The 261,982-nt window shown below is 39.2% G+C and overlaps 1 protein-coding gene across 1 annotated transcript; it reads left to right on the forward strand.

Annotated features, from left to right (window-relative positions):
• The first annotated feature begins 66,928 nt into the window (after positions 1-66,928).
• TRPC4 (transient receptor potential cation channel subfamily C member 4) lies at positions 66,929-226,207 on the forward strand. The gene is made up of 11 exons (XM_086771942.1): positions 66,929-67,410; positions 126,640-127,044; positions 155,711-156,229; positions 185,345-185,681; positions 201,747-201,886; positions 208,890-209,203; positions 211,476-211,671; positions 213,364-213,558; positions 221,795-221,836; positions 223,665-223,754; positions 225,376-226,207. The coding sequence occupies exons 2-11, from the start codon at positions 126,667-126,669 to the stop codon at positions 226,090-226,092; spliced, it is 2,928 nt and encodes a 975-aa protein (XP_086628068.1). The 5' UTR covers positions 66,929-67,410; positions 126,640-126,666; the 3' UTR covers positions 226,093-226,207.
• Positions 226,208-261,982: the final 35,775 nt, after the last annotated feature.

A 261,982-nucleotide genomic window follows, 5' to 3' on the forward strand; every position in this document is an offset into this window, starting at 1 on the left:
CACCCTTATCAAGCAGGGAAGCATGACTCTTCTCGTGGTGGAGCCATAAGGACTGCTGCAGTCAAGGTAGGAGGAGATAAATCCAACTGGGAACTGAGTGATAAGCAGGAAAAATCCAAGGATCCCAGCTTTGGTTATGTTCAGAAAGGAGCAGACATATCTTCCTGGCAAGATTCCTAAAAGTGCATCTGTGTTTGCAAATGTAAGGTGTAAGGTTTCTTACATTTGTTCAGGGACAATAATGGGAAAAGCTAATAAGTAAGCTAAAATATAAATATGTTTTTCTTGATTTTTATCTACATTTCTATTTATTTATTTTGTTTTGTTTGCTTTGAGATTACATTCACCATGAATGAGAGCTAGCTTTACAGTTCTACTTGTAAAATTTGCCGTATGTCAGCATTTCTGTCTGAGATCACACTTCAAAACTGCACCCAGCTGGTTTAACTTGGAGGATTTTACTTCCCTCCTAGAAGCATATAACCACCACTTCAGATATAATGACTATGCAGCTACCTTATTCTCTGTACCATTATAAATTGTCCTTAAGCAGTAACCCAAGCACCCTTGACAGAGGTCACAGTTTAGACACCTGTCTTTGAGGGACCACAGCGACAAGAAGCTTTCTCTTCTTTGCAAACCCTCCGCATTTGCTAAATATGCTACATTCTCAGTCTCTGCAAATGCACAGGTCTGAGCAGTGGGATAATCACAACCAAATTACAGCAGTGTTTCCTGAAAAGGAGGAAGTGATCAAAGCTTATTTATTCCACTGAATTAAAATTTGCTGTGTGTACGGGGTTTGACCTTGACTTGCTGCCAGACGCCCACCCAGCTGCTCTATCACTCCCCGTCCTCAACAGGGTGGGGGAAGAAAATAAGACGAAAAAAAAGCTCGTGGGTTGAAATAAAGACAGAGATATCACTTACCAATTACCATCATGGGTAAAACAGACTCAACATTGGTAAGACTAATTTAATTTATTGCCAATTAAAAAAGTGTAGGATGGTGAGAAGCAAAGACAAAACTAAAAAAGCTTCCCCCTACTCCTCACCTTTTCCCAGGCTTGACTTTACTCCTTCCCTCCCAACTCTTTTACCTCCCACCCAGAGTGGCACAGAGGGAATGGGGTTGTGGTCACTCTCTAACAGTTCTTCTCTGATGCTCTTTCCCTTTCACACTTTTCCCCTGCTACAGTGTGGAGTCCCTGCCATGGGAGATAGTCTTTCACAAATTGCTTCAGTATGGATTGCCCATGGACCACAGTTCCTGCCAGAAAATGTGCTCCTCTGTGGGCTCCTTTCCATGGCCTGCAGCTCCTGCCAGAAGCCTGCTCTTGCATGGGCTTTCCACGGGATGCACCTTTTTTTCAGGGCATATCCACCTGCTGCAGCATGAGATCCTCCATGGGCTGCAGGGAAATCTCTGCACTGGCACCTGGAGCACCTCCTCCCCCTTCTTCTTCTCTGACATTGGTGTTTGCAGAGTTGTTTGTCTCACAATTTTTTTTTTTTTACTCCTCTCTCACAATTGATGCATAGTGTTTCTACCCTTTTCTTAAATATATTCTCACAGAAGTGCCACCAGCATCACTGATGGACTCATCTGCGTCCTGCCGTAGGTCAGCTGTACCTGACATGGCCAGACCCTGGTCTGTTCTTACAGAGGCTACCCTCTACCCTGCAATCCCCCTGCTACCAAAACCTTAATACATAAATGCAATACAGACAGTCTTTTTGCTATTACAGACACTTTCACCCTTCATGTCACCTGGCTTAAGCCTTGCCTTCTCACTCCACATTCACACACATGGGCACACACACACAGAGGTCAAAGCCGTTCTGCTGGAAGTTCCTGCACTACAGTGAAACAGGTCTGGCTCACATTATATTTTAAATGAATATCTTTATGAGAATATTTTAGGGAGTTTCCTCAGTAATTTCATTAACTGGTTGGTGCCTCTAGCACATTTTCATGAACTGTCTGCATCATCCTATTTTCTAAGTGTTCTCACTTTCAGCAATTAAAAATATTCCACTTGGTAACAGAGGCTTGGCTGACAGAGGAGAATCAAAATCCATGTCTGTCACAATGTGAGAATTCTGCCTGTTTATCATCCACATGTTGGATAAGAAGGGAGGTGACATAAAGTTATGCAATCAATCAAAAAGACTTTGGGCTCAAATACTGAGAACCAGAGGGAAGAGTTTTTGCTTGAAAGGAGATGTTACGATGACTCCTTGATGAGAAAGGTTTGAGTCGAGTGCACATCTTAGGAGATATGACATAATTTAACTATAAGATACAACCCTGTCAGAGCTCAAGCTCCATTAGTTCCACTGGCCCTAGAGCTAGCTGTTTTTTTCCATGATCAGGCATCTGTGATTCTTAGATAAGTTTAATATTTTTACTTATTCTAGAAACTAGGATCTTTTTAACCAAAGGCTATCTAAATATAAAGTAATGAGAAATATATTTCCACCAGGTATGACAGACAGAGTGAGCTCTCAAAGATATCAGTTTTGTGGGAACAGGCCTGGGAGAGAAGAGATGCCTCCTATATGGAAGAGTTGTGAAAGCCTGGTATCAGAGGTCACACAGTCAGAGGAGCTCATCTCTGCTTAAGAAATCTGTAGGAAACTGGATGTCCTGTTGAAGAAATACTATCCATATGCCCACTTGGTAACACAGGAAGACATCCACTCATGTCCATCTGGGCAGCACAGAAGACCACTGAACTGCACTGAACTGAGGGGTACAGACCTCAATGACCATCATGTGCACCAGGAGAGGTCTGTCCACAGAGGTCAATGGGAACAAGGTTTCACTTTTCAAACCTCAACAGATTTAGGTTTGTCTCAAAACCTGTGTTCAACTTCAGCCTTTTTTGTCTCTGGGACATTTGCAGGCTGTTCTGGTTTTGTTTAGCGAGGGGGGGCTAAGGTGCTAGCTTCTGTAGGAAACTGCTAGAAGTTGCTCCCCTTTTGTTCAGTGGACTTGGCCGGGCCTAGAGCGGACCCGCTGCTGGCCAAGGCCGAGCCAATTGGTAGCAGAATGTCCCGTGATAATGCCTCTGCGATAACGTATTTAAGAAGGGGAAAACAAAAAACAAAAAGAGAAAGGAGAGAAGATGTGAAGCAGCTGAGAGGGGGCAGAGAGGGGGAGGCGCGAGCCTTGTGGGCCTTGCAGGCCTCACCCTCTGGCTTCTCGCTGGGCAGCCAACTGGGCCCAACTCGGCCCGGCCTGGCTGCAAGAAGTGGAGAAGAGATAAGAAGTGAATAAGATGTAAAAAGGATCCTGAGAGGTGTCTGCCAGCCTGTTGCGAGGAATGGCTGCAGATGCCAAGGTCAGTTCAGAAGGAGGGGGAGGAGTAATGTGGCTCCTGGCCAAGATTCCCCTGCAGCCTGTGGTGAAGACCATGGTGGAGCAGGTTGTCCCACTGCAGCCCATGGTCCACGGAGGAGCAGAGATCCACCTGCAGCCTGTGGAGGACCCCACGCCAGAGCAGGTGGAGGCCTGAAGGAGGCTGTGGCCCATGGAGGGCCCGCTGGAACAGCTGTTCTGGAGGGACTGCACCCCATGGAAGAGATGACCCACGCTGGAGCAGTTTCACGAGGGACTGTGGCCTGTGGGAGGGACCCCACGCTGGAGCAGAGGAGGAATGCGAGGAGTTCTTCCCCCGACGATGAAGTAGCGGTGTAAAACAACGCATGATGAACTGACCGCAACCCCCATTCCCTCTTCCCCCTGTGCCACTCAGGGGGGGAGAAGGTAGTAGAGATAATGTTAAGCCCGGGAAGAGGGAGGGGTGGGGGGGAGGTTATCTTGTTCCCTGTCTCATTGTCCTGCTAGTTTTAGAAATAAATGAATAGTTTTCCCCAAGTCGAGTCTGTTTTGCCCATGATGGTAACTTTAAGGATTTCTCCCCATCCTTATCTCAAACTTTGAGCCGTTTTTCCTTATATCGTTTCCCCCTATTCTCTCAGAGGGTGGGGGGAGTGGGAGAGAGACTGCGTAGTCTGGTCCCAGTCGGGGCTGAACTATGACACAGGCCCTGGAACAACAGTGTGTTTTAGTCTGGCCTTTCTCTGCACCCATGAATAGGGTCTTCTGCCAGGTCAAATTTTAAATAAGGAGCAGGAAAGGAGGGTTGGGATGAAGAGATCTCAGTGCACAGCCCATTGTACTACTTCTCAAAGCATTCCTAGGATATAATATAATGCTTTTTTTTTCCTTTTTAAAAATGTTTTATAATTTTTAAATAGCTGTGCATTGAAATATCAACATCAGTAATGTGTTAGGTAGGATAATCTATGAGATAAATTGAAACAGAAGCACAGTTCCAAAATAAATACTGTCTGGCATTGTGCCCTTTCTTGAATATGCTTTCCCAGAGGCGCCAGCAGCTTCGCTGACAGGCTCAGCTGTGTCCTGCCATCAGTCTCTTCTGGAGCCATCTGGAACTGGCTTTATCCAGCAAGGGGCAGCCCCTGGCCTTCCTGACAGATGCAGCTCCCCCACCCGCCACCAAAACCTTGCCACCACCACCTTACAAGAATGAAAATAGAAGATGGACATGTGTTATACACTGAAGAAAAAAAAAAAAAAAACAACCCAGAAAATTTGCAGTGAGAGAATCCCAGGATTCTCCTCCATCCTCTCATGAAGCATCCTGAACCTCTTTCTCCCTGCTTCATGTCCTGGTCTGTACTCTCCTCTCAAATCAGACACTTTACACGGCACCTGCTTTTTTTCTTATTTGATCTACCTCACCTAAGAAAATTCAATCAAAATTTCTTGCCATTATGTTTACATTTTAGTGACTCTAAAGATCTGAGAATTATTTTTTTTTTAGAAAGGCAAAAATGGTGAAAAATAATTGCACGTACTTATTGAAAAGAAAGCAGGTTCAGCAATAGGGTCACCATCTGCATAATATTTCTTTTTCCATCATTTATTTTTTTAGCTTTTCTTATTTTTAAATCACGTTGTACATATTGACATTAGGTATCCAGTCCTTACTTAAATTCACAAATTGTACAGTAGATAAACTTTCTAAATGTAGTGTAGAGTTTAGACTATGGAAACCAAAAATTATTCAGTTGTTTTAGGTACCCAAAAAATCCAGCATGCAGAATCTCAGTACATTTTAAAGTCAGATGATAAAAGTAAGATGATAAAATCTTAATTATTTTTCTTGTCTTGTTATGAATAAAACAAAATTTCACACAATGACCTCATTCAAAATGTGAGATTTGGTTAATTATGTTTTGAATTCTGTGTTTAGAATAATCTCTGAAACTTATTATCCCTCTTTTAATGTCAGTTCAGCTTTATGCAAAACTGAGGAAGAGGCTCCCGATGAAGAATAAACCAGCCGCAGAAATGACAGGCACCTGCTTACCCAGTCTACATTTATATTGGAAGTGAGCACACAGCAGCAGTTAATCTCACCTGTTAAATTATAGCTACAGAACTAAATACTGTTCCTAACTGGTGCAACTAGATTCTGAAAATACATTTTAATGGATTTTTTCTTTACACTTTTAATGCAGCACATCTGCTAAGATACACTATGCTGAAAAAAAAAAAATCAGTGTGCTTATTTTTTCAGCTGACAACACCACTAATTGCCAGGCTAGTATTATCATTAGATTTTCATCATCATAACATAATTTCTTAGATATATTAAGAAGGAAAGCTTTTATGAGTGCAGAGTGAGTACAATACTACCACAAATATAGCACAGTAGGTTAAAAGAAGTGCTTTTCCTTTGCGTCTCTATTCTCACATCCCTGTTCACCTCACTTAGCACTATAACATAGCTTCATAAAGATTTTCAGTTTTTCCAATGAGTCTTTTCATCATCCAAGATGGTCTCTACAGGCTGGTTGAAACAATCCATATTTTTCTTTCTGGTAGAGTTACCATGCAAAGTTTCAGGGGAGTCAAGGCTCTTGGGAGATCCTCCTCCCAGGAGAACTAGAAAAGGGACCAGGAAACAGTGCTAGTAGGAGCTGATGAAATGGTAGCTAATGATGGCAGGAGTCACACAGAGTGGAAAGAAGGGGTGACAGGCATGACCTGCAGCATGGATAAACATGTATATTTGACCTCAGGTACTGATATGTGAAAGATTTTATTCACATTACTGCATTCACATATTTGTGAGAAAAAGGTAGAAGAAGGTTTTCTTCACTGTTTTTGCTCCCTGTGCAATAGGAATACATCATCTCCATTTTGCGTATGTCATACACCAAAGGAGCTTGCTGAGATGGAAGCACTGAACTATTTCTGTACTGTGTATCTAGAGAGCTGTGGTATGAATGTCTCTGTAAGATAAGGCACCTGTAGCCATCAGCAGTAATACACTGCAGAAAGCAAGCAGCCAAGCAAGACCAGTAGTATTCAGTTAGCGCAACTCCTACCCACACCCTTGTTCAGTGCTAACAATAGCATGAGATTTGTGTTATGCTTATCACTCCATATGCCCTTGGATTGCTACTGGTGGTAAGACAGCACTTAACTTTTAGATACTTCACCAGTGGAGACTATGCCGTGAGACATTAAGGATACGTCTAAGCAGTAAACTAAACATAGTCAAAACAACTGCCAGTACTAAGGCCAATTGGCCTCTCAGACTTCCATACCATTCAAAAATAGGTAATTGCCTTTTAGAAATTATCCCTGGTCTGCTCTAAGTCCCAGACTACTCCCAAGTATTGTCTGAGAGAGTTGACTAGCAAACAGAGATCAAATTTATGGCCTGGACTCTTCTAACAACCTATAGTGAATTGATTCCTATAGTCAATCAATGTCACCTGGCACCATTTAATTTCCAAATACACTAGGACTCTTCGCTTTACATTTGGCTTCATGTAAATGGGCCTTTGCTTCTATGCAGGACTTCACCAATTTAGCTGGAATTCTGCATGACAATGAAGTACTAACACTGCAGGTGCAATGAGAGTGTTGGAACCAAGCTGAGAGGAAAGATAAAATGTCAGTGAGAGACAAGAGAAAATTATAAATAGATAGTTATTGCCTATGAGGAAAATAAAAAAAAAATAGGTCAGCCCCACTAAAGACACCTGCAAAAAATGGTTCTGGCAGGATTTTGGTGTGTCGAAGATTCCAATCAGCATCTGTAATTTTGGTAACTTTTTTTTTTTTTAAGAAAAGAGCAATAGAAAAAATATGGCTTATCGTCTTTTAACTTGACCATGGGGAAATGCTTTGTTGGCTTTTTAAGTCTTTTATTGTTTTGCAGTATGTATGCACTGTTGCAGAGACCTTGGCTTGAACTTTGATGTCTTAGGAACACCTAAATGTCACCTGTGGGTCGTATTTTCATAATGTACTCTGTTTTCCAGACATCTCTGCAATTAAAAACTAATTCATGGTAGGAAAAATGGTAGGAGAAATAACAGATCTATTTTCAAGTGAAGTTAGTAGTGTAAACTTTCAGCTTTTGCTGAAGAAGAAATACTTAAAATGTTAAGTAAACTGTGGTGTTGATGATAAATATACAGTCATTCAATAGATGGGCAGAACTGGCTACTGATCTGAAAAAAAAAAAAAGCAACAGGATATAGGTGCACCTTAGGAAAGAAAGAAATTATTCAAAGAAGAGGATCCTGCCCAATATCTCTAGCAGAGCTAGATTTTGAAGTGATCATTAATCAGGGCTGATCAAAAGCTGATGAATTTAGCTTCTGTTTTTTAAATAAATTAGCTTGCGAAAAAAATTCTGTCTTTTCATAGTCAGAAACCCAAAACTGTCTCAAAAAGTAGAAATGTAATTTTTCAACAATAAATATTAGCACTATGAATGTACTTGGATCTAGAAATTATATTTTTTTAAGGTATTGTGGGACAATGACTGGAGAGGGGGAAGGGGAAATTATTTTCTCTAAGATTCATCCTAATAGGGTAAAATGCAGTTGCTACTTCCAGAATAAATTGTGGTTGGCATGCTTGCTACAGCAGTTCCCTAGGCAACACACCCTGCCTCCCTTAGCATATGCTAAGATGAATGGAGGGTGGAGTGGAGACACCAAGGCTAAACTCTGTTACACTCCTTGCAAGGATGGGAACTTCATGGTACCTGGTGGCTAACAGGCCATATAGTAGCTGATGAAGTGCATTGCAGCTATCAAACAAGAAGAATGGCAGTTGCTGAGCCAAGAACTGTGGTGAAATCATGTCTTTCAGAGGAACTTTGCTCATTATAATCTCATTATAATGGTAAAACACACCTCTATCCCAAAGTCTACCCGCCTCCAAAGTGAGATCATCCCTCACTTGGGCATGCACTCTATATATTTTTTACTATACCTTTAAGAAACAAGGTGAAAGAATTTTACACCAATTAGCAATAAAAGAATGTATAACTAGAGTCACTCAAACTCCACCTTAATGTAAGAAATAGTATAAAAGTAAATGGGCTAGATGAAAAAATTAAGGAAGACTCCATCGTAACTTTTGGGATTAGTCGATGGGCTGAACCTGTCTTCTCTCCCATAGGGATGTCTATTGGGTAAGATGCATTCCATGCATGCTAAAATAACTAACTTAAGCTAGCTGCTATTAGTAATTAGAGTTTGGTTGTATATCGCTCTAAACTCGTTCCTGAAGTCAGTGCACTATGACCATCAATCTTTGAACCTTATCCAGTCAGAAATTTATAGTTTGTATAATAAAATTCACTTTATGCAAATTCCTGAGACTTTGAATAATTGAAATAAGGGGGTTTGACTCAGTGGCTCTGGCAATGTGAGTCCCTGAATAGCTTAGTCGAATCACCCTCCAATACAGTGAGCTGTCCGGTGGGTTTGGACAGACTGGTTGGGTGCAAGGGTCTCATCTTTCTTGGGATATTGACAGACCGGGCAAACACAAAGGCTTTGTTGGCAACCCCTCCTCTTAACATGACAGATATGAAATCAAGTTTTTATTTATAACAAGGACACAATTTGCATACAACAATATAGCTTTTCTAATGCTGTTTCCATCTGAATCTGAACTCAAGAGAAATGAAGGGAAATATATATACATATTGCAGAGAAGGACTCCAGATCTTGTATAAGTTAGTATCTCAAAAAGGTATCACAAAAGTAAACAAAAGCCTAAAAGAATTGGAAGAAAAGGTCTGAAAATAAAATTGCACTAGGTTAGGTGCCTACAAAAGGCAGATATTTAAAACAGGATGACACTTTGGAAGTGCTTAACTTTCTTCCTGGAAAGTTTCAGCATCTATTGTCCTCTGACTGTCCACTACTGTCAATTAATTAAACTGAGATTAAATTATTCATCCTTAAAAGACCTCAATTTCTTATAAACACAACAAAAAGAAAAATAACATAATCACAACACAAACAAATGTAGACAACTTACACGCACTCCACCCCTTGTCCCTTCACCACAATTACAAGAATTTCCCACAATGATAATGCTCTCTAACATTGTCTAGTCCATGTTTTGCCCTTTCCCTCTCTTATACTGAATTTAGAAAAGCCCTATATTGGGGGCCACAAAGAACTGTGGTGAGTTGACCTTGACTGGCTGCCAGGTGCCCACCAAGCCACTCTATCACTCCCCTTCCATCAACAGGACAGAGAAGAAAATAAGATGAAAAGCTCATGGGTCAAGACTGGGGAAGGGAGATAACTCAGCAGTTACGATCATGGGCAAAACAGACTTGACTTGGGGAAATTAATTTTACTTATTGCCAGTCAAACAGAGCAGGATAATGAGAAACAAGAACAAATGTAAAACACTTCCCTCGACCCCGCGCTTCTTCATGGGCCTGACTTCATTCCCAACTCTTCTACCTATTCCCCATGAGAAGTGCAGTGGTATGGGGAATGGAGGTTGTGGTCAGTTTGTAACACTTTGTCTCTGCTGCTCCTTCCGCCTCACACTCTTCACCTGCTCCAGCATGGAGATCCCTCCCATGGGAGACAATCCTTCATGGACTACTCCAAAGTGGGTCCTTCCCAGGGGCTGCAGTTCTTCACGAACTGCTCCAGCGTAGATCCTTTCCATGGGATGCAGTGCTTCAGGAATGGACTGCTCCAGTGTGGGTACCCCAAAGGGTCACAGGTCCTGCCAGCAAACCTGCCCCAGTGTGGGGTCCTCCATGGGCTACAGGTAGATCTTGGCTCCTCTGTGGGCCTCCATGGCCTGCAGGGGGACAACCTGCCTCACCATGGGCTGCAGGGGAATCTCTGCTCTGGCACCTGGAGCACCTCCTCCCCCTCCCTCTGCACTGACCTGGGTGTCTGCAGAGTTGTTCCTCTCACACATTCTCACTCCTCTCTCCCAGTATGTTTTACGCTTTCTTAAATATGTTATCATAGAGGTGCTACCAACATAACTGTTTGGCTCAGCTTTGGCCAGCTGCAGGTTCGTCTTGGAGCCAGCTGGAAATGGCTCTGTGTCCGACATGGGGGCAGCCTCTGGTGTCTTTTCACAAAATCCACCCCTGCAGCCCCCCACTACCAAAACCTTGCCACATAACTGAAATACAGACACATAAGTGCTTGCTGCAAACCCAGTGGCAAGATAAACAAAGGTGAAGAACAGCTTTAACACATGTAACAGGTGTTGGGGGATGATGAATAAGTTTACATGTGAAAATAGAAAAAGGAGTCTTCTAGCAGTCCAAAAGTGAGGCTCTAGACCTGTTTTTCCACAAGTGTAATGTAAAGCACTCAATGCAGCTTGTTTTAAACAGAATTTAATGCATTTATCGTGAGTTTGTTCAGTTTGACACAGGGTTGAACTCGATGACTCAGAAATTACTGGGAAATTTTTGTGCTTTTGTGTCTGCCAATAGCCATAGGCTTATGATAAAACATGAGTTAAAAGCATTATCAGCAGTATGCTTTCACTAGAAAACAAAAGGAGAGGATTTCATTCTTATTCAATTTATCCATGAAAAGAAGAAAGCTTTATGTTGCACAGCAAAACTAAAGATTTTAAAAATAAATTAAATATCTACCAGACTGAAGGCAAGATATTTATAGAGATATCTTCATAATAGGCACTTTAATTAAATTCCAGCATCCACATAGAAAAATATGTACAATAGAAAGAGGCTGCTGTCCATCATCCAGTTAGCTTCACTGTTTGAATACATGTAGAAACCTAAATGGTTCTTAACAAAAAGAATGTGAAATTTCCAAGTATACATTTAGATATACTACTGGAAAGGAAGGAATTTCTTCCATGATGCATTTGAGATATCAGGATGTTCTCTATTCCCATTTCACTAATCCTTGATATTAACAGACAATGCAGAAATCTAATACAATTACAAGTTTTTCTTTTGGGTCATGAGCCAGCACACGTTCACTTCTTCTCTCTTTAATTTTTTAAGTATGATCACATTCACCAGAAGAGCAGAGAGAACAGCTTCAGACAGGAATTTCTGAAATAATTGAAAGTGAATTTTCCAGAGGTATTCGTTCATAGTCCCTTGATATATAAAACTCATTGCAATCTAATAGATTTTTGTAGTTTTAAGAGATATTTTAGATGCATTTGAATGTTTTGTATATTTGTATATTATTTCTGTTTTGTATATTATTTCTCTATTTACCTTTAAACATAGTGACATTTGCAGTGTCTAACTCAGTCCGCTCTTGATTGCTAGGGTTTTACGCCTAGGTAGCAATGGAGACAAATAACCCTAAGACATAAATGACATCTGGCAGTAGCAGGTCTGAATACAACACAGTATGTCTTTTCTATCTACTTTTTCAGGGACAGATTTGCTTTTATTTTTGCTACAAGCAATTAAATTACTTCATATATTATGTATTTAATTCCCAATTCAAAAGATAAATTTCTGATGATGTTTGAAGGGATACTGGCCACAATCAGAGACATTCATCTTGTAAACAGAGGAATGGCACTACCCTTATGTGGGTAGGCAGTAAATTCAGTTGCTATTTTTGAAACTAGGAAGGATCCTTCTAATCCTGGTGTTCATCTCCGTTGTATGATTGTGAAATTAGAGAGTCATGGATGAACTAGAAACTGCAGGTGAGTCTCTGAGATTTCTTAAAATCCAGCATATTTTTTATGCTCTACAGGAGTAACCCCTCCAAGAGTGAGTCAAGAGGACTTCATAAATTCATCTGTCCCTCTCCTGTGACTCTAGCCTCTTCTCCCGTTATTCTCATCACAAAAAAAAAATTCTTGCTTTTTCCTTGGAATAAAAATATATTGCATAAACCTAAGTAAACTGGACACTAAGTAACACACTGATGTGGTGGCTTGACCCTGGTTGAACACCAGGTACCCACCAAAGCTGCTCTACAGCTTCCCCTCCTCAACTGGACAGCAAAGGGAAAATATAATGAAAGGTTTGCAGGTTGAGATAAGGACCGGGAAATCACTCAGCAGTTACCATCACCAGCAAAACAGACTTGACTTGGGGAAATTAGCAAAATCAGAGTAAAATAATGAGAAATAAAAACTAAATCTTAAAACTACTTCCTCTCATCCCTTCTTTCTTCCTAGGCTCAACTTCACTCTCGATTTCTCTACCTCCTCCCAAGAGCGATGCACAGAGACGAGAATGGGGGTTGCGATTAGTTAATCACACATTGTCTCTGCTGCGCCTTCCTCCTCAGGGGAGGACTTCTCACACTCTTCCGCTGCTCCAGTGTAGGACTCCTCCTATGGGAAACAGTCCTCCATAAACTTCTCCAACCTGAGTTCCTTCCTATGGGTTGCAGTTCTTCACAAACTACTCCAGCATAAGTCCCTTCTACAGGGTCACAAGTCCTGCCAGAAAATCTGCTCCAGCTTGTGCTCCTCTCCATGGGGCCACTGGTCCTGCCAGGAGCCTGCTCCAGCACAGGCTTCCACCGGGTTACAGTCTCCTGCTGGCACCCATCTGCCCCAGCGTGGGGTCCTCCCCAGGCTGCAGGTGGATCTCTGCTCCTCCGTGGGCCTCCATGGGCTGCTCGGGGACAGCCGGCCTCACCATGGGCTGCACCATGGGCTGCACCATGGGCTGCAGGGGAATCCTTGCTCTTGTGCCTGGAGCACCTCCTCCCCCTCTTTCTTCACTGACTTTGGCATCTGCAGAGTTGTTCCTCTCACACATTCTCACTCCGCTCTCCAGCTGCAATTGCACAAGTTTGCTTTTTTTTTTTTTTTTTTCCACCTTCTTAACTATGTTATCCCAGAGGTGCTACCACCATTGCTAATGGGCTTGGCCCTGGCCAGCGGCGGGTCCACCTTGGAGCCAGCTGGCATTGGCTGTATTGGAGATGGGCGAAGCTTCTAGCAGTTCCTCACAGAAGCCACCCCTGTAGCCTCCCCACTACCAAAACCTTGCCATGCAAGCCCAATACAACTAAGATCTGAAGAATCCTCTTTGATAAACTGCTCAGTAATACAGGCTTTCATAGAAAATAATTTTGCTGAAACTGTGAATGAGACTACAGTTGGAAGACTTTGGAATATAGAAGGTTTCAGACAGAAATGTTATTTAAATAAACAATAAAGAAAAGGAGAATAATGAACTGAACATTGACTACAACTGTTCATTGAATTAAATACTTACTTTTATTCTTCTATCTTCTTTTCTTTCTGAAAAGGATTATCAGTAATTTATTTGCTTTTCCTGTGACGAGAAAAAGTCAAATTCATATTTAGAAAGTCCAGACACAACAGAGTTGTCTTCAAGTACTAAACCCCTGAGCTACAGCTTTTTAAAGTTAAGTAACTCACAATGCTTGAGGAAGTTGAGAGAAAGGAGCAATTGTGTTTTATTATAATGGGCCTTTACACTGCCCTGAGTATATCTTAAAAAAAAAATCTGGATTTAAAAAAAATATTCTAGATAACTATGGATTTAATTACACAGTTATGTACTCAATTGGGGTGAAATTACCGACCCGTCAGTTCACAGCATTTAAGACTGTGGCAAACTGTTTGTAATAAAACAAGTCCATCTCAAACTATCTGTTCCATTGGTCATAAGAAATCTGTAAAAAAGAGTTGCTCAAAGCAGCAAATTTTCACTTTGTGCTGTCCTTTCTTTGAGGTATAGTTTATGTAGACTGACTAGAAAAAATACAATTAAAGCTTTTATCTTTCTTGTGGAATTTTTATAAGCACCTTGCAGACTCAATTTTTTTTTGCCACACACAAGGTCTATAAATTATACACTTTGAAAGTGAGGATATGGAGTTAAATATTCCAGTTGGAGAGTATATTTACGACAGCCTGTAGCGACAAAGACAGCCAAAAGACTGCAAAATAGAGACAAGGCACTAATTAGGCACACATAGTCTGGGAAATGTAATTATTTTCAGTCACTAACATTCTTGTTCTTTGCTAGCACAGCCACAGGACAAAGCCCCAAGCTCTGCACCAGTTTTGGGACAAACAGGGGAACCTGCTTTGGGAACTACTGATACCTCAGGTGTGTACAACATATATGTGTGTTATAGTTCCAGCTAAGAAATAATACGAAGTAGGAGTCTGATATAATGCCTACGTCTACCAAGCAGACACCTGTCTCTGAAGTAATACAATCATGTTGCCAGTGGAGAGAAATGAGTGCTAGTAGGGCATAATTAATCTCTTCCTAAAGCAGACATTTAAAATAGGTCAGATGAATCACTTCTTAGAACTGCCCATTTCTCTCAAGTATGGGATATTGATGAGAGGATTAACCCCGTTATAGATGTCTGCAATTAAAATAGGAGAAATAAATCCCAGTTTTCACACACCATAATAACACAGTTACAGGTATTTTTCATGAGCCTGACAATCCACGTTGGCATGTTACATATAATATAGACATAAAATACTATCTGAAGACATCTCCACTATCATCAGCAGAGCAGAAATACAAAAGACTCTACCTCCCTAGTTCAACTAATTGAAAAATAAATCTAAGGGCTTTGCTAGTTATCCACAAAGAAAGGACAGACAAAGAATTTGCTATTTAATCAGAGAAGTAGGTCAATATATTCCCTAATTTAGATGGAGAAAATAAACAATAAAGAGAGCAGCCATCCAATATAGACCTGATTTTTCTTACAGTTTCTTACAGAAATTAAGGAAAGACCAGAGAAGTGTCGGAAAGTTACAGCTCTGCCCAAGATGTATCAAGCATTGTAATTTCTCGCATGCAAGCATAACACTGCCTCCCTTTTAGGCTGCAAATTATGAAAATTAATATATAAACATGAAGATTGAATAATTTAAAAGTGTGCCAACTAACCTAATTTCTTTAGTTAATAAAAGGAAAGGAAGTATTCATAAAATGTTCCTTATTGCTATTATCAGTCCAATTCTGCCTTTCTGATGGCAACAGAAGGCCAATTTAATAGCTTTGAAAGATCTAGCAGTAATGACCCCTAACCAAAATAAGTATCATGCCATTAGCACTCACTCAGCAGACAGTGAGCAGGCAGAAGACGATTTTGTGGTTCAGACTCTGTTCCTATATAATGATCCTTAGTTTCCTCTGAACTATCTGAAACCTGCATGTAGAAGTGTTCCGAGAGGAATTAGGGAGGATAGATCTTGAAGATACCCACCTTACTAAGGGACATGAAGGGAATTTTGTGATGGTATTCCAAGATCTAGGCAAGGCAGACAGCCATGGAGTTTGGCCTTAGAGTCAAAATACGGGTTCAGCAATATAATGTACATTTCCAGACTAGGATCATGTACAACTGTGAGTCTAAAGAAATCTGTGTTATACATCTAGCTCTACTGTCTTATTTGTCACTGAACCAATTCTAATAAATACTGATTTGTCTGGAAATACTCTCAGGCATATTTAACTTACTTGTATGGACAGAACCTTTGACTGTATTTGGGTGAGTCCCTTAATTCCTCTGTACTTCATTTTTGTATGCTTATGACTTACTCAGAAACTGCAGTGATACTGCCTTACACATAAAGGCAAACCTGAATGCATACTTCAGGTTAATTGAGGGATACCTCCACTGAAATAGTCTTGTAACCCATTTTATAACCTGTACTATATTATCTGAATGAAGTAAAAAAAAAATATTTGTAGAAGTGGCTCATTTAGAATGCTACATTCTCACATTGCATGCTTTATTTGGAAAGGATTTCTTGAGAAAAAAAGACCAGAAAAACAACACTTTCTGTATTCTCCCCACATATTACTTAAAAATGAAAGAATAAAAAATCCGATCCAAGGGGCAAAAGAGAGAAGTCATAATTTTTATGCTCTTAGTCATTTGATTCAACTGAACAATGACCTCTCTGCATGATTTTCTGCACTATATGACTCAGCTAGGGAAACGCATTAGCTCTCGCATGATGTTTCCAAGCAAAATATCTGTTTTGACTCCCTGTCTTCCTTCAACGTTAATCTAAGCATCATGGGGATGATGAGTACTTAGGTATCTACCTTCTCATAGTATTTAGATTGCTGTGTTTCAAAGTAGAATATAATCTCCCATAAATTAAAAATAATATTTCAGAAGATTTCTCAGAAGATAAATAGTAACTAATAATTTGCTACAATCATACTCAATTAAAAGGAGTTGACAGGCAAGGGTATGTACTGTGTTCTGCGTTTTGCATTGTGTTAGACTCAAACCATCTTCTATGCACGTTTTTTCTAGAAGAAAATCCTGGTGTGTAATATTTCTACCTCAGGCAGTGCATTTGCTGGGAGCACACCAGCTGCACTGGAGGAGAGTTTGGAGAAGGGCAAAAAAAAAAATCAGTGAGCTCAGGGAAGAATGCATCATAAAGAAGGCTAAACTTATCTCACATTACTCCCCTGCTCCATTGTGGGGTCCCTCCCATGGGCCACAGTCCTTTGTGAAACTGCTCCAGCTCCACGGAGTTCAGTCTCTCCAGAACAGCTGACACAGCGGGCCCTCCACGGACCACAGCCGCCTTCAGGCATCCACCTTCCCTAGTGTGGGGTCCTTCACAGGCTCCAAATGGATCTCTGCTCCTCTGTGGACCTCCATGGGCTGCAGGGGAACAACCTGTTCCACCATGGTCGTCACCACAGGCTGCATGAGAATCTTGGCTAGGAGCGGCATTACTCCTCCCCCTCCTTCTTCACTGACCTTGGCGTAAAATAGTTTCTAATACTACCATTTTTGGAAGTTGGTAATAACATAGATCTATATTTTTTTTTAAAATGCTTCAATGGAGAAATATTATACCAGATGATATTCTCTTTACTGTTGAATAAAACAGTGTGATAGGAAATACCACAGCTGTAGTATTCTAGCATGGCATTGACAGCTGGATGCCAGGTGCCCACCAAAGCCACTCTGTCACTCCCCTCCACAACTGGACAGGGGAGAGAAAATATAACGAAAGGCTCGTGGGTCGAGATAAGGACAAGAGAGATCCCTCACCAATTACCATCATGGGCAAAAGAGACTCCACTTAGGGAAAGTAGTTTAATTTACTACCAATCAAATCAGAACAGGGTAACGCGAAACATAACTAAATATTAAGAACACTTTCCTCCCACTCCTCCCTTCTCCCTGCATTCAACTTCATTCCCGACTTCTCTACCTCCTCCCCTCCAGCAGTGCAGAGGGATGGGGAATGGGGGCTGCAGTCAGTTCATCATTGTCTCTGCAGCTCCTTCCTGCTCAGGGGAGGACTCCTCACACTCTTCCCCTGCTCCAGAGTGGGTCCCTTCCATGGGGTGCAGTCCTTCAGGACCAGACTGCTCCAGCGTGGGTCCCTGTGGGGTCACAAGCCCTGACAGAAAACCTGCTCCAGCCTGGGGTCCTCTCTCCACGGGGTCATAGCCTCCTTTGGTCATCCACTGGCCCTGGCAAAGGGTCCTCCACGGGCTGCAGGTGGATCTCTGCTCTTCCATTGGCCTCCATGGGCTGCAGGGGCACAGCCGGCCTCACCATGGGCTGCACCACGGGCTGCAGGGGAATCTCTGCTCCGGCGCCTGGAGCACCTCCTCCCCCTCCATCTTCACTGACCTGGGTGTCTGCAGAGTTGTTCCTCTCACACATTCTCACTCCTCTCTCTAACCACTATGGTGCAGAATTGGTTTGTTTTTGTTTTTTCCCTTCTTACCTATGTTGTCCCAGAGGTGCTACCACCATTGCTGATGGGCTTGGCCTTGTCCAGCAGTGGAACCGTCTTGGAGCCAGCTGGCATTGGCTCTGTCAGACATCTTCTAGCAGCTCCTCACAGAAGCTACCCCTGTAGCCCCCCACTACCAAAACCTTGCCACACAAACCCAATATACTCCTTGAGTTATTTTATGTGTTTCTTTAGTAAGGTGTATGTATATTTTTAATAGAGGGAGTTTTTTTCTTAGGAGGTGTCAGATCTGGTTTTCTACAGTGGTTTTTAATTAAGCACTTGTCAGTCACTTCCCATTGTAAAAGTGCAAAGTAAAAGTAAAAATAAACTTGAAGTTCTTTCACTCACAGCCTCAAACACCAAAGTTGGTGTATGAAGCCAGCTGGATTTACTGCATTTGCCGTGTCTCTTCACACACTTCACCAAGTGAGCAAGGCACAGTGGCAACGGCGTGACTCATAAGTAAAAATGACAAACTGCAGCACACTTTTACCGGATGAAATTAGTGACTGAGAACCTAATATCAATAATGAAGTAAAGCTGTTGGGAACAGCTAAAAGGCTATATTTTCTGGGTTTTGGTCATCATGATGTATTTCACAAGGTGAATATATAAAGCAATAGGTGACAGTCTACATTCATCACTGCAGTATGCAGGCTGGGATTCAGCCACACAAACATATGTGTCTACTGTCATTTTAGGCACTGTGACTGTAGGCTGCCATCTTCCATCTGAAGATCAAGAAAATTGTAAGTTGCCTGTAAATATATGCCGTCTTCAAGTAGATATCTTAGATAAAATAATACATTTAAAACACCACTAAGTGCTTATAGGGCAACTCAGTCTAGTCATAGAATCATAGAATCATTTAGTTTGGAGAAGATCATCCAGTCCAACCATTAACCTAGCACTGCCAAGCCCACCACTAAACCATGTCCCTAAGTACCACATCTACATGCCTTTTAAATATCTTCAGGGATGGTGACTCCACCATTTCCCTGGGCAGTCTGTTCCAGTGCTTGACAACCGTTTTGGTGAAGAAATTTTTCCTGATATCCAATCTAAACCTCCCCTGGCACAACTTGAGGCCATTTCCTTTTGTCCTATCACTTGTTACCTGGGAGAAGAGATTGACACCTCTTACGTTCTTTGCTGAATTGCACACATTTTGATCTGTTATCTATGTATATCTCTATACAAAAGTCCACATGTATATATGTCACGCACAGTCAAAGGAAATAAGCATCTATATTTATATATGTGTATCTGTATGTATATGCATTTTCCCTTACACAAACAAATAAGTCCTCTGCCTTCAGCAAAGTGCCAGTTGACTCCAGAAAAGGCTTTCTCCAGACTGCTGCACCACTTACATCTTCTGCCGTGACTGTCATGTTGACTGTGTCACTTTAAATGGCTCTCCAGTCTTCCCTAGGCAATTAATGCACAATTATATTTTAAGTTATATATTCAGCATTTTCGTACAAGCATATTCTCTGTTTTTCCTTTAATCTAGATGACCTGGTCTTCCAATGGGGCTGATGGGTTCTTCCAGAGAAGTGTCAAGTACCATCTGTTTACACAGACCGGTTCTCAGTCACCATTTCCCTGTTGTTGAAATATCGTCAATCATTTGCTAAGGTCTAAGATTTTTTATAACACGGAGGTATTTAAAGAGTTTCTTCTCTACCAGAAAGGCTTTTTTTTTTTTCCCCAGCAGATACCATTTGGCTAAGGAGAAATTCTCTTTTTGTTACTGAACATTGCTCGTTACTGGTCACAGATCATATTCTGAATGTGTGAATCAAGTCAATCTGTGCATCAAGTGACAGGCATAAAGGGACACTCAGCTCCTCTCCACAGGTCAATAGCAACATGGGGACAGTAATGGTTAATCAAGCACCTCAGCTCCGTTCTCCTCTTTACTGGGTGTGAATTGGGTGCAGTCTTGCTCTTTTCTCCCATCTCAGAGTGCTAGACAGTGTGGTTGGTTTGATGAGAGAGAGGAGGAAGAAAGCAACTGTATCTGAGAAGCAGGACTGCACTTTCTATTTTGCCGTGGAATAAGGGAGAAACAGAGTCAAGACTTTGCTTTTTAAAGACAGAGGCTTTTGGGGCAGGACAATCTTTCTCTCAGGAAGCTTAAATTCTAAACTGGAAATTTTTGTATTCTGTATGAGCAAAGTATCAGACACAAGTTACGTCTACGTAGTATATTCAGTTAATAATTTCAGATGAGTACTGCTTTGCTTTTAATAAAATAGCTGACATACAGTCATACAATGACTATAAATGTATCCATATTTTATTTAGGAGACTTATTCCAATTAGAGAGATGTACTGTACAGTAATTGGCATTTCTCTAAGGGTTGCTTTCTATGAAAAGGCAATAAAAACACAAATTCTGAAGTGCAAATTGCATTTAAACTAACACACTTATTCTATTTCAGTAAACTGATCTTGCTGGAAAGAATTTTGCAATGATTATATTTTTGTCCAAGACAGGAGCAGTGGTGTGGGATTTTTTTCCACTACAGATCTCCTTGGATCAGACATGTTGGATGGAATTCATTTCACCTGTCTTTTGCCAGATAAGTGTTGAATCTAATTTCCCTGGATTGCCTGGAAACACATGGGCACCCACAAAAGACAGCTGAGCCATCTATGGGATGAATTGTACTCCAGATTATCTTATGTCTTGCCAGTAATTACAAAGAAGGCATAAATGGCTAGTTTAGAAGAGATGTCTAAATTTTACAGCTGTATTTGTTTCGCATGGCAAGGTTTTGGTAGTGGAGGGACTACAGGGGTTACTAGAAGTTTCCCCCATGTCCAACAGAGCTAATGCCAGCCAGCTCCAAGACGGATCCACTGCTGGCAAAGACTGAGATCATCCAGAGACAGTGGCAGCATCTCTGGGATAACATAGTTAAGAAAGGGAAAAAAAAAAAAAACTGTGCAAGGGAAAACTGCAGCTGAAGAGAGGAATGAGAATGTGTGAGAGGAACAACTCTGCAGACACCCAGATCGGTGAAGAAAGAGGGGGAGGAGGTGCTCCAGGCACCGGAGCAGAAATTCCCCAGCAGCCCATGGTGCAGCCCATGGTGAGGCCGGCTGTCCCCCTACAGCCCATGGAGGCCCATGGAGGAGCAGAGATCCACCTGCAGCCCGTGGAGGACCCCACACTGGGGCAGATGGATGCCTGAAGGAGGCTGTGACCCTGTGGGAAGCCCCTGCTGGAGACGGCTTCTGGCAGGACCTGTGGCCCCATGGAGAGAGGAGCCCACGCTGGGGCAGGTTTGCTGGCAGGACTTGTGACCCCATGGGGGACCCACGCTGGAGCAGTGTTCCTGTAGGACTGCAGCCCATGGGAAGGACCCACGGTGGAGCAGGGGAAGAGTGTGAGGAGTCCTCCCCTGAGGAGGAAGGAGCATCAAAGACAATGTGTGATTAACTAACCGCAACCCCCATTCCCCGTACCCCTCTGCCACTGGAGGGGAGGAGGGAGAGAATTCAGGAGTAAAGTTGAGCCTGGGAAGAAGAGTGGGGCTGAAGGGAAGATGTTTTTAAGATTTGGTTTTATTTCTCATTACCCTACTCTGATTTGATTGCTAATAAATTAAACTACTTTCCCCAAGCTGATTGTATTTTGCCTGTGATGATAATTGGTAAATGATCTCTCCCTGTCCTTATATCAAGCCACGAGCCTTTCATTTTATTTTCTCTCCCCTGTCCAGTTGTAGATGGAAGTGACAGAGCAGCTTTGGTGGGCACCTGGCATGCAGCCAGGGTCAACCCACCAAAACATTGCTGAAGTTATGATACATAAACCTCTGAGTCTTTGTCTCAGAATGACTCAGTTCTTCACAGTACTGCAATTTCATCATTACATTCATGATGTGGTTTTAACTTTAATACACAAGTTCTAAATATACTTCCACTACATACATCTTTACTTATAGGGCGGTTGCAATGACATCAGTTATATTGTTCATATGAGACAACAGTAACATTCATTGTCATCTATTGGGTAGAGGTAAATATGTTTCCACTTCTTTTGTGCTTTGTTCATTCTCTCTTACCTTTCCTTATGCTGATAAAGGAGGACTAACTTTTCCAGTAATTAAAAAAAAAAAAAAAAAATCTACGTTTCCAGAATTTTTCCAGAAATGCTAACTGTAACTCAACATAGTGTAAGACAGCAGCTAGTAAAAACACTTTAAACTTCCACCTATGAATTTTAAGAGTTGGCTAAGAAGTTCTCTAGTTGCTGAATACTGATTTTGAATAATTTTTACAATATTGGGAAGGTTCCTAAAGACAAAAAAGGCTAATGTTGCACTCACAGTGTTGCTCAAACAAAATAATTAAAAATAGACCAATCTGACCAGTATTAGTAAATACGGGAGTGGCTGATAGTCTGTTAATGAACAATTAAGATAATGATTAATAGTTTATGGAAAACCATTAGATCTTTTCCAAGTAGTTTGCTCTTTTAATGATCCTAGTTTGGTTAATAAAGGTAATGGATGCTGATGTAACATACCTCCACTTCTGAAATGATCATGACTCAATATTGCTTGACATTTTGATTAAGAACTAAAAAGATCTGAAATTAACATGATGCACCAAATGCATGCATTAAAAATAGCCATGACAGATCTCAAAGATAATTAGAGAATCAGCCAGTGTGTTTCTGAGAGAGCAGAAGAATCTGCAGGAGTTTGTTCTTAGCTTTATGAAACATGCAGTTCTTTTCAATAACTTAGCATAAAGTAAAATCACTGATAAAGTTTGCTGATGGCACGTATTTTTGTAAAATAGTAAGTACAAAGCAAGAGGATAAGTTCCCGAAGGCTGAACAAATGGACTGCTTTGTCTGCTGAATGGATGGAAGCAGAAAATATGCTTTTTTTTTATTCTGTCAGTGGAAGTTAAACATCATGAAAATAGGTGTTACTGAGAGAACAGGAGACCTTTTCTGTCTGGCAGTGCTCCTGAAGAGGTCTCTGGAGTGATGGAGGAGTGACAGCTGAACCTCTTACAGAGTATCTGTAAGACCAATATCTAGTCCTAAGTAGGACTTGTGTGGCTACATTTCCTTTTACTGACAGAGCTATGACCGTGACCACATCCACATACGTCCATCACAATTTACGAGGGTTATTGATAGTCTGGAAACTGAGAAATCAAAAGTCTTGCCTTGTAATGGATTCCTGAGAGTTGAAGTTACTTAGTTTATCAAAAACTCTAGAGTGATAAAAACTTCCCTTAAGTACCTATACTGAGAGTAACACGTGGCTAATGGGTACTTCAATCCAGCTGCCAAAGTTTTAACAAGATTCAATCCACACTGGAAGTTGGTTTAGACAAATTACGGCTAGAATAAAAATGTATTTTTACAGATTTCAGCCTAGCTACTCACTGAGAAAATTTACAGTAGCTCCCAATGCATTTTCCTGGCATTGAACATTTAAAACTAGGATGAGATACTCATTTTTGGAAGTGTTACATTAACAATTAAAAATCTGGTGAAATGTCATAGTTGATGTTATACACAGCCAGACTGTTTTCTTCTAGGAACTCTCGGTTGAGTTTTTTAAACAACAGTGAATCAATGAAGTTGTCCTAATATATGCAGATATATTTAGTTCTGAAAATGTTTAAAAGAAGCTCTTAACATCCAAAGTTCAGGCACCTGCCCAAGGTCATACAGGACATGTGCAGCAGAATCAGACACTAACTCATGATCTTCAATGCTCTCAATATACTCTTCTTTCTCACCATTTGGGGATCATTCAGATCCAGCAGTGTCCCTCTTCTGAAAATGATGAGTGTTGTAAATAAGCAACAGAAATACAAATGCACTTGCAAAAGCTTTTGTTTCTGATTAATTTTCAAATCACTTTTAATCTGATAAAACAGAATTCAATCCACACTGCATGCTTATTTATGATATGGTTAACTCACTTGGAGTGGGGGTGAGGACGTTATTACTTCAAATTAAATATTTACACATAACTTCAAAACCTTTAGTTTGCATGCTTTAATAGCTTTGATTTTTGTTACAGACTTGCTAAGACATCTTGCCATGCAGGCTATCCTGTTTCGTACAGTACAGCCTCTACCTAATGTTTGTCATACAAAAATATTTCTCTACCAACAGCCAGCATTTCAGTCTCCAAAAAGGCCCATGAAACCTCACAGAGAAGCGCTCTCTACTTTTTACACATACTTTATTTTTTTAGCTGAATGCTTGGCACCAAGATACTATATTTTTTTTTATTATTATTTTAATATAAGGGATTGTCCTTCCTTGAGGGATAGCATGCCTTTAAGTTTTATATTTGACTTGAACTCACACCCAGGCATAAAACAAATATAAAAGAGAATTATGCACAGAACTCAGAGTTTGAGATTTGGACTAAACTCTATGGTACCCAAGATCGTTGTGTTGTACTACGACATGTCCTATCAAGCACATGGGCTTGGACAGATGGCTGGCACCACAGGAAACAGAGACAAGTGTGCAAAGACAACAAAATAAATGTAAAATTGAGCTTTAATGCTTTGTTTCCTCAAGTCCACCTACACTTCAGATGTTCAAAATTAAGGTCTCATACAACTTAATTATCTATCTGCCCAGATACAATCATGCATTTAACGGGATCTTTGTGGCACATTTTTTTTACCTCAACTTTACTCTTTTTCTGATGTTTAAAAATGAGCTATTTTCCCTAAGTTAATGTGCATGAAAACTAGAAAGATAATTTAAGTTGCCTACTGTAGGTGTTTCAGTTTTTTTTTCTGACTTCCTAATAAGAGGTATTTAAGCAAGAAAAGGCAGTGGAAAAAGAGAAAAGTGGAATAGCAATATATTTTACAGGCACATTAAAAACTCTCATCCGGTGCATCAGTGAAGGCGTAGGTGGCTGAAATCTGTTAGGTATGTAGTAACCTAGCAAGAAAGGGTTACTCAGTTTCCTTCTTCATGTGGTGCCAACATAATTGCTCAGTACATTAAAACATTACCTCGAAACATCTCAAATATTTTTTAGCGTGGGTGTTTTCTCCCCCATAAAAGTGGGCTCAAATCAGAACCATTCACCCACAGGCTTCCTGACAAGGAAGCTGGAGACACGAGAATTCATGTGTCAGCCAGCCTGAAAACCAAATCTGGCTCATTAGATGGGGTAATATGCAAAAGAAAGGTCTTTGTTTTTCTCTATCCCATATCCAATCCACTGAGCAATTTTTTATTGTGGTCAGGAGGGCTTTTATAACTTAGGGCTTGTGCTTTAGTATTTCAGTCTAGCAGAGTATAATTGAAACTTACTGGCTTTGTTTATTTTGTTTTCAATCTAAGCTGTTATGTTACAAAAGCATTACAGAAGATACCAGACATTTTGGGATCTGGGAGCATTATTTACAGTGCAGGAGACAGATTGTGAACATCCCATATCAGAGTTCATATCAGTCCATATTACTTGTTAGGGATGTTTCTTCTTAAGTGTACTAGTCAAAGGAATGCTTTCAAATGATCCAAAAATACTCAGTTTAACCAGGGGGCAAAGCTTTGCATCCAGAACCATCACCCTTAACATTCTGCAAGTTGTGTTACCTGAAAAGAGTGTCAGCCCCTTGTCAGAGCAACAGGACCTTCTACCCTAGGAAGCACTGCACGCTATGTAAAATAGTAGCTATTTCAGTCTTTCACAGACATTTTTATTCTGAAAAGTAGCGCTGGGCAAGGAGATCAAAGATTGCTATCATGGAAAGTGTTATCTTGTTTTTGGTGTTGTCTTATTTTACCAGGTGAGAAAAAGAGTGACAGAAGTACCATATAGTGTGTGCCTTTGCATATGTTCCTAATGCACATCTTGTTGCACAGCCCACATACACTGAACACCTTTAACAGCTGAGAACAGCAGCAATAAAACAGAAAGCATTCAAAAAAGAAAAAAAAAGTATGTAATTTTCCCTGGGAAACCAAGTTTGAAGCAGTTCCAGGATCTCTAGCGTCGGAAGGCTCTGACCTTAGGTGAGGCTGGAGCTCAGCTCCCCACTCAGTCGTGCTTTTCTGGTGAGCAACTTCATGCTTCAGTATCCTAAAATTGTCAGTCCTGAAACAATCCGTAGCTATCTCAGTGTCACAAACCCTGTCATTCTGTCAGGTAGACTGCTGTAGGCTTAGGAACAAACTGCTTCCAGAGTCTTAAAGCAATTAATTTTCATTTCCTAAAGCAAATGTGCCAAATTGCTTAAACCAGATCTAGGAACACTGAAAATACAAACTTTTTTTTTTTTAGGTTACTTCATCAAGCACCCAGACAAAAATACTTCCAACCTGACATCTTACAAAGTAAATGTTTCAGGCTCAATGAACTAGAATTTTATTCCAAAATAGTTGTGGTTGATTTTTTTCCTACTGTCTCTAACTTTGTAAGGCATAAACATTGAATAAATTCACTACACTGCTGTGGTCAGCTAGGGGCATTTCTGCAGGACAATAGATTTCTCGGGATGTTTGTCCCTGTGGACAATACAAGTCTTGTAAGCAGATAGTTGGAACAAGATTTTAGTAGCCGAGGCAACAAATGGTTAATTTTCTCTATACAGTGTTTGGTTTTTTACATTCTTAACTTTTGACAATTGTATCTGTTTCCCTTGAAATGTTTTCTTTCTGCTATGTCTGAAAACCCTGTGACATGCAACTAACAGTATTTGTTGTTTAATTATCTTCTTTATAGTAAGACATCACCCAAACTGGAATATTGTGCATCTCTATTACAGGGAAAGGACCACTAACAAGTAATCAACATCTGAACAAGAGAGTTTATGTAAGATTTGTTACAGAATCAAACTTCAAAGCAGCCTCAATGTGTGCCAAATCTACTAATGAACACAGTTTTTCATGTTACTGTATACTGTACGTGATCCAAAGCCCTGCATACACTTTCTGAAGATTAGAAGAAAGTCAGGCATATAATACACTATGTATAAAAATAGCAGTGCAAAATGTTGGATCCTTAACTCATAAGATACACTAGAATAGTTCTGACACAGCAGCAAGGATGACTTACTCTGGGTTTGTAACCTGACCTTTTGCCACCCTAGCAAAGACAGTTGGATTGTCACTGAAACTGTTCCTCTGCTCTTGAATTTTAAAGCTAAACAGCACATATTTTGAAATATCACCCTCCAAACTGTGGCATTTGAGGAGCCATTTCACAAGAGGCAATCCCCGTAGTTGAGGCAGTGAAGGGACCTGAGGAGCAAAGCTGTTCAGTTGTCCTGCTGTCAGCAATGCCCGCTCTTCAAAAGCCAGAGCTTGAGTGGTCTTAGCGAGATCACTGCACTTCTGTATTGGCATATGCACACTAGGAATGTGTCACATTGAATCTCTGCCTTGCCTTCATATTGTGAAAGAGGAGGTTTTTATTCCCAGATTATCCTAACAGCTACAGTAATCTGAAAGTGTCACTTGCCTTAGTACCATCACCCATTGCAATCAGGACTTGGGTCTTCTTTTAATTTTTAGCTGATGAAGCCTCTGCCTGGCAATGGTCTGCCTCCCACTATGACTCATATCCTCCCACATCTCAGTGACCATTTTTATGCCAGCATTTGTGATTTTTATGTGGTCTAGAAATAGTAAAACCAGTAGAAATTTATCAGTTATAATTCTTAATTATAAGTGGCACACCTGACACTTTGCCTAAATGGTTAACTCAATTCTTTATAAAAATTCAACATCTTAAGGAATGAACTTGGAAAAGTGGAATGTGTAGGCAGTTAGATGCCAAAAGTTTATACATTCATGTCTCAGAACAGGCTCAAATGATCAAAGTAACCTTAAGCTGCTCTATTATTACAAGCTGTTCTCATCTACAAAATAAGTTGCAGTTTCAGAAAAAGTTTTTAGGGAACGTTTTTGTACTTGAAAATATAAATGAAGTTCCCTATGAGTAAAAAGGGAAAAAAAAGATTTTAGGAATTTAAACATTTGGACAATAAAAGTCTAGTAGGTAATGTTGATGGTGGTGACCACATCCCTAAAACCTAGGCTCAACACCTACAAGTTTTCCTTTGCCTAATTATTTTTTACATGCATTAGCACATTGATCTTTTTTATTGGCTTTCACAATAATGGGTCATGTTGAGTGGAATATGAGGAAAAACAACAATAAGTAATATGAAAAATATGTTATTTTGATGTTTTCATCCCCAGATTGGTACCTTCCTGTGGATTTCTTCTTCTTCTTTTTTTTTTTTTTTAATTATTGCTGCATACAAAGAGTAATTGTCTAGGGCTTGATATTTTTTAATCTTTAAGAAACATTAATTTGCAACTAAAAGATCATTTAACAAAGAGTTTATAAGTTCTGATTGTTTAAAATTGAGTGTAGGAATTTTAAAGTTTGAACTCTGTTGTTCCTGTTGCACTGGATGACAACTGAACTCTGCTAACGAATCTAAAAGTAAATGCAAAGGGAAACAAATATCTCAAAGAAAGCTTCTATTTCTGACATGCCATGCCAAAGACTGCCACAAAGGTATTTACTATTACAAAGGAGCATAAACTTTTATGATGTGCTGTTTTCTCCTCCAGAAAATGCTGATTTATAAAAAGCAAAATGTTTCTGTGAATCTGTGGCTTTTGATAAATCTTCCTCAATCTTCTGCTAAGTATTGTTCTTAGCTCCTTGGCCAATGCCACCAAACCTGACACAGGCTGCCCTGGTTGGTGTCTCTTGGGCTTCCCAACAGCCATGCCAACTGGCTATCTGTGTTGGTGGTTGTAGCAGGCAGTTGGCCCACCAACCTGGACAGATTCTGTGCTCCAGGCACAGGGTTGATCTTTGGTCTTCACAGTGTTTTTTTCCATGGCCTGGATTCTTGCATTCACTAGCTATTCTGCAATGGAGGGCAGTGCAAATGCTGTGCCAGTATAATTTGGCAGCTCGTCAACCCATAAGGAATACATTATTTTTCCAACATTTAGCATGCCAATAAAGAACGACCTTCTGGACAGGGTAATATGTACATGATGATGATCAGATTTGGAGGCATGTTTTCAAGACTTTTCCTCATACAGGAACTGCTGTAAAGGCTGCCAAGACGCTGTGACCTGGCCAAGAAGGCAATCCTTATCTACTCTGCAGCCACCAGCAGGCTGTAATGCAAAGAGATACATCAAAAGACATCTTCAAATAAGTGATCTTTCAACTTGTTGGTTATATTTCCAGTATCCCTCACCAAAACAAAGTGGTTTTTTTCCAGCAAGAAACAAAATTTACATGTCCAGGTGTGTTTTAGGATATTTTCAATTCGCATTTTCTAACTACATAAAAGTAAATTTCTGAAATAATGTGCCATTCTGAAATCAGAATCTGAAACTCTTTGACTATAAAAATTAAAAATTTATTTTTCCTAAAATGATTAGACAAACTAACACATATTTATAGTTTAAATGCCATTCAAACTTGTAATTTATTGACAGAAAATCTTGAAAGCCTCTCCCCAAACTTTATGCTGTTTTAGCAGTCAACATTCATATAGATTACAATGAAAAATATAATGTGCTTAGAATTTCCCCACTGCACTGTTAAGGACTACTAGACATTCTAAATAGAGAGAGGAAAAAAGAGTAATTTGAATTTTTTAAAATAAAATATTCATATTGTGTAAAGCTCTCCTGTACTCTCTAGACACAGCCTGTGTTGTAACTTTTAAGAAATCAGTTTTAAATTAAACAAAGAATGGAAACTTTGAAAACCAACAGAGTTGAGAAGGTGTGGAATTATGGAAGTATTTATGATGGAATTTCAAATAAAATTATTTTTAAAAATCACATTCCTGCGGACTCAAAAATATGTTTAGATTGCAATACAGATCTCTGTAATTGTTTTTACTCAGATGCTTTTAGAAATTTAATTAACTTTAAAAAATCATAAGTTCAACACAATACAAATAACGAAACAAGGTGTGAGAGTGTCAGGAACAAAACAGTTACTATATTCCTTGGCGTGTCGAAAAATAGACTTCTTGAGCAAAAATACTACTTCTTCCAAGCTGATGATTTGCTGTTTTTTAGACGAATATGAATTGAACTTAAAGGAGAAGTGGGAGAGAACAGGATTCCTGACTTAATAGGAAATTATTCAAGTGGATTTAATTTTTTTTTATCTTCTACACTGAAACAAGACCAAAGAAGTCAGTATGTCTTATGAAATAAAATTATGATGGAAAAAATAAAAATCCCCACTTTGGAGTGATGAGCATTTTTTCTCACTTAAACTTTCTCACTTCAAATCAAATTTTTAAAAACCCTGTCCCAGCCTGAGTTTCATAATGCTTGGCTCCCACCATCCAGTGATTCAAGGTGAATGTTTCCTTCTTCAAATTGCTGACAGAAAAGAGAAGAAAGATCCTTTGAGAACACAGATAGAAAGAAGGCAGAGAAAAGAGCAAAAGGGAAGGGCAAACAATAAACAGAAATTTCCAGCAACTCTTTTAAGAATATTCAGCTATGCCCAGTCTTTATTTTTTGCTGCTATACCTGGTGGTAGAAATCAAAGCTTTCCACCCATCTTGAAGCTGCTTTGCTTTCTGCAGAATGATCTGAAATCAAGAACAAGGTGTTTTCAAATTCTCAGTTTATATTAATCCCCCAAAAGCTCGCAACATGAAACTGCTGCTTGTCCTGGCAATCTATCCCTGCTGGTTAACCGCCTTTAACACATCTTAACAAAGTGTTTCCTTGCTAAAGTACTCTGAATATTTGTGTGCTTGCTGTGCTCTGATTTTTATTCTTTGAAATACAAGTGCTTCATGACAAGAATGAGATTCACAAGCTTGTCAGTAGTTTACAGTGTATTGTGTCCTCTGTACACAATAACTGTAACTGTGAATTTTTCCAGAAAAAAAAAAGGTTTAAGCTTTTTCATATCTCATTACTCCACAATATCTTCTTTCAGCACTCTTGCCCTCTCCAGGGAACAGAGGCATGCAAAACTGAGAGTCTTTAGTATCTCTGCCTAATATTTAATCTCTGTGGAGTATTTTCTGCTGGATTCCAGGGTGTGGAAACAGTAAAATTTAGATTCAAGATATTTTGCTGTTTCTGTGCTGGGCTGTTTTGCAGCGATCTGCTTCTCATTTTATCTAGCCCAGTCCTCAGGTCCACAGTCTGCCCACGTGAGCATCACCTGGCTCGTGATATCAGTGCATGCTGGCAGAGAAGGCAGGGGTTGCTGCCTGTAATTCTGATTTTTTATGACAAAGTTCGCCTCCTTCCCAGCCCTTTCCTTTAACAGAAGGAACCCCCAGGGACAGACAAGTTGTGAGGACCTTTGGCCTCTTTTCACCACAGTACTCTGTCAGGATTGTTCCAAAGTGGATAATTTACTGTCAAGTTGCAATTTGACAATGTGTCAGTAGTGACTGATAGTTGAGGTTTTCCAGATCATCTGCAGATCAGAGCTTTCATCTGCAGAGCAGAGAAATGCAGGCCTGATAAAACAACTGAGGCCTTGAGAAGTGGAGATGCAGGATGCAGCATGGGGGAGTACAGGAACGGGACGATAAGAGACGGGGCAAAGGCTGTCACCGGAGCCCTTATGGCTATAAACAACTCTCCAGTGGTCACTTACAGAAATACAGGGCAGAATTTCAACAAAATAGGTTTTGAGGGTAAAAAAGAAAACAAAGGAGTAGTATCTAATGTGTAACAGGCAACATGCATAATAAATTCAGATGGAACTGAGAGCTGCAGACCAGAGATGAAAGATCATGGTGTAAAAGCACATCAGCAAACATACAAAAATGGCCCTGAATGGATCCTAGAGTGAGGAAGAAGAAACCATCAACATGGGCATCCTACTGCTCCCAGCAAAGGACTCCAGATGCTGAGAGCTTCTGGTAACACTCCCATGGCCAACACCGGGATGAAAACAGCAAGTTTAAGACCCCAAGGAGCAGATGAAGAGCATGAAGATCTGGAAAAAGGGTAGAAAATAAGAAGTGTGTCTATAATAAGTTTAACTGAATCATTATTACTGTAACTTTTTCTGCAGAGAAGTATTCTTCCTCTTTCTGCAACAGATACTCCTGGTTTAATAATGATTCTTTGGTTAGACTGTTAAACTTTGAATTATACTAACAATAAACTCTTGACTTTATATTTAAGGTCTGTTTCTTCTTTTCCCACAAAAAAAAAAAAAAAAAAGAATACTTTCGGTCTAATACCGGCTCCATATCCCAATAAAGAAATAAGAAAAATAGTTGCAGTCCCAGTAACGTACAACATTATGATAAGACATGGGTTTTGTCAGAATAGCATCCACCAGTTGTGATATTGATACAGGGGCAGGTCACTACATGAATTCCTGAAAAATGTCCTTTGACTTTTCCCCTAAACATTACCTATTGCAAAACAATAGATCCAGAAAAAATAAGCCAAATATATAGTTACATGAAGCTGTGTATGATGCCATTTGCTGCTTTGCCTTGTGCTGAAACAGTCTCAGAGGGCATTAAAAATCAAAGAAGAATCTCTCTTAGCTAACAGAGATCTGCAAGATATGAGCAGTGGATTCAGCTCATCCTTGAATTTCCATGCCTACCTGGATGGAGTATTGTGTATTGTCCTTTCATAAAGAAGACTATCAGACCCTATGTTTTGAGTTCTGTTACTCTTAAGATATTAGGAGTTTAAAGCTCACAGTAAGTCTATAGCTTAAAATGCTTGCATTTCTCAAGTATGTAGACTCAAATAAAATGGCTAAATACATCAAAATAATTGGTTTTAAAGGCTATAATCTATAACCCCCAAGGGTCATCACCTATCACAGCCAAAGCCAATTTATTAATGTCAGACAAAAAATGGCATTCCACTTGTCAGGACAAATTCTGCACAGGCTGTTACTCAATGAAAAAGCAATCACACTCTCCTTAATCACCAGACAATAGTAAATGAAGACAAAATCAAATGATGTTTCTTTCTTTAGTCACAATTTAAGGAGAAAGAAAAAGGCTGCAGAATGTTAATATGGGACTGCAAGGGACACTGCACACCACTGGATGCCAAACGCAGAGTATAGCATTTATTCTACAGGCCTATGAGATAAAAGACACCACCAGAAATGAAGGACACTGGTCCAATTGCAAATGGTAAATGAAGTACAGTTTCTGATAGTGGAAATCAGTAAGACAGTCAAAAGCCACTGGACATGTAAATGAAATGGGCAAATTAGATCCACTAGGCATACTTTGAGCTTGATCTGTTTCCTAATGATTTGGTTTGTATTTTAGTAGATTGACTATTACTTCAGTGGTGTAACTGTGGATAGATGCTGGTAACAAGATTATTCAAGATTTTTGTACGTAGACCTGAGGAATTTCCAAATATCGTGACCAATATATTCTGCTGTGGCATCCCTTCAGTAAATACATCCATTTCCTTACTTTTTCTTTGGATAAAAATGAGTAGTCATAATTTACACAGTACCCTCACCTTAACGCATATTCATTATGGTGCTTTGTAGAAATACCTATCAATCAGAGCCTCTCTGAACCTTCGTGGTTTTAGTAAGTCTGTCTTGCTGCAGGACCATTTTTTAGTTGCCATTTTGACACTAGTAATTCATGCTGCAGAAGAGATCTTCATTGTACTCCCTCTTTCAATATATACTTTATAAGGTTTATTTTGTTACTCCCTTTCCTTTTTGTCTATTTTGCCTCTGGTTAAATTAAATCCTACAGATGCAAAGGGCTGGTAGATTTTGAATGAGAAAAAACAAATCCAATCCCAGAAAACATGATTTTTAAACCAGACTCAAATCAGTACTCATAAGTTTTATGAGCTCCTATGAGTAAATGCAACTCTTCTCTTGTCACAGAGAAATCACAAACTAAATCAAGTCTTTGATTTTGAAGTAGATCTTACTCATGTCAATAAATAAAGTGGGAAGTTTAGGCATTTTGGCAACCTATTTGTCAGAACACAAGTTATGTGAAGATATGTAAGCAAAAATAATCATTTGTTCTGTATTCTGTTTGCCAAGTTGCAGGAGGAAAGGTCTCCAGACAAAGCGAATACAAGGGGCTCTCCCCTGGAAGACTGTTGCTGGAAGGAAACCATCACTTTTTTTGGCAGTGAGGAGAACATTACAACTGATACTTCTCAAAACAATCCTCAGTCTTTGGGCTTTCTTAGTATTTTTTTTTAAAAGATATTTTTGTGTTCATTCTGCTTTGCTTAAATAGCTAAACTGCTTTTTACACATTTACCGCTGTTCCCACAATGTTTTGCTCATAGACTCACGATTTGGCTAAGATGATGAATGGCTGTTAGGCTATGCGACTATTTCAAGGCTAATTATGGCTCTGACTTAGCATATTGTTCTATGGCAGGTGGCGATCTTCCTCCTATCTCCCACACCCGATCTCCAAGATGAACACCTCCATTCTTCACCTGGAAATAGCTTTGCCAATCACTAGATCCCTCCATGAGCTGATTAAATTAACCTTAATGTGAGAAAGGATTTTTTTTTTTTCAGCTTGAAAAAGATTTTTTTCTAAATTTGGTGAGTTAGCTTTCATCTAAATCTATTCTTTCAATGGGTTGAATGTGCAGGAAGAAGATTAAAATCAGAAATTAAACGCATTTAAGGTGCTGTGGAGCTATTAGGAAAGAGTTTTATTTTTTTATATAAAAAATTATTTTCCCCTTTTCTTTTTCAGGAATAATATTATATAGTTTACAGTTAAGGAAGCCTGAGTGGTGAATCAGAGCCATATAATATTGGTAGAATTGCTTCAGCTTTTGAAAACATATGGTAGGAAATCATGCACCATTATGAACACTACAGTACCATGTGAATAAAGCTCACAGAACAACATGCCCACCTACAAAGACTACTTCTGAAAATGCATTGTAGAAAGTTGTGATAGACATAGAATCATAGAATAATTTAGGCTGAAAAGGACCTTCAGGATCATCAAGTCCAATCGTTAGCCTAACAGTGCCAAGTTCACCACTAAACCATGTCCCTAAGCACCACATCTACACGTCTTCTAAATATGTCCAGCGATGGTGACTCAACCACTCCCCTGGGCAATCCGTTTCAATGCTTGACAACCCTTTCAGTAAAGAAGTTTTTCCTAATATTGAATCTCAGCCTCGTCTGGTGCAACTTGAGGCTGTTTCCTCTTGTCCTATCATTTATTACTTGGGAGAAGATATCAACACCTATCTTGCTAGAACCTCCTTTCAGGTAGCTGTAGCAAGCAACATGAAGGCCTTCTGATTGCAGTGCATCTGTTCTAAACAAGAGACAATATTTCATTGATTTAAGGACTTTTATTTTTTTCCATTTCAATCCTAAAGAAGGAGGTCTGTGCCAAAAAATCTTTTTTATTTTTCCAATTTCATCAGCTAAACTAATAAAAATCCCTCTTCTCTGAAAGCCTTGTTTTGGTGGATGTAAATACTGATGACTGCTGACACATACACCAAAACTACATTTATGCTAGTCAATAGCCAATCAATACACTGACTGAGCTAACCTGATATAGTATTATTTACCAAAGTTTTTACATGTAATTTGAAATATTCAGTGCTACAGTGCATTCAAAATGTTAATTACTAACTAGACCTAATATTAATTATAATTTTCCAAGAAATAATTGTTGCCATATTCCTCTTTTTCAGACATGAAGACAATCTGCTATGTATCTAAATTACAGTCTTTGATTTTATGGCCTTTAAGAACAAACTATATTCTGAATCATTCTTTTTTAATCCTTCTTGTATAATTGAAGCTCAAACAATCTGATACTAAATCTTCTGATGTTAAATTTATTCACAATGATAAACTGTTGTTCTGCTGTTTAGTCTATTCTACCAGGATGTGAGAAAATAAATCTGATATAACCATGAATAATTTTAATTATTTGCATGTTTGGAAAACTATTAAACTTAGGGAAATTGATTTATTTGCACGATTCAAAGGAAGTCACATTTATATTCCTTTTAGAAGTATGGCTCATCTCTATTCTACTACATAAGAATTTACCAGTAAAAACAGCTCAAAAAAGTTATCAACAAGACAAATTTTGAGAGAAAAAGTATTTCTAAAATTACTGTATCATAAAAGATAAGGAGTCATAATGTTTTAATTAGACTCAAAAGTATATGGTACAAAAAGAGGTCAACCTCTAAAATCAGACTGTATTAAGTTACAGGTGTATGAAAATCAGTTTGGGAGTTTAATAATTACATTTGGAAACAAAATAGTTACATGCTTTAATTATAGAGTTAAACTACTGACTTCATTCAAATGTCCATAAAGAAGAAGAAGGTACATGTGTTCAAAAGGTTTTTCAAGCATTATTAAGTCTAGTGTTGTCTAATTTGATCATGGGCTCCATTCTGCTAGCCTTCCTCATGTTAATCCATTTATTATAAGGGACTCTTTCAAGACTAAAGCTTTCAGCCTGGCTAAAAACATTAGTCTTCATTTTGTAGAACATTATTATCTAATTATGTATGTGTTTGTATTATTGCTTAATATGAAAACAACAAATTTTTCCATCCGTATATTTATTTTTTTATATTTTGGAGCCTATGATTATATTTTTAGTCATCGTTTTTATGCCTTGTATTAACATTCAAAATAAGAACATTTTAGCTATCTGCAAAGTAAATTAAGTGCAAATGTAAATCTGGAAAAATTCAGTTAGAAGCTATTTTCAAGCGATGCAGGAATCTGTAAATACTGGGTTTTTAAATAGTGTCTGTATTACAGAAGTGAGTGCCTTTCCTAGTTTCCATTTTGATGTGCATACTCTGATAGCAATCTCACATCTCATTCTCCAAGAAGGAGTCATCATATTTTTTACTGTAGTAACAGATGATGATTCCAGGTTATGTTACAACATGCACTAGTTAATAAGTTTAAGTGCAATCCATATGACTAGTAGGAGCTATTCTATTTCCTTGTGGGAAAACTTAATATTCTAACATAAAAGCAGCTTTCAAAACAAATTCAGCATGGAATTTGATCTAGATCACATTAACTTCCCATAGATCATAGGAAAGTGCATGAATTAGTGAAATTTAAAATTCAAACTACTGAATACACTGAATTCAGAGCTATCATACAATATACTATAGTTTATAGTATCAAACAGTATCATAGTAGTATTATATTGCAGTACAGTATAATACACAACACTGTTCAGAGAGTGAATCAAAATAAGACTTTAAACTCCTTTAAACCACTGAAAAAAATTTCCAAAAAGCCAAGAAAAACCTAAAAGCCTTTAGCCCACATCACAGCTTGTCTTTTACAGGCACCTTTGCAGCCTACAGACCAGCTGTTGAGCTTTTGTCCTTCTGAGATCTAACTAAAATATTTCTCCGGTTTTGTAGGAGCATGACTGCCCTTCTTTACAAGATGATGGCAGAAATAAAGAGAAGTGGGGATGTACAGAGGAAGAAAGGAAAGGCCCAGATTCAACCCATTCCTGGAAATCATCAGTGGTGCTTTTATCTGGTATTATGCCCATTTCATCCATCAGCTGCCTCTTCAGTAGATTTTCTTTATTAAGTTAACCTCCTTCAAAGGTTTTTCCAACCAGAGGCTGAAATGAGAGATCACTTTACCTTACTCACAGCTTCCACCCCCCTCATCTGAGAGGAATTTCTCTCAGTGGCTTCTCCTTCAAACAGGTAGATAGCAACAGACATCTGCTGGGTAGGCAACCAGGAAACTGAGCAAAGCTTAATGAAGTCTTCCCTTTGGCCACGGTGACATGACTGGTTATCTTTTTAATTAAATTGACACTCAGAAAATGAGCCTATATGTTGTGAAAAAGATATGACAAACTGTGTGACCTAAATTAATCTCTGTAGATATAAGAGTACTTCCATGTGGAAAAGCTGTCCTGCTTTTATAGGACATTTTCTAACAATACATTTTCCCCCACCCTTTTTTGCTAAGACTTTACTGATTGCTGGGGTCCCATGTAAGCCCTGTCAGTAAAAGACTGCCCAGACTAAATCATCATTGTTCAAGGTTGCCAGGCAAAATATGTGAGACTGAGACAGAGCTAACTGGTACGGGATGTAGTCAAACTAGGGAGCAGGCTGACTCCTGCTTACGTCGGGTGGCCTGTGGCCAACGCACAGACCCTCACTGCAGCCCTGCTTGCTTTACAACATACATATGGTCAGGGACTCCTTTCAGTGTGATAAAACAGGGACTGAGCCAACGCTGAATCCATCATGTTTGGAGTGAAGGGAGCTTCCACTGGAAAAGTTTAAACCTGTAGGGGAAGGACAGAGAGAGGAAGTGAAATCTAGCCTTGAAGACCAACTAATCCAACGATAAAAACAATTCCAATTACAGTTATCCAATGATAAAAACAGTTAAGCTATGACCATAGAGGTTTGACCATTTGGGACTCAGTTTGTATCTACTACTTTGTGGAAAACTTGGAAATAAGAATCTTCCTCTTTTTTTTTTTTTTTTCTTCTAACTGGATGAGAAATGGGAATGTTTTTGAAGTCTTGAAAATTTTAATGGGATAAGAAATACAACTGTCTGTGCTCAATAATTTATCCATCACTGTGTCATTGACATATGAGTATTGTCTTAGAAGATATCATCCTGAAAACTTTTAAAAAGACATTCGTTTTATTTTAAAGTTGTAAAATCCCTTGGTTTTATCTCCCATCTCAATGTAAACAGTGCTTTTAGAGCCAGACCCAGGCCAATTTGAAACATTTTGTTCTCATAGTCAGGAGGGACTCAACTTAAAATGCTAGTGAGCCAACAACTGCTACAAATAAAAGACAGGCCCAACTTCATGCTCCAAATTTATTTTTCAGGGCATATGGGAGATGTGGTAAATCTCCAATAGGCTCCTCGACAGTTCCTAGGGGAAAACACACACAAACAACAGTACTAGGAGAACAAAGTATCATGACACGAAAAGAGTAATTCTTTCAAAGGATTATTGCTAAGGGACAGTCTAAATTTGTAAGCATTTTCAGATGGAATTTCTTTATACCCAGACTGGATAAAATGTAGAAGCAAACTGCATAAATCTGTTACAGAAAAAACTGAATATAGAGAAGGAAAAAAATCAGAGGCTGTAGCAACATGCTTGATTCAGAGACGTAGCTGATGAGATCAGACTTACATTTGTACTTCTCAGAAACTATGAGGGCCAGTGAATCATGCAATTTCTCTTCTGGAAATTAAATGTACACTTAGTTCTATTATATGCCCAGAATAAGATTTTAAAGCATTGCGTATGTTTTCTTCTGGTTCTCTATGCAAGAGAAAATGTCACACTGAGAGGATTGACTCCTTGTGGCATTAATAGGCAGAAAAATATATTTTACTTTAGATATAATTTGAAAATTCACTGTTAAAAATATTAGTTTTTCCATATTCAATTACGTAAGCTTTTATTGTAATCTTTCTTTTACAGGATGCTTACAGAGCGTCACAGTCCAAAAAAAAGACACTGTCTAAATAACAAATCCAGCTGCACACAATCACACTGCTTTATTACTCTTCCTAGGTCCCTCCCTGAAATACTCCTCTGCCAAGATATCTACCAAAATGAGAAAATTCAGTTAATAGGTTTTCTATGATCACATTAATCATGCTGATGAGTTAATACTTATTCTTGTATTCTCCCTATCCATTCGATTTATCCTCCTGCAGACAGGAGGATAACTCCAGATAACTTTAATACAGGCATGATGGCACAGGCTTCAGTGAAACCTCTAGAACCATAGAAAGAATCCTGGGTACATGCCCAGGTTACTAGTGTATGCTGAAATCAGTAACGAACATCATTATTGCTATCGTTTTTCATGCTAGTTGTATTTAAGCTGGCATTGTTAAGACAACATGCAATGTAATTATATGTTGTATTCCACTGTGAATAAAAATCTCTGAGCCTTCAAGATAAAGAAAATCTCTTCCTTACGTATCTGTAGAAAATCTAGCTTTGACCTCTAGGAATTATCATACTACTTCTAGTGCTACTGCTACTACTAAGAAGCACAAAAATAAGTTTAAAATCTCAAAGATACAATCTAACAAGGAAACAAGAAAGGAAATAACGTAAATTCACTCTGAGGGCACCAAGGTAGTACTACCAGACTAGACAGAAATTACCAGCGCAGCTTTTCATTTTATTGCGTGCGTCATAGTCTCCTGTCAGCAGTTTCAGAAACCCCCGGAGTTATCTCTGGCCGGGAAGTTTGTGGATGACATCTGTTTAAGAAATATTGGAAATAAAATGTTATTTGTTTTCCTGTTAGTCTAATAATAACCTTGATAGCATGCAAATTACATAGTTTGCAGACATACGAAAAAACAAAGCAGATGCAGACATATCTGCCCTTTTCTGCCTGCTTGGTGCTTAAACTTTGCAGACATACAGTTAATGGTCCTGTTCCGTCAATTTTAAATTATAAGGCTCTTCTTTTGCTGGGACCTGTTCCTCTCCATTATTATCCTCTTTTGTGGAGGTCAAAAAATAAAACAGATATTTGGTTTATAATGAGGGGCTGAAGGAATACTTAATGTAGTAGAAACTCAGAGTATTCCCCATCAAAGTAGAGAAAGTCAGACCATGACAATCCTATTTCACGTTCCAGATCCAAGAGAGTCTTTGTATCTTGGCTATCCTTTTCCACCAATAATTTTGCCATGACCTATTTTTTATCGGACTTGTAAAATCAGTCTCAAAGACAGCTCCTCAGTTAGAGTATATCTGCAGGTCCCTCTAACTGCAATGGAGTTTTACCATGTATTCATCCCATTTCACGCAGACTCAAAATTAGGCTCGCATTTCACGCTGTTGTTACAGACACATTGGCTTCATAGGGTCATTCAGAAGCTCTTCATATTGGCTCTTTGGCTGTTATTTTCGTTTATGAGCACTGTTGTACACTTAGGCAAGTTAAACTTTACACTTCTACTCCTGACTTATAAATCTCTTGGCTATTAACCTGAAGAGCTAATTAAAATAGAAAAATCAGCATTCAGCTACCTACAGAAATGTGTGCTTCCACACTACTTTGTAATGCCTAGGTTTCAACTTGGATGACAATGACATACTATTTAAAAAATATTTTCCTGCTTTCTAAAAAGTATCATGAGAGCTGACTTAGAATAGCTGCTGTATATTTGGGCTTCATTCATTTCTCTATGGATGAAATATTTAAACATAGATATTTTGTTTAAGTAGATATGGATGACAGCTTTTTTCCCCCTCATAACAACTGTTTATATTTCATTGGATAATCAAGGGATGAAAATATCTGAAAATTTGAAAACAGACATTTTTATACCAAAAAACTGTGACAGCTTTTACCCCAGCCTGATAGTAAAAGTGGTTCACACACTTTCTGTTATTACCATCCTCCATATGACAGATTCCCTGGCTAGAATACATTTTCCTGTAATGCACTATTGCCTCCTGCTCCTGGGACTTCTATCTTTAGTGAATCATTGAAGGCTGAGTCTGACTGGAGAACCCAACCAGGAGGAGAAAGCAGTGACAGCAGGAAATCACCCTATAACTTCTATGACAGAAGCATTTCTAAATGGAAATATATATTTTCAGTGAATTATATGAGATTTCTATGATGTGCAGCTCTTCAATATTTTAATTAAAAACTTTCACGTAAGTAGATCTGTTTTGAAGAAAAATACATTTAATCAAAACTCAATTTCCACTAGGAAAATGTAGAGTTTGATTGTTTTGTTTTGTTTTTCACTATAAAATCCAGATGTAGGCTCAAGGAGAAAATACAGCAGAATTGCTCTGAAAGCTGCTGAACTCTACAGAGTACTTTTACAGAGGCAGAACAAGCATAAACTGCTCCTTTTCGCACTTCTCTGAATCACCCTCCCATGGCAACTTATTTCCAATGCATTCTACATCCTCAACTGTGCTCCCACAAATCCTAAAGGGCACGAAATGCCTTCTTTAGCTTCTCCACTATTCTGAAAGGAAGACAATCATGTAGTTGTACATGATCCCTTGTTTTCATGTTATAGGAATGAACCAAAAAAAAAATCCCAAAACTTATTTTAAAAGGCCTGCAAAAGGCCTTTGATATTTCCATATCAATGCTTTCCATTTTCACAAAAAAAAAAAAAAGACATTATAATAAGAACTTTAAACCAATTTTATTTAAGGAAGGTATTTTTAGAATCATACTGAACAGCTGTCATTATTCTATTGATTTATGACAACTATTAAGGACACATTTTTGCACTATTTTGTTAATAATTTTTATATAATTTGAAAATATCAAATCACTAATTGTAAGTTGATATTATAGAATTCACACTTATTTAAGTGATGAGTGCAAAAAAATATAGTATTCCTCTGCTCTTCTAACCACAGCTCTTACCACATCGTTGCATGTGTCTCTGACTGTCAGTATATTGAATTCAACAATTCTCTTCTCCAGAAGTTAGTAAAATACAAGTATTTTTACAGGGTAGTGCAAAATCTGGCCTATAATGTATTCCTGGATCTACTCCAAGCACATTGGAGTCAGTAAAAAAGTCTATTAATCTCGTGGTCTTTATATCAAGCTCTACAGAAAGTGTGGTATTGTAGATTTCCTTAGCACTAAAGTAGTAGAAAAAAGCTTATTTTAAAAGAATTCTTGTAATCAAAAGCTTTCTAAATATATTATTTTTATTTCAGGATAGGATGGTTGTTGATTGTATCTGAAAATGTAAAATATCTCAAAAATATTTTCCTCTGCAAATTGGAAACACAAAGATTACAAAGTGATTCCTCCTTCACTGCCTTCCACGCTGTTTTTTTAGTTCCTTCAAATATATTTAAAATAATAATAATTTTACTTCCAAAATTTTTTAGTCTTGGACCTTCACCACGTCTCTCCTTCCCACTCTTTGTTGGACATGTCTATCATATTTTAACCATGTCTCAAAAGGTTTTTTTTACACATACATTTTCAAATGTCTTTTGTAATCCTTGTGAAGCCTACGGATTTCAAAATGTGTTTTCTTTGACATCTGGAACTGCCTGCTTTAATCCATTTTTAGTTAGGCAGTCTGGTGTACAGTGTTTGGTATCCCCACGACACATTAACATTTAGATTTAAAATGTTAGTCTTCAATGAGACATTGTACTACTCTACCTTTAAATTATTTCATCTATTAGGGCCACGAAGATGATAATAGGGCTGAAGCACCTCTTATGAGGACAGGCTGAGAGAGTTGGGGCTGTTCAGGCTGGAGAAGAGAAGGCTCCGGGGAGACCTTATAGCGGTCTTCCAGTACCTCAAGGGGGCCTACAAGAAAGATGGGGAGAGGCTGTTCAGTAGGGCCTGAGTAATGGTTTTAAAATAGAGGGGGGTAGATTTAGATTAGAAATTAGGAAAAAATTTTTTACAATGCAAGTTGTAGAACACTGGAACAGGTTGCCCAGAGAGGTGGTGGAAGCCCCATCCCTGGAAACGTTCAAGGCCAGGCTGGATGAGGCTCTGAGCAACCTGATCTAGTTGGGGATGTCCCTGCTCCTTGCAGGGGGGTTGGACTAGATGGCTTTTGAAGGTCCCTTCCAATCCTAACCATTTTATGATTCTATGATTCTATGTTCACTTCCTTGCCAAGCTGTTATGTATGATATGACGCAGGAGCTAAAATACTCATGACCATCACTACCTGCGACAGAATGAGCCAAAACCTTTAGGAAAGGGTTGGGCACAACTCTTAATCCGGTAGTTGGAAAAAGGAATCAGGCTTTTGCTAGGATATGATTCTGAGGAAGTGACTAAGAATATGAAGATGGAAAGTAATTCAGATGAAAGTAGTTCCAACAAAAGTGTGTGTGATTTTAAATTAGAAGAAAGAAATTCCCAAATGCAATTTTCTAAAAACTCAATAAAAAAGTGAGAGCTCCTAAGATGGTGCTCCAAAGGATAACATAGTTCAGATGACCAAATAGGTTTTTAAGGGAGGCAGTAATAAACATGAAGGAAAAACTGCCCTTTTGTTATATGTTACCATTGCAGTACCAAAAGGCTTTTAAATTAACAGTCATATAAGAAAAGGCCTCAAGGACAGAGTACTAAGGACACATAGAAAAGTATAGTACAAGTTTGTTGTGAGAAAATAAAGAAAAAATAAAGAACATAATGAAATATAAAAAGAAACACAAAATCAAAAGAGCACAAAAAAAATACATTAGAAAAGGTAGAGCAGTATCAGCTCCTTTGCAAGGAAGATAAACAATCAATTGTTGACATGGAAAAGAATGAATTTGTCTCTTTTTTTTTTAATTATTATCTAACTTGTTTTGAGATTCTGTAAAACGGTTAACAATAGCCATGCATTCAGCATAGTTAAAATTAACAATCGAAACACACGTCAAACCAGAAAAAAAATTATACTTAATAGTATTAAAGTAATACTTTTAGACCACCAGATAGGAGGCAAGTAGATTATGCCATAGATTTTGCCTTGAGTACGGCTTTATTTTCTCCTAAATTGTATTCTTGTAAGCAAAATAGAGAACTACAGTCCGGATGCAGTGATTTTGTAAGGCAGGTACTAACTGCAAAACAATATTCAAAGACCAGTTAAAGACTTCAGTTGAACTGAAGGACTCTATCAATGGAGTCTCATAGGCTACTTCCGGAGACGCAGGGGAAATGCGGTCCCAAAATCCAGGATTTGGGTCGCCAAGTTGCCCAGAAAGGCGTTGGGTAGAGCACACTGTGAACCTCCTCTTCCCTCAGACCTTGCCTGATATTATTTTCACAGAAATCAAGGAGAAAGAAGATACAACTCCAACAGAAATGCATCTCAGCTTGGACTGTGTCGCAGGTGGAAAAAGAGTCATTGGCATAATGCAGTTATTCAAAACTAGCAAGCATGTTACATGTAAGACATGAAAAGTCTTCAGAAGTAGTTATGCTTTGATGGAAGTACATATGCCTGGTGCTGGAATCCACACCTTAAAAACTGCAGGCAAACTAAGAGTCAGAGGGAGAAAAGTAAAATAGATAAGAAAGCAAAGCATTTGAAAAAAGCATGGATGGCTTGCATTTTAGTGTGACCTGGAGAAACAACCAGAAGAGGTGACATGAAGGTGTCTTTGAAAAGAAGTCACTGACTGATTACTGTTAGTGTTATTAAGTTGCTGACTGCATATTCCTTATGGGCAGGATGAGCTGTACCAACTTATTTTGCAGAAAATCTTACTTAGAACAACTATTAATAAAATCAATAAAAAAAAATCTTTCTAACTTGAGGTTAGTTAAAGCACTTAAGCAAACTACATCAGAAGGTCAGCAAATTCCTATCAAACAGGATTTTCAAGAACTAATTAAGCAAATATTTGGAAGGGCATCACATGTAGGATATTCTTAATTCTATCTAACAACATAGGATGAATTGTAGGGCCTCTTGCAGCTCTTCATAGACCTACATTTTTATTATTATGTACATAATGAACTTCAACATCAAATTATTTTCACAGGCTAGGAAATAATGATCTGAATGTCAAATTACTTATGTTGATTAATGCTAATGTAATCAGCTAGGTAACTAGTGTTGCTCCTGATAAGACATAACAAGGGCAGGAAAAAACATAATTTTGACCTGGGTTCGATGCTAATTAAATGCAAAAGATATACTCTTTTCCCAGCATTGTGATTATTTATTCTGGCTCTCTCCTAGTAGGTAAACATTCATCTTCATGGAGATCTGAGGAACATTTGTATTTTTTATTCACAGTACTCACAGTGAAAAGAGAATCACACCTAATTTTGTCGTAAGAAATGAAATAACCATTGCAATTGTTTTAGGATTTGTTCTTTTGTTGTCCTTTTCCTCCTCTGCATCAGCTGAGAAATATTCACTGTATAATGCTGGATCACATAATATTACTCTATTTCTTGAAGTATGAAATAACCTTCCTTTGTTTCCCATGTCTAACAGCTTGCAATATGATGGTTTTTAGTGACAGAACACAAGGTCTACAGGTAAATGTTGGCTTGTAAGAAGTAAAGGGACTTTCCATTTTACCCAACAGTGAGGAATTTGGCAGTGTCATTCACAAAAGCGAATAGCAGAGAGGAACACAGGAGCAGTGAAGAATTCGACACTTGCCTCTCTTCCACCTTTAGCCCCTTCACAGTGACCAAAAAAAATCAAGACTGAATGACAGTCTTTTGTTGATATGCCATGTAACTTGCTTCTTTTTTTTTTTTTTTTTTTTTTTTGGTGTGTCTTTTTGCACTCTGAGCCAGCCTTGGCTCTAAATAGTAATCAATTATAATCACGTAACTACACATGAGTTTCAGGCACCGTCAAGTAGAATCATAAAATGGTTAGAGATGGAAGGTTCAAAGGTCATCTAGTCCAACCAAGTAGTACCTCTTGAGATGGTCTGCTAGCCACAGCAAGCACACTAAAATCACAGTTCTTATAACCACGCTCCTTTTTCTTAATGTCTTTTAAGGTGTCTCATGGCTACCACCATTGTCATGTCCACCCTCAGATCCAGGAGTCTCCTACCCAGTACTTCTCAGACATGATGTGCCAGCAGGCTGATAGACTTCTCAAGTTCTGAAAAATGGTTTCCTGAATATTGTAGGTAACTTCCTCCTCTTTTCCAATGGTTACTGGAACCTGCAGATGCATCTTTTGTGGGCTAACAGGTTATTTGCATATGGCAGCAGGTTTCTACGGATCGAGGGCTATGCCCCTGCCTTTCTATAATATTTATCAAATATTTTCCCCCTCTTTGAGAACTCTGCTTTGCAGTCTGTATCTCCAACAGACAGTTTTTTCAGCACTGCAGACTTCTCAATAGAGATGTCCAGAATTAAATTATTTTTTTTAATAATAACATTTAGAAAAGTATTACATTTCTAAGGCATTACCTGTGATATTTGGATATACTTTTATCACCAATTCAAAGTTACGTTTCTATCATTTGACTGTAAAGTTAGGAATAGGATATCTAACGTTATCCAGCACAGTCAGTAAAATGAAGTCAACATAATCATTACCAGCATAGTAAGAACATTTCTGTTATTAAGTGACAGGTTATAACAAGGTGTGCTTTATGGATCTATATTAAGCTCATTGACTTGCCAATAGTTACTGAGAGACTTCAGGTGTTCCTGGTTTGTTTTTTTTTTTATTTTTTTTTTCTGTATATAAGTTGAAATAGCAGCTTTGATAAGTTACTGAAACTCTTTTGTTCCTTTTCTCTATACTCATGCTGGCTCCTAACTATAACCTTCCAGTGTGATTTAAATAAGTCACAAAACATGACACCTGCTGATGCCAGAGGAGGATATCCTGGAGAGGCATTGTGGTCTCCATTGGAAACCTTACAAAGCTCTGTAGTTTTACATGGGAACATAACACATTAGCCTATGTTTTGCTTTGAGTGTTAAGAGTTTTATGAAGCCAGAGCTCCCAGAGTGAGCCTGAGGAACAAAAGAAAAAGCTGACATGGAGTTCAGCAAGCCACTTCATGACTGTCACACAGCTCTGCTAATGACTACTGAAGTTTTCAAAACCTTGGGTCAGAAATAATTTCTGCCAGTCCGCATGTATTTTCCATTGGCTTCATTAGTGCTGGAAAGAAGAGGGTGGAATTCCAGTTAGCATATTTCGAGTTGCACATGTTGTCTGTGTTTTTCCATTGGAGGTGGTCCTACTTGTCCTTCAAAAATACAGCTGAGAAAATTTTGAGATGGTTTTTATTGCCAAGGAATCTTGATTCATTGACTTCTGTGTTTCCCCCTGCTAGCAAAGAACTTATATTGAGAAAATTTGGATACCTTCATCTCTGACCATCATACACATTCTCTTTATTTTTGGAACTGTGTGACTGTACTGCAGGAAAACTTTACAGTGTGGTGAATAAAGCAGCCTCTGCTTTCACCATTATCATGGCTGGGGAGCACCATCTGTGGTTCCTGGGTCATTGCAATTTTTTCTGGACAACTCCTAACTACCTTCACAAGTACAGATGTAGGTTTTTCTACTATGGCTACACAATTTATTTCATCTTGCAACAGGCCCCTCCAAAAACTCACCAAGTGCTTTAGAATATCAGAGAAAGGGACAGGACCCTCACGTCTGTAACTAATTGCGCATTAATGTGAAGATTGATTCCTGCTGTTTTGTGGAAAGAAGGCACCATTGTTCAAAAAACCCCCATGGAAGCAGGAAGGACTGTTATAAAAACACTCATCAGTGGAATTGTTTGTACTGATGGGATAATAGACCTGATTCTTGGTGGGAAACTATGTTGGATAATTGCATTTTATGTGTCACAAATATATTTTGAGGTTCAGTTGAATTTGAGATTCTTCTTGCCTCACTCAGTTGCATGTAGCTGTTATTTTCTGTTTAATGATTACCTCTGTCTCCTGTTTTTAACACAGACATCTGTATTTTGTTGGTAAGAAATGTTTTCTATCAGTAAATTCTTATCCAGAAGCATAAATTTCGTTAACACGTCGTAGTAAATTTTTAATGAAGATTGAAACAGAGTATTGTGTTACTTGGGTTGTTTTTTGTTTTGTTTTTTTTTTCTCTTGTAATTTAAGGAGTTCTTATTTGTTAACTATAAATGTTAAATTTTATTCTGGAATATTTCACTAAATATAAAATAAAAATAAAAAGAATGTCTATCTTCAGTAATGCTTATAATTTAAATAAATAAAAACAAAGGAGATAAGCAGCTGCTTTCAAAAGGAAAGATGTAAATCACACTTAAGAAATGAATGGGTTTTCCTTCACTTATTATTTCCATATTTCTTTTAGGCATAAAGGGGCAGAAGGCCAAAAAAACAGTGGTAAGAAGATCTTTTACTTTTCTCCCTTCAGAGAGGTACTGAACCAGAAAGCAATTGCTACAGAGATTCTTGCCCTTGGCAATAGCAAAACATGTAGTCCCAGTATTTTGCAAGATAAAATGCATTTTCAGAATTCTTTAGTAAAATGGCCATGGAGGCTATTAAAATGTTCTCTTCACCAGCAGTATTCAGGGCTATACTTTTTATTTCATTGCAGCATTCTACCTGTACCAGAATCAAAAGCATTGTGTTTCATCAGTCAACAGCCTAGAAATGGAGTTAACATGCTGGTGTAACCCATGCTTGGGTCAATTGCAAAACCACATCCATTAGAAAACAACCTGACCTCCAAAGGGCAGGCCAGTCAAATACATCCAGTGTTGTACAAGCCACTGTGGAAGAACGCTAAAAATCTGGGCATAAGTTATCTAGAGAGAAGCCAAGTTCACTCTGATGTTACCTTCAGGTTTGGTTCGTTTCCTTCCAAAGTTTTATTCTATGTATGTATATGGTATTTGTTTGGTAGTCATTCTTAATATTTTGGATCCAAATGTGATTTAATAATACATGATGCTGTCTCACATCTGCACATGGGCTTATAGTTCATATTTGCGGATAACAATTTGCATGTACAAATCTTTGAATAGGAGGATTCCTGTCTTTGAACATTGTTCTTAAAAAACAGCACCTAATCTTATCTCAGCTCCTGTAGCTACCAGTGTTTTAGACCCAGGGACCTCTCTCATTATTGGTACTAGTGCTCCAGATTTTTACCTCTAGAATAATTGGAAAAGCTGAGTTTTAGAAGGAAGTAGAACTGTCCTTTGCAATTCCACAAAACTACAAAATTATTAACTTCAAAAAATCAACCAGAAACAAAATAAAATTCATTCCTGATATCATCACAGCTATAGCATTTAGAGTCTTTCTCATAGTGCTGATTACTGTTTTATCCTTGAGCAGACTGCCTGGCTGTCCAGCTGAGAGAGAACTTCATTTCATTTCATCAGAAAATACAACCCTTTAATTTTATTTTTTTTAAAAGTATCATTATTTTGGTTTATAATCCCATTTAACCAGACACTGACTAGGAGCTGTAAAGTTTTTATTAATTCTTATTTTTGTATGCTATCATTGATTTTTTTTTCTTTTTTTTTCTTTCTCAATGTGTTATTTGCTGTAGTTTATACCATTTACCTGAGACAGCCTAGGGCCTGCTATTGTCTGCCAGACAGCCCTGTTTTGTTCCATACATTTTGCCTAGGGCCAGATGATGATCACTTATTCCTTCGAAGTTTCTGTCATAATGCTTGTCTTCTGATTGTGCTGAACTAAATAAATCATTAAGAGCTACTGGATTATTGTTCTCTACAACATTTGGGTGAAAGACCTTCACTATGTAAAGCAAAGAATATGTCAGATAATTGCATTTTCTCAGAAATATGTTTACTGATTTTAGCTCGCATTAGAACAGGAGGCATTGCAAATGATTATGTGGTGTGGTACATAAGGAGTCCTCAGTTTTCATGTTTAGAGGTTTACACATCCTCTGATAAATGGTTACACCTCTTCAGTAAAGGCAGGTGTGATGACAGTGGTACCCCACAAATGGCAACCCATCACCACCTGACACCAGCTATACTCTGATGGATTTTTTTTCAACACAAAGCACATGCACCACAGCTCTGCAGTCCTAGACAGTGCTGACACAGCATACCGATAATTCTCAGTTCATTCTGACGCTTGCATGCCTGCACACGTGCACACTCTCCTGCACATGTGCTTATACAGTCAACATAGTCATTCTCAGTTTAAAAAAAAAAATCTAATTTTTCACTGATAGATAGATCAAAACTCTCTTATTTCAAATGGGGATATTGACATGGTGTCTATTTAAATAAAGCAGCACAAAGGTTGGTAATTAGTATTTCTGTGTGCGCTTCTGTGTGCTTATTGTTTCTCAAAACCAGTGTCTAATGGAAAGAGTGAAAAGAAAGTATGTAACAATGAAAAAAATTTAAAAAAAAATAGTTTCCTCTTATACAAAGCTAAACCGAATTTGATACCTTTACGATGAATTAATGATTTAACACAATTCAGTGTAAATACATGCAGTCACCCAGTTAATAATGTATGAACATGCCATATAAAGTTTGATTCTGAATTACTTTTATGTTAAAATAATTAAAACGTAAATCAAAGATTTTAAATGCATAAAATTTGAATATTAGGCTGCACAAAGTAGGATAGAAAAGCACAGTAAATGATAAACCAAAATGTACTTTAAATTTTTTGTAATTATTTTCATGTGAATAAAGATTACTTATGCAAGAACAGATCTAAACAAATGTCTTGCAATACTGCTAACTTCTACATGAAGTAAATAAAATTAACTATTGGCTCTCTAAACTGTTATAAAATTTATTATTAGGCTAATGGGGCATTTCCATGACTTTATTTATGAAATATTCGCAAAGTGACTAATAGAATTTCCCCCACAGAAATAAAAAAAAAAATCTATGAATAAATGAGCAACCAGTATAGTTGCTCTGAATTTCAGTAAATGAGCACAACAGACAAACTCAAATATAGTCTACTTCAAGGAATCTCAGATACGCTTAAGTCCAAAAAAGAACAGTGCAAATGTATTTGAGAAAATGAATATCACCTAATATACGCTGCAGAGCGTATAAACATTGTTATTATAAACAAACTATGCTTATTCATGCACAGTAAATTCATTTAATCATCTCAGACTGATGTAATAGATCAACATACATATAGTCTCCTTATAATAGGCACTTCCGTGCAAATAGATGACAAAATTAAATGTGTAAGTGAGAGGGTAGGTAAATGCTCAGCGGTGCTTGGTGTCATTTGTTTTACAGCTAATTAGAAGGGTCTTGAAAAATTAAAATGTGACAATAGTTGAAGTCCAGTGTTCAAGCTTATTCCCTGACTTTCTTGTATTTAGTACATTTTCCACCATGGGTATGTTCTTTGTGCTACCGTATATATGACTATTTTAACTGCAAAAAGAAGACATGGTAGCTTTTACCTGCAAAGCTTTGGGTATTTTTGCACTGTGAAAAAAAATTTGCTCTTCATTGCACTCCTGGGCCTTTGTCCACAGATTTTCCATATAGCATTAAAATTATTTTCTGTCTGAGTTTCTTTTCTGAGTGTTCCTCTCACAATAAAACTCAGCATGGCAGGATGGGCGTGGAGGCCCCTGCTCTGGCTGCCTTCCCTCCTTGCCTCCCAGCAAGGTCTTCAATCTCCAAGCACCCACCTATGACTTCATGTCGCATGCCTGGACGTTCACCTTATGCACCTGTTTCTTACCATAAAAAATAGTACTGTAGTACCATTCGCAGATTGTTTTGGGTGCTTTGAATAGGGCCATGGGGAGAAGGAAAAAAAAAATCCACAAAACCTGAGAACTAAAAGAAACTTCAAACAAGTAAAATCCAATTACTGTAGTTTAGGTTTGCCAGTAAATGCACAGATTCTGTGATTATGTCCTCTGTTTAAAAATACAGATGCTCTCTGTGTATCATTAATGACATAAGATGAAACCTTACCAAACTCCATTATAAATACAGGGCTATTTGTTGAACAAGACAGTTATAAATAGTTTGATGTCACCCACGTCTTCAAGCAGATTGGGTACCAGTCTGGGAAACACATTCATTAATGTCTGGGTCCTTCTAGATCACGGGTTGGAGGTTGCCTAATGAAGATTAATGAAGAAAAACAGAAAGTCGAAAAACAACAAGCATTTTCATTTCTATCCTTAACTAGAATATTGCAGGTGAGACACCGAGGGATTGGATAAAATTCTAGAATTGAAACACTGTCTCTTTTTTATGTAAAGAGACATTAATCACAGGAAGGAAGACTTTATCTTTTTCCTTCAGCTTCTCTGTCATTTTCTAAGATGGATTTATTTTTTATTACACACATGCTTTTCCAGACAATATACAGAAAATTGCCAATGTTCAGAGTTTGGATCGCATCTTGCTATCACAGAAGATTTATTTCTCAGATGAAACTGGCCAGGTGCAGCAGATGGTGACTGAGACCATTTGTTGCCAAGAAATAAAATATTTTACAAATCCATGCATATTATAGGGTTAAATTTCCATGCAAGGTAATTCTGGATTAAGCTGACTTCCTCCAAACCATCTCATGAGCTTCAGTAGCTTTGAAAAACATTTCTGAAAATATATCTGAAAACAGTACTTCAAAGCAACATGTCAAACAACATAGCAAAACTAAGAGTATTTTGGGAGCATACCTAGGAAGGTAGCTGAGTTTGAATTTCAGAATTACTGTTTCTGCTCGTGCTGAAAAATTCCCTCATTTAAACAGTTTTTCATCTTTTAATACAAGCCCGTTAAATTATAGGAGAGGATACCACTGTAAAAAAAAAAAAAAAAAAGTGATTCCTTGAAAGAAAATGGTTCTCTATATAATGTCTGATTCTAGAATGAAAAAGAGAGGATGTGTGTGATTTAGTGCTCCTAACAGGGTTATTAACAAAACATTTTAGGCTTCTAAAATAGTTTTCTCTATCTTCTTGTGATAAAGAAATAACTACAGTACAGCACACACTGCCCACAGTGCATGGGTTTTTTAGAATTAGAAGAGAGATAAAGAGGGAAATTTGGATTAAATCCGTACCAAGAAGAGATTTTCTCTGCCGTAGATGGTAGGAGAGTGTAGCCTGGATGGTGGGCTGTGTGGGTGCCCGGTGCTGAGCCGGCAGCTGACAGTTGGCTGCGGATGATGGGGAGGGAGGGAGCAACCCAAGCAGCGGGTCCCCATACCCATGCCTGTCCTCAGGGCTCCCGGAGAGACGGGGAGCTGCAGCCAGCTACGCTGGTGACTCTGGATGGAGAAGTCCACCTCACTGAGCTGGCACAGCTGGGTACATGCTGCCTTACAGGAATCCAAAGGAGTTTGAAAAATGTTTCAGAGCCATCCAGCCATTTGACTGTCACTGCCTGGTGCTTGAATGTTGACTGGTGATGTTTTAGCAAGGTTACCAAGACAGTAGAGCTACCACTCTCTGTGTCATTAAGCTAATGTAGAGTTACTCTGAACAAGAGAAAAAAAAGAGATAAAGGAGAAATCTCTTGAATATCTCAGATCGCCTTCATATCAATGCAAGAAACATAGGTTAAACATGAAAAAACCTGAAGAAGATACAAGTCATACTTCAATTTTCTTATCAGACACTGACAAGAATATTAATAAAGGTGTACGGCTTGGTGATATGGAAATGAGGAATATTTATTGTTTAGAAGTGGTCAGTTATATAGATAAATGATCTAAAGTATTCCTCCTGGGCATTTTAGAGAAAATAAAACTGAGGAGAAATATGAAAGGAATCGTTAAGTAGGCACAGGACGGCTGCAAAAATGAATTGAATAATATCTTTCCGCATGACCTGAATGAACTGGATTATTTATCAAACACATATAATTTATGTGTTCCTTTTCTAGGTTAATTAATGTGGCCTATTCACATAAATAAGGTCAGTAAATTGTCATCATTGGGTAAGATGACACATCATGATACTGAGCCTCTTTTAGTCCCTACCTACTATCACTCCTAACCTCTCCTCAAGCTTTTGTCACCCACATGAGTTCTCCTTCCTCCTCATGGCCATGACTCTCACAAAAATAAATTTATTAACAGTCCAATTAAGTTTGTACAATAGTTTGAGCGATTACTAAATGAAGAATTAGCCTAGACTTGAGGAGAAGTTTTCTACCAACACTGAGAACTGAGTGCTAGATTGGTTTAGGTGGCAGGACTATGGTACTTCCATAATACAGCACTCCCACCTCTTCTGGCAGCTCCAGAAAGCTCCTTTCCAGTGAGACACTGCAGTCACCATACCTGATGTGTGCTTCAGGACTTACAGTGGTCCAAGACTGAGTCTCCTGTCATTTTTACATTCTTTTCCTCTATTAGCATAATTGTCCAGTAGCTGCATTTTATTTTGAAGACCCTGCTTGTCGAAGTTGAAAACAGATCTGAATGCATCTCTCAGCACCTCCAGAATCGCTGTGCCTCTCAGGGCTGCTGCATTCCTCCTACCTCAAGCAGCCCTCACCCATGGCTGAGATACAGTGATGAAGTGAGCGGTCTCCCATATCAGGAAAAAATTAAGGACACTTTTTTACCAGGATTAGAGTCCTGTTTCCTATCCAACAGCACAAACCAAAACCAGTGCTGTCTGGCACCAGTGCTATCTTCTCATGGGGCAGAGACAGTTGTAGAATGAAGAACTGGAAAACATAAGGCTGTGCTCTATTAAGACGATTTCTACCCATTCCCCTCCTGAAGGATTTCTTGAAAGGTCAAGAATAATCTAACCACACACTCTTTGTCATTTCTTTTCATTAACAGTAACCTATTAGACTAATCATGCAGAAGGTTTCTTTCGAAAGATTTATTGCCTCTAAATTACATATATGAATTTCATAAGCCATTAGACATCAGTAGTTTCCCCAGATAGAAACAGGATGTGAAAGTGTCATTATTATTTTTTTTTAATCACTTTCAAATTTGGTATTTTACATGGTTGATATCGACTGTTCTGGAAATCATTATTTTGGAGGCAAAGCATGAAAAATATTCTTAATTCATGTGTGAGGTATGAAAGCAGCTAGTTCATAGGAATTTTCTTCTAGGGTAACAGATGAAAGAATTCTTACATTATGAAGTTATTTAACATTAAAACTAAATGATGACAAATACAAATATTTTGGCAGAGGGAAAGGTCTCTACAGACATAAAATTGTTACAAAAGTCACTACAAAGAAAGAAAATGATCTAAAAGTCAGAGGATCTCGGTTATTAGAACATGTTAATTTTCCATAGTTCAAGCAATCTCTTTAGTTTTGGGAAACTGTTCATAAATTTTAACATGCATAATAAACCTAAAAATTCTTGAAAATCTTGACAGGCACTTGCACACATGATACAATTACAGAGAGAATTATTTCCACCCACAAAACTATCTTAGAGAGGGGGGGAAAAAAGATTTCTATTAAGACATCAAATACTACCTTATTATTTAGGCAAAGTCTTTGGGTAGCAGTGAAAAGTGTAGAGTCTCAGTGAAAATGCCAGCATTACATCATATTTGTCAATGGATACCAACCCAGCCCCAGAAGACAGTTATTGATAAAGCTTTTGGATTGTCATATTCAGGTCATTTTTGCCATGCTTCCAACTCCTTTTCCATTAAGTCCTACTGGACAAAGTCAGATTTAGCTTTTATAAGTCATTATTATCAAGAGTACTGTGCTATTTTATACAAACACAGACTATTCTATCACACTAAATATCCTTTGTTTAGTGAGTACACTTATTTATTGCCATCCTTCTAGAGCAACGACATGTATAACTTCAGTAGCATTCCAAACAGTCTGTAAACTCTACTTCAAATTATCTGAACAGCTGCTTCAAATATTTCTCTCCCCTAAAGGAGTAGCATGAGTAAAGTTGGATGACTATTAGAAATATATCTCTCGTTCCGATATTAAAGATGAATTAGAAACTTACATTAACTGCATCTTCTCCTTTTGTGTACTCATCACCATGATCATTCTAGTTATTGTATTCATAGTCATGAATTTTCAGAAATTTAGTAAATATAAGAGAATGCAACTGAATATTTACAAAATCTAGATTCTCGAGACTGATCCAGAATGAACTGGACTTACTGTAGAGAAATATTAACGAACTGATTTTGAACATAGAATTAATTTCAAATACATGAAACAGTAATTCCAATCTTTTTCTCAGTTCTGTCTCTGATGTGTGAGTAATAGTGATTGTGGAGTCCTTACAGACCCTGAGAAAGGCAATTCAGTAACTCCACTAGACTCCATAGTGAGTGTATAGAATGGGACAGTATAGGTCTAGACGATATTCATATCATATTTGTTACCTCATTGAAATCCTCAGTTGAAAAATGGTGCCATGAAATGCAGTTACTCCCTTATTGTACTTTTCTTAATTGCTTATCCCATCTCAAGGTCTGACAGGTCTAAATTTTCTTACTGGAAGATGTGGTACCCCTTTATCATCAGATCATGTTTCGGTTATGGGACCAGGAGGCACCAACCATAGCTGCCTGCCCAAGTCCTCACTAATCCTCACTTCCAGTTATGGCACAGTTTTGTGGGTGTTGCAGAAGGGAGCAATCTCATGCACACTCCATAGACCATGTGATGCCTAGAAAATGAAAGGACTCAATAGCTTATCAAGCAAAATGGATCTGGACTTAAAGACTGCAGCTGAGATGACGTAATGCAGCTTACTCCATACAGTTATGGACATGATGTTAGTAAATTCCTCCTTCCAAGTTGCAATATTGCTTTCCTGTCCCAGAAGGCCATGCTCAGCTGTGTTTCTTTGGGCTTCAAGGGTAAGATTCATTGCAGATACTTATATGAAGGCTCAGTGTCATGTTCTGTCTTTGTAGTCATTAAGGAGAAAAAGGCATTCCTGTGGCAAGATGCGTCTCACCTATGAAAATATTTGGCCTAAGTGTTTTGTCTACATTAATTGCAGTCTAACTCATACGCAATAAAGTATCATCTCATATAGACATGTAGCTCTTCAACATCTGGTGAGGTGGATCTCACCAGAGGTTTTAGGACCTGCATAGAAACCAGGCACCTATGGAAGCAGGATCTGAGCACCATATTAAGTGCTGAGCTATCCTGAGATACAGAGGGTTCAGAGTCTCAAGGAGATGCCAGTCTATGATAGATCTCTACTTTCTTGATCCCCAGTAGTGGTCTCACCATAGCATTGATGGAAAATAAACTCTTCTTCTGTAAGTCAGTTACCTTTCCCACAGCATGTTGCCCCTCGCTCCCACACAATTAGTCATCAAGTGATAAGAGGCTAAAGCTCTGTGCACAAAGATGCACTGGCACAAAATACCTGGAGAGATAATATCCTCTGCTACAGACTTTCACCAAACAAATCAAACTAACAGCTGTATAACCATTTTATGGTGAGTACAGTGTCAGGAAAGATACTGAACTGAAATAAAATACTGACCAGCTTCTCTCCTTTAATAAAAAATACCTACCAATGTACGCATACGCGATACATATTTTTCAATAAGATCACACATTTTTGTTCTTTAACTTAGAATTGACCATGAAACTCTACAAACTGAGTGAGATAAGAAATAAAAGAAAGAGAAGGGCAAAAGTAATTCTTTGTGTGAGCCTATTTCATGCCTAACACAGATGCGTGTGAGTAAAATGATGTGCACAGTACACACCTGTGCAATGATCACAAATTGTCTCCGCAGCACCATCTATCGGTCTTTCCTTGACTGAAAAATATGCTGCAGAAAATACACATCCAGAAACCACACACCTCAGGGCTGAGGCAACACAGCCATATTCTCGGTACGCTTGTTCTTCCCTCTGCCCTGCCCAGTTTCTGTCACTTCTCTTCAGCTAATAACCATGGGCACAACACACTGGAGTAACCGGGGAATATAATGGTATCCACTTATTTTAGGATAAATAGAAGCTCGCTCTCTCAGAATTACTCATTAAGCAATGTTCTGAAAATCTATGCAACAAATTATCTTGCTCTTCTGTTACACATAATCAAATGTGAAGGAAATCTCCTTCAGAGTTTAACATAACTTGGAGAATATAATACCAAAAATGTAGCTAAAGACTGCATTAAGAAATTTGAAATCCAGGAAGTCAATTTCCTACTGTTCTGTCACATACAGGAAAAAAAAAAAATCAGAAAGTTACCAAAGCACTCTAAAATGATAACTCTAAAATAATAACAATAAAAACATGAGTCAAGTCTCTTTCGATTTATTTCTGCCTAGCTATACACAAGCTTAAAAGATCTAGCAAAAGAAATTGTTTCTAACAGTTAAAAGAAAGCAACTTCAGTCTTGAAGCATCCTTTGACATCTTCTTAATATCCTCTGCCTCACTTAATGTCATGAATATGATCTGCCATAAAAAAATATGTATGACCATTATGCCTAACTACTGACGAGTCTCAGTACGCATAGCCGGACGGGTTATAAGTCATTCTTTATACACAGAAGCAACGTTCTTCCAGCTCTTTACATTGATGAAAACATCTAAAAAAAATATTAACTATTTGTATCTAAAATGCAGAATCAATGCAGCATCCATTCTAGGTGAATATCTTACTGTTACTGTTGTTACTACTTAGAGAGTCTTTAACCATTTTACAGGTATTTACGATTTCTTCCTAAATACCGAGTGCATAGTCATAATGGTGTGATAAAGAAAGGTGATTGCCACATCAGAAGTAAGAAAAGAGTCTCAGAAACAGCACAAAAGAGGTATTTACAAGGTAGGAAGAGAACTGATGTCTCAAGCCTGAATATCTTCCATCCCCTACTTGTTCTTGTGTCTGTCTGCAAAATGAGTGAGTTTTACATGCTGTCACAAGTTCTACACACCTTCAACACAACCCACCACCAAGCTGAACTGTTGTTATTCTGCAGATTGCAGGAAACAGATCATTAATACATTGTAAAAGCCAAACATTTTTAAAAGCATCTCCCTTTCTCACACATTAAAAGCATTATTAATGTATTTGTCTAGTAGAGAGAGAAGAATTATGTTTTTTTTCAAAGGCTTGGGTAATTAGTCTGTGATTTGCATTTAAAACAGAGTTCTAAATAGAGGACAAGGGAAAAATATGCATGCTTTAACAAAATGTTAGTTGAAAAAAATACAGAAGGTATAAAACTGCCAAAAAAGCACTTTTAGGACAGGATTCACTTGCCTGGTGCCATTTTAGGCACTGTGGAGCACCTGGTCGGTGGGTTATTCCATCTGCTCCTTTGGGTGGGTGTGGATCTGCTGTCAGGCTGGGGCTACATCCGCCAGCCCTAGATGGACCTTTGGGATACCCTATGGAATCTAAAATGGTGCCTATGGTTAGGCAATTGAATTCCTTATTTAAAGTCTTAAACCACAATGGGCACAAGCCAAACTCACATGCACTAGTGCCCTCTGGATTTTATAGGACTCTGTCCAAAGGGAGGAATTCCACACTTCCAGATGTAAAGGCCAGGACAGAAACCGCATTTGCTCTCTTAAGCTACATATGCTTCCAAAGTTGAATCACGTTGTTCAAATGGCATCTGAGAGTGGAAACAGATTGGTTGTATGTCTTTCTCAAAAGCATGAAAACTCAGTTTCCCAAAATATCAGCTATAAAAAGGGGTACACTAAGTTTTGGAGAAAAAAATGTCTCATTACAGACACTTAGAGAATCCTAAAATAGGAAAAAAACTACTCTTCGTAAAAGAATCATATGTTTCAAATATATGGATTCCACAACTTTCTCATGTGAAATCTTCCAGTATTCAACTCTTTTTATAGTTAGAAACTTCCTACTTATGTATAGTTTAGGTTTTCCTTGCTAAGACAAAAAATTGATTACTCTTCTACTTCTGATGAATATGTTAGCTATCTCTTTACAACTGTCTCCTACACAACTATAAACTATAAAATATAACTTACAGGTATCTTTTCTTAGGCAGAACACGCCCAGTTGAAATATTTCTGAAAGATGACATTGCCTCACTATCCATGATGCCAACCTCTAAGCTCCCTGCAGGTTTTTTTTCACATCACCGTAAAACATGAGGTCCGCAGTTGGTGTAAAGTGCTGCTTAGCTAGAGCTAAACAATGATTTCTCATGTGCTACACTCCTGCTAATACATTCTGAATGACTACTGCTTTCTTGCCAATATTGCTTTTTTTTTTTTGCAACAGCTTCTCATGGCTGACTCTCTCTGAGCTTATGTTCCATTAAAACCTCCAAACTTTTCCTACTAGCCGTCTAAGTATATTGCCATCTTTTCTGAAGCACTGTTCTCAGTCCTATTATTTCAAACTCATTTTAATCAGATCTGAGAGGCCTCCACGTTTACATTTTCAGCTCTGACCATTCTGCCCATTAAGGCAGAATAAAATCTAGTTATACACTCTATATGTTGAGGATGTAAAACCACATCTCAACAAATTTAAAAAAATTATCTCTTATTTTTTTTTTCTTCTCTTTTCTCTTTTTTTTTTTTTTTAATGTTTTAGGATGTGTTTAAGATGTTCAACCACCTTGTCTTCTAAACTGATTAGAGGTAGACCTATCCTTTGAAATCTTGTTTTTTCTTCCCCTAGAGACTTTTGATGTATCTGCTTTCTCTTTTAGAAGATCATAAACACATTCTTGGTAACGTCATGTTGCCTTCTCTTTTTCCCAGCCTTCCTTCCCTGAACAGTCTGTACCCTTCTACTTCAACACTCCAATCTTTTGATTTATCCTACAAAGTTTCTGTCTTGCCAATTAAGTTATAGCTTTATTTGTGTGGCAAGACATCTCGTTCTTTCTGTTTATTCCACATACTCTTGGAGATACCTAAAAAGCGTGGCTAGTTGCCCTGGAATCTTGCTGCTGGTTTCTCTTTATTTCCCAACTGAAAGACCCAATTTTTTTTCCAGTATTTCAGATCTTTTACCAGGTTACAACCCTTATGAACAGAGGTAAAGGTTTCAACTCTTTGAGAAAATGAGAAAGGGATCATTGCTTAGGTTTATGTTCTACTCTTCAACAAACTTTGCTTTGCCATTGCTGTCTTAATGCTTTTGTCGTGTCATTTTAAGGATCATGATTCAAACACCTGACTTTGTGTGTCTATAATGTTTGTGTTTACATTTAAGACAGGAGTCTGATCTCCTATTAGAGGAAAAATGGATCTAGCATGGATTCAGGTGCCTGTGTGTAGGTGTCCAGTGCCCTGTTGAGATGCCACAGGGTATCTGGCCTAATCCCCAGAAAGGTACACGTCATTTATAAAACAAGTTCCTTGTCAAGGCAAGAGAAGCCAAATCCTATCTGCTTGCCTTCTGTGGGTGTCTTGGATAGCCTTCAGAGCACCAAACAGCATGAGGAACCTCTGCATTGGTGTTTGCCCCCTTCAGTCAGTGCTTAGAGACTTTTTAAATTGTTCTTAAGTCAAAACTCACATGCAAAGCTGATCTTTTCTCTAAGCTCCCATGACAGTATTGAACAGATTTCCATCGATTCTAAAGGGTGCTTAAGACTCTCAGCAGTTCAAATGTGTACACCCAAATTTAGACGTTTCTAGTATGTAGCTGAATCCCACTCCAGCACTGGGTTTGATCTGCTAGACTTGTGCTTTCCTAAAACCCCTACACTGCAAGACTCTGCCAGAAAGATCTCAAAATTTAACAGCTGGATATTCTGAAAGCATGTAAGTATTTACTGGGAAGCACAGACATCTGAAAATAATCACGGAGGAAAAAAACTAAATGGCTTTGTAAAAACACCAAAAATCTAAAGGATGTCATGCTACTACTCGTTAAAAGATTGCAAAAGAAAGCAGTGAACCTTAGTCCACCAATTTCCACTCTCTGATGTCAGAAAAATAAGCTTAAATCATTCAAAAACTCTGAGTAGGAGAACAAAGCAGAAAGAATTTGTAGTGTGTCAGTAAAAATAACAGATGTGAATTCTGGAGGACTGACAAATGTAGGTAGGTAAAGGAAGTTTAATTCCTTGCTGTCCGCTAAAAATATGAATTGCTGGGATTTAAATAGTAATAAAATGGAAGTCTACCTAGAATCCTGCATACTTCTAAAGTAAGCTGCAAAAATAAAATTAAATAGAAATTTAACTGCCAATAAAGTTAAGGGACCTGCTTCTTTCTATTAAAATACAAATCCCAAGTATCTTCTCACCTGAATAACTTGGAAGTCCTGAGATAGTCAGGCAAAGACATGCTTGTCATGACCTAAAATTAAGGTTGAGCAAATACCAAAATTTGATATTGGAAATTTTTCCCAGTAGTTAATTTGTATTTGGCCCTGTCTATTTTTTTTCCTTTTAATGAAAACAAACTAAAAAAAAAGAAACAAAAAATATAATTTAAGATTCTAGTTGACCTGGCATAGAAAAAGAGCCTGAGTCTAAGGGTTCCACAGCTGAGGTCAGTACTTGCCTGCTTTAAGGAAAGTGTAACTACTTATTAACTTCCCTGAATCAATGTCTCTTCCTCCACTTCTCCTTCCTCTTGCATGTTCCTGTCTCTCTCTTTACTAACAACCCTTTCCCCCTGCTAAACTTTCACAAGAACAATTTCTCCACCAATAAAAGTTTCTTTAAAAATTAAAGATTTATGCTGAGTTTTTTTCTCTCCTTCTTTCAGAAATGCCTCCCTCATGTTCTTCAATCATTCAATAAAAGGAATCTTTTTCTCAAGTCTTGGAAACTTGAGTTTTGACTAATGGTATTTAAGTACATAAATGGTAATGCGCTGAGTTATGTGGAAGGAAAGACTTAATAGTATGGAATGCCTGGTGTGGGCTGGCAAGAACAATTTACTGCTTGCAAAAAGTTCTGGCTGGGAGAAGTGCATGGCCTGTAACAATAGAACTAACGGAATTAACTTGTTACAGATTTCATAAATTAGATTAATACAGAGAAAAAAATTATAATCCTTTGTAACAATGTCATCTCCAAAACAAACATAGAAAAAAATCCAAATTGCAACGAGAGATACTATTGTACTGTGTGATTTCACATTTTACATCATTGCTAATGATCAGCAGAAGCATATTTAAAATTACATGAAAATAATAGAAACTGAGGAAATCTTCCTCCATTGTCCAAAATTATAAAAATTAATAAAATTAATGTTTTAATTAATTGACTAAGATTATTTTAAATAATTGCTCTAAATTTCTTACTTATGCATGTAAAGCTCCACATTAGTGAAAAATGAATAATTCTTTAAACTTTCATGCCACTGCTAAGAAAAGCTATCACTAATACAAAAAGAAAAGATGCTGAGACACAGGAATATTATGGCACCTTTTACCTGGCACTGACTGAGCAAATCTGGTTAAAATATCTGCTTTGCTTTCTTTCCTCTTTAAAGATAATGAGCCATTTCTCCAGGTAAACCAATCCAGCTTCACTGATTTTGGCAAAGTTATACTGATTCGCACCTGCTGCAGATGCTCTTAGCTGTACCCACTGATATTAGAAGGTGAAATCAATTATTATTTTCTAAATGCTCCAACTTTTTCTTATTTTCAAGCTGTCATTAATATTTGGGTTTTTTTCTGTTCGCAGCGGTTCATGAAACAAAAAAAAGAGATAGGCCCTAGCGATATTTCAAATTGCAGAGAGAAGGGAAAAAATCCAGTCTGCTTGCTATTTTGGATATATAAGATTCAGCTGAATTGCAAATGGTCAGCTGCTGGGCATGTGTCAGCAGGTGTTCTGGGGAGAATGCTGTAATGTGGGGACAGAAATGGAGGAGATCTCATGGGGAACCTCATTCCATGTGATACTGTGAGCAGATTAAAGGAAGGCCCAGTCATGCTGTTGCCATATAATCTCTAAAACCTCAATATATGATACAAGTTTCACAGAATGTTTAATTTTCCCCCTGTACCTCTCTTTCCCTGCCACAATACTTACTGCTGAGAAACGTTTGGCAGCTAGCTATGTGCTAGGAATAAAATACACTAGCATACACTCTGAACATTGCAAAGATCCAGGCCCCGTTGTCCTGAATCAGAGATAAAATTCTATTTACTTCATTCTCATCTGAGTAATACCAAAGAGATTTTATCTGAACATTAGTTTAATTGGGAATTACAAGCATTAGCAAGACCCACAGGAGACTGCTAATGGGTTATCATATGTAAAATGCCAGAGAGTGTAAAGCACAATGGTAGAGCCATGTTGCATTCACCCCTGAAAAGAGGACTTGTCACAATGATACACATAAAAAGACAAAGGAAATACTGTTAATTATAGAGGTATTTAAAAATATTTTTAAAAAAATTAAACATTACACTCAGAACTTTGCTTCTCAAGATCTAATACAGAAATTTGTGGGGAAAAAGCACTCTCTGCTCTGGGAAGTGAACATCAAATACCTCTCAAAGTAAGTCTTGTCTATACTTCCAATCTGCAGTAACATAGGGCAACCTCAGTAGTGCTGATAGCATGTAAAAGGGGTACAAATACTCCAGCAACAGGCAGATCAACTCACACTAACAATGCCAGTGCAATCCAGTGGTGCAGCCTTTTCCACCCTTCGCTGCAGGCTCTCAGGCTGTCGGCGCACTGGGGTGCCTCTACTTACTCAAATCTCTCTCCTTGCCTTTGTGTGGATGTGCGTGTACGGGTCTATGTGTGTACACAGATACATATGCATACACATATCTGTGTGTACTACAATGATGGGCTCAGCTTCCCAAAACAGCTGCTTTTGGCATTTGAGCTGTATTTGAATCAACATGAGTTGATCTCCTGAGTTCAATTAACATCTCTTAGGAAGAGCCACGCAGAGAACTGTTACAGCGCGCCTGTGTTGCACACTGCTCAGTGGCACTGGGCTGTTTCCTGAGCAGCTCCCCAAAGGCCCTCTGTTTCTGCTGAAATCTTAACAGTAACTAATTTGGGATGTGTCTAAAATATGCATACCAGGGGTTCACACAGCAGTCTGATGCAGACCGCTCGATGCTGCTGCCATGGAAGTCCCCAAGCGGAATCAACCTGGCATTTTCACCGCTCAGCTCCTGCTGCACTGGATGCAGAACAGCTGCATCACCGCATCCTTTTTGTCTGCTGCCTGCACGAAGAGCTGCCAAGAGCTGTAGCTGGCAGTTCCTCAGCATTTTGCTGTAATGGCATTTTCAGTCTCGCCTGCTTCGTCAAGTGCTTCACGCCCCAGTGCGCTGAAGTCTCTTCCAGAGACTCGGGTGAAGCTCAGCACGACGGACATGCTCGCTCTTTTTGTATTTTTCGCACCCCCGAAGGTGCAAGCTATTCGCCCAGCGTGACGGGCAGAAGGAGAGATGGTGGGGACAGGCAGGGCTGGGGGCCGGCGGGGATGCTTGCCCAGGCCCGGGGGCAAGGTGGGAGGGGGCACCGCGGGCTCTGCGTACGGCGGCCGGTGCCCCCCTGAGCTCCGTGCCTGCACCGGCACCAACATGGGGCCGAGTCCAAACGGGTCTCAAAGGAAAGAAAGAAAAAGGAAAAGACCGGTCGTGCATCTCTCTCTCTGCACGTTGCGCCTTTTTCTCACCACTCCTAGGCTCGTGTCCTAATTTTTTTAGGGAAAGGAAAAGTAAAGTGAGGAAATGATGTCCAGCCTCATTCCCTCTGCTCCTCCAAGTCCTGGCTGCGGCTCGGTCCCACACAGCCTCCCGTTAGCAGCGTCCAGCCCGGCCTGACCCGGCTGCACCGGGCGAGGCTGGGGCAGCGCCAGGGCAGGGCCCTGCCCCGCTGGACGGCACCCGGGACCCGCCCGGCCCCCGGGCTCGCAGCGCACCCGGAGAGGCCCCCACGGAGGCGGCCTCGCAGATCCCCCTCGCTACTGCCGTTGCGCGGGGCGGTTTAAGTCTTTCCGAGATGCAGCAGCAAACTTTCTCCGGCGCCCACCGGTGTATTTGCCTCGGAGCGGTCCCGCGCGGTTCTCGGCTCCAGCTCCCGGTGGGTGCCTCCTCGCTCCTCCCTCCTCTCCCCGGGGACACATTTGGGTGAAGGCTGAACCAGCCGTAAAGGGAGCAGAGCGGGCCGGGGCCGAGGCGCTGCGCGTAGTCGAGCGCAAGCCGGCGCGGAGACGCGGTGCGAGGCGCGCCCGCTGGGGGGCGCCGTCGGGCAGCGCCGGGGCCGCCGCCGCGCGCAGGGGGAGCCGGGCGAGGGGGGCCGGGGCCGGCGGGGGTGGCAGGGGGCGGCGGGGCGTTGAGTAGGGGGGACCCCCGGCTGAGGCCAACCTTGCCGCCAGCCGAGGAGAGAGCGCGTCGGCGAGGAGGGAAAATCCCTGCGCTTGCCCCTCTGCGCTCTTTTTGCCTGTATTTCGGCGTCTTTCGTGCCCGCCCGTGCTGCGCAGCCTGCGCACCGGAGGGAAGCGTCGCATCGGAAGGAGCCGTTGCTTTTCACAGCCAGCATGAGGCTCCCCGGGGGAACGGGGAGACGCCGCACTGAGCAGACGGGGAAGAATCTGCTTCTCATCTGTTGCACCGGAGCCCGGCGGCAGGCGCGGTCCCCCCGGCCGGAGGTGATGGGCACCCGCTAACTCGTGTGAGGGGTGTATCCCAGCGTGTCTGCACCTGTGGCAAACATGACGAAAATAAAGTAAAAATGGGGAAAAGTGGCTGAGACGGGCGAGAGCCAGTGACACCTTTTAAAGGAATTTAATTTACAAAAGGGATTGAAAAGGGTACTGCTTTCAAGGGAAAATGTGACCTGTTAAAACTGTTGCAGGAAGATGCCGGCAGTCAACGCGTGCACCTGAACCAAGTAAGTTCTACTCAACTTTGATATATTCTCTTTCCGCATCTTTGATTATCTTCTTGTCCCTCTACGGAAAAAAAAAAAAAAAAAAAAAAAAAAGTCCCGAGAACGGTCTGCGGTAACTTTTGCGCCGACACAAGTATAAAGCGACATCGTGCACCTCCTTGGTCACTGAGGAGCATTAAGGTCCCTTTCTTTCCCTTGTACGTAATAAACGCGGGGCTTTATTCCCCTCGCGGGCGCTGCCGTGGGAAGCGGCATCCCTCGGTCTGACACCTGCAGGACAGCAGAGCCCGGGGGCCGCTCCCCGGGGCACGGCGGCGGAGGAGGCTCCGCGTCTGTTTCGGGCAGCAGCGAGGGCGGCGGCGGCGGCTGGGGGCCTGGCCGCGCCGTCCCGGTCCCCGCGGCTCCCGGTGGCCCGGACGGGGCTGACGGCACCCCGGCCCCCGGCAGTGCCACACCGGCGCGAGTTTTTGTGTCGCGTACAGAGGCTGCCGGCTTTCGGCACGGGGTGCTGGCGGGGTGTCCCTCCCTGTCACCCATACCCCGAGGGGACCTCACTGCCCGTCGATGCTGTCCGCAGGGACCCTCTTGGGACGGATCTTAGAATAATGGACTGGTTTCCCTTTTGGAAGGGACCTTAAAGATCATCTAGTCCAACCCCACTGCCCTGGGCAGGGACACCTTCCACTGGACGAGGTCCCTCAAAGCCCCATCCAGCCTGGCCTTGCCGGGTCCTGCCGGGAAGATGGCTTATAGAGTACATGAAGCAGCTGGTGGGATTCATCCCTGCCTTGTGTTGACACTTGTGAGATCTGGACGGTCGTGGAGGTCGGACGGAAGCCGTAGTCCTGTTGGAACTAAGCGGCTGATGTGTTGGAGGCTTAAATGCTGACAGAATATCACACTCTACAAAGGGGCAGAACTGTGAAATTCACTGCAATTGGCAAAACCTGCAGCCTTGTTAATATAATATTCGCCTGGTTTTACCAGAAAATGTCGTTTATGCACTTTTGTTTTACTGGACTCAATTGAGTGATTTCCTGTTAGCATGGCAACCAAAATTTCTGTTTCTCTAAGGATGCCTTGTAAAGTGAGATGACTCTTCCAACGCTAAAACACCTTTTAGGTGGAAGTAAATAAAAACACTTTCCAGTCTGTGCTTTTCTTCCAGAGAATGTGTACTCCTCATAAAATGAATCAAAAAAATGTTAAAACAGAGATTATACGTTGTTTTCATCTGAGAAGGAAATACTTTATTTTATAAGAATCAGTACAGATGTAGATTTTCTATGGAATACAGTACATACAACATGAGAAATAGCTTATTGTAGGTCCTGCACACTAAACTAGAGCACCTTTAAATCCAATCTACTTGAAATTTCAAATTTCATTGTACTGCAGTGACATAGCACACAGTTCAGTGTTTACATTACTTTCTCCAAAGCCCAGACCTGGAAACCTTAGCAAGGTTATCTATTCAAATGTAGAGATTTTTCTGTAATTCAACCTCATTCACATAAACGAGAGTTTTATGTACAGTCAGAGAAGTGAAGCACCAGAGTGAGACTGCTTTAGAACTGTCTTAGCATACCAGAAATTCGTGACTGACAGAAGACCTGAGTTTACACCCCTTCTTCAGGCAAGACTCAGAAATAGTCTGTGTCCTTTAATATCGAACCAGCCGAAACTCTCATGGCACAGTTTGGTTTTCCTTTTGTGTTGCCTTCTGTACTGAAAAACCTTGGCTTTGCTTGCAGAAGCATGGGGTTCTTTGCTATAATTTCTCATCTTTTTCTTCTGTTGTTCAGACTTTGTAACAGATGAGACTGTATTTGGAAACAGCAAAACAAAAAATATGTCTGTTTTTTAAATTCAGCTTCAGCCACTTATTCTGAGTCTATATATAGTAATCATTGCCCTTAAAATAGCTCCAGAAAGAAATTCCATTTCTTCTTATCTCATCTTATTTGTAGCCAAATATTGCTAGTTGAAATTTAAGTCATTTAGGGTCACTACAGATCTGGTATGATTTTGCTTATCTTTTTGAGTATGCCTGCTGAAAATATTGGGTCCCGAGCAATGTGGCTCCACTCTTGGTGAAAGTGGATTTGCTCTACTCCATTGTGGAGAGCCCACCAAGTGTATGTTGGAGGACGCACGTAGAGAAAACTGTTAAGGGATCAGCTTTCACCTTTGAATGTGTGTGTATATTGCCTCACATAAATGACAAGTGAAAATAAGCATGACTGCTCCTCCCAGCACCTGAGACCTGTCTCCATGCCAGTACACTGTTTAATCTGTCAGCTTTTTCTGCGACATGATTCACTGGAGTGAGGTGGCAAAATCAGCAGGGGAAATTCTGTGTAGCATCTCTGCCTGCCTCTGGTGATTCTGGTAATCAGTGCTAAAAGGGAGTGAATTCCTTTTGAAAATGATGACTAAGTCACCATGACTTGTCTTACAGAAAGGCAACATAGAAACAGGAAGAAAAGACTCAGTTCTAACCCATTTCAAGAAAAAGCAGACAAGGATAGAAGAAGCATTCTTCTATTCAATTACACCCAATGGCTTTACAAATGTCAGATTTACTGTTACCTTTTCTGTTCAGGTTTAAGTTGTGTTGGGTTACATTCTAGTTACTTTATCAAATATAATATTCTAAATTACTGAAAACACATTGAAGGTAAACTTTGTGTATAAAGCAATCTTCCATCACCATGTTTTTTGACAACAAACATAATTCCAGAAACTGTCTTATTTTCGAAGCCTCGAATCCAATGAGGACGATACAATGGACTTGCCCTTACTTTACTACGCTTACACTACTTTGAGTAGAGTACCATAGTGTTGGTATAACACCAGCAACAACAGCGCCAGGATCCTCATGTCCCCTGTGATTTGTTGCTGCAAAACAGTTTCACCTGACTAAATACATATTAATTATTATAGCTTTATACAGCCAACACAGAGGAAGACTGAGCAAATTAAATCTTTTTCTAACAGATATCCATGCAGATGTCCTTCATGGGTGTGTTAGCTCTCAGTCAAATGGAATTTGAAACTGTTAAAAGAGGAACACCTGGAAATAAGACATAATTGCTTTGCACAGTGGAGTTTTTAAAGAAATTAAAGGGTTTTAGTGTGCCACACAGACAAAAGTAGCAAATAAATGAAAATTATTTATTATAGCAGGTTTTTCTTAGAGTTGAGGGATTTTTGTTTTCTCCTTTCAAATGTCTGTTTTGGTTTGAATTCTCAAAGTACTTCTTCCACTTTTTTACATCCACTTATTTCTAGTTTAGATAGCGACTGGTGTGAGACAAAAACTGAAAAGAACCTTAGATAAAAATTACCTTTTTTTTTTTGACAGTTAAGCTGTTTTTCAGCAAATGTGGGCTGAAGTGGGACAGGAAAACTTCCTAAAATTTGAGTGAATTTTACGTATGTCTAAAAGTATGAACAAGTCAAATCTAACCTCTGAAGTCTGTGACAGTTTCTGCAATTGCTTGGTGATTGAGCCCGTGTTCCAGGCACTCATCTGAAAAGCTTCTCACATAGCTGTTCATGTCAGATGAACCATTTGGATGTTCTGATAATAATATTATCTGGTATATTATGCCATGGGTAGAGTGGAGAACAGTGGGTGGGGAAATACTTGTTTCACTGGTCTTTCCTGAGACAGAGGTTACAGGGTTATTCTGGAGATACTTTCCACGTATCATGGAAAGCTTCTGAGGACCAAGCAGTCTTTCCACAGAGGGCATAGGCCCCCATCCCACCCATGCCCACTGGTGCATGGGCAGTGAGTGGCCAAACCCTGCAGTGGTGCCCCTGAGATCTTCCAGTCCTAGCTCAGTGCGCGCTGGTTTTCCATTCGTATTTGCCTGACCCACAAGTTCTTATTTTCCTTTCTTAATGCCTTCTTCTGATACCAGTTTTAAGGACCAAAAATTTGTCCTTCCTTGGCTCAGAGAATTGTAAAGCTTGTAACATCTGCATTCACACCTAAGACCAGACTGGAAAAAAACAGATACTAGGGTCCTCATGTCCTCGTATCAGCTAGTCATGCAAGTTGGCTTAAGGTATCTTCCCTGACTGCCAGCTGCCACTCTAGGAGGACACCAGTCTCCTATAGATCTTGTAGCACACAGGCCAGCTTTCTGTGGCTACATCTGATCACCTGAACTGACATGAAATATCTAATTGTCAGCTACTGAGGTGAACCTATAGTGTCCCACTTCCTTTCCTGGAAAGAGAAAGGCAAAAGGAGAGAGTGAACCATCCTCTATATTTTGTCATCTCCTTTATAGCAGAACAAACATCCTCCAGAGGTGCCTGTCTCTTGTTTGCTAACTATGCAGCAAGGCCTGAGACAAGAAACCCTCCTTCTTAAGCTAGGTTAGCTGAATCCCAGCTGTGCAGAGTAGGCTGTGGTAGTACAGCGTAAACGTTAAATAAGCACAGAGGTCAGCAGTGAGATCCAGGACAAGTGGTTGCTATAATCAGGCCAAAATGCACGTTTTTTAAAAAAATATGTCCGTACACATGCATATGCACGAAGCTACTGTGCTAACTTTGAAACAATCCATAAATAGCATGAACGTACAACTGCCTGTTGGGTGTACGCTTCTGGGAGTTTGCCAGCTGCCACCTTTGCAGTCCAGTTTCCTTACACAGAATTCTTCAAAACATATAGTCTTATGCAAACTGTCAATAACTACCTAAAACATTAGTCACATTTCAGCTCAAGTGACAGGTTCTCATGTGTGGCCTGTTGCGATAGGACAAGGGGTTTAGGGTTTTAGAATAGAAGGAAGTAGATTTAGACTAGATGTAAGGAAGAAATTTTTTATGGTGAGGGTGGTGGAACGCTGGAACAGGTTGCCCAAAGAGGTGGTTGATGCCCCGTCCCTGGAAACATTCAAGGCCAGGTTGGATGGGGCTCTGAGCAACCTGGTCTGATTGAAGATGTCCCTGCTCCTTGCAGGGTGGTTGGACTAGATGACCTTTGAAGGTCCCTTCCAACTCAAACTGTTCTATGATTCTACAGCCATCAGAGAGAGGCAGCAGCTGCCAAAGAACCAACAATTTTCTCAGTAAAGGCCAAGTACTGGAGATGATTATTAACCCAGGTCACAAAGCATGAGAGGAGCATTAATACAATTCCGTATCTAGCCCAAAATATATGGTGAGAAGTTAGCCTGCCCTGAGAGCTTTTCCAGTCCTTATGAGATATGGGCATTCTGCCACTAAGGACCTTTCTGCAGTAGACTCCACATTGAATCAACTGTAAATTGAAATGTCTCACTTGAACCATCACTAAATCAAAGTACCTGCTCACATCGCAGGAAGTTTGCAGTCCTAGGAAAATCAATGCAGTTTTGTGTTCATTAGATTAATGGACACCCTTTTTCCTGTGTTCCTTCTGTGTTGCCCTAAATCAGGGGAAGAATACTAAAGGATTCTATTATGAAGATGGAAACTGGTGTTCCCTAGCATACGGATGTCTTTAGCAGATTAGCAGTTTGGTGTCAGACCTGAGAGTACTGGACTAAGAAGAGAGTACCAAATTTACTCCCAGTGAAAATCCCATTGTCTTCTGCATTTGATTTTTTTTTCTTCTGAAAATTGATATACTTTAAATTTAGTTTGCATTTGCCAATAAATATTTTATTTCATGCATTGATTTACTACTGTCATTTCTGTTATAAAAACAGGACGGGCCAATTTACTTTTTGAGTAGAGGAATGAACAAGAGGATTGTAGCCAAAGATATAGAGTGATATTGTGTCTGATTTAAAATTACCCCCAGTACATTTGTATATAGTAATTTATGTCAAAAACATTTTTTGCTGACAAGTCTTGAAAAGCTCTAAAAAGGGATTTTTGCAGCAAAGGTCAGATTTGTTTCACCTAGCCATCACAAATTTGATTGCCACTTGTAAACCAATCATCTATGTTCCTCATATAGTCACTGGAGAGATACAGAAACATATACTGGTCCGTCTAATTCATGTATCTGGCACAGAGTGGGAGAAATCAGTCTCTACAGGTATTTATTGTTGCTGGTTGTTGTTGTTGCAGATATCGTACCAGTAACTAGATGGCTGAGTTAATTCAAATGTCCTCTTGTTACCAGAATTTTTAAGAGATTGTGCTTGGATTGGGTAGCTGAAATACAGCTTGTCGCTGTGCCAAGGGAAATGCGAGTGTCAACCGGACCCTTGTAAAAGAACACACAGTTCTGGGTGCTCACATCCCACCTCCCGTGAGTGCAAGATGTCTCTCTTCTGGAGAGAACATGCTGCATCTGCGGAGCAAGGGAAAGCAAACACAGATTCTCTTCAAATGCTCTCAACATTGCCATCTCCACAATATACCTTAGTCTGCTGAATACATAATTACAACAGAAATTATCTTTCAGTGATATCATAGTTGGTGAATCTCTGTTCATGTAGAAATGTTTGTTGTTATCAAAACACTTCAAAATAAATCCTTCTGCTATGCTTCAGCACTGACTGCTACATGCATCCTGCCTATCTTCCACTGGAAAATAATTAAAATATCCCATTTGTGTTTTGTTTGTACTGACAACATTTTGTTTTAGATTGGGAGAGATGTTTGCCTTTCATTTTTGATGGTAATCACTTAAAGCGATTAGAGCTGGAGTCAATCTCTTGAACTTGTTTTGTTGGCATAGTGAGTTTGTTTTTCGAATTTGGTGAGTTTATTTTTCAAATTTGATGTGTTGTATAGTACATTTGTACCTGCAACACCATCAGTTTCAAAAACATACGCTTTCCCTGTGGTGGCTTTGACTATCTAGCAGAAACCCTACAGAAGGAATTTTGGTCGCATATAAAAGCAAAACCAAGTTGCCTACAGAACCGTTGTCTAATTTGCCCCGAGCCTCTTAGCTACAAAACTGTCGTTCAAAAGGCAGTAACTGCTTGTCTTTGAATTCACCTAGACATCTTAGCGTCAGACCTGTGAGTCAAAGCTAGTCTTTATAGCTTTTAGAAGGAACCTGGTAACTTCTTAGGGTGATTCATGTGACCTATCCTGAAGGAAACTAATTGCCCTTCACAGGGGGTGCATTTCTTCCCATTTGTCATGAAGGAAGACTGGGATGATAAACCAACCTTGGATGTCAGTGTTTTGGATTCCAAAATCTTGCCTGTATTTTTCAAATGTTTTAAATCAAAGTACTTCATTGTACCACATGATGATTAATAAGGCTTCTCAACTCTAATATGAAGAATATACTATACTAATTTTTTAAAACTAATGAGGAACGAGGCACCTGTGGCACAGAGATCACATGTTGCAAATTGGTAGCATAGGTACATATTTGTACTAAGTCCTTGTATTTTCTTGTAAAAGGCATCAGGCTTAGCACAGAGCAGTTCCAAAATATTTTGGTCTGCCCACTAACATAAAAATATTTTGTTTATGATTGTTTAACTTAGTAATATTAACTTTGAATATATTTTTTATGCACTGAGGCCAGTTGTTCCAAATACTGACATGATTTGAGACGATTACATTTATTGCTGCAGTATCTTTACATAGAATTAAACTTCCACATAACTCTTTTTTTCTCTTCTTTTTTTTTATTTATTTTTTTAATTGAGGATTTGCTTCTTCCACAATACTTAAAGTGAGCAGACTGAGCAAGGGTTTGAATCTCCTCTCTTTTGAGTGTGACTTTGTTCACAGGTGAGGGAAGCAGGAGATGCTTGGTGAACTGGCTTGCATTTCAGTGGTCGGGCACTAGTCTAGCCTCAGAGCTGCACTGATTTACTGAACTAACTGACAGCACACACTGGATTTTGTAGGGATGGGTTAGGATAATAGAAGGATTTCTCACTCATCCCCAGAGTGCTCCCTCTTCACTCACTTCCTAGAAAACAATCTCATTTTGCTACTGGCTCCGCTGGCTTTAGGCCAGGTGGGAACTTTCTTCCATCTGAAGAATTCCTTTGGGTTAACTGCAGACAAGACCTAGCTTTTTAAACCTTTATAATTGAAAAAAATCCAGTGCATAAGATATGATCTGGACATACGCCTTCAGTTCATTCTTGTCATTGTATTTTTTTACAGGGATAGTACTCTCATAACGAATAATTTCTTTGCTTAGCACTTTCAGTGAAGCACCACTCTATTTTAGCCATGTCTTCTTACTGATGTGCTCTTGTACATTTGCCCTTACTCATTATTGATGTTGAATTTCCCACTCACTTGCTCAATATGTTAAGTCCAGAAATTGTCGGTGGGCTCTTGGTGGCACTGAAGAGGATTTAATCTGGCCTGAGTGTTAGGAACTGCCTATCTGTGGGGAGGAGCCAACCACTCAACCATGAGGAGAGGGTTAGGCCAGTAGTACCTCTGTGTGGGTCTGCAGGTCTATCTGATGAGACACGTGCAAGGAACTTATTAGCTGGTCAGTCCTTAAAGCTTCTGTAGTTCTTCAGGTAGTTCACCTAGTAAAACTCAAGAAATGAGCAACTTAGCACTGTGTATCGTGCACTACCCAAAGTCCACATGTCAGGGTCCTTATTTTGAGGAAGAATCATTGCTGATTGATAATTCTCCTCAGTGAATAATACACAACCAGGTTTCTCTTAAAAGCAAGGTTTTGCTGACTTTGGGCAAGGTAGCAAGGGCATGAGTGGGACTTCAAGGAGGAGAGAAATACGTTGACATTTCAAAACAAAAATTAACGAAACAGTAGGCATTTTCATTTCAAAGCAGTCTTATAAGTGAAAGACAATGAAGACCATATCTCTTTTGAGAGACACTAGCACATTCAAATAGGTCAGCTCAAGCTCATGTTCTCCATGATATTCCCATTGACAGTTAGATAACAGACGTTTTTCAAGGCTTGATTTCTTTCTGGAGACATAATGGTTTGGTAGACAAGTATATTGGGGCAAAATGACAGTTTAGTCATCTTATTCCATTAGTGTTTTCTTGCCTAATTGCTCGTTTACTGTTATTTTAACACTCTGTCCTTAAACTCTTTGCTTAAAAACAAAGGCTACAATAAAAATTGCCTAAAGCAATCAAGAGCTCATAATAGCAAAGGTTTATAGTCAGCACATGGTGGAATTCATTTTGAAGAAATAAGATGCTACCTGTGTTTTGTAATTTAACCTTGATTCAAGAAAGTATTTAAATATAAAGATGTCTTGGTGTTCTACTGAAAGCAGTGCTTCAGAGGGTGCTTTTCATTAAGGATTCACTTAATTTTGTTCCTCAGTATAAGACATTTATCTGAATCAAGGTTTAAGGAATATAATTTGAAAGTTCAGATGAAAATTTTATATATGATAACAAAGAAAAATATCAATACTACACAAATTCTTATAAAGAATCCAGTCGCTTCAGCAATTTCACATGTGGTAGAATTACATTAAAGATGTTTCTACTACGTATGTTTTCATTTTCCTTTTTAAGTGTTACTTTATTTCATAGAGATGCAACTCAGTATTTTATTTTTTTTCCATTCCTTTATCATAGCTGTCTGAGAAAACTCCTTTTATTACATGCTTTTATTATATAAGTAGCTGTCATTTAACAAGCCCATTTTATAGCCAAAGATGCCATATTCAAAAACACTTTCAGCAGCTTTTGCATATCATAAAGCTTCCTAAAATCCCACAAGCTGCCTGCTTTTTGATGTATTTGAGTACTCATTTGTTCTAGATTGTAACTATGTATGCTCTTTGGGCTCAGAGAAATATGAAGATCAGAGGTGAATTTAAAATCGTGGCAATGGTCAAAGTAATTTGAAATTCTAGCACCCTAATGTGAAATTTTACAAAATACAAAATGAAACAATTGTGCCTTCTCATCAATTATACATGCATTGGTTCAGATGGAAGTTGTAATTTTGAAAATTTGCCCCCTTGATTCTAAGAGAATTATAATGCTCTGGCAGCTTCTTGTTTCTACTCAATAATTTAGCAGTTTATGAAAAATATATTGTGTCTCATTCTCCACTCCAATGCAGTCAATGCAATTATAAGTTGTGGAGAATCTAGTTCAAAATCTTGCTACTGTTGAGTATTTTAGAAAAATATGTAGGCCTAAAACATTAATCTATTTGCCATCATTGCCGTGGTTGCAGCTCACATCTGTCCTGTGTAATGCTAGGATGGCTCTCAATCGTTTTCTCCATTCTCTAAATGTTTTCTTCTGTTGCAGTTCACAGGCTCGTATATGGAAGCTTTTCATGGAGGGAAGCAGTGAATCTTTGCTTTCAGTATACTGCTGTAGTTGACAAGGACTAAAATCTCACTACATCTGATTATAAGAATTTATGCATCTTTCTGTTGCTGGGAAATTGACTTTCAGAATGAAAATTAAATAGGCAATGACACATACAAGTTTTAAACCAAACCTCTTTTTTAATAGTTTCATCAAGGAACCATTTGGAACAGTTTTTTACAGAATTGTCAGAAAACTGATTGCCATTTCAAGACTAGAGCATATCAAAGCAAAAAAATTAATCTTGGAAGTCTCTGTTATAAGCAGAACTCTAGTGTAGTATTACATATTCAATATGTTCAAGCTGTTATTCATACTCCTAGTGGATCACATATATTTCATTTAACATAAAGTAACACAGTTTTGTTTTAATGTTTTCTCTATTTATGTCAACTATGAAACCAGGTGTTGTGTTATGCGGGAATCATAAAAATTTTTGTTCTGTTTCTTCAACTTTGCTGAATGTCTTGTGGCATCTTCAGAGTAATGGCTCAAAACATTGCAATAGAGCTAATTTCCAGAGTGGGCATTCCACTACCAAGTTTTATAGGAAAGGTAAATGATTCTGTTTATATTTTAATAGTTTTGAAGAAAATAGTAGTGTCTGTATCCATAATCTGAAATATTTTGTTGTGCTTTAACCCCAGTCAGCAATCGAGTACCACACAGCTGCTCACTCACCCTCCCCCTCCTCAGCAGGATAGGGGTGAGAATCAGGAAGAAAGGAAAACTCGTTAATTGAGATGAAGACAGTTTACTAGGATAGCAAAGAAAGATTATAATAATAACAAAATATAGGGATAAAATATATTTTTAAAATGATGCAGTTTCTCACCACCCAATGAACCAATGACCCATACAGCCCATCCCAAGCAGCAATCATGGAAATGAAACCAAAAAATGGTCCTGAGTAACAAGCAAAGGAGTGAGAGGGCTACCCACCAGCCAGCCCCCACTTATATACTGAGCATGATATCTATAGTATGGAATATTTTCTTTGGTCAGTCTGGGTCAACTGTACTGGCTATACCCCTCCCAGCTTCCTACACCTGCACATTAGTGAAACCTGAGAAGCTGAAAAAAGTTCTTGGTGTCTTTAGCAACAACTAACAACATCAGTGTATCATCAGCATTCTTCACAGACCATATCCCATACTAAATCCAAAACACAGCAGCTACTGAGAAGAAAATTAGCTCCATCCCAGCTGAAACCAGGACAGATTTACAGATTTATGGATGCCCAAATTATATTCTGTGCCAAAGTATGCTTATAGATATTTATATTTTTGTGTGTATGTAAATATAACACACATATCTATATCTATATACATAACAGAAGGACACGTGTATTTTACGTATATAGAGATATTTATGTGCACTGTGTGCGCTCCTTTTACCAAGACATATTAACAGTTAATTTTTTTCTCCGTTGAGTGGAAGAGAAGAGCTATTCAGAGGTCAGGAATACAGCCCATTAAAGTGTCTGTCTTGTGTGCGTACACACAGAATTATCTGTATCTCCTTTGCTGGAAATATTTACCTCTCTCTGCACTTGCTTATATGATTTAAATGCTAGGTGTTTGAGGCCAGTTCTTGGCCAAGTATGGCTTCCTTGCTACCCTGAGCAAATAAGAGCTGTGAATTTAACCGCAACGGCAACCTACCAGGACATGGAAAATTTGTAGCTGTCCAGAGGCAGTTCCTTTCCTCATGAGTTTAGAGACTCCCAAGAGGTGGAGGCTTCTTAACAGCCAGCAACTTCTGGGCATGGAGCTGACAGCCCTGACACTGTGCTAACAGACACAACTCCTACTAAGGAATTTTTTTCCGATGTCTGGTAGCAGCTTGACTAGGACTGAGCCAGTATCTTTCATTTGTTTATTATCAAGAAGGATTTTTTTTGGTACACTTTTATGTAGAAATAATAACTCATCCATTTAAAAACACAGCAATCTGTTACTCACATTCATGTAAGTCTAACAATAACATTTTAGTCAGTATTGGGACCGGTCCTGTTTAACATTTTTGTTGGCGACATGGACAGTGGGATAGAGTGCACCCTCAGCAAGTTTGCTGAGGACACCAAGCTGTGTGGTGCGGTCGACACGCTGGAGGGAAGGGATGCCATCCAGAGGAACCTTGGCAGGCTGGAGAGGTGGACCAATGCAAATCTCATTAAATTCAACAAGGCCAAGTACAAGGTCCTGCACATGGGTCGGGGCAATCCCAGGCACAAATACAGGCTGGGCAGAGAATGGATTGAGAGCAGCCCTGAGGAGAAGGACTTGGGAGTGCTGGTGGATGAGAAGCTCAACATGACCCAAAAATGTGTGCTTGCAGCCCAGAAGGCCAACCGCATCCTGGGCTGCATCAAGAGAAGCCTGGCCAGGAGGTCAAGGGAGATGATTCTCCCCCTCTACTCTGCCCTGGTGAGACCCCACCTGGAGTACTGTGTCCAGTTCTGGAGCCCCCAACATAAGAATGACATGGACCAGTTGGAGCTAGTCCAGAGGAGGGCCACGAAGATGATAAGAGGGCTGGAGCACCTCTCTTATGAGGACAGGCTGAGAGAGTTGGGGTTGTTCAGCCTGGAGAGGAGAAGGCTCTCTTTATAGTGGCCTTCCAGCACCTAAAGGGGGCCTATAGGAAAGAAGGGGAGAGACTCTTCAGCAGGGCCTGTTGTGATAGGATGAGAGGTAATGCTTTTAAAATAGAAGGAAGCAGATTCAGACTTGGTGCTTGCTGATTGATTCAGAACAGTAACTACTTGAAATATTTGACAAATCACCTTTGTTGACATAAACAAGAAACACATAACCAATATTCCAGCTTCTTGCCTTAAACATCTTGATCATCTCTGTACTGACCTGTCTGCAAAACACTGAACAAGCAACCCCTTTTTTGCTTGAGCCTGTGAAGTAGCTGCACAGAGTGACTGAGTGTAGAGGAACCGGAGGGGACAAAGCCAGTTAATCCCTTTGACTTCTCTAGATAACCGTGTTTGATCTAGTTACAAACTCGTCCTTAGAAATTACTTTTCAGGTCTTGATCTCATATGCTTAAAAAAAAAAGTATTTTAAAGTTTTCAGAATTGTAGCGCAGGAAGGTTAAATGACTTCTGACTCATTAATCATGAATGTCTAACATCTATAGATTATGTACCCAGTTCCTTTGAGTGCTAGCTAATAACTTATGCAGTGGAATTGGTAATTTCCTGTATCGAATAAGGTTTAGTACTAATACCAAGACAAAATTAATAAAATCCAATGATTTGACTTGGATTGCTAGATCAGAAATCAAGATGATGGCCAAAAGCTGTACACAAAATAGATTTGCTAGTTCAAGTGAAGTCAGTAGCAGCTGTTCTGAAGAACACAGATAAAGCACAGACTCATTTTTGCTGAGGTCCAGAAGGTGGGCTCTCTTCTTCATTGTTTGGATGATAGATTTTCACAGTTCTTCCCTGTAATATTCTGCTGCTTTTCTCCTTGTTGTTGATATATTTTTAATCATTATAGTTATTTTACTGTGTCATACCAAAAAAAACCTCCCAAAATGAGGTCTGTCCCAGTGTTGGAATGTAGACACACCTGAGGGCATTGGGATTCCTCCTCCAACTGTCTAAACCTTGAATGCCAATGCCAAGAAACTGAATAGCCCTCTTCAGGGGCTAGTCATTGTCTTCATGTATACTAGAGGCTGAAACATCCTCTCAGAGTCCTTTATTGAGTGAGAGATCCCAAGTAATCTTAGCTTGATATCTCTAGACTGCTGACAATGAATCTGTTCCTCATCTGAGGGCTGGTGTTGCAAAAAGAGTGACAACTGCAAGCCTCATCTCTCCCATTTTCCTCTGCTGCCTGTCTGGCTTACAGCAGTGGTCAGAAATACGACTGAACTAAAATATGTAAGTACAGGCACCCCCAAGTTTCCTATAATGCTAAAAATGAGAAGAGGACATTTCCAAAATGTCTCTATCGTATTTAACAAAAAAAAAAAGAAAGAAGCTGCTACAGGATTACAGGTGTAAAATGGATTAGAGATGAGAACAGAAAGCAATAATAATTAAGACCAATTTAAAAGAAGATTTAACAGCTGTTCAATTCCAAAAGATTAAGAGACTGTTTAAATAAAACACACAGAATAGGAGGAAGCACACTAGGGAATAGACAAATACTGAAGAGATTTTAAAGTGGTTTTAAGAGTAGATAAAACCATGGTTTGCTGAAGAGGGGAGAGATGGCTTGAAGTAGAAGATTAAAAGATTGAGTGGGGCAATAAAGCCAGATCACAGTAAGCCATAAAGCACTTGCTCTGTCATTTGCTGGTGTAGATAACTGAAATGGGTAGTAGTAAGTTGTGAAATAGTAGGTTTTAGGATATACAATAACCAGAGCTATTAAACTGCATTTATAGTGTAGCAGTACTGTTGTATTTACACACATGTATGTCTTCATTGCTTTCTGATCTGTAGTACCTGGAACATTTAAACAGAAATCCTACATTATTACTTAATTTATCGTTTCCTTATCCCCAACCCTGCAAAGATTTATTCCATGCACTGTGAGTGATCCTCTAGCCAGCTACATCAAAATTCGCTTTGCCACTGACTTCAACTGTGATACTACTTCAACCACTGAGTAGTTGTAATGCCTTTGATATTTTAGCAGCAGTCAAGACTGAATGATATTACGAGTGGTGGGACAAACTGGCTTACTGGAGCGTTGGCAGTAGAGGGTGGAATATTTTGCCATATACCATCTTGGAGATTTCACATTAAATAAATCAAAGGGTACATGAGAATGTACTTAAAATTGCCTGGGAAAGCACAAAGAAAACAAAATATGATAATACCAGTGGAGCCTTAATTAATATTATCTGAGTGACAGCAAAAGTTAGCTATGTAGTGTCATGAATGTAATTGCTGAACTGTAGCAGTCTTGGCAGCTTTTGAGAATCAAATGAATCATGTATTTGGGTGAGACAAAATTCTTAATCATATTTAATTCTCAAAATATTCTCTAGCTGTTGAATAAGAAGCAACACACACCGAGATCTACACTGAGTCTTAGGAGTCAAATAGGAGAGATTGCAAACAAAGAAAGAGTGGTAACACCTGTCTTAAAATGAATATACTGTGCTTGAACAGACAGATGAAGCTGGGCAATGGAAACAATCATTTTTTTCAAATGAAATCAACTGAAAGTGAAAAACTCCCATTGCAAGTCTCAACTGATCTTGATAATTTGTGTTTTTGAAAGTGCTGTAAAAATGGTAGTGTTACTTTCTCTAGAAGTGTTGATTTCCTGAGTGTAGGCTATGTAAATCTCATTAGTTGTGTGCCTCCAGCTAAATTCTTTTAAGCCAAATACCTTGTGTTGGACAGTGGCAAAAAGTGTATTTTTAGACAAGAGTACAGTTACAGAGGACTCTCTGTAGGACTCTCCCAGATTCCAGCCAGTTACAGTTCAGGTTCTTCCTTTGCCGGATACAGTTTCTCTGTGTTTTGTAATCCTCTGCAGGTTTCTGTTTCATGAACTCATCCAGTCTTCTGTGTAACCCATGTACACTGTTAGCATCTGCACAATCATTCAGCAATGAATTCCTCAAGTAACTGCCTGAAGATTTATCAGCTCTTGTTTTCCTTCAACCTGACTCCTACTAGTTTTGTTTGGTTGCTCCTGGATCTCATACCTGAAAAGGCAGTGAACAATTAATCTATATCTGTCCTCTTCTTGACACCCATAATTACACAGACCTATATTACACCTTCCATCTGTCATTCTTTTGCAGAGTGAAGATTTCTAAGTTACTTAGACATTCTACTTCTGGAAGCTCTTCTGTAAGTTTAATAGTACCGCTGCCCTTCTCTGAATGTTTTCCGGTGCTACTGGGTCCTTTTTTTTGAGATAAGGAGCCTAGAAATGCATGTTCAATCTTTGTGCCAGTCTGAAACTAACAATACATATACATTTCCATTAGTATGAGTGAAGCAAATTCTGTTTGACAGGAAATGGGCATATTAATTAGAGAAAATTTATCATATCTTTTGGGAACCATAACTTCAAATTCTTTGCCTTGCCCCTTGCTGTAAAAGAAGAGTTACAGAATACTTTCTTTCTCCTGAAGCCAACTTGGCAGAGGTAGCTGAGACATGTGGGAATATAACTGGTCGTGACTCATTTAGGCTTAGATATGAAAAGAAGATTTAGAAAATATCTTCTGTTTTGTTTATGGAAGTCTATTTCAATGCTGGGAGCATAACTTCTATTCTTCTATTTGAAATAAAGGTCAAAGAGCTCTGTAGAATCTGAATCATTATCTTCTGGAAATGCTTGCTAATGCTAGTAATCAGTCCTTTTAGTTCCTGTACATGCGTTAAAATTCTGCTTATTACTCACTGTAGCATATGGATCTAATGCAAATTGTAGAAGAACTTTCATTATTCACTTGAACTGGTTTTGTGCTCTAATAATTCTCTGCCAAGCTGAACTTGTAATTTTGAGTTTGTTAAAAACACATTTCAGTCAGACCTGTGGAACTGTAGAATTTAAGAGAATAGGAATTTACTGAGTCTTTTCATACTGAAAATAAGAGCAGGGAGACTACCCACTGAGCCATGCAGAATCCACCATTGTTTTTTGTATTTTGCACTCTAATTACACATGTCACAAAGTCCCTTTATAAAGGGACATAAAAATTGCAATCACAAAGTTACAATCCTCTTTTTCTCCCGACTTGAAGTGTAGAATTTCAGTATATATGTTTCTCTTCAAGACATCCAAGGAAAATAAATCAGAGATCCTTTAAGAAAAAGTTAACTGGTTTTTTTGTTTGTTTGTTTTTTCCAGTTTGCCTGTTGAAGTTAAAGGGGTCATCATTCAATCTTATTTCTTTCACATTTACTTGGAAAATTTAGAATTTATTATAGTACTGTTGAGACACGTTCATAGTTAAGCTCCACTTAGTTGGCATTGACAGAAACATAGCCCAGGCATGGGCTAGATTGGTTCTGATTTTCACTACAGTAGCATTTGAAAGCTTCACACACCAAAGAGTATTGTCAATTCCCTAACACTGCAAGGTATTTTCTTTGTTGTTGTATATGAACAGCTGAAGTAGAGGGAAGGCTGAGTAAATTGAAGTCACACAGAAAGCCCATGGCTTAAACATTTCCAAACTTTGAGGAACCATTAACCTTGGAAGTGTTTCACTATCTACATTCCCTATCCTGGCATACAATAAATTTTTAATTACATACAATACAAAAGTGATATGATTCTATCATGCATATTTGTTGAAAGAACATTAGGGATTATAGTCTTGTAGTTCAGAAATGCCACAAAGTCTATGACTCGTCACTGCTATATAATCTGAATAAAACACTTGTCCTTTTAGGTTTTTTTGTGTTGTTAGATTTTTTCCTCAGCAACTGCTTCACAAAGCTTTTTCTGCTTTTGATGTGTTTTGATCTGGGATTCAACTATTCACTGATTCCAGCAGTGCCCAGCATCTTGATCTTATTGACATAGATCACGCTGTTTGACAACATTTCTCCATGCAAACCCTTGGGACATCACACATTTGCATTTTGTCTTTCAGAAAGAAAAAGGCTCAATCTGCAACGGCTCAGTTTCATTTTTGCTGAAAATCTTGACAGGGTTGCAGAATATCGCAGATAAGCTTTAGTCATATTTGACTAAAGGAAAAAACATGGTGAAGAGAGAAATGAAATGATGACATGTACAGCGTTCTTGAGATCCCTCAGTTTTCTCTCTTGAGCATCAACGATGAATAATCCTTAGCATTAGAGATGGCCAGCTCTGGTTATGAAACCCAGAGAGATTCCTTCTGTGCCAACCCAATGGATGGGAGGCTGCAGTTACATGTCCCCTGGTCCAACCTGTCACCATGCTGAGCTTGTATTCCCAAAACACACATATGTGCATGTGGGCACATACAGGTACAAGAACATGGCTGCTCACGCAGCTCAACATAAGCAGAACACAATGCCTCTACCAGCACTTGCACCCAGCACTCAGATAAGCATGAGCACTACAGAAGGTCTGGTCCTGTTCCTCCTTCTGGTTGCAAGTCCTTCTGGTTGCTGGCTTTAAGCACTCAGTGTAGCCAGTAGCTGGTCCCAGGCCCCCTGATGTCCTCCCATTGCTGGCAGCAGCACCTATAAGCCCCTTAAGCTCGCTGTCCCACTCCGAGTGCTGGTACTCAGACCCCTTACCCTGCTCGCCTGCTAGCCAGCTTGACATTTGCTAGCATTCAATCCCACCCACTCAGAGCAGAGAGCACACCTACACAGAAGATGGTTAGAAATAATATTTAATAAGAAGAGGAATCAGACTGTGGTGATCCAAGTGCAGAGCTCAGTCAGATAAGTGTACTGACCAGCAACCCACCTAAACTTGACCAACCCCTTTGATCCCATTGTCTCTTTATTTTTCCGTATTTGTTTATTCTCAGTCCACCATGATACTTTATTTTTCCTGCTTTTGATCGTTCCTCTAAACATCCCATAATCAGTTTTGCACATCCCTAGCCCCACCTAAAACATCCATTAATGAGTTTTACACAGTCCCAACAATCTCTTTCCCCTACATCACACAAAAAGTCCTTCACCCTGCAGGCAATAACTCCTGTAGTTGGCATGGCTTTCTGAGTAGAGTGCTTTGACTCTTCTCTGGGGTCTTCACACTGCACAGTGATTGAATAGTTTCCTACAAGGATCTCAGAGAGCAGCCAAGTCCAGGTGTTCCCTTTGCATCAGATAGTCTATTGGGGTTCTTCCACCTGCCACAGTTCCTCTGGTCCTCAGGAGTTATCGTGTTCACTGCAATTAGACTTTAATCAGATAATCCAACACGTACTGTCTTCGTGTTTAAGCTATTGGGTGAGCCAATTTGTTAGTAGTCATCCTAGTGGCTAATTCCACCTTTGTAGTTCTCTCTATGAAAACACCCAAATTCCCATATCTCAATAAAATCAGCTCACTAAAACTGACAATGTGACAGCAAATATTCACTTGGGAAAAGGCAAACTGAAAGAAGGTAAAGCAGAAAAAAGTTTCTGAAAGTTTTACTTCATGCTGATGCCACTGACCTTCTGATGATTTTAGTTACGCACATGGTACTGCTTTGCTTTCTTCACTGTGTCATGAAGCAAAAGTGCCAGTAGAACATACCTAGCCATTTCTCTGGAGTTTTGAGGTAGACAAATAACTAGGTTTGTACTGTAGCTCAGCGTAAAAGTGATATTGTTTTATTTCAGTGTGCATTATAGTAAGCGCTAATACTGTGTTCCTCAGCTTCCTGGACAGAAGATAACAAATGCGTTGTTCATTTTGTAGCTTAATGTATTGTCTTCCTTGGTCCAATCAGGCAATTTAAACTGTCTCTGTGCAAATGATGCATCCAAGACTACTTGCTATTTTATGAAATCCTCATTTACCTGGAGGAGTCTATTAGACTCCAGATCTTTGCTTTCTCCTCTAGCAAATTTAAGCTGCTGAAAAAGAATGTTGCTGCTTCATTGTTCAAAATCTCTGTGATTTTTCATTAAAATTCATCGTTCCTACTGTGATGACAGCTACACACTACAGCTAGGGCTCTGCTGAGCCCCAGACTAATCTAATACTTGGTCTCATGATACTCATGATACTGGCTCAAAACCAGCACTCTTCACATTGGATCTTAATGTCTTTATAGTTCAGAGGTCTCACTTCTGATTAACCAGTTTCTCCCTTTCCTTCTTGATGTCATTGTACTTATCTGCAGTGCTCCAAAGCAGATGTTGTTTACCCTGAAGAATCACATTTCCTAATGGCACAGTTATTATTAACAATAGCACATTATACGACAGGGATTGGTCAAGGATTGGCTACATTTTATCTAGTTTTACAAATATGAATAAAGTAATAGACATCCAAAATTTTAATTATTCATTAGTGTAAAATAAAAAGTAAGCATATTTCAGTTTTAAGGCTAATTGACATGAAAAGTATTTACACACATTTTGGAGGTCAGATATGCAAATAATCAGCAGAAATTATCATCCTGTATATGAGAATTAAGATGTGTCATCCTGAGAATCACGAGTGAGTCATAGAGAAGCAGGGGAAGGCAGAAGTCCTATCAGCCAGCCCAGATAGACCTCTCTGCTCCGTCAACACTGCTAGGAGCATAGCTAATGAAAGAACAAACTGCAAAGCAGACACTGGAAATATATTCCCAAGCAGGGCATCTGGATCATGCAGTTGCCAAGTACAATCTGCTTATACTCATCATAAATGTTAACGCTATGACTAGAAGAGAAAAAGGAGGAAAAAGGCTGGACAAAACAGCAGGAGTTGTAGCAGTAGCAGAACATGGTAGTAAGTCATCCTTCCTGAAATGCACTGCTTATGTTACAGGAGATGAGTCTGTATTTCATTCTCATCACCAGACTGTGCATTTGCAAGGTACAAATAATGACTGCTGCCTTGGAAAAAATGATCATACTTTATAGAGGGACATAAAAATTGCAGATGTATATGGTGGGACTGTACATTTCCCTTAGCTGACTAACAAGAGAAAAAAAAACTAAAGGAAGAGTCATGATTTGGATTTTTCATAGTACTTTTAGTGTGCAGTAGGAAAAGTTAAGAACTAAAATACAATATATATTAAAAATATTGCCAAGTTTCTTCCAAACCAGAGACTGTACTAGATTTATAGCAGTGAATTGTATAATAAACACAGTAGTGTGGGGGTAGTGCTATTTCTGCCATTCATATACAGTAAATACTATTTCACTTTGGTTTGAGAAAGAATACTTAAAATTGCAAAATAAATGTTATAGTATAACCAAGCAGTGAACTTCTAGAAATGGTACTATATTGCTTGTTTATAGGTAAATAAACCAACATTAAATTTTACTTTTTAGGTACAAAATTTCTAGACCTTTCAGCACAAGACATATTTAAATATGCAGAAAAAAATTTACATGTGGTGAGAAAAAGCTTAAAAGTATATACAGCTTTATTTGAAAATAATCACATTTGTATTGTGTACACAGCTGACACTACGTACCTGAACACATCTGCAAATGCCAGTTATTTTTTTCCTAAATAAATGCCTAAGAAAATTGCTGACCCCTGAATTTGATAGCATTCAAACAGGTTGGGAGAAGATATCTATTTTGTGTAGAGCTTCCTTTAGTAACAATGGTTACAGAAACCCAACTTTTTTCTCGCATAGATAGAGTTACCTTTCAATAACTCTGTTTATCTCTGAACATTTTATCTTAATCTTAAGAAGTTATTTCAAATGTTTCATAAGATAAGAGCAACTGTTCTGTAATTTTGAAAATCTCTGTGCTAGGCAAAGCAAAAATGAAGTAACCACATAAATTTTTAAAACTTTTTTTTTGTTTAATTATCTCAAAGTAGTAGGGCATGTACAAATACCACACAATCTACATACATACATGTACACATTGTCTCAACAATTTAGTCACTTAAGAACAAAATATTGTCTTATAAAGTGCATGCCCCTCTCACTTTTTCTCAGTCACAGTGGATGGGCTCATATGAGCATGAACATTTTATAACCGAAGCTTCAAATTTTGATAATTTTATTTCAGTCTGGTTTTTGATGTGAAAACAATAAAGAACCTCATCTACTACATGCAAAAGATGAGAGGAAAACATTGCAGGGAACAGGGCAAAGACATTTAGATACCTGCAATTGTATGGACATCTACCTATTTATTCAAGGATCTGATTATGGCATAGCGAGTGCCAGATAGTCTCCAAAATTCTTCCTGTAGTATTGATCCAAAGATTTCTCCTGTGTTGGCCAAGCCAATGATGTATTGCAACTAGGAGTCTGTGTGCCACGTGTAAGTTCCCTGGATACTGCAATGATTAGTTGATAGCGGAGGGTGAGCATTTGCAAAGTACTCTATGATATAAAAGAAAGAACTAAAAACTATGTATTTAATTTACAGCTTTCCTAACCACCATACAGACATAAACATGTGATGATTATTTCTGGTCTGATCTAATACTAGTCAAGACTGCTGGAGTTATTTTGATTGCCTTTAATGAAAGGAAATTGTTTTAATCTGGTGAATGTTGGTTTGTTGTTTGTTTTTTTTTTTTTTTTTTCCAGAAGGAGGATATTTTCTCACTACTATTTGTTCAAATTATGATCTTAGTTCAGTTCACAGTTTCCATGAAAATTTTCCTAGAACCATAAAATCATAGAATACTTAGGGTTGGAAGGGACCTTCAAAGGTCATCTAGTCCAACCCCCCTGCAAGGAGCAGGGACATCTTCAATCAGATCAGGTTGCTCACAGCCCCGTCCAGCCTGGTCTTGAATGTTTCCAGGGATGGGGCATCCACCACCTCTCTGGGCAACCTATGCCAGTGTTCCACCACCCTCAGTATAAAAAATTTCTTCCTTATATCAAGTCTGAATCTGCTTCCTCCTAGTTTAAAACCATTACCCCTTGTCCTATCACAAAAGGCCCTACCTAAGAGTTTCTCCCCATCTTTCCTATAAGTCTTGAAGGCTGCTATAAGGTCTCCCCAGAGCCTTCTCTTCTCCAGGCTGAACAGCCCCAACTCTCTCAGCCTGTCCTCATAGGAAAGGTGCTCCAGCCGTCTGATCATCTTCGTGGCCTCCTCTGGACTTGCTCCAACTGGTCCATGTCCTTCTTATGTTGGGAGCTCCAGAACTGGATGCAGTACTCCAGATGGAGTCATTGCATTACAGGGTTTAAAAATAGTTCTTCACAGACATTCCTGACTATATGAGCTAGGCTTACTTACTTAAGGAACAATGCCAACTGACCATAAGAACTATATTTATCAAAAACATGCCTCTTACTCTACCTGTGTTGCTAATGACAGATGTTTATCTAAAATATGCTTAAAATACTCTTGATTATGGTGATTCCACAACTTTTTCTTCACTATGCTTATAACTAAAAAAAATGCTGTTGATGTCACAGCTAAATTGAAATGAATAAATCAAACCAGAAGAAAAGTGAAGAAAATGCATGTAAGTAGGTTTTTAAAAAATTACATATTTAAAGTAATCACTACCCTATACATAAATCTTTTGCAAGCAGACTGAGAGCAGCAAATGTAGACTGTTAGAAGCAGGATGCTGTGTCTCTCATTGTGGAGGCTTTCTCAATTTGAGTTTAAGAGGAATTTTAGTAGAAATTCTTTCTAGAGTTCTCAACATATATTTTTTAAATGATTAACAACTTTTTTTTGAGCCAGTCTCATACGTCTGTGTGGATTTTGGATGCACATACAAGTAGGTCCAATAGCTGCATTCCAAATCCATTCTAACCTGTGAATGTAGACTTCATTTTGAGTTTTGAGTCAGGTGAATCTGCAATTTCTTCATTAAGTTCAATACAGGCAGCACTGGACATTCTTCCCCTCGGCAGGAATGAGAATAATAACTCTTCTGTATGCAGCATTTGCCCCTGGTAAATCAGTTTTACAATACTAATTCTGTGAGTCACTGAGCAACATGACTCACCCAAAAGTTTCTTGAATTCCAGCCCGATGCTTCGCTCACCAGGTAACTGAACAGAAGTACAGCTATTCTGAAATCTTTTGTTCCCCTTTCCTAAGAGTCTCTCCTAAGCACGTTATATAAGCATGATCAGACTTCTCACTGATACAAGAAGAACTGTGGCTATATATGAGTGTATATATAGTTCTGCAATTTGGAGCTGCATGGCTGAGTTCTCTTATTCAGCCTTGCAATATCTATCGCTTTTCATCCCTTTGAACTGAGGTGAAGGGGGTATGGGCCATTCTTCTAGAAATAAACCATATTTGTCATTCCTAAACAGGTGCTTAGGGTTTGACTTACGCACCCAGTGAACTCAGAGGATTATTTACTTTTAACAGGGCAGAATCTTAGGGAGGAGAAAAAAAAAAAAATGTGATAACGTGATCTGTAAGTGGAAAAAATTCCATTAAAATATTGTTAGAAAGGCCAAAGTTAGATGCACTGACTACACATGTAATTCCTTTTAATTGCCTCATTGCTTGCATTTCAAATGTAATTCACTTTTCACTTATATTAAAAGTTGCTTCTATACAGTGGCTCTATAAAAAAAGAAACCTCCACATGTGCAAGAAGAAATTCTCCTCTGAATACTGGCATTTAAAACCTTGACACTTTTCTTGAAATCTTATACATAATTTCGTAGCTAAATTCTGTCAGGTATTGCTTGGTCTGACCCAGACCTTTGTGTAGTTTCCTTTCTGTCTTGGCTTTTTGCTTTTCAAGATATGGTGGACAGGGAGTGATGTAAAAGTAAAACAGTGAAACAGAAAGCTAGTAAGTAAATGTAGGCAACAAAATGACCTGAAATAATTATCTCCTTAGAGATTTGCATCATGTAAAGTGAGAGGAAAGATGAGAAGGTTTTCATAGGCCAAATACATTCGGTCTTTTATATGGCCTGTGCATTCACAACATCACTTGTAATGGCTGTGTGAGGCAAAGCCTTCAGAGTACCTGTAAATTCCCTTAAACTCCACTGAGATTAAGTAAGTGCCGGAGTGCTTTCTGAAGCACTCTGCTAGCTTTGTTTGTAGGACTGTTTTTATGAAAATACATTTACTGTTTATATGCATGTCCCACCTCTAGATTTAAATCCATGACAGATGCCATTTTAGAATAAAATATTGACCCTACCCATAGCAGCCATGTATGAACAAATGACGGATGGTAGAGAAGAGCTAAGAAGGAGTTTTTGTTTTGTGCAGAGCATCCCCTGTGATGCTCTGACTCCACTATCCCTTTGCCCTTCTCTTGCCCAACATGATTGCACTGAGATAACTCGGTCAGGCAACAGATCTCCTGCTTGTGCACAAATATCAGAAAGGCAACTGAGAGATGTGTACCATCTGTACATCAGGGATACAAACAGTAGAAGGCTCAGGCTGTTCCTGCCCTGCTCCCATTCAAAGCCTGTCAATCACGGCCCTACTTTAAAGACATAGTTTAGGGCAAATAAGGAACATAGAAACACTCACTCAGGCAAACAGTAGGCCCAGTGGCCTGAAAAAAGATCTGTTGTTTTCCTTTTTATGGAAGGTGGAGGAATGAACTTCTCCCTGCTGGAACGAGATATCCTTTTGTTGTTTTCTCCAGTGTTCTTAGCAACTGAGCAAGTCTTGATTGGGAGGACAATCTCCTAGGGTGCTATTTGGCTTTTACAGATGAAATTTTAGTTAGCATAGGATCAAATGCTGTTGGCATAGCAGCACAATGATTTTGGAGGAGTTTTAGGGAAGGCCATGGCTGGAGAGCTTTTCATGACTTGTTCAGTCTTTTTCTGGTTCTGTTTCATGATCCAGCTATTATGAAACCCAGCTCCTTCATGAGAGATCATTTGCAGAGTTTGTCTCTGGGCAGTGCTGTGGGTGTGTCCTAAATTGCCATGGGCATTGTGGTCATGGGAACGTGAGGAGACTGCGGCCTCACCAAGTAGGATGAATAAAAGCTTTTACCATCAGCGTTGGTAATCATCAATGTTCCTTTATCAGGGAAAAACCTGTACATCAATCCATGCCTGGTGTCCCACAGTGACATTATCTCCCAAGCACATACGCTCCTCTCTGCAGTGCACAGAGTCATGAGAATGGTTTCCTCCTGTCCATCCCAGTTAGTCTGTCCCTGCTGTGAGTCTGCCTGGGGCTCCCTCACTGGGGTGGTTCCCAAGCTCATGCTGACACGTCACCAGAGACATAATGAAGAATCATAAAATCAGGTTCCATCTAAAATACCAGAGAGATGGAATTTTATTCCAAGCATAGGTCTTAAATATGCGGTTTTAAATTCTTCCAGAAACTGGCAAGTCTGGAAAATTAGCCTTTTGTGCTTTTATGTTCTTTCTGAAGCTGCTTTAGCTCTGTCTGTGCTGCATTGCCTTGTTTAGTGATAGCAATTGAGTTGTTGCCTCTCGTAAGCTGACGATGTGTTTGGCAAATTTCATCTCTTGTGGCTGGTCCAGCCTTGTAATAAAATGTAATTTGGTTTTCTGGGCTAATTTACAGTCAGAGAAACAGATCTTCTCAGGTAATAGCTATTTTCCTTTGCTGTTGCTTCTATGACTGCTAAATTATTTTCCTCAGCCCTGCACACCTGAAGTTGTCTGTAGATCTTAAACTCAATGAAATACAGCGAAATACCCTCATCAATATGTTTTACACTCTGAGTGTGAAGTAAGCTGAAAGGATTGTAACTCCCTTGGGAAATGCAGTTAATGAAATTCGGCCTGGGGAGTGGAGGAAGGGGAGAAGAAGAGATGGCGTCTTTCATGGTGTATCAAGAAGCACGGGAGGCCAGAGGGTGCTGTTAATGGGCAGCTCCACAACTCTGACAGCTCCCCTTACCCTCCCCTTCTGCACATGGCAAATCAAGGACTAACTCTTCATCAGAATCACAGCAAGCAATTTCAGTCAAATGAATGGTAGTCTCCTCTTTCACTTTTGGACTAAGATGTTAGAGACAGGACTTCACTTCCCCCCAGGCCGTCAGCTGCCTTTGTGCCACTGTGCAAGTCAATACAAATTTAGCCTCAGACTTAATCTGTAAAAGAGGGATAATCATTCAGAGAAGAATTTCAGCTGAGATTTGTTGGCTTGTGGATACCAGAGAACAATTAGCTGGCAGTGAGAACATCAGCATCGTGCTCCTCTGGAGGAGGGATGTCCTGTCCCTGCTGCTGTAGCAGAGAAACGGTATCAAGGACTTGAAGACAGAGCTGAAAATAAACACATTTTTATCATTTGCATTTCCAGCTGTTTTTGAAGTAAGACTTCTCTCAGGAGCTGTGAAGCCCAGAATCGTATCTTATAGACAACAGAGTGCTGCAATTCCTTCATTATTTATCATGTTTTCTTGAGTAACATCAGCACAAACTGTAGAACCTCTCTGAATGTAGATCTTGCAATGAATGTTCTTTGAAGTAATCACTGTCATGTTACCTCAGTGCGCTATATTTGAATGTCAGTGCCATCTATCACAAACAGGAAAGTAATTTCTTTTAAAAATAATTAAAAGAATAGAAATGAAATTAAAATGAAAGCTACAGGCTTTCCCTTTCAAGTATCTAGCCTGTGACTCTTCTAATATCATTAATTAAAGCAAAGTGTTCCAATAACTATATCGGGAGTTTCAAAATATTATAAAATCTTACCTTTATTAGAGCTGCAATACTAGAGTAAATAAAGGAAGATGAAGCCGTTTTTATTCAACATTTCTTGATTTGCTTTTCTCTGTGAGTATTTCTCAATATGTAATATAAAAATGTGTCATTTCTAATTAACTTTTACAGTTAAATAATGTTTAACTGTTACATTCTTCACAATAATTGGGAGAGAAAACCTCTTGTCTTTCACTGACATTTTCCCTGTCAAAAGAATGTTGAATTTACTGAAACTGTTTATTATTCCTCATTTCATTCAGCTGATTTGCAATTCGCATCATCACGCAGCCTCAGATATCCTTCAGACAATGCAAACCAAAGTACAACAAAGGTAAATTTTTGCCAAGCAAACCAAAACCACACCACCAAACAAAAAATCCAGCCTTTGGAAGTAATCTTCACACCGAGGCTGTCGGCAAACACAGTGTGAAGACACTATCTTCAGCTGTAGCTGCTCAAACCTTTGGGGATAGAAAAACTCATTTGTAAATGAATATTGGGCATGTGACACCTGAGTGCTCCCTCACCGCATGAGGAGAATTCTCTCATGGAGCGACAGGGCGTGCATCACTTCTGGTGGGGAATGTTTAAAAGGCATTTGGACAATGCCCTTAATAATTTTCTTTAACTTTTGATCAGCCCTGGAGTGGTCAGGTGGGTGGACTAGATGATCATTGTAGGTCCCTTCCAACTGAATGAGTCTATTCTAGTCTAGTCTAGTATAGTCTAGTCTAGTCTATTCACCCATCCCAGGCAGACTGGTTGTATCTCTTTGCCTAAAGGGAAGAACAGAGAAAATTAAATAAAATAATATATAAATTTTATGGCCCACTGTTACCTCAGTCCAAGGCTGAGTATGGCTGAAGCATATTTTTTACACACCTCTGTAGACACGATACAAAACACCAAAGAAGATCAAGGTCTCATTTTTATTGTAGAGGTCAATATGCTGAGGGAGAAAGAAACATGCAATTCCTATGTGTAGAACTGTGCAGCAGACAGAAACGCAGTGTGATACAAGCAATGTCTGGCCAAAGGTGGGCAATGTGGTCCTCAGCTCCTTTGCTATCGTTATGTCCCTGTGCTTGGAGCCCAAGACTCAGGAGGAGGTTGAAAATGGGTTGGCTCCAGCGTCTCAGCATGTGCAAGTGGGACACTCCAGCAGCAGCTAAATCCCCTCAAAGCATGAGGGCATCCTCCCCTCTGGCCTCTGTGTCAGAGGCTCCCACTTCCCATAACGAGGTACATCACCTGTGAAATCCTTTTTTCAGTGAGCAACACAAGGTTGTTGGCAGGTTTGCACAAACAGCAGGGCTGGTGGCAGACCAGCATAGTTAAGGAACAGTAAGGATCAGTAAACTCCTAAATAAGGCTTGAATCAACATTTCTTGCTCTACGGAGATTTTTTAGTGATACTGCTGTGGTGCCTTTTGCAGTGTATCCTAGATTCTTGCTAATTCTCTCGTTATGAGGGTCTTTACGTGAGCAAAACACCTACTGAGGAAATGAATCAGTGTTGTATGGTTTGGCTCTTGGTTTATTTCAGGCAGTTAAACAAGGGCACATGGGATTTTTTTTTCAAATTTTTAGTTCCATTAAGGTGTAATGAACCTTGCCTGAGGGCGCTTTATGCAGATTACCTGAATCTTTTATAGCTGCTATTTGCATATTTTATATAAAGAACCTGAAATCTCAATGTGGTATTCCTTTAACTTCATCAAACAAACATGAAGATATTAAGAGGGAGACATCAGCTTCCTTGCAAGGACTAGCAAATTTCCCCACATCCAAACGTGAACACACATTCCTAAATCAGAGGGTTTTATTAGTTATTTTTTGTTTATAATGAAATATTTCTATGGGAATAGGTACCCAGGTTGCATTCCTGTTATATGAAGGATAGCAATTTCTTTTAAAATAATTTGGTATCTATGTCATTTAAAGACTATGTGAGGGCTTTTGATGAAATCACATAAAATGTTATATATGCCATATTTGTAACCTTACATTTTGATAAAAAATCTGTTTAATGTTACAGAGATTTGCATCTATTTCAGTCTTTTATAACATAATTGCAATTGATTTTTGTCTTTAAATATGTAATCTATAACAGAAATGTCATGACTTTTAATAGCATGTATATAAAAATATAACAAATATAAATATCCCAGTAGGAATGCAGACTTGTTATATGGTAGGAGCATCCCCAGTAATAATATTTTTTTTTCAGATAGTCCATATTACACTTCATTCTGTGTCCACAGATTTGATAATGTGTACTTAACAAATGAAGAGTTAAAAAAATTTTACATCACTGCACGTGAAATCTGAAGTAGAAAGTAATGAACATAATCCATTCTGCTAATGAGATTCGTGAGTTTCCGTTCAGTGTAAATTAAGGTCAGTAAAACTTAGAGATAGTGAAAATAAGAAGACAGATTAAAATTCTGTCCAAAATTTAGCAGAATAGATGATATCAGAATTATGTTTTAGATGAAAACTACAGGGGGAGATTAATATTTTCAGAATGTTGAAATAATAAGATTTTATATATTTGGAACAATATTTCAAAAGTTTTAGTTATTTGATTTTTAAAATAATGTTTGAATTATTTAAATGCACTATTAATGTCAAAATTGTAACTTTTTTTTTACTTTTGATTCATCAACATATTCTCTCCCCACACTTCCATCTCTTAGCATTTCATCTTCTTGAGGAATATTGAAGTAGTGTCATTTGGATAAAGTCCAATTTTGAAACTTTGAAATCCACTGTAAAATGGCATTTTGATCCTCTGCAGAGCCTTAGTCTGTCATTAAGTAATGACCCCAATCTCAAAGACTTTGTCAGTATTTCAGTGTGCAGATTTCATCCTATTTTTTTTGGCAGTACATTCTATAATACTCTGTAAACTGTAAGAGTTGATTAGCACATTCATTAACTGTTTGGGCTATTGATATGATGGCTAAGATTTAATGTAATTTGAGTTATGAATTATTAACATAAAGCATATGAAGTATGGAAATCTGCAGAGAAGGCCCAAATAATACACTCAGACTAACTAGCTAGTACAAGTATCGTGGGTTTCGGGCTGAGTTTCTAGGCAACTGGGGCAAAGCTACCACCTCTGGCATGGTCTTTGCATGTTATTTAATTTTCATGCAAAATTACTTTGTGGTAAGTACTAGAAAAGATAAACAGAGTAGAGGAGGACTAACTGAATGAACATTGCTCTAAATTTGCATAAGTTTCTGAAGAAATGCAATGCCCAGGGCCCTCTGCGTCTGAGTTGGAGGTTTTCTGTACTGGGAGAGCAAAGGAGAGGAGAAAGTAAGTACACAGGCAGTCTGTTGACATTAACTTTATTTTCCTGAACGTTTCTGTGGGTAGCTTCTCTGCTGGGGAATACGGTGGAGATTACCAGGTATAATTTAACTGTTATAGTCTCTCTGTGCTCTGAGTGGGGTTAAATTAAATGGTTCCTGGAGCTCTGTCTGCAGCAATATTCCCTGTGTACACCAAAGTGGAACAAGTAGCTACACTGGGAAATTTAAGAACAAATTATCTAATGAAAATTTGATTTTTAAATGATATGAAGAAGGAGAAAAAGAAATACCAAGAAGGAAATTTGGTTTTATTGGCAGATTTGACAGCATGGTGTCTCAGCTATGGTCTCAACAAGCTGGAATTGCATTGATAACCACCCTTTATTTTTGCCAAAGGATGTCCAAAGGATGGAGTAGGTTATGTTTTCATCTGTCATCTTCTGGACATGGTTTAGTAGGCATGGTGGTGTTAGGTTGATGGTTGGACTTAATGATCTTCGATGTTTTTTTCAACCTTAAAGATTCTATGATTCTATGATCAACACAGCACACTGTTTTCATTCAGAAAGGCTGCAGGGAGTGTAATTTACTTTAGATTATAATTGCTGGGTTTTTCTTCTTTCATACAAAGGAAATCGGCAAAGCAGAGATTATTACTCCAACTTTAATTAGATATTCCCACACCCTCTAGCTCTGAAGTTATTGTTTTTTCCCAGTAACTTTCTCAACATCTGTTGCTCTTCTGTTGAAATAAATGTAGTATGTAAGGACTACTAGAGCAGCCCTTTAAAAAAAAACCTCTTATCTAAACTAGTAGTACTTGCTACTAGAAGTTTATACTCTTAGTTTTATGTGAAAAAAAAACCTGATTTTTTTCAAATGTGAGTATTTTGTTTAGAGAGGAAAATATATAAATTGAACACAACTTTATGTAGGTAGGAAAAAAATTGTCTAAAACTTTTTGTCATAGCTATTTCTGCAAGCAGAAACATGTTCATCCTCATGGCAGTGGAAGATGATGCAATAATAAACCTGATTATCAGTAAAGCTACTGATATCAAATCTGAATGTGATCAAACCAGAAGAATAAACACACCTCAAAAGGTCATGCTAAAAAATACTTTATTTGAGAAGATTTGTGAGCAGTGTAATCTGTTTTACATTTGTTAACACACAGGCTTAAATTAAAAAAAAAAAAAAAAGATAGAGAATTGGACTCTTGCCTTTCTCTAGAAATAAATACCGTAAAAGATGGTTCTACAGTTTACTAAAGTGATCTCAGCTTTGGACAATTCCGATGGGACTTAAGAAAATTGGGATGTTTTCCCAAGTTTGAACTTGAGACAAAAAAATCAAGCTGAAAAGAAAAGGCGCTCATTTCCAACTCATCTAAGTTCCTCTTTCAGACCACTTCTTGAATCAACATCTTCCACACCTTATTTAAAAGATACTGCAGCAAAGAAGAAACATCAGTTGATTCCCGTCTTTTAAGACCAAAGTTTGTGATCATTAATTTAAAGCAAAAATTAATCTATTTTAATTTTAAAGGAAGAATTACGCCAAAGACCAGCTATTTGAACTGTATGTAATGATATCACATTTCGTGTTGTGTTAATATATTTTGACTACTTACAAAGAAATTTAGTAATCATTAGTAATCAGTTTAGTAATTTCAGCCTTGTGTCCTATTACAATTAGTAATTAAGGTGGTGCCAGTAACAGTCAGTTAGCGTTTTTAGTTTAAGATCCTATTTTCAAGACTGCCTTCAGTAATGTTCATTTGGAGAGGACATACTGTATGCACTCAGTGAGTAAATGTCACTGATCCATTAAAAAAAAATAAACAATCTCAGAGCAATTTCTTAAATATAATCTCTAATACAGATGAGAAGTTAAGAATTTTAAAATGATCTAGAGATCCTTAACTTTGGAGAGGTGTCTTTTAAAGTATTTTCCTTGCATATTTATGTTATTTAGCTGGATGAGAAAGGCCATACTCACCAGAAAACACACTTTTAAAAATGCTATGGCAACAGACAAGTTCTTTTGTTGGCATAGATGATGTAATTTAAGGAGCTACTGAAATTATTATGAAGAGCCCCCTGAAACATGAGACTTATACCATATTCTAGTCTTCACATAGCATCTAGAGTGCAATCTTCTCAGGGAAGTTGGTGATGGCTCTGGTGCTCTTCTGTCCTAAATTATCATCTTCTTCCTTCCCGATAGTGAATGTTTTCTTTCTCCACATTTTGTCCAGTCTGCAGCGGATTGCGCCCTTTTTCTTCCAGCTTTCTGATTTTCCTGAGTGCTGGCATCTGAACTTCCGGAGCCATTGTACTGGATCACCTGCTTCCCTCTCTGCAGGTCTCCTGGATTGCTCCTGGACCCTTTGCAGACCTGAATTAGTGACAGCTTCCTGCATGAACACATTTCCTTTGTCTCAGCTGGGACTCATCCTGATCATAGCCTGATCCCAATCCATTACTGAATATATTGCAATTTAAACTAGCTGTTCAGTAGAAGTTCATCATAAAATCAAAGATGTTCTTACCTGCTGATTGAATAGAGGTAGATGCTTCTCACAACTAGGGGGCTTTCTTTGTGGGAGAGCTTTCTGTCTTTAAAAACAAACAGGAAATACACAGTGGTTTAAATAATAAGGAAGCATTTTCACAGCTTACTGTCAGGGTGCACATTTCATTTGGTTGACCATGATCTTTTTTGTAACCACAAAGAAGAAACTGTGATCTATTAGAAATGTTGAGGTTCTGTAACATGACAACTACACTTTGTGTACAGGCTGCAAGGACAGTTGTCTGATTTTTTTTTTCTGTAGTTTCCTATGTGGTCTTAGTGTCTCTTTAAGGCTGTTGTGTGGGAATGAAATGTTTAGTGCTGAAGGATCAGATCCAAAAATAGAAAAGAAATAGTTTTGAACACAAGCAACCATCTGAAGTACCAAGCCTAATGATGAATATCGTTATTAAAAATAGGAAATTATGGTAGAAATGCTACTGAAGTTTTCATTTCTAGTAACAGCTTATTTGTTCTGTCTCCAGTAAGATAAGTGTCCTGGAGCAACTCTATGGAAAGATGTGAAATTGAAGGTAGTAAATTAAAGTTTCCCACCACCAGGTCTTAAAAGCTGTAGGGCACACTCCCTTACAGCTGAAGGTCTGGAGAATCCTTCCTTGTGGCTACTGTCATGACCAAATTGTTTACAAAAATAAAAGCAAAATCTGCAGAAGCTGACATCTCCTGGAATTTGCTTTTTCAAAGTTATACTAGATGAAAACCTCATCAATAAATGTATGGACTTTTAAATCCAAGTAATTATTTATAACCACTGTCATTGCTTGAAGGTGGCTCTTCCTAAATAATATGTAAGAACACTTATGATGATGTTTCAGCCCATGTGTCCTCTTTCTGGAGGAGTGGTATGTGGGACAGATGTTGATGTTTCAGTTTACAAGGCAAAGGGTCATGGAATGTTTTGAGTCTTGATTTAGACGCAGGAACGAGCCCTGTGGCTGCTTGGGAAGAATATTTTCAGCTGAGAAGCAAAACATTCCACGGTCCTTAATCAAATCAAACATCAACATCTGACCTTCACTCAGTGGCATGAATGAAAGATTTTAAATCCAAGAATTGTACCATTTTAGATCTGAGTTCTCCAGTGTGCCTGGCATTGTCATATGATGACTCTGTAATTTTAAGTTACATGTTGTACCAGGGACATTGTGTTCACTTAACAAGAAGGGGAAAAATAAGTTTTCCAAAGGGTCATCATTCCTTTTATATAGCAAGTATGTAAATGTCTACAGGGTTTTGGGTCAAATAAGTTAATATAAATTGATTTTGTAGTAGATGAAAATGAAAATAAAATTTCCTTAAAAATACTGTAGTACAGTCTCCCAAAACTGATAAAACTTGTCAAGCTCCAGAGTAACTGCTTCAAAACATTAACTAAACTAAGACCTATTTTAATTAAGGTTTAAGTTTCAATAATTTATCAAGTTAGGCAAGGTCTAACTTGATAAATTTATCAAAATTAGGCATGTCACACTTTTTTTTTTACAAATATAATTGTTGAAGTTTTTGTAAAGTTTAATATTAATTCCATGATTCAGAACAACTATAAATCTATAAAAATGTGTACTACAGATCCAAATAAACATCTATCCAAAACACATTTTAATATATTATTAAGCTTTATCTTGCTGCCTTTCATGACTCTTCTGTGCCCAACATGGAAATAGTTTGTGGGCTAAATACATTTTCTGGATGACATACTAAGACTCTTCCTACTTTATTTAGGCATCTCTACAATCGAAGCAAATGAACTTCAGCTCCCTTGTAGTTCCCAAGATCTCCAGAAGGAAGTAATCTGATCCTAAAGCAAGTGTCTAAGATATGTATAAGGAATCTCCCTTTGTAGTGGCATGTTTCACTACATTGACTGTACAGGGGGACTCCCCTTAGTTAATCGACTAAATTTAACTAAGCCTACTGTAGACAACTAAATTTAGACAGCTAAACTTAGGTGGGAGGAATTCCTCCACAACAGTTTACGTGCCAGTTAGGAACGATGATCTCACTGTTGTGGGCAAAGATGAAACTGGCTGTTTGTCTTGTTGAGAGTGCAGGCATAGTATCAGGACATGGGGAAGCTTTCACAACTGCCCCATTCTGTGTCTGTTTTGAGAAGCTAGCAGAGACAAGCATTAGTCACTCTGGTATGTTCCCCTTGCAATTCACTTTAAAACTCATTTATAGTAATTTCATTGTCATGTTGTCATAATTAGATTATTTTCTTTGCCTGCATCCTCTCACTTAGGGTGAAATAGTTTGTTATACTCTTAAGCTGTACACCTGTGGGGACACTTGCAGTGTGAATTAATGGCCAGGGATCAGGAAAAATTCAGAAAAATATAATTTCTTTTTTTCAAGTATGTTTATAGTAGTAGTTTGTGATACTGGGCATTTATGGCTCTATTTTCTTTTTCTTATATCATTTATTACATTCCAAAGTAACTTTTGCAGTAACTACCATAATGGCTTTGCATTTCTATTACTAGCTTCTAAGTATTACAGTAAGACAAATTATATATTTATATGAATACCAAGGTATTCTTTTATTTGTTGACTGGATGACTGTGGAAGGCATAGCTCAGAACATCTTATTTTATCTAATTTTTTTCTTGATTTACAAGCTTGGAATGAAGGAGTTAGAAATATTCACCAGTTGACAGAAGCTTAGAATTTTGCACCTGGCAACTGATCTGTTTGAGATGGAGAGTCATGGTCTTACAGGAGTGGTAATTACTTGGAGTGCATTAACTTGATACAAGATGACAGCTCCTTCCCTTCAACAGTATATTGCAAGTTTGATGGAATAATTCTTGGGGTTTCATTATTCTGCAAATGTCCGGGTATTAAAAAGGTCATAACTGGATCCACTTAGGTTGTTTAAACAGCAGGAAATATCTTAAATCCTCTTTACTTGGCAACCTACCAGACTCCTTGACATCTCTGTCTCCGTCCTCCAATTGCATTTTTCAAACTATGCAAATAATAGAATCATAGAACCATAGAATCATAGAATAGTTTGGGTTGGAGGGGACCTTTAAAGGTCATCTAGTCCAATGCCTCTGCAAGGAGCAGGGACATCTCCAACTAGATCAGGTTGCTCAGAGCCTCATCCAACCTGGCCTTGAATGTTTAAGGGATGGGGCATCTACCACCTCTCTGGGCAACCTGTTCCAGTGTTCCACCACCCTCATTGGGTATTTTTTTCCTATTATCTAATCTGAATCTATCTCCTTCTATTTTAAAACCATTACCCCTCTTCCTATCACAACAGGCCTGCTGAAGAGTTTCTCCGTGTCTTTCCTGTAGGCCACCTTTAGGTACTGGAAGAACACTATAAGGTCTCCCTGGAGCCTCCTCTTCTCCAGTCTGAACAGCCCCAACTCTGTCAGGCTGTCCTTATAGGAGAGGTGCTACAGCTCTCTGATCATCTTCATGGCCCTCCTCTGGACTCTTTCCAAGAGGTCCATTACCTTCTTATGTTGGGGGCTCCAGAGCTGGATGCAGTACTCCAGGTGGGGTCTCACCAGAGCAGAGTAGAGGGGCAGAATCACCTCCCTCGACCTGCTGGCCATGCTTCTTTTCATGCAGCCCAGGATGCCGTTGGCTTTCTAGTAGATTCAAGTGATATGACACATATTTTCAGAGAAAGCATCCATGCTGAAGATGTATTTGATCCATATCATCCCTGCAATTTAGAATACTGCCATGTCTACTGAAGCAAACATTAAAAAAGAACAAAGCTCTATCCTGTGAGAAGCTATTTTTAGATTTCTTTTAATATGAATCAGAAATAGTATCACAATACAATGTAGCTCCATTTAGGCATTCGTAGGTGGCATGTGGAGAACATTACCTTAAGAAAAAAGAATATACAAAGTGTCTTTATTCAGACTCAACATAGAGGTAACAACTAAGCAGATTTGCTTCTAAAAAGGTCACACTAATTAATTCAACAACTCTCATGGTTTTCTAGATGACAGAGTTAGTTCTGACCTGCAAGTGAACATAAGCAATTGGAAATCCCTCAATTATTTTCCTAGGAGATTTTTCCAGAGATATTTTAAAGCATAAAATAGTTTTACCTTGTCTTACCATCTGAAGCAATATTTCACTACCAAGGTTGATTTGCAGAATTTTTGAGGAGTAGGGAAAAAAGCCAATGAATGTTTCATAGTATCCCACCCATGTTGGTCCATTATATATAGTGTTTTTATAAAATTTTAAAAAACAGCTGCAGAGGTTTGTTTTTAATCAAGAAGGAAAAAACAAAGTAGAGGTAACTAGAGACGAATTATTCTCAGCTTGTTCTGGAGGTCAATACACATCTTGGATGGAATTAAGAGTTATAATTTTAAAAGTCTGTATTATAATCCAAAATAGAATTACTCCTGCTTATTAAATGATTATATTCTGCTTACTTGATCTATCCTGTACAAGACATAGCAAGAATAAATCCATATTTTTTCCAATGCATGTTCAGAATCAAGATTACACTCTGGCAGAGCAACATTTTCCTATGACGAGTTATAACCAAAGAGTTTATAGGGCAAAAATTCTTTAATAATTTTCAGCTCATTTGATCTATTTTTAGACCATGTCATAAATTTGAACGTATTCTGGTTAAAGTCCTGGTGTAATTCTGACACTGGGCCTGATGAGAGGCATGTCTTGAAATCCTATCCTCCCTGAAGTTTTCTGTTTTGTCTCCTGGCCCTTTGGTACTCACCAGTCCTGCATCTAGAACTGAATGAAGACTGACTCTTCCAGCTGAGTGCTGTAAGCACTAGTCTTTGGCATCGGATTCTCGTCGCCCTTTCTCTCTGGTCTAGTCAGTTTTGAGTCTCTTCTTCAGTGGCACAATTCTGAAGGAACACTAAAAATTATGATCCTTCAGAACAGCATTGTGATTAGAAGACATATTTAAATTGTGGTGTTTCTTTCAGAGAAACACCATGGTTTAAACAATTTTCAGCTCATTTTCCTGAAAAACAGGTTATAAGGTCTTACATTCAAGAGAAAGACTGTGAGTCTATCTGAAGAGGCATAATTTCCTCTAGATCTGTGAATGAGGGAGGCACCTATCTTCCCACAAAGAAGTGAGGTTTACAGGTGTGTGCTCTTCTTGACTGTATCTTTTTCAAATGCTGTCACTTTGAGATCCCATCCTGAAGGATTTAAGCATTTCAATGCATAGAGTAAGGAACCTATTCATGCACTAAATACAATGATGTAGTATAGGTCACTGAACCCTTCCTTTCATTATGCCAAGTACTTTTAAAAAAAAATACCCAACTCCATGCACTAGTGTCCAATCGGGGCTGAACTACGACAACTAGCTACCAGAACCCATGGAAATAATTGCAATTCTCTGAAATACCAGTGACCCAAGGGGAACTTTCTTAGGTATTTCATGATCAGAGCAATTTATGTCAGTGCTAGAGAGTCCACTTGGAAAACAATAGATTTGGCTATTGTAGCTGCATTTGCATCACTGGTATCCTATCAGCAGAGTACCCTCTAAGGGAATCTCCTGATTTTCCCCCTCCTACTATGCTTTGTTTGTCACTGCAGAGCAGCCTGGAGCTTGTGAGCTAGATTCCTTGAAAGGACCCAAAGCCAGAGTGTGCACTCCAGGAGCATGCCTGACACACTCCAGCTGCTCCCACTCAGCTCACAGGACCAGGACAGATCTCATCTTAGGTAAATCTCCTGAAATGCAGGGCTCTTGGCACTTCTTGTGTCACTCTAGAGGTCTTCTCCTATTGCAGTGTGTTATTTCCTGAGGCAGATGCAGTCTTAGAGTATCTCTTCTTCTAGGCATCACAGCAAGAAAAAGTAATGCTCAAGCACTGCTGTGACCCACTGAAAGCTTGCAGATGCTTTTACAGAGTACAAAACAAATCTCAATAAGCAAACTGGTGTGTTACTTATGCCTTGATTCTGTCACACAGATCTGCAGTAGCAGGTGGTTTTCTGAATATAGCTGAGACAGCAGGGCTCTTGTCATGGCAGGCACAGGTACACCTGCTCCTGCTTCCTCTTTGGTGGTTGCTCTTGATCAGGCTTGCTTTGCACAGTTAAAAGCAATGTTGCAGTGTTTAGCTATTTTAGCAGTCACCCAGCTGCTCTCATAAAATCAGACCGGACTTGTGGAGTAGAAGGAGAGCTGGTCACCAGCCAATTCAATTCTTCACTTCCACCTTCTCACCTGACACAAACTGGAGTTTGGCAGATAGGCTGCTAACAGTTTTCTCAAGACTGGGTTCTTTCTTTACACTTGCTATTTTTGGTTTAGTCTGATTTTGTTGGGTTTTTTTTTTGAGAGATGTGGATGAAATGAAAAGTTGATTGAAGAAATACGAAGGTAGAGGTAAGGATAAAAACTCTTGCTTCAGAGGCGGCACATGATACTGAAGTTGTCTTACATTGTCACCCCTGAAAATATGACAGCAACAAGTTATGAATGCACTAGAAAGGTTTGCCCATTGTCCCCTAGCAAAAGGCAGCCATATAACCAGTATACCCCAAATCTTTCTCGTCAATAGATGTCATAGATTAGAACAACTTGGGTGAATGGTTGCCAATAAGCAGACTGTTAGTAAAATTTACTTAAGTAGGACATTGTGAGTATAATTAGAAGTAATGAGGTCAAAGTTAGCAAAGTAAAATATCAACTAAATATTTGAAATCATTTTGAATAGTGAAGTGTGTTGGACTGTGAAACTTTCTCTCCTAGTGTTGAAATACTTGCATATGTATTAGTCATTTATATTCTGTGCTGTTTTGCCTTTCTAATGTGATATGATAATCATGTTGCTATGAAAATTATTGGGAAATCTTGGTGCCTCTGATTTGATCCTAGCAGTACGTATCTCTAGTGGGGCAAACAGTGAGCCAAATATAATAGATCAGAAATGAGCAGATGGCAGCCCACAAGGGCTCTGATGTCTGCTCAAACATGGAGTAACAGGGTACCAAACTGTGGGATTATGACACCCTGTTGCTTGCTAGCACTTCGCATCATGGCAAAAACTTTAATTGCCCTGAAAGTGGAGGAGTGCCTGCAACAGCCTCATATGTGCCAAGTGATGACTGCTAATGTATTATGTCTTAATTTTCTTATCAGATGTGAATTTAATGGGATACATCCTTTACTTCACAATTAGTACCAAAAAGTGCATGGCACACTCTAGACCATGCAGTGAGATGCAATGCACAGGCATCCCCCATCCACCTTGGTATGTGGCCAGCATCTTAGAAGTTTCAGTTTTTGCTGACCTTCTAACACCATGAGGAGAAGAGACATGCGCCTTTCCATCCCTCTGACCCAGTGTGTGGCTTTTTATAGACTGCACAGCCATGGAGGAATTTGGCAGTAACACCCCTGGTGTGGCAGCTGCCTTGCTGTACATTGTGTGCATGCCTCCTTCCCTAGCAGACACCTAAACTCAGTGCTCCTTGGCTCTTCCCAAGGAAGAGCCTGGCAGAGGATGCCTGCTGCAGAAGCAGCCAGTGTCCTGCCTGTCATGACTTTCACCTGACCCACGTGAGGTGAAGTGACTCTTTATCTGCTGATGTTTTGTGTCCAACTACCAGTAAATAGAAGTGACTGTGGGAAGCTATGGGGAGTCTGTAAGCTGGAGCTTGCACTGCTGATCTGAGGCACAGGCTAGGCTACCAGCATCACTGGTTTTCAGGCAGAGCCACATTGCGGATGTGTATGGGGCAGAAATACACCTTGCCTGTAACTCCAGAAGGACATGGGTCTTCCAGTGGGTTTGTGTCGTAACTATTAGTTCCTTGTGGACATCTCTGATACCCTGCTGTATCATCTGATGCTCCAACGCACCAATATTCAAACAACTGAATTCTGTTCAGCATGTGCAATTTGACTCCAGACCCCCACAGGGTCTATATGCAGGTGTCCATACATGTGCTTGGTGACAATGTAGCCTAGAAAGTATTGCAGCTGGACCAGTGTTTAGAGACCTACGGTAAGTTAAATCACTTTGTAAGTGCTGCTAAATTTGTTGGCCAAAGTTGTGATAAAGTTGACTAAAGGTAGGTGTCTGAGATGGCATCCTGCTTGCCTTCTACCTGTGAACAAAGAATGATGTACCCTTTTTGGCCAGTCCCTGGATGTCTCAGACACGTAGGATGTAGTGAAGGTCATTAAACTCTCTGTTTAGGAAATTTAATCCCATCCTGGCTATCCACTGACAACAGAGGGAGTTTAGGGACTTACCTCAAATGTCGGTGTCTACATTTAGACATTTAACGTAGGTGTCTTAACCCTGAACTGAATCCCACCCACAGTTTTATCCTCCAAAAAGAAGTAGTCTGAGGACATGAGATTGCCTGAAGCAAAATGCCAAGAATTTTCCAGTAAATGATTGTCAGATATATGCAGCACTTTGACACAGCTCTCACCCAAACAGTTGGTTGCTTTTCAGAAAAAAAAAAAAAGAGGATACTTTTAGGGTCCCCCTGCCACTGGGTGAGATTCTCAGTTCTGTGTAATTTACCATATTCAGCTGGACACGTTCTGTTGCTTGATCCACTGCCCATTTTTGTTGTTGTTGTTTTGTTGCAATTTGTTTTCTGCCCCAGTCCTGTCAGTTGCTGAGCCACTGCTAAAAATGGTGAACATGTTTTACTCTTACTGATCTCCAAATATACAGGATCTAGATACCCTCATTCAGTCAAACCAAATAATTGTTTCTGAGAAGAACAGGGTTTTATTACTAGCTGTTTTTTCTACCTTGAAGTTGACCTTATGTTTTCAGACAATCAGCTTGATTAAGTTCTTTGTGACATGCCACTGTGCAGTCATCAGTGGAACTAGTCTGCAAAGGCAATGTCTAGATTATAATGCCCTTGAATTAGTCCCACTTGTCTCACTGTCTAAGCAACCAAGTGTGATTAGTCTAGAAACAGTTGAACCTCTGAAAAACAAAGTTGCTCTTTTTTACCATGAAAATAGTTACTGTGATTTACATTAAAACCTCTTCCAGCATTTCCTTACTCAACCAGAGTTGAGTAAGCACTCAGGCAGAGCACGCATCAATGACAATTTCATATTGCTCTGTATTCCAAGCAGTGAGTGTAGAGGACTGAGGGATGTGTGCTTCAGTAACATGCTATCCCAGGCATCTGATACTCTTAAATTTTTGCTGCTGTAAAAAAAAAATCACTTTGAATATTTTGATTCTTAATCTTTTCCAATGAGAAGCTGCTTTGAATTCACAGGCCTTCATTTTAAATGGGATGATTTGAACTTATTTGTCTACTTTTCTCTTCAGAGCTCCAGTAAAACAGTATCAACTGTTTTTATGATGGATGATGTTATGTTAACAGTTCCTGATTATTTGTCAGGGGCTGTTTCGTGTCTGGAGCTGTAGCTCTCGATGGAAAGAATATCATTATGTAATTTTAGATTTCCTCGAATAGAAGCCACTGGTGTTGGCTAGAACATCAGGGCAGTAACGCACTTCAGCGGTGTGCAGTGCTCAGCACAGCTGGCTGTGGCTGGCCTGGTGGTGATGTGCGTTATGTGGGGGAGTGCAGCCCAGCAGGAACTGATGCAGATCCCTGCTAAGGACACCAGTTTGGTCCTAGGGAAGGAATGGCTGGAGGGCATGTTGCTATGATGAGATGTGCCAGTTGTGCTTTCAGGGAAGATTTTACTGACAGGCCAGAATAATCTGTTCCTTATTAGTTAATGCACCCCCTGCACATGGAATTTATAACAGAGTCATTGTTACATTTTTCAGCATTTTCTTTGCAGTTTCATTTGTGCCCTGCTGTTCTCCCTATATATCTACCCTGGATACTTGTTTTCCTTTCATCAGGTCCTGAAATGTCCACTCCTATCAACTTCATAGACAATTTTTTCTCTTGCTTTGCCTCTCTTTTACTCTAGTAACTTTTCCTGGAAACTGAAATTCATCTTGGCCTGAGTCTTTTGTCTTTCGTCTTGCACTTACTTGGAACCTGAAACCAATTTATTTATGTTGACCTTGTGCATTTCTAAATTTATGTGTAAATACTTTGAGATGTGTTCTGATTTTATAAAATACAGAGAGCCTGCATTGACTTGGATGGAACTTGATGTTATTTTTTACAATCGTGTTAAAAAGGTGCTTAAATTAATGTTTAGACCCATGATGTTTTGAAACAATGTGCTCATTATTCAAAACATTGGCATGAACTCCTATTAACATGACAATTAGCAAGTGAGAAGATAAATATAAAATGCTGCAACTATTAGGTAGTATCTAAACATACGTCGTCTGTACAAACTTATTGTTTTTTGTAACTACACTGAGCTGTTCTCTTTCATATTAGTAATACTTGTTCCTTGCTCACAGGATTAAGTTTATTTCAGAAGTTCAGTATCAAAATAGCATTATTTCAATTTCTTCCTGTTCCCTGAAGTCAGAGAGAAAACTTAATTCCTTCTTAAAGGGAAAATGGCAATGCAGGTAATCTATCCAGTTCTGCTGAATAGAACTTCAATCCTTCATTTAAGATGAATTTCAGAGTGACTCAGAAACCCCTTATATAGCAGTGTTACTAGTAGCTGGTTTTACCTTTGGTTTATGTGAATTTGGCACAACTTCATATATTAAACTCTCATCTTTAAAATAAAAATAAAAGCAAATGGAAACTCCATCACTAGCAACTGAGTTTGAAAGAAATTCATACACTCATTGTGTAACTGTGTAATGTTAGCAGACAGAGGACTGTGGAGAACGTAGGATACACCTGCACAATCATGATTAATTAGAATAGTTTGCCTGTATATATTAGAAGGTCATCTTCTTTATGTAGCTGAGGGCCAATTTCACCTTTAAGAAAATGGTTTCAAGGAAAAGTATATATTAATTCTCTTCGTAGGTATAGTGAATTGTAAATATAAATCCCTTGAACATGGGTGATCTTCTGTAATCTTTCAGGACATTTCATGACATTTCCAGTGGTCACCAATGGTTGAAATGTTGGTTTAGCATGGATCTGAAAGGGAACATGTGACACAGCTCATGGTGCAGGCCATATGCTATATGTTTTCATACTTAGAAAGGAAACAGGTATCCTACAAAGGGAAATCTTTCCAAAATAAGATTGACTCGTAGCCTGCACTTAGGTTATTGCTGTATCTGATTTACAATAGTCACAGGCATCTGCATATCAGGAGATATTCCTAATCAAAGTAGAGGCATGTCTTCCTTTGTATATTTGTTATCCCTTGGTTTTGACCAAGGGAATTTCTTGGTCACAACTTCTTATTTGTGATTTTTTCTTTTCAAAATGAACTTTCTGAACATCTTTGATTCAGAAGCTTCTTCAAATGCAGGTGTTAAGACCTAGAATCATAGCCGGCTATGCGAGTCAAAAGAAAGAAATGGAGACTTGACTGAATTGCTTGCAGCAGGACCTTCATTCTCTTTCTCCACTAACTTTAGAAGAAGTCCAAGATAAATACTTTCCAATTTAGAAACCTTGGCAAGCTGTCTAAATTTAGGTAGGTTGAATCTAGGTACAGCACAACTGAATGTGGTTAATAGCTAGAGTATTTACCCTTACATTCGCTAGTATGGGATGGATGTCAATTTATTTACTTGAAAAAAAACAGCAAACACTACAAACTTCTCTTTTTAACCACTTGATGATGGCGTCTATTTTGTCTCACTGGCAAACCCGATGAAGTAAAATTAAAAAAAAAAAACAACCCCAAATTATGGCTCATATTTATCTTCCACCTATCTTACCCCTAAAAAATAAAATGGTGGCAGGTATATTTAGAACAATGTTTTTAAGAATAAAGTTTATGCAGTTCACAGGGGACATTTGACATTCATAACTACAAGAGGTCACAGAGTCAAAGACTTACAGAGTACTAACAGAAGCAGAGAATATGTAAGTAAAGAGAAAACTGACTGAAGCTCAAGCACTAGGGAGGAAGCTGATTGCTGCAAGGATGGAATGATAATCTTATATACATGCATCATTGCAGAATTAAGAACATGCATCATGAGGTTTCTTTTGCTTTGCCCTTGAGAGCAGTTATTTCACTATTGCAAAGTACAAAAGTTTAGTCTAATCTATCTAGCAGTGCAAATTACAAGATTAAGCATTTATAGAATAATAAGAAGGACTTTTTTCCCTTGTACTGGAACCTTATTAACTGATAATGACTGTGAAGGACGAGAACATCGATTATCAGCAGATTGAAAGTGATTGATTATGATACAGCCTTGAACAAGGCAATTCTAGGTCTAGAACTTAATCAAGCAAAATATCTAAGCATGAGATAGAGAAGTATAAAAATCATTGTATGAGAAGGCAGGGAAGTTTGTCTTGGGTTGACATGCACTGCAGGTCACTCAGAAAAAGTGATGTGGCAAGAAATAATGCAAACATGGAAGGAGACTGAAGATCCAGTTCAGTTGCCCGCTTGCAGACACCTATTGCCAGTCAAATGCCCAAGGCTACCAGGGGCTTGGGGTGAGACACCAGAGCTGGAGGGGACGTATGCTGTTTCAGGACATCAGCTGGGTGACAGGTCAGGCATCCTGTGGCATGTCAGTTGGCATCAATGTGTGAGCAAAGGGCTGGAGCTGCAAAGGACTCAGGTTTGTGTAGCCTGGCAAAATGAAGTCTAGAGGAAGAGACAGCTTTTTCTCCATATATTCTGGAGGAAGGATAGTCCTGACAGCAGTCCCCACGTGCTGAACCTAATTTAGGATTGAGGAATTTCTCTTGTCAGAGAAATGAGGCTCTGTTCACCACCACTGACAGGAGCAGTGAAGGGGAAGGGGGGTCAAGCAGGGGGATCTCAACTATTTCTAACAGAGTCTGATCTATTAGAAGGAAAGATTGTCTGAGACAGCTGCCCCTGATAAAGCAGCTGGGTTTGGTGGCCCAGGAAGCGTCTTCTATCCCTGACTTCTTAGCTGATTTTCTCTTGACCTGCCTTATAACAGAGTTCATCTGAGGTATTTGTACTAGTCCTTAAATCTATGACTCTGTCATAACTTCTGAGCTTCTTGATAGCTAAAATAATATTTCAAAGAGTTCCTGGTAACCAAGTTTCATTTTTCTGAAATTTTAATAGCACCCCTTGTTCTCTTCAGTTTTTATTTGATTGTCTTGCCAAACAAGTATTCCCAAACTGATAATTGGTTGCAGCTCTGAGTTAGGCTAGTTTGTGTTTAGAGGAGCTTGTCCCCTCTGGATCTAGGTGCAGGAAACATACCACACATGCTTCAAAATGCAGTTGCTTATTCCCTAGTTCCAGAGATAAATCTGAATGATTACTTTTTTAAATTAGATGAGTGAAAACCTGGTCTAAGATAGTGCAGAATGAATCCTCTGCCTGGTGGAAACCATGACAAGATGCATTTTCCACAGTGAATATTTTCTATGTCAAATATTTCCTGTTTCTATCTCTGTTAAATGTAGTTTCCCTGTGAATAACATACTGGAATAATCATATGTTTGGGAGAAGAATCATTATTTAGGAGAAAAGACTTTACATAATACTTCAGAAAGCAGCTGATAAGTGAGCGTTGAGGAGGTACATTTGTTGTTAAGATTTTCAGGTGATCTGCTTTTGAAGTTTTTGTATTGTAATATGGTGACATATGTTTTTCTGACCTTTTTTCACCCCAGGAAGAAAACACAAACTTCCTGAAGGGTGCTCACAGTATTTCAGCTATTACCAAGCTCACAACATTACCGCTAGGTCAGAGATCTATAGAGCACTATAACAGACATGCCTTTCTAAGTCAGGGAATCCACATGACAGCTTTCTGGTTTCACCATCTCCTAACAATGAGACTTCTCTTATTGTTACTATTTATATTTTTCACTCCTATTCTAATTTAGCAGGAGACTTTTAATCCTGAATTGTGATTTGGGCATATGCATAAATCACAATTTGGCCATGCAGGCAGATTTCTGGAAATAAATGTTCCACTAGATTTAAGCAGCCTTATATAATACCTCATCAAGCTATTCATAAGGGCATGTTCAGTGCTATACACTTAAAGGTCCTGAGTGACATGAAGCTGTCATTTTATGACTTCTGGCAAATAGGAGTTGTCAGACTTCTGGTTTTCTATTCCATTCTTTGAAATATTTATTACTAAGAGGGAAGGAAGGGGTTAGTCATTACATAAGAATAGAATTTATTGATAAAAAAATGATCATTTTTTTTTTCAGGTTTTAGCCCAGATAGTAATTAGGTTTGGGTATTAAGCTAGTTAAATAACCAAATTATGTATTTGGTTTATTTCAATCAAATTCTTTTGTTGGGGTTTATAGCCAATGGGCAACCATCTTTTCTAGACTTGTATAACTACAACTTGTCTTATCTAACTAATTAGATTGTGGAACATTGTCTACTGTCAAGTCTAATTGGTTTGCTTTGATATAAATTTAATTTTGATTTGATCAATTATTATAAGTCTTTTTACTTGAGTTAGTGCGATATTATTGGTAACTGAGATTAGATAAAAGATTTTCCTGATTTTATTTTGTTATGAAACCTTTTAATAGAATATATTAAAATGCGCTGATTCACATGTCTCTGAATAAGCAGTGTGAGGGCAGAACCGTTAAAGATCTGAGTGGAAGCAGGCCAATAAATTTAAAAGACTATACAATTCCTCCTAACCAGTCTTTATTTCTTGCCAGCTTTTGTTTCATTTTAGTTCAGCCTCTTTCGAGGCTCCCCACAAAATACACATACCACTCTGGGGGCCACAGCCAGTCCTGAAATGTTTACACGAGTGTATATGTTTGTACACAGATCTCTTCACAGCTGGCTTTCTATCAGCCCTGAACACTAGAAAGTGTTTTAACTTATCCTCAGGGTGGCTTAGCTTGTTCATCTGAAAATGGACCCACATTGGAGTGTTTTTATTAGCAAGTCTTCACTGAAGGTATTTGGGCAGTCTGCCCACAACCTCCCGTTTCTGGCCAAACTGCACACTGCACGTCATCACGTGACACATGGGAAGACATGTGGATCTGCACATAAACACAGCCCAAAGCGTAGAAAAGTTACTACCACTTGTAGCATAACTCCCACAAGTAATGTTCCTGTCCTGTATTTCCAAACCTGCTCTGCCTCCCCTACCCTTTCCTCCTCAAGTGAACTTGTACAGTGAGACCCTTTCTGCCCAACCATAGTTTGATTTCTCAGCAGAAATTGTGTACTTGTTTCTTCTCCCATGCTTTTCTCATTTGGAGAAAGACCACCCACCCTCTCCGTGAGCAGGGGACAGCCCACTCCCTATGTCTCCTAAGAAATGTTGCTGTGCTGTATGAATCCTGCAGGATCACATCCACAGAGCATAAGGTCAGCATTACTGTTGGAAATGATGGAAGAAGGCCTTCTGTGTCACCAGATGACACTGAAGTACTTTCTCTTGAAAATTATTTTGGAGAGCTTGAATTTACCCAAGAGAATAACACCAGCCAAGGAGACAGTGAGGTCAGCTCAGCGGGATGGTGCAGTCACTCATTAAGATCATTATCTGTGTTATTGCCTTCTCTGTCCTTCCCACTCCAAACTGGCTGTCTACTATGTGTAGGCTGAGCTGACATCGTCCATGCTCCATCATTTCAATGAATAAGTTCATGTCAGCCAGTGGAAGCAGTCTTTCTCTTCTTTGCTCTGGCAGCAGGCTTAAATGCTTCAATATTCCACTCTGAGCAAGAAGAAATAGTTCAGGCTTCAGGGTCATTCCCACATTTTCCTAAGAACATTTGTATACTGCTATCCATCAGCAAGAGGCAACCATATCTGTTATTTTTTTTTTTAAAGAGTACCTCTTTCTAGTTTAAGTAAAACTGGGAAGATAAACTAATTTAATATGTACTAAAGAGCTATTATCATCTAATGATACTTATGTGAGCTTGTGGTGCTCATTTTTTTTTTTTTATGTGGGGAGCCATCTGATTTTTCACCCATAAGGTGAGTGAAATCAGGCTCACTTTTAGCTGTATTTGAAGAATTAACTTACTGAATACCTCTGATTTTAACAAATATGCAGATTTTAAATACTGCATGCCTGGCCCCAAATCATCCTACCCCTGTAAGATCTGTGAATGATTTCTAGTATCTCTCAACAATGTTTTTTTCCATAATCTCCTAAACCTGATCTTTTGATATTTCTCACACCTCAGGCTGATACCAGTCCTGGCATTAAAGGTCAGTGTTACAAGAAGAACCTGTCATTCTCGACTAAGATCTGGTATGATGTCAGCCCTAGAAGATGAAAGTTTCCTCCCATTCAGTGTAGCCTAAGTGAATTTACAGAACATCCTTGCACTATATATGAAACACTATGCTTTAAATAAAAAAAAAAAAATTACTATGAAATTGCATCCTGTCTTAAAATTGACAAAAAAAAAAAAAACCCAAAGGAGGTAACCAGTGTTACTGCATTAGAAGTTTATCACGTTCAGTGTCAGTATTTGTACTCTCCTGGGACTTGATCTCTTAAGCTTCTAGTACATGATGCTGGTGGAATTTAATCTGTCATCTATTGTGTCTCCACCTCTGAAAGTTCTTCTTTCTAGTTGATGTCCTGCCTTGCCAGAACATGTATAAGCAGACAACACGACAGCCTGCCTCCCATCACCCACTGACAGCTGTGTGCTATGTCCTGTTCTTTGCTTTACTGCAGCTTGGATTATAGGGCAGTTTAAACCCGAGCACAAACAAGAAGTTTAGCTCTAATACAAATTAATCAACAGCCTCCTAGGGAACTTACACCAAATTGCGCTATTCAATTTATCTCCCGCATGCATGACTCCATGTTGAAGTCCAAATTGCTACTTTTGCTATTGTTAGCTTTTAAGACTGAAGCTGATCATAGTTCTAACAATGAAAAATGACTTTCAGGTTAGGACCCTTGTGCTGGGTTTGTGTGGAAAGGTTTTAGTAGAGGTGGGCCTCAGGGGTGGCTTCTGTGACATGCTGCTAGAAGTTTCCCCCATGTCCAACAGAGCCAATGCCAGCTGGCTCCAGCGGACCCACCGCTGGACAAGGATGAGCCCATCAGCAATGGTGGTAGCACCATGGAATAATGTCGTTAAGAAGGGGAAAAAAATGTTACTGAGCAACAGAAATTGTAGCCAGAGAGAAGAGTGAGAATATGTGAGAGAAACAACTCTGCAGACACCCAGGTCAGTGAAGAAAGAGGGGGAGGAGGTGCTCCAGGCACCGGAGCAGAGATTCCCCTGCAGCCCTTGTTGCAGCCCATGGTGAAGAAGGTTGTCCCCCTGCAGCCCATGGAGGCCCACGGAGGAGCAGAGATCCACCTGCAGCCTGGGGAGGACCCCATGCTGGGGCAGGTAGGTACCTGAAGGAGGCTGTCGCCCTGTGGGAAGCCCCTGCTGGAGCAGGCTCCTGGCAGGACCTGTGGCCCCATGGAGAGAGGAGCCCACGCTGGAGCAGGTTTGCTGGCAGGGCTTGTGACCCTGTGGGGGACTCACGCTGGAGCAGTTCATGGAGTTCATGGACCCCATCGGAGGGACCCCATGCTGGAGCAGGTAAAAGTGTGAGGAGTCCTCCCCCTGAGGAGGAAGGAGCGTCAGAGACAACGTGTGATGAACTGACTATAACCCTTATTCCCTGTCCCCCTACGCTGCTTGAGGGGAGGAGGTAGAGAATTCAGGAGTGAAGTTAAGCTCAGGAAGAGGGGAGGTTTTATTTCTCATCACCCGACTCTGATTGTATTGGCAATAAATTAAACTAATTTCCCTAAGTCAAGTCTGTTTTGCCCATGACAGTACCTGGTGAATCATCTCTCCCTGTTGTTATCTCTACCCATGGGCCTTTCAATATATTTTCTCTCTTCTGTCCAGCTGAGGAGGGCACCTGGCATCCAGCCAGGGTCAACTCACCACAACCCCATATCTACAACAACTGTAAAATGAACAGTGCTAGAAGGCACACGTGGGCTGTAGAACTCCATCACCTGCATCTGAATTTGTCAGAACAGTCCCTGGAATCGTGTTGGCTTAATCCAGTTAACATCTTCCTATGCAATTTCCAGGCACAATTTATGAGTTAGCATAGACCCCAAATTATTCCCAGTAGACAGTTCTCATTCAGCTATCCTATTTTGGGACCAAGAGAGTTTAACAATGTGGGCACAGCCAATCCAGTTGACCTCGGTGTTAGAGACATATTTAAGTTACTTGTCTAGACTTTTGGTTGTACACCAGTATCTGGACTGATGCTGGGTTCAAAAATCAAAGGTTTGTCTGCATTTCTTTTCTCCTTGTTCAAATGAAACAGTATATCCCAATGACTGAAAGTGAAGGAACTTCATGCTTCTTTTGGACTGGGGTTTATCAGAGCTAGAGTCTTGCTTTCAAAAATTCTCTTTGAACATCATTTTTACTGTGTATCAAGTAGGATTCTATGTCAAATTAAAGCTGGTATGTCACAGATCTATTTTAGAAAGAAAATTTCATGCTTTCATGAATATAAGAAATGTCAGAAACTTCCCTTTGCTATGAAAAGTGTGTATAAAATAATTTCGTAAGATCACAGAGAAATTAGCATGTTATTCATTTGTCATAAAAGTTCTGATTTCCTGAGGGGGGTGCTTCCATAGTTACTTTTTATGAAGTTTCATTGTATTTTTCACACAAATAGTCCAAAAAGCAAAGTCATGAGCACAATCAGAAGTGTACTTTTGATGACATCATAGAAGAAGCTATACAGTATAATAATGCTATAGTAAGTCTAACTTGGTGATGAGTGATGGAAATAAAGTGTCTTTAGAAGGATAGGGTCAATGAGGATTTCAAAAGTTGCACCTGTGGATACCATGAAGTACATCTGCATCCATCCTGCTGCCCACCTTCTGAAGGAGGTGTGTTGTCATTGGGTGTCTTATCCTGTCTCTGAAAGGGTTACAAAACATAAGCACAGTTACTATGGCTGGCAATAGAAGTGGCTTGGCCCTTGGTGCCTGCTGATGGGTCACTCTGATACTCTGCTTCCTCCATTCCACCTGCCTACAATAGTGTTTTGGGCTAGGGGACAGTATACAAGGGAACTAAAGTCAGAGTCAATCATCGGTAAAATTAATAATATATTGAAAAACATAAGATTTTCAAATAATGATAAAGTGTAAAAATTAAAGGCTTGCAAAGAAGTCGATATGTTGCCCATTCCCCCCTGAAAAACAACATACAAAAAATAACAGGCCTGTATAATTTAAAATAGTTGTCTGTAGCAGGTGTAAATGAAATTGACTGTTAAGAAAGAAATCTTTTCTCAAGACAATACATTTTCTGTCAAAGTATTGTGGGTTTTTTTTATTTTATATATTTCTCGTGCTCAGGTGCTGATGATATTTCCCTGACATCTGCAGAGGGCAGGGAGCATTGTGTTTATAGTGTGTTTATAGTGTGCATGTGCTTTGGTGGGTATCTTGTCTTCAAGTATAATAGCTATTTTTTTTAAAAAAAACTTTTAAGGCTGGATTTCTGAGAGAGGGAGAGATTCTGGAAAATCTGATAACTTGGTAATTATTAGACCCTCCTGAGAAAAGATTTAACTAAGGTTACTCCTCTTTTCAAGTGACTGTTCTGAACACTAAAGTACTGGCTATTCTAGGTCTGTGGAAATGTTCTGATAAACAAAAAATTTCTGATAAATTAAATAACACTGAACTGCTGAAAAACTGGCTATATTGCTAAACCTATTCACTATTTATAATTAACAGTGTATGTGAAAATATAAGATTTGTGAACCTCAATATGCTTTCTGACACTGGTTTACTTATTTTCATCTAAAATCCAACCCAAATTTAATTTGGAATAAAGGAGTCAAAGCGTGTCTTAGAGCTTTTTAGCAGAAAATGTAATTGCAACTTTTACTTCCAAACCCATATTTAAAATATATGTGGAAAAGGATTCTAAACTTACTTGACTAAGTCTTGAGTTTAGAAAGGAAATTAGGAGTAACTGGGAGCCTGCAAACAAGGGAGAAAGGACTGAGCAATAGAGTAAGCGAGGTTTTACAGGTCACAAAGTCAACTGATGTGAGAGTAGCCATAAATCAAGCTGAGGACGCCCTTGAAAGGGAAATTAAAACCAAATTAGTTTTTACCCATGTTAATGGAAGGGTATGACTTTTCTCATCCTAATGTAGCTGTCTTAAACAAGCCAGACAAATTACACTGAAGAAGTGCCTTCCCCTCAGCTGTAAACACTGAGATCAGGAATCAGTTGCTAAAGCAGAATCTGGGTGTTTGGGCCATTTGAGATGCCCCGGACATCGGCCCAGGGCTTGCATTGGCCCAGGGCTGACAGGTATGACATGGGACCTGCCAAGGAAACCTGTGCCTTTCTGTAGAAACAGTGGAAGGTGGATGAGATACCCTAGCAAATGTGAAAATATGATGATAAATGTCAATATTTAAATAAATCAACTGTGCTTCTAGAATTAAGTGAGATGAATCTTCTATAGGAGGTTGGCTCTGTGCCTCATTTGGACACATCTCATACCATCAGAGCAGTAAAGTATTGTACCAAGTTTCCTGTCATTGCAAATGGCTTGGCTCTAGGGGTTGATAGATCCTTTATATTTCATGTGTTATAATTACTTAGCTTATTGCTAAAAAATTTTCCACTGTCAAGCTGCAATGTCTTCCAGATTTAGTATTGTATTTTCAAAAACTTCTCTTAAGTTTTTAAAGTGTATATTAAAGTATGTAGTACACAACATGGTCAGACTAATGGCATGAAAGTAATTGAATATTTTTTATAATAATGTGTATAACATTATTCAATATTTTTTGTTACTATTTGTTCTGACATTTCTACAGCTATCTTGGTGATGAATAGCGTATTTGCAAATACTGATAAAGAAAATAATAAAGACGACACAGAATCATGGAATGGTTTGAATTAGGACACTGAAAGATTATCAAGTCCGACCCCCTCCACCCTCCATGGGAAGGGACATCTTTTACTAGACCGGGTTGCACAAAGCCCCATCCAACCTCACCTTGAACACTTCTAGGCATGGGGCATCCACACCTTTTTTGGGCAACCTATTACAGTGTCTCACCACATTCATTGTTAAAAATGCCTTCCAACCTAATTTATCCAATCTAAACCTACCCTCTTCCAGTTTAAAACTGTTGCCCCTTGTCCTGTCACTACAGGCCTTGGTTAAAAGTGTCTCTTCATCTTTCTCATGCACCCTCTTAATATAATGAGAGGCCACCATAAGGTCTGCCCAGAGCCTTCTCTTCTCCAGGCTGAATAATCTCAACTCTCTCAGCCTGTCCTCAGAGGAGAGGTGCTCCAGCCCTCTTATCATCTTCGTGGCCCTCCTGTGGACCTGCTTTGACAGGTCCATGTCTTTCTTGTGCTAGGGACCTCAGAGCTGGACACACAGTACTCCAGGTGGGGTCTCATGAGAGTGGAGCAGAGGGGCCGAATCACCTCCCTCGACCTGCTGGCCACGATTCTTTTGATGAACCCAGGATCCAGTTGGCTTTCTGAGCTGCATGTGCACATTGCCGGCTCATATCCATCTTTTCATCCACCAGCATCCCCAGGTCCTTCTCCACAGGCCTGCTGTCAATCCGTTCACTGTTCAACTATCTGACTCTTTTTCTATGCTGGTTTGTTTTTGCTAGTTGTGGGAAAGTTAGGCTAAGTGTTTTATTTATTTTTAACTGTATTTGGAAAACCATGCACATTCAAAACAAATATATTTTCAGCTGTGACATAATTATGTAGTAAAGATTATTCTGAAATGAATACCTCTTCCTTTTGCACACAGTGAGGCTTTTTTCCTTGCATAAATCTTAATCCCAAAACATTTCACAGCTGGGTTTACAGTTAGTCACTACAGTTTCAAAATATTGTATGCATGTTGAGGCTTAGTTGTTCAGGTATTCCAGAGACATAGTATTTTATATAATCTCTTCATACAAAGTGTCTTAAAGAGTAAGTTTCATCTTTGCACAGCTTGGTATTTTTAAGTTTTAGCTCTTTTGTTCTAGGTGCTGTAACTAAATCCCTTATCCGGATTAAAAGGGCATGGATTAGTAGATCAGAATACTGATCAATGTACTATTACTTCTTAAAGCATGAGTAATTTTCAGTGCTGTCAGTTGGGTCAAAGGAGTCATCAAACATCTTGCAAAGCCAGTTGTAATAGTTTGTTTTTAAGTTCAAAAGGAAAAACCCACCCACAGATGATGTAGAAAGAGGATATTGTGATATTTCTCCAAAACGATCCAAATAATTTATTTTGCTTTATCAAGTCCATTATATGTTCTTCCTCAAGTTAGAGTGAGTTCCTTCAAATATTAAATAAGTTTCTTTAGTTATGGCACATCTTAAGTATACCCAGTCAGGATTATGGGGATGAGGCAAGAACAGAACAATATTGAAAATCAGTTCTTCTCTTTGTCTTCACTGTCTTTCCCAGTCCCTAATTCCCCTCACCAAGTTCAATAAACAGACAAAAAGAGTTCCTCCAGGATATGAATTTGAGCCCCCTGAGGCTGAATATTTGGATGGCTTATGGTGTCATATGGTTTTTTGGCTTCAGGTTATAATGGGTTTCTGATGGCTGATTATATTCCTGTTTTCAAGGCAAGTTATTTTGTTTTTATCTCCTCTCTGAAGAATTTTTGTTATGTTAGGGATATGTACTCTGTGGAAACTATAACTTTTACTAAGTTTTACACCATAAAGTGTTTCTTTTCTTTCATTCCCCTTGCAGTGGTCTAGTGTACTGGACCTCTTGTTTCTTTAGACTCTTGTTCCTGCAGAGGAACTCAAAGCAAATGGAGACTTCCTTGCTGCTGCTGGCTACTCCTAGCTCTTACAGCTTTCCTGGTGTATCCATGTAAATCTGTCATATCCGTGCATTTACATGTGACAGTACAGTATCAGTTGTCACACAACACTAACTACCTCTAGGCAAAATTAAAATAAATGTTGTATTTTTGTAAACACCCATGAACCATTATTTTTGATGTATATAACACCTTCCAGGAGTGTACTGTACCAGCAACCTTTCTAATTGCATGTAAACATATATTTTTAGTTATGAAAAAAAAAATATATGGCTGATTATTTTCAGGAAGTGGTACAAGTGAGAGAGAAAGACTAGCAGAGGGCAGCTGTTTAGAAGAACAATGTATGTTTAATGTATCTCTTCTGAAAGAGACAACCTAAGCTTAGATTTAATTTTCCCCATTCAAGAATCGTGAAGAGGTAAACAGAAGAGGTTCCAGCAAGTGTTTTCCTTAGGGCTTACAATGAAGCAATAATAGACCTTCCTCAGACTTATAATAAAAACAAAGAAACAAAAATAAAACCCCCAAATTATCCTAATGAAATAATAATAGATCCCAACTATAAATCACTGTACTCTTCTACCGTAAGCCTCTCTATGATGACCAATTTCGTTGATGCACATTGACTGCTTGTTTAACTCTCAAAAAAAATGGGGAGGCAATGAACGATTTATTCGTTTCTGTGCTTTCAAGAGAGAGAAGCTTTTAGTAATAACCTCTTAGTTGCAGTCACTCAGTTTTCTCCTGGGGTCTTGAGGAACTCTTTGTAGATATTAAGAAACTGAATAATGTTTGTGCATTGTTGTGGGTTAACCCAACATCTTCCTGACAGATATGAAGTAGACCCCTTGTGAGATCTAAGTCATTCTGAAGTGGCAGCTGGAGTCGGGCAGGACGCCCTTCGGCATTCAGCACCAGATGAAAATTTGTGAGCAGTGGAATTGAGCCCTAATTCTCTGTGGCTGTGATAGGATTATAGCAACCTACCTTCCTTGTAGATGCCCACTTGTGAACTTCTACATTTAAGTCCATTAATTTGGAGCTGAACATACACGACACTTTTTTCTTCTTGAATGTAACTTGTAGTTTTGAAATGCAAGAATGAAAGGCCAGCTGGTAAAATACAGTGCATTAACAGTAAGAATGTGATGTCTCAGTTCCAGGGCATCTGCACAAAACTGTGCAGTGGATATGTACTTTATTTTACTTAGAGTGAGATTAACAGAACATAATCCATAGACTATGCAACCTCTAGTAGTCCAGACTGCAAACTGATACCATCTTGGAGGGAGAATTGGGAGACATCTTGCAAAGGACTGAAATTGCTCAGCTCCTGTATATGGATCTGGAGGGGAATTTTTTTCTCAGGTATCTCCTTTGCTGTCTCCTGCCTACCTCCAGCCCTGTTGATCTGCTCTGGAAAACAAAGTATACAAGTTAGTAACAGCCTTTGTACTTACCTGTCGTCACACTGCATAAGGAGACTGGAACAGATTAATTACTATGTTCCTCACAGTGTTTACCTAAATTTTTAATTAATCAGAACGTCACAATAATAAAAATACATATTGTCTTTTCAAAATTAGGAACTCAACAGAGGGGTTTCTTTCATGCCTGAAGAAAGTGGAGGAAAAGGCAGTGAGGTGCTGCAACTGGCATTGTCAGCTGAGAAAATGACAAGAAACTACAATTCTTTGACTAACAAGCAGTTCAACCTCCAATTGAACTGCAGAAGGAAATATTTTTTGTGTACCCTGTCGTTTTAAGTCAAATTTCTCTCTTCCCTCTTTTCCCTTTTTTTTTTTTCCAAGTAGTAGATATAGCCAGGAGAACATTGTCCTGTTATAAGGAACTATTTTTGCAAAGTCCTTGCTCAAAGTATACAGAGTAAAAGCAGAGGCATTAAATGCTTTATTATATGTAAGACTTTAGAGCTGGTTTATAGTTACAGTGTTTCAATATTCATTGGAGTTTAGAACTGAGTAGTTCAGAATCAAAACCATGATTATTATCTACCAGTTCTTGGAACTTTATCTCATATGAATTTTGCTTTTCCTTTTAGGCTCTGAATTCTAATTTATATGTTAGTAAGTGGTTGGAAAAGCATTTTGGATTAATGTTTTTCTAATAGCATATGAGATTGAATCAAAATCTTAGTAGGGAAGCTTGCCACTGAACTGTGCAATCTGTGCTTGCCACAGGTAAGTCAGGGTATTTTGGCAGCACTAGGAAGATGGAAATACTAATTACTATTCCAACTCTGGCATGTTCTTTCTGCCTAAGCTAAAGAAACAGATAAGAAAGGCTGTATTAATTGTCCACACATAAGCATTAAGTGACACCTGGGTTGTGTAGGATATCAGAGACGTTAGTATGGAGGTATCAAAAGTGCACAGGCCTTGTGAAAGACCCAAGCCATGCTAGCGTGCAGATGGGATAACTCGTGCATCTCAAAGAGGACTAGGTACATTAGATGGGCAACTGAACCATATCCACGCCCACATTCAAGCTTAGAAAGTTTAAGTGCCCTGTCGTCTACTGAGCAGCAGCAACTGTGTATGAGCATACTCTTAAAACTGTGGCAAATATGAGGTAGTGGAACTTAATGAAGAAATTAAGGATGAAGCAGAGCTACAGGTTTAGCGCAAACTACATTGTATTACCTCATGCTTGCCACAGGTTTAAGGAATACATACAAGGGAATGGTATGCTGACAGATATGCTTTGACTTAGTAAGTTGCAACAAGTTGGTTATATATTTTGATTTCCACATTTTGCTGGTGATCTTACAAGTTCTATCAATAGAGACTGTACTTGTTTCAACATTACTTTTTAGTATGAGTTTTAAATACCTATATATTGCAAGTATTAATTTCGTGCACTGTATGCCCAAAATACATTATTGATTTAATCTTTCTTTTCATATTGCAGAGACAAAGTATTAGAATGGCATAAAATATGGCCCAGTTCTACTACAAAAGAAGTGTCAATGCTCCCTACAGAGATCGTATCCCTCTTCGTATTGTACGGGCAGAATCTGAACTGTCTCATTCAGAGAAAGCCTATCTGAATGCCGTGGAGAAAGGAGATTATGCCAGTGTGAAGAAAGCTTTGGAGGAAGCAGAAATATATTTCAAGATCAATATTAATTGCATTGATCCCCTGGGAAGAACTGCACTCCTCATTGCCATTGAAAATGAGAACCTTGAGCTCATTGAGCTGCTCTTAAGTTTTAATGTATATGTGGGAGATGCTCTGTTGCATGCCATACGGAAGGAGGTAGTTGGTGCCGTGGAGCTGCTGTTAAACCACAAGAAGCCCAGTGGAGAGAAACAGGTATGTGCAGGATTTTCTCTGGGTTTGTAACCTGCTCTAATAAAAAGAGAATAATTGTGCAAAGGAAGTAAACAAAAAGAAAAAAAACCAACCATCATCCTTGCACATAAGTATTTAAAATCAGAAAATCAATGGCTTTGATGCTGCATGCGTTGTATTAATTTCTGTTTAGACATCACAGAATCATAGCATGCCTTAGGTCGGAAGAACGCATAAAGATTGTCTTCAATGAGCAGGAACATCTTTCTGTAGACCAGGTTGCACAAAGCCCCAGGCAACCTCAACTTAAACACTCCCAGGCATAAGGCATCCAGAGCTTCTCTGGGCAACCCGTTAACAGTATCTCACCATTGTAAAAAATGTTTTCCTTATATCCAATCTACACCTACTCTTTTCCAGTTTAAAACCATTACGCTTTGTGCTGTCACTACAGGCCTTGATTAAAAGTCTCTCTCTGCCTTTCTCTAAAGCCTCTTTTATATAATGAGAGGCCACCATAAGGTCTCCCCAGAGCCTTTTCTTCTCCAGGCTGAACAACTTCCATTCTTTCAGTCTTTCCTCATAAGAGAGATGTTCCACCTCTCTGACCATTTTTCATGGCCCTCCTGTGGACCTGCTATAACAGGTCCATGTTTTTCTTGTACTGAGGACTCCAGAGCTGGACACAGTAATTCAGGTGGGGTCTCACCAGAGTGGACTAGAGGGGCATAATCACCTCCCTCTCGACCTGCTGGCCATGCTTCTTGTTATGCAGCCCAGGATGCGGTTGGCTTTCTGGGCTGCAAGCACATATTGCCCTGTCACATTGTCCAATTTTTCATCCACCAGTACCCTCAAGTCCTTCTTGGCAGGGCTGCTCTCAGTCCCTTCATCCCTCAGCCTGTACGGATACCCAGGGTTGTATCACCCCAGGTGCAGGATCTTGCTCTTGGTCTTGTTGAACTTCATGAAGTTCACATAGTGCCCACTTCTCAAGCCTGTCAGGGTCACCTCTGTTATTCAATCAAATCTGCACATGTCCACAAGGCTTATCAGTTTAATACAGTTAATTCACATGAGATCTAGCTTACAATAAGAAAGGGTAAAAACATCTTACATCCTTCTTACCCCCAGCCTGAATAACAAGATTTTCCACTGACAGCTGAATGAAGTCTTAACTGCCTTCTATATAAAGCCAGAATTAGGCTCACATGTAACTGATCACCCACAAAACCCCCGTCCTTGAAGACTGTGCAGTAAGAAAAGACAAACTTCTTCAAGTCAGAGATTTATGTCTATTATAAATTCACTTAGGAAAATCTAGAAGTTGATAAAACATTTAGGTTTTGGTTGTGAGACCTCTGGCATGTTAATATTATTCCTGCAGATATTAGTGGGAAATCCTTAATCATTCATAGATGCAAATAATTCCAAAGAGAATAGTACTGGTAAGATACGGTCTGTTTGGATTAATTATGAAACTCCCTTTAAAGTCAATTAAGATTTCAACCCCTTCATGTAGGTCACCATTTCCCAGCTCAGCAAGGGAACACTGAGACATGGCCCAACTGATCAGAAATTCAGCACTGTCTCCCGTAGTTGTCCATCCTGTCAAGTACAACTAAAATGGTACAAACTCATATCCCTTTCTCCTTGTCTTCTCTCAAAGGAAAAAATAATTACATACAGTCTAATTCCTGATAAATGTAGAATCATAGAATCATAGAACAGTGATACCTGCTCTGCTTCCCCTTGCCCTACCTTGAGACATCTGGTCTGGTGAGGTCCCCGATGACTGGAAGAACTGAAAGGGGAACAAGGAAGACCCAGGCAACTACACCCGGTCAGCCTCACCTCTGTGCCTGGCACGGTCATGGAGCAGATTCTCCTGGAAACCATGCTAAGGCACACGGAGAGCAAGGAGGTGGTTGGTGACAGCCAACATGGCTTCACCAAGGGCAGATCGTGCCTGACCAATTTGGTGGCCTTCTATGATGGGGTGACAGCATCAGTGGACAAGGGACGAGCAATGGATATCATCTACCTGGACTTCTGCAAAGCTTTTGACACTGTCCCGCACAACATCCTTCTCTCTAAACTAGAGACGCATGGGTATGATGGACAGACCACTCAGTGGATAAGGAGTTGGCTGGATGGCAGAATTCAGAGAGTGGTGGTCAATGGCTCGATGTCCAAGTGGAGACCGGTCACGAGTGGCGTCCCTCAGGGGTCCGTGTTGGGCCCGGCCCTGTTCAACATCTTTGTCAGCGACATGGACAGTGGGATAGAGCGCACCCTCAGCAAGTTCGCTGATGATACCAAGCTGTGTGGTGCCGTCGACAGGCTGGAAGGGAGGGATGCCATCCAGAGGGACCTTGACAGGCTGGAGAGGTGGGCCCATGCCAACCTCATGAAGTTCAACCAGGCCAAGTGCAAGGTCCTGCGCCTGGGTCATGGCAATCCCAGGTACAAATACAGGCTGGGTGGAGAATGGATAGAGAGCAGCCCTGAGGAGAAGGACTTGGGAGTGCTGGTGGACAAGAAGCTCAATATGAGCCGGCAGTGCGCCCTTGCGGCCCAGAAAGCCAACCGCATCCTGGGCTGCATCAAAAGAAGCACGGCCAGCAGGTCAAGGGAGGTGATTCTCCCTCTGTACTCTGCCCTGGTGAGACCCCACCTGGAGTACTGTGTCCAGTTCTGGAGCCCCCAACATAAGAAGGACATGGACCAGTTGGAGAAGGTCCAGAGGAGGGCCACGAAGATGATCAGAGGGCTGGAGCACCTTTCCTATGAGGACAGGCTGAGAGAGTTGGGGCTGTTCAGCCTGCAGAAGAGGAGGCTCCAGGGAGACCTTATAGTGTTCTTCCAGTACCTCAAGGGGGCCTACAAGAAAGATGGGGAGAGACTGTTCAGTAGGGCCTGTTGTGATAGGACAAGAGGTAATGGTTTTAAAACAGAGGGAGGTAGATTTAGATTGGATATTAGGAAAAAATATTTTACAATGAGAGTTGTATAACACTGGAACAGGTTGCCCAGAGAGGTGGTGGATGCCCCATCTCTGGAAACGTTCAAGGCCAGGCTGGATGAGGCTCTGAGCAACCTGATCTAGTTGGGGATGTCCCTGCTCCTTGCAGGGGGCTTGGACTAGATGACCCTTGAAGGTCTCTTCCAACCCTAACCATTCTATGATTCTGTGATCTCTAGGAGGTAGCTAGCCTCTTGCCTATCTTGTTTTAAGAAACTAGTAGAGACAGGGTACTATAACCCATAAATTCTGATATTTCTAGGACTCTTCCAGGAACAAAAACCTTAAAAATAGTTATACTATTGTATTGTATTTTCATCTATTGCAATTTTCATATATTATAGGTACTGTATTAGTGTATTTCAATGAATAGCACATTGAAATGATTACAGCCCTTTCACAGATAATGCATACAATATACTTTAATTACAGTATAATGTACTTGCTATGGATAGAATTGTAGATAATAGGTAAAGAGTATAATTTTTGCTGATAAAATAACATGGATTCTATGCTTTTTCATAGACACTAGGCCTTTGTACAAATGTGTGTGCCTACCTTCTCTTCTAGACAGTAAAAGTAGAGCTCCTTTATAATGACAACAGATTTATCTCAGAGAAGGGGAAGAAAATGAGATTCACTTTATGTTTGGCTTGTTTCATTACTTCTCAACTGATAGTGCGATGAGAATACAATGTGTGGGAATTTCTCAATGCAGTGTACGAAGACCCAGAAGGCTCAGTGCACGGCCCTGTGCCAAGCCAGTTAAACCACCTGTGTCTCCATTCTCCAGCCTCTGTAGTGGAATTTGCCATTTGCAGAGCGGAATTCATCTTACTTGATGTCCAAAGCTGTGTCTCATCTTTCATCTGGCTGCCTTGGCTTCCCTTACCAGTAGAGAAAAATGGAGATCCCTGGAGAGAAACTCATGCTGTCTTTCTCAATTACTTGTCTTAAGATTACATAAATCACTTTTTGGACTAGCTAGGGAGAGTCTACAAATTTACCTTACACTATGTGCCTAAATTTCAGGATGTTCTTTAAACTTCCGGGACTACTTTTTGGTATGTGTCACAGCTACTGCTTGAATACAAATAGTAAAACTTGTTTTAGGTGAGCTTCATGCTGTAATCAGATGAGAAATAGGCTTACTTTTGGGGTACAAACTACAGTGTTAAATTAGCCACAAACTGCTTTGCTTCAAACCAGAGGCTCTCTGGGCTGGAGCTTAAGACCACTGTTTCATTGCCAGACTCCACTGCTGGCTGGCATGAAGAGTGCTGCTTCTCTTTCTCTTCCTTGGTTTCCCTATGGGATATTAGTGTTAACGTCCTTTTCAGATTTAATGTGGCAAAGTGTTTTACAATAGCCAAGTTATATTTTGTTTTCACAGCTGCACTTGCTGAGGGTCTTCCCATTACTGTAAAGCATGAAGAATAATCATGAATCATTTGAATAAAGATGTCTCCTTTTGGGTCTGTACAAGGCTAGGTTTGCAGATGCAAATATTGCTTACAAGCCAGTGCTTGCAAAAAACAATCTTTAAGCAAATAAATAATTTACACACACATGTAATTGTTTTCACCGGAGACCTCAACAACCATTAAGCTTCCATGGGTGTCATATAGGCAGATAATCACATTGGTTCATTTTTAGGAACAGGTCATGCTGAAAAGAATGTAAATGTGGATTACATTTTTGCAGTAATGCTGCATCGAAGCAGATACAACTGCACATATTTAATACAACCAAAAGAACCTGCTGGCTGAAAACTCATTACAATAGGCTAAAGATATGAAATCTAGATGCTTAGAATTCTATATTAAAATTTGTATTTTCAATATTTAGTCAGAAAGATACATTTTTCCCCACGGGGAATGTTGTAGTTTAGCCCCTGCTTGGGACCAAGCTACGCAGTTTTTCACTCACTCTCCTCACCCTCCAAGAGAATGGAGGAGAGAAAATATAACAAAAAGCTCAAGGTTTGAGGTAAGGACAGGGAAAGATCATTAAAGTTACTGCTACAGGCAAAACAGACTCGACTTCAGGAAAACTATTTATTTATTATTATTGTTTATAAAACCAAAACAGGATAATGAGAGAGAGAACAAAATTAACTTCCCCCCACCCCTCTCTCTTCCCAGGCTTAACTTAATTTCAAATTATCTCTACCTCCTTCCCTCCCCAATTGCCACAGTGGGGAACAGGGAATGAAGGTTGCAGTCAGTTCATCACGTCACCTTGCACTGCTCCTTCCTCCTCAAGGGAAGAACTCCTCACGTTCCTCCCCTGCTCAAGTGTGGGGTCCCTCCCACGGGCTACAGTCCTTCATGAACTGCTCCGGTGTGGGTTGTTTTTCCATGGGGTGCAGTCCCTCAGGAACCAGCTGCCCCAGCATGAGCTCTCCGTGGGCCACAGCCTCCTTCAGGCATCCACCCGCCCCGATGTGGAGTCCTCCCCGGGCTGCAGGTGGATCTCTGCTCCTCCGTGGACCTCCATGGGCTGCAGGGGGACAACCTGCTCCACCATGGTCATCACCACAGGCTGCAGGGGAATCTCTGCTCCGGTGCCTGGAGCACCTTCTCCCTCTCCTTCTTCACTAACCGTAGCATCTGCAGCTGTTCCTCTCACAAGAAATTATTCACAATCTGGCTCAGGCAGATGCCTCTCATGTTCTCTTCGCATCTCCTCTCTTGACTTCTCTTGGCTGGACGAGCCAAATTGGGCCCAGATGGCCATCCAGCGGGAGGCCAGAGCATGAGGGCTGCAAGGTCCATGAAGCTTGCGCCCCATCCCCCACTGCACTTTTGCTTATTACTTTTTTTTTTTTCATTTTCCCCTTCTTAAATATGTTATCTCAGAGGCGTTATCGCTGTTGCCCATGAGCTTGGTTCCCAGCCAGCGGCAGGTCCACCCTATACCCGTCCAAGTTTGCCAGACAAAGGGGGAACTTCTAGAAGCTTCTCACAGAAGCTGCCACTGTAGGCCCCCCAGCTACATAAAACCAGCACAGAGAATCAAGTTCCTTTTGAAAATCTATTTCAAACTACAGTTTGACTATTTTGATTACTTTTATTGGTAAACATTTGCCGTATTATTTAGCTGATGATTCATTTCAGACTTTGGGCTTTTAATAACATACATAGTGTCTTTGCCTGTTTGGTTTTCCTTCTTTGTGTAAGGTTGGTCATCTGTGGTAAAACCCTGGCCCTTTCAAGTTTGTGGGATTTTTGCCATTGATTCAGTGGGGACAAGATTTCACCCTTTTGCTAGTTTGTTTTTTTTTTTTTCCCTTGATGAAAAGTTATTCATTGAGGAAACAGAAAATAACTAGTAAGAAAAATGCATGTGTGAAATACTGCCAAGCTCAAGAAACAATGTAGATTCCCAAATATTTCATTAGTGATTGGAGTTATGAGCATTCAAATGCAGAAAAAAAACCTGATATGACTCATGATTTACAATTAAATGAATTAGCTCTCACTAATTTTTTACATTCATGAGGTAATATACTATGCGTATACACAGCTAATTTCAGCTTCGCTCCAATACAATAATGTTAATATATTTGTAAAACAAAAGGAATTTTAAGCATAGGATTTCCTGTATAATTCAAGAACTTATTGACGATGTCAGAAATCCAGAAAAAAAATGTCCCCTGGTATCAGCAGAAAGCTACAGTTCTTCAGGACAGCTGAAATGTATCTTTTGACAGAACTACTTTTTTTTTTTCCCAGAATTTGTTTCTTCAAAACATTTAAATATTTAAAAAGAAATGTGAAAAAGTAAAAATATATTAATTCTGACCAAGAAACAATACATTTAATTAAAATAACACATTTTTGCCAAAGTTTTCCAACCAATATCTTCAAGATTAGGAGATGTTACTGAATCTTACTTTTAATCTTACTCTCCCCCCTGCAAATAATCCATCAGATCTTGTCAAAGCTATATGCCAGCTCTCTAGTTTACTGACCACTCAGCTATTGGACTCCACCTAATATCAATATGAGATGTGCTTTACATTTCAAAGACCACATGGGTTACAGTGGGTTTAAGCTTATTATCGATATATGGATACATCTGGTGCCACCTGGTGACTACAGATGAGGCGTGTATGTTTAACAGCTTTGAATTGTATTTGATTCCTTCTGTTACTCAGTTTGAGTGAGGTTTTTGTGGTATACATTAATACAACTCAGGAAAAAAAAGTTATTTTGTCACTTGCATTATATTTTCTACACTTTTTCAGCTGTACCAAATGCTAGAGCACATGTAAAAGAGAATAACACAAATTAAGGTGAATGAGTTGAGGAAACTTGTCCAAGTACTTTTAAATTACCAGTTCCTCAAAGCCATATGTCCTGAATTATCTGCCAAGACACTTGTTGCTTACCCTGATGGATAGTTGAATACCAAATCAAGAGGAGAAAAAGCTGTTTTTTAAAATTCAGTTATCTGCAGAAAACATTTTTATCTTGTTAAATTGCATACAGGATCCACAGATGGGATGGGGGTTAGGTAGCATTAAAATTTAGTACAGTACCTGTATCTAAAATCACAGTGTGCTCTGCTGCCTGAGGAACCTAGGCATCCATCTCTAGCTGAGTGGTTCATTGCCTAGATATGCGTCTGTATTCAGGGAACACTGAAGCAGAGGTGTAGCTGTCTTCTAAGGATGCTACAAAGCACATAAGTGAAGCGAAGCCTCAGTTATTAAAACTTGCATCTATGTAGCATCATATTAGCTGACAAACTAGATTTAGAGCATGGGAACCTGGCTGCAATGTTTACAGGTGTTTCCTGACTAGCAAAAGCACGTTGTAGTGCTTTTATGCCTCCCTGTTCACTAGTAGATATCGATCTTGTGATACTGTGGTTATTTTTATAGGTGGATATCCTAGGGACAGCTTTCTGCAGATGTCTGGGAAAAATACCGTGCTAAAGCCAGACTGGCATTTGCAAACACAAAGGAATTGCTAGAGGAGGGAGAACTTTAGGACAGGGAGGGAAGTGATCACAGTGATATGTCCCTGGCTCACTCCTGTGATATCGAGTCAATTAGCGTGAAGACACTGCTGGACACAGAAGGAGGGTCATGGTAAGAAGGTGGAAGCTGGCTGTCCCTGACCCCTGCAGCTTTCCTCCAGTTAGATTGGAACTGAAAAGTTAGTAGCTATCAAGGCAGTTTGGGAGGTAAATCTATATAGCAGATTACTCAGTCTGTGAGTGCTTTGGATGCACAGATCAAATGTCACCTTGCACTGTCTTCCTCAGAGGTGCTGGTGTCCTCAATGAGTCTTCTATCCCTCTCTTGTCCACTGTCCAAACAGATTTCTCTATTAACAGGAAGATCTTTCTGCCTGTAGTGCATCAGTTTCTTGTACATCACCTTTGCATTTCCAGGGCGTCCTGGCAGGGTACATGATACCTAAATTTTTCTCATTTCTTGTTGAGTCAACATTAGTGGAACAGTCAATGTATGCAGTCAGTGCATGCTTTCCGATGCCCTGACTTACGCAACCTTTGTAAGAATTGCTTCAATTAACTCCATCTCTGCAAGAATGCTGTGAAATGTGCATTGGGGATTGGCTTGACTCCTCCTTTTATGTGTTGTGCTCTTGCATCACATACTGAGAAAAGAAATCGCTGACATAGGGCTGGAGTAGGAAGCTGAAAAGAGACCATAGCCACCTACTGCACCTTTCAGAGGCTGTTCACTCTCCTGGAAGAACCAGTAAGGTCACATCATGAACTACTTTATGCAAAATCTCTGTCATCTGCTTGTTGTACTTTGAAATGTGGGATTTCTCCATCTCATACTTGCAGCCTCTGTTTCTGCCGCTTGCTCACGCCTACAGACTCAGTCATGGTCCGTGTCAGTCTAAGTCAAACCAGGAAGCCAGGCCTCAGCTTCTCCAATGTGGACTTCAGACACTGTTGACCTCTAAAAATGCGAGTCGATGGCACAGACTGTTTTATTTCATTGTTTTTCATGGGTTTTCCTGGCAGTGTTCTAAAAGCCCAAGTAAGGATAAATTCAATGTGTTGCCTAAGTATTGAGGGGAAAAGTATTTATTAGAACAGACAAAATCCAAAGCTCTGAAACTTCAAAGTTACAGACAGACATTCCTGAAGGACTGAAAGACATGCAGCATATTCCTTGGTGAACAGCCTATTGCGTGTGGGTAAGAGTCTCACATATCATTGGGAAGTGGTGGAAGATACTGATACCTGATTTAGCATCTCAGCACCTTCATGAGTTTTTACTGTCTTTTCAAAGCTAGAAGTTACTTAAGATGGAGTTGGACTAGATAATCTTTGAAGGTCCCTTCCAACCCATACCATTCTATGATGCTATGATGGAGATGATCACAGCAAGGATGACCAATGCCACCTAGTTACAGTGGACCTGGAAATGCCCACCCATCCCAAATTAACATATATTCACTCTGCAGAATGCTCTTCCACCACCTCAATTCTCCCCATAATTCCCATGCTTTCTACAAACTTGGTTAGCTACCATTTGGGTTGCATTCAAGTTTCTGATTTCACTACCAGATTCTGAGACTCCCTCAGGAAAAGTATAAGGACAGTTACCATTTTCACTCCAGATAGATGGCAACCAACTCCTCTTCCTCAGTATTTAAGGACCTCTTTAGTGCCCTCTCTGGTCATGGCAGGCTTTACAACTGGGATATTCCTGATCAGCTGGGTAAAAGAGATGGTATGTTTTAGCCTTTATCGCTGAGGGCAAGGACTGAAATGAAAGACAAAATTTTGCTGTAGGGACTAAGGACAGCAAGATGATTACATGCTCTTATATTATAAAGAAAATGGAATCTGGAAGAGATGGGTGAGGTGAGAAGCAGTATGTAAGATGATGGCAGCTCTGATACTTTTCACACCAGATATTAGTCCAGGAATCTAACTCAGCCAAACATAACATAATGCTGCTGTATGTCACATGCACAGTGCTTGCCATGGACATTTTAGCCGTGTGTGAACAAGAAAATCCAGAATATTTTGGAGTTCAAGAATCAGAGAATCATAGAATGGTTTGGGTTGAAAGGGACCTTAAAGATCATCTAGTTCCAACTCCCCTGACACGGGCAGGGACAAGTTCCACTGCACCAGGTTGCTCAAAGCCCCATCCAGCCTAACCCTGAACACTTCCAGGGATGGGGCATCCACAGCTTCTCTGGGCAAGCTCTTCCAGTGCCTCACCACCCTCACAGTAAAAAATTTCTTATGCCTAATCTAAACCTAGCCTCTACCAGTTTAAAGCCATTACCCTTTGTCCTATCCCTGTATACCCTTGTAAAAAGTCCCTCCTCAGTTTTCTTTCATCCACCAGCACTCCCAAGTCCTTCTCCTCAGGGCTGCTCTCGATCCATTCTCTGCCCAGCCTGTATTTGTGCCTGGGATTGCCCCGACCCACGTGGAAGAAAAGGAGGTGTTGACAATACAAGTTGTCTTTCACTTGAAACTGATGTATGCAATTCACATCAGAATAAACAATGATCGATCTTATGCCAAAATGTGTCTCAACATCTGATTTTTTTGGCAGTGTTGCCATGTAGTTTTGGAGACAATCAAAGGATGTAGGAGAACAGCCAGGAAAAGAGAATGGTCCTGTGTGAGGATGTGTCAAGGATGTTGTACAATACAGTTTCTAGGCCACTGGAGCAGGCTGCTATGTGGATGTTCAGGCAGTCGCCTAAACTATCTGGAAGGGACACACACAGCAAGACTAGACAGCTTTGCATGCAAAGTGCCTTCAGTCTGGCAGCATTCCCAGAAACAGATAAAAAGTCTAAAGATGAAAAGTCAGGAAACAGCATGAAAGTATAACAGAGCCTAAAGAGTCATTCTCCATTCCTGAGATGCTGGCAGCCTAGATTCTGCACTTCTGACAGAGATCCTATCAGGTCTGACAGAGCTCCTGTCTCCTAGGATATTCCCCATGTGTGGCCTCATCACCCTTTTGTGTCTCTTAGTATCTTTGTACTTCTTGAAATTTCCCTTTGAAGAGTCCCAGGGTCTTCAGATGAAGCCAGAGAAGTGCTCTTTGGAGCTATGCTCATAGCCCAACTTCGGTCTTAGTCAGGCTCCTCTTAGTACATGCAGAGCATTCAGTCAGCTTTGGTCCATTATTTTTCTTCCAAGCCTCATGGGATGATATCATCTTCCTGGCTCTAGATTGCCACACAACCCAAGTGTTCATGGGGAAGTTGCTATGTCGGGATTGTACCTCCTCTTGGTAACAGTGTGGGTTATCATGGAGAAGACCAGGAAATATATACAGGTTGTAGGCACAGCACATCTACAATGGATTTTAACTACAAAGATGTTGGACTTGTTGTTTTAAGATGATATTTTGAATTTTCACCTAGGTACTGAACTGAGACTTATACTGATGAAGCAGGGACAGACAGAAAAAGATTTTATGAGTACTGCATGATGCCTCATAGTTTTTCTTATCAGTCACAATCATTTATGTAATGCTCTTCATCTGTTGAGATTAAAGCATCATTTTTGTTTTGAAAATGTCTCACACAGAAGTTCATGAACTCAGTGCCTTTTTTGAATGTTCTGATTAGTGACAGTCTAGCTAGTAATGAGTATGGAGGAGGCAATGCAAAGCGATTTTGTTGGGATTGAAGTAGACAGTCTTGAAGTGGAATTTCAAGGCATGAAGTTGGTTCTTCCCACTCCTAGCTGCCTGAGTGGGTAGCTGAGTATTTTTTTCCCCAGTGGCAACTGATTAATTAGAATTTTCTAACAGGTTTTAACATACTGATAGACAGATGAATGGGAGAGGCTGTGTATGGGATATTTCACTTTATTGATGAAATAGATATAGTAGCCTATCCACATGTTCCATCTTTCATCACTTGGGCACATGAAAACAACATGTGGCTTTTAAGGAGAGGTGTACCATAAAGGTAGAGATGACTAATTGCATATGAGATGGAGATATGGATTTATGAAAGTATTGTTCTTTAATTTTTTAGCAGGATGCTGACTGTTTTCAAGTTCAAAAAAAAGCTGTACATAAGTGTCATTACATCTTGGCAATAAATTGTCTGTTTGTATGCATCAGAGGTCGGGTGGGTGTCTGTGTAGAAAAACCTGTGACAATTACTAAAGACAGACTCCAGAGGCTGGTATGCTAGTGCCATAAGTTGAGTTGCTACCAATTTCAATATTGATATAGGCAATGTGTTCTACAATACGCACCCATCACCTTGTGACAAATGCTAAATCATAATATTCCAAAGTTGAAGCAGTGGCAAAAGAAGCATACCAAAATATGGGGGAATGTGATAGTTTCTTGACATGTAAAAAATGATAAGCTATTTCTTATTAACCTCATAAACAAAAAATCTGACTATGAATATCCTCATGGATAGATTCCTGGCAGTTAGTGTTATTGATGATGACTTATACCAGCTGTGAATCTAATCCTTCGTTTGCAGAAGTTCAGAAAACATTGATGATGATAAATATAGATTTAGTTCAAAGACAACTGACGAAGCAAAATTCTACCCAAATTTTAAGTCTTATAGATTTGTAATTATTAAGTGCTTTTCTGTCATTATTTGGTGGGTTTTTCACACTTGATTTCAGCTCATGCTACAAATGAGAGCACTTTTCTACTATGAAGAGATGAGTCCAGATTAGCAATAAACATTTGAAAACCTAAAGTAAATAAAAATCTTCGGAAAATCTAAAATAAATCATAATCTTTAGAAGGTTAATGCAAAATTAGGTCTTTGGAAAAGTCAGATTTCTCCTCAAGAGGTCACATTTTCAGTGCTGCTTTACTTTCCCTTCCTTTCTATTTATTGAGCCCCACTTTACAGCACTCACTCAAGTTTACAATCAGTAACTGAACCTCTACAATTAGAGGTACTGTACTGTCATCTCCATAACGCTCCATGCCTGGAATCCTTTTTGCTAAACCTGTTTTCACTTCCTGATAACGACTAAGCAGTTTCAGCTGAAGATTTTAACAGCCTTTCAGTGCTTGAAAATAGGTTAAGAACCAGCTCTGAGACCAGTAATATAAATCTGTTGAGAAGATTGAGAGGTTCAACAAATAGAACTTTTTGGATTGAGGTAGTCTTGTCTTCTAAGGTCTAGAAATCCCTATAGCTAATTATCTTTACATTTGGCTATGCAGTTTAATTTATGAAAAAGTTATCAAATACATAAACATTAGAGGAACAATATAAACAAACAGTATCATCTCTGCCTAGAGCAGCCTCTCAGGGGACAATTAATGGTTTTGCCCTTGATAAAACAGATTGAAAAGATCTGCAGTATATATAAATATATGTATACAGATTTATGTATGTACAGGGTGAGAGTCAGCTCCCAGTTCAGATGCCTGAAGCTGAATGCAATGTGGTGGTAGAGCCAGAGGTCTATGCAGAGGTGTCTCCTGTGCCAGGGCAGCCACTCTGTCCTCCACCTGCGCTGCAAAGGGGTGAGACCCTCCTGTAGGTCTTGTGTCATATCTATGTAGAACTCTGTGATTCCCTGGTGTATCTTAAACAGTACTAGATGCTAATGTCTAGATACCTGAATCACTCCTTTAGTGCTCACATATAAGCCAAATATCTGAGTTTTTAATAAAGTCAGTGAAGAGCTAGATGGTCTGCTGACCAAATGCAGGTGTCTACTATAAGCTAAGAAAAATAGTTTTCTGGACTCTACTGACTAAATCAACCAGGGGCCCAGCTTGGAGACTCACCTGTAGTGGCTATGTGAAATGTGAGGCATCCTATGATATCTGAGACGTGTGCGGGCCTGGCAGTTATGACATAGAACCTGTGTGAGACCTGTGCCTGAGTGAAGTGGTAACTGGAGGTCACACAGGACACTTGGAGGTATCTGAAATAGAACTGGACGCCTACATGGGAGTAATTAAGATGAGCCCTAGATTTGCACTGGGTGTAACAGGAGCTTAAAAACTTAATTCACATATAGATGCTGTAATTAGGTATTAAATCTGGAGATAAATCCCTTTCTGTAGATTCATCTACAACTCTCTCTGACAGTGTCCAATGCAGAAACCCAGGAAAGATTTTAGGAACAGGACCACCAGAGTCCTATTGTTGAAAGAAACTCTTCTAAAGGTACAACAGTTCCTGAAGGACACAATCTTCCAGGAAATCCAATGCTGCAAAATAGTCCACTGAAAAATATTTTCAAAGAGCCCTTCTAGAGTTCTTACTTGTCTGTGAGCCACTGTGTTGAAATGCAGTTACCTGGAAGATACCTCTTAAATAAGTTGTATTCAAGGAAGAGTAGAATTTGAAAGAGTTTTTTTTAAAGCGAACAATAGTCTTTGAGAGTCAAATATGCAATCATACCTAATAATCTTTAAAATGAATGGCTTTCCAAAGCTTCAGCCATGGGAAAATCCCATGAAAATTTAAAAAACGGGAACATGCCACTGTTGAGAAGCTTACTCGTGTATGGCCCTCAACACTTCACCATCAACTTTGCTCTTGTCATAGAGCATCCCTTGTCACTTTGTTCTGTGAGCAACAAAATTTATGGAATCTGATCTCCACATGGCTATGTGCATCATAATTGAATTTTCTCTGTTTTTAATGTTATGAATGTTCATCAAAGCTTTTGAAGAGGCTGATGCACTCGTAATATCCTCTTTTTGTATGAGTTCTGTGGTATCTAGTAATATAGTTGAGCTCCAGAATTTTCTGCAGATCTAAATCATCCATCTCTTTTAAGAAACTTGCAGGAATTTAGTATCTGTAATAGTCCTTCCTATTAATATCCAGCTCTAACAGCCAAACAAATTCAGAAGTCACAATGGGGTGACTGACAGAGTCCCTTAACGTGATTACAGAGGCTTACTTTTCTTAAGACACTACCAATTTAGCCTGTCAATTTACCAACTGTTTTCTGGATGGAGGATACGCATGTCATGTATTGTACTGACAGAAGTGTTTTAATTGTCCTTTATGCCAGTGCCAGGATCTATATCTTTCACATCTTCACCCCAGACTGCAAGAGGCAAAATTGTTTCCTGTTCCAATTCAGCTACTAAAACATTGCTGAGGGTTAGTAATAAAATATTATCTAAGTTTGCAGGCTTGTCACAATGTGCGAAGCCTTCTGGCAGAAAAAAAGAAACCTGAATTATCTACCCTCAAAGCCTTAAATTTCATATGTACTACTGAGATGCAGTAGAATATTTGCAGAAAATGCAAAAAAAAGTCTGCCAGCATTTTATTTGCTGCCAACTAGCTTTGTGGCATCAACCGTAAGTATAAACAAGCTGGCTGACAAGATGAAATTTCCCTTCCCTGCTCATTTAAACCTCTGCTTATTAAGCCTCTGTTACTGCCATGCACTGAATTAAGGAAAAACATACTTGCATAAGCTCAAAGAAAAAACTTCCCATATTCTAAAGCACATTAGGAATATCTCTTTACCCATTCATTAGTAGGGTGCACCATGTGTAGAAGATGCGTACAGATCAAGATCTGCAATCAATCAGTAAGCTCAGGAGGAGTACAACGTAAGGATCAAACTAACCTGAAACAAGAACAACTCACAGTATTAAACCATTTGAACCAATCCATTCTCCTTGGCACCAGTTTCAAAGGCTTATTTATAGCAATCTGCCCTAAACTACTTTTAACTAACTATTCTGCTCCTGGTCTTTCACTGCATAGGACAGGTTATAATAATGCACATCTCTCCCATTTCTCTGTTGATCTCTTTGTAATGGGAATTCAAAAGGGAATTTTTGATTTCTAGCAATCATCTATTGTTTATCACTACATCTTTCCAAAACCTTATAAACAGTAAGATTGTTCTGTTGATTCTTTATCATAGTTTAGCCCCGATTAGGACCAGACTATGCAGTCTTTCACTCCCCCCATCCACCGAGAGAACAGGGAGAGATAATATAAGAAAAAACGGCTCAAGGTTTGAGATAAGGACAGGAAGAAATCCTTAAAGTTACCATCATGGGCAAAACAGACTCGACTTGGGGAAAAATATTCATTTATTACTTAAAAAACCAGCAGGATAATGAGACAGAGAGCAAGATAACCTCCCCCCACCCCTCCCTCTTCCCAGGCTTAACATTATCTCTACTACCTTCTCCCCCCCTGAGTGGCACAGGGGGAAGAGGGAATGGGGGTTGCAGTCAGTTAATCACACGTTGTTTCACGCCACTGCTTCATGGTCGGGGGAAGAACTCCTCGCATTCCTCCCCTGCTCCAGCGTGGGGTCCCTCCCATGGGCTACAGTCCTTCATGAAATTGCTCCAGTGTGGGTCATCTCTTCCACGGGGTGCAGTCCCTCCAGAACGGCTGCCCCAGCGGGCCCTCCACGGGCCACAGCCTCCTTCAGGCATCCGCCTAACCTGCCATGGGGTCCTCCATGGACTGCAGGTGGATCTCTGGTACTTTGTGGACCTCCATGAGCTGCAGGGGGACAACCTGCTCCACCATGGTCTTCACCACAGGCTGCAGGGGAATCTTGGCCAGGAGCCGCATTACTCCTCCCCCTCCTTCTGAACTGGCCTTGGCGTCTACAGCCGTTCCTCTCACAAAAAAAAATTCTTCACAACAGACAGGCAGACGCCTCTCAGGATCTCTTCACATCATCCATCTCATCTCCTCTACACTTCAGCCAGGCTAGGCTGAGTCGAGCCCAGTCGGCTGCTTGGCAGGAGGCCAGAGGGTGAGGCCTGCAAGGCCCACAAGGCTCGTGCCTTCCCCTCTCTGCCCCCGCTCAGCTTCTTCACGTCATCTCTTCTTTTTTTTTTTCTGTTTTTCCCCTTCTTAAATACGCTATCTCAGAGGCATTATCACGGAACATTCTGCTACCAGTTGGCTCGGCCTTGGCCAGCAGTGGGTCTGCCCTAGGCCCGACCAAGTCCACTGACAAGGGGGAACAACTTCTAGCAGCTTCTTACAGAAGCTATCACCATAGCCCCTCCTCACTAAACAAAACCAGAACATTCTTACATGCAGGTAGGATCTTTAAGTGTCTTTATAGAACTGAATACAATATCATTAAGCTGTAATAAAATTCAGTTGTCAATCCTTTGCCTCTTAAAGGAAGTTCCATTTTTAACTGCTAGCGTAGCTGCATGAACCTTGGTCTCCTCTATCTACTTCAGAAATTAGTCCTTTTTTTTAATCTGTGAAAGTTGGAAAACTTATAGTATGGTTCAAAAACTAGAGTTGCTGCTAAATAACAAAGAACTGAATAATGTACCAGGAATAAGGTACTTATGAGACAGCTTACTGTGACATTTCTCTGCATCCTCCATAGATTCATGGAGTTTCTGTGTCCTTGCCTTACTCTTGTGTATTCCTTTCTCATAATATCTTGAAAATATATAAAGTGTTTTCCTGTAAATGTTTTGCATATTTGCCTGATTCCTACTTTGTTCTTTGAGAGTAAACCCTTCAGACACAAAATTTACTTCCCAGCTGTGGAGATATCTCAAATTACCTTGCAATGCTAAATAATTGCAATCAGCTGTAAAGAAGTTTAGCTAATTCCCACCCTTCCCTCTGAGTCTCTCATATCTCCTAAACAGTTTATTAATACCTGGAGAGGCCACCAATCTGCTATTGTTCTTTCTGCAAAAGCTCCTTTTCAAAAACTGTGTTTCTCATTCCTTAGCCAGTGGGATGCCTTTTCTTATTTTTAGATCCATGAAGCTCAGGGAAAAGCAAAGGATCCAGCTCAAATTCTAAGAACTCTTTCTTCTCACATTCTCTCAAGACCTTACTGGAGAAGAAAGCCAATTTCCTTCTGCCTCCCCAGCTAACAATTTGAGGCATTTTGTGAGAAGGCAAAAAACAGGGAAAAAGCAAGAGCTTTTCCACATTTTTTCTAATCAGACCAGAGATACAGGTTCTCACTAAATGGAACATGAGACATAAACTTCACTAAAATTATGTTACCTTTATGAAGCATTATATGTTTAAGAAAATAATCTGTGCATCCATTTTAAAACATTCCCTTGGGAAGGCCCAAGCTAGGTCTACTATGAATATTCAGGAAGTTTTGATATTGGCTTCTCTCATCATGCAAACTTTAAGAGGTTTATTATAGATGAGCTTTATTATGATGCAAAAGAAAGAATTCAAGTTCTCCTTTAATAATTTTCATAAGATATCTTTTCTTACCTCTCTGTCGTAGTTCAGCCCTGATCAGGACTAGACTACGCAGTCTCTCTCTCACTCCCCCCACCCTCTGAGAGAACAGGGAGAGAAAATAAAGGAAAAACAGCTCGAGGTTTGAGATAAGGACAGGGAGAAATCCTTAAAGTTACCGTCATGGGCAAAACAGACTCAACTTGGGAAAAACTATTCATTTATTACTACAAAGAGCAGGATAATGAGACAGAGAACAAGATAACCTCCCCCCACCCCTCCCTCTTCCCAAGCTTAACATTATCTCTACTACCTTCCCCTCCTGAGCGGCACAGGGGGGAAGAGGGAATGGGGGTTGCAGTCAGTTCATCATACGTTGTTTCACGCTGCTGCTTCATGGTCGGGGGAAGAACTCCTCGCATTCCTCCCCTGCTCCAGCGTGGGGTCCCTCCCACGGGTGGCCACAGTCCTTCCTGAAACTGCTCCGGCGTGGGTCATCTCTTCCACGGGTTGCAGTCCCTCCAGAACAGCTGCCCCAGCGGGCCCTCCATGGGCCACAGCCTCCTTCAGGCGTCCACCTCCCCCAGTACGGGGTCCTTCACGGGCTCCAAGTGGATCTCTGCTCCTCCGTGGACCTCCATGGGCTGCAGGGGGACAACCTGTTCCACCATGGTCATCACCACAGGCTGCAGGGGAATCTTGGCCAGGAGCTGCATTACTCCTCCCCCTCCTTCTTCACTGACCTTGGCGTCTGCAGCCGCTCCTCACAACAGGCTGGTAGATGTCTCTCAGGATCTTTTTTTACATCTTATTCACTTCTCCTTTCCACTTCTTGCAGCCAGGCTGGACCGAGTTGGGCCCAGTCGGCTGCCTGGCGAGAGGCCAGAGGGTGAGGCCTGCAAGGCCCATGAGGCCTGCGCCTCCCCCTCTGCGCCTCTGCCCCCGCTCAGCTTCTTCACATCTTCTCTTCTCTTTTTTTTTTTTCTGTTTTCCCCTTCTTAAATACGTTATCACAGAGGTATTATCATGGGACATTCTGCTACCAGTCGGCTTGGCCTTGGCCAGGAGTGGGTCCGCCCTAGGCCTGGCCAAGTCCACTGAACAAAGGGGAGCGACTTCTAGCAGTTTCCTACAGAAGCTACCACCTTAGGCCCCCCCTCACTAAACAAAACCACGACACTCTCATATTTTTCCAGACCATTTTCATTTTATTCTTTCACTGTTCCTTTGTGAAAATAACACTGTTTGATTACCATTTTTCATTTTGAGCGCTCAAGCAATGCTTAGAATTCTTACTTGAAAAACTCTAGTTTCAAAAACATAAGTGGTAAGACAGCAGGTATGAGTTTCAGAGCTGGAAACAAATTAAAATATCCTAGTAGTCTTTTATTGAGTGTCTGCTTTTAAGTAATTTCCCACCCTTGCTCAAACTATTGACATTGACTGGAGGAAGGGCATATCCATCCACTAGTAATGCTCACAGGAAAATATGAAGTGAAAATGACCACTTTTGTGTACAGGCTATATTTTGAATCAGCTCCCAGAGATACAGGGAGGAGAAAAAGAAAGAGAAATAAAGCACTGAAGCCTTTTGTCATCAGTCACACCCAACAAACACATGTCCCAAATCTATAAAATCAAATATATTTTCCTCTGATTCTATCTGGAAAGTGTTATAAATTAATTTTACAGCATTTCCTTTCCATCCTCTATTTACCTTTTTCAAATAAAAGAAACCTATACTTTTTCACACCAGGGAGGATCCTGAAGAAAGTAATCCAAGCATTCTGCTTGTAAGCACATAGAAGATAACATAGACGTGAATAGCAACCTACCAGGATTTGTCAAGAACAAATCTTGTCATAACAATATAATTTTCATTCATCACCAGATATCAAGCTCTGTATGTTGGGGAAAAGCAGTACATATCATATAGCTTGAGTTTTGTACGATTTCAGAAACTGTCACTTGAAATACAGTCTAAGAAAACCACATTCAGTGTAGTTGCCAACTGTACTCAGTGAAATAGGATGAATGAATCAAACGGAGGCATGAAATGAGCAATTCTGCAGTGGTCTAGCCCAATCAGTATATTAATTCATGCCATTTAGAGTGAAATAGAGGTTGTGTTAAATCTGTAGACAACACAAAGGTGGGGATCAAAAGGCTGTTCCAGGACACAATTAGAATTCAGGATGGTTGGCAAACAAACAACAGTTCAGTAAGAAAAACAGTAAGGTTCAAAGTAAGCAGAAATAATCCACCAAGTATATACTGGAATTGAAAACAATTAAGATAACAGTTCTGCAGGGGTAGAATTAAAACAAGACTAAGAGAAGAAGACCAGACAATATCATAATATCATATTAGTGTGCAAAAGTCACAAATACCATTTGGTCACATCAGAATGAACACAGATAAGATATGTGTGCATGTGTCCTCTGTTATAATTAGAAGTGATAAGGAATGTGCAGAAAGAAATAACAAGGTTCAGAAAATTAGAAAATATTCCCCATAAGGAAAGTCTGACGAAATAAGTGAGTGTTTAAAAGAGAAAACTGAAACAATGGTAAAGAAATAATGTATTCTTTGTATTTTACAAAAGAAGACATAGGCTTAAACTGCACAAAAGTAAGACAAATTAAGTGTCAAAATGTCAAAAACATTGTATGGAAATAGTACAACATATCCACCTATCACTGCAGGGCTTTAAGAATAGATCCTTCAAATATCCGTGGGGATTGATCTAGGTGTAGTTACCATACTTTGGTTTAAAGAAGGCAAACAAGGCCTTCTGACAAGTTCCTTCCTGCTGTCTAGTGCTTTTGTCGCTGAATTCTTTTACACTATTTGGCTTGAATGTTCTGCAGATGTGCTAAGTATATACTGTTATTTGTATCATGCAGTTATGCAAGTCGTCCTCATTGTTTAGAAAAGTGATGTTGGTTTCAGTAAATTACTAAATGCTATTGTAATTCTTTTTCTTAATATGTAACATTAAATCCTTTTGTGTAATGTGGCTGGCACAGAGGCTGGAAGTCATCAGTCCATGCTGTGACTATTGTGACACACAAATTGATTCAGCTGTAATAGGATGAGCATGAAGAAGTATTAAAAAACCATTGGCTCACATCTTATGGTAGATTAAGTGTGACTGATAAAAAAGGATAAAAACTCCAAGGTTTTGAAAACTCAGCTTGTGCTTGGAAGAAATAGAATGAAGATCATTCAAACTTGTAAATCTAACTTTGCAAAACTCCCATATACACAAAAAGGCAAACACTGAAGCCTCCTTAAATGTGACAGGGATTTTGTGTTAGCTGCAACAACATCCCCGTTTCTAGTCATGCCCCAGCAAGGCTGAAAGTAAATTTTCAGCAAAATAAGTGGACACAATGTTACATAATACACTATTGTAACTGGGGCAACTTATCCTTTACTAATAATAATGTATATTAGCAGCAAATGAGGACATGTAAGCCTGATCCTTAAAAATATTTATGATGTCGTATACGCTGACAAGGGCTTACAAGGAGGCAAAAATGGCAGCTTCCTACCCTACCAACAGGAGACAGATAAAAAAGCATAGTCCTAAAGGTAACACATTCAGCATTAACTGTTCATACTTCTTCTCACAGACTATGGAAAATTGGCCAGAATGATTAACACAGTACTTTTAAAAAATATCCATCCTGTGTCCTAGCGGTGCAGGTTAGGAGGCATGAGCTGTGGCTTAGTATTAGCATGAGATAGCACAGCCATCAAGTTTTGAGCTGTTCAGCATATAGCTTGTGTCTGCTGGATCAACTCTGTTAGGCTGTATGCTAAGGGGAGTGTTTGCTTTACCCAGCCTTAGATGTCTAAAATTAGATATCTGTTTTGAGTTGCTTATCAATGCTTCTCACTGTTAGACACCTTTATTGGCTTACTTGAAATATAATATTTTGTAAGAAAATAGTAGGGACATTTTACAAAGTCAATAGTTAGAATTGTCATAATAAAGTAGGATAATCACAATAATTTTATCTGAAAAAAAATGTTGGGGCATTAGTCCTCCTTATTGTTAAATTATAGGCATATTTTGGAATAAAGTAAGGTTTCACAATAAATTTTAAAATAATCCAGAATCTCAAAAATGTCCACACGAAAATGTCTGATTTTTTAATTATTATTTTTTACTATATCTTCCTGGCATTAGTTCATTACTGGAATTATATCTTGGGTTGATAAAATATTTGCTAAAAAAAGTTTACCCAGCTGGGAAAAGGAGCAGAAAGAGATGGTCTGCCTAGGCAGCCTAGAGTTACCAGCAGAACTAGTAACAAAACCCATGTCCTGAGGTCCAGATAAGTTGTCCAGCTGTTATTGCCTAAAGATAGATTTGTGTGTTTTCTTCACCTCAAGGCACCCTCCACTTTTTCCATTCATACCATAGTTTGGAATCTGACAAAAGATGCTTCCATCTCAAAGCTGTAGCGCAAAGAAGTCTTCCCACCACAAAGTCTCAGCTTGTGGTTAGGATTTCATTTTGGCTAGTCAGTCCGTTCATTTTGCTGTGAACCACATTCTATAACTTAGCACAAGAGGGAGGTTTTATGGCCTTATCTGTCTAGCATTTAGAATTTTAATTGGAGGCCTTCATACATTTTATGTAGGAACAAACATTTTAATTTTTTAAGCACACTTCATCTAAGAGTCAATGTTTTATTTAAGACCCCAAAAGATAAGCATCACTTAGCCTCAAACATGTGCTGCCCCATTTTTATCATCTCTGTTGCCTGTAGTTGGAGAAAAGAAATCTGAAAGACAAGCATTAAACATCTTGACAGCATTGAGCTGAACTGTGGGTGTGAAAATGCTAAAGGATGCAATTTGTAATGAAACCTTATCTGCTGGACTTAGGCAGGCAGTATTTCAGATATTTAACTAGTATTAAAAGTGTACGTCCTTAAGAAGTTGCCATATCTCTAAAATTTTAATTGCACATTCATACCTGTACACGAAATCCTCAGACTGTTGTCGGTTACCTTACAGTGCCTTAGAGCAAGGGTGAGGTTTGTGGATACATCTGTTTTCTACAAAAAAAAAAAGAATAGGCTTGGAGGCAGAGTTTTGTAAAAGTAAAGAAAATACTGCAGTTGCACATTAAGAGTGCGGTACTTACCTTTAGGAAATACAGTGAGTTCAAGGACAGTAAACAAGCTGAACTCTTTCCAGGGAGGCCAGAGAAGCTGCCTATGGAAAGCAGAAAATGACAATATACCAGACGAGTGTTGCATGGCTGGGATCACACACACTGCTCTGAAGTGATGCTGTCCCTGAGCTCAGCTTGGCAGCTTCCATCCACTCGCTTGCCTTACACGCTTGATGGCCAAGCGAGGTTCCAGCTGTGCAACCCACAGCAAGCAACCTTGGGACAGGGAAAAGGACTTCTGGTCAAATCTGGGGCCACCATTGCAGGTCTACAGTTTGTGCAGTCTTGTGAGGATAATTTCAGCACAGCTTTCAGGATAGACTGTGTACAGACCCCTTCAGTGGTGTAACAACTTAATTCAAGTTGTTGAAGTTATATCTTCAAGTTACTCAAGTTATCTGGTAGTTTATCAGTGACTTAAGTGCATATGAAAGGAGTTGAGGTAGGAGGATTTTTTTTAATCCTTCCTGGTGGAACTACTTCTGTCATCGTAATCACTATGTACTTCAGCTGATATAATAATATGAAACCAAAAGAGAATAACTCAACAAACCAGAATGTAAATCAGAAAACTGTATATGCATAGGGATAACTTGAAAGCTGTGGGCTGTACTGAAATGTAGAGTTCAGCATTTTCAAGGTGTTTGGGTGATGACAGCTACAGAGCAATAGTGCTGAAGCAACTGATGAGCTGGATGACACACCTTTATAATATTAATTTCCTTATATAGTGTGGTAGTGCATGAGATTATGTATGTATTCATCTTGTTGTCTGTCATATATTTCTTTTTTTTTTCTTTACTTTAGGTTTTTCCTACAATCATGCTGTCATGATTGACATAACTCAGAAATGTATTTACCTGACTACTTGCAGGCATTGCAGGATTTGCTCTCCTTTACAAGCAAAAAGCAAAATAATTGTAAAGAAATAAACAAAGACAAGGACCAGGCAAGCTGTCCATTTGCCCAAGGGAATAGGTTGGTTTACACAGATTCTGAACTCTTGCACTTAAAAAGTAGGTAAATGGGAACTGCAGTTTTCAGTCTCTCTGTTAAGATAGTGCAGTAATGACAGCCGTTGTAGATAGATAGAGAAATGGATGCATCTGGGGTTTCAGTTCCTCCTTTTCCAAACTGTCTATTATCTTCTTCTGTTTCCCAGATATCTAAGAAATCATCAGCAATCAGTCTGTCTACTTTGGTGTCACAGGGACAGAAAATGTCTCAGACCTAACTGGCATTACTTTAGCTTAGATCTCCCTTTCTGTCATAGCAAAGGGGCTTCTCTTCACGCAGACCATACAGAGTACTTAAACACGTATTGAAGAGGGCTGTTCCAGTTGGTATCTAAAAAAATTGTTAGATATCTAAGTTGGGCTGAGTCATTCCCACTTACAGTAAGTGCAGGGAAAAGGAATGCAACAAAAAATCTCATGTCCTTGAGCAATGAACTGTACAGACTGTGAGCTACGGTTTTTTCTTTTCTGTTTGTTTTTTTTTTTTTTTTTGCCTACTTATCCCCATACAGATATATATACACAATCATCAAACTAGTTTGCTCAGCCCTAGAAATAGTGTTGAGGTAGAAAAATTTCAACAAAATGTAAGAAGGCAAAAATCATTTGACCTTTCTGTGTTTAAGAAGCCTCACACTTGACATATTAATTCTGAAGTGTATAATATATTTACACCACTGCTAAGCCTTGGGAAGTCACATTCACAGTCAGTGACTGTAAGACCTAGTAGTATGACCTTCCCATCCTCCCAGGATTTAAGGAAGATTAATGTGTTTCTGTGAGTGTTCTGTCAAAGATGTAGATTGTGTGGCTAATATCAGTGTGTGCTGGTTATTTGTTTTGGCTTTTTAAAAGACAATTATTTTTCAGTAGTTTGAAAGTAAAATTCATCATAAGTTTGGTAACTTCAGAGCAAGTACTCTGGGTCAACAGTTAAATACTGAAATATTCTGAGTGCCATGAGAGCACTCAGAACTTCAGAAGATAAGTACTTTATTATGCTGCAGATGAGGGAATTATTTGACCTTATTGCTTTGGCATTCTGTGTATCTTTGGTTTAATGAGTAGGAAATCTTAAAATAGGAGGTAAAGGGTCAGGGGTTAAACTCATGATGTAATTAGAGTTGCAGTCCTAGGATTTGCCCTTTAAGTTTAAATGTTTCTGTGAGTTAAGGTTAAAATGATTTAATACATACTTCTATATTTGGGTAAATTCTGATGGTATGAATTCCAAAATGTGTGCATTAGCCTTGTAGTTGAGTTACTTTAAGATGGAAGTGTTTTATATGCTATGAAAAAAACAAGCAGCTTTTGAGTTAATGGACTACATGTACAAGTCAATCATTGTAATGCTGTGTTGTTTGAAGCTGTGTCTCCGCTAATTTTTCAGAGAAGATTGCGGTTAATGACATGTTAAGATAGCCTTCAGTTCTGGCAGAGCTTGAAGCAAATATTAGTTTAGTGCTGTCAGAAAGTATGAAGATAATGACATGCTAAGTGACAGAGGAATACTCTGAGCTGTCGGTGAGTTTGGAGTTATAGCTTTGTACCCTTGAGTTTTCTGCCCTTTCAGCTCTCTCCTCTACTCCCTGGTACCCTGACCCTGGTGCCAAGAGAGAGTGTCACTAATTTTGGCAGACACTGTCAGAGCACAACACATCCCTCCCTGTAAACCTTTTTCAGACCTATGATATCCCAAAAGCTCACTTCTACTAATGAAAATTTAAGGCTCTACTGCCATTTTAATCTCTTTCTAGCCTCAAAAGCTGACCACTTTTGCAATTTAGAGAGCAGGAAAAGTGTGTGTATGTGCATGTGTGTGCTCTCTTTTTTTTTCTATATAATATGTTAGTGAAAGAGAAGATAAATCTAAGACTACAACAACCAGTGAGGTTTGCGGTTGGTAATAGGTCTCATTTTACCCAGTGACATCACAGACGGATGAGAAAATAGTTACGAATTTCAAGCCCCGGTCCACACTGGACAGTGATGATAAAGCGATGGGTATCCCCAGGAGGGCTCTGTGCAGTGTTCAGCCTGGAGGTGACAGATGACCAGAGGTGCCCTGGAGGCTTCCAGCATTGTGAGAGACCTGACAGAACAGTGTGGACATAGCCAGAGAGTCCCCTGAGAAAATATATGCCCAGGTTGTGTTTTTTATCCTGACCACAGCTGAGACTGGGCAGAGTGCACAGACCTTCCACATGTTCTTGTACCTCAGTGTCCACCGCAGCCATACATACCTTCAGTATACTCTCAGCTGGGTTCCTTACCTCCTGAGAAATTTTAAACCTGTATGTCTGCACACACTACACAAAGGCATTGCTTTTGTGTTTGTACCTCAGAATAAAGAAGAGGAAAGCAGAAGCAAACTTGCTTAGGAGCTGCTTAGCTCACAACCCCTGGCTGTAAGCCTGTGGGGAGGCCTGTGAGGCTGGCTGCCTCCTCTGCGTGGGGTCAGAGGGTGGGTGGGCTAGCTCCGGCATCCCGCAGCCCTGCTGGAAAAGGGACTCCGTGCCAGCCTTCTCCAGTGCCAAGCCAAGCGAGCATGTTTCAGCGCGTGGGAAGGGAGAAAAGGGATTTCCGCCTGTTGACTCCACATACCTTCTCAGAATCTGGCACAGCTTCTCGAGGTCAGAAATACGCTATGGCCAGGCAGGGCTTGTGTCCCTAGGGATATATGATTACAATCCCAAACGCTGGATCTCCAGTCTTGACTTTCCACACTGTTTTACAAGAATAAGTGGCCACCTCCCAAAGTAATTTTCTCATTCAGCTGATTAGTCCTTCAGGCCTCTGTTTTACAGCCCACACACATAGCAGCTCTTATACATGGACACAGTCCCACTGAACAAACATGAGTTGTTTTACATGCAGAACAGCTAAAAAATGTACAATATACATAGTGTCTTCATTAGAAAGAGGGAGAAAAAAAATCCATGATCTATGGATTTTATTTATGGATTTAAATTGACAGGCTATAATTTATTTTCAGCTTAATTTCATTCTAGTTTTCTTTTCTACTCATTCTGTGCATTTAATTTTTTGCTCTACTTCTTTCCCTCCCAAGGCGCTAAACATAGTTCATTTCAATTAACTCTTTCACTGTTGTCACATGTTTTACCTGTTTCCTATTAACTTCTCTTTTTAGCTATTTCTGTTCTTTCCACCTGTCAATGAGGTCATTCTGCTGTCATAAGACTTCTATCAAACTTCTTTTCCTCCCTTCAGTGCCCATCTGTTTCTCTAGCCTTCAGATAACTTTTAGTCAATGTTTTCCTTTTTTTCTTCCTCCTGAAGGAGCATCAGTCGAAATGTCTCACTAACACGGATTGAATTTGTACTTGGTTATTGAGCTGTGGACCAAAGGCAGTCCATAAGTGATGCTGCCAATACCTTTTTTTTTTTCTTTTTTGATTGACATTGGTTAATTACACTTATGTGGCTTCATCATACTAGACTAATGAGCTGTCTTGATCTGGGAAAGACTTCAGAGTCTGGTAATGTAAAATAAAGAAACAAGCTTAAAAACTTACCGTCTTCTGATAAAATATAGAAACACAGCAGAAGACAGAAAATATGAAAATGCACACCAGAAGAAGCTTTACAAATTATCTCATGTTTCCTCTCTTGGGGCCCTGTGCCACCAACTCTCCCATTTTTCTGTAAAGAGAATTTGCTTGTTTGCGTATATGTATGTAGAACTAAGCCTTAAGACATGAAGTTCTTTGCAGTCGGCATCTTTGTTACTCGACATAGTCATATTTCAAACCTTCTCTTTAATAAAACATAACTTTGCTTTCTCATTTACTTGCCCATTCTGTCTTATAACTCTAACTTGTCTGTATTCTGTTCACCATTTCCTTCTGAGAATCAAAATTATACCCCCATGATTCTATCTTCCGTATAAAACTGAGACTAACCAGTGAGGGATGAGAAAGCATTTCCCTCTTGCTCATAGCTGGCACTTCAAGGGACCTGAAAGGAGCGTTTGTGTCTCTGACTCTTCCTTGTTTATTTAATCATTCACTCTAACAAATCGTTGCCCATTTGCTGTTTACATACGAACAAGTTTTACGAAAAATCACACCCTGTTTATAGCAATTTATTAACTGGGAGGAGGCTATTTTAGCTAATTGAATTGTTTTGTTTAAATAGTTTCCTTCAGCTCTTGCCAGAAGCAAAGATCCATCAGCAAGTGTACTACCTAGTAAACTATTTGTAGGTTAATTTTGTGTAGCTTTTGTTCAATGAAGAGGCCTGTAAGGGTTTTTGCCTTTTTTCACAGGTGCCACCAGTGCTTCTGGACAAGCAATTTTCAGAATTTACGCCAGATATCACACCAATTATTCTGGCTGCCCACACCAACAATTACGAAATCATAAAGCTCCTCGTGCAGAAAGGAGTCTCTGTGCCCAGGCCACACGAGGTCCGCTGTAACTGCGTTGAATGTGTCTCAAGTTCAGACGTGGACAGCCTCCGCCACTCGCGATCCAGACTCAATATCTACAAGGCTTTGGCGAGCCCATCATTGATTGCTTTGTCCAGTGAGGATCCTTTCCTTACCGCCTTTCAACTGAGCTGGGAGCTGCAGGAACTGAGTAAAGTTGAAAATGAATTTAAGTCGGAGTATGAGGAACTGTCACGGCAATGCAAGCAATTTGCAAAAGATCTCCTGGATCAGACACGGAGTTCCAGGGAATTGGAAATTATTCTTAATTACAGAGATGATAATAGCTTGATAGAAGAACAAAGTGGTAATGATCTTGCAAGATTGAAACTGGCAATTAAGTACCGTCAAAAAGAGGTGAGTGAGCTGGAGAATATTTAAGCATATTTAGTAGTAGTAATGTGATAGATAATAGTCTGAAATATGTCTTTTTAACTAAGACAAATTGCTGCTTATCTTTTTTTGTTCTACAGGGTCTTTTCTTTTTTTTATGTTTTTAATTAGCTGACTTTGAGTAGCTGTTACAGATTCATAGTATCAGAATTTAAAATATTCTATTATAGCACAGATCCAAATAAACTTTATTTCTTTTGCACCTGAATAGATATAGTCTCCAGTAGTTGTGTTCTGAAGAGCTCATCAATAATAGGATGAGAAATATATACAGCATACTTCAAATTAGCTTTAATTGTGTCTGAAGAGAAAGGAGGCTATGTGTTTAAACAGCTATAAAATACTACAGATACCTCTACAGAGAAGTTTCTTCAACAAATAGCTATTATAAATAGACACTGAAACATGACATTAATAGCAATGCATGACCCCCCAAAAACTTTGACATTCGAATTCTTTTTCAGAAAAAAACAAAAATTGAGATACCTGGGTATTGGTTTCCATGACAGTTAAAAATTCATGAGTTTGCTTCACTGATATAGATATTCAATTGGAATCAGAGGATGTCTGTATTTCTTTTAAAATACTCAAGTTCTTATATGCATTGCAAAACCAAAAGAATCAAGACAGAAGTAATAGTTAGGTGGACAGTTTCCCTGATATTTCCAAAATGTAACTTGATCCCTGCTCATCATCATGTCAGAATGCACTTTATAATCTCATTGGGAATGTGTACATCCTGTGGAACTGTACAGACAAGACAAATGTCGTTCATAATTAAATGTTACTTGTTCATATAAAATATGGCAAATGTTTAAGAAACTTCCATGTTATATTGAACTAGTCTATCTATCACTGATAAATCTCTGCTCTGTGAAATATACTTTTATATAAAATATATAGTAAATGCATTAATATATTAAGTATATTAGAAAGGTTTGCAGGAACGATAACCAAACACGTAATGATTCTGTTGTCCATTTGAAACACGATTTAAAAATGCTAAGAAGTTATCCAGTTATTCAGTAGAGACCTACTAAAGTACTGCTGGAAAAATATCTCAATTGATCTCTGACTTCATAAGTCTAATAAATATTTTAATACAATACATTTCAGGAAATGTATAGCACAATTTTGCATTTCATACTATAATGTTTTAGGCAACATGTTCACTGCCTTTGTAAATTATTTTCAGATGGTACTATTCCAGACTTTTCTTAACAACTACTATTTCTCTTTCTTGAAATGGCAATCCTGTACTACAGTCACCTGAGAAATTCTAGCCTCAACTTCTATTTTCTATATCCTCTATTTTCTACAAGATTCATGCATTGAAATAAAATTCTGACCTCTCATGTTTTGCTTTTTTTTTATTTTTTAACCTAAATACAAAGTTTGAATTTTCTTAATTTGAGATAGAGAAAGTGAGAGACATCTGTAGGGTGAAATGTTTTTCATAGTTGTATCTGATTTCTGTGCCTAATTAAATTGCAGTAATACAGATAATTATACTTCATTGATTCGTTGTAATAGCAAGCATTATTAAAGCAATACTGATTTAGTGCAACAATTCCAAATCAATAGATCTTTTCTATTTTACATACATTTTTAATTTCTATAAGTATTTCCCACTATCTGTACCATATGAGTCTCCCTGAAGTAAAATCAAGTTTTATTAGATTCTCTTGCTGTGTTCCTTTTGCTGTTGTTTATATTCCCTACTAGATGCTGGAGCGAACAGTAGTCACTGTAACTGATCAGTTGTTTTATTTCTGGTTATTACAGCAGTGTCCTGGTAGGTACAGTTCCAAGATCAAGACACTTACCTCAGGCATAACAAATGCTTGGATTCTGGCTGTCCTGGTGCATATGGATTATGATGAAAATAGATCAGACAGGTCTCTCTATTTCTTGTGTTAAGGATGTTACATGAGCCACTGAATCCAGCAGCCTCCAGGGTCTAGGGTTTCTTCTGGGCTGGGCACTGGAGCCCAGCCAGGAGCACCTGGAGACCCCAGGGTCTCTGCCTCAGGCACAAGCATGCTGACCAGCCCTGCTTACACAAGACCGGGCCCTTAATTGCCTTCTCTCCATTTTACCATGCTTGTTCTTCCCTGATCCTTCCTCACTCTTTTCTCCTAAACATCCTGTAATAAAATGACAGCTCTGATATGTGAGTCCCATGAACCCCCTAAAACTCCCATAATGCTCATGATAATGGTGTTTTCCCCTCCTTATGATCAGTTGCAAAGTTGAGGTTGACCCTTCTCAAGGCAGCTGCAGCCTTTAATGGCCAGATGCTAGAGAGTCTTGGTCTTTGTCATTGTCTCCAATATATCCCAATTTCTGTGTTGAATTTATCACTTTTCTTGCTGTTTTCTATTTCTGTTATATTAATTAACCCTTAACCAGATAATTAAATGAAGAAATAATTCAACAAACCAGATACTCTCATATTTTCTATACCCTTACAGTACGACTATCCAAGGTAAACTTGATGGCAAGCAGCAGAGGCAACTTGTAAATCTTATTTTTAAAATGGCAGGAAAAAAAATGTGGACTGGATTTTAACTAATCTATTAACATATTATTTTCGATTTAGCCTGTTTAAAAATACTGGTTTGGAGTGACGCGTCTGCTTCCTCTGCCCTGTCTCAACCAGCAAGAGTAATTTCTCTACCAAAGACTTTTCTATTATGAAAGGATCAAGTATGGATTTGTGAGTTTTGGCTGCTATCAGTTCTAGTTATTGTCTTTCTTCCTCTTAACTTGCCTGCTATCCTGCAAAATAATAATAACCAAAAAAAAAAAAAAAAAAAACCAACCCCAAATGCCCCAACAAAACAGCAAAACAGATAAGAATGCATTGTCTTCCTTTCTTATCTTACCAGCCATCCCTAACATCCCAACCTTTATTCACACTGTTACCAAAGGACATGGTAATGCTATGCTGGGGCTGAGGTCAGAGCTCCATGAGTAAGCAATCAGGTCTGGTTGTTCAGAACATCCAATCTAAGTCCAGAAATCGCAGTTAAAAGTAACAAAATAATGAAGAATGAGGACAAGTGAAGCAGGAACATGTGTCCTCGTATGTTGCTTTTACAATTAGTTGATCAGGAGTTAAAGATTACTTTTTTTTCTTTTAAGTGGAAAGTAACACCTAAAATTATTAGCAGTAATTCCTCTTGGCAGTAATAAGCAAGTGAGTATGAAACACTTTAGAACTAAACCTTGTAAAGGACTGGAGTAGGTTTTGAATAACATAACTTGGTTTAATATTAGAGACACAAGATTGGGTAGGAACAGCAGATTGAGGGTACTTGTAGTAGACGCAGACAAGTGGATGGTGAAGAATTTTCATTTTTCATTTTTCTTCCTTTAAGGTAAAGAAAAGAAAATTAATGAACATAAGAAAAGATAGTTACCAAGCTGGGAGTTGTTGAGAAGCTTCAAAATGACATCGTATTTGATCAAACATAGATCTAGAAATACCTTGTAATGAACAGAGACTCTTAAAAGTGAAGTGATTAAGCAGTGCTTGGCATTTCAGTTTGACGCTCTTGAAGCATTTTATAAAGCTGTTTACTTCCTTTATCTTTAAAAACTAAAGTAAATACATAGTTATAGCATCCAAGCATGGTACTGTGTCATGTTGAGGTGTAGATAAAGAAGCAAGAACTAAATTTGCTAAAAGATACATTCAGGAAGGACCATTTCTAAATTTTCATTTGTCTTTTCAGTACTAACTACTAAAACTCTCCCAAATACCTCTAGTTAGTCTTCTAACAATTCCCGTTTCCCAGATTTTCTGAGTTGTTAGCGCCTGCAGAGCCTCAACTGGTAAAGAGGGAGAGAAAGGCTAAAAGAGGGAGTGAGTTTTAACAATTTAACACAATTAAAGACATTTAGATTTAACAAGAGTACAGGCTTTATTAATAAGAATTTCAGGGAAAACATTTCAGGGAAATCAGCTTCAGACAAGCTTGCTCACTTATTTGCAGGCAGACAAGAAGTGAGACAGGACTCCCCCACACAGGAAACACACATCATAGATCAACTGTTTTTAACATAAACCTGTGTGTTCCCATAAAATGTGCACCAAATATTACTGATATGAGCCCTATAACTAAATTATTAATTGATGTATTAAATTTAAATACAATAATATAATATTCACATTTCATGGATCAGTTATTGTTTTCTAGGAAAATAATGCTGCAGGATAAAAAAAATTTGTTTGTTTCCAGTAATAAAAGCCATCTGTTTGCTCCTACTCGAAACAGTACTTTTAAAAATGCAATCACCAGTTGTTCACTAGTTTTCTATGCAAAATACTGCTTCAGTGAAATGGAAATGTTTCACAATAATGTTACAAATTCAGTGAAATTTTTGATGAAAAAGTGTCAAATTATTTCAAATCTGTCATTTCATGTTGATTTCTAAAGCCTTAATTACAGTAAACAAGCATTTTGTTTGAGTGCGGTTTCTTCTTACTTTGCTTGGACTTTAACATTTTTGACAATGCAATGCTTATACCTAATACCATCCATATTGTATTAATATACAAAGCAGTATAAATATGACAGAAAGCAAAAATTATTCCTTATCAAAATTGAATAACTCAACAATGCCTAAAGAAAATACTTTTAAAGTATTGAATGAAAAGTTGTCATGTTCTTAGTGATGTTTTTAATGTTTAATTTGCCATTCTGTTGGGAAAGTTGGCTTTTTATTCAGATATGGAATATAAAATATATCTGGAAGTGCTGGAAATTTCCATAACAGCAGTACAGTTTAAGAGTCTAAGTCAAGCTTTGTGACTGTCTCAGAGAGCAGAATTTTCCTTTGGAACCACGGATTGATTTTGAGTAATTTTAGTAGCCATTATAATGAATTTCTCATTAAAATTCTTTCAGATGCAAAAGCCTGAATTATTGACTCTGCAGTCAGTAATGACTTTGGAAACATAACATCTAAGAATTATCTTGTGTTTAAAAAAAAATACACCTAAAGATAAACAGAAACACAGCAGCCATGTGTTAGCAAGTCACCATGTATGTGAATATTTGTCAAGACTAGAAAGATGCAGTCAGAAGTCTCTATATAAAAAATAACCAAACCCCACCAAAAATCAGACTCTGATAATATTTGGACATAGTTTTAACACCAAAGGAAGATGTGTTTAGTCTATGAAACCCATAACTGAGAGGAGTGATATATGGACGGTTGGGTCCATGTCTCCAAAAGACCCATTTCTGCAGACTCTCAGCCACAGTATTGAAAAGGTTTGATAAACATTTTTCCAGGCAAGAGCCAGGTACTCTAAAACAGGTCATATGTTTGCTTTGTAAATCATGTAAAAGTCTCTGTGTTTATAGATAAAGACTCCACAGATTGTTAAATAGCATAAATTATGTAAGCAGCTTATCTGCTACACATACTTAAAGTCTTACTCTAACTGGTTATCTGTTACCTCAGAACTGAATGAAGTGTAGGTGTCCTTGTGGAAACTGTACTTATTGCTGCTGGAAAAAAAAAAAATGTTCTTTAATCACTGGGTGGGAGCACATCTGCTTAATACAGCATTTAATTGTGCCTAGATTTTAAATGCATGGTGAAGCAATTCTCCTGAAGTATGTGCGCAAATTCCTTATACAGTCAAAAGACAGAGGTATGCACAGAGGGAGATCCTGTCTGCTCAAGATAAGACATCTAAGTTAACTCCAGAGACATCTCTCTCTGCTCTCTTGGCTGGGTAAGGAAACAGGGCATTTTGATTAGAAGAATTACTTCACTAGGCATGAAAATGTAGATGCCAGTTAGAAAACTTACTTCATCAACTGCAATTTTTGCCTTGTGGTAACATATATTTCATATTCTGAAAGCCGAGAGCCCACATAGGGGGAAATGAATCTCAGCACTAACATTTTAATGATGTCTCAGAAGGCATCAGTAACCTTTGAATGCTATATGCCGAATACAAGTTGGAACCCTCTCATCACAGTTCTAGTGAAACTATTCATGAACTGGCAGCAACGCCTTTTTATTTTGAACACTTGCTAGAAGTAATTAACTCAAGGAGGAGGAGACTTGCTGTTAATGAAGCACTGTGGAAATCTCTCATTTCAGTTCCTTTTCTGAATCTTCCTTAAATGAAGTGTTTCTGGGATGCCTGCCTCAAGCAGGAACAGCCGGTAGTGCATATCCCTAACCAGCAGTGTACAGCCCTTCTGTTTGGATGTGACTGGCAGCAACAGAAGTTGCCTTTTGGTTTGAAGGAGTCACTACTGCACCTACAAGCTTCCTGACAAACCTGGGGTAGATTTAGCACCATAAGCTGAACTTCTTCTACTTACAAAAAAAAAAAAAAACCCCAAAAACAAAAAACCAACCATTAGCTGAACAAACAAAATTCTAGAGAAAAAAAAAATCTTTAACAAGGTGAATAAGTAAAGTGCTGCGCAGGATTTTATTTTGAATGCAAACCTGTAACTACAGGAATTTTACAGCCCTCTTTCCTCCCTCCATATACTCGCTGGGCATCTGGCTGTTCTTCCTCCCACCTCTGCAAGAGTACCTAATCCACAGCTCAGGTTAGTTAGCTTTGCTGGGTGATGAACCTCAGACTGAGCTATGGTGGGGTTTGCAACTGCTGGCTGCCTCTGTTCCTCCCGTGGCCTCCATCAGTCATTCCTGACTGCTGCCACCTCCTCACTTGTGCAGCTCCTCTTTCATGCTCCCCACACCTTCTACCAGAGCTGCACCAGCAGCTATGCTTCACTCCTCATTGCAAGCCATTTTGGCAAAGCCCAAGAGCTTCAAATAAGTTGTATTATTTTAGCTCTAGTTACTGCCCTTGTAGCCTGAAGAGCTCATGCAGACATCTAACTTGTAGAGGAGTATTCAACTCCTTTCTATTTTTTTCTGTTTCTTAGCTCCCAGGACACTCTTAAGCAGCCCCTCCTCTCTCACATTTCTTGTAGGAGGCTCCCACACAAAGCTTTCTGTCCTCTTGTCCAAGATATGACCTTTCCATGCCTCTGCTTTTGGTGCAATTGGCCTAAGATAGAGTGACTGCTTAACCAAGGCACATTCGAACATCCTGGCTGAAACTTGTGCATGCTATTGCAGTGCGAATTTTTCCACTGCTTGGGAGGACTTCGTCCATTAAGATAAATTTTTATTGAACAATAAAGCAAGACAGCCAAAGCAAACTTGTTTTAGGCCCGTCTGCTGGTTCTTTTAATCTACATCCTCTTTGTTCCACCAGATGTCCACAGAGTCCATAAAGCATTCTCCTCTTCCCTCCTTTTACCCCTTGTTTAATCTATAGCCCTTAGCTACCAACATTAAAATAGTAAAGAGTTTCTTAATACATTGCCTCCATCAATGTGTACATCCATAGAATCATAGAATCATTAGGGTTGGAAGGGACCTTTAAAGGTCATCTAGTCCAAGCCCCCTGCAAGGAGCAGGGACATCCCCAACTAGATCAGGTTGCTCAGAGCCCCTTCCAGCCTGACCTTGAATGTTTCCAGCAATGGGGCATCTACCACGTCTCTGAGCAACCTGTTCCAGTGTTCTAGGACCTTCACTGTAAAAAATGTTTTCCTAATATCAAATCTAAATCTACCTCCCTCTATTTTGAAACCATTACCCCTTATTTTATTACAACAGGCCCTACTGAAGAGTTTTTCCCCATCTTTCCTGTAGGCCCCATTTAGGTATTGGAAGGCTGCTGTAAGGTCTCGCCGGAGCCTCCTCTTCTCCAGGCTGAACAGCCCCAACTCTCTTAGCCTGTCTTCATAGGAAAGGTGCTCCAGCCCTCTGATCATCTTTCTGGCCCTCCTCTGGACTCGCTCCAACTGGTCCACATCCTTCTTGTTTTGGGGGTTCCAGAACTGGACACAGTACTCCAGGTGGGGTCTCACGAGAGTGGAGTAGAGGGGCAGAATCACCTCCCTTGACCGGCTGGCCACACTCCTCTTGATACAGCCCAGGATGCATTTGGCCTTCTGGGCTGCAAGGGCGCATTGCTGGCTCATGTTGAGCTTCTCATCAAACATCCATTATCAAACAAAAGATTTATGAGAAAAACAAACTCTTGTTATATGAACTCACTCTTGTGCCTTCAGAGAGATCTGATCTTTATTTTAAATTTTGAACAGAGAGTAAAAGTTCCTAAACTTTACAACTCCAGGAGTTAAAGTAGAAAAATGACGAGAGATGTTGAATATGGCAGTGGTATGACGAACAGGAGCTTATGTTTGTGAAAGTCATATAGCTCTCAGGTTTGACTGTTGGCATTTGAACCTCTAGGGTATTTTTCATACTGAAAAGAAAATGTTCACACAAAACTATTAAAAAGTCCTCCTAACAGAGACACTTGGCTTTGTTCTGCAAATAATAGGATTACATTCTTTCCCACTCCATTCCCACTTCACCTCATCATCATCAGGCCATCTCCTTTGGCATCGTACAGCAGTGTCTCCCATTCTCCTTTGTCTGACTTCCTTCCAGTCCAAGAATTGATGAAATCTAAAATGCGGTGGAGGTATCGCAAGTAAGAGGAATTTGCCAGCACTTAGATAATGCTTGCTTGAACTTTGAGCTTTCACAATTATTTCATGGTTAGTCCAAATACTAGAATAGCTTTCAGTTAATAGTTTGGATTGAATGAGACAGCTGAGAAAATTAGGAACTCCCTTGGTGATTGTTTGGATGCATAAGATATATCAAGAGACTCAATATTCTTTTGATACTGTCTCGATAGTTTTCCCTTGTGATACATTTAAGCATCCTTTCTCCTTTTTATTGGCACACTCCAGTAATCTCAGGATCCATATTTATTTTTTTCTGTACCCTTTGTCCACTCTATTTTTATAATACTCCTTCCCTTTCCTTACTGGTTTACAGAGACCATTGCCCATTGACCTACAAGTTTTCCAGGGCCATATCCACTGCTGCTGCTTTTGCATCCCAAAGAGGGAAGTTACAGACCCATGGCAGCAGGAGGTAGAAAGAGCTTAAGACTTACGCAATAATCATTTCCTAGGGTGAGCACCAGGAGACCAGTGCCTCAGACCCATGCATTCTCATGCTTTTCTGTTGAATGTTGTTTTCCCTAATTAAGTAACTCTGTCTTGGGAGACAGAGCAGATCAAATAGGACTTCTAGGACCAAAAACCCTTGTAAAGACATATAGGTGATGAAAGGAAACTTCTCTTGTTTCTCAGACTCAGTTGCAGAAGAGACAGTATGGTTAAGATGACAAAACAGTAGATCACTAGCTTGCTCAGTAATTTTGGAAAGATTATTGCAAGTTAGAATAAAAGATAAAGTATAGGTATCTGTGGCTTCTGTCTAACTTTTTAAGCATATAAACTCCATAATAACCTAAAGATTTAGTGGAATAGTGACTTCAGTTGCTATCTGTGCCTGCTGACTATTCATCCAGTCGCTGAAATCCACATATGTTGAATTTCCTGCTGCCTTATTTGTAGCTGAGCCCCAAAAGGATTCCCAAAGGGGACATAAACTCCTTTCTCTATCTGAAGGGTGTTTCTTCACCTTAAAATAAAGTCTTAAGTTTGTTTTAAATCATGGCAACTAAGTGAAGTAAATGCCTTTTGAAGGAATAAGTCCAGAAGAAAGCGCTGGTTTTAGTTACAACTTCAGTTTTATTGAAAACAACACATCAATATCTGCTAAATACTGTGTTGGGACTGAAGGAAGCATTCAGAAATAAAAAAGCATGTTGAGTTTTTACTGAAAGATTGTGAAAAGCTTGCTAGTTTTGTTGCTTAAAGAAATCAGTTTTATTTCATTAGTATCACTAATGACTGTAGAATATAACCAGACTCTATTCTGCTTCTGTGTTGCTTAATTTTCCTGATAATTTCACTTAACATTTATGTGGTGTGAGACTTACAGAACTTGACACAACTTGAAACTGGTCAAGGGCATGCTAACCAGAATAAACAGAGGACATAAGTGAAATAACGTGTTTTTTTTTTTTCTCAGTGATGTTTTATATTAAATTTGGTCTCACGGTAATGGAAGTAGACAGTTATATCTGCTGCAAGTTGTGTTTTGCAGACACACTTAGGAACTGATCTGCTTATCTGATATGTAACTGGTTTCAGTTTTCTTTTTTTTTTCCTGCTTAGGCAAATGCTTAGCAAGCCCAGGACAAAGAATTGAGATTGCAGACTCATTCTGGCTTGTACATTCTACATTAGAAGCTGTCTCAGGGATTTAATAGATTAACGGTTTTCCTTTATACGATAACTCATATTTCCCGTGTCATGTATCTCAGTCTTGTGTAGATGTCTTGGATATACTTGGGCATCTCAAATGGTTCAAGAGATGTAGGAATTGAAACCTCTTTAAGGTCTACCTGTTGTTTACAGGTGAGCTAGATGTGTAAGCTTATGACAGAGTCAATGTGTCCTAGAGCATCATTCAGCTGAACAGGCACTTAGTTTCCTAAGCACAGATGTCTAGTGCTATTTGAGATAGCCTAAGCTGTCTGAGATGACTAAACAGAGCTGGTAGATATGGCACAATACCTATGAGGATTGCATGTTCTTCCAGACCAGGAACCAGAGGCCAGAATACTTCAGGACATCTGAAACAGATTTTCAAAAAGTGAAAGCCTCTTTGTTAGGAGGAGAATAGGCTTAGTTGTTGGTGAGCACTTGCAAAGGATTTGATAAGGAAAGAGTTTACAGAATGTTTTGAGGAACAGGGGAAAGCAAAAGATGAATACATATGAATAAGAGAAGAAACAAATCCAGAGCTGAACAACCTCTGACATGTTCTTTTTTACATCAAATCATGACTTTTTTTGCTTTCAATCTGTTGCATTCCTGAATAATATTGTAAACATGTGAGGGTCCTTAACATTTGTGGGAGAGAAAGAGCAATGCAGATGTTCAGCAGAAGAAGAAATTGCTGAAGGTCTGCAAAGTGCAACATGCTTGTGCTCTCTTGCCCAAGTATGGGATCTGGCTCTTTTTTTTCAGGTGGATGAAGAGGAAAAGGAAACGTTTTATTCTGCCTGCTGTGCAGAAAAGATAATAATATTTAATTACCAGGGTAATGTAGTGATTTAAATTAGAGGTTGTTCTAAATAGCTAACCTTAAGAGCCTCATTAGCAGCCCTGTTATGGTTCACAAAAAGGCATGACTCAGTTATGCAGCATTTGACATTAAGACAAGCTGAAAATGTAACAGAAGGTAAAAAAGGTTTGACACCTTATTAACAAAATTAGTTCAAGGCTTGGACTCTTTTTTTCTGCCTTCTTAATAGCATGTAGAAAGTAACTAGAAATAGCCATTCCTGTAGAGTGTTTGTGCTATAAGCCTCTGACTCATTCCACGTAACCTCAGGTATTTAACTGAGGTACCTATGTCAGCAGCCTAGCCTAGGGTCCCTTCGTAGTCAATGGGAAGAGGCAGACATCTCCAGACACCAACTCAGGCCATCTAAGAACAAAATCATTTTTGTCACCACTTACATTACTTAAATTTGTTGCAGAGGAGATGTGGGATAACTAGATGTGTTGTACAGGCTAAAAAGAATGTAAAATCCTTTCTGGAAGGTGGGTGACGATGGGCATAAGCTATTTTTTTTTATGTCTTGATATCTGTCATTCTGAGAACTGGAAAAGTCTCTTAAGCTGAGATGGATGAACCTCGAGGGCCTGTTTGCTGGAATCCCTTTGGCAATCTAAGATGCAGCTTCCCTTCTAATGCATTGTGTGATCTAAGCGTCTGCCTTGGCAGGTATATGCAGAGAGAAACGAAGTTTACTGCAAAGACTTATCTATATTGTTTATACACAGTTACATATTTAAACTTAATGGGCTTAGACTCACCTTGGAGTTCACTGGAGGGGAAAAGCCTAAAGAGATGATCTTAAGGTCCCTTCCAACCCAAACCATTCTGTAATTCTATACTAAAAGTCTGTCTTGCTTTAGGGACAAGGTCTCACTCCTGCAATCTGCACAGGTCATGTTTGAGTTACAGAAATGGTCAAACAGTCTCAGATCAGTAATTTCTAAACAGTTCAATGTTTCTGGACTACATACAGATTCTGAGCTACATACAGATTAAGAGCCAACAATTTGAAGAGAAATATGCAAGCTCTAGAGATCACTGGACTAATGTAAAGAACTAATGTTCTTGAACCCGCTCTTCACTTTTCAGTGAAACATAAATTCTCTTTGACCATGTATCCACCTTACAGATGAACTGGCAATGTGTCCCCTGGAAGATAACTTTACAGGACTTGCACTGTTTGCACAAGTGGCACCTTCCACCTAGCAAAATCAAATGTTTTGGAGCCCCCATCATGCCATGCTGGGAGTTTTTTTCACCAACATACAGAGATTGGGTGATGATTTCAGGTTTCGCCTGGAGAAGTAAGCATCATGCAAAACTGCATTTCAGAGGTTTAGTCTGAGGGAAAAATCCTCAATTTTGCATGAAGATTATCAAGATTAGATGGAAAGTTTTGCAGGAGATAGCTGTTGCTAGAGTTATGGCAGCCTGCAGGACTCCACTTGTGTTGAGTCATTTCTTCATCATTATTTCAAAAGCTAGAAATATGTAGTGAACTTATTCCAAATCAGTCAAAATCTTGAAATAAAAAGACACAAAGTTTTTATGTGCACTGAAGAAATATTTTCTTTCACTGAATGTGGCTCTATTCCCAATACAAATATATTAGTCAAATCACATTAAAGGTGAGTAGCATAATCACACTTGAATGAAGAGAGATAATAGTTTTCATTATAGTAAATTAAGGTTAGGTCTTCCTAACTTGGTTGTTAAAAATTGCTCTTTGCTCTGTACTAAATCTTAGCAAAAGTAGTCTGGGAGTAGGAGCAGTTTTTGTTTTCAATGACAGCTCTGTCCAGGCGCAATTATTGCAAATTACAGTGTGCAAATTAGGGTTAAACAAGACCTTGTCAATACTTAAGACTATGTTGGTTTGAAGTTGGCTTACTTTTGTGTTGTAATTTTTTAAGTTAGAGTATACATACCTGTCCACAGAAACACTGCTTGGACACTAATTAGATTTGTGGCCAAAAAGATGTAATTACTCTTGATTTTAGCAAGGCTTTCCACACAGTTTCTCATTGTATTGTTGTATCCAAGTTAGAATGTTACAGCCTGGATGGAAGAACAAGATAGGTAAAAAACTGGTTGGATGTCAAGCTCAGAGGATTGTGGTTAATGGGTCATATTCTACCTGAAGACAAGTAAAAACTCTGCAGTGCTGCAAGGTTCTGTACTGGCCCAGATTTACCAGTGACCAGGAGAAGATGAAGGAGTCCACTTTTGAAAAGTTTGTGGACTACACCAAGTGAGAGAGGCCAGCTGATATGCTCAAGGCAGGGCTGCCATTTAGAGAGGACAAGACCAGACTGATGAGAGCCTAATGAAATTCAGCAAGGACAAATGCAAAGTCCTGAACCTGGGAAGGAAGAAGCCCCTGCAGTGACACAGTCTGGGGACTGACTGCCTGGCAGAAAAGGAGCTGGAGGTGTGAACGCGTCCAGCTGAACAAGGGCCAGCAGCAAATAATGCTAACAATAACCTGGGCTGTATTAACAGGAACATAACTAGTGTATTGAGGTAAGTGATTGTCCCCCTCTAATCAGCAGTCATTCAATCACATCTCAGTACTGCATCCAGCTTTGAGTTCCTCAATACAAAAGATATATCAGTAAACCAGAGCAAGTTCAGTGGAGGGCCAATGAGATGGTGGGAGCTGGAGCACTTTCCCTCTGAGGGAGAACCAAGGGAGCAGAGCCTGTTCAGCCTTGAGCTTCAGGGGGAACCAACATCATCCCCTAGTGATTACAGGGAGGTCATGGAGAATGTGGAGCCAGGCTGTAGTGATTCATGGCAGTGCTATAAGCAATTGCAAGAAAAAAAATTTGGACTGTGAGAACAGTCAGGCAGTGGAACAGGTTTCCCAGATAGGTTGTGCTGTTTCCATCCTTGGAGATTTTCAAGACTTAACTGGATAAAGCCCTGCACAACCCAGTCTGATCTCATAGGTGACCCTGGTTTGAGCATGAGGTTGGACAAGAGAGCTCCTGAGATCTCTTCCAGCTGGAATTATACTATAATTTGATGACAGGAAGAGAGGAGCCATATTCATTGTAGTCAGTGTGCATGGAAGTCTCTGTGAAGCTGTCATGAAGTGTACAGAGGATGACAGATCCTGTGGTATTAAGAAATTTGACCACGTTAGTTTTTTTTGTACATGTTTGCCAGTATATGCCCTGGCATTTCAACTGAAACCATAAAGAGAGAAACGTTTTTGTAGCTTCTTAACCCTTATACACCTTTTAAGGGTACAGAAATTATTTTGCTGTTGCTATTAATATTGTACTCCAAGGATATTTGACTTTACATATAGTTCAACAAGTTTTAAATAACCAAGCAATATGAATTTTCAAATAATTAAGGAAGGACAAGGGTGAATCAATGTAAAATTACTTATTACATCAGAAGATAGAATATGAAAGTGTTCAGTTTGCAGATTTTTTTCCCCCAGGAAAGAAACACAAGTACTTAGTATTAGAAGTGGAAGTAGTAAAAACAGCAACAAAAAAAATTAAACAACAGACTATTTAGCAATTGTGTACTATTTGTCCTCTACCAGTTTTAAACAAATATGATGATAATACCTCAAAACATTTAGGTGAAAACTATTATCATGTAATTTTCAGTAAGAAAATCAATGCAAAGAAGCTCCCTTCCTTTCTTCTTTCCTTCTTTCACAAATGCAATTAATGTAAATTTCCCACAGTTGTAACACTGCCAATATAAATATTCTGCCAATACAAACATAAATATTATTCTCTCAGCCTTGGGTCCTTTAGCTTTTATGCTCCCTCAATTTCCATGGAAAAGCTGAGTTTTGTAACAGGTCCAGCAAGTTCAGTTCTTCAGAAAATGAAAAATTATTTCTCCAAAGAAGTAGTGAGCTATATCTGCCTTCAAGTCTTCTTTTCAAAGCAGGAGGTGAGTTTTTGCCTCTGTGAGCTGTCAAGGTTGTTGCAGTTTCAAAAATTCCCCACAAAAAAAACCTCCTGATGTTGTATTACCTTTGAAGTTCTGAAATGAAGCACTAAAGAAGCTTGCAGTTAAAACCACTGTTTCCCCGCACAATTACAATGAAATTTAGTTGACATTATTCTTTAGTTATGAGTACAGATTCTGTGGCTGTCATCTGCCTCTCACTGAAGTGTTTGGATGCTGAAGAAATCACAGTTTTGTTGTGTTGATGGAGGCTGGAGTCAGGAGCACTACAGCTTATGTCAGGGTTGGAGCTGACTGGCACAGAGTAGGCAGTGGTAAGTAATAGAGAGGAACAAGAGTCTCACAACCATCACCTCAGGGGGTGGGTATTTTGGGAATAAATTTGAGAGGGATGTTTGGTAAAGAAAAAGTCTTGCTTCCCTGATTACAGTATTTGATGGTATTAGCATGAGACCTTTACAGCTGTAGGCTGGATATTGTGGAGAAAAACAGATACTGAATATGACTCTAGCTCAGGAGGCATCGTCCAGCCTGCCTGTGGGTCAAGGCAGAAGTCCTCCAGCTGGCTGATTTCATTAAAGGCTGTATGTTATGCTTAAGCGCGGGGGATGAGAAAGGTACACATGCAATCTAAATTTAAATTGTATGCCACATAGGAACATCAGTGTTTTAGTAGATTTGCTTGGGATTTTTTCTCTATATTCACTTATCTCTTATTATACAATAAGTTTCCTTATTCTTGATTGTAGAATCATAGAATAGTTAGGGTTGGAAGGGACCTTTAAAGGTCATCTAGTCCAACTCCCCTGCAAGGAGTAGGGACATTTCCAACCAGATCAGGTTGCTCAGAGCCCCGTCCAACTTGGCCTTGAATGTTTCCAGGGATGGGGCATCCACCACTTCTCTGAGTAACCTGTGCCAGTGTTCCACCACCCTTATTGAATCTTTTTTTCTGCTTATGTCCAGTCTGAATCTACCCCCCTCTATTTTAAAACCATTACCCCTTGTTCTGTCACAACAGGCCCTGCTAAAGAGTTTCTCCCTGTCTTTCTTAGGAGTTTCTCGCTGTCTTATAACATATGTCTGATTCTCAAATAAATTTCAGTTTAGGGAATCATGATTTTGTGCATATGATCAGAATACATCTGCTTAATACCACAGAAGGGTGCAAAGGAAGTAGAAGAAAATATTCCTTCATAGTACCAGTGAGCTGTCTTTCACAAGGATTAAAGAGCAGCTCTTTCTATAGAAATGTACCCTTTCTGACTTACTGCAGCAGAAGCTAGGGCATACATGTCATGCAGGCAGTGACAACAGCCTACAGAGTGTATTTCTCTGTCAGTGAACAAGTTTGTGATTTGTCGAGGAAGAATGTAGCCTCAAACCTTCAGGAACTGAAACACAGCCTTTGCTTATATCATTCCACGTATGCCTCTTCCACCTCTAGCTTTTTGCAAATGGTCATTTTCCTCCATATTTTAAAATAAAATATATTCCTTTACCTGGAACTATAAGCCAATGTGTTCTATTCCATCTCCATAAGAAATAGCTATGGAAGTTGGGCAAACAAAAACATGTCCTGAGTTATCTAGTGTCCAGGAGCATGCAATGAATTTTAGAAACACCAGTCTAACCCAGAAATGTATGATGTAAATCATTAAAATATTGTGCAAGGAACTGGTCTTTGAGACATTGTCTGTACTGCTAAATGAAAGCGACCTTAGCCTGACCCTAAGACTGAGTGATACTAAGAGATTTGTATGCAAACAGGCTACAGCAAGCTGCAGATGTGCCTTGCATAGAGCTGGCTGGAGAGGTCAAAACTGGAACAAGGCAAATAGGTAGTGGGGATGACTCAATTCAGTGCTCAAACTCAGTCACTGAATTCTTCAGTGTAGGTGTAGCCTGAACATCCCTAGAAGCGCTGCATATGTAAAACTCATGTAAACCAGGCTCTTTATTAGTTCCTTCATTGCTCTGCTTGTTCAGCATGGAAGAAACTGCCAGCGTTCAGACATCTCTCTGTATGCGAACAGTGAGAGTAGCTCCAGGTTTTCATTTGAGACACCAAACTGTAATGTTTTGACACAAATAGCAGAGCTTCATAAAGGAAGACAACTACCCAAGGACTGTCATTATTTCTTCAGGCTGGCAGATGCTGGATACACAGAATTTCTTTAACAGCTGCTGTAGGTATCTTCCCATTATGGGAAAGTACAGTATTTCTTACGTTTGTTCACAAGAGAAGGTAATTTTCTTCAACCACAACCTATTCTTAAGTGTAAAGGAGGTTTTGGAGAGCAGGGCTATTGAGCAAACAATTATACTCCCTGCAATTCTTTCCAAGGTTCACATTCTGTGTGCAGAAGCTGCACATGATGGTTCTTAACCGACTATTCAAGAGCAGTGCCTCTCAACTCATTTAAGGCAAAACTGGGAAGACAAGTGAATTGTACAGATAATGAAAAAAATTGAAAAACATAATCTCTAAAGGCCAGAAGGAAGGTTGATGAAGGCCACACTTGACTGATATAATTGATACATCTACTACAGCCTCAGATGCGTTTCTCCTGCAGATGGTCTCAGAATACCACTCACTGAGTGTCAGCGCCAAAGACCTATCATTTCAGCTTAGTCTTTATGCAGGAACTAGGTGATTAATCTGATTTCTCAGCCTTTAACATTCTTAGATAAACACACAGCCAAGTTAAACAAGGGGAACTTAAAGATGAAAAACATTATTTTAAGAGAAAGAAAAGCACATTGAGTGATTATATACATTCTGTTCTAAGTATTAATGAAACTACAAAGCTAGACCTCCCTACAACACATTAATAGAGAACTTTCAAGACAAAAAATATGCAGTTTATTGCTTTACTTAGTTTGAATGCCTCTGTAATCAGTCTATGTTTTTATTTTTCCCTCATCCCTCTAATTCTCTATTCGCTCAGCCTTCAAATGAGTGTTATGCTTTCCAAAAATGGGATTCATGCTGATCTTGGGGAACTTTGGCATCTTCAGTTCCACATAAGCTTCACATAATAAACAGCTAGTTCTAAAGAAAGTACGAAATCTTGGAGTTCAACATTACTCTGTTGTTGGCTCTTTTATGACTTGGCTAGAACAGCGTAAGCTTGGAGTCAAGAACAGTTGTGCTCATATCCATTTTTCGCATCAGGATGCAGGATGGCACCTCGTAAAGCTAAGCTAATGGAGTAAAAAGTAAATTTGCCTGATGCTAATGGAAAGAGGTTACCATTGTTTTTACAGGAAAAAAAAAATTGAATAACCTGACAAAATATCATTGCTCCAAAAAGGTTTCATTTCACAGACACAGGCAAAAAGCCTGAAAATGGAGAAAAGAAGAGAGAAAAAAAAAATTTTTAATCATCTTTTTTTCCAAATAGCTCAATACCATGCTCAAATTTGAAAGGATGTTCAACAAGGGCAAATGAAGCTAAGAATGTCTCACTGCCTTCTTTTGGCCTCTGCAACAAACTGCACAAACAAGCAACAGGGTGGTCTCCAGTGAAACAAAAATGTTCAGATGACCAAGCAATGCCCAGAGAAATAATCTTGCTTTTCTAGAGTCTTTCCTGCCATTCCCTCACTCTGAGCTTTTCCCAGCTAATTTTTCTCCAATTAAACTCACACTGTGTTCTGTGCTTCAGCTGCTTTCAACATATTTGCAGCTCCGTCATGAAGTTTGAAAAGTTGGTTTTTTAATTTGTAACTTTTCCTTCTGGCAACATGGCAACTACAAAAAGCAGGCAAAATAGTTCTGTGAGCTGGATGTGAGCGAACTCGTTGATTCTGTCATATAGTGGGATTGTAACTAAATTCCAAACCTCTTCTGGGTAACTAGTTAATGCTTTGAAGCTGTTGTGGTTTTGTTTAGTGAGGGGGGCCTAAAGTGGTAGCTTCTGTAGGAAACTGCTAGAAGTTGCTCCCCTTTGTTTAGTGGACTCGGCTGGGCCTAGGGCTGACCCGCTGCTGGCCAAGGCTGAGCCAATTGGTAGCAGAATGTTCCGTGATAATGCCTCTGCAATAACGTATTTAAGAAGGGGAAAACAGAAAAAAAAGAGGGAAGAGAAGATGTGAAAAAGCTGAGTGGGGGCAGAGGCGGAGGTGCAGACCTTGTGGGCCTTTCAGGCCTCACCCTGTGGCCTCTCGCCAGGTGGCCGACTGGGCCCAACTCGGCCCGGCTGCAAGAAGTGGAGAGGAGATGAGATGTGAAGAGAATCTGAGAGGCATCTGCCTGAGCCGGTTGTGAAGAATTTTTTTCTGAGAGGAACAGCTGCAGACTCCAAGGTCAGTTCAGAAGGAGGGGGAGGAGTAATGTGGCTCCTGGCCAAGATTCCCCTTCAGCCTGTGGTCACGACAATGGTGGAGCAGGTTGTCGCCCTGTAGCCCATGGTCCACGGAGGAGCAGAGATCCCCCTGCAGCCTGTGAAGGACCCCATGCCAGAGCAGGTGGAGGCCTGAAGGAGGCTGTGGCCCGTGGAGGGCCCGCTGGGGCAGCTGTTCTGGAGGGACTGCACTCCATGGAAGAGATGACCCACGCTGGAGCAGTTTCGTGAAGGACTGTGGGCCGTGGGAGGGACCCCACGCTGGAGCAGGGGAGTAACGTGAGGAGTTCTTCCCCCGACCATGAAGCAGCGGCATAAAACATTGTGTGATGAACTGACCGCAACCCCCATTCCCTCTTCCCCCCTGTGTCGCTCAAGGGGGGAAGGTAGTAGAGATAATGTTAAGCTCGGGAAGAGGGAGGGGTGGGGGGGAGGTTATCTTGTTCTCTGTCTCATTATCCTGCTCTTTGTAGTAATAAATGAATAGTTTTCCCCAAGTCAAGTCTGTTTTGCCCATAGTGGTAACTTTAAGGATTTCTCCCTGTTCTTATCTCAAACCTTGAGCCGTTTTCCTTATATTATCTCTCCCTGTTCTCTCGGAGGGTGGGGGGAGCGAGAGAGAGACTGCGTAGTCTGGTCCCGACCAGGGCTGAACTACGATAGAAGCCTTACCAACACAGGACACAAAACCAGCTTGGATGTAGGAACCGTGCTACTGATAATCGCTGATTGGTTCAGAGGTGTGGGGTTTTTTTTCTTTTTACAGCCCCTGGGGCTGACAACAGACTATTCTTTATATAAGTGGCTATTTGTTTCCAAATCATTTTGAGTCGATAGCATTTACAGGAACTGTATGCTATGAGCAGTGCATGTTATTTCTACCTGTGTTAATATATGAAGTTGCTTGGACTATATATTGATTTTTGTCTCCTAAAAGGAACTTGAACTTATGAGATTATAAACAAAATGTGTTTATAGTCACAATTTATTCAGTATTAGAACGAATACTGGGAGAATGATCAACCACTGTTTCTATTCTGTTATCAGTTTGTTTTGTAGAAACTATTGGTGCAGAGAGCAAACCTTGAGTCAGAGGTATCTGAAGATTGCTTTGGGAATAATAGGATTGAAGTGACAGAGACCTAAGCAAATATTAATACTGCTATGTCTTTTTCCCCACAGCACAAATGTTTGGAACAGCTGAAATGTTTTTATGTGTTGTCTGACAATAATACGATTCAATGATATGAGAGAGAGAGGCCCTGCCTCTTTTCAAAGGGAATAACCAAGAGTGAAAAAGATCTTAGTAATACCTTGTATTCCCAGAAAAGTAATTCAAACCTAAATAAATAGATTCAAGTCTAAATAAAATGACTATGGCTCTTACTAAGGATTTTGTTGCCCCAGAAAACACTGCTTGGCTTAATGCAGTATCTGGGATCATAAAAAATACTTGATTGAAAAGTGTCTCTCAAAATCATCTTGTCCGACCTCCTGCTCAAAACCAGTCTAACACTGACAATAAATCAGGTTCCTAAAGAAATTGTCCAGCCAAGTTTTGACTATTTACAAGGATGGAGATTCTGCATCTTCCCTGGACAACCTGTGCCAGTGCTTAACTATTCTTGCAGGGAAGAATATTTGCTCTGATGCAGCTTGTGACCATGCTCATCCTTTCATTGTGCTCCTGAGAAAGGAGCTTCTGTCAATAACAGAAGCTTTTATTTGCTTAAGACAGTAAGTGAGTCCCCACCCAAAACAGGACACAGAACTCCAGATTTAGTCTCACAAGTGCCAAAGAGAGGAGAATTATCATCTTCCTTGACATGTTGGCTATACCTTAGCTATGGTGGCCCAGGCTATACTTTTGCACTGCATGGGCCCAGTCATATTCAACTTCTTGCTTACCAGGTCCCCAGGTCTTTTCTGCAAAATACTCTCTAGGCAGTGAATTCCAGCCTGTATTGTTTCAGAGGGTTATTCTGTCCCCAGTGTAGGACTTTGCATATAAATATCAGTCTTATTTTTTGTTTGCTATTCATGGAAATGCACCAGGTAGGTGTGTAAAAACAGGGATCCAATGTAACAGAAGCAAGTTCATATTGCATTATCTCTGCACATACTTACAGGGGTTCTTTAATTGTTTTTCCCTAGAAAAATGTTTTGAATTGTGGTGAGTCTAACACTGCTCCAGAATGCGAACAAGAAGTATTGTACCAGCATCAAAGTTCTGACGTTTGGGGCTATTTCACACACTCATCCCAAAGGCCAACAACTGATTCACTTTTCTTTACCACTGGGAAGTCTATCAAGGATATTCATGCGTAGCTGGTTCTTAAGAACTGCATTCTAGTTTCAGTTGTCATTGCCTTTTCTAAGCAATTAATCAGAATCCCTGCAATTACAGATAAGTCTTGACTTATTTAATAGATATTTAATAGTTTTCTCTGTGCTGATTCATTTTACTGAGAAGGAGGAATGAATCAAATTAAGATCTTCTGCTTATGTTGATGCGGCAAAAAGGAAATTTAAAATGCTAAAATTAAAAACTGCTATGTCATTGTTTGTATAATAATGTTCATTATTCCTTTTAACGAAGCATGTCAGTCTTCACTTTTCTGTTTTCCTTTTCTTTTGTTTTCTTCCTCCTCGTATTTGAAGTTAAACAATAGGATAATTACAATTGAAAAAAACAGTCGTTGTATTATATTCTTGGTGAGAGCAGTGTAAACTTTGGATTTTATGAGGACAGCATCTCTTCTACGAATTTGTTTTGCTATAGGGACCTGATGTGAAGCACCTTGCCCTGATGATAGACAAGCTGGTGTTCTCTGGTCCCGAGTGAGGTAGCTGGTTCCCTTAATGACACAGCTGCAAAGCTGAGGAAAAGTTGACCCAGTGATTTGGGTCCAGCAGGAATCATGATTATAATGATAGTCTGCTCCAGTTGGCTCTAGACTTAGATGGGATAGACTGGAGAAGATTCACAGTAATTAGCACAGGAATCAAGGCTTCTGGCCTGAGGCAGAAAATAGACAGTATAACTATACCCAAAGGAGTCCGGAACATGGTCGCTAGCTTTTAGAAAGGAAAATGTAGTACTCATCCAGTCAATAATGTTGAAGCATTTAAACTGCAATTAAATGTTATTTGTCTTAACAAACCAGCCCTTACAGATTAAGTCCTGAAATCCACAAATATAGTCTTTGGGGGAAGACGTAGAAAAGAATATGCAGTGATGTCTCTAGAGAAACAATCTACCAAATTTAAGAGTCTGCTTAATGAGGCTGGGACTTAAATCTGTCATTAGTGCCAAGCAAATATACTTTTCACAACCAGTAGGTAGAGGATTTTGACATCTAAATTTGAAGTTAAAATAACTAGAAGAGCTTGGGTTTTCATTAAATATGTAGGGAAATATGTAAAATGTGAGAAGTACAATGTTCTAGAGAAAGAAAAAATAATTAGGCTTAATTCTTTTTGAACTGGAGCACAATCATTGGAAAACGTGTGTGACAAAGTAGTAGACCTCAGAGCTAACATTTCGTGCCAGCTTGTCTGTAACAGCAATATGAAACAGCACAACAGCGAATCTGGTTATGACTTTTAAAAAGTATTACTAAGAAAGTTTATGATAACCATTTTCTTTAACGTCCGTCTTCTAGAGAATGGCATCAGGGATAGTTCTTTGTGTTACAGCGTAACCCAGTTGTACATAAGTCAAAAAGGAAATCACTTTCCTTTGGCAGCTTTCATTTCTAGAGGACAAATCACATTATTTTTCTATGTAACATATACTAAACCACCTACTGATCTCAGAATGAGACTTTAATTTGGACTTCATTGTGTTAGACTGCTTTGTAAGTGTAATGAGCACTCTATTACAAATGGGATTGTTTTATATCTTTGTGTATTTCCTAATACAATGAAATAAATATTTAAAGGTAATGTTGTGCTACAGTAAAGAACTGGCTTGACTTATTCTTATTATATAATATTTATAAAAATAATTATTTTTATAAAAATATAATTTCTATTAAGACAATATACGGTTAATATCATCACTTGTGTTATTCATCATTTTCATTGTCAGAAGGATTTATATTCTAGCAAAACTAAAGGTCAGATTTAATCAGGAGTGAAAATTGAATTCTGGGTTATGTATATGCTTAGATATCACTGGAATCAGGCTATACTATTATTTATACGAGATTATTTTTGCTGGCACTGTGAATAATTCTGATTTTTACCGGTCTCAGGGAAGAGCCAATTCCCAGCTCTAAGAGAATTGGCAACTAAGAGAATGAATACCAAAACATTTTCATATAGGCAGACTCTATGAAGGAGCTAAAGATGTGCAACTAGGAATAATCATTATAGCAAAATCTCTCACGTAATTACAAACTGCTGGAGGCTATTGGAAGCCATTGTAATGTGAAAATATAAACTTGCTGATTGCTAATTATATGGAGACAATGTCAAAATCAAATAACATACAACATAATACTGACAGTACAAAAGATACTTTGAATACCTCAGAATGTTATATCTCCAATTAAGGAAGAAAAAATACACTACAGTGAAAATATTTTGGCACAGGCAATGCAGAACTGGCAAATTAATGTCACAGAGTATTTCTGTTTCTGCTAGTCGTAAAATATTTGTGTCAAATACTTAAAAATATATATATTTTTTAGCTCCCAGTTCAGCAGAGGATTAATATATCTACTTAGCTTTACTATGTGATCATCGTAGATGTGATCCCTTCCATTAATACAGGAAGTGTCCTGCAGCTTGGAGCACATCTTTTTTCTATCCACATCTGCTGTTCCTTTCTAGGGTTTATTATAGTTAGAGTATAAATCTCATTGAACCAGAGAATTTTGCCATGAAGACTTTTTTATTTTTTATGTAGAGAAGGGCTTTTTAGTGGACAAATCAAAAAGTCAAGTGCGATAAAGAATTCAGGATCAGTAATAAAATGTATTAATCACAGATGAACATACTTGACTTATATAACTGTATGTGGCCTATGAGTAATGCCTCTGAGACAGCCTAGACAGGCGGCATTACAGTGTGGGTCCCAGTTCCTGTATGCTCTCAAATACTTACTTATTACACATTAAGACAAGGTGTGAGTATTCAACTAATATAATAAATGATCTAGTATCACTACCGAACATATTTCACAGCATATGATGAAAATCTCTCAACCACAAAAATGGAGCAGATAGATAGTCAAATTTCTGAAAATTAATTTGGTCATTTTTAAGAATGTCACACAATTCCTTTATAACTGAAGCAGAAAAGTGTAACTGTAAAAGAAATGTCAGCAAGAGATTTAGGGTAATTTTCTTTGTCTGAAGAAGACACTTTGGAGTGGTTTATAGCGTATGTTGTATGGCCAATGGAACTCAGAACCATAAAAAAAAAAAGCTGTAGTTAAGAGATAGATATTTTTGTTGCTTCAGGACTTTGTTAACTTATCTTGCCAACAGTGTTGCTAGATAAAAACAACAGCATGAAACTGGATATCGGGACCTATCAGAAATGCAATATATCGTCTGTACACACTGTGTTGTGGTTTCTGTTATAGACCTTTGCCAGCTGTACTACAGCTGCTTCCCTACGCATGCAGCTCTTAAAATACTGACATAGTATTTTATATGCTTACTCCCTGCTACACTATTAGTTGCTTCTTATGTGTTTTATGTCTAGTAAGTAATTTAAACTCCATCTACCTGGACTTGTGCAAGGCATTTGACACTGTCCTGCATGACATCCTTCTCTCTAAACTGGGGAGACATGGATTTGATAGATGGACCACTCAGTGCATGAGGAATTGGCTGGATAGCCACACTCAGAGAGTAATGGTCAATGGTTCGATGTCCAAGTGGAGACCAGTGACAAGTGGTATTCCTCAGGAGTTGGTATTGGGACCGGCCCTGTTTAACATCTTTGTCAGTGACATGGACAGTGGGATAAAGTGCACCCTCAGGAAGTTCGCTGATGACACCAAGCTGTGTGGTGCTGTCGACAGGCTGGAGAGAAGGGATGCCATCCAGAGGGACCTTGACAGGCTGGAGAGGTGGGCCCATGAGAACCTCATGAAGTTCAACAAGAGCAAGTGCAAGGTCCTGCACATGGGTCAGGGCAATTCCAAGGACAAATACAGGCTGGGCAGAGAATGGATTGAGAGCAGCCCCAAGGAGAAGGACTTGGGTGTCCTGGTAGATAAGAAGCTCAACATGAGCCAACAATATGCTTGTAGCCCAGAAAGTCTACTGTATCCTCGGCTGCATCAAAAGAAGCATGGCCAGCAGGTCAAGGGAGGTGATTCTGCCCCTCTGCTCTGCTCTTATGAGACCCCACCTGGAGCACTGTGTCCAGTTCTGGAGCCCCCAACATATGGATCTGGACCTGTTGGATATGGACCTGTTGGAGTGAGTCCAGAGGAGGGCCACAAAGATGATCAGAAGGCTGGAGCACCTTTCCTATGGGGACAGGCTGAGAGAGTTGGGGCTGTTCAGCCTCAAGAAGAAACAGCCTCAGGGAGACCTAAAGGGGACTTGTTAGAAAGATGGGGACAAACTCTTTAGCAGGGCCTGTTCTGATAGGATGAGGGATCATGGTTTTAAAATAGAGGTAGGTTGATTCAGATGAGACATCATGAAGAATTTTTTTACAATGAGGGTGGTGAAACACTGAAACAAGTTACCCAGAGAGGTGATAGACACCTCATCCCTGGAAACATTCAAGGCCAGGTTGGAAGAGGAACTGAGCAACCTGATATAGTTGAAGATGTCCCTGCTTCTTGCAGGGAGGTTGGATTAGATGACCTTTAAAGGTCCCTTCCAACCCAAACTATTCTATGATTCTATGATTCTATGATTCTAAAGTACATTACTGAAGGTAACTTTACATTACTAACTCTAGCCACATCGAATGTATAGTCTATGTTCGTTTTTTTCCTACAGTCAGGATCCAACCAGTGCTAAAACTGCCCTGTCACAGTCATAATTTGAATAAAAGTATGAGAGCTAATTTCTTTACAAATTAAAATTTTAAAAATTTACTTTTGTGTCTGTCATTTTAAAATTTTCTACACTTACTGAAAAACTTCCTGTGCCTCAGGAAGCAGTCCTCGTCTTTAATATCATACCTGAGCAACACAGTCATAACATGACAAAATCTAATATCAGTATTAGGTGATAAGAAAAATTTTTCAAGCCTGCTCAGACATGCTTTCCTTATTATCATTGAAACTTTTGCATATTATTCTGTTTGAAGATTAGAACTAAGCAGCTATTGCCTATCCAGTGTGGAGCAGTCAGTAAGCATGTCCTTGTGGAATAAGGTACCTCACATCATTTCTGGTCTACCCAGCCCCAGGGCAGCCCAATATTTGGTGGGCATTGGGAAAAACCCTCCTTTTACTTTATTTCCTCCACATTACAGCAAGGGAAATTAATTCCTTTTTAGTAGAAGTAGACCCTCTATGCTTTGGCTAGCCACTGGAAGTTGTTCCTTCACCTGGGTCCCCAACACAAGGAGAGTAGCCCAAAGGAGTTGAGAAAGGGGACACAGGCAAGACTTAGGAACTGATTACTTTTAGGTGAGAGGATATGCAATGGGAAGATATAATGAAGAAGGGGAAACAAACCTGGATCTGACACACTCCGGGAAAAAAAAAAAACAGGAAAATATTTTACTCAGGAATTAGTCCAAGCAAAAGCACTAGTCAAGCAAAGCACTAATCTGTACCTACCTAAGCAGACTAAGGTGAAACTAAGGAGACCCTTGTTAAAAACTTGGCAAAAAACAAAACTTTGAAACCATCTGCTCTGACTGTATGCAGTATTATTCCAGACGTTTGTATCTTGAAACAAACATACTGAAACCTTGCAAATGCATTTTTCCTGATGGAAGAGAACACTCTGTTACTCTTCTTAAAGGCCATTTTCAAGATGCTTACAGTATGAGTAAAATTTCTTGTCTTTCACAGCAGTCAGAGGCAGCTTAAGTGTTGGTGTCTGGTAGGCAGATATGTCTCTGCTAAGGACACTGGCATTTCGTTAACATACACCAGGTCTGAATTCAGCTCAGATTAACATTTCTGACAAGATCTAGGCATATATAGAAAGATGCATGCTGACGCTCATTTCATTCCAAATTAAAAAGCATTTTCTACCAGTAGTGTTCCTAGTGATTTCAGACACACTTTGACAAGTTACTGCCATTCGTTCATACCTATTATTGTGTTTGTAAGTATTATCAAAATAATGTAAAATCCCAAACTAGATGCATTTGAGTAGAATTCAAATCTGAAATTATTTTGTATAAATTAACAATTCTGTTATTTAATTAGATAAGTAAGTTTCTGCATAGATTTATTAAGTCTTCCACTAATGACTTATTCTAATGTATATCCATGTCTGTAATGGTATTAGGTTTGTGTGGCAAGGTTTTGGTAGCTGGACGGCTACAGGGGTGGTTTCTGTGAGAAGCTGCTAGAAGCTTCTGCCGTGTCCAATAGAGCCAATGCCAGCCGGCTCCAAGATGGACCCACCACTGGCCAAGGCTAAGCCCATCAGCGATAGTGGTAGCACCTCTGGGACAACATAGTTAAGATGGGGGAAGAAATACTGTCCAACAGCAACTGGAGAGAGGAGTGAACATGTGAGAGGAATAGCAACATAAGGAAAAAAGTTATTTTCTTTTTTTTTTTTTAAATGCAGCAACTCTGACTCTCTTTGATACATATGTTGCTTCTATTCTGTATCTCTTACGTCAAGTCTAGTATGCTGCTACTCCATGTCCCCTTTATAAAAGGAAATATTAGGGAAAATTTGAACTAGTGATCAAATAAAAATGACATAAAATCCTGGAATATACTTTTTTAAAAAAGCTATCTGAAAAAAAAAAATTTTTACTGAGTTTGGGTTATTTTTTTGTGTGAAATTCAATTTATGATCATATTTTAAAAACTGAAATCACATCATGTAGAACAGACAGACCATAAAATATTGTACAGGACAGGAATATATCCTGGCAAGGATTAGTGAAGCACTGAGGAATGCTGGTGCTTAGATGAAGTTGTGCAAGCACTATTTAATGTATCTGTAAGAGTTTTGTCAGTATAAAAGCATTTAAGCCTGATTTTTAGAGAATTAGCAGGGAACATACTAAGAATAGTTTGTTCATGGCTGTGGAATCCAGTTTCAGTCTTTACAGAGCTCAGTCATGCTTTTCATTTTCATAGTGACTTCCACCTTGCATTCTGTGAATTCTCCACAAACTTTGCTGGTTGAATAATGGAAGTATTTGTAAACTTCTTTTTCAGTTTGAAATCGGCTTTTGAATGACATGTGTTTTACAGTCTGTTGGCTCCTCATGTATTCAGCTGGTGGGGAAGTCGAGTTTTATTGTGAAAAGTGAATTTTGGTGGCTTTGTATTATATTTTGTGTCTTGGAGGAAGGGCAGGCTGACCCAGCCCTGTCGTACTGGTATTATCAGCATGAGTGGACTTGCACAGGCTGTGGATATATATATTTTTTTTTTAATCACTATACAAAAGTTACTCATTGTAACATACACAGCATGGAAATAACTTTACAGAAGTAACAAGGAATTAACCGTTTTCCTTTCTTCTTCTCTCTATAGTTTGTTGCTCAGCCCAACTGCCAGCAGCTGCTCGCATCCCGCTGGTACGATGAGTTCCCCGGATGGAGGAGGCGACACTGGGCTGTGAAGATGTTGACATGTGTTGTGATAGGACTCCTTTTCCCGATCTTCTCTGTGTGCTACCTGATAGCTCCCAAAAGCCCATTAGGGCTGTTCATCAGAAAGCCATTTATCAAATTTATCTGCCATACGGCATCCTACTTGACTTTTCTGTTCCTGCTGTTGCTTGCCTCTCAGCACATTGACAGGTCAGACTTGAGCATGCAAGGACCACCACCAACCATCGTCGAGTGGATGATATTACCGTGGGTCCTGGGTAAATGTATTACTAAAGAAAAATACAGTGAAAAGTGTTTGGGCCCCTGTGGTTTTGCCAAGCATTCCTGAGGCAGGAAGTTACAGTAGAGAGTTCTGTCCTGAATTATTATCCTACCAAAACAGGCAAATGGTCCATCTCCTCCAACACCTAGCAAGAGTAGTAGACAACTTGGGAAGAATTTAAAAATCTGAAGTGACACCGCCTAATATATTACAATAAGGGAAAACAAAAGATATCAGATATTCCTTCCTGTGACTGAGCAGTGCCCTGAAACATGCATATTGATATTCTTTTTAATATCTATTTTTTCCAGGCCAGAAATTGTTCTGATTCTTCTAAGTGTCCTTTTTTTTTCCTTTGTTAGTTTATTTTTTAAAAAGGGTCCCTTTGCCCCAATAATTATTTTTTGTTTATCAGAATGAGGCACAGTGTCGTTTCTAGAGTGTTATTGCTAACCTTAGTTACCCGAAGTATGCTGCTTTCTAATAAGACAGACCTACCTATTGCAAATAGTGCTAACAAGCATTTTCAAGTGAGTATTTTCATTAAAATATGCATGCAGAGTATTATTTCTGTGTTAAACCAATGATGAGAACTTGTTACTCAACTTCAAACAAAATATTTTACATCAGAAGGTATAAAAAAAATCCCCTAGCGTTTTTAAAATGGGGGAAAAGATTCCCACTCTGTCCCAATAGTTTAAAGTAAAAATTTCAGCCTGGGATTATTGAAAGCCTGGGATTATTGTGTGGGCGATGTCAGCCTTAAATTTATTCCTGCGTGATTGCTCAGTGCTATCAGATTGGACTTCCTAGGTCCTTCCTATCTTTGCATGTCCCCCTGGCTAGATGGTATCTCTCTTGGTGTGCCATGGTCTCTTCCATGTTTCTTGTTTCAGGAACCAACATAAATTGGACCAGCAGAGGCCATATATACTTGGTCTTGACTGAAATGAAACTGTATAAGGAGGGACTTAGTAGCCTTAACTGGAAGAATTTAATTTTGATATCTTAATTTAAATTGTCATCACATAGACAAGTTCATGTACAAACTTTTCTGAAATATTTTGGTGGGCTTTTTATATTGTTACCTCTCCCAGAACTTCCCGTAAAGATACTGTTTGTCTTCACTTTTGCAACTTTTCCCAAACAACCTGACAAAGCTTTTGGCATCATTGATCATATATCATTTACAATGCAGTGTAGGATTTAGAATACAATAATTGACAGTGCCTGATATTCTAGAGAAGAATGAGTCAGTGGCTTTTCCTCTGTATATTCCTTTGTAGAGCACTGCAGGAAGCAGGAGGCAGAGCTATATCTGTCTTTCCCTTAAACAAGCAAGCATGAATGACTGAAAACCCTGTGTACACTTGCCAGGAACCTCTCAGAAGGACCTGCCTTCCACAGATGAACTGCTTTGTGCAATTTCCTCCTTGATAGCACAGCATAACACAATCCTCACCACTAGCCTTCACTGTAAGATGTATTGTCCTTTGCTGGGCAAATATTGCTACTGACATTGACAACATCAATATCTAGTGTTATTGTGAAGGAATTAATCAATCTGGCAGTCTGTTTGGAGTGACATTTGCAGACAAGTCAAACTAACTTCAGTGGGTAAGATTCACATTTAAATATTTTTTTTAAATATCCTCTGGTAAATTTTCCCAGTTTTATACCATCAAGAAATAAGAAATCAATATAAAAATTGTTGGCTTGATACGTTACTTCCTTAGAAATAAATGCTGTATTGCTGAGGAGGAACAGGGAGGCTATTCTGTGCTGTCCCATGGCCAGAAGGGATGCTCGTAGCTTTTTTGTGCAGCTTTCCAAAGTAGCAGGCAGTCAGTATCTACCCAGCTTTCACAGTATCCTGAGGCTGAAGGATAATAAGAACAAGTGCATAGCTGACACATAGACCTTGACATGCCAAAGTGGATTTTATTATTTACCTATCACTTTAAAGAAATAAATTAGAGCCTAGAGAAAAAGGCACAATTTGAGAAGGGCAAGGGCTAGTTTTAGCTAAAGGCAGTTCTAAAATTTTGGTGACTTACTCATCTCCAGCAAACATGCAATGGGAAGAGGAAGAACCTGCTTTGCCCTCAACCTCTGGCACTGTTGTTTACTTAGGAAGGGATTTAAGTAACACAGCATCCCAAAGCACTTGTTTGAAGAAGCCGTTAGCCCTGAGAGTTATGACTATCAAGATGACTATCATTTTTAAAAGCAGCATTAATAAGTACAGTATAGACTCATATGGTCAGATCATGCCAGTACTGCCTGTGCTGAATAAGTCCTTTCTCTGTGAGCAGTACAGGTCAAGTCAAGGGAACGGCTCACATAAACAGATGTTCATGAGCATGAATAAAGATCAATAGTCAGATACCATGTTGTCAAATAGCTTATGGTTAATCTAGACTATAATGTTGGGAAACTATGCCTTATGAAATCTTTTGCATCTAAACGAATGTATCTTGCACACTGATCTGTAGCGGTTCCTAACTATGATTTCCTGCAGTTCCAGTTTCAGGTTGCTGTGTCCAGCTTTCAGACTTTGGTTGCTGCAGTGCCTTAGCCCACCCAAATAATAAGGCGCCAGATTCACCCATCGTAGTCTTAGGCAGTTCACTGGGTACCTAAGTTCCCTCTGTTATTGAAGGAGACAGGCGCACATCTCCACAGGACACTTCAGCTCACAGTGTGTGATGAATGTGTCTTATTTCCACTTTTCTTTTGTGTTTGTTTGTCTGTTTTTAAGAAATTAATCTCAGCCAAAACCTACTCTTTTCATATTCACACAAATACAAACTATGGTCTACTCATCTTTTAATAAAATTAAATAGTTTTATCAAGTCCTTATCAATAAGCTAAGGTTAGTATCCAGGCCACAATTTAGTCTGTCATCTCATATCTTCAAACTATACAGTTAGGCAGTACCCTTAGAAAGAGTAAATGCGGCATTTTTTAATTACACAAGGGAGCCTAGATCTGAGGTATGTAGCTATATCTTTGTATTTTCTGGATGTAGACGAAAATTGTTGAAGTCTGAGACAAAGCTAATGTGGCACTAGGGTTATAGTTCTTCTCTGAAATTGGAAAAGTCACTAAGTAAACCCTTTACCCAAAGCAAAGGATATCCTGGAGTAGCTACAGCATGCCAAAACTATTAACATTTTAAACAATAGAATTGTTTGTTTGCTTTTCTCTTAATTCAAATAGCTCTGTGTGTAATTTGCATTTGAATAGATACCTCCCTTAAAATGAAGAGAGGAGGAGGAACTCTACTTTCCAGGCTTCTCATCCACATGAATTTCAGCATATATGTATTTCACAGAACTTAAGAAGTTTCATGATTGTCCATAACAATCTAAGCTCTCCAATGATCAAACAGTAATTAGCATTTGTCTACTACTATGTAATAGAAGGCTGAATGTGCGTAATTAGCACATATTAAAAGTAGAGCCTCCTAGAGTAGGAGGCTCAGCAGAAAAACCTGTATTGGGCTATATTTCCATGGAGACTATCGATTTTACATTTTAAAAGTCTCTTAAGGAAATTTCTGCATTAATTTTGTCTTTTACATGATTAGATGATTACAAAAGTGATGTTACAGTATGTGGTGATTATCCGTGGAACAATAAGTCAGTATAACAAGGTTAATGTTATAGCTTTAAGAAGCAGTTGTGGAAAAATCTCTTGGTAAGAAGGGTCAGAATCTCCTGTCCTTGCCTTTAAACAAATAAGAAACAAAGTCTACTGGTAAGAAAAATTAATTTGTTCTTCTTATTAGCTGTTTATTCTGATCTCCCAAGCATGCCAGACACTTCACACTCCAGAAACATAGGGCTGTTTCCTATACTTGAGAATCTATCACCACTGAAAAAAAAAAGGACAGGAAAAACAAGAATCTCATCTTGTGAAAAAAAAGTGAGGAAGAACAATATTTTCCATCATTAAATTCCCTGTCCAGTTGCTGAGTGGCCTCTGAGCACGATAACAGTGATGCAAAGGGGAAATAAAATAAAACCGGGCCTCATCCTTTGTGTGCCTTGACTGCAGCTCACGTAAGGATCATATTGATCCCTTTAGATTTTCCGTACCTGTTTTTCTGCCCTAAACCTTAGCCTCAAACCTAGCAGTGGTCATGCTAAATGTCCTCACAGTGGGCATTTGGCTCACCAGGGAGTGCTACAAAATTCAGAAAAGAAAGGCAACAATCAGACAAACTTGATGTTTAGTAGATGTGGTTAAAAAGCTCCCTGCCAGTTGTTTGGGGTGGCTGCAGCAAAAAGAACATTTTTTAGGCAAATTTGTTTTGATGACTTTTTTTGGTCTTTTACGGGCATCTTTAAATGTTCATCATAATTATGTTGTTCAGAATAGTGCCTGGAGCAGAAATGCAGCCTTACTGAATCTCTAACAATGCATTCCTCATCCTTTCTGTCAGAATGGTTTATGCTGTTGCAATATGTGAATCTGTAGAGAATGTGGATGTTTGGGAACTGTGCAAACTGCAAACATTTGTGGTCAGCAAATTGCTGGTGGGATGTATGGGAGTATACAGTCTTGTCGGTACTTAGCACAATGTACGTCCAAACTGATGTGATCAAAAAAGTGATCACAGAGGTGGCAAGTACACTTTGCATAATCTAAATTTGGTCAAGAAATTGTTGTATAAAAAAAATTAAACAGTTAATAGAAATTGGCATGTTCCAGGGAGAAAATACAAAGGATAATATAGACAGCAAGATGAAACTGAACATAACCAGTAACATAAACATAATAAAGTACAGATGAGGAAAATAATCTCAGACAAAGCTGGAACACAACTTCAGTCAGAAAGAAGGCTAATGCACAAAATGACCACTCAAAGCCATTTATTCCAAGCTACTGCTCAACACAGGCTAACTGCAAAGATAGATCAGACTACCCAGGTCCTTGTCCAGTCAAATCTTGAATTTCTCCAGGGATGGATATTTCACCACCTTTCTTGGCAGCCTGTACCTGTGTCTAGCCAATGGTGAGGTTTTCTCCTGTTATCAGCTGGAATATAACGTGCCGAAATGTGCAACCATTACCTCTTCTCCTTCCAATGTGCACCTCTAGGACAAGTCTGGCTCCAGTTATTCATAAGCAGCAATTTCATTAGTGGACAACAGCAGTAATATCTCCCCGATATTCCAATATTCCTCCCCTTCTCTAGGGTGAAAAAATGCAGCTCCTCCAGCCTTTTGTACATCATCTGGTCCAGCCCCACTCACCTGGATGGGCTTTCACTAGGTTCACTCCAGTCAGTTAATACCTCTTTTTTGTTGGTGATCCCAAAACTGGACCTACTAACAAAATTATTTAAACATCAGAAGAGACACTTCTTGTCAGGACTACCTGACTCTTGCTGTAACAAGACCTTTCACTGAGTTACTTGTAGATTTACCAGGTTTAAAATATTTAAGATTAACATTTTCTAGATAGATGATTTTATTTTATTCTTTGATTGTTGGTAGTGTTGACAGATACATGTCTTTGTGTGCTTAAGATGTAATCTAGAGTGGTGTTGCCATTTTCAAAACTGAGGCCAAAGAGAAATGTCTTGTTTTGATTGTGATTTTAAAAAGTCAGGAGGCTTTTTCTTTGGCAAAACACTTTCAATGGTACCATGACATCCAGTTAAATATGGGTAGCCATATATATTTTTTGCTATTCTAGTAAAAATCTAACCTAAATTTGGAAGGCCTTTGTAAATTGTCTTCCATCTAAAGTGGAGCTACAGGCTGTGCTTTGGTTCCTGAATTCCATCTGTAGTATCACAACCAACCATAATCGGTGTCTCCTAGTCACAGTGGCAAAGATGTGATCTCTGGACAAAGATACATCTGCACTTAGCAAATCTGGAAGCTTTTACATTATCCCATCTTCAAATCCTTTCCCTAAGCTTTCAGGATCAGCCATAGTTTAGGCTAGATGGAACAGTGCTCTGCCTGTCTTTAACAGCCTTTTACAGTGTTTGAATAAAGTACAGAAAATAAATGGAGTTCTCTTCCTTAATGATGACTGTCTACATGTTCCTTTTACATACACTTTTATTAGCTATGGAAAGCTTCCCTCCCACAGGCAATGCCTTAGAGCTGCAAACAAGGACTCTGCATTTACAAGATAATATAAAATAATCACATATAGGCAAGTACTCAGTGCAATCAGACATTCTCTTGCAGTCACAATATTTTGCTGATGGAAGCAGGTTTTGGCAGGATCCTGAGATACCCTTTGGACTGAAGTTTTGAGTTGAGTACCATTGTGCTTGCTCCTCTAGCATTCAAATATTTCACATTTTAACATTACAATCATATAGCTTGAGGATAAATAGAAAAGTCCTGCAGTGTGTGTGCAAAGCCTAGCTTTGATGTCTTTGCTTCCTAGTAGGGGCCCTTAGTAATGAAGCTAAAGACACCTGTTTTTTTTTTTCTCTTTAATTCTCTCTCCTTAAGTTTCCCTTTCTCCCATTTTTAGCAGGAGTGGTGAATGTTTCAACTCTGCACCATTATTCTCGCCGTAGTGCTTTCCTGGGACAGACATTCAGTCTTCCTTTAGGGAGAAAAAAGGCAGGTTTCCTGTTCCCTGTGCAAGAATTTTTTGCCATAAAGCTGCAGTGCCAAACATTCACACTACTCTTGGAGGATATAGTTTAAGCATTTCAGAAAAGGAAGGGGTTTTGGATGCTGAAACTCAAGCTCATGTAGACATCTAACTGAAGCCCCGAGATATGCTTCAAAGTGCTGGTGAGACAGTGCCTGAGACTCATTCCACTTTCCATTTCCTGCTGTTCCTCTTGTCCAGGCTGTCTTAGTACTCAGTATTCATAGGCTGTGGACCTCAGCTAGGTGCTTGAAACTCAAAGTGAGCATAAAATACAATTTATGGGGAATTTAGGTTTCTTGCATGGTGAATTTTACTTTCAGTACTGCGTACTTAATTTAGACATTGAGTAAAGGACTGTTTCAATGACTAAACCCATTTATGGGGCTGGGCTGCCAAATGCAAAATTTAGATCCCCAGTACTGAGCTGTTCAAATCCTTGTGTGCTTGTTAATAGGAGAGAAAGAGATGAGCAGTTTCCTACATCCCTAAATGTCCACTTCTGGCCTCACTTAGAGCTGCACGTATGATGCCAAGCTGGTCTGTGCAGGACTCTGAGAGCTTTTGTACAGTGCTATAAAGGTCTTCCATTTACTCGACCTGCAGGTCTTTTATCCTATCCTGGATCTAAGCCTTGTGCATGCTTGAAAACTGTATTTCTTACTATTAACTACCTGGTAAGAATATCTTCATTATATTATTCTAGCAACAGCAAGAGAATGTAGTAAGTGCTGGCAAAGATAACAAACAGGCAGATGTTTGGAGATACAACACTTTAATGAATATTAAGTCCAGAGGAGGGCCACAAAGATGATCAGAGGGCTAGAGCACCCCTCCTGTGAGGACAGGCTGAGAGAGTTGGGGTTGTTCAGCCTGGAGAAGAGAAGGCTCCAGGGAGACCTTATAGCAGCCTTCCAGTACCTAAAGGGGGCCTACAAGAGAGATGGGGAGAAACTCTTCAGCAGTGCCTGTTGTGACACGATGAGGGGTAATGGTTTTAAAATAAAGGGAGGTAGATTCAGACTGGACATCAGATAAAAATACAAGGGTGGAACACTGGAACAGGTTGCCTAGAGAGGTGGTGGATGCCTCATCCCTGGAAACATTCAAGGCCAGGTTGGACGGGGCTCTGAGCAACCTCATCTAGTTGAAGGTGTCCCTGCTCCTTGCAGGGGGGTTGGACTAGATGACCTTTAAAGGTCCCTTCCAAACCAAACCGTTCAATGATTCTATGATTAGATTGCAGTACTAAACAGATTAGATACATACTGCTTTATAAATTAAGGTTGCCTATGGTAATAGTTAGGATATAAGCCTTGCTCCTTACCCTCTCCATAGTATTTTTGTGAAAGCAAGAGCCTATTTCCTGTATTAAATCAATTTTGATAAATACGTGCCACAAACAGTTTCAATGAAGCCATGGAGATTAAAGGATAATGAGTAAAATTATGCATGCTGCACTCCTCATGTAAGCCTGTTGAGCTTGATAGAGATTTAGAAGCAGTAAGTGAGGATATACTTTTTTAAAAAATATATTTGTAGTCTCCTCTGAGAAAGTACCTGAGAGAATCGGCTAATGCTTTTGACTGGCTATATTTCTCTTTACAACATTATTGTAGAGCAGTGTTAAAAAGCAGATATGTGCAGAATTTCTGTACTCTTTCTCTGTATTTAGGTACCTGTCCGTAGCCCCCTAGTCCAAACCCAGGCATTTAGCAAGTATGGTTGTTATGAATTAGGAGATTAAATCAAAGTAAACAAAAAGAAAGCAACTCAAGTGCATGCAGAGAGGCAGCTGGGCCCATTTTTGAATTCTGATATACTTGCAATGAGGTTGTACCTATGATAAATACCTTACAGGAAAGCTTTACCTTTTTTGGCAATGTATGGGATGGCCAGCTTGGATACGTAGGGCATCTAAAATGGCGCTAGACGCTTCTGTTTAAAGACATGATACCTTCCAAAAAATACGATATCTTTCTCGTTTCTCTAGATCATGACATCTACACCATCACTGTCTACAGTACACTGGTATGGAAGGCGTAGGTGCATGAACCTGAAATAGTTTGGATGAGCACCTTTGATTAATTTGAACTTCATTAACCCCACTAGCCAACTCATAGTGAAGATAACAGCCAATCTAGGGTTACAATTTATTTTTGCATACACTCCAGGACATTAAACATTTTTTCTTGACTTATGTTCCTATTCTTTACCACAACTCTGTTTTACAGAGGAAAAAAAGTAGGAGAAGAAAATTGGGCAATAATGTTAAGATAGATGTAGTAAGTTAAATCTCCTTTAATCTTCCACTGTGATAATGAACTACAATTCATTTGCATTTCAGAACATTTTGCAAAGGAAGTTCAAAAGGCTGCTTAAAAAATATTAACTGCTAATTACATATATTTGCTTTTGGCATTTACAGGAGTACTGGGAAAGTCAGACTTCTTTCTATTCAAGTTCTGAAAGAAAGTGTGTGGTCTAAAGATACTGCCTGCTGTGTCTTCTGAAGATACTGGGTTAAAGGAAAAGTTATCCCATTTATATGGATGCCTTACTGCATAAATACTCAAGCAACTGAACAACCTGGTGCTGTTAGAGTAGGTGGTGAAATTAAGCCATAAATATTTGAGGGGCTTTTCAATGCTGATTGTCCAAACCGTTTGCACCTGCCATTCCATGGTGGATTAAATACATATATATCACCATAACTCATAATCCCATTCCTAGACCCGTTTCATTTGCAGCTGATCAGTGTTTCTTAGAAATTGTACTTTTCTTTGAACTCAAGAGTAAATGCACTGCTGGTACATAATCAACACTGAATACTCTCAGCTCTGATAGAGTATAGTTCATCCAAAAGGCTAAAATGCTCCATAATCCTTGTATTGTTCGTTACCTTTTCACTGCACTCCAGAGTCATTACTAAACTCACCTTCGCCACTTCTGTGGGCGAAGGAATTAAGTTCAATTGTACAGATAAGAAAGTGAAAACAAAGAGTGAATTGAGGTTAGATATTAAGTATTCTCAGTGTTGAGTTGTGTGCACGGATAATTTAAACCAGCAATTCCCAAACTCAGCTTGCCTGAGTATAACTGTCCTGGGAAGAGACACAAATGTGTCAGAGATCAATTCATCAGTCCAGGTGCGAAACAGAAGAGGGATTTCAAGCCTTATCAGTGCTTACTCAATTTCCTGGAATGACTTTCCTTTGCTTCTTGTATCTGTAAAAAACTCTAGATCGCATAGTAGAGCAAAGTTGAGTTTCTCAGTTAAATGGTTTCACAGCCCAGCAAAAATATGTTCTCCAAGAAGCATGCTAAAAGGTTGTTGTTGAACTTGGCATGCAGAGATTGACCCTGAGGAACCTCTTGCTTCCCATCACTTAATGGTAAGGAACAAAAATAGCACAGATCAACCAACCTTTTGTGGGAAAGGTAAGGACAAAATTAGCTAGGGATCCACAAATCTTTTTAAAAACAAAAAATAGTTCAGGACACTGCCTTTCTTGTCTTACTTTGATGAATCTTGATGTTTCTATTCACAGTGAGATTTTAAACGTAATTACAGACAACAAAAGGCAGTGTTGTAGAGATGGCATAACATTTTTGTGAATTTCCATATTTGCTGCAAAATTATTTTTTTAGTTGCACAACATTCAATAGAAGATAGGAATTTAGACAAGGTGTGTCTAACATTTTTTTTTGTCTTAGAACTTAATGTACCTTTGAATGGATTCCATAGGGGAGTTATTTCTTTGATTTTTTTGTTTCTTCTGCATGGGAATGAGAGAGATGTTCCTTAGGTGTAAAATTACAGGTCTAGGTAGCTGCAAATTGATAATGAGAACAATTAGGATAGATGATTGAAATTTTTTATCATCTGAAAGTTATCTGCCAGCCTGCACAAAAGGATATTGTGTCTTACCCAAGGCTTTATCCAAAGGGACAGAGAACACTTGCGAGAGTATTGAGCTGCTTCCCTGCTTAAAGTTGTGAGGTGTGAGTATGCAAACTGAGTTACTTTATGAACAGAAAAAGTAGGTCCACATTTAAAAAAATTTTTTTAGTGTCTAATATCCAAAGATTTTAAGACTGGAAATGCGGCTTCAAAATCTAAGTCTATAGATGAATATATATCAGTGTATATGTATTGATATATCCATATATACATATATATATATATACATATATATCAATATACATATTGATATATCCATATATACAAAAATCTACAGATTGATCATATGTAGTATGTGATATCCATTACTCAGTTCAGGATTTTTAAAAGTCTTATGAGGTAATTATAATGAAAGATGGTATTTTTCTAAGAAAGTTCTTATTTTATTTCAGTTCCTTTTGTTCATCAGTAAGAAGCATTTTAATTTCTATCCATTTTGTTGTCTTGGATAAAATTTATTTTTACAGTATGTAGGGTTTGTTTTAGAAGAAAGAATAAATGTTCAGAAATGTTTACTGCAAAAAGAAAATATATTTAGCACACAGATTCAATTTTTTTTTCCTCATCTGTTTTAGTTCCTTTCTTGCATCAGGCAAACTAGACTTCAGTCAAATAATTGCATTGATCAGCTTGTATGTATAATGCTTCACAGTGCTGTACGAAACCTCTCCGTGGTGACTGTCATTCCCAGGCCTCATGTGGTCTGTGGGATTCCTGCCTTGAATTTATGTCTATTTGATCCCATTAAAACCACACAGCGTTTAATGAAATTTGTTTCTATCATCTCAGCCTGTTTCAAAATATCCATGCTGTTATTTCTCTTTTACTGCTCCATTATGTAGTTATAAATAATGCAACAAATGCTTGAAAGTCTCACCTTCAACTTTGCAGTTTAAGTCCTTGATTAATGAGGTGAAAGTGCTGCATAATGTTGATAATTTCCTTATAAGTGGCAATAAATGATAAAAGTGGGTTGATGGGGAATGGATAGGTGAGTGTATAAGAGGCAGGTGTGAAATCTAGCTGGTGTGAAGAGGTAGGAGGGACACAGTTGGAGCAAAGAGGCAACCAGAATATAGCAAAGATTATCCAGCTAAAACAGTGAAATCTGCTCTGGGTGGAATTAGTCACCTAAGTACAGGCACCTGGCAGTTAGACATCTGTTTTAATTCAGCCTCATCCTCTATGGCTACTTTTTCAGTCAATGGGAAGACTGACCCACCTGCAGATGACAGGATTATTGCCTTGGGGATGCTTGTGTCCTCCCAGGGAGGTAAAGGGAGCTTTGAGCAGTGAACTTGTCCCCAGCCTGACTGCCTAAAGGCTCTTGCTTTTAGATCTACCCCTTGTATTTAGCTGGTTCCTCTTAGCAGTTTTCCCCCAATACCTGTGTGCAGTCTGGTGATGTTACCTCTCTGTTTTGTCAAGACATCATCTTTCTTGCTGCTGAACAAGTAGCTCTGATAGGACCTCTGTCACCATGTGGTAACACTGCTGCTTTGGCACATTAGTAAGCAATGCCTGGACTCCAGATCTCTTTCCTACCTGTAACAATGCACCCGTTACACAGTCTTGTCACAGCATGTTGTCTCCTCTCTTGCCGAGGCATGTTTTGGAATTGACAAGAAAAACTCCTAATGAAGTTAGGTTGTGTCTAGCTATCTGTAAGTCTTCTAAACAGAAGAAGGAAGTGTGCAAGGCCACAGAGATAATCCTGCCTTGATCTCTGGATGTCTTTTTCTTTCTTACAAAAACTCATAGATTTTTCTAGCCCTCGCCTGATTCTCCCAATGAATGTAATAGAACAAAATTGACATGTTGTGTCAGACTCTGTGAAGAGCTGACTGACTTCTCCCCCCCCGTGACCATCCCGTCTTGCAAAAAGATATAGTTATGACCTACAACAAGATTTCAAGACCTCTGGCTACGTGACTGTAAAGCAATCCTGAGCAGCACAACTTGGAATACCTGAGGTTCATTGCTCAGAACAGCTTCCGTCATGTAAGCTCACCAGACCTTAAGAAGTCAGCTTTGCAAAAAGGTTCTGGGATTTCGGAGTACCCTTTTCTAGGATAACCCTTCAGGCACACTTGGGAGGATTTACAGAACTCCAGAGATCTCAGTTCTTCCAGCGTTCACTGTTCCAGTTGAGCACTCTTCAGGATACCTAGCCATAGAGACCTAGTTCCTCCAAAGGCTCTGATCTCAGCTTTCGTGGAGAGATTGCCCTGGCATTGTGGATTTTGGCAATCAACCATAGGACTTTGTACCTTCAAAGATTTGCCTTCCAAAAGGTATCTGGGAACCTGTACTATGCATGCATGGATTGTGTGGCTGTCACAGACATAGCATCCATCAGTCAGCCTAGCTTCAAGTTCTCTGAAGTCCCATAAGATCTCAGTAACTGTATTTATATATGGAGTTTGCATTTAGATACTTTGGCTGGCAAGAAAGACTAAACTATTATCTCAATTATAGCTTACAAAAATGTAGAATTTATGGTTTTCCATTATAATTTGCTTGAAAAGAACAAGCCCTGCATCAGGATGAACATAACAGTTGCCTTGAACCAAGAAAAAATTTAGAACCAACACCATCATGATGTCAAAGTATACTCAGAACTTTCAGCTGCCAAATGATTTCAACATTGCTGGTAGTTTGGATCAGTTGTGTTTATAATTCAAAATGATCAAATTTACAATAGCCATATACTCTCTTCCACTGTTCTATAATAGGTCAGTATTTCTCTGTTAATGTCAACTTTACAATTACATTTCATTTTCCAAAGCCCAGGAAGTGCTTGGAAAAACAATCTGGCTTTTCACTCACAAACCAGATCAAATACAGCAGCGTTAGTCAGCATTTATTTTTCAATCTGTACATAATTCTATTATATTTCAGGGAGTGCTATCAAAGCATATGATGCTGAGCAAACAGTCTTACGGAGAACAGCCCTGTTGCATTTCTGCCAGTTCATGTCTTTGGCTGCTTGTGAATCATGGTATATCTCGGCAGAAGACTAACGAACCTACAACTTCTTGCTTAACTGTTATGAATTACAGAATAGTTTATTTAATTCTATGTGTGTAGTGGTTTCTGTAAAGCCTTTCTATTTGGGGCTCTTCTATCAGCGCAACTGTTTCCTTTCTGTGCCATAGCAGTCTTCCCAATGTCAAGATCCTGGGGCTACATCTGTATTATTAAGTAAAAAAGAGCAAGGAGCTGTTCTCTAACACAGAGGCTTAGGGGCTGTATCTGTATTCCACAGCCTTTGGCTCCAGGTCTCCTCTGAGCCTGGAGCCAGGTCTCCTCATGTTCCTGTGGCACAATGGTGATTTTTGTGTGCTATTCTGCAGTGGGAGCAGGGGTCATTCAGAGCAGTATGTGAAATGTGAAGAGTATATTCCTGTCCACAAAACAGCTACTTTCATGACCTGATAATACTTAACATATTATGCCTAAAAGGTAGTGGAAGAGCAAGCAGGGATATTTGCAATACATAGACTCTGTGTTGAAGGTTGGAGGGGACTGTGGAGGGAAGGGGGAGCCAGACCCACTGTCATCATATTCATACTATGTGTCAGGAGTGACCAGCTCCTGAGGAGTAAGTGGTTAAGTCATTTCACAGGCTGAAATGGGCAGGCATTTAGGAGCCTGCCAGTAGCCCTGTGAAGACACGTTCCCTTTGTGATGGCACTTGGACAATTAACCACAGCACTGGGTGCTGTTAGTGGATATTGACCCCAGCCATGCAATAGTCTTCAACTGTTTTCTCGCTGTGATTCAGCACAATTGATTGCGGCTTGAAAATAAATGTTAGCTTCTTAACAGTGTTATATTTTGTGATTACTTTTATCTGATAACCTAAAGATAGAGTTGCAATCAACCTGTCTAGGCTGTTGTAGACACTAAATGGGCATATCACACATTCCTGTCTACATAGTCCCACCATGGTCCTTTCTCAGAAAGTGTTGTCCAAGCTCTGCAGAATGCTGAAATAGTGCTGGTGGCATGGCTGAAAATGAACCCTATGAAAATAAAAGTTGCTGGACCAATCAGATGATTCAGATACTCCTGAGGCTCATGATTACTGATGATGACACACAGAAAAAAGACGGGAATATGTGGCTGAGATTTGAGGGGAGGAGGTAGTCAGGAAGGGAACCTTTCCTTTTGAAAACAATCAGGAGACAAAAAGACTGAAGCCAAAACATGACTAAATGAAATTGTACTCCTCCCATCTATCCCCCTCCTGCCTTCCAGATAACTCAAAAACCTACCAGGCACAAACAAGAATAGACCAGGAATTACTTCTTAGGGATCATGTTAGAGAGAAGACACAAGTTTTCCATGTAGTCATCTAGAAGACCATTGAGACAAAATGTTAAGGTTCAAGGTAAACTCAGCCCAGACTAGAGTGATGCAGGACTCTATAGGCTCCTTCACAAAATCTGTTCAACTTTTTCTAAAGAAACATGTGATAACCAGGTGGAGAAAAGCCTTGTTGAATTAACTGTATCTCAACATCTATATGTGATAGACTGGTCTCTTTTGTGGTGAATTTTGTCCCTTTTGTGAGCACAAAAGTAAGAAATAATTTAAATAAAATAATTAATTGTTAAAAATTAAAAGCACTATTGGTATTGTTATCAAAAAGATAATAATATGAAATAATTTGAAATATGTACCTAAGTGTCCCATGTTGTTTTATGATACCACACATTATACAATAATGTGGAGTCTCTTCTTTAGAGAGGTTTTATTGTTTATAGCATTAAGGAATCTCCACACAGTTGTCTCTGCACCTGTTAAACTAAGTTCGTGTCAGAAATCTTGCAAAATTTCCCATTTGGATTGAGTATTTCTGCAGCACTTTGTGTCCAGTGCAATGCATGCTCTGCACACCTGAAAACAGTTTCCATTCCTTCATGTCCCACAGGAAGGAGTCAACAAAAAATATTCTGCTGGAGACACTACTCTTTCCTGTGGAAAAGAGAGACCTTAGTTCAACATTGACAACAACAGTAGAAACTGTCTTCCTTATTGTGTGGGTTCCAATTGGAGTAAACTGATGTGTTGGATTGACTCCTGCAGTCATGAATTTTCCAGTTTGATTTATATTGCAGCAGGTACCAAGGACAGAGTTGGCAACGTTGACTACTTTTAAGACCCTTTTAATACTTATTAAGATGCAATGGGAAAAGAGATTTAGGAAAGCCAAAGAAATTGCCCTTATACAAGCAGATAATTTGTTTGTTTGTTTGTTTTGCCTGGCAAATTAATTCTGGAAACAGTAATGGGAAAATAAAATTTCACCCAACTAGATGTGTAATTTAGAGCACTTACCCACCTTCCCTTTATAATTAATCTAAGGAGAATCAATCCATTGTGAGAAAAGTGTCTAGAATAGTCATAGCCTTTTTTAATATTCATGCTTAATGAATTATGTTCTATTTACAGGTTTTATCTGGGGTGAAATTAAACAGATGTGGGATGGTGGACTACAGGACTACATTCATGATTGGTGGAACCTCATGGATTTTGTAATGAACTCCTTGTACTTAGCAACAATCTCTTTGAAAATTGTTGCATTTTCAAAGGTAAACTTTTTAAAAGAAATTCAGCAAAATATTTAAGATGAAATTAGGCTTCTTCAAACTTTCTTCTTTATTTAGAGTTCTGAGGCTTAGCAATGCAAGAGATGTATGATGTGCTCATTAAATCTTCTGCAGTTGTGACAAGAAGCTAGACCAGGATAAGTGTGAACAAAACATTGTGATTTACACTTTCTTCCTCACCTAGGCAATCTTTTGTTATTTGATCCTGAACAGTAATACTATCTTTTTTTTTTTTCTTGGAAAAGGAGAATAACTGGTAATATTTAATAATGTTTGCACAAAATTAGATTTTGTGTTGGACTTTGCATATTTTTGCCTAAGAAGTTATTGCCCCTAAGACAATTTTATGCACCATGCTAAACTTCTGGACAGGACTACAGGAAGATTTCCTCAAAATTAGGGAGGAAAAAAAAAGCTAAAGAGCAAGATTTTAATTTTGTTTTGAAAATTGTTGGTAAGTGCAAAATGAAAAAGTAAAGCTGAAGGGGATAAAATGGTCACTTGAGGCTGGGTATGTTCATTTTCTCGTCTTTTTCGTGGACTTTTTATGAGTAGTTTTATATTCCCACTGTTTGGAGTATCTTCCACCAAAAGAGCCCTTCTTTCCAAAGCCATGGAACATGCTGTATTTTGTATTTGTTCAACATGAATCCATAATATGATAGAAATTCCTCATAAAATGAAATATTTTAATCAAAAAATGGTCTCAAGCACAAGAAAACCACATCTGAAAGGAGATGAAAACATTTCTTAGCATCTGTCGTGGAGCTTTTATCACATCCAAGTAAAAATAACAAGCCCATTTCTACTGGCCACTGTGATCAGCATTGTATTTCAGCTGTTTCAGGTTCCCTGCCACCAGCTACCTTGTAGGCATGGAAGGAGAGTCTCTCCTCTGCCAAGATCCTTTTGGCTGGCAAAAGAAGAGGAGACAGCCAACAAGTAGCTGCTTACAGCTCCTTACCCTCAAACAGCAGCTGATTCTGCTGCACCCCTGCTACAAGTATAGAGGAACATAGGAACCTCTAATTCCTATCGTCTGGTGTCTGTTCACAAGGGTCCACATACCAACTCAGCAGGGGCAGGGATGAGCAAAGACCTGTGATCTGTTGACACACCAGCCGCCTCCTCTGACAAAATGTTTCTGATGCTGGCTCTCTGGCTGCAAACCTTTGGAAGTCTTCTCACTGAAATAAATTTGGAGCTGTTGCCTGAAAGAGCAAGATGCTCGAAAGCATGAGGAGAGCTGTCATTTAAAGCTCATGAAATGTCTTTTTACACACAAGGATGCCGTATCATAAAGTGACTGGAAAATAAATAGTCATTTCACTGTCCTATGTAACAAAGCGAGCAGTTAATTGAAAATGCATGTTTCCAAAGCATTGGAGATGGCCAATTATTCACTTTAGAATAATATTAATTAGAAGACATTATAATCCTTTCATTTCACAGACAGCTTCTGTGTACGGTAATCAGATTCCAAGGTGACAGTATCTGGGATGATGCGCATCCATTACTCTCCAAATTAGTGCTTGCATGCCAATCATAATCAACACAGAGCATAAAGCACTATCTTTGGTTATGTGGCTATTGTTTTTTTACTGTGTGTGCAATGTTGCACCCAAATATGTTCTGTTCCTTAAAAGAGCCTTAGTTGTAGTAGGCAACTGAAACACATGATGATGTAATGAACAGAGTAACTTATACCCAGCCACACTTCCTTCGAACACCTACCACAGAGTTCCTCACTTCTGTGCCAGATGGGACTGAGAGGATGCCAAATGTAACCGGTATATTTTGGTGTAAAGCTTTTATTTTCATTTCTTAAACCTTACAAGACAGGTTTTTCTAAAATACAGCTTTTCTGTATTTTTTGAATCATATCTATAAGCTCGCTTCTTAGATGTATTCTGCCTTCCATGAATCAGCTCAAGGCACCTAAAAAATCATTTTAACCAACTCTTTTAAATAAAATTAGGAAAATTCCCTCATACTTGCCTGTGTGATACATGTTCCCAGAGAAAAACATAGTGTTTATTGCCCATTTGAGGCTCTCTGACTGATGGATATTATTTACGGAAGCTGATGGGATATTGTAAAATACACCAAAGAGTGTAATTTCGGGATGAGAAAACCACTAAGATAACTCAGAGTTATCTGTTTTGTTGCCAGTATTCAAATAAAATGAGTACATCTCGTATTTTTTCAAAGGGCTATGCTTTTGGTCTCTGATTGTACATCAACATGTGAGGTCTTTTTAAGTTACTCAGTATATCCACTGAAAATGCTCTCTCCCCAGTAAATAATGTGATTATAAATAGTCCATTGTCACATGTTTTATGAGACTACAAGATAACTGATTTCAAGCAACGCATCTGTTTTGATGGAGGGTTATAAATATAAATAGAAATCATTGTTGTCTAAGAAAAATGGTTCTCTTTATGTTTTTGGAAGATAATTTATTTTGTACTGATGCATAAAGTTAGGTACAGTGCTAAATTATGTGAAGACCATGCTTGCTTTATCTTAAATATTTGTTAAACTTGAGCAGTGGACCTAGTGCTGCTTGCTTCCAATTCTGCTGGAGATTGCGAGCAAGTTCATATTACTGATTACATGTCTCGGCCACTGACTAGTGGCTACTAGTCAGTGGCTTCCCTACAAGCCAGTAGGGAAATAGGTTTCTATTCAAGGCAAGAACTCTGAAAGTAACTAAAAATACATTTTTTATCTCAATATTTACTGGCTTAATGATCACTGTGTCAGATCTGCTCTATTCGGTAGTAAATAAGATTATATTTCTCTTCTGCCACCAGTTCTGCAGAAGCTAACATCTTTTTCTTGTATGTTTGCATTGTAAAATGTTTTTGATTGATGTTTCACCAGATTCAAATATCAAATATCCCTCCTTCCCCCAAAAAATTTAGAAACTCAATTCCTCAGTGTAATTACTGTTTTAAAGCTCTTTGGTAGGCCATCCCCCTGCCCTCTTCCTACTGCTGCTCTGAAATTCAACATAATTAATGCAGTCATTGGGACATACATTTGAAAATAGGAAGAGTTCATATTCACATATGACCTTTCAGGAAATGATTTAAAGTTCTTTTCCTGAAATGGGTGTTATTTAACTTTTCATTTTGTTACCAGAAACAAGGGGTCACATTTGTTGAAGGTCCAATAGCCCACTCAACATGCAGGTAGCCTGATTTACATGTCTATTTGATCTCTCATGGGGCTTCCATGAGATCTACAGTTCATGACTTTTGTTTTCATGGGAAAAGAGTGATCACTCAGCTTTTTTTCTCACAAATGGTTCTAATATTAGATTTACATTTTAATTCTTTTGAGTTAGGATCAAGAATTATTATATTGTATTCCCTGGGTGGCATCACACAATCATCATATATTTGCTTTGAAACTCTACTATTTATATCCTGCTCAATTTGTTTTCTGCTCTTCTTAATTTTCCATTTATGTGCCATAGTCATTTCCTTCAACCAACGAGCCAATGATAGGTATTATTTAATCATGTTAAATGATGATTAGCTTTGTTACAAGTGAAAAGGTTGTGTTTGCATTTGAAGTGGGGATAGAAATTCAGCAGAGTCACAAAATAAAAAAAAGAAAGACTGAAAAGTATCAACTTCATTATTTACAACAAGCAAGTTGCTATACTTGCTTTTACCATTTTCTGTTCTCTAGAACAATAATCATTTATTTATTCCTTATAGAACAGAAGAACATCAACGAGCATGAGTGAGAGAACAAATAAGTCAGTTCTGCATGTTTTTGGGTTGTTTGGTCCTAAAATACAGTTTTTCTTTTTTTCTTAGTTTCACTGCTTCTAGTTTTAGTATGCCTAGTTTTTTTGTTCCTCTGCTTTCTTTCCCTTTTCACATGTGACCTTCTTTGTTTTCACAGTTCTTTTTTGATATTTCTAGATTTCTTTTCAACATCCTCTAGTTAGTGGAATTAATATGGTTTTGTTGTCAAACCCCTTTATACTCACGATTTTCCTTATACTATTTGCTGTCTTCTTTCAGATAATATATTTCACAGATCATTTCCAAATTTATTTCTCAGGCCTTCACCTTTCTCACTGTTTTTCAGCCAAGTATTTCCAGTCTCTTGAATCATGTCTCTTCAAAACTAAAATAACAGCCCTCAGTCTCTGCTTACAACCATGAGACTTTTTACGTGGCATCCACACATGCAGGAGAAGCACTTGAGCCTAGGAAAGGCGGAGTCAGTTAAGCTGAAATATCACAGTTGTGCCTTTGATTTCTCTTTTGCAAATAAGAGGTCACTTGATCTTTTCTGACTGTTTTAACACACTAGTTTTGTGTCTCAATCCACAACATCATAGATAAAGTCCTTTCTTCTCACGTTTCTCCTTAACTCTGTCTCTTCCAGAAAAGAGGCACTGGATACATCTTGTCAGACTACAGTTATAAGATAGCCTCTCCCCGCATTTCTGCAGGCTGAACAACCCCAACTGTCTCAGCCTGTCCTCATAAGACAAGTGCTCCCTCCCTCTGATCATCTTCATGGCCCTCCTCTGGACCCATTCCAACAGGTCCATGTCTTTCTTGTACTGAGGACTCCAGAGCTGGACACAGTACTCCAGGTGGGGTCTAACCAAGATGGAGTAGAGGGGCAGAGTCACCTCCCTTGACCTGCGGATCATGCTTCTTTGGATGCAGCCCAGGATATGGTTGGCTTTCTGGGCTGTGTCTAGCTTTTCATCCACCAGTACCCTGAAGTACTTCTCTGCAGGGCTGCACTCGATCCCTTCATCTCCAAGCCTGTATTGATACCAGGGGCAGCCCTGTCCCAGGGCTTACAGGACCTTACACTTTACCTTATTGTACCTCCTGAGGTTCACATGGGCCCACTTCTCAAGCTTGTTCAGCTCCCTCTGGATCGTATCCTGTCCCTCAGGTGTGACAACTGCACCCATTCATGTTAGTGTCATCTGCAAATTTGCTGAGGGTGCCCTCAATCCCACGGTCTCCGTCGTTGATGAAGACATTAAACACTACTGATGCCAATATGGACCCCTGAGGAACACCACTTGTCACCGGTCTCCATCCAGACAATGAACTGTTGACCACTACTCTGGATGTGACTATCCAGCCAATTCCTTATCCACTAAATAGTTCACCCATCAAATTCATATCTCTGCAATTTAGATAGATGTTGTGGGAGGCCGTGTCAGAGGCCTTACAGAAGTCCAGATAGTTGACAGAATCATAGAATCATAGAATAGTTTGGGTTGGAAGGGACTTTTAAAGGTCATCTAGTCCAACACCCCTGCAAGGAGCAGGGGCATCTCCAACCAGATCAGGTTGCTCAGAGCCCCCTCCAACCCGACCTTGAATGTTTCCAGGGATGGGTCATCTACTACCTCTCTGGGCAACCTCTTCCAGTGTTCCACCACCCTCATTGTAAACAGTTTTTACTTTATGTCCAGCCTGAATCTACCTCCCTCTATTTTAAAACTATTACCCCTTGTCCTGTCACAATAGACCCTTCTCAAGAATGTCTCCTTATAGCTCTTCTCTTGTCATCCTTAGCTCTTCCCTTGTCCACTGATGTAGTCACTCCATCAGAGAAAGTCACCAGGTTGGTCAGGCAGGCCTTGTCTTTGGTGAAGCCATGCTGGCTGTCTCAAATCACCTCCCTTGAATCACCTAATCACCTCCCTGTCCTCCATGGGCCTCAGCATAGCTTCTAGGAGGATCTGTTCCATGATCTTGCCAGACACACAGGTGAGGCTGACAGGTTGGTAGTTTCTGGGATCCTCCTTTCTACCCTTTATGAAAACTGATGCAATAATTCCCTTTTCCCAGTCAGCAGGGACTTCACCTGACTGCCATGACTTTCCAAATATTATGGAGAGTAGCTTGGCAACTACATCAGCCAATTCCCTCAGGACTCTGGGATGCGTCTCGTCAGGTCCCTTAGGCTTATGTCTATTCAGGTTCCTGAGGTGCTTTTGAATGACCTTGAGAGAAATCACCTTCTTTGGAGGGCAAGTGTGATGTGGAAATGTTGTGATGCCTGTCAGTGTTGTTTCATCTGGCCCCAGTGACACGGAAGAGTCCCTTTCCTTAATACTGAGGGCATGCTCAGCAGATCTGAAGGAAGTATCTGGGTGGTCTAGAGTAGGTAAATGCACACTGCACCATAGTGCCTCTTTGAAATCTGCTTCATATTACATTATCCCATGTTTTTGGAGTGCTTCATAGCATAAATTCTGTACTCTCGTATGTTCTGTAAAACAGATTAATGAGACCAAGTAAATAATAATAAGTCTACCACAGTAGTTAAGCCTCAGTTCAAAGTAACATCTTTCATCTTCAATAAATTTTTTTTTGTAGAGCTGGAACAGTAAAGAGTCACAGTTCCAGGGACCAGACTCTTTGATAATGAGACACAGAAGCAGTTTGCCATGGTTCATTAATAAACAGCTTTTTCATCATTGGTCCAGTGTTAGTCATTAAGCGATATACTTATTCCTTGATTAAATGTTTTCTTCCAACTTTCCAAAGTTCTTGAGAGTTTCTAGCCATCATTGCTGTATCTGCACTGTTTGCCAAAGAACTAATTTACCTGATTTTTTAGCTGAAAGTTTCTATAATTGTAAAAATGCAGGTGTTCAAAAGCTGGTCCTTTTACTCTCAGTCAGAATTGTTAGGCTTGGTTTTGCTACTGTGAAAATTATAGCCAAATGCAAAGTACAAGCAGAAAAACTGGAAAGCATAGATCATTCTGCAGATGAAAATGAAGGACAAGTACATGGCTACTGCTCATTTTTTGTTTTGCTAACATAAAAAGCTCTCCTGAAGAGATGTTGTGTTCCAAAAGATGTTTAGTTTTATTATGCTATCTGCAAATTAATTGCACAGCTTATAAAGAAACTGACATACTTGTTTATGCATAAAAATAGAGGAATAATTTCTTCCATTCTGCTTATTTTCAGTATAGTGGTTTAGTTCCACGGGAGAGCTGGGACATGTGGCATCCAACCCTGGTGGCTGAGGCCCTGTTTGCAATCGCAAACATCTTTAGCTCCCTGCGCTTGATCTCATTATTCACTGCAAATTCTCACCTGGGACCTCTGCAGATATCTCTGGGAAGAATGTTGCTGGACATTTTGAAATTTCTCTTCATATACTGCCTTGTGCTGCTAGCTTTTGCAAATGGATTGAACCAGCTGTACTTCTACTATGAGACAAATGAACCCGGCAACTGCAAAGGAATAAGATGTGAAAAGCAGAATAATGCATTTTCAACGTAAGTGGCTGATCTATTTCTATCTCACTCACTCCTCTGCCCTCAATGTTTTAATCACTTAGTTGTTGTTTACAGGAAAGAGGCTGTCTGTTTTCTGTTGGTATTACAGTGGTGTCCTGACAGACACATCTGAAGTTACCCTAATAAAACAAATATTAATATTACATCATTCTGTAATAATGTTCATCCCATACCACAGTGATGTGTGTACAATTCGAGATATCTCAAGAGGTAAAAAGACAAAATAAAGATGAAAGGGAAATAATATGGGATTAGAAAGTACATATTTAGAATTAAGGAAAAAAAAAAGTCACCAGGTCAGAGCTTGCTTATCGAGCAGCTGTCACTCTGCATTTCTTCCGTGTCTGCTTGTGGACATTAAATACGTTTGACATTCTGAAACATGAAGATTCCTTGTAAATGTGATAAACTGAGGCATGAAAGAACATTCAGTCCAGGCTTCTACTGACCCTGAGTCTACTCCACACAATCAAACACTATATTCTAATTTCTGTCTTAAAGTTTATTTATTTTTCTTTCACTTAAAAGTCAATTTTACTTAACTCTGTTCTGTAGTTCACCTGTAGTACCAAAGCACTATGAAATGAGTAATAATTCTCTCTTTCATCTTTCAATTTACAATCTGAATCAAACTTCTGCTATAAATATCTATTCCCTATTACTGTATATGAATCGTATCTAAACTATTTAAAATATATATTTATTACCAATGGCTTCCTTCCAAAGTATTTTATATATTATTTTATATATTATTTATATTTTATAAAAATAACACCTTTTATATCATCTTAATCAAGTAACTTTGTTCAGGCACAGTATATTTATCTTACATATTAATAATGACTTATGCAGGTCTAAACTATGCGTGATCTGAACAGAAAAGCACAGGGAAATTTTTCAGAGCTGAACACTGAGGGAAGCAATATTATTTATCTGAGAAATATGAAGACTTAGTGGTAGTAGTGCCAGAACACGGTGTCAAGGCAAATGGGGATACCTTATGAGCCTTTTCTGCTACTGTGAGCAGGGGAGGGTGGTGGTTGTTCAATTTGTGCTCAGACAAGTGTAAACCATACAAGAGAATCCAGAGCAGTACTTTACCACTCATGTACAGTGTCTCACAGGAGCAGAGAGTCAGGACCCAGAGTTTCTGTAAATAAAAGCCCTCTCAGATCTCTGTCGGACAGCACTGTACTGGGCTGCATGACAAAGTAACGTTTCACAGATGAGAACACGTGGTGGGAAGGGAGCTGAAGGGTTAAGTTTTGCCCAGTTCTGGACAGCGGGTCCCAGCGTGCAGGACTGCCCAGGGTGGTACAAGTCCCTGCAATTCAACAGCCTCCCTGCTCTGGGTGCAGCAGGGACAGTGCTGGTGGCCCACACATCAGGGAACCTGCTTCTGGTGTCAGGGTGAAGGGGAAAACACACTCCAATTAATCTTGATATGGGACCAAACAAGCAGAAAATTTTGCTCCAAGCTTTTCAGGAGCAACTGGGCTAACCAGGGCCCATGCTTTGACACTGTAGTTGTAGCTGAACATTTCAAAAAAGTGAAAATATGTCAAGCTATCAAGTTGCAGAGGATTATTTTTAAGTTCGTTATTGTTACTCAGCTTCCTAGCTGTTGTCTCAACCTTCTCTAAGGGAATATCATATCGTTTAGTTACAAAAATCTAAGTTTCATTTGAGAGCGTCTTTTTTTTTTGTTGTTCTAATGTCTCCGTTCTTTGCAAAACAAAACATATGCTAATGATAATAATGTCCTAATCATACAACTCCTTTAATCTCTATTGCTCTCAACAAAAACTAGAAATTGCATAGACTTACAACATCAAGTAGGTATGGGGATATCATAATTGTTTTAACATCTTGGTGAAACACAATAATTGAGTTACTTTTGGATCTTTGTTCTACCCTTGACAGTCAAGGCAAAGAGTTAAAATACTTCAAAAGCAGTTTTCCAAAATAAGATCTCGAAAACTATATTTATCCCTCAGAAGTTTGAACAAACTCAGCCTTTTACTCTCAGGCTTATTTATAGATTCAGTATTGTATATCTAGAGTCTCAAATCTGAAACATTAACACATTATTTCCCTAGAAAGATAGTCCATATATGTTGCCTACGTTGTGATAAGTATCATTCATCTCAATCAAGTCAAGGACTTCCGTGTGTCTTGGGAAAAACTGAATAATATGAAAAGTACATGTATTGTTATTATACAGCTATTCCTTTTGGGTTTTGTTTTTCAGATTATTTGAAACGTTGCAGTCATTATTCTGGTCTATATTTGGACTCATCAATCTCTATGTGACCAATGTGAAAGCAAGGCATGAATTTACTGAATTTGTTGGAGCCACCATGTTTGGTACCTATAATGTAATCTCTCTGGTTGTTCTACTCAACATGCTGATAGCCATGATGAATAATTCTTACCAGCTTATTGCTGTAAGTTGTTCCTTATCCTTAGGTCATTTGTAATGTATACCTGCTCTCTGTTCCTACATCCCATTTTTCTGGCAGTAAATCTTTTAAACAGACAGCATATTGGGAGAAATTCTCTGCTCTGTTCTAATTCTTTCGCACTGTTCTGGAAGGACACAGAAACCAGATCCCAGCTGGATTGGGCAGAAGGGAATTTCCCCACAACTCTGAAAAGGGAAGAGGTGACCCTGCTGCAGAAGCCGGCTCATGGGTTGAGAAGGGCATCCTGGAGCTGCTGGCAGGTGACATGGGCTACAGCCCTGCCCAAGTGGCACTATGCAGGATCTCTCCTGAGAAAGAGACTCTGCCAAAGATTGTTCTGTCTCTACTTTATTTTTAATACATTATATTTGTTAACCTTTAAAAGGATGATTTTTTTTTAATTTTTACATCATGAATATAGAGTTAATAGATGTTGGATGCCCATGTTTCATGGACAATTTTGGCCCCATTAGAAGTTCAAACAAAAAATTGTTACTCCTCATTCAACAGTGTTCTGTTTTCTCCTTTAAGGAAAACTGTCTTTATCCTTATCAGAGCTATTGGCTTATTTTTATTTCTCAGCTGTCTGTTAAGGAGACTGATGAAAATAAACACTGATTCGTCATATGATAATTCAGATATGATCATGCAAAAAGCGAACAAATAAAATAAAGCTTCACAGTCTTAAGATTTTAAAATGTGCCCTTTTTTTTCTAACCTGTAAATTACAAGTTTTTCCACAAAGAAATACTGACTACATGTGTTCATAGAATGCTAGTTGGCAAGATCTGGTACACAATAACACAACATACTAACATTCATCAAAATTTAGACTGCATGTCAAATACTTTTCCTCCTACAACTTCTAAATTACTGTTTTGATTACTGTGCATCTGGCTAAATATTAAAGGGTAGGGCTAGACCTGTAGTTTAAGTTCTTGGCTACTGTGTTTGTTGTCCAAATTTAATATTAGTGATATAAACTTCTTGTTCAGCTGCTAGGATTTAGTAATCTTTCCATGGACCTTAGTTTTGATTTTTTTCAAACTTTTCAGAATTATGCAATGTAATATAGAATCCAAAATAAATAAAATTTCAAATAAAAATTTTAAACACCCACAACCTATTCCAAATATATAAATCTGAAGTAGGAGGGAAAAAAAGATCCTCCACTCAACAGTTTTAAGGAGCCTCATGATTTGCTGGATAACCTATTTGTGAATTTCTAGGACTGGCAATTGCTAAAAGAGTGCATGAGTCTTACAGATTTGTTGAAGCTGCTACATAGCAGAGTAATTAGAGTGATCTATGTGGAATAACGATGAGCTGCTATTGTAACAAAACATCTCTTCCAGAAATGTAGCATTTTTCTGCTTGTAATTATCCTTTGTTGTCTGAGAGACTTTTAATTGTTTAAAAGCCTGTAGCAAGGAAAGAAAGGTTGAAAGTGGATATATACTGTACTTATCTAACATCACTTTACTGAAGTAAAGCAGATTAGCTTTGCTTTGTGTTAAAGACCTTCTGTGAAAAGAAGATGACAGTATTTTAACAAGAAAATTCATTGGTAAATCAGGGTCATTCTAGTTTTAGCTTTTTGGATTTTTTTTACAGGTTTGTTTCACCACCTTAATTACAGCAACATCTGTGCGGTGTTGTGTTTCTTGTGTGCAGGATCATGCAGACATTGAGTGGAAGTTTGCTCGAACAAAACTCTGGATGAGTTACTTTGAAGAAGGAGGAACTCTGCCCACTCCTTTCAATGTCATACCAAGCCCAAAATCTCTCTGGTACCTGATTAAATGGTTGTGGAGACACCTTTGCAAGAAAAAAATTAGAAGAAAGCCCGAAAGTTTTGGAACAATAGGGGTAAGTCCTGTATTTTACTCTGCCTGTAGTCCTCCTCTTTGCTATATAGATGAGTCTTTCTCAGTCTTACAGAGCATCCGTACTGTCAAATAATGTGCATATGAGTTAGAGAATAATTCTAACAGAGAATGTTTATTTTTTATGTTCATGTCAATGTATTTAACTGAAGAGAAAGCATCATCCTATTCCTGTGCAGTGACAATATGAACCATGACTGTGCCTCATCTACAGTTAATGTGAGAAAGACTAAAAGCAATACAAATATGAGACATCAAATGTGTGTATACTTGTCTACCAATTCCAGGGGTCTGGCTGATGATCTCTAGCTCAAGTGTCACAGTTCAAGTATCATTGACATATCATGAACCACAGATATAAAATATAAAGTATTCATCATGGAATATTCTCCATCTCTCTCTCTCTACATATAATGAAATGGGTTTACCATAAAAACATTCTCACCAAAAGCTGTTCCTATTAAAGAAAACGTTTTGAAAGGTAACAGCATTTACTTGGAATTGCTTATTTGAATATACAGGTAGAGTTATTTCAGAATCACATTGGTACCCTATTCTAATAGTGATGAATAGCTGTGAAATCTCTATTAAAAAAAGAGAGGAAAAGGCACACAAGAGGAGCAAGAATAGTCCTACACCTAGATTCAGCAGATATCTGTGTAATATCTCAGCCACAGACTTTCTCTGGTAGCTGCAGTGGGTAAAGCAGATTTGAATTTCTCCCGCCTACCTTTATCTAGTTGAGATACCTCAGTCAGCAGCACAGTTCTTCTATATTGTCAGAGGAAATATCCAGGGAACAACCTAGCCCACCAACAACTAAATCTCTCTAGTTATGTGTTCTGCATTTGCCATAGCACACGAGTCAGTACCTCAGTAGCTAAACTGCATTTAGCCAACTCCAACACAAAGACAACTATTGTAGGTAAAATGTGAATAATGGCATTTTCCCTGTACCATAAGGATTTAGTGAATATCAATGTTTTCAAATCTGTTAGGAACTCAGACAACAGAGCATTAAGTGAGAGTATGAGAGTGTCATGTGTAGGCAAGGGGAAGAAGAAAGAGTTATAGTCCTCATGCTGTTGACCCTGCTAGAAAAACATCCATTCATTTCAAAGAAGCCAGGGGATACAATACAATTCTTTGCTGGACCATTACTCTATCAACCTTTTCCTTGTATTTCTTCCCAGTTTCTTGAGAAGTGAGTAATAAGGATAGGCTTTTCCTACATGTTCTTCTGTCATATATCCTGGCGTTCAGTTTAATCGCTAGAGTTACTTGGAGGAACAGGTTCACAGGGGTGTACAGATATATCATAAAGAGGAAGAGTGACATATAAAATTAACTCAGTTCCTAAGCTGCTTCTGTCATCTCTGTGGAAAGCTTCTAATCAAGTTTATTGCAATATCCTGATCTTGTTGGCCAGTATGTACATAGTGAAAGGAAAATATGCTTCACTTAGCTGTCATACTTACAGATAGGAAAGAAACAGTCAGAAAAGGAAGCATGAGGATGACATTGAAACAAACAAGTAATAGACTGCAAGAAAGAAACACTTTCAAAAAACCCTGTTAAAATTAATATTAGAAAAGCAGTGAAGAGAGATAAACAGTGATTCAGACAGAAATAAAAATAAAAGGCATGAACTGAGTATGAATGGTGAAGAACTTCAAGAATAAAACATCACTGTGTAACCTAGCAAGGAAAAGAATTAAGTGCAGAGACTAACTGAAAGAAAAGCTGTGAGAGTTTGTTAGAAAGAGAAAATAAAGAGATTGATGTACTTGTGTGTGTGGGAGAGTGGGCAATGCTTCTAGGCATTTGTTAAACATTTGGTAGGGATGATTAGCTCATGTAAAATGATAGAGTGATATTAAAAATAGTGGAGTGATGCCAGTGCAGCAGAGGACGTAGGGCTGGTTAACACAGTATCTCTATTTGACTGGGACAGATCCAGAATACCCTTATACATCCCAGCAAAATCTTCAGGACAATATTTTCTGTCAGGCTTTCTATCCAGTATAAGGGTTCTTTTTCCTGTGTTTCCCTCTCCAAGTGCAGCTCTGGGATTAAACTCATTCCTGGCCATGTGGAATAATAAAAAAAAATAGAGACAGAGTGCTCTCAGCCCCATGCTGAACAGTATGGTGAGGAAGAGGGTCCAGAAAGATCACTGACTGGTTCCTGTAGCTACCTTATGCTGGGGTACAAAAATATCAGCTTCTAGAAATTAGCAGCATGGGTCTTGGAAAACTGGTGCAGCAAAGGTTCGGAGGACAGGGAGTCTACACACAGAGCTGGGTGGGAATTTTTCCAAATTTAATTTTTCTTTTTTTTTTTTTAATTAAAAAAATATACAAAATCCTTAAACTCCACGCTTTTTCATTAATATATACCAATGTCAAAGAACCTTTTGTTGGGAAAGACTTTTCAGCTTCAGGATGAAATTTCTGTTTGGAGAGAGAACGAGCAAATAGCTTGGGCTATGGGAGACTCAGGTTCACTTCTGTTCTCCAGTGGATATTTAATTATTTGCCCCAAGCAGAACAGCTCTGATAGGAGAGACTTCCATCTTAAAATAATTAACATCCTAGGAGAGAAAGGTGCTTTCTTGGGAGAAGAGAATAGAAGGATCTGAACCTAGCTTCCCTGTTATTTGAATGTGAACCACTAATTACTGAACTCTGTGGGAGTGGAGAACATAGGTGAGGGAGAGATGTAGGACATTTTCAGTTAATTTCTGTAGAGCAGATTTAAAAAAAAAAAAAAGTTTGATGAGAAAAAGTGGAAATCTCAAAGTCTATGAGACAATAGGGCCATATCCATCGCTAGTTTCCACTATGGAGCAGGGACTTAGCTGCAAGTATAGCTGACACAGAGGGCTCACCAGCCAAGCCATCATGGCAACAAGACGTCCAGCTGTCTGGAAAAAGTGAGTGGCTGTGACTAACAAGGCAGATTCAGTCCACACATCTGGGCACCTCATAAAACTACAAAGTTCTTCATCTAGCTCCTCAGCTGTAAGAAAAGCCTCATTAGGGCTATCTGAATTTGGAATATTTTGGAATTTCTAGGCCCAGTTATGCACCCAAGCTCCAAAATGGGAAAGGATGTGAGTATCAACTATGTGCTCTGATTTCCATATTAGGAAAATCTGTCCATACCCATCAGACCATGAGAGCCACTATTCACTCCAGAGGTTAGGTCTACACACAGTTTGTGTAGATGTAAATCGGACTCTGTTAAATGGATTTTCCCTAAGAGGTTAAGTGATTGGAGAATGAATGGGCACACCATGGTGATCGCACAGTTTGTCCTGGGGGAATACACTGCTTTCTCGTTTTGAAAAATTTATTCCTGTCGCCCACAGCTCAGTCTTGGGTTCCCAGAACTTCTTCAGTTGTCCCAACAAACTGCATCACAAACTGTATTTAGAACCTCTATGCCCTTATAACCAAAGGGAAATGAAGAGGAGTTTTCTCTGCTTTTTGTTTGGGGATCTCAGCTGACAGCTCTATGACTCCAGCTCACTGGAATCTCCCCTGTAATAACCCTGGGCTCAGAGCTACAAGATAAGCTTTGTTAAGATCTACTTACACTGAGTCTTGCGTTATGAACTCTGATTCCGTCCCTATGAAAAGGGGACGCAGGGTAGCAGGGAAAAAAATATTATAGAGTCAGTTTCAGGCTCATTTTCTTACATTGGCTGGATGTATGGATGTATGGATGCCATGTTGTCTGGAAGATATATATATTCAAAACATTTTGTTCTGAAACCTCTAAATGTTAACTTTCCTACTAGGAAGCTCTAATCAGTGGTGATGTACTATGGTGTTTTCCACTAGAAAAAGCAACAGTATGCATCCAAAGGCTGAGTCAGTGCTAGAGGATACAAAACAGAATGCATCTGACTTGTTAAAGCCAGCATTTTTCAAGGGTCAGGCATGATATCTGCATAAGAAGTCAGTACCAAAAAGCCAGGAATCGTGAGCTAGGAATGAATCAAGGATGTATTAAATGTGTCACCAACAATCCACTGTAAAAATATATGTATGTGTACATTTGAAAGTTCACAATATGCAGGCAGAACTCATGAAGAAACGGTTCAGGGTCAGGATAGTTTACAGTAGGCAGGGCAGTGAAAGGATTTATCTGGCTCATATGAAGAAAAAAATGTCAGTAGAAATAAGTATGGCATGGTTGCTTGGGGGGACCATCTACAGTGCTGCTTATAATGAAGCTATCAGGGGAAAGAACAGGATCTGCAGGGAGATGAGGTGCCTCTGAAGAGAGCTGATTAATTTGCTTCTCCTTGGATGTCAGTTCTCTGGTTCTGCCATCCTTTGTTGTACTGGGACAGCTGAAAGAGTGGGTGGTGGAGCCAAGGCAAGCTTTTTCAAGAGACAGGATTTTTCTCCAAAGCAGCACGGTGACCAGCCGTGCTGATGGCAGCCTCTCTAGACACAGCTACAGCTGAAGGAAGGCCAGGCTGCTTCCATGTGATCTACTAGCGCTTCAGCTCTGCTATTAATCAGATAGAGATCTTCTACCTTTCAGATTTCAGCACATTTTTATTTTCTGTCATTTTGACATATCCCAGGTATGCAGCATTCTCTTGCAGCTATTATCACAAAGTATCTCCTACACTTAAAACTCTGAAATAACAGCGTGTGCTGCTATATATATATATATATATATATATATATATATATATAAAAGTTCTGTTAACTTTGTCAATTCACCTTTGCAAAAGCCGGATAAGTAACGTAACTCTACTGATCAGGCTGAAGTTTTCCTGACTGCCCAAGATCTTTGGGTGTCTCAAGGATGCTCCTGTTGGCCATCTGAAATCCACTGCTATTTCAAAACAGAAGAGATACAAGGCAAGAAACTCCAGTCCCACTGGAATAAATTGTACTATTTTCTTCAAATTACATTCCACTTTATGTCTGATCAGCCACCAGAAAGTGTTTTACCTGTCATTTTAAGTATTTCGGAGGAGAAAATGGAAAGGATTGTCAGGGATATCTTCAGGGGTCTTTTTTTTTCTGCATCTGTTGTTTAGATAAGCAGTTACCTTATTCCTAGCTATCCAGAATTTTATGCCATTTTTCCAAGCAAATACATGATAATTATTATCATTTGTCAGAGAAAATCTCCTTTCCTCTTCTCCTAGTTTTTGTTCTCCAAGTGAAAAATGATGCAGCTCCTAAGTCAATTAAGTATTTTGTATTTTCTCTGTAATTTGTGTTATTGAAAGTTGAGTGAAGATATGACACCTTCCACCTGGAATGGAAATCAGTAATCTGGAGTGTTTGTTGTATAGCCCAGGGCCATCTCATGGGAAAACCTCTTTGTCAACACAGATAAGTTCTTACCTTTTTTTATGGGATGCTTCTGTCCAAGATCTCATGACTTCAGACGATCTTTACATTTTCTGGACCTTTATCACTAAGCAAATTTGAATTCCTCCTTTAAAAAAGATACAACTTTGATTAAAAAAAAAACTTCAAAAGAAGTAATCTGACATTATCAAATCTTTGACTGCTACGGAGATTTTTCTTCTGTTACTAGGAAGAATTTACTTCCAAATCACTAGGAATGGCGTAAGCAGGAATACCAAAGTACTTATCACTACTAGTAGAATCATAGAATCATAGAACTTTTTAGGTTAGAAAAGACCTCCAAAATCATCAAGTCCAACCATCATATGTTCCAGTAGAACCACTATTAAAACTTCCCAGAGGATATTAGTGCTGCCTTTGGAAAGTGATGAAAGTATCCCCTTCAATTTCATTATCTCATACAACATAGTCATCAAAGGAGTGTTTCTTCCCCTGTTACTATTTTAGTCAGGTTTTTCATCTCTTTGCCAGCCATATTTTTCAAGACTTTTTTCCATGCACATAGCACAGCAGTTACTTGAAACAAATTTTGAACAACCACAGATTAGACTACAAGCAAGTAGAGAAAAGCAGGCTGGCTGAGAACTAAATAAGGACAATATGAGTTTTAATGCCATTTTATTTATAGTGAATAGCTTGATTTTCAAATGTCTTTAAGCAGATTCATTCTGCTTTCAGTGGTAATCAAAAGGCGATTATGAACTGGAAACTGAACATTTAAACAGGAGATAGAGAACTGAAGGGGGTAATAACTTTGATAGGTTATATGTGTACATAATTCCCTGTGCAGCAGGTATGTGTCTGTGTATGAAAACACACCATTAAATGCATTATTTTTCAGCTTCTCAGTGGTATGAATTGAAAACAATTGTTAAGTGCAGTAGAACTGTTCTGGACATGTTAATACACAAATAAATTTGTTTACAAAGTCATCCTAAATTGCACTTTTTGACATTGCATTGAGTCAGTTTTTCTGGGAGTTTCAGAATCAGCTGCAAAAAAAAAAAAATGGATAAACTGATTTAGCTATTCCTTGTTATGGGTAAAAATTAAACTTACGCATTTATCTCACATTTCACTGTAAAATAAAGCAGAGCAGACAGCAACTGCAGAAAGTAGTCTGCGAGACAAGAGTTAGCGTTTGTTTTATTTATAGGAGCTGTTAGCTTTACCTGAACTGAAGTGTGTTTCAATTACACCTTAAAGTGTTTTTCCCTTTACCTGTGAGCCAGATTTGTTGCTGAGAGCTCTCAGCTTCGGACTCCCTTAGTGCTCTCCCAGCAGGAATGAAACATCTCCATCGTGTGGTCAACTGCGAAAAAATCAGAGAATTAAACCTTCCTGAAGAGGAGTGGTGGGAGGGCATCGCCCTTCCCACGGCTGCCGTGCCCCCTCCAGCCCTGCGGTGGGAGGCTCGCCCATCCCTCCCCAGTTCCACACAAGGAACTGGCATCTTCTCTTCGGATGAGGCGGAGATGCACAAACACGAGCTGGGAAAATACTGAAGACAAGATACTTACGTGTAAGGCCCCACCCCATGGTGTCAGTTCAGAGCGATTAGGAAATAATTATTTTCCCTTTTCTGTTATTTTTTTTTTTTTACCAAGCCTAAACACACAGCTACTGCATCTCTCAAATTAGTTGCGAAAAAGAATTGAATGTAAAAGTGTAAACTGGTTCCGAGTACAGGGAAATTGTTAATCATAAATTGCCAATCAGTTTCAAGTAAAATAAGATGACAAAATACCTTACTGTGTCTGCCTCATTATGCAGCTGAGGTCAGCTCTAACAAGTCCCTTGGATGTCCTTTTATTCTGTTTTAAGATGGTCTAAGTGTTCTGTTTTCTAGAAGTACAATCAGTGATTAGACACTTTATTTTCTCACCAGCAACAAATATAAGAACCAAAGCTAAAATTGTAACTCTTTCACCAGTCAGGGATAATTAAGGTAGAGAACAGGGAGATGTGACTCAGTGTGCTGTTGAGGACAACAATAATTCAAGGACTAAGTAATGCAGGTTGTTTGGTTTGGTTTTGTTTTTTTTTTTTTCTGTCTTCTTCCGGACAGTTCTTAGATATGGCAGTATAATCTAATGCAGCACTTGCTCGAAGCCTGCATCATGCTTTCATCCTACTGCACTTCTTTTTCCTGTTCCTCCTCAGAGTTACTATTGCTCTTACGCTCCCTCCTTATCAACACCAAACTCTTTATTGCAAGCTAAGTTTCTTCCATAGCCCTGTCTGTGACTGAGTATTTTTAACAGGGAACCAAGCAGGAAAATTTCTCTTTAATATGATTTTATAGTGCAGGTTTTTATTAACTCTATCTTAAATAAGACATTAGGAGCCATAGCAAGTGTCTTGCTAACACCACATTTATGTCAAGCTCTTCTCAATTCAGTAAAATATGCTCCAATCTGTGCAAGTGAGTGAGATGATCACAGTCTGTGCAAGTGAGTGACATGTTCATATTGTTCCCCTTCTAGCTCAGATCAGTGACTTTGGGGCTCTGCAATCAGAGACCTGGCTCCTCCACCACACCCATGCCGATGCTGGAATAACAGCATATTGGTGAAAATGCAGAAAATCCACTTTGCCTTCCCCATAATAACATTCTCCCTTCTGTAAAGCTAATGACAGGCTTTGCTCCAGTACTGCCATTTTTCAACAAACTTTGAAGCATTTCTCTCAGCCTGCTAGATACCACATATTGCATAGACCTGCTGTTTTGCTATGCTGTACGCATTTTACTACCAGACAGGTATTCATGCTTTTTTGTTCTTTTTTTTTTTCTTTTATTTTTTTTTCCAGAGGCGTGCAGCTGACAATCTGAGAAGACATCATCAATACCAGGTAGAGGCCTTTGTTTATTTTTTGAGCAATTATTTTTCCATGTCTCCGAAAGGTCTTCAGGAACAAAAAAAAAAAAAGAAAAGGGAAAAAAAAAAGGAAAGGAAAGGAAAAAAACCCACGAAATACATACGTATTTCATCCTCAGCAAATGAGCATAGTATTTTTGGTGTTCAACAACAGCATTTGAGAAGTAGGGTTGTCTGCTTTTGGAGTGCAAAAGGATATTTCCTAGAACAATAATATACTAACCAGTATTTTGCCCACTGTAAAATGGATTGCCTTTAAAAAAGCAAACACTTAGTCCCACCTCCCTGCTGGGATTTGTCAGGATCGTATGTGCAGCTCACTGGCGTGCTCCATCAGAACCTGCTCTCCATCTCTCTGGCTCTGGTCCCCCATAGACAATTTCCTGTCCCTTAACAACCCCTCTGCCTAGGTCCCCTGTAAGCTGTTCTTTTCCATCCTTTCTGCTTCAGCCTCTGAGTTTTTGAGATTATTGTAGCACAAGGAATAATTTTTCAGATTTACTCTCAATTTTCGTTGTGTTAAAAGGACACTGCAAGTTAAACAAGAGGTGGGCTGTACACTTGTAGGTTTGGTAATTAATGGATTCCATATGGGAAATGATTAGGTAAACTAGGACTTTTCTAATCTGAGAAAGAGATAGCTGTGGGAAGTACAACTGGGATCTATAAAATCATGGGGAAGGTGAAGACAAAGCAGCTGTTTACCATCTATCCACAAACTGAATACCAGACATGTACTAGGCTACTTCAGTAATGCTGCGGGCAGCACTTTGAGGGAAGTGATTATTCTCCTCCAGCCCACGCTTGTATGACTGTATCTGGATCAGCATGTCCTGTTTTGGGCCCCCCACTACAAGAAAGAGATAAAAATCTGGAAGGAATCCAGTAAAGAGCCACCAAGATGGTTAGAGGGCTGACAGAAAAGAAGCAGCTTGGATTTGAGCATGGAGTAGGTTAAGTGGGATCTAATTGTTGTCTTCAATAACATAGTGGGTGGTTAGAGAGAACAGGGAGCCAGATTTTTCTTGAAGGTGCACAGGAAAAGAATAAGAGTCAATGGACTCAAGTTGCAGGATGGGAAATTCCTTAAGGAAGATCATCATCACAGTGAGGGTAGTAAAAAATTGGAAAATGTTGCTGAGCGAGGCTACAGCATCTTCACCCTTGGAAATATTCAGCACTTGACTGGACATGGCCCTGAGCTGGATTAGACAGCCTCCAGGCATCTCTTCCAATCTAAATAATTATAGGATTCTTAGAAGTAGAAGACAGCAATAGAAACTATCAGAGAGCAGGTTAAAAATAAGCAAACCCCCAAATGGAATCTTATGCCAGCTATACCATGGAATTCATTGGCAAAGGATCTGCAAATGCAGAAAGTTTACATGAATTGAAAACACACAGGAAAACCTGTCACAGCCCATTAAACCCAGAACTATCATTTCTGATTTAGAAAGTTTCTGTATCTCACATCACAGGAGACCTGGGAGAGTATAGCTGGAAAATAAGATTATACAGCTGCTCTGGACTTATATTCCTCATGAGGCATCAGCTACTTCTCACTGCCAGACTGCATGTTACTGGCATGAGACATACCTTTAGTGAAACCCAGTACATCCATTCTCATGGTAATGAATATTGCCACTTTCCATTGAAAAGCAGAACAAATTTTCAGCCAGAGCTAAAGTTTTGTCTACTTTTTTTGTCGTGTTCCTAAAGCACAAAGAAGTCCAAGCAGGCTCAGTGAGTGCAGGTTTAGTAACTAATATCAAGAAGGCTGACATGATGTTTTGTATTTTTAGGAAGTTATGAGAAATCTGGTTAAGAGATATGTTGCAGCAATGATAAGAGATGCCAAAACTGAGGAAGGACTGACAGAAGAAAATTTCAAGGTATGTATTTATTTTTATGTTTATAGGTGTTTTAGTAAGTTATTGTAAGACTGCAAAGCACATTTCTCACACTCCTCAGTTGTTCAGGTAGCATGTAACTCGCTTCCTAGAGCAGTGTCTGTGTCCTCATGGACCACACAGAGATAGAATTGTACATGGACTTCAGCAAGTCTCCTTCTCTTTTTAGCTGGAAAAATAATCAGTTTTATGAGCTAGTTTGTATTGTGCCCATGTAAGGGGACACCAAGTGGGACTAAGTGCGTGTAACAACGTATTTGCTAAAGCAAGATGCAAGTAGTTTCAGCACCTTTGGAAACAGAGATTTTCTTCTATAGAGTGCTGTTCTGCATTTATTTGTATACAAAATACCTTTTATATTATTTTAAAGATGGAAAACTTAAATAAGAAGTCAAATATTGAAATCTATTGACGCAGATTACTTGAACAGGGCCATATATATGTGTATTTCCAGCATCAAACACTTTTGTTACTATTCATAGAATCATAGAATCGTTAGGGTTGGAAGGGACCTTTAAAGGTCATCTAGTCCAACCCCCCTGCAAGCAGCAGAGACATCTCCAACCAGATCAGGTTGCTTAGAGCCCCCTCCAACCCGACCTTGAATGTTTCCAGGGATGGGACATCGACCACCTCTCTGGGCAACCTGTTCCAGTGTTCCACCACCCTCATTGCAAATAATTTTTTCCTGATGTCTGATATGAATCTTCCTCCCTCTATTTTAAAATCATTTCCCCTCACCCTATTACAACAGGCCCTGCTGAAGAGTTTTTCCCTGTCTCTCCTGTAGGCCCCGTGTAGGTATTGGAAGGCCACTATAAGGTCTCCCTGGAGCCTCCTCTTCTCCAGGCTGAACAGCCCCAACTCTCTCAGCCTGTCCTCATAAGGGGTGCCTATTGGCACCTCAAACTCTAAACATTCAAAATTATATTAATCTGCCTCATCTTAGACATGCAGAAGATACAATCAGAGCCTGAGCTAATTGCTTCATTATCCCTTTAGGGAAAATTAAAAGAAATAGGGATCTCCTGAAGGCAAGGTGCCTTCTCCTGAGACAGGCCTTTAAAGAGACAGAGGCTGCGCTGGCAGAAAGCAGGCTGCAATGATTAGGTCTGACTTAGCTGCCAGCTGCCACACATCTCGTGGAAATGCACGAAGTCCTGCCTGCACTGCTACTCAGAGAGAAGCATGCACAGATGTGTATGCCTTGTGCGTGTGCCTGTGTGTGTAAGGCATGGTGCTAACAGCTGATCAAAATGCTGTTATTGTGATGAGATAACACTGTTGAGCACATATGCTGTAAGTCTTCAAGTTGTCTGTGCCCCTTCCTCCACCACTGTCAGTGATTTCTAGGAGCTGTCTAGTCTATGGCATATTTCCTCTGAAGTTTGCTCTGATAATATTGCTGACCACTTTTCTGTCTCACCTGGAAAATCCCTTAGGCAATCTGCAAAGCACCTTGAAGATGCCAGGTATTATCCAGATGGTGAAGTTTTTACTAGTCCCTAGCATAAGCCTTTTTTTTTTTTTTTTTTTAATTACAAGAGGAAAAGTCAAATTAGCTTTCATGCTCTGATGTTTCATCTTTCTTCCTAATTTTTAGGAGTTAAAACAAGATATCTCCAGCTTTCGTTTTGAAGTCCTTGGTTTGTTAAAAGGAAGCAAGCTGTCTAATTTGCAGACTCAGAAGATGAACAAAGACACAGCCTCTCTGTCAGAAAATGAAGAAAATAGTGAGAGTGAAGAAAATAAGAAAGGAAAGAAAAAGGCCTTCAGTCTTTTTGATATAACAACGATGATTCATCCAAGATCAGCCACTATTGCCTCTGAAGCACACAATGTGAGCAATGGCTCAGCCATGATGATGTCAGAGTCTACTAAGGAGAAACAAAAGCGTGTGAATTTTGTAACAGACATAAAAAATTTTGGATTATTTCACAGACGATCAAAAACAAACTCTGTGGAGCAGAGTACAAATAAAATATACACCGTTTCTGAAGAAGTTTCCCGTCAACAAGCAGAAGAACAATGTGAGAAAACTGCTGAACTGGAAGAGGGAGAACTGACCATGAACTGTGAATTAAACATCCAAAGTCCTGACGAGAAATGCGTGTTAGCTGAATCACAAAATAGCAGCGACTCTTTGGATTCACAGGAAGAGGGAAGTATCTGTGCTTCAGAAACAGAGAAAATGGAGTTACAGGACTCAGAACCAGCCACACCACAGGATCAGCTGGACAAGGAGCTGGATATTAGTTTTGACTGTGATGGGAAACAGGAAACAATTGATCGGGGTGATTATGTGATAACCAGGTTGTGATGCTTACAGAAGTAAGCATTTACAAATATATATATATATTTTGCATAGTGCTTTTTGGGGGGGAATGTTTTAAGAATTATACTAGTAAATGCAGAGTTACACTTTATAGTACTCAGCTGTGGCACATGATCTTGTAACATAGTAGTCAAGAGAAAGATAATACGGGGACCTTCTGTTTTGTAGCCTGCTTTAGCTTTCACAATTTGTTTTACATTTTTTAATAAATGGAAGCATCTTGTATTCTTGTACTGTTGCAATAACCCACAGAAAGTTTTTAGCTATCTTTTTCAATTACAACAAATGCAATTTCTCTCATATGATAGTTGACTCCTATGATAAATATTTTTCTATGCAAATAAAAAGTAGCTTAAGAGACTTGTAAGCCTCTATTTAACTTTGTAGGTTCTTAAAGGATTCTAGACACCATAATAATCATAAGCGGCTCCTGTCGGCATATTTCATGTCAGGCTATTAGAATCATTTATTTAAATTGCTAGAAATTTGATTTGTTTCAAAAGCTATACAGAATCAAAAGATAAAGTATATTGTTTTATTTATTGAAGAAATAGAAATACCTGTAAATTATGAAAGATCAGTCTATTTGATTATTTAATTACAGCTTCTCCCTTCTAGCAAGAGGATTATCACCGTCCTGATACCATTGTTAGAAATGCATTTGCAGGATTTGAAGATTGTAAAAAAATGTTTTTTGTAGTAAAAGAAATATCTATGACTTGCTAAAAACTGATGATAGATTACTCCCTAGAAATCTGTAATCACAACAGCTACTGCTTCTTCAACCATTTATTTTTCCAAATGCGGACAACCTATGCACTTTAATATTCAACTGCTTATTAGCTTTTGCCTTCACAATACACTCGTATTTGCTAAGAGAAAGATACTTCAGGAATAAAAAAAAAAACATACAGTGATCCCCTGAGTACTTGGAAAAATATGGAAATTTGTTGAGAAGTTTTTAAAGGCAAGCCTTAAGAGAGTTTCTTTCACAATTTCAGAGTATGGGGAAACCTGATTGAAGGTTTTATAAAAAGTACTTAGACATTTAAATGTATAAAGAAAACCTAATAGTATTTTTCATAACTGATGAGTGACTTATTGTCTTAGTCAAAACCAGTATTTTTAAAATTAAACAGTCTGTTTCTTTTTAATCAGTGGCTGGTGTCCTACATTATTAAAAATGTAATTTTACAACTGACCTAAGAATGACCACCCTCGAACTCTCAGCACCATCCTTCTCCTCCCTTGGAAATGTGAATATACCACATCAGTGTGATCATTCTATTCTTAACTTCCCTAGCCCTGCCAGGATAGATGTTGTACTTTATATTAGCCTGTATTAAGGAACCTCCAGATGCATAGAGTACGCTTACATTCCAGATGGAATCCATCACATTTAACTTCCACCTTGTAGGACCCAACCTAAAGCCATACCATTCTTCATCTAAACTATCCTGGTACTGAACTGAGTTTTGAAAATCCAGGCAAACCGTTGTTATCTCTATACTTTTAGGTGAGTTTTCCAACTCTGCTTTACATATGTGCTACTCTCTCTGAGATCACATATTGAAAGCTTCCTTCCTGCACATATATCTGTGCCATGGCACCTAGGAGTGAATTAGTTGAACCAAAATGGAAAACATGAGCAGTAATTGGAAAATCGTTTGTATGGCTTTGCAACAATGTGTTCAAACCACATTTGGTTGCTAAGATATGTTTGATTTCTATCTTGGCCTCTTGACTTCTCTGTGGACCCTCTCTCCTTCACGCCTCTCTCCTTGTCCACATTTAGATTGTGAGCTCCTCGGGGCAGAGCCTGTAGCTTTTCTGTTTGGAAAGCACCTGAATTATTACAAGTATAACAAGAAATAAATAGTAATAATAATAGTGGAATACCTTCATATCATTTTTACTAGGTCAACTCTTTTAGAGAGTTCTCTTTTCTACTGTAACATTTGTGCTAGAATGACATAAGAATGACGTAAATTCAATGTGTCACATGTTGTCACAAAGTTCTCTGTATCCCAGTTAACAGTCCTTCTCCACTGATTTTACTTTCTCATTCTTCATCATGGTTTGTAACTCCTTGGAGTCCTCAGCTTACTACTCTTTCACTAGCCAAATTCAAACCAAACAATCCTTGCTCTAAAGAGCTTACAATGCTTCCGAGCCGTGTGGTTTCATTCCAGACAAAATGTGCCTGAGCAGAGTTTTCATAATGCCACCAGCACCATTATCGGAACAAGTTAACTACCACGGGTCTAAGAGCTCTGCATATGATTCTGCCATTGTAAGTGCCTGTTTGTCCTGTGCATGAAGTTCCCAACAGGGCAAAAACACAGGACAGTTAACCTGAAACTTCAGCCATGCCATCACATCATGACCCCACTGTGCTGAGAGTCATTCTAGGTCTTGGAGTAGATACAAGACAGAACAGCAAAGACAGGGCAGGTGGGCAAGGCATAGGGCTATGACATTGTATTGCATAGCAATGGGCGATCAGTCTTTTGCTGTCTTTTTTCTTTCTTTTACAACCAAATATTGAAATGAAGGTCTATTAAATAAGGCACACTTCGAATCAACATTTGCTCTATTTTTATGTGATTCTTGGGCATTGAAGCCTGACATCAATAATCCTATTCCATGTAAATTTAATGGCAAAAAGCACCCCATTCTGTGAAAACAGATAAGAGCCCAAAATATGTCCAAATTTGAAATGGTCGTGGTCTTTTATTACTTTGCAGACAGCCAAAAAGCCTCTTGTCATTGGAGGCCTCCAAGAGGACATCTGTGCCAAGAAAGATTTAGAGGTGCACAGAGCAAGGTTTGTTAACACCACAGCAGAGGCATTATTAAGCTTTGCAAAGCTGAACAGAAAGAAAAGGTTCAAACCTAGCCATCCCTGCCTGCAGCTTCCATTAGCTTCCATTAGGATGGAACACAAAAAGACCCAGGATATAAACCCCTATAAAAGACATTGTTTTGAAGCAGACATTAAAATAATGAAGTGTTCCAAGGAGCTAGAAAATTGTCTAAATGCAAAGGCGTTTAATCCAAGTATTAGGTTGTTCAGAATGTTCAGAAAACATTTTTTTACTTTTGGGGGTTTTTATTGGTAAGGACAAAACCTGACTGCCCTTTGCATTTTCATCAGCTCCCGGAGAAACAGAGAGAATGCAGAACACCACAGCAGGACTCTTCTACCCTGGCATAGCTGGACAGGACCGAACTTAAATTCTTGCAAGCTACTCCCAGTTGCCTTATTGGTATAAGTGTAAAACAATGGAGCAGAGATAGCTCTTCATTAACAATAAAACAACAACAACAAAAAGTTGCAGCCTTCAACTTTCATGAACACAGGACCAGTCATACAATATACTTCAGTTTTATCACAGGTCCCTCCATCACAGAATTCTCTTCCTAAATCAATCTAATCCTCTGCTGTTGTTAAATATAATTATGAAATGTTTATGCACATTAATCATTTCAACTGTTTATATTTGTACCCTTTGGGCAGTCACTATCTTTTAACTTTGTGGCTTTTCTCTGATTAATGTTTGTTCTTCTGACTGAACTGTGCCCCTTTCAGCCTTGGGTTTCTTTGGGTGTAGTCTAAAACAATTATGCTGTTTTCATTTTAACTAAAACTTTCTACTCCCCATAGTTGATTGTTGTAGTTACAGTTACATGCTGTGCAGCATTAGGTATTGCACTGTTCAGTACTGCTGTGGCATTCTCAGTCTGGCTTTTAGTTCTTTGTAATCCAATGCCCTTCTACTGTGGAACTAAATTGGTACATTCAGAGGCCAATGCATCTTTCAATTTTGAACAGTGTCCTTAGCATCAGATTAAATGTCTTTGGCAGAGATCCTTGCCTCCTTTATATACTTCAGAGGGAATTTAGATAGCTATGACTAGAAACCTAGCTTTCCAATAGCTGATAGATGAAATGAATACCCGTTCCACATGGTGCTTCGTTAGTATCTTTTCTCTCACCTTTCTTCTTTGACAATGCAATTGATGATGGCCTTGTTGATAATGCAGTCTCTTTAAGGCAGCATACGCACTATTGCATTTTAAGAGTATAAGACCTGTGCTTTGCAATAGCGACAGAGGGAATATTCAAGATGTAAAACAGTAGCTTCCCAAAAGACTGAGCCTCTAGAGATGCTAACGCTTTCTAATTACTAATTACCATTACTAATGCTTTCTAGTCTGGAAATTAGTAATGGAACCTCACATATGCAGGACCCATGGGAAACTCTTCCACTGCATGGAATCAAGAGTTAATTCATAAGAGGTTGTATACTTTTTATTCAATGGAACTGAAAAAAACCAAGAATAGCCCAAGTTGTATTTGTTTCATATGCTCAACTTTCAAAAAAACACAAGGCATTCACAATAAAATTATTCCATGAATGTTTAAACAGGCAATAAAAATCCATGGTTAGTGAGGAAGATGGAATAACCTCCTAGAAATCCGTGTGTTTCAATTTAGCAGGTTAGTGAAAAGACTTTTTTTCTCCTGTAATAGAAAATCTTTACAGACTGAAACACTGTATCTCAATACTCCAGTTCCTATTAAAAAAAAAAAAAAAAAAAAAAGAAAAAAAAAACCCTAATCCCCCAAACCCCAAACAAAAATACACAGATTTTTCAGACTTCAGATATCCATGAGTTTTCTTAGGATAAGAAATATCCTAAGAACATTCATTGAGTTAACCTTTCATAAATTTTATGGGCAGCATAGACTGTTCCTTAAATGTGGCCAGGTGACAATAATAACAGCAAAATAACAAATTCTGGTTAATGACTAATGTTTTTAGTATACAAAATGCAATTTACAAGATGGGAGACGTATACATCACGATTTTCTGAAAATGTCATGTCTTAAAATAAATACAGCAAGTATTCATATACTTTCAGAAAAACTCCTGAAGTCCTACACAAATGCTCATTTCTGCAATAATTTTCATTCCTTTTTCTTCTTCCCATCTTCCCTGTCTGATGGTTTGTTTTTACAGAGAAAATGTTGCTTCACCAATAAAGACAGGTGTCTTACACTTTTCTGCTACTTTTCTAAAAGTAGACAGCAGGAACCAATAGTGCAATATTTTATACTGCATCATCTGGAGTATAACCTGAGACCTTGTTTCCATAGGACTACAGGATAGTTCACTAGGGAATACCAGAAATAGTTTTGTTTGGATTAATTACATGTGATACTGAGAGATACCATTCAGCCATAACACAAACATGAATACACATATCCAGCTACAAAAGAGTGGAAATAATCTTTCTCCATGACTGATGTAACTCTATCCAGTTCTAACTCAAGAAAAAGAAGTAAGCAGAAAAAAGAAAATTGAAAGAAATACTTTTAAATGAAATTAGCATAGTGTTTATTAGTATTCTTAGTTCTCTTCACTTTTATTAAGTAAAATTAAAGGGTTTGGTTTTTTTCAGCATTCATTTTTTTAAAATCATACAGTTGCTTCCTTGGTTTGCTTTGCAAGACACCCAGGCTTTGTATTTAATAATTAAGAGGAATTTCATTAAGTGAGAGACTGTAAATCAGGAGACCATTAAGGGAGACCTTGTCTAAGGACTGATTCTACTGATTTTATTTTTACAGGTTTGTAACTTCCCAAGATGTAACACCCCCTGACCATTTCCCAAATGAATTTACAGTCCTTGAATTACATGGCTCTGATCTGAAATCAGATCCACACAGAGGAAGTGTCAGGATTTCAGTCTCAGAGAAATGCGCTCTGCTCATTTTAAGAGTCTACACTAATGATCTACTTTCAGGAGCAAGGTCCATTGGATATGATCTGTAGTCATTTAACAGTCATATCTAAGGAATAATAAAAATAATACAAAAAAACAGAAATGCACAATATATATTGGAAAAAAACAGAGAATAATCCATGTTTCAGTATTTAAGCAATACACTTCTATCTAAAACAGGCCAACCCAAAACATCAGTCCAAACATCCAAACTTTTAGAAAGTCACACTCAAACTCAAATTTGGCCCAAATCTCCCCAGAGAAATGGATACAGAAAAAGTTTATTCATTAAGGACCATGTATGGTGGGGAAAGAGTACTTCATTTTGGGAGCTACTTCTTTGTTGGTTTGTTTGTTTTCTATTTCTGCTGAACATGAATAACCTCTGAAACCTGAAATATTCCCACACACTCACACCCTGGAACTGATGAAGAGAGAACCAGATGTATGATACTGAGCCAATATTTATCCAACATGGTCAGGATAAGTGAGCAATGAAAGACCAAGTGAAAGCAATTATAAACCTGAAACTTGCTGTTAGTATTGTGAAATACAGAAGTTTTTATAAGAAACTTGGAAAAAACATCATTTCCCCAGGAAATCAATTCTCCACATAAAGACAATATTAAAATCTCATTTGAAGTGTTTACATTAGTCAACTTCTGAAATCTCAGAATCTTGCTTACTGATCTTCTGTGACACTGTAAGCAGTATCAAAGAAAGCATAAAAACGTTGACTTATCCCCTGACTGTGTCGAAGTGATTCTTCAAACCAGGAGCAACACTTCAGGCTTTATTTTGGCTTATTTTCCTCTCTGGCTTGTTTTTTTCTCAGTTTGAAAAACAGAGAAGGAATACAATTGGAAGAAAGACTTTATTTAGTTCACATCCTTCTACTTCAGACAAGAATAACTGTCCCATTAAACACAGATAATGATTCATCCCAGAGATGGGTACACTGCAGAGGACAATAGAATAACTTCTCTCTCTACATCTATTTAAGATAATAGATAAGCTGGAAACTTTGGAAACAAATTACAGCAGTATTGCTATGTGTTGCTGCTGCATCTACAGGCCAAGACTGCTGCCTATTGGAAATATTTATACCTGCAGCTGCTGCAGTTTGATGCAAAGCTGAGCTGTATGGTATGAATAGGAGGGCTATACCTCAGTTCCCATGCCATCTGAGTGGGAATAGCCATAGTGAACAGAATTTATGAGGAAAACACAGTGTACTAAGTCATGTCTTCAGCACCTGCTTCAGGAATCACACAAAATAAGTCAATCAATGGTTCTCTGAAATGAATTAAATCAGTAAATTACGAACAATATACATATATCTGTGTTCACTTTGGTTCTTTTTTTTTCCAGGCTTCTCTCTGGTATTCCAAATTCTCTTCTCTTCTGTTTTTATCTGTATTTACTATTGATGCTCCATCCTTCTAGATTCAGTCCTTCGGTATCTCTTCCACCATTTTTCTCCCTGTTCTCACATCTCCTAGTCTTTTTGCATACTTTCTTTCCTTCCTCTGTCCTCGATGTTCATTGAGTCAAGTCATTCAATCACACACAATTTCTGAACTAGTGTATTCACTCTTCATATACCACCAAAAAATGCAACCAAGCTTTCAACCTGATTAATTTATCATTCGTTTCACGTTAGGTGACTCAAAATGATTTTTAAAAATAATTTGTCAGTATTAAGCATGAGACAGAACACCAAAGAACAATTTTTGTGTCAGGAGGTCATCGTACTATGTGACTTTTTTCAGCTGACTTTGGATCATGACGTGTTGAACAGACATGACAAATATTGAAGAGTACTCTAAAAGCTTAAGCTGAGAGTGGAGAAAACCATATCCAGTCGAAATTGCAGTTAGAATTTACCTCCAATACAGTTTGGTTAAGACATTTAGTCTGACATACTTAGTCACACAATAGGAACATCTGTTTTTTAATGCTCATAAGGAATGAGGATTTAGGATTACGTTTCATCATTCTAACTTCCAGTTTGGGGTCTATTTTGTTGTATGCCTTCTTATTTGAGGTTCATACTGATGCTTTCAGACAGAACCATTTCAGTTAATGGAAAGAAGAAGTGAACATGAAGATGACTAAAGAATTCCCACCATTTGCAGGAAAATCTACTAAGTTATGTTTATTTCTTTTATAACATCTTTTCATACAAGTTATTTTTTTAAATGAATAGAAATAACCTACTCTTTTTTTTTAATTTCATACTTTGTTTATTGGATATGAAACAAAGTTTTCACATTTCAGCTCTTTCCCAGAAATATTCTATCTTTCCACTCCCTGGGAATATCTTGTATTTTAGTAGTGTATTTTCTACTCTTAATCACGTTTTGTTTGCTGATCGTGACCTTGTGATCTTTATAGTTTTCCAGTAAATTACTTGGACTTAGGATGTGCTTTCGATTTGGCATTAAGGCAGTGAACAAGCATATATTTTTAATATCCAAGCATGATTCCTAATGCCTAGATCATCTGTTTTCACAGATATTCTTGAAATGATCACAACAGAGGAGAAGCTAGCATTTGATTTATTACACTATGACCTTGTTAACTAAATATTGAAAATTAAATACTTCACTGGTATATCTGGAAGTAGACTTAGGCATTTCTATTTTAAAAAGGTAAATGCTTTGCTATCTCTTTGTTTAGCACCCAAGATCCTTAACGGTTGTTGAGTGTCAGAAATAAAACCTCTGAGTATCAAGTCACTTCAGCTACTCTGGGTGAAACTAAAGAGGCAAAGGGGAAGGAGGTGTTTCCCTCTGGCTTAGACTTCTAGGTGAGAATAGGACTGGTCCTCTTTCCAAAATATTGGTAGACCTATTTTAAAGGACACTCAGCTCAGAAGAACAGGTTCCAATTCTTGCTCTCTCTGAGGTGTAAATCTACAAGAAGATTGTCCATATCTCAAGGACCTTAGGTATTCTGGAGGGAGCCTCCCATTCTTAGGTGAAATATATACTGAAAAAAAAAGCCCAGACATCCCAAACCCCAGCTGAGCACCCTCAACAGTTTCTCCATTTCTTCTTATTTAAAAAACAAACAAACAAACAAACAAACAAAACTATTTATAGAGTAGAACAAGTCTAACAGGAGAACTTAAGAAAGAGGCTTATTAATATAAAATAGTCTGGTGGATTTGGCATTTGTCCCAGCTACAACACAGTTTCTGATGGGGCTTTATCATGGTATCATCATCCACAAGTAATTAGGTCTTCCCTAGACTACTGGAGTTTTCTCAGCATTAACCTATTCTGGTATGAAAGGCTAAGCATAACCCAGACCTAGCTGGGAAAATGCTTGGCTTGCCAAGTTCTTGTGTCCTTCTGGCACGATGGACTTGAAGCTGCACTTTAGTCCAAGCTGCAGAGGGTTCTTCATTAGGAAAGAAAGGTAGCCACCAAACAGCTGCTGTGACCTTGTCAGCAGCACCTCCACCATGAACTTGAGCCCACAAGTATTTCTGGAAGCCTTTCAGCCCCACCCACTAAATCCCTGGGAACACAAATATATCAGATGCTGAGCATTCATTTGAATCCCATGTCAAAAAAAAAAGCTAAGAGGTGGCTTAAAATAATTTCTCTTGATGTCTAATATTCTGTGAGATAGAAGGAGCTGGTGTTTGCAGCATTTTATTATTGGTTTGACCTTGCCTTTGAAAAAATAATTCTGTGAAGATATTTTGGTGACTAGCAATTGCTGCCTTAATTCTTAAATTTTCCATTAGTTTTTAACGGCTGAGTCTTGATGCTTATCAGGAACTACTTCTTACCTATTTTTATCACTTTAGTGTTGTAAAACCTCTAATTAATTATTCAGATCTTTTTAGAGACCCCAGGTAACATTATGGCAAATAAGGAAACCTTTCAGGACATCTAACAGTCTTGAATATGTTCACAATACATGAAATTTTTACAGTTAGACAGGAAAAAAAAAAAGATTATGCATTGAAATAAATGTTTTATACATACCTAAAATGGCAGATCCAGGGGGAAAAAAAAAAACATTAAAAAAACCCAAAACAAAACAAAAAAAAAAATGAAGCATTGGAGTAGTTTTATAGGCCTGAGCCAACACATTTGGAAGTCAAAGACCTATTTCCAGAACTGGTTTAGGATGCAAACAGAAGAATAAGATTGACTTTGCATACTTGGAATAACAACCTGGAAAACATGTCTTTTCTTTATTAAAAAAAAAAGTAAATTCTACTCTTACTTGCTCATACTTATTTCAGGGAACTCTATTATTTCAGAAAATGTTTGGCAAAATGGTTTTTTTCTGCTCTTGAAAGGAGCTTAGTCCCACCAAGAATAAACAGTCCTTAGTCTACAAACACCACCGTGCTTAGCTTTGGACATACAAGTACTCCTGCTGAAATGGAAGCTGGATTGAGCTATGGATTGAACATACATGTGCAGACTCCCCTCACAAATGACTGACTTTCTTTCATTTTTATATTGCTATGTTGACACTAATCAGTCAATGAAGCAACAGAAGTCTCTGCACTCTAATGCAGGGTGCTATCCACTGCTCAGCTGATTGGGTTGAAAAATACTAGAATCTACAGGAAAAGGGCAGTGCATTATTACCAGTTTCTCATGTCAAAAGGGTAACGTGATTTAGCCTCATATAGTCAAACACAGAACACTTTAAATATCAAAAATACTTTACTTTATGGAACTCAAAGGGAATATTTCCCCTCAAAAATTGCCCAGACTTTTGATAGATAGTTGTAGGCTTCAGCTCTGACATTCAGAGCCTGTCATGGATTTGTGCTAAATAATTTGTTGTGGTGGTTCTGAGTTTTGTCCTTTAGCATAAAGAGCTCCCCAAGCCTCCAAGGAAAGCCAGGAACATGAAATATAGTCAGCCTTTACAGAAAAGGCCAGAAATTTCTGAATACTGTTCTATTTGTACTTTCTGAATAAGAAGACTTAATTCTACCTTTATAACGAAATTCTTCACCATGTATCAGGTTTCACAACCCTAAAGGTATATAGGAGTCTAGAATGACAGTGATTGGGGCTCTTTTTTTTGTGTATTTTGCATTACATAGAATTCTACTCCTTCCTCAGGGCCTACTTTTAAGTAGCTATTAAAGTAAAACAAGATCCATCCACAGGCCCTGCTCAGAATTCGTCCTTAGATGAAATGTGCTGCTCACGAAAATAATATCAACAGTGTTAATGCCCTGTACTGCTCTATGTTGCAAATACATAGGAACAATATTTCAGCTTTTAGCAATGCTATTTTTTTAATCCATTTCCTTCTTCTCTATGTATACTTTCCTCTCAGCTTACAAGCAAATTATCTGGGACAACAGTATTGGGACAATGTTAAGGATGACTCTAGTTTTGAGCTCAGCATCTAGCTTTCGTTACATATAAGAAAAGCAAATTGGTGAAATTTCCCAGTCAGGCTCTTTTTTCTTTGTTGTTTTTTTTTTCCTTTATTCTGATTACTCATTTAGTTTTGTGTAAGAGATTGCAGAGGAAACAACACTATACTACACACATCAAACAATCATCCTTGCATATTTTAATTATATCTGGTTCCCACTGTGACTGAAGACATGAGAGCAAGTCTGTAACTCGCAAATACAGGGCTTACCACAGACTGATCCTACTGTTAAAATGGGGATGACAACAAGAAGACATTATAACAATAATATTTCCATGACAGTCATTACATGTCATAGATGTGGAAAAAATCATTACAACTGGCTAAAGGATTTCAGGGATTTTTTTCACAGAATCATAGAATTATGGAATGGTTTGGGTTGGAAGGGACCTTTGAAAGTCATCTAGTCCAACCCCTCTGCAAGGAGCAGGGACATCTCTAACTAGATAAGGCTGCTCAGAGCCCCACTGTCTTTTGATGCAGCCTAGGATTCATTTGGCCTTCTGGGCTGCGAGCACACATTACCACCTCATGTCCAGCTTTTCATCCACCAGAACCCCCAAGTCTTTCTTGGCAGAGTTGCACTCAATCCCTTCATCCCCCAGCCTGTATTCATACCAGGAGTTGCCCTGACAACCTGCAGGACCTTGCACTTGGTCATATTGAACCTCATGAGGTTCATATGGGCCCACTTCTTGAGCTTGTCCAGGTCCCTCTGGATGGCATCCTGTCCCTCAGGTGTGTCGACTGCACCACTCAGTCGACAAATTTGTCGACTGCTTGCAAATTTGCTGAGGATGCGCTCTATCCCACTGTCTATGTCATTGATTAAGGTATCAAACAGTACTGGTCCCACTATGGACCCTTTTAGAAATTTTTATAGAAAACTACTAGATTATCAGTGCCCCTGTATGACAGTGGTAAGGGGGGAAAAAAAAGAGTCTATAGTTTTTCTGAGTGATATAATTAATCTGTTCATCAGACACTGCCTGAACTGTTACAAGTTTTTAAGACAATCATGGCCTAGAAAGCCAGAGCAGGTGAGATGCTAGTTTAAATATACACTCTCTAAAAGTATTCATTTGAGAAGAAAGACAGATTTAGATGACTCCATAGGATTTTTTTTAAAAAAAAAAAACATAACATGGACTTTGAACTGGACTTTCAGCAGTTTACATGCAGCTTTTTAACATGGACATTAATTTAGTTTGTAAATATAATTCATAACACATGCTTACATGAATATTTCCCTTATTGCTCAGACCATACATATCCTGTTAGCTTATTTAAATTATTCAAAATGAAGCAGGTTACTAAATCTGGTGAACACAATTGGGGCTGTAAATTGTATATAAGCTGTTTCTTCAGTATACTCAATACCCAAACCTGAACTGTCTGGTCTTGATAAGATCTAATGAGTCACACAAGATCCATAGTGGCTAATCCTTGTTAAGCGTTCACCTATCTGAGGCAAAGCAGTCAAAGTGTTCCAAGCACCTTTTAAAGTTTGTTCACATCTATAAAGTATTTTAGTGAGTCTGGTTTAAATAGTTCATTGGAAACAAATTTCTTTTAAGTTTTGGGGCTTTGATTTTGTTTTTTTTTTTTAAGTGTTCAGATAATTCTAGTACTTACTTATTGGAATATATTTTGGTTTAGCTTAAGACTCATGCCAGCTCTTTGGGTTTAGAAAAAGATTATGTAGAAGTAACACAAAAATAAGCCATGGCAAATTAAACTTGCTTAAAACATACTTTCATTTTGATCAACACTGTATGTAAGACGCTGGAGTCTGTAATAATGAAAAGTCAATTTAAACCACTTAAAATTAAATTGAATTATAGGAGCAATTATCCTAGCTGAAGGTTTATGTTTTTATATTCAGAGTTCAAAGAGAGTGTAATGTGAAGTACCCGTTGCTACATCTGTAAGGGGGAATAAAAGGTCCCTTACAGGCCTTACAGCAATATGGCATTGAACTTAAAGCTGCCAAGCACCAAGAATAATGGTTGAAACGCTTTCATGCAGATAAGTTTTCATGCTTAGATCCCCTGGGTTCTATTGCCATTTGTTTAATATTAAAATGATCATTGAACTTCTACATCCCTGGTTCATCATTTCACAGAAACAAGAAAAATCGCATTCTGCTCTACACAAGAGTCAGCTGAGTCTCTATAGATATTTTTGGAAAGAACTTAGATAGATAACTGTTTTTTAGAAAGACATATATCTAATGGGATGATATAAAGACAACTGATACTCTGTGGTATCCAGTGAATGGAGAAGAAGCAATAAGCAAAAACCAAAATGCAGGGAATTCCATTTAAACATAAGAAAATATGTTTCACTATGAGGGTGATCAAACACTGGAACAGGTTTCCCAGAAAGGTTGTGAGTCTCCATCCCCAGAAATATTAAAAACCTGACTGGACATAGATCTGAGCAATCTCCTCTAGCTGACTTTGCTCTGAGCAGAGGACTTGGTGAGGTAATATCCAGAGGTGCCTTTCTGCCTTATTCTTCTCTAGTTGTATCATTTTAAATCTGAGGAGCTTGAAATTCAAACAGTACAGCTGGAAGAACTGCCATATGAACATATCATCTCCACCAAAAATTTAATTACTGATTTTTTAGATTTGTAATGCAGTGAGTTCTTGGAAGCCTCCAAGAAGGAAAACTTCAAAAACTGAAGAGTTTGCTTGTAGATGGCCCAAGAGTTAAGTTCTTACCTCATTTGTCCATCTACAATGAGAACTGTATAGAGGCTGGTGGTGTGGGCTATTTTGTGGTAAATGACACCAGAGGGTAAAACCTACAATGTACCACTGATCAGGGTACACAGAATGTACCTCTGTGGTTAGGAAAGACACGTGACCAGCCATAAACATCTCCACATGCTGAAACCCATCCATCCTTGAGAGGTCTGTGTCCAATATGACCAGCACTGTCTCCCTGAAAGCAAGCACTCAATGCAGAAGATGGGAGGGGTAGTGGCAAAGCACCTAATTCCTCCAGCCTATGGGATCCTCTTTTAGATTGACATGTGTTTTTTTATTATAAGGAGGGTGGACATAGAAATAATTTTGTGCATCTGAAGAGGTTAAGATGCATACAAATGTTTTAAACTCCATGATATTTCTATTGCAACAAAATACATTTTCCAGATAGTCTGTAATTATTGCCACAAACAATTATATCATAACATATTCTCATCAATCTTCCTGGTCAAAGGGCAGGGGCCTGAAAGGGCCAGACATATCTGGCAGGTCAACTTGTGGCTCAGAAAGTGGTGCTACAGCCAGGGCTTTGGGTATCTCGACCACGGGGCGTGCTTTAAGAAGCCTGGCCTGCTAAGGGCGGATGGCGTGCACCTAACTGAGAAGGGGAAGAGTGTGCTTGGATGAAGGCTTGCCAGACTTGTCTGGAGGGCTTTAAACTACTGTTGCTGGGGGAGGGGGAGCACAGTCCAGCCCACTGCTGTCAGCATGGCACCAGTGCCAGCACCGAGGGTCCAGAAGCTGAGGAAGGATCACAGGTATGTGCAAATGAACTTAAACTGCGGTCCAAAAGAACTCCTGTAGCTCCAGCCAGCAAGTTGGCTTTGTCGGGGGCCCAGCTGAAGTGTCTCTATACCAATGCACGCAGCATGCGGAATAAACAGGAAGAGCTGGAGATGCGTGCACACGAGCAGGGCTACAACCTTGCTGGCATCACGGAGACGTGGTGGGATGAATCCTATGACTGGAGCGTTGGCATGGAGGAGTATAGGCTTTTTAGAAAGGACAGGAAGGGGAGACGAGGAGGGGGTGTCACTCTTTACATCAGCAACCGTCTGGAGTGCATAAAGCTCCACCTAGGGATGGAGGAGGAGCTGACAGAGAGCTTATGGGTCAAGATTAGAGGACAGGGACAGACAGGGGATGTTACAGTGGGGGTCTGTTACAGACTGCCTGGCCAGGAGGACAGAGTGGACAAGGCACGCTATAGGCAGACAGGAGCAGCCTCAAGGTCACAAGCCCTGGTCCTCATGGAGGACTTCAGCCACCCTGACATCTGTTGGAGGGACAACATGGTAGGGCAAAGACAGTCCAGGAGGTTCCTGGAATGCGTGGATGACAACTTCCTCCTGCAAGCAATAGAGGAGCCAACAAGGAGGGGTGCCATGCTCGACCTTGTGCTCACCAACAGGGAGGGATTAGTGGGGGATGTGAAACTGAAGGACAGCCTTGGCTGCAGCGACCACGACACGGTGGAGTTCAAGATCCACGGGGCAGCGAGGAAACTACACAGCAAGCTCTCTGCCCTAGACTTCAGGAAGGCGGACTTTGGCCTCTTCAGGGACCTGATGGGCAAAGTGCCATGGGAAGTGGCCCTAGAGGGAAGAGGGGCCCAGGAAAGTTGGTCTATATTCAAGGAGCACCTCCTCCAAGCTCAGCAGAAGTGCATCCTGATGAAGAACAAGTTGGGCAAAAAGGCCAGGAAGCCCGCGTGGATGAGCAAGGAGCTCCTGGACCAAATGAAAGTAAAGAAGGAAGCCTATAGAGGGTGGAAGCAGAGACAGGTAGCCTGGGAGGACTACGAAGAGGCTGTGCGAGTGGCCAGGGATTGGGTGAGGAAGGCTAAAGCCCTGACAGAATTGAATCTGGCCAGGGGTATAAAAAGCAACAAGAAAGCCTTCTACAGGTATGTAGGGGACAAAAGAAAGTCCAGGGAAAATGTAGGCCCCCTCCGGAAGGAAACTGGTGTCCTGGTTACCCAGGACATGGAGAAGGCTGAGGTATTCAATGACTTTTTTTTCCTCAGTCTTCACTGATAAGGGCTCTTGTCTCACCACCCAAGCTGTGGAAGGCATAAGCAGGGACTGCGAGGAGGAAGAACCACCCACTGTACTGGAAGAGCAGGTTTGGGAACATCTGAGGAACCTGAAGGTGCACAAGTCCATGGGACCTGATGAGATCCCTCCACGGGTCATGAGGGAACTGGTGGATGAAGTTGCCAAGCCACTGGCCATTGTATTTGAAATGTTGTGGCAGACTGGTGAGGTCCCTGATGACTGGAAGATAGGGAACATAACCCACATTTTAAAAAAGGGTAACAAGGAAGACCCAGGCAACTACAGGCCGGTCAGCCTCACCTCTGTGCCTGGCAAGGTCATGGAGCAGATTCTCCTGGAAAACACGCTAAGGCACATGGAGAGCAAGGAGGTGGTTGGTGACAGCCAACATGGCTTCACCAAGGGCAGATTGTGCTTGACCAATTTCGTAGACTTCTATGAGGGGGTGACAGCATCAGTGGACAAGGGACGAGCAACGGATATCATCTACCTGGACTTCTGCAAAGCTTTTGACACTGTTCCGCACAACATCCCTCTCTCTAAACTAGAGAGGCATGGATTTGACGGGTGGACCACTCAGTGGGTAAGGAGTTGGCTGGATGGCTGCACTCAGAGAGTGGTGGTCAATGTCCATGTGGAGACCGGTCACGAGCGGTGTCCCTCAGAGGTCCATGTTGGGCCCGGCCCTGTTCAACATCTTTGTTGGCGACATGAACAGTGGGATAGAGTGCACCCTCAGCAAGTTCACCAACGACACCAAGCTGTGTGGTGCCATCGACACGCTGGAAGGGAGGGATGACATCCAGAGGGACCTTGACAGGCTGGAGAGGTGGGCCCGTGCCAACCTCATGAAGTTCAACCAGGCCAAGTTCAACCAGGGTCGTGGCAATCCCAGGCACAAATACAGGCTGGGCAGAGAATCGGTCAAGAGCAGCCCTGAGGAGAAGGACTTGGGATTGCTGGTGGATGAGAAGCTCAACATGAGCCGGCAATGCGCCCTTGTGGCCCAGAAGGCCAACCGCATCCTGGGCTGCATCAAGAAGAGTATGGCCAGCCGGTCAAGGGAGATGATTCTGCCCCTCTACTCTGCCCTAGTGAGACCCCACCTGGAGTACTGTGTCCAGTTCTGGAGCCCCCAACATAAGAAGGACATGGACCAGTTGGAGAAGGTCCAGAGGAGGACCACAAAGATGATCAGAGGGCTGGAGCACCTTTCCTATGAGGACAGGCTGAGAGAGTTGGGGCTGTTCAGCCTGGAGAAGAGGAGGCTCCAGGGAGACCTGATAGCGGTCTTCCAGTATCTCAAGGGGGCCTACAGGCAAGATGGGGAGAGGCTGTTCAGTAGGGCCTGTTGTGATAGAACAAGGGGTAATGGTTTTAAAACAGAGGGAGGTAGATTTAGATTGGAAATTAGGAAAAAATTTTTTACAATGCAAGTTGTATAACACTGGAACAGATTGCCCAGAGAGGTGGTGGATGCCGCATCCCTGGAAATGTTCAAGGCCAGGCTGGATGAGGCTCTGAGCAACCTGATCTACTCAGGGATGTCCCTGCTCCTTGCAGGGGGGTTAGACTGGATGACTTTTGAAGGTCCCTCCCAACCCTAACCATTCTATGATTCTATGATTCTATATTTGTTAAAGTAACTATTATTTACTTTATAAACTGCAATGACTCATTTAAAACTCTTGTAATTTATTATGTCACAGAATACTTACTCACTTCCTGGAGTGCCCCCGCTGCAGTTAACTGTAGCTGTTCTTTGAGTCATTACTCTCATTCCAGCATCTGCAGTCCTTAGAGAAATGTTTACTTCACCAGTAGCTTGATAAGGCTATAATGTATAAAACAAATGAAGGAAAACTCTCTGTTCTGGAACATAACCTTCTTTAGTAGAGTAGGTGCCTTTGAAATTCCTTTTTAATATTTATGTGCGGTCACTTATTTTTAATCTGAGTCAACTACAACTCAGCTATAAAACTGAAGAGCAAAATAAGTTAGTTTATTTTTAAAAAACCTTTTTGCTAAATTTAGGTGTGTTTATCTGAAAACAATTTAAAAATATTCAAGTATAAAATATTTAACCATGAGGCTTCCTTTTTTTCTGTTCAACTTGTATCAAACTGCTGCTAGGCTTAATTTTTTGCTAATGAGAAAAGGAACTCCTCTTCTGCTTGGCTTGTATATTAAGTTAATCTTCAGATCTGTATCTGCCTTTCACTTATCAACACTTACCAGCCACAGCAGTTAGATAAAGGGTAAATGCAAGATATCTGATCGAAGTGGACTGTTGCATTCAGTTCCCATTTATAATTTCTTGATCCCAAGCCATAGCACTGGCCCAGACTCAAGGAAGGGCAGCTTTATTAGTTCTCAGTAGTCCCAAAGGGCTAAGCAACATAATCTGAATACAGCCCTCCACAAACACAGCTCCTTACCCACAGCTTTTATTCTGAGGGCAATAAGAGTAACAGCAGCAGATCTGTCTGGTTGCTGTTCTTTGCAGTCCTTTGATACTTCCTGGGACAGGAACTGACTGGAAGAATTCACTTTGAACTCAGACAGTGAGCTCCATTTAGCACCTCCAATTCTATGTCTAGTGTAAGACAAAAACATTTTAGTCACACAAAGAGGTGAAATTGTTGTTGTAACAACATCAACACTTCCTATTGAATAGAAGAACTCATTATCTTTGGTTTGTGTTTTCTTTTGATGCTGGTCAGACTGTGGTTACTCTTGAATAGCGACAATACCACAAATAATCTTCCATCTTTTGTTTACTTTATTTTGCTCTCACACATCTTTACATTTTAGGGGTCATTCATTTAGAACAGCGGTTATTTACATAGCCAATAGACTTTCTAAACTTAAGATTTACGCAATCTCTTAAGAGTTTTCAAGCATGACATATAGTTCTGCACTGGAAGGTGGCAGCTGGAGCAAGCTTCTCTGTGGTCTGCACATCAACATGAACACACAACAACACACACTAACCCACGCAGTCTGCATCTGCAACAGGTGCCCACAATATCATCATAGCCCAGGATTAGTGCAAAGCTCCTTGGCCCAGCTTTGTTCACCAGAGGTGTTCTACCAAATTTACTTTCATAATCATCCTCTGAAATCCACCAAATTAATATTTACTCTTTCCCGAAGTTGTTTCTGCAAAGGAACCTTGCCTGCAGAAATAATCACAGCTGGAACACGAATCTTATATCTTTAGATATGCAGGACCTATAAAGATTGGCAAGTGTTAGCCTTCAATTGAATAGGAAAACAACTGAAACAACAGGAACTAAATATGCACCATAACTTGATTCATTTATTTACTGAAATACATGGACATGTTTAAGTTTTCATTTCGTAAACCATACAGCTCCAGGGTAGCTGCTGAAAAGATACGTAGTGAGAACCTCTGTACTGAGAAAGTCAAATTAATCAAAGTCTTATGGAGAAAAAAACCCCCTCAAGACATCTTGTGATTGAAATCCAAACAAATCTAATCTTGTCTTCAAACACAAATAATTAAAAAGAAGGACTAAAAATTTTATCAGGAGAATAAGATCTTTCTTATGGTGTAAAACATCATTTACTGAGACAGGTAATACTACATAGATTTTGGGAGGAAGAATTTGACAGTTCACCATGAATAAAGAGACTGGTCTTTGCTGGATGTGTTGTAGAACAAAAAACCAAGAAGGGTACAAAGTTTTGGTGGGGGTGGGGTGGGTGGTAGGTTGGTTTTGTCCATTGTTGACCTGTTGGAACCAGATGGAACCAACTGTGACTGACACAGGGCAGCCCCAGCCTCCTCCAGCACAGCCTACCCTGCAGCCCTGGTGTGAGATGTACATTGTTATTTAATGACATCTGCTCAAGATGCTCCCAAATGTTCCTTCTGGAGATGAAAAGCAGCTATGTGCTGTGTCAGAGCTCAGTTCTCCAACATCCCTTTCTCTTAAATCTCTGTCTGAACCTTTAGCTGGGAAGGGGAGGTTCTGCAGACAGAAATTGGACATTTCAAGAGCCTTTGTGTTTGAACTTCTGAGAACCAGATCAAAGCCAGGCACCATTTCTGATGGTACCTTCAACAAATAAGAGTTTCCTAACCTCTGTATGCATGTGGCTACAGAGCACACAGGGCTTTAGAGGCTGGGTCATCCCCTCTGTCACATATATCGTTTCTATACTTACTTTAAAAGTCCAAGGCTTCAAAGAGTTTTATTCTCCAGCTTTGATGGTAACAGCCAGAGCTTTAAGGCAGGTCTGGGCAAGATATCAGCATAAACATGCAGTTGCTCTGTAATAACACAAAACACACATGCAGTCATAGCTCTCATTAAATGTTAGCAGTTTTTTAAAAAATCTGGTGTGAACTTCATACACAGTTTGGACTGATTAGAATTTATTTTTATTTATTTGACAGCTTCAATCTCATTTATATATCTTTCACTTTACTCTGGAAGTCTTATGGGTTTTCTTGAAGTGCGTGCTGGCTTCTTTCCTTTCCATTTCAGCCATCCTTATCCTGCCAGAGGGAGCTGTGTGAAATAGAAGGAGGCTTTAAGTGTTTTTAAGCAACGGTGTGACAAAGGCCAAAGCATTTGGAAGCACTGCTAAAAATGACAGAGCAAAACATTATATTTTTCACTATTAACCTCTATGCCTACACCATCTGTTAGAAATGAAGATCAATCCTCATATCCCCAAGGATGGTGTTCTCCCATTTTTTACTCTTCATCCTCTTTAATTCCAGGTTTTAATTAGATGGGAGGATTATCATATCCAAATTAAGGCCTGTACGAGCAGAACATAGGAAGAAACTCTAAATTAATTTAGACATAACCTTATATTAAAAAGGAAACCTTGGAACTGATGATTACTCATGCTAGAATTACCTAGTATTACTCAAGCTAGAATTGGAGATTATTATTCAGTTAGAAATAACATAAGACATAATATTGACCAAGTGTTGTTCCATACAACTTTGATGACATGTTAACATCAATGACCGTTTGTGTCAAACTGGTCAAATATAGAAAGTTGAAAAAAAAGCATCCAGACTCATTCCCAGGAGCTCTGGCTGCTCAGCTCAGGAGAAATCACTTTCTGTAGAAGTATCTGTATATAATGTTCTTATTCTGGAGTCAACTTTATATAATATAAATTCTCTGGAAAGAACGATCTGATACATATCTGCCAACCACTGTATGCTTCGTGTGTGGCGCATATCATAGAAAATAATATTATACTTCGGATAAATGGAAATACGTTCTCTGTAACTTGCAGTGCACTGCAGAAGTGGCTTAAATTAAGCTTAGTTGCTTAAATTTTGCATATTATCCCCATCACTCTTCAAGTCTAGTTTAAAGCTCTGTCAATCAGCCCAACAAACCTGTGAGCAAAGACTCTCTTCCCACTTTGAGAAAGATGAATTCTATCCAGCACCAGCATGTCTTTTGCCGTGTAGGCCATCCCATTATTGAAAAACCCAAAACTGTGGCAGTGACACAGACACAGAGCCATAGACTGGTTCCATCTGTTGCTTCCAATAGTACTGTCTGCAACTGGAAGGTGAGAGGAAAAAATAACCTGTGCTCCAGATTCCCTTACCAACAATCCCAAGGCCTTGAAATATCTTTTAATTGCCCTTGGACTATGTGTTGTGGCTTCTTTGCCACCCACATGGAAAAGCAGTGATGGGTAATTGTCCAAGAGTAATACCAGGCTAGGAAGTTTCCTAATGATGTCCTTAACTCGAGCCTCAGGGAGGCAGCAGACTTTCTTAAGAGGAGAGTTTGTCCAGTATATTGGATTCTCTGTTCTCCTCAGAAGGGAGTTGCCTACAGTCATAAGCCATTTTTCTTCCTCATGGAGGTGGTCGTGATATGAGGTGTAGGCCTTTTCTGACCTTGGCAACACCTCTGGTGTAGGTGGACCATCATTCACATCATCCGTTGACTGGCCTTCCATATCCAGAGCCTCATACCTGCTGTACAGAGGCACTCAGGAAGGCGAAGTGGACAAGGAGGGGATTCACCTTGCTGCTTCGAGCATGGAATTGCCTCCATTCACTCCTTTCCTTTAAGCTGGTGCCTTCAGCCTGGTGGAGGGAGGATATATATCCATAAAAGTGTTGGTATAAAATATAGGAAACATTCTTTAATACAAACAAATGAAATTAATAATTGACGTTTAAATGTTAATAGAAAGTAATTAAAGTAAACAGCAGATTTGGAACCCCCAGCTTTACAAGATTCCTTAACAGGCCCTCACATCTCTAGGGTGGGGAAGTTCACAAGGCTGGGAAGGGAGGTTCCAAACAGGGCCAGGGGCAATGGGCACAAGCAAGTTGGAACATGCCAGAGGGCCACCAGTCCATCCTATGAGGCTACCAAGAGTTCCTGTGCAACCCCTAGTACATGCAAAGCGGAGGCTAGTATTCCCCTGCCATGGGGAATCTTCTGGAGTGTTTGAAACTCCCACCTTGTGAGCTCTTGTCAAAATGAGTCAATTGGGAGTTGTGGGATAAAGTTGCCTGGCTGGTGCTGCTGATGCCAGCTGATCTAGCTCAGAAAAAAATTACCTAGCTCAGAGAAAGCAACTGGCCATGCTCTGGGAGGTGGTAACTCCCATCATCTCACTTCTTGCTTAACCAATTGACTTCCTGGGGCCTGCAGCATCCCTGCATGGTGGCCCCTATCCTCTTTTCCTCCTGGCATCCCCTTTTGATGGAGACAGAGCTTGGGAAGAGAGCCACAGGGGAGACTGCAGGGCCTTTCACGTTTTCTACACCTCTTACGTCTCCACAGCACCAAACCAGTCATGCTCAACAGGACCTTCTTTCCCTGCGGATTCCACCAAGCCTTGGCTGTAGTTTCACTGGATAGAAGATAGGGACAGTGGGAATCTCGTTCATCCATTCATGCATGTCACTAATTAGATGACAAGGCATTTGGCTATTAATTGAACACATAACCTCCATATTCCTTTTCTGGGTTAAGTAAGGTGGCCTGTCTGACTAGCTAAAGTAAGTTGATTTTTTCAGCAGGTAAGATGATGCGTCATGATTGCCAAGTCCCTTTTAGTCCCTACATATTATTCCTCCTACCTCCCTTGCTTCTGATGAGCATCCATTTCCCTCGGTCACGACAACCCATAAATGTAATTTATTTACAGTCAAATTAGTTTTATACAACAGTGTCCTGGTGTGTCCTACTAAAATATTTTTAGTATCCTTGTATTCTGTTATTATTGTCATTTTCCTTTGCTATTCTAGTGAACTGTCTTCATCCCAACCCACAAGTTTTCCTTTCCTCCTAATTTTCTCCCCCATGCCTTTGGTGAGGGAGAGGGTGAGCGAGAAACTGTGCATGACTTGCAAATATATGTACAATATCACAGATATGAGTAAAGCCCTTCTGGAGAACAGTTGAGCCACCTTTTCCTATAAGGTTTTTAAGAGTACAAGGTCAGAGCCCCCCTGCCCAGGGGCTGGTCCAGCACTCCTCCTGTGCCTTTCTTATGTCTTGTGGGGACAGTGGAAGAGGTCGGAAAGGTCAGGAGGTGTGGAGTCCTTCTGCTGTTCTGGACAGGGCTCTCCCAAAGGGTGCAGAGGTTGACTACTCCCTGAGCGCTGTGCATGTGTCCCTCTTTCCATGCTCTTCCTCCGTGTGTGTCCCACCCAAGGGTCCTGGCATACTCTGGCTGACTCCCAGGCATCAGCATCCAGGAATGGCCTGGGGCACTTGTGCTGAGGTGGGAGTTTGTCTGCAGGGAGAAGCCCCAACAAAGACAGTCATTTTCCAGCCCAAAGCCAGGTATACAAGCTTGCTGGGGACCCAGAACAAGTAATTTCCAGGATACTGCTGAGTCTGGAGGGCTCTGCACCAGGGATATAAATAAGCTCTCCACATCATACCTTTGGCTCTGGAAAGTTGCTTGAAGGTGTCACTGTGGGACAGGGTTCCTCCTTTACTTGGCCAGTGCTGTCAGGAGGGAGATGGAGTCAGCCCCTACCAGTACTGCCCAAAGAACCGAGAGACAAATCCCTCTTCACAGCCATGGGGGAAGTGTAAGCTGCCTTTGCACCACCTCTCGCAGCAGGTAATGGTGGCCCCTCTCTCTCCACAGACATAGCAGAGCCAGGAAAAGCACAGCAGGCCCCCATCAGAGGTGTGTTCAGGGGCCCAAAGGCCTACCACACACCTCTGGGAAGGATGCATGAATCTAAGCTGGTCACATCCTGTGTCCCAGCACGTGTTGGGCAGGAGTCAGGAGGGAGGCTGGGGAAAGCTATGGCTGGTATCAGAGGTCAGAGTGCCTCTCTACTCTCCTGTCTGTGTAGTGAGAGGTTCTTCATCCGGGAACTGTGGTTACCTCACCAGTCTCACTTCCCGGGATGGGCGGGCACATTGTACCTGTCATTTCTACCTTAGGTCAAGGTAGTCCTTAAATTTCTCAGACCTCATCAAGATCATATTTACCCCTAAAACTGAAAAAAAAAAAAAAAAAGAAAAAAAAAAGTAGAAATTGAATCTAAGATAATCTCTTCCTAAAGCAGACTTTTTCCTGAAGAACTGTTTCTGCACTGCATACTTGTCTTACTATATTATTGTGACAAATTTTAGACTCTATATAGGGCCATCCTACATTCCAAAAGTTCTTTTACAGTCTCTGAAAGTGAAACTCTGGTCATGCATAGTGTCAGGTGCTCTAGTGCTGACTTTGAAATATGCCATGTTTTCAAAGGTGCCCTGGGGATAGACTTTTAAAAGAATTTAAAGTTGCATGGAATTGTACATGGAGTTCTTCCCATGTGTGAGAATGCATCTTCTAAATTGCCAAATAACTTTTAGAAAGTTTTTTGCTGGGTGGTTTACAAATCTGATATCCATGGAAAGTCAGTAGAATATGTTCATTTTTACATTGTACTTTACCAGTTATAATTAGATTAATAAACTTTATTCTCTTTGTATGGGTAGCATCTAGGAAGCTAATCCTTTCTATATCATTAACATTAATCAACCAAAAGTCTGAGGTTTTTATGAACTGTAGCTACTGGTGATTTGCTTGGATCACCTCAGACTCAGTCATATAACACACACATTTTCTGATCTGGATGCTCCACAGCATTCAGCAGCACTGAAGTGAGAAAGTCACAGTCTAGTTATTTAAAGAGGTGGTTGCCATGTGTCTAATAGTTTATTAGCTATCATTTAATTAAAATTCAGCATATTCAGTGGAGTTAACATTTAATGATACGTCAGATTTGTGCCATCTGTAGTCTATTCTTTAGCACTGTAATGGCTTTATCTGTACTGCAAAATGTATAGATTCACTCAATCACTCAAACAATCTGGTATAAACTTTTATGCATAAGTGACAAGGAAAAGCTATCCCTCACACACACACACACACACAAAAAAAAGCATTCTTTTGCAATAGTTATCTCCAGGGAAGATAATTCTAGCATCCAAGATATGTAATACAGTGTTTGGGCTTGCACTTCAGTATTTTAAGTGATAGAAAAAAATATAAAACTTTATTTTTCAGAGTCAGAAGAATCAAACAGCAGTTGTGTTTATCACAGCATAACAACTAGTAATTTTATACATAGATCATTCCATGAACATTCAAGAATCTGATTTTTAATTTGCTACACATCTGATTTTCTGTGAATGTGGATGCTTGGTTTGTTCCATGGCTTTTACTCCTAAAAGCCAAGTTAAAGTTAAATTTCTATTAATCCAACTCTTCTTCAGCAAGGGATTATCTGATACTGAAATGCTTGCTTGCAATGAATACTGCCTGCTAAATAAGCTGTGTCACTTGAAGATGCATCAGGTAGGCTCTGACTTTACCTATTGCACCTGCTGTTTGAAATCAGTGTCAATGCCAATCCACAGCAATAAGCTGTGTCATGTAACTACAACTTTTAGTGTTCTGCAAGTACCACAAAATAGGTGGCAATTGCACAAAGCCACAGATAAGGTCCTTACGACATGAAAAGTTACCACTTGAGCAGTTTTCTCTGAGCCTTTCACAATGTATTCATGCATTAAATAGTACAAGAGAGGATGATTTCAAAAGATGGATCTGTAAGTAAGCAATAAGCATATTTTGTGAAGCTATGGGCTGTTCACTGTTCACTGTAGTTATGGGAAAAAAAATATTATTCTGTCATTTTGATTAAGCTTTATTCTGAACACAATAACCCCTCCCCTCAGTGATTAAGCTAAATAAAGTATTTCAAAAGCCACTGGGTTGTATTGCTATGGTAACCCACTGAACCACTGAAATAATAATTGTGTGCCTGACATTTTACATAAAGATTTAATTTTCCCTCCAAAATACAATACTGATGTACTTAATCTTTTCCTAAACCCTTTCCCCACATCAAGGGGAAAATCAGTTTTCTCTAACCTCACAACATTCAATCTATTGATTTGTCAAGGTATATTATATTCTGCATGGTTTTGTTTATGTAATTATGCCTTAGAAGTCATGATCTTTAAACTGAACAAAGTTTCAATTTAATAATAAAAGCTACAGTAGATGTCACCTCCTATGACAAGTCACATATTCTAGAAAGGACTGAAAATAAAACGTGAGAATGTTGAACTGCATCTGGACGCATACAGTACAGATCAAGTTTGACTGTACATGCCTGGAAAAGTCTAAAATCCAATAAATGTGCTCATATGACTTGCTCAATTGAAATCTAAATCTGAAAATCACATTCATCACTTTTTCTGTCAATGTGTTTTACTGAATCTATATGGAATTCAGGTAAAGGCAGAAGTTTGATTTCCTGCAAGTTTGTTTATATGAACTGCTTTAGAAGGATGACTTGATATTTCCACACCATCTTAGCTCTTCAGAAGACAACTTGTGTATTTAAGATATTAATGGTGAAGACAGTCTCATTATTTTTGTCAAAAAAGTGTTTATGTTTTGACCCACCTTATCACTTGTATGGGAGGACGACAGTCTGGCCACAGAGAGAGACTGGAAATAGATTTTTGCTGTCTTTTTTATTATGCTTTGTTTTGCACACAAATGTAAACTCAGTGAATAGTCTCACTGATATAAGATAATACCTCTGAACTGAGTTCTTATTAGCAGGACTCTTCATTGGGGTCATTGGGTGAATCCATAATTTTTGAAAATCAAAAACCTAAAATTGACTTCAATTTCTAGAAGCAGTAGATTGTTTCCTAGAAAAGCTTACACATCTTAAGCTTCTTCGAGGCTCAGATGAAATACCTACTTTTTGGAATGAATGTGTATAAGAAGAAACCCTGATTAATAACCCATACAGTTTGTTTACTCTACACTTACAACAGAGTAGTCTAACCACATACTGAGAAGTCCTTAAAATTTGTGCCACTTATTGTTGCTGGTTTTAGGGAAGGGACACCAGAAATTATAGAACCCTATCAGGCTACATAGGAATGTAAATGGGAAGAAGGAGGGTGGTGTATCTTGTCATGTCTGGAATTGCTTCCCTGAATTTAGTTTCAGCTCTGGGCAGTGAATACAAACTTGAATGTCAGGCTAGTAGAGATGCCTGATACAGCATACCATGTGGGAATCCAGGGTCCAGTCCCTCCCTGCTTAATTTCAGTGGAAGCTGTGGATATCCAGCACCTCTTGAAACCTGAGATTTTATTCTGTGTTTTGTAATCAATTTTCAACCCTGTAAATAAAATTATATTAATTTTCATTAATTTTTGACATATATTCTCCACTGAAAAATATTTTAATCTATTTTTAGTATTTATCACTGCATTATCAGTGGTCAATCTTGCATTCAGCTTATCCAATTACTTCTGAAACCAAAACGTATTACTTCCAGTCCAAAAAATAATCTGAATTGGAAGTACTTTTAGATCTTGTTAACAGTATTAACAGTTCTATTTCTTGAAATCTGTGATAATCTGACAGATAATTCTCAAAAAAGCCCCCACATCTAGGTGCTTAGACTACTTTTCTTTATCCACATTAAAGTTGACATTACTACAGTTTTTACTCAGCAGTAACAATAAATGTATTTTGCTATGCCATGTGCACTTGAAACTTGAGGGAACAAAAAAACAAACACAAAGCTTAATGAACCTGCATTTTAACGCCAAATCCATTCCTCTTCCATATATTTCACCACCAGCAGCTCAACTTGAGCAAGTTAAGATTTTACGTTTCATTCCACCTCAATTTTGGCAATCCTTATTTTCACATTTTCTAGAATACCACTTTTCTCTATGTTTAACATCCCTACTTATAGATCCAAAAGTACTTATTTCATTTGGAACCACTGCTAGGTCTCTCTACATTATACACTGTGCAAGCAATACTAGTTCTTTTATGGCTATACTCTTACTGATGTGACCAAAGGTCTATCCTGAAAGATCTATTTCAGCTCAAATGCTGTTTTTTTCCATTCTTTCTTATGCAAAGCTTTTTCACTGACCACACCTCATCCCCCCTACATAAATTCCAGTATCTTTCTTAGGGTTTTGATTCACGCCCTAGATGTTGTATGTTGTAGGTCACAAAGCCAGGCTGTAACAGGAAGGACTCATGGCAGTCAGGATTGTACAGTCTATAAGTAACAAGAAACTTTTAATTTTACCTGAAGTTGACAGTAACCATCATAAAATTCAAATCAGATGAAACAGCTACCATTACTGTGATATATTTCCTGGGGACCCCTCCTTAGTGCTCCTGACAATGCAGATACTACAACAAATGGTCTTTTTGTTTACCAGAAGTACGGTAATTTTTACCTGCACTGGAGTGGATTAAATGACCTTTGAAATCCATAAAAGCTTTCCAGGACAGTAAATAAGCATTTAATCAGGCCATTTAGAATTAATATTACTGACAATATGCTGTCATTTCAACCTCGACCAAAATAAGCTATTTGCAAGGAGACATTTTAACTAAATGAAATTGAATGGTACTGACTGACGCTTAGGATTTTTGTTTGTTTGTTTTTTTGTCTGTTGTTTTTTTTTTTTTTCTTTTGAGGAGTAAAGAATAGACGTTGTGGGCACACAGGGTAGTTCATTATCATGCTGTGTCATACAACGGCAACCTTAAAATATTAGTGGGAAAGAGCACAAGCACTTTTGATGTAGGCTTTTGCTGCTTCCTCGGGACCATGTACTACATACCACTGCTGCCCGAATCACTTACTAACTCCTATTGGTTGTTTCACTCGGCTCTTATCTCAGTGCTGCACTGATGCTTACCAGGTGCTGTATAAGCACAAGAACTTGGGTTTATTGTGCATCTTAGCTCATGCTACATTACCAGATGATGTGCTCATTATCTGCGGAAGAAGTTTGAACTGTTTGCCTATGGCAAGAGCATCACCTGCTGGTGGATGAGGAATGAACATTCCCATTTCCTGAGCAGTTTGTCTAATGCTTGTTTCATTTTTCAGGGTAACTGAGCTGAAAATGCAGATGAGGTTTTGGAAGAAGACCATGTAACTCGTGCTGAACTGTCATTTTTTATAAAAGATTATAATATGCACATAACTTTGTCAGAAAATAACAATTCATATGTTGGAATCTCTAATGTCACTTTGACACAGAGAATGCAGAATATTTTGATGTTTAGGACTGTAGATTTTTACAAAACACGTAGGAAGAGTCAGTCCATACTACAAAATCTTGTGAGGCATTTATTAGAAATAATCCTTCCCTGGGGTTGTAAATCAATATTAATGATGGTTTCCCAAAGGGAAAAAAAAGGCATATTATACAATATAAGTCTTAGTTTAGAATAACATCTAGGAATATTACATTTTTAATTTAATCGTTATGCATAAATATTCAGGAATAATTTCATATAAACAAAACCTGTAATATGTACCATGATATTTTAAAATTATCTTCTTCCATCAAAATATGACTATAAAATAACACTATCTAAGAGATCAGATTGATTTTACAACTTCTGTTGACTTGACTGAAAATAAGACACCCATAGCTTCCAAGGATATCTAAGGATGGATCTTTCCTTACATATTGCAGGAACCAAAGTATTGATTGTTGTCTGCAACTTCGAGTCACAATAATAACAACTTTGAGTCTTTCTTTGTCCTTCCATTCTCTCCCAAATTCAGATGACTTAGAGCTGTCCTTGTATTTCTCCATCTAGCCATACTTTCTGTTATTTAGTTCCCATATACATACACATACTATGTCATGCAGTCATTGGGGGATGCCATGTGGAAGAATAATATGAAATTACTTTGATAAATATCTTGATTAAGCCTGTGAAGACGGAGTAATATACAGAATATGCTTAATTAGTAAAAACCGGTAGAAATACAAGGAGAAAAAACATTTGCAGAGGTGTATCGAATAAAATTTGAATGTAAAAATAAAAATAATTTATATTTAGGAGCAGAGTCCTTTGTCTAAGTCCTACAGTAAATGATAAGAGAGAAAATAGTCTAGAATTAGTACTGGCTTCTTTTGAACCATAATGCAATAAAGTTGAAACTTGTTTTCATTTTTGTATATCTTATTGGCTGAGAAATTTTCAACAAGGGAGGCTAAGTTCAGAGAAGAGCAACATAATGATTGCAAGAATTGTGTAATGGGAAAACATCAGAAGATTCAAATTGTATAGCTTGGCAATGAGAAACCTTGTGAGATTTATGAAAAAAGTCTAAAAGCATTTGAATAAATAAACCTAAAAGTAGGAGGAAAATTAATTAGCTCCTGCAGGTGTGGTGTAGCTATGCTTAATAGGATGACCTTAATAAAAGTGAAAATTTAGGCAGAACACCAGCAAGAGGCCCTGTGGGGCTAGTCATTAGGTTGGGAAGTAGCAGAGGAAAGGTAATAACCCAACTGATCACCAGAAAACATATGGTACTCTAAAGTAATCTTATTCAACATAGCATATTTCTAAGTGTCTATTCTCTGAAAAACAAACCACTCAAGAGAGGACGCAAAGGGTTGGATTCTTCTCACGTGACATTGGGCTGTCTAAACCTCAGGAGTCTAGTTCTAACTAGTCACCCTTATCTGCTTTGCTGTTAACAGGGAGAGGCACTTACAGACAACAAATCATCTGCACCTAAAATCTGAATTGCCCACTCTCCATTTGTGATAAAAGGGGAAATGAGATGACTAGCTTTGACTTTGAGATGGCTAAATTTAGGTGATATGAACTGTAGCTTGAAAAGTGGTCACGTCAAAATATCATCAGTTGAGGAGGGCCATGATGTTTCAGAAGTGAGCTAGGATATCTTAAAGTAAAATCCTGCTGTGACAGAAAATAAGCAGGTAACTATCACAGTTTAGCCCGGCTCAGGACAAAGCTATGCATTTTTTCACTCAGTGTCCCTATCCCCCAAGAGAATGAGGGAGAGATAATATAACAATAAGCTCAAGGTTTGAGATAATGACAGGAAGAGGTCATTCAAATTACCATTACAGCTGAAACAGACTTGACTTGGGGAAAACTATTTCAATTTATTAATAATAAAACCAAAGCAGGATAACGAGAGAGAGAAAAAAAAAAAACTTCCTTTACCTTTTCCCGGGCTTAACTTCATTTTTATTATCTCCACTTCCTTCCCTCCCTGAGCGGCACATAGTGGGGAGTAGGGAGTGGGGATTCTGGTCAGTTCATTAAACATTGTTTTCTGCCACTCCTTCCTCCTCAGGGGAAGAACTTGTCACATTACTCCTCTGCTTCAACACAGAATCCTTTTCCATGAGGTGCAGCCCCTCAGGAACAGACTGCCCCAGTGGAGGCTCTCTGCAGGCCATAGCCTGGCAAGCATCTGCCTGCCCCGTTCCGGGGAACCTCCATTGGCTGCAGGTGGATCTCTGCTCCTGTGTAGCCCTCCATGGGCTGCAGGGGGACAGCCGCCCGCACCATGGGCTGCACCACAGGCTGCAGGGGAATCTCTGCCAGGAGCCGCATTACTCTTCGCCTTCCTTCTTCACTGACCTTGGCGTCTGCAGCCGTTCCTCTCACAAGAAATTCTTCACAATCAGCTCAGGCAGATGCCTCTCAGGTTCTCTTCACATCTCATCTCTTCACTTCTCTCATCTGGGCTGGGCTGAATCAGGTCCAGACGGCCGCCTGGCCGCAGGCCAGAGGGTGAGGACTACAAGGCCCACAAGGCTCATGCCCCCGCCCCCCCCCCCCCCCCCGCCTGCACTTTTGCTTATTCCTGTCTCTTTTTTTTTTTATTTTATTTTTCCCTTCTTAAATACATTATCACAGGGCTGTTATCACTGTCACCAGTTGGCTCGGCCCTGGCCAGTGGTATGTCTGCCCTAGACCCAGCCGGATCCACTGGACAAACGTGAAAATTCTAGCAGCTTCTCACAGAAGCTGCCACTGTAACCCCCAACCAGCTACACAAAACCAGCACAGTAACTTAAAAAGCTTTACTAGCATCTAAATGCTGGTGATAGTGGAGGAAAAAATTAGAAGTCTTCTTGGATTATTTTATTTTAATTTCCCAAAAAGCCTGACTGTGGCTATCAGCTTGTACACTTATGATCATCGTCTTCAGAGGACCCACCATGAGGTCTTTCCTAGTTACTTCTGTTGATAACACAGGGATGTTTCAGTTACTGCTGAGCAGTGCTGACACAGAGTCAAGGCCTTTTCTGCTTCTCACAGCATCCCACCAGTGAGTGGACCAGGGGTGCACAAGAAACTGGGAGGGGACACAGCTGGAACAGCTGACTCCAACTGACCAAAAGGATATTCCGTACCATATGACCTCGTGCTCAGCATATAAAGCTGTAGGAATAATAAGGAAGGAGATGGTGTTCGGAGTTATGGCATTTTATCTTACCAAGTAATCACTACATGTGATGGAGCCCTGCTTTCCTGAACATGGCTGAACATCTGCCTGACGATGGGAAGTAGTGAATTAATTCCTTGTTTTGCTTTGCTGGCACTAGCAGCTTTTGCTTTGCCTATTAAACTGTCTTTATCTCAACCTATGAGTTTTCTCACTTTTACTCTTCAATTCTCTCCCCCTTCCCAGCAGGGGAGAGTGAGCAAGATGCTGTGTGGGGCTTAGTTACCAGCTGGGGTTAAACCATGATAATTATGTTACTATATATGTACTTTTTAGCTCTGGATTTCTGTGAATCCATGTAAACATCAAGCCCTCTATTAGATATTTAAAAACCCTGCATAGCTTATGACTTTCTGTGGAAACCAGGCTGCATCTGGTCTAAGCATTGCTGGGTCCTTCACTACACCAGGAGAGCTTCCTTGCCTTGGTAGTTTGTGTTGGTAGCCAGACTTACCCTACTCTGTACTTCTTTTTTTTTTTTTTTTTTTTAAATGTCCGATCTAAATCTGCGGAAGGTACAAATTCTTACTGAGTTAAACTGATTGTGCTTTACATCTCTATCACCAGTGTTTCTCTGCTAGATAGTCTTAAGGAAACAGAAGACTTTTTACATGGCTTTTTCATACTTTACTTGATGGGGTTCCTAAGTGATGCTGCAGTAAACTACCAGGTGTCAATTTTTTTTTTTTCCCTGACTGCAGCTCCCTTACGACACTCCTATAGAGCAGATATGCAGAGAAGCTACATACCCTAGCTGTGACAAGCTCAGAACACTTTTATAACTTACCAGTACTAAATTTCTTATACATGTTACAGTTAACCTCTTAGTTTGTCCAAAAGGACAATAGATTTCTTGGGATCTTCTAGTACATATCAATGGCATTCCTAAAAACAAACCAGTTTTTAAAAAGTGACACTGAATCTTACTCCAGACGCAAATTACTGATCTAAGTTAAGTTAATGACAAAAATCCCAAATGTGCTGCATGAAAGTTTCCAAGGAAACACAGGAATTCAGTCAACAATTGCAAGATGGAGAGAGCCTCTCTTTTAATCTTAAAACTTTTTTTCCCATTTGCTTTTTCCACTGAGCACACACACACTCACAAAACAAAAAGTAAACACATAAAATAGTTACAAAATAAAGAAGCAGAATATATATAACGTGTGACATTCTTTGTAGATTATCTGAAACATCTGCAGGTTTTAACTGGGCAGAGAATATTTGAAAAATCTTTCATTTTCTTCAATTTTTATTTGCTGTATTTGTGCACATCATAATTCAAATTAGCCACAAGTGATTAATACATAGATGCTTCTGTAACTTCAATCTGATGTAAAGGCATTTATTCAAACCTCTAAGTATGTGAATGCAAGAATTCTTGCATCAGGTAATGAAAATAAGCCTCTTTAGGAATAATAAAACAAATTGCTTTATTGTATGAAAAATTCTTAGTGTAAACACTTAATGTAGCTGAGGAAATGACTTTTACAGAGTTCTCTCCACTAGAGGTCTCTAGAGAAATACAAGAAACAATTCAGAACAGCAGATACCTTAGACTTTTCTTGACACTATTTACATTTCATAGATTAAAATAAGCACTTGTTCTTTACTTGTTCCATGTATTTCTTTGGATATGCTTCTTCTGATGTGGATAATAAAAAGTCCTATTACTACAATAATAATTCACATCCATGAGGTGTTTTAATGTATTTTATAATTAGATTTGCAGCATTTACAATTGGAATTTCAGCATCACTTCCCTTAGAAAGTATAATACCACATAAAGTGTTTAGGCAAAGGAAGAAAAAAACTAAGGTGGCTGCTTGGTGGGGTAACCATCTTGCTAAACAAAGAATACATTAAAATAAAGTAGTAATGATCAAAAGTGAATAAAGTGTTGGTTAACCAGAATAGTATTTTAGTTAGCAAATTAGAAAATCATTACTGTAGTGTGCTAGTCAGCAAGCCATTGTATCACAGATGAAGCAAAACCTGGCTTCATTATTTATTTGTGTAATTGGGCTGACATAAACATAAATGAGGAGTAGGATTCATGTAGTTGAACTGTTTTTTCTTCTTGATACTTTCTGTTGTTTAGGCTTTTTTACTGGAAGTTTTGAAATTGTAACTTTGTGCAATTTCCATTGGGTTGATGATTTTCAAAATTGTCGTTTCCAGTTAATGTTTTATCCATTTAGGATCTGTGTGTATTTATACCACTCAGAGCAACTGAGCAACTCATTAAGTTGTTTAGAGATTTTGCAGAAAGTCAAGCTTATGATCATTATTTCTCTCCCTATGCTATGTTATTTCAGTGAACTTTACGTCTGCATTTACTTAGTTTTTACTAACATTTGCCTCATTATATATAATGATTTCACCACACTTGCTATAAGGTTTAATGTTCATTATCCTTTAATTTGGTTAATTAATATGATTTTGTATTTGCATATTTATTCATCATTGTTTTCTGTGCTTCTGTTATGTGTTTGATATATAACAATCCTTCAGACCTTTTCTTCTATACCTCTGAATTGGAAAGTTTTGTGGGAATTTTATAACATTAATGTATGGAAGTGGGAAGATAAATGGTCTTGGAATCACTATTTGTTCCCATTATGTCCAGCACCTGTCAGAATCAAAGACAAGTGGAAACAGAGAAGAATAAGCTATTATTAATAAGAACTATCAGTTTAAGAATTATAGCCTACTCTACTTGGGCACTCACATTAACGAATGATCTTTGCTGCAATTTAAGACTGGGTCACTAATCTGTAAACAACAGGAGCAGCATTAGTTTCTACTCATTTTTTGATGCTGTTTGTTAAGTGTGGAAGAGAAGAACATGATCCCTGCTGAGAGATGAGAGACTCAGGAGGCAGGCACTCCTGAGAAGACAAGTTATTGGGACTGTTCTGGGACTTTATGAAGTTTGTCAATTTACATGAACAGAGTAT

The sequence above is a fragment of the Chlamydotis macqueenii genome, chromosome 1, assembly GCF_036417535.1.
Source record: "Chlamydotis macqueenii isolate bChlMac1 chromosome 1, bChlMac1.mat, whole genome shotgun sequence".
Lineage (NCBI taxonomy): Eukaryota > Metazoa > Chordata > Aves > Otidiformes > Otididae > Chlamydotis > Chlamydotis macqueenii.

What these genes read in the sequence shown, in the direction of transcription:
- TRPC4 (XM_086771942.1), top strand. Translation starts at nt 126,667, where the DNA reads ATGGCCCAGTTCTACTACAAAAGAAGTGTCAATGCTCCCTACAGAGAT. An exon ending in CAGAATAATGCATTTTCAAC is followed by an intron (nt 209,204 to 211,475) that starts GTAAGTGGCTGA and finishes TTTGTTTTTCAG; the next exon opens with ATTATTTGAAACGTTGCAGT. An exon ending in ATTCTTACCAGCTTATTGCT is followed by an intron (nt 211,672 to 213,363) that starts GTAAGTTGTTCC and finishes TCTTGTGTGCAG; the next exon opens with GATCATGCAGACATTGAGTG.